At 35.3% G+C, this 283,676-nt stretch overlaps 1 protein-coding gene across 1 annotated transcript; it reads right to left on the bottom strand.

Annotated features, from left to right (window-relative positions):
• Positions 1-42,278: 42,278 nt before the first annotated feature.
• Positions 42,279-190,130, bottom strand: LOC149558575 (casein kinase II subunit alpha-2). Its single transcript, XM_089832745.1, has 10 exons — positions 189,709-190,130; positions 188,906-189,035; positions 144,802-144,996; positions 109,193-109,350; positions 80,098-80,188; positions 79,822-79,887; positions 43,770-43,852; positions 43,482-43,545; positions 43,241-43,309; positions 42,279-42,745 (listed from the first exon to the last, which is right to left on the bottom strand). Exons 1-10 carry the CDS (start codon positions 189,792-189,794, stop codon positions 42,686-42,688), a joined length of 1,002 nt encoding a protein of 333 aa, XP_089688871.1. The 5' UTR covers positions 189,795-190,130; the 3' UTR covers positions 42,279-42,685.
• Positions 190,131-283,676: the final 93,546 nt, after the last annotated feature.

Here is a 283,676-nt window from a genome sequence, read left to right as displayed (position 1 = left end):
TTCAATAATTCATACCCAAAAAAAATACTCATCATAAAATTATAAAAAATTACACAACTTCTAGATATGACTCTTAGCTATCATCCTACCAAATGGATATGCAAAATACTAAATATAACTATGTCTTTTGTGTTGCACACAAAAACAACTATGTTATATTTTCTAAAAAAATCAAGAACAAAGTTTGACCCACCTAATCTTATCCATTTTTAAAAAACTCTATTATTTTAGAAAGTAGATTCAAAGTACTATAGTTTATATTTTTTATGTATCCTGTCATTTGTAGTGCATGACCCTCAAATGTCTCAACCAAGTTCATATGTGTGTGTGTGTGTGTATACATACATACATACATACATACATATATATATATATATACATATATATATATATATATATATATATGTATGTATGTATGTATGTATGTATGTATATATATACATACATATGTAGATGTATGTATGTATGTATACATACATACATACATATACATATGTATGTGTATATATATATACACACATACATATGTATATGTATGTATGTATGTATGTATATATGTGTGTGTATATATATATATATATATATGTATATGTATATATGTGTGTATATGTATATATGTATATGCATATATGTGTGTGTGTATGTGTGTATGTATATATATTTTTATTTATTTATGATATGAGATATAATATATATGTATATGTATATATAACTATAAGTAAATCTATTATTGTATTTTAACAAATAGACATGACCCATGAAGAGACATGTCTCTTGGGTCATTCTCAATATAAATAGAAGAGAGATTGTTGCTCTTGGAAAACACATACCAGATAGGCAATGTCATTACAAATGTAGCGATCTTCCTAGAAAATCAACACATTAAAGTTCCCACACATTATAATACAAATATTATGTTTTAAACTAAAAAATAATATGTTTCCTCAACATAGTGAGCTACCACTAGAATATATTGGGTGTTGCACAATAGTGACCTTTCCAAAATAATCTTAAAGCCTTTATATTACAAACATAGTTGCACGAACAATTCTTCTATCATGATCCATGCTCGCTGAAGTTAATTTCACCTCACCAATAAGCTACATAAAATATTCTAGCAATAGCCTTTGAAAATATTTCATGTACACTTGTATGTTGCTAATCTTCACCAAACATATTGTAACACAATCATAACTGAACATAAGTCCTATGGAACATAGATAGGATATCTATGCTTGTGCTTCTTTACAAATATAATATTCCATAGCTTAACTTGGTATGTGTCAACAATCATCCTATGATATACATAATCTTTGTATGTCATGATCACATAAACATATGTTGTCATTAATGACAAAATATGACATCAATAAAAAAATCTATCATCAATACAACACAATCCAAGTACCAACAAAACCTCTCTTTCTAACAAGACTTCCCTATCTCCCCCTTCACCAATGGATTTATTCTCTCTTAGAGAAATTAGATGAGGCTCTTGGAGATTTTCTAATGGTAGATGTAGAATCTTCTAATATTTTTCACTCTGCATTTTCCCAAATTCCAGTTGATTTGGATGTTTCAAAGGGGCTTCAGATGGATATTAAACATGAATCTTCTAAGACTTGTTGAACTCAACCTTTGGACTATAAGTGATATGTATTCAAATATAGAAGATGATTTAAAATAGGTCATGTGGAAACTCAATATGGATTAAAGAAAATTAAAATTTCTACCTCATGGTGGAAAGGTGCTTCTACTCATCATTATACGGTCAATAAGACTTCTTCCCACTAGAGTTTATCTCAGGTGGTTGTGTAGGATAGCCTTCTATCTTTTTCTCAATTTTCTCTAACATCAAAAGGTGGATGTGTTGATAGTAGTGCACCTCAGGTTACTTGTGTGGATTTTTCTCAATATGGTGTCATTAGGATGCTTGGTACTATTGGTTCTATACCTATTGTGTCATAGAAAAATGATGCCTATGATAGAGCTTCTACTAAAATTTGTTCTTTAATTGTTGAGAGTGTTTATAGTGTTTTCTATTTGGTTTTTGTTGTCCCTTAGGATGTTGTTGACCCCATCTCTAGTTCATTTATGGGTGTGGTTGGTATTCCACTTAAGGTATTGATATTTCAATGATGGATTAGATGGCTTGGTAGGATGTGGCCACTAAGTTGGAAGAGGGCTACATTGTAGAAAAAGGTAGAAATCCCAAGATGTCTTCACCCTCTTTTGGCATGACCCTTTGTTCCAACAAGAGCCTAAAGGAAAATCCTAATGGTTGTTGGTCATGGGTGTTGGGGCTAAAGTTTTTTGGTGGCCCTTTCTTTAATCTATGGCTGCATGTTGATCTTTTATGTTGTGTTGGTTTATATTTGAGGGAGCCTATGGGTAAAACCATCATCTTGATCTTACTTGTTCCTTATTTCTATTTTCTTGGAATGTCTAATGCTACCATCTTGAAAGGGTTTTGGGTCTCTTAAAAATATGTTTGTCATTAATAAAACACAGCTACCAATCCTATAATATACTTGATGTCTTCTACAATAAGAGAACCCAACTTATTTTTCTCTAACGCACTAACAAATTATAATTTTTTCTTTCTTCATCAATTTCATCCATCATAATTATATAAAAATAAATTAAATTATGCAAGTTTATGATATTAATTTAATAAATAATAATCTTATCAATATTTAATGTTTTCACCATATTCTAAGACTTAAATTCAACCACAATCAATGGTTGTAATAGATTAACTAAGCAATAGAGTTCACTGAACGCATTGGTCATGATTGACCAAATCCTTTCAAGTTATGCCACACGATCATAGATTTCTACCTTCAAAGAAAGGTTACGTCCACTGTCAAGTACAATTCTTGAAGTTATTGTCACGTTGGATTCAATGGTGCCGAACTCGACGATGAATTACCTTTACGGTGGATCACAAAATGGTCATTTAACCCAAGAAGTTGGTCAACAAATTCAGTGTGTTTATCCGATCCCCAAATAGACGTAAATAAACCACATACAAGTTAATTATGAAACATATTATAAATACATAGCTAGTAAAATTTCTTCCAAGCAAATTTATCATTTATTCCATTAGTTTTCAAATTTAGATCTAGTAAGGAGAAGAATGTTTTCATGACTGTGAAGCTGTTGTATCTTTCGTCGCAACCCTTTGCCCAAATCAATTTGAGCTTTTGTTAATAACTTGACATACAATGATAAATTATTTAAAGAAGTCATCCATAATAACCTATCTAATGATAAATTATTTATAGAATTATATTTGAAAAAAAATAACTTTCACGTACGATAGTGCCCGTCCTACGTGTACTACTTTGCCCAACTATTAGTTTGGGCAATATAATAGGAATATATGTTTCCCTCACCAAGGAACCTAATAACGACATATTCACCATAACTTAAAGGTGCTCAAATGTTAGCAATACTCGATCCCTAAAATTGCAATACCACTTTCATTTAGTCCTATGAACTTTAGGAGCGATTAAGAGACTTGTGGATCCAAGATATCTATATAATTGTATGTTACTATTCATAATTAATTATATTGAATGTTGAAGCTCATAATTCCAAGGCGACTCACTTGTGGATTCAAGATATCTATATAATCTTATGTTACTATTCATAATTAATTATATTGAATGTTGAAGCTCATAACTCCAAGGAGACTCACTTTTCAAGGTGAGGAAGTGAATTAAAATAAGAGAAGAAAATGTTGAGTTCAATGATTATCATATTGACACCAATTGACTCATCCTAGAGCTTGTGTGAAGTATAAATCTCACTCTTCGTCAATCAAACCAATTCTCAAATAAGCATGGATATTAACTAGATAGCACTCTTCATAATTCCCACCATACGATCTAAAACCAGTAACATTTGAAAAAATATGGATTCAAATTATGTAAATCAAACAATAGTATATCAACATGATCAAAAGCAAGGGACATTATCCAATAGGTTATTAATATATCTTTCTAGCAATTGCCTTCAAATTGATGTCTTTTATTTTAGTAAGTCGGGATAAAACTTGGATGATGATAAATGCATTAGACCTCTGTGATAACTAAGCATTCACAAAAGTTGTACTATGGAAGAATAGGGATTTATGTTGGAAGTAATGGCTATTCTGAGGGGGGGGGGGCAAATTAAAATAGGATATTTTTTAAACATTTAATCTCATTAAACATATTAATGCACATATCAATCAGAAGTAGTTGTATACACAAATTGAACATATAAATGAAAATGCAAGATATCATAGCAATGAAGACAACTCATAGAAGAGACACACAAAATTTGTGTGCTAAGTGGGAAACCCTCAAAACCATTCAGTTTTCTCATAGGGAAAAACCACTATGTTGGAACTTGACATCTTTATTGAGCAACAACTCTTCACTTTACATTGTTTAGTGGCATCAACTACAAGGAGCTACAACTCCTCTTTTTCTTCTTACAATGTATCTTTTCAAATTACGTGTACATGAACATATGTTTTTTATTCCATATATTCATATACAAATAACCTAATTATTTGGCTTTCAAGTTTTCATCCAAATACTAAATACACAAGAGAATATAAACATGTACCCCGTTTCTATTATTTTCTTCATATTTGGCACACATCCACTCTCTTATATAAGGATGTGTTTTAATACATTTAGATATTTCAATATTAGTTACAACTATATAACTGGATCATAAAATTGTTTGATCCACAACCAGGTATTTACCTTTAGGAGATCACCATACCCTCTATTAATGTTAACATTTTCAAAAGAAAAGTTCTTCATAATCACACCAATAGAATTGTAATCAACCCAAAAATAAATTGTAACAAAAACTAAAAAATGTGTTTGATTTCCACTTTGAATTATGGATTTAAAAAACTTTTCAAAAGTTAAAATGAAAGTATATTATAAAACCCAAATTGTAATGAGAACAACTCTTGCATGAAATAATAATTGTAAAGCCTACACTTCACTTCAAACAATAATTATTCCTCTTTAAAAGAAACAAGCATTGCATGTACCCAGACTCTCAATGATTCATGAAAATATATCATGAAAGAAGCACTGTCAACTAGAGCAAAAAACCAAAATTATTTATACCCTATGAATCAAATAACTTCATCTTTGAGCCTTGTTCTAATCTTAGATAGAAACTTCCTTCAGATTGTCATTGATTTTCATAAAGAGAAGAATCAAAAGTTGGATTTCTACATACATTTGAATGAACCACAAGAATAATGATTACACTCTTTTGTGAATACCTTCTACTCATCTTTAAAAAAACCTCTTTGTACCTCTAATGCATATGCACATAACATTTGCATTCAACCATAGTGAGCACATTTGAAAATAAAGCATTAACCATGTCTTCTTCAGAGAATAAAAAGAAATAATCATATAAACTACAACCTCCACAATCTTGTAAAAATATGAGAGTAAAAGATGAAACAATGTTGCTAAAAATTGCTCCACTATCACCATGATTAAAAATTATATTTTACCTCTTCATACTAATCCAAACCTCAGCAAGAATAGCATCAATAGGATCGCCTCAACATAGAGATAATCATATCAAAAATTCACCCAAAAATTTGAGCAACATAATCACCAAGATTACAATCAAAAATTAATCATGGCGACGTCTTAGGGATAAAAATGAAACAAAGAAATGGCTCCTCTTTGAAAGCTATTAGCTTTCTTATATTTACCCTAAACATATTTGATATTATTTTGAAATCTGACATACTTTACTGCCATGTGGTTAATCAACCACCAAGTGAGCCTTAAGTATGATTCATGTAAACTCAACTCATGTTCATTTTTTAAAATGCCACTAAACCCACGGCCGAATAAACTACCACAATATTTGATTTAAACATTTTTAATAAATACATTTGCATTTTCATATTGCTAGTTATTGTTACATTTAATAAATAAATGTATTGACTTTTCAACTTATCAACTTGCTACATTTGTCATTATTTGCATCCAGGAATACGTGAATGTCAACAAACTCCCTCATTGTCCTTGAGGAAAAATCATTTTCTTCCTTGATACATCATAGTATATGTAGATATAAATGGATAAAAATATGACTACATATACAAATATGTGTGTGTGTGTGTGTGTGTGTGTGTGTGTGTGTGTGTGTGTGTGTGTGTGTGTGTGTGTGTGTGTGTGTGTGTTTCCAAATACTGTCGAGTTTCAGTTACATGTCAAGTTCCAAATACTACTGAGTATCAGTTCCTACTAAGTTCTAGTTACTGTCGAGTGCCAATTTCCAGTTTCTATCAAGTTCTAGTTACTCTTGAGTTATCCAGTGTGTGTTGAGTTATACAATGTGTCGAGTGAGCCTATTATTTGCTAATGCTCGATTCCTTCTTTAGTCGAGTTGTCTGAGTTTTGGTTCTTAGTGGGAGCCAACTTGTGTATTTAATTTTGATCGTGAATTTTTTGATAGGATCTTGTTTAGGGATGATTGTTGACCATTTTGAGGTCAGCCTTTCTATTATGTAATGTTCTAGGATTTTCTATAAGTCATTTTGGCAAGTATAAATAAAGTGCTTAGGCTTAGTTTAAAAGGGACTTTTTGGAGGGGTTTTGAAAGGGGAAGGCATTTGTGTTTGGAAATGTGAATTTGAAGATGGATCATGAATTTGGAAGTTGTATTTGGTATCTAGTCATAACCCAGAAGTTCATACAGTTGGGCATGTATAATGATTACTTGAGGAATCAATAATATATTTTGTTCTCTCTCTCTTGGGTATTGTTCCTTTTTTTTTACTTCCGTTGTGTTTACTCTACAAGGTGGTTGGGATAGTTGGGTGTGCCCTTGGCCCTAGTTATTTATTTTCCTCCTTGCACCAGATGGTATCAGAGCTCGAGGTTCATCCTTATGGAGATTGGATTGTGTAGAACCCTAAGTGAATTTGGTTGTGGGGTAGAAAATTTGAGGATTTGGCCTACGACTTGTAGAGGGTTACAATCTTGCAAGACCATGATTTGCAAAAATGGTTCGAAGTAGAGGAAATGTTATAAATGTAGTATTAAATACATTTAGACAAATTGAAGCCAAATTGGATGTTGTAGAGATTGCTCAAAGTAAAGGAGCACATCTTGATGACGTGAGTGATGATGAAGGAGTAGCACCGACCCTAATCTAGAACCGTAGGAAGATCAAGATGAGACAAGGTTGTTGAGAGTATTATCTAGGGAAAATTCAAATCCTTCTATAGAAGTTATTTCTTATGATGGAAAATTGGATACCAATGTTGTGTTAGATTGGATCTCTGAAATGGAGAAGTTGTTTGAGTATGAAAACACTCTTGATAATAGGAAGGTGAAGATTGCAGTTACTAGGTTGAAAGGACATGCCTCACTATGGTGGGAGCATTTGCAAACTGATAGACAAAGGAGAGGAAAGGAGAAGATTAGAACTTGGGTGAAGATGGTGAACAAAGTGAAGAACAAATTCCTTCTTGTTGATTACCAAGTTAGCTTATTAAGAAAGATGCATAATTTGAGATAAAGAGAGATGACTGTGAAGGAGTATACCAAGGAATTCTATAGATTGGATATCAGATCTAGACATGTGGAAGATGATGTTGAGAAGATTGCAAGGTATATAAATGGATTGAGATCTATAATCCAACAAAAAAAAAATTTGTGAAATGGAAAGTGTAGAAGAAGCATACCAATATGCCTTGAAAGATGAGGACATCTTGACAAAGAAGTATGAACAAAGACAAAGAGGTAGAGGTGGTAGATTCTAGAGAGGCAAAGGTAGATCCTATGGAGAAGGTGGTAGATCTAATAGTTATGTGCAAGATAAGGAAAAATATGAATGGAAGAATGATGACAAAGGAAAGACCGAGTGGAAAGATGGTGACTCTTACCAAGGAGGTACTGATTCTTACCAAGTAAGAGGTAATTCTTCTTCTAGAGGTGCATTTTGTGGTAATTGTTTCAGATGTGGTAAAGAAGGGCATAGATCCTTTGAACGTAGATCTTCTGAAATCAGACAAGGTAACAAAAATGTTGTGATTTGAGGAGACGCCAAGGGTTCACCAAGTGGACTTGAGGCTGGAGAAAATCTGATGGTGGGAAGAACCTTATGTAATAAGGGAAGTGATGAGGAAATTGTCCTAAGGAGAAGTCTTTTCAAGACCAGATGTAAGATGGTTGGAAAATGTTGCAAGGTAATCATTGACAGTGGAAGTTTTACAAATTTGGCATTGGAAGAGTTGGTTACAAAGTTGCAGTTGCAAAGGCTGAAGCATCCTAAACCCTATCATGTTTCATGGATCAAAGATGAGCATAAGATATTGGTAAGTGAACAATGTATTGTGAAGTTCAAGATTGGACATTATTTTGATCAAGTGTTGTGTAATATTATGCCTATGGATTGTTGTCATATTTTGTTGGGTAGACCTTGGCAATATGATAGATATGTTATACATGATGGAAGATTGAATCTATATACTCTTTGGGTGAATGGGAAAAAGAAAATATTGCTGCCTTTAATTGAAAGTCTAGATGAGGTTAATTTTACTACTATGAAAATTTGCATGGTCAATGGGAAACAATTTGAAAAAGAAATGAAAAGGAACCAAGTTTCTTTTTCTCTAATTCCTAGAGGACAGACTTTTGGTAGTGATAACGAAGTGACAACAGAAGCTAGTAATGACCAAGTGATAGTAGAAATTAGTAGAAGCTAAGTACCACCAAAAATTAGAAATTTGTTGAATGAATACAAGGATATTGTTGCATAAGATATACCTGATGGTTTACCACCAGTAAGGAGTATAACTCAGTGTATGGATTTCATTGTCAAAGCTAGTTTTCTGAATTAAGCACCATATAGATTGACACATACAAAGAATGAAGAAATTGATAGACAAGTGCATGAGTTATTGGAGAAAAGTTTGATCAGAGAAAGTTTGAGTCCATTTGTTGTATGATGCCATATTAGCAGCTAAGAAGAATGGAGAATGGAGAATGTGTACTGATTCTAGAGCTATCAACAAGATCACAATGAAATACAGGTTTCCTATGCCAAGGATGGATGACATAATGGATTGTTTAAGTGGAGCAAAGTATTTTACCAAGATTGATTTAAAGAGCGGCTATCATCACATCAAAATCAGAGAAGGTGATGATTGGAAGATTGCTTTTAAGACAAAAGATAATTTGTATGAACGGTTGGTTATGCCTTTTGGTTTGGCTAATGCACCTATTACTTTCATGAGGTTAATGAATGAAATTCTAAAAAGATTCTTGGGTAAGTTTGTGATTGTTTATTTGGATGACATTTTGATATCTAGTAAGACTAAGGAAGAACATCTTGAGCATGTTAGACAAGTATTGCAGAGATTGCAAGAGAAAAATTTGATGATTAACCTGAAGAAGTGTTCTTTTATGCAAGAGGAGATTATGTATCTAGGATTTTTGATTTCAGCTAACGGTTTGAAGATGGATCCTGAGAAAGTTAAAGCAATTTTAGAATGGCCTACACCTGAGAATGTGGGTGAGGTAACATCATTTCATGGGTTGGCTAGTTTTTACAAAAAGTTTATAAGGAATGTGAGTTTTGTTTGTAATGTTCTTACTAAGACAATGAGAGGAGATAAAAAGGAATTCAAGTGGACACATGGAGCTAATAATAGTTTTGAGACTTTGAAATAAAAGGTTGCTGAGTTTCCTATATTGGCTTTGCTTGATTGCAATAAGGTATTTCAAGTTGAATGTGATGCTAGTGGTAGTGCAATAGGAGCTATATTGAGTCAAGAAGGTAAACCTGTTGCTTTCTTTAGTGAGAAGTTGAATGATGCTAAAAGGATATATTATGTACATGATCAAAAAATTTATGCTATTTTTCAAGCCTTGAAGAAGTGGAGACATTATTTGATTCCTAAAGAGTTTGTCATGTATACTGATCATAAAGCTTTACAGTACTTGGGAAGTCAACATAAATTGAATTAGAGACATATGAAGTGGGTTGAGTACTTTCAGAGTTTCACATTTTTTATCAAGCATAAGAGTGGAGTTACTAATAGATTTTTTGATGCTTTGAGTAGAAGACGTTCTTTATTAACTGAGATGAAGGTTGAAGTTCTTTGTTTTGATGAAATGAAAGAGTTGTTTGGGACTAACCCTGATTTTTTTGAGGCATGGAGAGAGTGCAGAGCACCAAATCTAATAGATCACATAAGTAAGTATGATGAATATTTCATTCAAGAAGGTAGTTTTTTTAAAGGAATTTATTTGTATATCCCTAGAGGTTATATGAGAGTTAATTTGATCAAGAAAAAGAATAGTGGTGGATTGGTTGGACATTTTGGAATTGATAAGACATTGAAAAGGAGAAGTATTATTGGCCACAAATGTATAAGAATATTTAGAAATTTGTGAAGAGTTGTGGAGTATGTTAAGTTGGAAAAGGAGTAAGTCAAAATACTGGTTTGTATACACCTCTTGTTGTTCCTGAGAAACCTTGGAGTGGCATTAGTATGGATTTTGTTCTTGGATTTCCTAAAATAGTGAAGGGGTGTGATTCTATATTTGTTGTTGTGGATAGATTTTCTAAAATGGCTCATTTCATAGCATGTAAGAAGGCATCAGATGTTGAGCATATTGCTAAACTTTTCTTCAAAGAGATTGTGAGATTGCATGGATTACCAAGAAGTGTTATTTCTAATAGAGATAGTAAGTTTGTTGGTTATTTTTGGAAGACTCTGTGGAAGAGGATGGGTATTGAATTAAAGTTTAGTTCTACATTTCATTCGCAAACAAATGGATAGACAGAGGATATGAATATAAGCTTGGTTAATTTTTTGAGATGTCTAGTTGGATATAAGCCAAGTAATTGGGATATGGTATTGGCACAAGCTAAGTTTGCATATAATAATTTTGTAAATAGGAGTATAGGGAAAACACGTTTTGAGATTGTTACAAGAATGCAACTTAGAGGAGTATCAGATTTGAGGGATGTTGCTAGTGAAAAAAAGAGAAGTGTTGTAGGGGAAGAATTTGTTGATTTTATGGAGTGTTTGCATAAGGAAATAAAGTTGAGGTTGGAACAAAGTAATCAGAAGTATAAAGAGAATGTTGATAATTCTAGAAGACATCATGTTTCTAAAGTTGGTGATGAGGTGATGGTTCATTTAAAGAAAGGAAAATTTCCTATTGGAACATATAGTAAGTTGAAGATGAAGAATTTTGGACCTTGTAAGATCTTGAAGAAGTTTGATAGTAGTAATGCTGGTAAAGTTGAGTTACGTGATGACATGGATATATTTTCTATATTCAATGTTGTTGATTTATATAAGTATCATGAGTTAGATGATGAAGTTGTTGTATTAGATGATTATCCTAAGAAGAAAATTGAAGAAGTTGAAAAGGTATTGGATGAAAGAGTGGGTAAGAGAACAAGAGGAAAAGATTACTATGAGTATTTGGTAAAGTGGAAGAATAGACCAGTTGAAGATGCTACATGGATTTCTCAATCTGAGTTGGATATAGCTTAGGTTGTGACACTTGCATGGTTTAGAAGAATCATTTCTTCCAACCCTGGTTGTCGAATGCAAGAGCATCCTAGGTTTCCTTGTAATCATGCACTTTTGTCATTTTTTCCAGTTACTATCGAGTGCCAGTTTTCGGTTGTTGTCGAGTTCTAGTTACTGTCAAGTTCTAGTTACTATCAAGTACCAGTTGCTATCAAGTTCCAATTACCATCGAGTGTCAGTTTCCAGTTGTTGTTGAGTTCCAATTAGTGTCAAGTTATCCAATGTGTATCGAGTTATCCAGTGTGTGCTGAGTGAGCCTATTATTTGTTGATGCTTGGTTCCTTCTTTAGCCAAGTTGTTTGTATTTTGGTTCTTAGTGGGAGCCAACTTGTGTATTTAATTTCTATCAAGAATTTAATGATAGGATCTTGTTTAGGGATGAGTGTTGATCATTTTGAGGTCAACCTTTCTATTATGTAATGTTCTAAGATCTTTTATAAGTCATTTTGGCAGGTATAAATAGAGTTCTTAGGCTTATTTTAAAAGGGAATTTTAGGAGGGGTTTTAAAAGGGGAAGGCATATGTGTCTGGAAATGCAAATTTGAAGCTAGATTGTGGATTTGGAAGTTGTATTTGGTATTTAGTCATAACCCAAAAGTTTGTATAGATAGGCACGTGTACTAATTACTTGAGGAATCAATAATGTATTTTGTTCTCTCTCCTTGGTGTTGTTCTTTGTTGTTTGCTTCCATTGTGTTTACTATGCAAGGTGGTTGGGATAACTGGGTGTGCCCTTGGCCCTTCTTTTTTTTTCCTCCTTGCACCAATGTATGTATGTGTGTGTGTGTGTGTGTGTGTGTGCATTTGTATATAAGTATATATGTATATATGTATATGTATATGTATGTATGTATGTATGTATGTATGTATAAGAAATTGTATTGATCATACATTTATTTTTGTGCATGATAAACATATCATTCACTTACATTTGAAATTATAGATTATGATATATAAATAAATAACAAAGGAAATGGAAAATGGCATAAAACCATGTGTACTTGACCATGTATGCAAACCACCTTTACATTTACTTGTACCTATAATCCAATTGAACTAACCAAAACAACTGTGAGAATACTGAATAACAAACAACTGTGAGATTATTAAATCATATACTAAATCATTATTAATTGAGTCACATATTGAATTGGTGTTGAATCATAGGAATTAGATTAATTATTGAATCACATACTAAATCTGAATCATAGACACTCTCTCTCTCTCTCTCTCTCTCTCTCTCTCTCTCTCTCTCTCTCTCTCTCTCTCTCTCTCTCTCACACACACACACACACACACACACACACACACACATATTGAAATTCATTTTCAAGAACTTTATCCTTGAGAAAGTGAAGCTTTGTGGCAATATGCTTTGTTCTTGAGTGCTGAATTTTTTTTTTTTTAATTGAATGGAACTAGTGTTATCACACATAATTGAAATAGGTTTTCATACCTAAATACCTAAATCTAATAGCTAATAGGCCATCCAAATTAGTTGAATACAATATGCAATAGCAGCTATATATTTAGATTCACATGTGAACAATGTAACACATTCTTGCTTTTTTCTATACCAAGCAACTAACTTGTCACAAAGAAAAGATGCAGCACCATTGGTGCTTTTCTAGTCATCAGAACATCCTCCTTAATGTGCATCTGTATAACCAATCAAAGAAAAATCAATACTATGTGGACACTAGAGGCCACAGTCAACTGTACCTTGAATATACTTGAAAATTATTTTAGCAGCATTGAGATGTGACTACTTAGGTGCAGATTGATGTGTATTAAATCAAGCCTTGAGGTCATTAAATAGAGAAAATTGGCAATCATGGATCTATATAATATTTTACTAACTATTGAAGAATCCTCATTTTTAACTAGCTTACAACTAGTTTCCATAGGAATGCTAGCTGATTTTCACAATCAGACATATCAAATTTCTTTAACATTTTTTTTCATACTTTGTTTGTCAAAGAAATAAGTCATGCTCAAGTTGTGAAACTTGTAAACCAAGAAAGAAATCAATTTCTCCCAAAAGAGACATTTCAAACTTAGATTTAATAATATTGGAAAACTATTTTGGCAAATCATCACTAGTGGATCCAAATATGATATCATCCACTTAAATTTCAACTGCTAAGATGTCATCATTAACAATTTTGGTGTACAAGGTTCTATCTACACCACCACAAATAAAACCATTTCCAATAAAATGTTTATCCATCCTAGAATAACCAAGCTCTAGGGGCTTGTTTCAAACCATATAATACCTTACAAGATGACATATAAAGTATAATTTTATAGAAGATTCAAAACCTTCTAGTTATTCTATGTAAACTTCTTTGTCAAGATAACCATTCAAAAATGTTGTTTCTACATCCATTTGGTAAACAATAAAAAAAATTAAACTAGAATATGTAATAAATATTATAACTGATTCCATTCTTACTACCAGTGCAAAACTCTCACCAAAATTAATACCTTCCTATTGAGCATGTCCTTTGCACACAAACCTAGCTTAATTTCTCACAACTTTTCCATTTTCATCAAGTTTATTGTGAAACACCCATTTTTCACCTACAACATTTTTGTCATTGAATCTAGGAACTAGTTACCATGTTTTATTTTTTTCAATTTGATTGATTTCATCTTGCATAGCATTCAACTAGTAGGGATTTATTAATGCTTCAGCCACATTTTTGGGTTCAAATTCTAAATATTAAGTAGAAATATTTTGCAATATGAGCATGTTCATTATTATTTTTTTTCATCTAGTTAAGATTTATGCCTCTTTATCTCCTATAACTTGAGACTTGGGATGTCTCTTGGCAATGATTCTAGAAGAAGTTTTCATATTTGTATTAGTCACTTTAGGAGTTGAACAATTTTCTTGTTCATTTGAGTCGGACATTTTTTAATCAGCACAATTAGATTCTTGATCATCATAATTATATTAAATTCTTTCTAGGGATTCTTCTTCAATATCCTTTTCACTATTGTTATTCAACAAAGAACTTTCATTGAACACCACATTTATGGCTTCTACAATTATATTTGGTCTTTTACTTGAACACTTGAAAGCTTTGCTATGTGTAGAATACCCTAAGAAAATTCTTTCATCATATCTTGAATTGAAACTTTCTAAAGTGTCATTATCATTTTTGTTAAAGCATTACAACCAAAAAGTTTAATGTTCTTAACATTAGCAATTTTACCATGCCATAACTCAAAAGGAGCATAAGCAATTCTAACTCTTATTTGAGCCCAATTTAGGATATATACAGTTGTATGAGCGACTTCTTTCTAAAATTTATTAGGTATTTTTTCTTCTTTCGGTATTGTTCGAGTCATTTCTTTAACTATCTTTTTCTTTTCTTTTCACAACACCATTTTGTTGTGGTGAACAAACAATTGAATATTATCACTTGATTTCATGTATCAATAAACTCTTGAGAGCTGAATTCTCCACCTTGGTTTGATCTTAAACATTTCAATTTCATATCAATTTCTCTTTCTACCATTTTCTTGAATATTGTCAAGCATTCAAAAGCTCTATATTTATGTTTTAAAAAAATTTCCCATACAATTCTTAAGTAATCGTCCACAAATAACACAAAGCATTTCTCACCATTCAAGCATGGAATTTTGATTGGGCCACATAGATCAATATGCACAAGTTCTAGTGTTTAGATAGCTATTCCTTTGTTTTAAATGATGTTTTTATTTGCTTTCTTTGAGCACATTCTTCACAATTTTTTGTTGGTTTACTAGTTAGAGCTAAACACCTAACCTTTTTGTTCTTGTTGATTCTAGCAAGATTATCAAAATTTAAATGACATAATATTTTGTGCCACAACCAATTCTCTTCAAATTGGCTTATATGACAAGTATTGATTAATTAAAGATAATTTTTTAATTATTCAATTGATTAGATTGTAAATATTTCGTCATGTTGTCAATCCACTAGAAATAACTTTATTCTTTGTGTTTTTGATAGAACATCCCTTAGCATGAAATAAAATAGAATATCCATTATCACATATCTAACTCACACTTAAGAGATTGGTTTAGACCCTCTCAATAATATAAATCATGTATAGGAGTATCTTTATTCCAAGTGTTTGGGCCATGACCCATAATATATGCACCTAAATTATCTCTAGATCTAACAAACCCTTCATCAAAGTCTTCTAAGGTTTTAATCTTATTTTAGTTGCAATTTATATGGTGAAAACAGACATTGTCCAAAACCCAAGTTGCAGGTTTATGAGAAAATAGGACTATTTCCACAATTAAAGGCTTGTCCACATTCATATTTCTAGATTTCCATACTTGTTTAGGCTTTTAATTCAGTTTACACTGATTTGCAAAGTGCCCATAGTGGTAGCACTTAAAACATCTAATTATTTTCTTAAAGCCATATATTGATTCATTTCTTGCTAACTTTCACTTATATGTCTTATGACCAAATAATTTACAAATAAAACAATGACCTTTAAAGAAAAGATTTGAACCAATTTTGAAGATTCTCCTTTTTCAACTATATTAAACCTTGAATTGGATTGTCAATATGTTTTTGTAACAAGGTTAATTTATTTTCCCTTTAATCTCTTTAGTTCTTGTAGACAATGAAATAGCTCTTCTTCAAGATTTATGTCTTCATCTGAATCAGATGAAAAATCTGATTGAATAGATTCTACATTTTGAATATTCATTATTTTAGCCATAAACAATGTTTCTCCTTCCTCACCTAAATCATTTGATTGTTCATTAGAGCCTTCCTTTGACAAAAATATTCTTTTTAAAGTTTTGAATCTTTTGTTCTAATTCCATGGTTTCTTTTTGAATGATTTTTCATCATTTCATCTTGATCAACAGAGGGACACTTTTTAGTAGTGTCCTAATTGTCCACAATCAAAACATTTTGGTTTCCCTTGATATTTATTTTTTAATTTTTCTAAGTAGTAATGCTTCAAGATAAGATAACTATATTAATGTCCAACAAAAAACCACAACACGGGTCTATAGGAATGGAAGCTTACACCAAGAAGAAAGCAAGCAAATGGAGCACCAAACAGTGTCCAAAAAAGAAAACAAGTACAAAAAAAGAAGAAGAAAGAAAGAGACATCATGGAAAAGATTAGATATCTATCCTCACAAGGAAAAATTCCAACAATGACTAATCTATGCAGCTACCAGAGGCTCTATGATGAAGCTAAGTGCTACAAAATGAGTGTCATTGGTGAAGAGAGCCCCTATGGGGTCTCACAGATCTAGAATGGCCCATGTCAAAGACATTGTATGTTCTCTTCACACCTCAAGCCAGAGCTAAGGGTGAGAAGAAGGTCTTAATAAGTTGTGCCTGGGTCAAAATCCTAGAAAATGATAGTTGTAAAGTATGGTCATGAAGCTGTAAGGACTCGCAGAGATAGAGAGCAATGCAACACTGATCTATGTACCTCAAAAAATCTAAGAGGGATCTACAATCTCTAAATAGACAATAAAATATCCCTCTAATATCGTACTATATGGGGCATTAGAAAAGGAAATGGATCTCAGATTCAACATCTCTTACGGTATAAAGTCTACACACCTAATCCTCTCTAGCAATATGGTGATCAACCTAGATTCAGAGTCTGTGCAAGCCCACCCTGAAGAAGCCAAGGGAGATTACATAGGGCTTGTGTCCAGTATCTGTGTAAGTACTCAGGGCATACAATAATCACATCTTGAATATTTAAGAAGTGCTTGGTGTAGAAAGCCATCCTCAGACGTAGTCCCTATGTAGGATCCACCCAGGTTCGTATGATATAATACTTACAAATGTCAAGTCTGAAATGCCCATTCAACTCCTGTTGAGAGGGGAGTAGATGAATAGGAGCATCCAATGAGAATTGGTAGGGAGGTAGATGGTCAATGTCGATCCCAACTGAACTCAGTAGGATAGTAGTCTGAGTATACCAACAGCGAGCTCTAGTGGCTGGATCGAAGTCTACAATAGCAACTAAGGAGCAGTAGGCTAAGTAAGGGTATCTGTGTTGGCCTTCAGCTGAGTCTGCAAAGAAATGAAGATTGTGGATAGACCAAATCAAGTCAAAAATGGTTGCAAGTCTGAATGGGTAAGTTCCAAACTTAGCCAAAATAATACTGTGGGGATAGATTTATGACATCTAATAATCTGACGGAGTAGTAGAGTCTAGGTACACTCGATCATGGCCCAATCTAAGTCTAAAAAGGAGGGACCCCAAACCATCAAACCATAGAGCACTGCAGGTCTTACTAAGGAATCCAGGAAGGATAACTTAGATGATGTGTCCTAAAAGTGGTGTCTGAAGCACTGTCTCTCGAGCATGATAAGGGAACCCAATCCTTTATTGATCTGAGGTTGAATGGCTAGTCTCAAGCTGAAATAAGATCCAAAAAACTTAACCCCAAGGTATGTGTAAGATGATGTAATCTCAAGTTCCCTACCCTAGAAGTGAAAATGGAGATGTGAGGTCTTTAGACCATTGAAGACCATACAACAAGTCTTCTCAAGGTTCACAACTAGCTGTCTCATGTCACAAAATAATGCAAGTATATCCAAAAGCCTTTGAAGACCATCAGGAGAAGAGGCAAGAAGAACCACATCATCAGCAAAGAGAAGGATCGAGATCAATACTTGATGTAGATGGAAACCATCACCTAGAAGTAAGGAGTCACTGAGAAAAGCCTCAAGCTCATCAATGTTGATCCTAAACAAGGTGGGGGAGAGGGAGTAGCCCTACTTAACCCCAATGGTGCCCTAGATAGGGTTGGAGAGGCCATCTATGGTCCTATGTCTACCAATCACTATCTCATATAACCTCATGATAGCCGTCGGTAAGATCTCAAAAATACCAATATCTTTCAGTCTCTAAAAAAGTGTTGCTCTAGGGATGGAATCAAAAGCCTTACAAAAGTCCACAAAATAGCAATAGGCTTTCTTTCAGTGGTGTCAATATTCCTCGATAATAGCCTATAGTGTAAAGATATGGTCCATAGTCTGGTAGTCTACCCTGAATCTTGCTTGACCCGTAGCCCTACAATTCCTTCTGTCAAGCTAACTGGATAAGATAGTATTCAATGTTGTAGCATAAAGTTTGGCAAATGTATGCCTAATCATGATGGTCTTTTAGTTTCTGAGATCAGAGGCCAACCAAGACTTATGGATCAGTTGAATAACATGTCTCAACCATGAGTCTAAAAAACCAAAACAAACCACTCTATTAAAGAGTGTAGAGAGATAAGGGCCCAAGATTGTGCTACCAAGCTTGAAGAGCTCATCCTAAAAACCCTCCTCATCAACTTCCCTATTGCATCTCATAAGTCTGATGGCCTTGTAAATGTTGGAGGTGGAGAATAAGTGGCAATGGGGGAGTAGGCTGGGAAGGGGAGCAAGCTAACTTGGGATGTCATACAACGTGGAGACATGGGAGGAAAGGAGGCAAAGGTTGGGGATGGACTAGGGTTGGATATGTTGGGGCAACATGATGTGCCAAAACAACTTAGGATTCTGAATAAACGTGTCATGGAGGGATCTACCCTATGAAGCAATAAATAATAATTACTTATGGAAAAGAAAGAATTTGTAAGAGAGTCATAAATTGGTGAAAGTGGGGGAATGAGTATCAAAAGCCAAGTGCAAGGAGCAATGGAAACTTTTACAGACATCATCAAACCACTAGTTCATGGGATAAGTTTTTCGTCAAACAGATCCGGGAGTGTTGGGAATGGAGCAATTGTTATATCTAATTCATTTCATCTTATTTTTCAGCCTTAAATGATGTTTTTTTTGAAATAGAATCAACATTATTGTTGATTCTCATTTCAAAAATAGATGGAGTTCCTTGTAACTGATGAAAAGTTATTTTAGAGAAGTTTTTCTTTTCTTCCAAAGTAGATATTTTTATTTCAAATTTAGGTAGTACAATTTGTACTACTTTTGAAATAATATCATATTCTTCGATTATTTCTCCTAATCCCCTTCTAGCATTCACTACTTCATCAATCCTTAAGAAATAGGCTACTATGCTTCCATCCTCATTCATTTTTAGATTATCAAACTATATTTTCAAAGTTATTAACTTTGATTCCTTTACTTCTTCATCCCCTTTATAAATGGTTTCTAATTTTACCCAAATACTATTAACAAATTGACAATACATGCCTTTGACAAACACATCTTTTCTGAGACTGCATAAAATAGTGAATTTAGCTCTTTTATCAAGTTCATACTTAGTTTTTTCATCAAGATTAGTAGCTATGCTTTTTGGTACAGTATATTTTGTGACTACGACTTCCCACACACAAACATCTAAAGAGTTTATAAAGGCTTACATCATGACCTTCCAAAAAGCATAATCAGTTCCATCAAATAATGATGCTTGGACAAGAGAGGCATCTTCAATCTATGCCATTGATACTTCCAAAATACCCCTATATAATTCCTATAGGCATACCTAGGAAGGAACCATATACTCTGATACCATTTTTTGGAAGTAATGGCTATTCTAAGAGGGAGGGTGAACTAGAATAGGAGAGTTTTAAAACTTTTAATCTCATTAAATAGATTAACGCAAATATATCAATCAAAAGTATTTGTATACACAAGTTGAACATATAAAGGAAAGTGAAAGATATCAAAGCAATGAAGACAACTCACAAAAGAAACACAAGATTTTTGTGTTGAGTGGGAAACCCTCAAAACCTTATAATTTTCTCATAGGGAAAAATAGACTCTTTCAGAAGTTGTCATCTTTATATAGCAAAAAACTCTTCACTTTACAATGTTCAACATCAATTGCAAGGAGTTGCAACTCCTCTTTTTCTTCTTACAATGTCTCTTTTTTACAATGTCACTTTTTTAGATTATGTATACATGAATACATGTTTTTGATTTCATACATTCATATACAAATTATCTTTTTCCATCCAAAAATACATACAATAATATGAACATGTACCCCTTTTTTCTATTTTTCTTTTCATATTCAACACACATTCATACTTCCTTATACAAGGATGTATTTTAATATGTTTACATATTTCAATATTGGTGACAACTCTAGAACTGGATCATAAAACTATTTGATCCACAACCAAGTATACAATTTTGAGAAATCACCATACCCTCTGTTAGGGTTAACATTTTCAAAAAGAAGTTTTTTGATGTCATTTTCGTACCACTACATAACATATAGCAATTGAATACTTGATATAGAATATCAAACACTCAATCCCTCTCTTGAAAAGTAAATACTCATGAAGAACATGAGAAAAAGCTCCAACGTCCATTACACCTGTGGATACTAACTTAGTTATATTAATGTGATTTGTTGTTTAATCACGTAGGTAGGCATATGTTATTTTTACAATGATGTTAGACTTTGTTGTGATGGTGATTAACTCTAGCATTATAATGTATACTAGCACCAAATGATGTTGATGGTGATGATGGAGAGTACGTCCACCAATAATGCTCTAATTTTCTAACTTGTTCCAAGAATGAATTCCAACTACTACACTACTCACTACTTTAATTTTAATCCTATGAATGGAAGTATTAGCAAATGGACGGGGATAAAATCTAATGAAAGCTTACCAGCGGTGCTATCTCCATAGATGCAATGAATCAAAGGAAAAAGACTAGATTACCAAGCAAGGCTTTTTAACTAGCCACTAGGACGCTAGTGGCCTAGTACATAGATCCCTATCAAACATCCACTAACATCACCATACAACTATCCATCTATTCTTACTCTTACTTAACAACTTTCTTGAAATGAAATCTAGTTTAGCAACTTTAATTGAATTTAACTCTAACTATTGGAAGTAGAAACCATGTAATAACACCAAGTGTTCTTATCACCATGCGACTCACAACAATGATAAGAGAAGCATTTTTGGTATTATCTTAAGCAACAATTTTCTTCAATCCTTAGAAGTAGAAACCATGCAATAATACCAAGTGTTCTTAATCACCATGCAAGACACAACAATGATAAAGAAGCAATTTTCATATTATCTAAGCAACGATTTTCTTCAACCTTTACAAATGAGAGCAAATGGCCTTATGTAGAGGCCAAAATTTAAACCAATGGTAGAGATTAAGAGGCAAAATTAATGATCTAGATGAAATCTTAGAAACCCTAATTAGGGTTGCCACCCCCATCATCCAATGAGAAGATGCCACTTTATCAATGGACCAATGAAAAAAAAGGAAAAGTGGCAACCAATGAGAAGGCACCAAAATGGTAGCCAACCAGAATCACACACCTATCCTACATAAGAAGAAAAGAAAAATTTCCATTTGGGCTTACATCAAATGATCTAATATAATTCTACCCTTTTCTTTCATCTTTTTAGTCAAGGAAATGAACTTGGCTAGCCTATCATTGACTTCCTTCATGGGAGGGCAAGGCGTGTGCTTCATCTTGAGCTCAACTAAATTCATCATGTTTTAGCCACTTGCAATGTCTTATCATTATCCTTCTCATATTCTTTCACATATATGATGAAGGCATTGAGGGAGGCTAGGGTGCCTAATTGCTTCTTCCTGATGACAACCTTCCCCAATTCATCCAATCTTGATCCAAACTTTGTCTCATGAACATTCTCCACTTTGATAACTTAAAAATCAATTGCAACCCCAACAATGCCCAAGATGATTGAAATGGTAGTGTCAACTCCTAGGTTGTGTTGTGCAATCTCATTCTATCTCTCTTCAAGTATCATCAATCTAATGGTCAAGGAAACATACCAACACTCCACCATACTCATTCCTCCTTCATCCACCAATTTGATTTTTTCCAAATATCTATCTGGTAACCCAATAAATGCTCGTAGCCTAGGAATGGCTAAGTCCTTTACTGGAAGAAAATATTTCGACTACCCTTCAAATGTTCTGAATTTGTCTCTAATAACCACCAATGAATTGAATGTCGAGATAAAGGAAGACAATAAATTTTTCCCATCTTGAATTATATCACTAATTCAATCTTTGATTTTATCCAGCTGAGCCAATATCTCTTCTATGTTTCTCCTGTTGTCTTATAGGAGGGTTGCTTGATGTAACTGTTGGATAGGATGGCAATCTCTCCAATACTTGTTTTCGGCCTCCAACTTTATAATCCTTTTATTTTCCTTCCTCAACCTTTCTCTAATTGAAACCATGCCTTCTTCGATCTCCTTACACTCCGTGTCATCTGTGATTCTTCCCCAGTTATGTTCTACTATCTCATACTCCTAGGCTACAAACTCATCCACTACCTTGCTAACCTTTGGTATAGCAATCTAAACTTTTCGTTGACCCTCATCATCACTCCTAATTACCTTTGCCACCATTTTTGCAATTTTTTTATGTTTCTCACTGTCTTTCTTTTCCACTAACCCTTGAATATCTTCAATTGTCTAGATAGTCACCACCTTACCTCTTGGTATAAGCATTTTCCTTAACCATAGTGGTGCAATGCATCTCCCCAAATCTGGACTTGGTTTGACTAGCAAAGCATTACCAACAACCTCAAGCACATAGCTTATTTCCTTAATATCAATTGGCCTAATCTCTTCTTCACTAGTGACTGTCACACCATCTCCATGTTGGTTCTTCGAGAGATGAGAGTATTCGATACTATCTCTGTAACCACTAGATTTTGAATCAAATCTTGCCTCTACTGAGACCCTTTTTCCACTTGTATTAACCTCTCAGCTCCTAGCCTCAATTATGTTCTCCCATGATGGTACTACATTATGTATCTTTGTTGGAGGTTCCTAATGTTCTTTATTTTTCTCAACCTTCAAATTTATCTTCTTGCTCTTAACTGCTCTTTTTTGTTGGCTGCTACCCCCACCTTTATGTCTGATTGACTCTGATGGACCTTCTTCCTCTGGTTTCATCTTCTCTTAAGTAAGATATACCTTCTAACTTTGGAATTTCCTTAACTTCTTATTGTACCACAACTCAGTGTATAGATCAACTATTCTTGTAACTACCTCTAAGGAAGGATCCTAATGATCATCCCAATCAACTAGACCCAATTTTGTTCCATCAACAGTATCATAATCTTCTCTTAGTACATTTTGATCATCTTCTAATTGATCAGGAATATCAAGGCCTCTCCATCTGATTGCCCTCATCATGCCAACTAACAATACTGAGAAAGCTAGCTTCCTCACATGAAAGTCATCTTATCCATTGGCCAAAAAATCTTCTATAGTAGGAATATGTTTGAATGTGTTTTCGTGAGATGCCTTGATAAGACCATTAGGATTGAATCCCTGTCTTGCTCTATACCATCCTAGATGATACCCAACTCCTTCTCCGCAACTACAAAGGTGACAAGATTGGGGCAAGTATCATTGCCTATTCCAAATGAGAAGGAAATCCATGTCTCACCTTTAACTTTCATCATCTTGTCATAATGCTCAAGTTGCCTAACCAACTCCATCAAAACTATTTTTTTGGGTGGGTACCTTGGAAGTCTCTTGGGACAAACTGTACTTCCTACCAGTCTAAAATTTGTGAATTATGGAAATTGGATGAACCAACTCCTATACCTCTTAACTTTTGCTTTTGCTTTCGATGAGAGCCTCCTACTAGGTGTCTCTTGTAATATCCTTACCATCTTCATGGAAAAGGCATCATAAAACATCTTACAATCTTTGTTGTTGTGCAAATGAAGTTGTGGATAACACTCATGCACCAAACATTGCCCTAGCCCATTGTTAATCACTCCTAAATCCTTAAGTCTAGGATTTTTATATAGTCTCGCAATCAGAGAGAAAAGGTAGGACCCCATGTAGAACTGTTTTTGAATTTGTATTGTCCTTAATTGCAACTCTAAATTTTCACTTATAATTCTAACCCAATCAAATTTTCTCCTTCTATTTTCAATTTCATCAATAAAATAGTACATTCAGTTCCTGAATTGCATACCTTGAACCAGGCCCATGATTTGGTTGAGAAGCACAATAAGGTCGCCATACTCTGACTTCAAATCTGACTTGGTGAGCCTTGACGACATGGTAACTCCCTTATTACCTTTGTGTAACCAATTCTACTTTAGATGAATTAAGTAGGCCTCATGATTATCCTGAAATAACTTGGTTGCCTAATCCATCATTACCATTGTCATGCCTTTATACTAGGGAATATTAAATACTTCTTCAAGAACTTTTCCGTTGATGTTAGCCAACACTCTCTTCCCTTCATGAGAAATGATGGACTTGGTAACAATATCAAACTGGGATGTACACTCCATTACCAATTCTAGACAAGGCAAGGTAGGAGGGAAAGTCATCACATGTACAATTCTACTCTTGTAGATCTTCTTCGTCATGGGGGATTGTCCTTCCTTCAATCTATCCTTCAACTATACCATGTTCACCATGTCGATATTGGTATCACTTACTCACCTCACTTTTAAGATGGTCTTAAGCATCATGTCTTCTCTATTTTTTTGATATTTTTCCCTTTGGTTTGTTGCTTGTATTGACATCTAGCATCCTAAACACTTATTCTTGTCTCTTCATTCTAGATGATATGGACTACACTTATCAATCTCCAAACTTCTTTCTATCAAAGGAATCTAGCTTGTTTTTGCCTCTCCAAATCCTATCTCTACACTTATCAATCTCCAAACATCAATCCTAGGGGTGGAACTATCACTTATTTCTGCCTCTTTGTTACCTTAAGATGGACTACACTTATATCTCCCAACTTCAATCCTAGGGTGGTCTAGCTTATTTCTACCTCTCCAAGTGTCCTATCATGAAATCTACACTTATATCCCCCAACTTTGGCCTATCAATAGAAATGATGAAGTGGTGGATGAGTAGTGCAAGAAGAAGATAAGGGAAATGAACCAAGCAAGAATAAGGAATAAAATTTTCCTTTAAAACCAATATTCACCTCTAAAAATGAATGAGAATCTTACCCTAAATTTTCCTTTACCAATAATTGGGCCTCTTCAAATTCAGATCTGATCTAAAAAAATTCAGTCCCTCTCGCAAATAATGAATCTCTAGCAAATGAATTGCTTCCAAAATTGCCTTAAATTAGAATTTTGACTTCCCAAACTCGCATTGCCTCTTCACCAAATAAAAATTGCCATAGCTGAAAAAGAAAATCACAACCCTAGGAGGAAAAATCAAACCCCAAAAAACTGCCCAATGTTGCAAAAATTGAATTTGCTCCTCCAAAATTGCCTTAGGGCAAAAATTTCCCATCCAAGGAAGAAGAAATCACTACCAAAATGCAAAATTAGATCCTCAAAAAATCGTTGCGAAGGAGTAATTCACCTAGCTAGAGGAAAAAATTGCACAACCAAGCAAGAGAAGATTAAATGAATGAGGAAATAAGAGGGGGGAAGCCCCTTCTTATATCCTCCAATTGATCTCTAAAGTGGGTTGACCTGTCTGGAGGGAAACAAAAAATTAAGTTAAACCTCCAAACATAGCCCAGTTTTAAATGAAACATTAAAATAACCAAGTCCTATAGCAAAATTGACCCATTTAATTGTCAGTTTGTTCCAAAATTGCAAAATAGAAATAAGGTAACCCTAGGAGATGTCAAAATTTTCATTTAATAACATTTTGGCAATTAAAATATCATTAAAATCGAATCTAGCAAGCCAAAATCAATTTTCAATTCCAAATTAATAATTTTCTTTAACATTTCTAAAATTCTCTAGGCAAAATGTCAACCAAATTAATGAGATTTTGCAATTTAATCTAATTTCAATTTTGCAACTTTCAATTTTTTAACAAAATAAATCATTTTCCTGACAATTGAAACTCAAACTCTAAATCCAATTTCACTATCAAAATTTCTTTCCACCGAAAAAATTCAAGATTTTCCAAAATGACTAAATCTTTAAAAAAAGATGAAAATGCTCAAGCTTATACAATTATATCATTTTTTTTCAAAAATCTGTCTAAATCCGAAATTTACAAATTTGTCCTACTAGATATTATTTTAACCATCAATAAAATGTTGTTTTTGAATTTTTTTAGGCCTAAGGATAAAATTACATGTTCTAAAAAATCTAGTTTCACGTCGGGTGAAAACAAAACCAAAATCCCCTTCTCGCCCGAAGGTGTCCAAGGTGTAAAATTACCAATTGGAAACCTCTAGACAACTCCAAATTTGCTAAGGCAAATGAAAAAATTATGATGTTATGAAAATTGCCAATGCTTGCCCAAAAAAGGGGGTCCCCAAAAATTTTGGGGCAATGGTGTTAAAACCTCACAACAAAGTTCTTCATAATTACACCAACTGAATCATAATCAACCCAGAAATAAGATGTCAATGAACCTGTTGTAAACAACTTTCTTAAGAAACATGCTTTAACATAAACTATAAAATGTGTTTGATTTCCACTTTGAATTAAGGAACTAAAATACTTTTCAAAAGTTAAAATCAAACTATATCATTAACCCAAACTGTCATGAGAACAACAATCGCATGAAATAATAAATGGCATGCCTAAGCTTCACTTTAGACAATAATTATTCCTCTTTAAGAGAAACAAACACCGCATACACCTAGACTTAATGATTTGTGAAATTTTATCATGAAAGCACTTGTTAACTGAAGCAAAAAATTGAAATTATTTATACCCTATGAATCGAAGAACTTCATCTCGAAGCCTTGTTCTAAAACTTAGATAGCAACTTTCGACTGTCATTGATTTTCACACAAAAGAATCAAAAGTTAAATTTCTACATACCTGTGACTGCCCAACAAGAATAATTACCCTCTTTTGTGCATGCCTCATGATGAAAACAAATTTCTCTTTATATTCCGTGAACCCTCTGATGCATATGCACAAAACATTTACATTCAACCACAGTGAGCACATTTGAAAACAAAGCATTGCCATATTTGATATTATTTTGAAATCCACCATACTTTACTACCGCATGGTTAATCAACCACCAAGTGAACCTTAACCATGATTCATGTAAATTCAACTTGTGTTAGCTCTTATTAGTTTTTGCCTTTGGTAGGATACTATTATTTTCATTCAATTCAATTTTTCAATTTAGCTAACCAATCAATTCATAGGATTTCAAAGATTAAAAGAAACTTCAAATTTTTATATCTTTTTCTAATTTTTGATTATTTTATAAATCACATTTTTCATTCATTCTATTGGACCATTCTATTTTTGGAAATGAAAAATTCAATTTTCTCCAACAAAAATATAAATATTTTCTAACAACTCTATTAATAAATGCATTAATTACAACTTTATATTTTTCACATTTGTGGCAAGTGGATTAACTTTTCAAACAAATAGTCATTTTTATCTTCCACCTCACAAATGAATGTCTAATCAATATTAATTATCCCTATCTATTTTACTTACCAATTTCAAATATAGAGTTAAATGTTTTATATTTATAAATTTAATATTTCAACTTATAATTGAAAAGATCTCTAATTTTAAATAATAATAAATAATGGGCTAAAGGGGCAGCCTTGTATAACAAGGGAAAGGAAATATATTGTTAGGAAATCAATGAGAAAAAAAATTCTCCCTCGTATATAACGCTTACCTTGGGATGTTTATCTAAACATCCAGTCACCATTACTTAAACTATATTCAAATAAATGTCACATAGTCTTACCATTCATTTCAGATTAAGCTTTTTAAAAGAAAACATCATAATTTGTCAATGCTTTTTTACGGAGCTAACTAAATTATAACTAAATTTTGAAACTAAGAAACTAAATTAATTATAATTTAAATTTATTTTATTATAATTTTTTAAAAAATATATTCTAAATTGTAATTAAATTAATAAATAACAAAAGTATATTTTAAAGAGCCTAATTATTTCATAAGTTTTTACTAAAAATATTTATAAATTTTGTTTTAAAAAAAATAAGGAATTTGAATAATAAGGTCATATTTTTTTTAAATACTTATATATTTTGATTTTAATATTATTTATAATTTTAAAACATGTATTATATAAAATTTAGATATCATTGTTATTTAACTTTGAAAAACATATATCAAGCTTTGAAGCTTTTAGTAAGTATAATTATTATTGAAATGGCATTGTTATTTTGAAATGTTCAATATTTTACATATGAGACTACTCAAAATTGAATAATGAGGAGAGAAGTGGTGACAAGAAGGGGACGGTTTGTGATTTTTTGCATTGTGTTACGAGTTTTTATTAACGTTTTTCTCTACGATATCAATTTTTGCTCGTGGGGTTTCGCTACCGACAAGGAGGCGTCGCTAGAAGCTAAGTCAGTTGACAGCGATGGATAGTTGGATGTAACCATGCATACGACAGAGATAGGTAGTATCTCTGCTTCCTCTCCCATTAATTTGAATTTGCATTATGTCTTTTCGGCAAATGCTTCATTAAATTTCTCGGCATCTCCTGAACCTCCTTCGTCAGCTACAAATGCTCCTTTGAATGCCAATATTAATGGCACTACTCCTCCTACTAATCCTACCACCTTCAAATCCAAAAAAAAATTAGAGGCGTTTACTCATTCTATTGAGATCGTTGACGTCGAGGTAAGGTTTTTTGTTGCAGGTCTTGAGCACAATAAGGCTGCCCCAATTGGTAAGGACCCTTTGGCTTCCTCGATACCCTTTTCTCTGGCTCCTAATTTAGAAATGATTTCCAAAATTGTTAAGGAAAAAAATAGAATTAAAGACATTGTTTTTTTTTTTGTTGTGGTTGAAATTGATAAGTGCCCTCCTCGTAAGTTTTTGGATGACTAGTTCCATAATTTCTGTAACATTAAGCTAGGGTTTCATATATCATTTTACAAACAAATGCAAAAAGGATTATTTGTTATCTCTTTTGCTAATCAAGAGGCCCAAAAAGAAGTGTTGAAAAAAATACTGGTCTGTAGGGTCGACTTCCTTCTGCGCTTTGGCTTGGACCCTTGAAGCCATCCATGAGGAAGTTCTAGCTCTGTCAACTCCCAAATGGATCCTTGTGAAAAATATACCCCCTTTCCTATGGCATTTTTTACCACAGTTATTGGAACCTTTGGGTAAAACTATCAGGATGGATGATATGGTCAGACTTGTCCCTCACATGGATGCTAGGGTTCTCATCTCATTGCTCCCTAGTAATGAAATTCCTTTTGGGATCACTATCAATGTTTTGAGTGAAAGGTTTTTTTTTGCCCTATTGAAGTTTTAGATGGCTTGAATGCTTGTTTTCTGTGTGGGAAGGAGGGCCATCTCAGGAAGGATTGTCCTATTATACAAAAACCCTTGGTTAAATCCACCAGTAACCCTAATCCACCTTCGAATTCTACCTTGCTAGTTAACTCCTCTATTGTTTTGTCTTTTGCTGATCTTCCGTCTATGAAAATGTTTGAATCATTAGTTATGGTCCAAAATGCCTCCTTCCAATTTAATTCTTTCACCTCCCCCAAAGACGGTGTTGAGACCTGATCTTGACAATGGCTTTACCATGGTTAGGAATAGGAAGAAGAGGAAGGGGAATAGTTCTGGTAACCTAAAGCCAAAAAACCTAATGGTAAACCTGCTACTCCTCTTACCATTTCCCCTTCTCAGTGTGTTGATATGATCGAGTATCCTCCCCCTGTTACTAATTCTGTTAAACTTGTTTCAAATACTTGAAAATTGCCACCAAATTTTTTTAAGGAAATTGATGATAATTATTTAGTTGAATTTATTCCTACTAATGGCTTGTCTTAGAATGTGGATATGGAATCATCAAACTTTGATGAGGATCCTAAACCAGATGACATTTCCACAAAAAGGAGGGGGAGGCCACCTGAGTCAAAAAACAAACCTGCGAGTAAGAAATCTGGAGATAACTCCAATAGTCACATAATATTTGTTGATAATGTGTTCCTTACTCCTATTATTGGTTCTCAATGAATTGTTTACCATGGAATGCTAGGGGGCTCGAGTCTCCGGATAGAAAACGTGTTGTTAAGAGTTTGTTAAATTCTTTTAACTCTATGGATTTATTTATGATGCAAGAAATTAAAACTACTGGTTTCACCCTTGACACCAATCTTAATTTTATTTGGCAAGATGTTATTAAATTTTACTCCAACCACATCAAGAGTAAAGGAGGAATTGTTGTCCTCGTTAATCCCAAATGGGGGTCACTCATTACTAATAATAGTGTCTCTCCTTGTCAAAGGGTTGTCTAGCTCATCATGAACGTTAATAATAATGGGATTTTGTTCTATTTATGCTCCTAATGTTACCAAAGATAGAATTTCCCTTTGGAATTGGATTGCCACTCTTCCTGATATACCCTAGCTTTTTGGAGGGGATTTTAACATGGTTGAATCCCAAAGTGATAAAGCTAGTGGCAATCCTTTCAGATGGAAGGATTGTGAAAATTTATAAATTCTAAAAACCTATTTGATCCTCTTGCTAATAATAAAGATACTAACGCTAGAATATGACACACCTGGTGCAACCTCCAGCAAGGTCAAGCTAGGATATACTCTAGATTAGATCATTTTTATGATAACAAGGATTATTTTTCTTTTTTACCTGATAATAAAGGCAACATTGTTTTGGTCACCGTTGTTAATGTTTTCACATCAGAAGAAGCAAAACATGGATTATTTGATATACTGATAATTATTGTTGATTCTATTGATTCTATAAAGTACACACACACACACACACACACACACACACACACACACACATACATATGTACATATACATATACATACACATACACATACACATACACATACACATACACATACACATACACATACACATGCACATGCACATACACATACACATACACATACACATACATATACATATACATATATATATATATATATATATATATATATATATATATATATATATATATATATCACATACACATACACACACACACACACACACACACACACACACACACACACACACACACACACACACACACACACACACACACATATATATATATATATATATATATGTCCTTGTAGTATTATGATATGGATTATCAACAGTCTCTTAAAATGTTGTGATCAAGTTTTATTTATCAACAGCCTTTTATTGTGATCGGGCTCCTTTATGATATCAAGAGGTACTCACTTTATCGTGCCACATTATATTCTTGTTATCGGGCACATACTAATCAAAGGTTGTTTGTTAGTGTTATTATGAAATATGCCTCCAAAGAGGCATGCCTCTACATGGCCCTTGGGCCATGTAGAGACATGACTCTTCAAAGTCATGTATTCTGATCATATATATATATATATATATATATATATATATATATATATATATATATATATATATATATATGCACTCTAGCCGCAAGGAAAGGCATCAATCTACAGCATTTCTAGTACCTGCAGTTAATAAATAAACATTGTATGAACATTGTACTTTGTTGGTATTGTTACATCAGTTATATATCACTTCAGTCATCATAGTATAGTTCAAAGAGGGAAGATAAACTGTGATCGCTGCCAAAGAAGAAGTAAATACATTCAGCACTATTCAAGTAAGATATTCTCTACAAGCATTTATTTTGTAATTGTTTTATCTATCAGAGATCCACAATAATGAACATGGTATCCTAGCTATACTGATAGGAAAACTATTACAAAGTATTCACTCAAATCTAAATTTCAAAAGTTAAAGAAAGAGGTTTTTTTAAATCAAAGTATTAATATGGTGAATCACGTAAGGATAGAAGATAGGCTAGATGGAGCATCAAATTTCTCATCTTGGAAAATCAGATTATTAATAGTGCTAAGAGAAATGGAATTAGAAAAATACATTGAATCAAATTTACCCATGCCTGAAAGTGAATCAAAAAAAGCAACTTGGAAAAGGCATAATAATAAAGCAATGAAGATCATTATAGACTCAATAAAAGATCATATACTTCCATGTATAGCTAATCTTCAAACTACATTTGAAATGTTCTCCTCCATTCAAAATACATTTGAAATTAACAATACAAGTAGATTATTAACTTTAAAACAAGATCTACTTTACATAAAGATGAAAAATGGAGAATCTATAACCTCATATTTCTTAAGAATTACTGAATTAAAAGATCAACTTGCAACTATGAAAAATCAAGTGGATGATAAAGAACTAAGCATGATTTGTCTTAGAGGTCTTCCTCTATCATGGGAAAACTTCATTCGAGGTTTAAGTTCACAACCCGAACTTCTAAAATTTGATCAATTAAAGAATGAATATACTCAAGAGGAATCCAGACTAGCTTCAAGAGGACTAAGTTCAGATCAAAAGGGAGACATCCAAGCACTGTACACTAAATCAAATAAGAAAAGAAAGTTTAAGAATAACAAGAAGGATTTCAAAAATCACAAATCTCACAAATAGCGTGACTATTCCAAAGTTAGATTTTTTTAATGTGATAAGCTTGGTCACTATTATTATGTATTTCCAGAGAAGTAAAAAATTCAAGCATCTTTAGCAAAAGTCAAAGAAGAAAATGTTAAGAAAGTGGATAAAGAAAATTATGCATTCTACTTAGCCCTCCTAAGTGAATTAAAAACTAATCACTATACTTGGATCATAGATAGTGGAGCTTCTCATCACATCAATGGATTTAAGGATAAGTTTGAAACTTTCACAAATCATGAATCAGAAGAAGTAACCATTGGAGATGATTCTTTTCATCCTATTAAAGGAATTGGTTCTTATTCTATACAACTGAATTCTAGAATTTCACTTCAACTCAAGAATGTCCTATATGTACCAGGAATCAAAAGAAACGTTGTCTCTATCTCCAGACTTGTTGATCAAGGGTAGAGAATTGCATTTCAAGAAGATAGAGTTCTATCTTGGCCTAAGAACTCAACTATTAAGAAATCCATCTCCATTGGAGTTAGAGATGGGAGTCTTTATAAGCTTTGTAATAACCAAAATCCTAATCTAAACTTAACCCTTAGTAATGATCAGTCAAATTCCTCTAAAATTTGGCATAGCAAACTAGGTCATCTTAATTTTCGAGCTTTATCATCTATAGGGAAAATTTTAAAGATCTACCTAATCTGAAAAAAAATCATTTAAGTATTTGTAAAGGGTGTGCATTAGGTAAAAATACTAAACATTCCTTCCCTAAAAGTGATCATAAATTTAAATCCATTCTTGAATTGATTCAGACATATCTTTGTGGCCCTATGTAAGTCCCCTTTCTTAATGGGTGTCTTTTCTATTTAATTATCATTGATGATTACTCTAGGAGAACCTCGATCTATTTGATAAAACAAAAGGAGTCATTTGAGGTCTTATCCAAATTTAAAGAATTTAAAGTCTTAGTTGAAAATCAATCAGGTCAAAAGATCAAAACCCTAAGGTCTGACAATGGAGGTGAATACATATCTAATATCTTTAAAAGACTTATGTATTTTTGTTGGGATTAAGAGGGAGTTTTTTGTACCTTATAATCCTCAATAGAATGGAATAGCTGAAAGAAAAAATAGATCTATTGTTGAATCAACCAGAGTCATGTTACATGATCAGAATCTTAATTATTCATTTTGGGTTGAAACATCTAATATAGCAATCTACATTCAAAATCGATGTCCTCACTCCGTATTAGAAAATATCACCCCAAAAGAAGTATTTACAGGCATTAAACTAGATTCAAGCCACCTACGAATATTTGGATGTCCAATCTATATTCACATACCAAAAGAGAAAAGAACGAAATTATAGCCTTTCGAGAAAAAGGGAATATTCATTGGATATAGTGAAACTACAAAAGGATACAGGATCTACATTCCTGGGCAAAGGACAATTGAAATTAGCAAAGATGTAATATTTGAAGAAGACACAGCCTTTAAAATTTCTAGTAATAGTGATGAATCTGAAAAAGATCAAACAACAGAAATTGAGAGGGAGGATGATTCTAATCTCTCTTCCATGCCTAATCATGTAAAACCTAAAAACATCAATAATAATAATAAAAAGAGACCTCTTTGGGCTAGGAAAATGTTAGAAGAAAATCAAGTTGAACCAGATGAAGTAATATAGGAAAGAAAAAGGACCAGAAACCAATCTTGTTATGTTGCATTGCTATCTGAACTCATAAAATTTGAACTTGCTAATGTTGAAGAAGCACTCACACATCAATCATGGAAGGAAGCAATGATTGAGGAATATAACTCTATTTTAAAGAATGATGTATGGGATGTTGTACTAAGACCTAAGAAAAAATCAGTTGTCTCTTCAAAATGGTTATTCAAGATTAAACATGCATCAGATGGCAGTATTGAAAAATACAAGGCAAGATTTGTAGCTCGAGGTTTCTCTCAGAAAGAAGGTATTGATTATGAAGAAACTTTTACCCCTATTGCCAAGTACACTTCAGTCAGAACAATCCTAGCAATTGCAGCATCTAAAGGATGGAAAGTACATTAAATGGATGTCAAAACAACATTTCTCAATGGCAAGATTGAAGAAGAACTTTACATTGAACAACCAGAAGGGTTCAATACTTATGATAGCAAAACTCATTTTTGTAAATTAAAGAAAGCACTTTATGGACTCAAATAGGCTCCCAGAGCCTAGTATGAAAGAATAGATAATCACATATTGAAATTAGGATATGCCAAAAATGAAGCCGGCCCAAATCTGTACTTCAAAACTGATGGTGATGATATGATTATCCTTGTATTATATGTTGATGATTTGCTAATTACAGTGAGGAAAATCTCATAAAGAAATGTAAGCAAGAACTCACAACAGAATTTGAAATGAAAGACTTAGGGTTACTTCACTATTGTCTGGGATTAGAAGTCTAGCAACAAGACAACTGTATTGTACTAAATCAAGGAAAATATACAATTGATATTTTAACCAAATTTGGAACGTGGAATGTAAACCAGCTGCTACTCCTATGGAAATAAATCTACACAAATTAAAAGATGATATGAACAAACCTGAGGCTGTAGATCCTACTTACTACAGACAAATTATTGGATCCCTAATGTATTTGGTCAATACTTGTCCTGACATATGCTATGCAACTCACACCTTGAGTCAGTTTATGTGTGCTCCTAAGAAGATACATCTACATGTAGCTAAATACATATTGAGATATCTAAAGGGCACTACTGGAATGGGAATCAAATATTACAAAGTCAACATTGAACTTCTTGGATATTCAGATCCTGATTGGGCTGGAAACTCTGTTGAGTGGAAGAGTACTCAAGATATTGTTTCAGTCTGAATCTGGTATGATTTCTTGGTCTCGCCAGAAACAAACTTTAGTACCATCGAGTTCCACCGAAGCTAAGTACATTGCATCTTCCTTGGGTGTTAGAGAAGCAATATGGCTATGAAAGTTGCTATCAGATCTCTTCAAAAGACATTTGAAGCCCACTATGATTTATTGTGATAATCAAAGTTGTATTAAACTTTCATCTAATCCAATGTTTCACAACCGCTCCAAACATATTGAAATTCCATTTCATTACATCAGAAACATGATGAATCGAGGAGTTATTCAATTAGAATACATATGTACAAATGAGCAAACAACTAATATCCTTACCAAGCCTTTTGCTAAAGTGAAGCTGAAATACTTCAGAGAAAAATTTGGTATGATTAATTGTAATGATAAATTTTTGAAATAAAATGTTTATCTCATTTGAGTTTATGCTTCTATTGGTTACTTAGTAGCATTTGATATGTAATGAAAGATGACGATCTTTCATGGACATATTCATTTGAAGGAAATTATTTACAAGGTGATGATTTTGTAAATAATAAACCTGTGTGTGTATTATATAAGCATCTCTAGACATTGCTTAAGTGCAAGTAGAGATTATATGACCATCTCTAGACATTGCTTAAGTGCAAGTAGAGATTATAAGGGCATCTCTAGACATTTCTTAGGTGCAAGTAGAGATTATATGTGCATCTCTATACATTGCTTTAAGTGCAAGTAGAGATTATATGTGTATCATGGACATCTCTAGACATTACTTAAGTGCAAGTAGAGATCATGAAAACTTAATCACTATGGACATCTCTAAACATTTCTTAAGTGCAAGTAGAGATCATAGGATATACCATGTACTGGTCATACTATGTTAATTATATGATGATTCTGACTTATTAATGTTTTACTTCTCCCTTGCTAAAGAGGGAGTGTTAATGTTTTAGCATCAGAAGAAGTAAAACGTGGAATATTTGATATACCGATAATTACTATTGATTCTACAAACTACATGAATGTAAGTATATGTGTGTGCACACACGCTTATGTCCTTCTAGTGTTATGATATGGATTATCGGCAATCTCTTAAAATATTGTGATCAAGTTTTATTGATTATTGGTAGCCTTTTATTGTGATCGGGCTCCTTTATGATATTGGGAGATACTCACTTTATCATGCCACATTATATTCTTGTTATCAAGCACATACCAATCACAAGTTGTTTGTTATTGTTAATATGAAACATACCTTTGAAGAGGCATGCCTCTACAAGGCCCTTGGGCCACGTAGAGACATGACTCTTCGGAGTCATGTATTATGATCGTGTGTGTGTGTATGTGTGCACGCACTCTGGCCGTAGGGAAAGGCATCAATCTACGGCATTTCCAGTATCTGCAGTTAATAAATAATCATTGTATGAACATTGCATTGCACTTTATTGATATTGTTACATCAGTTATATATCATTTTACTCATAACAATATACAGTTCAAAGAGTGAAGATAAACTGTGGTCGCTACCAAAGAAGAAGTAAATACATTCAACACTATTCAAGTAAGATATTCTCTGCAAGCATTTATTTTGTAATTGTTTTATCTATCAGAGATCCATAATAATTAACAACCATTACCATTCTGTTTGATCATCATCCTATATTCACCTATGTTAGTATCAATTATGTTCATGTTAGATAGAAGCCCTCATGTCCTAAATTCTTGTTAAACTCTAAACTTCTTCAAGATGAAGATGTTCTTTGTGTCATTCAAATGATCAGAAACATCAATCATTTTAATCTCAAGGAATCTTCCATGATTAACAAGTGGAAGGCTAACCTTCCTGCCTGGAAGTGTTTTCTTCAAACCATAAGCCAAAAGTTCGCCAAAGATTATAGATTCATTGAAAAGTGTCTCTGCTCTGAACTTCAAATTGCTGAGCAGAATGTTTAGGTTGACTCCTCTAATCTGGATCTCTTGAACTAGGTGTTAGCTGCCAAAGATGCCCTGAGCAAACACTAACAAATTAAAATTCGAGGAGCTAAAATGTGATCTAGGGCCAATTGGCTTCAGCATGGGGACCGTGGATCTAATTTCTTCTTTAATCTTCTTAAGCAAAAGAAAATTAAACAGTCTATTGATAAGCTTGTTATTAACAATCAAGAAATTTCGGACCCTGAAAGCATTACTTTGGCTTTTGCTGATTATTATGGTAAACTTTTCTTATTTGAGGATTCTCTGGAAGTTGTTGAAGTTAGAATGAAATGTTGGTCTCTTCTTCCTAATAAATTGGACTCTGTTGATATCATATCCCTTTCTAAGCCTATATCTATTGATGAGATTATAGGGGCTATAAATACCCTCAAGGATGACAAGGCCCTCAGGCATGATGGGCTTCCTGTTGAATTTTAGAAGTCCAATCTTAGCTAGATCAGTAAAGACATGTTGGATCTTTATAATGAGGCCATGTGTGTTGGTTCCCTCAGTTATGAGATCAACAGGGGTATTATTAAACTCCTCCCTAAAGAGGGGGATAAGACTCTTATCAAGAACTAGAGACCTACTACTCTCCTTAATGTTTCCTATAAATTTTTGGCGAAAGTTTTAGCCCTTATGTTAGTTCACATTCTCCCTAAGTTAGTGCGACTCAAACGAGTTTTATCAAAGGTAGATACATTTTGGAGAATCTTATCACTGCTTGGGAAGCCATGGATTAGGCTAAATGTTCTCATCAAAACTCTGGTTTGCTTCTCCTTGACTTTGAGAAAGCCTATGATAGAGTTGAGTGGAAGTTTATCATTATGATGTTACAATCTTTTGGTTTTCCTCCTTATTTTTGCAATGTTGTTCAAATCCTTTTCAAAGATGCTTGTACTCAAGTTGAGATTAATGGTTCTCTCTCTGACCCTTTCCCTCTCGGTCGGTCCATCAAGCAAGGCTGCCTATTGGCTCCTACTCTTTTTGTCATTGTTGTTGAAGCCTTGTACTATATTCTTAGAGATAATACCCTGTCCCCGAAAGTTAGAGGTCTTTACCTTCCTAACAATGATGAGCTTATAAATAGCCACTTTGTTGATGACACTACTTTGTTTTTTGAGCTCACTGATAACAACCTTAATAATCTGCAAACTAAGTTGGATATGTTTTGTACCATTTCGGATGCTCGCATCTCTTAGGCTAAATCTTTTTGATTGGGGTGGGATGATCAACCTCCTGAATGGTTTTCTCAACATAACTATCAATGGGGAAGTCCTAATAAAATTGTTAAGTATCTTGGTATACCCTACTTCGTTGATCCTTCTCTTAAGGACATGTGGACTTGGGTTAACGCTAAGATTGAGAATAAACTTAATAAATGGCATAACAGATCCTTATCACTTGCTGGGAGAATTCAAGTTTGTCAAAAGATTCTATCCTCTTATAATATTTACTATTCTTCTGCTTGGATGTTCAACAATTACCAAATTCTTGAAATTCAAAAGGCTATCAGGCATCTTCTCTAGTCTGATGGCAAGGGCAAAAGAAAAACGCATGCTATTAAATAGGATTGGTGTCATACTGATAAGACTCTGGGAGGGCTAGGTGTAAAACATCTCAAGTTACAAGGTATAACTCTTTCTGCCAAGTGGATCTTTCAATCTTTGGAGGGTGATAGTCCTTGGAAAGTGCTTGTTAGACACAACATTGAGAGAGGTTTTCCCAAGAAAGCTAGATCTTGGAAGAATCTCCCTCTCTGTGACCTTATTGTTGGTAAATTCCAGGTTGTTCAAGGTTTAGCCATCTTCAAATCTATTTGGTGTGCTTGGGACCATGTCCAGAGATTTATCACCAATAAAGATTTTTATAATGATAATCAACTTCATGGTGAAAGATCCATTTGGTGGAATTTGAATATGAATAAAAAATCCCTAGCTCTCTACCAAGGTTGTTCTGCCAAGTCCTCGGCTAATTCTAGTATTAGTTAATTTGCTGATATTTTTGAACATGATAAACTTATTCCTTGGGAAGATCTCAAGAGTAAGTTTAATTTACCTCAATCTCATAAGAACACTTATAATTTGATATTACAAGCCTCTAAAGACCTTTCTTCTGTCTGCCATGTTGATTCTCATAGACACCTTAAATGTAAATGGCCATATGGAATTGTCTTAGACAAGCCTAAAGCTAAGAATATTTACAAGATCATTGATCACAATGAAGATATTATAGTTCGTATTAACAAAGTCTGGTACTATTCTTTTGATAATAAAACTTGGAATAAATTTCTGGACACTATTTGGAAAAGTCCTATTGAACCAAAAATTCAATGTTTTAAATGGTTGTTGTTACTTGATAGACTTTCAATTAAAAGAGATGATCAACATTCTAATATATGTAATATCTGCAGGTTGCCTATTTCTAATAGACATATCTTGTTTGATTGCCTTTTTGCTTAAGAAATATGGAACCTTTTTGGTATTTTTTATCTTATTAATGTGAATATCATTGAAATTGTTATTGGTCACATTAAAAGTCTTAGTAAGGATGCTAATTTTTTCTTAAACATGTTGTCTTCTAACATTCTTTGGCAAATCTAGAAATGCAGGAATGAGAAAAAATATCAAGGTAAGACAAGGGTTCTTACTAAGTTTTATCGTAAACTCACATATTTTAAAATCTTCTAGCAGATTCAAACTACCATGATGATTGAAAAGGATAAGCTGGAAAGAACCAAGTGATTAAGAGGAATCATAATGCCAAGAAGGAGGAGATCCTTATGCTATCCCAAATCCAAGAGCGGAAGAATATTGTTTGGATGAAAGGCCCACTCGATTGGACTGCATGGGTGGATACTTATTTTGATATTATGCACTAGTTCCTCTGTTGTTTATGTTTTATTCATGTTGTATATGGTTTGTTCTAGTTGTATAGTTGCTATATTGGATTTGCAGTGAGGCTATGCCTCCTTTTTGATACTCGATGAATTGTGTATCTCTCTTTTTGATCTTTCTATAGCTAATAGAAAAAATTGAATAATGATCTATAATTTAGTCATGAGTAAATCAATCATACCAATACTATTACATTATTTTTATAAGCCAAAATTATTATTATGTTACTACGATCATTATTATTTTTCTTTGATTTGCTGATCTTAGATTTATATGATTCAAAAGACATTTATTATTTAAATATTTCTTAAAATGACATAAAAAATCCTATTTTCCATCTACAATAAATTATCAAAATTTTAATTTAGTTTAATGTTTAAATTTACAAACTATAAATTTTACCATTAAATTTACAAGTTCACAAAGTTCACTCAACTCCTACCCCACAATCCACCACACTAATAAAGACAAGAACTTTGGTGCTTGTGCCCCTTGTTTAATGTGTCACTAAACCTACAGTCAAATAAACTGCCACAACATTTGATTTTAATATTTTTAATAAACACATTTACATTTTCATATTGCCAGCTGTTGTTACATTTAATAAACAAATGTATCGACTTTTCAGCTTATCAACTTGCCACCTTTGTGGTTATTTGCATCAAGGACAACGTAAATGTCAACATTTCTAAGGTGGTATTTAAAATATAAACCAGCTTACACAAATTACATCGTGAAACCAATCAAAAATAGCCCTACCATTATACTCTCGAAGAATAGGGATTTCTAAGGTAGTGTTCAAAACTTTTACTTTTGAAAGATCAACCCTATGGTAATATCGGTCACAATTACTGTGAGATTGCAACCATAACATGTACATGCCGACTTAAAAAACGAATGCAAAGAATTAGGATGTTACCTTCAAACTATCCTATCCACAAATATCAACTACACTAACGAATTAACAAGATACTCTGGCCAAAATTACTCCTCGATGACATCCACCGTCATTTTTATGACAAATAATATTGAAATTGTAATTTTTTTTATTTCTAAATTTTATAAATGATTTCCACCAAAAAACTAGTGGAAAATACATTATTTGTATTGTACTACATTTAAGATTTTAGATAAAGAGACAATTTAATGGCTTCTATACTAATAAAAGAATGGCAATAAGCTTCAGTGCTAATCACCGAAATTCAACAAAGTAAAACTAATCTATTAACATACAAATGACTTCAGGAAAGCTCTAAATATGCATTAACCCATTAACCAAACTTATTTAAATACAGTAGCATTGATAGATTTTTAACACTTAAACTAGTTTCAAAGACATTATCCGTCACATATTAATGTTGGACGGTTGAGCAAAACTCAAAGGGTACTCACCGAAAAGCAATAGAATATTATGTGGCCAATAATTACACAAAAAATTTGCCACAGTTTAAAATTAAGGCCATAACGATAACGATAACCATGATGTCCTTTTGACAGAGCTGAGTTTGCCATGGTATTGACAATAAAATTATCAACTAAATACATGTCAATAGAGATTAGCCAAATTGCAGAACAAAACACCTATATTAAATTAAAAATCAACAGAAGGAAAATTAAGTGGTGCCCCACTAACTGGATTCATTACTCTTGCTCATTGCACATGAAAAGTTGATCCAAACCGAATACATTAATATTAGTATCAGACTCCTCAGAAATCTTAATTAAAGTTCCCTCAATAAAATCCAAATAATCTCATATACATACGTCACATATGCCTTACTGCAAAGACAGCAGGTAGAAACTTTCTACATTTTAACATCAATTTCTGCATAACACTGGCAGAACTCCTTTTCCCTAGCTTCACTTCATTGCAGAAGAGACGCCAATGTAAGTTGCTTATGATGATGGTAAGAAGCATAGTAACTTTATACTATTATCAAAAGTTGAAAACTAAAGCTTCCTCATTTCATAATTACTGGGTGCGAGTTCTACTGCTCTCAGCAGCTCTGACTTGATAGAAATATGGATGTTGCTGCAAAAATCATCATTCATGGTAAAATTCTATGAACGTGGAAACAAAATGAAAAAAGAAAGATTGAAATGAAATATTTAAGACAACTAGAAAGGACTCTATAATGCATGACAATATTCATGTTATCAGAATGCAAGATTATTTGTTTAAACCAAATACACTCATCGGGCAAAAACGAAAGCATAAAGAGAGAATTTTCCATCTGCAAGGATTTCACTGCCAATGATTGTGTGCTCTAATATTGATAAATAAAAGGTCTTGTCAAATATTGAATAAAAGGCAAAAGAGAAATTAAAGAAGACAGAGAGTGAAGAACCAACATCTAAAATAAACTTCAATAAGACCACATCATAACATTGTGGTACAAAAGCAGATGCCTCCAAACAAAAAACTAACTATAACATAATAAGCCCAGCGTAGGAAACGCATTTGAAAAAATATAATAAAATACAGAAGGCCTGAAAAAAAGTCTCGATGCAAAGAAAAGAAGTTTACCATTGCTTCTCTTGCAGTAAGCCTATCTTGATGGTCATAACGAAGAAGCTTATCCAGAAAATCAACAGCCTGTGTGTCATAGAGATGCTCATTGAGAAAATTGAAATTCATACTATAAGTAGACCAATCAAAGAGTTTTTTTTTAAATTACAATGGCTATTGGCAGGGGGCATAAGCCGCAACCATTTTCTGATATACTCGCAGAAAAAAATTTAAGACAACTCTATTATTGAAAACAAACCTCTGGAGACACAAGATGCTGATTGTCGGCATTGATAAATTTTGACCATGGTTTCCTGCTATGCCTGCAGAAAAAGCACAGTCAATATTTATTACATAAGTTAAAAAGAAATGCATCTGAAGAATAGCTAATATATTTTAAATTAAATGGATATGATTTTGTAGTAAAATCTGCACAGGTTCAGCAAAACTGGTGCCAACTACTCTGATCTGTATCATTGGCTACACCAATCTTTAATGTAGACTGCATGGATGAGAAAATAAGACAGGCCTAGTAGGATATGGATACCTTCCAACGAGGGTATCAAGCTGGGGATCGAGTTCAATACGATATTTGTTCAGATAAGCATTCAACTCATCTGTGCCAAGTACCTAGCAATAAACCCAGAACGTTTAAAAGAATCAAATTTATTTGCATATTTCAAAAATCACGACAAAAATGACAATTATTACTTGATGCAAAACAGCTAAATTTGCAAGCAAACACAAACAAAAGAAGAAACTAAGATTTTGAATAAATTTCACATCTAAAATAAGGGATCAGGGGTTGGGAAGAAAAATCAAAACTTGTGTCAGATATGTTTAACCAAAAATTCTTACATTTGGATACAGCTGATTTCCAACAAAATACTGTATACATTTATGTAGAAAGTAGAACATGCATGCTTATGACCCAATTAACCATCCAATCAGAGACAAAAATCACGAGGAAGGAAGAAAGAAAAATTGTTATACAAAAGTTAAACCAAAGATGTTTAGTAAATGATTTTCCACAAAATGCATTTATATAGAACACCCAGTTAAGAATCTACTTGGAAACAAAAATTGATGATCAATAGCTACTACTCATGGCATAGCCTAATTGTCTCAGCCTACTCCAAAGAGACGAAGACTCATCAATGAAGCTATCTTTCCATCAAAACGGCCTGCCTTCACACTGATAATTACATAAACTGATCTGTCCTTACTTGCCAACGCAGGTATACAATCCAGTCAATGGGAGTTAATATTATGTACCTTACCACAACTTAAAACAACACAAATTCAATACATGGGCTTATCTAAAAAGAAATTGCCCGAATCCTTTTGACTTGCGCAGGAATGAAATTCTCATGAAATGCTCACAAATTTCACCAAATGGAAAAAAAAAACAGCATCAGTAAATGATGATATTAATCTTCAATTTTTTGGTATAACCACAATGTGAGAATTCACCTATCACGATGCTTTTTAGGATGAATACAGTAGCCACCTCCATTTTTTAAGACCATGTGAACCGATTCTAATATTTGAAACATTCATCTTTTTAATACTAGCAATAATGAGAACTACTGTCTAATACACCAGTGTTGGTTACTTCTTTAGAGAACCTCAGCTTCTTATTAGTATTTTTTAAATGAGCCATATCTTTTACACCATTCGAACTAAAATCAGAACCCGTTCCCTTGGATATGCTTCAAGATTTTCACAAAAGTAACCAAACTAACACATCCTACTGAAGAGCACAGTATTTCAGATCTTTTAAAACTTTTGAACTAAGTTGCTGGTTTGGATTTAGGTTCGAGTTCAAAATTCATTTTAAATTTTTTGAGGGTGGGTTCAAATTCATTTTGGGCTTGTCCGCAAAACCATATACTTTTTGATATATGTGTACGCGTGTATGCGGCAGTAAGTTCATTAAATCCAAATGACATTAAAAAATGCCAAAATACACCACCATATCGATGTTTCTGTTCAAAACTAATAATGTCAACACAATGTTTTAGTTCAAAAGTAATAATGTCAACACTAACAATCAGCTATCACAGATCAAACACCATAAAAAATCATGAAACATATCATTATCACAATCTGGCTGTGCCAAATTAGAAGAGCAAATAGTGCCACGGGCATCAGTATTAGCTAGATCAACCTTTGGACCAGCCTCAGTTTTACTAGGTAGCCTGTGATCATCATCAAATCATGTTGTTATGTAGAGCCTGATCAAACTTGGAGGTTAATTTATCTCCACTTCCTTAGGTACAGTTTCCCTGCAGATTATTTTTCAAGGGTTTGGGGGCAGTGTCCCTTGAAGTGGTTGAGGAGCAGCACCCCACGAGGCAAAACTGACTTTAATATTATAAAAGGTGTCAGGAGCTATTTTTCAGCAGATTCAATTGCAAGCAATTGTAGATTGTAATCAGGTTAAATCACTGGATAATAATATTGGACTCGATGTTTGGTGGACTTAGCCCAAGGATTAGGTGAACCACCTTAAATCTTTGTGTTTTCTGTTCATTTGTGTACTTTATTCCTTTGTGATATTGGTTATATTTGCTTGAAACTATTATTTTCTGTCTAACTAATCCTAACAACTGCAAGTGCATCATGGAGGGCAATCAAATCTTCCAACTCTCCCCCCTTTTGGTTCAACATCCCAATGCTTTGCTCTTTCACAGATGGAGGCAAGATGTTTTTTCTTTCAATCACGAATGCACAAATGCCATATATAACATCCTTTATGGCCCATTTAGTGGTATATTTTAGGGTTGGAGGATCGAATAGACTAAATTAGACCCCAAAAAACTTTTAGAAGGTCAAAAAAATGGGTTCATATGCCGAAGTCTGGCTGGTTCTTGCCGCTACACTTGAAATTCGTTGCAAGTTTGCCTAAATTCAGCCCAGGTCCTTCTGACAAACTTGGGGCCAAATTTGATGACTTGCAACAGACTTTACAAATAATATGATCCAGACCAAACTTTAGTCAAAAACAAACCCGAGTTTGCTGCCTCCAGAAACAGATCTAGTCACTTCAACTTTTAAAACTATAAAAGCATACAAAGAGCAACCATAAAGATGCATACACCAAATTTGTCATGGAAAACCTTATGGAAAACCACAGCAAACAATATCTTTTTATCAACCCAATGGGCGCCAACCCAGATAACAAATGTAAGCACTAACCCTGTTTGAAGCACCAACTCCAACCAGCTTAAGCACCAATTCTAGTCAGTTGAGGCACCAACCCAAAAAGAAAGACTCACTAATCACTAGAACTAAAAAAGCATTACACTCATTTCAATAATAGGCTCAACTCATGCTGTCTCAAAAGCACTGTTCTCAACATAATGCTTGCAAAAGGAGAATCTCAGTATCACTATTCACAAATCCCTTTTTAGAAATCACACACCTTTAATTTTAATCAAAACCTTTTCAGCAGAGACCCAAACCAGAGAAACATAAACACAAAACACTCTGAAATCTTTCGATCCTCGCAAATTATCAAAACACTCTAATTTGTGCATTCGCATCACCACAAGAAGTCCCAACTTAAACACTATATGCAAAAACATGACACTTTCATTTCAATCTCCGCATATGCCATCACTTGGCCTTTAAAACTGCTAACAAGAATCACGACCTGCACAAGAACATATCACTCCAAACAATATACGCTGCTGATATGTTCTTCTCAGCAGCTATCATAAGAGCACTTTTAACTCTGGTCATGTATGTAGCACCTTCTGCAACCATTCAACACAAAAGTGACCATTGTGTTTTTTAATTCCACTTCAATACACAAGAAAAATGAGGCTCAAACATTGCTATAACCCGACAAAGAAAAATGCCCAGCTCTATTTAGAAAGACATGAATTCTGTTTTCTTACATGCCCAGCAGAAATAATACTGAATCATTAACACACAGCTCCTTGTCATTTTTTGAGTCTATTATCATTCCAAATGTATATTTTCTTCAAAAACATTTTTGATGACTATCAAAACACGGTGAAAGAAAAACACCGCCCAGACTATAAAAAGAATGGTTAACCATTCAAAAAGTACACGTAGCTTTAGCCATGATAAATAACATCACACAACTATACAGCTGCCTCTGCTCACATACCAAAAAACTAAGTTACCAGATACTCTCCAGTAACCATCAAAGTCCGGTTCAATTCTGTACAAAGTCTGGTCCTTGTCAAATTTGCTGCAAATTCGCCTGCAGAGCCACAACTTCTGTCATAGGGATTTTGGCAGAATTTGGAGCGGATCTGGAAGAATTTGCTGCATAGCGGCCAAACCAAGGCCGAGTTTGGTCTCAAAGCATATTTTTGTTATCTTTTCAAAGTGTATTTTTTTGCCTAATCTGATCTATTCGACCCTCCCAACTCTAAAAGTAACCACTAAAAAGCCAATAAAGATGGTTTATATGTCATTTGCGAATTTGTAAATGAAAAAGAAAGGTTGCTTAAAGAGGAAATCCAAATTGACAATGGGAGAAACCCAAATTGACAATAATAGAGGAATTTCTTTTAAAAAGCTATGATATCTTCAAATCCACGGCTTAAAATTTGAACTTAACTTTTGATCTAGCTTGGCCAGAAATCCTCTAACTGATACAAAATAAATGTTCAGATAACTACACTTAACTTTAAATATTTTCCATGCATGTGACCAAGCAATTGTATCATGTTGCATGTATGGCTAAAAGATGCAATTAATATCCTATTGAACTGAAACATAGATATGGTGGTATATTTTTCTATGTGGTTTACTATTAGTATAGTGGTGTATGGACTAATTTGTTGTTGCACATATACACACATTTATATTTAAACAAAAACATGCTTTTGTACAGACAAACCCAAAACGAACCCAAACTGTCCCCCTAAAAAAACAGAATGAATCTCAAACCCGGCTCTAAACCCAAATCCAAACCAGCAACATAGCCGAAAAAGTTATAACACCTAAACGTAAATAAAATATCTAGTACAAGCACTTCATACCAGGAATCTAAACCTGATGAAATTATCACGGATTAATAATAATCCTTCCAAAAGCGTTACATAACTGATGCCGCCTCAATTAATTTTTGTAGCTGTCTAAAACATTAAATAGAGATGCGATGAAGGCTCCTTTAGTTTAACCACTACACCAAAGAGTTCTAGATCAATTCCATAGACAATCGATATTTTTGAATTCAACCATTGACATGTAAAACATGCTTACTTGGGAAGCAAATGGACAATCAAGCAGCAAACAAGCTGCTGATGAAGACAGTACCAACTTAAGCACCTCAAGCGATGCAAGTATGTCATGCAGCTCAATCTAATTCTCTTATATTTAGAGTAATCATTTAGAATTTATACAGCCTTCATCATCAGCCTTTGACATCAATGACAACATATTCAATGGAACAAAGAACTGCTCTGAAATAAACTGAAACAAGCTAACTCTAATATAAAGTTGCTCCCCTTGGCTCATTTCTCCACCTTTGACATCACTGACGAAACCTACCTGCATAACTCAAAACAACCTGCATAACTGAAACCAACTGAAGTTGGGGTTATAGCATGTGACAATGAAATTCTCCCCCTCAATACAAACGGAAAACCAATGACAAGATGAAATCACTCCCAGCTTCCCCCTTTTCTAATCTCACAACTATCTGAATTAAAAACCAAAGTGTCCTTGATCACACAATGGACTCACTCTTAATATATTGTGTTTCAGACCACCTACATACAAAACATCCTCAAATTTTGACTCACCAGCATCCAAAATTAATGTATCGTTACCTCTATTTTGTAGATGTATTATCACCAAATTTTATCTTACTTCTACTAGTGCATTTAAGATTGATAAACTTGCTCTTGTCTCCAGTCATATGCCTAGAACAACCACTATTAATATACCAAATGTTTTTTCCATTTTATGCAAGAGAGAGGCTATTTGCAAAATCAAAGATACCACTAACACTTCTTTCTCTTTCATTTTCCAAGCCTTGGCAACCTCCTTGGCTTTGCCCAGATTAAGAAACTTCTTGTTCTGCTTAGAGAAATCTGTCAGAGCACTTCTACAAACTTTTGCAAAGTGACTAAAATTATTACCTTTATAGCATACAACATCATAGTTCCTTGGAGGAGCAAAAGAATTCCTACTCTTAAGTCTAAAATCATTTCTTGTAAACATTTCACGGTTGATTGCCTTGTGCCCAAAATAATTGCAAGAGAAACAATAACCATGAAAGAAAGAATTATTAAACATGTTCATATGTGCTTTTCTTGAGATAGGAGGCTTCTTTAGAGTATTATTTCTGATTTTTTATGTTGAATCCGTTGAGCTATCAATGTTGGTCTTCTGCTGTTCTTTTCTAGACATAGAACTTTGAGCCTCTTCAAGACCAACTCCACCTTTATCTTTAGATGATTTTTGTGAGGCAAAAACCTTGTCCAAGGCTAAGTCACAAGATTCACCGAATTTCATCCTTTTGATTCGAATTTCAGCGAATTTTAACTCTTTCCGAATGTCATCCGAATTTTATGAATTTTAACATAATACTGTAATCTAATATAATATTATTTAATTTTAAACTGGTAGAGTTATTTAGTTAAACTATTTTAACAATTTTGTGGATATATTAGTAATATTTAAAAATATATAAATATAAATAACTAAATTTTAATGTCGAATTTTTTTCCGAACTTTTACCCTTGCCGGATTTCATTTGAATTTTATGATCGACGAACTCGAATTCAAATTCGAACCTTGTAACTTAGGTCCAAGAGCACCAAAAAAAAAATATTTATCTTCTCGCCATTCGACATTGTTAAAGATTTGCCTAGCTTTCTAAGAGCAACAATCTCAGCTTCAAGTTTTTCAAAGTTTTCTTCCTTCAGTTTAAGTTGTTTTCTGATTTCTTTTGTTTTCTTCGCTTCTTCAACCTGAATCTTCAAGTCAAATTCACTCATATAAGACATTTTGAAAGTCCCAGGATGGAAGAAGAGGAAAATGTTGTTCCTTCCTTCCTTCAAGTAGATGAAGTTGTTATTGCTATCAAGGGCTTATGAGAAAAGATCAAGTCCGAAAGAGTTCAGAAAATTTTAAGGTCTCTTCTTATGCACTTTGATGCTTAAGTTTCAGCAGTTGAAGAGATGAACAAACTTGATGAATTGACCATCGTTGGCTTCATGGTATCCTAACAACCTATGAGATGAGAACAAATTCTGATTCATCAGTCAAAATCGTAGCAGCCTTCAAAGCTTTTAAGAAAGGAAAAGACCAGGAGTGTGTATCTAGTAAAAAGCTCTAATAAAGAATCTGATTCTGAAGATGCACATTTCCTAAGTTAAAGAAAGGCTCACATAAATATAAAGGCAATTTTTTTTCAAGTATTTATAGTTATACTATCGTAAGCTAGGACATTATACAGTTAAAATGTCCTAATGCAAAAAGTGCTTGATGTGCTTGAACTGCTTAAGCTGGTTGTGTGTCTACTTCAGAAGCTTGTCCACTTCCTTGCCAAATCGGCACATATGACATATCATTGTTGAATTTTAAAAGACATTGAGACATTGATTGTCTATGAAAATTCCAATGACATATGAGCTAGCTTGGCAAGTAAACAAGCAAGCAGCTAACAAGATGCTTAAGTAGACATGCAATCAGCCGAAGCAGCTCAATCCAATTCTTTGTTATTTAGAATAATCCTCCAAGATTCATACAACCTTGATTAACAACATTTGACATCAATGAAAAAATGATCAACACCTACTTCTCACTTGAGCTTCTCCAATCATAAATTTACTAGTAATTATGGAAGTTTGTGACTCTCTCAAAAGGAAGAAATGATGAAGGGTTGGGACTCTCTTAGAGAATGCTAATTGTAACTGGTTGTGTCCATTGCAAAGGGTAGACATGATGAATAGGTGTGACCCACCCTCACATTGGAGGATAAAAAGGAGAGAAGGTTTCTTTCCTGGAGATTGAAGGGAGATCAACTTGGGAAATAATATATTATTCTCAACGGCAACAATGGAAAGTGGCAACTAAATTCTTGTGAAAGGTGGTGACCATTTCACCAATAAAGTATAAAAGAGAAAATCATTTCAATACATCAAATCAAAACTCATTTAATCATCACTCATCACTCAATGAAGTGTTTTGGTGTTTTGAAACAACACTGTTCCAAATTACCCCGATGAGAACAAGATATCTCTAGGGGCAGCTACTTTCCATTGTCAACATACCTTTTCAGACACCAGACCAACTATAAGGCTAGACCCTTCTTCTACTTCAAGCTTTGCAAAACCTAGGTGGGTGTACCTCAGATTCACTTATATGGTACTAGTGCTAAAAAATACACTTGAATCTTGATAAAGCAGATAAAAACCCTTAATCTTCTAACACTTATGCATAGATCTCAAACATGGAATAGCTAAGAAATTGATAAGCTTGGTGAGGGCATCCTTTTCAGTTCTTCAACATTAAAGGAAAATACATTTGATTAATGATGTTGATTTCAGCAAGACCCCAAATATGCAGCAGTAAGAACCAGTGATCTTGTAGCTGATCAGTGCCTTATCTATTGGGCAATTCCATGAATCAAACACATACATCTGTGATATCAATGACATATTTCATACACCAAGATATCAGATCTATCTTATCACTTCGTGAATTAGACATCAATGTTCATAAAGACCTCATTCTTATTAAGTGTCCTTCTCAAAATAACCAGCAATCCTGTCAAACACATCAAGCACTTACTCGGCCCTTTGTTCCAACAGCAAAATACATCAAACATACAACCTTAAGGGATGCAAATGGGTCTTAGTTTTTTGTCCCTAGACCACATAAGACTGCTCATTAGAGAGATAGGAGATGAGAATTTAAATGAAACTAAAGAAATTCTTGCTCATTTGTATTCATTTATATTGGTGTAAATACGTATTTACTATTTACACTTAAGTTTACTTAGGTTAATGCATTATTTTATTATTTATTTTGTGAGACACTTACGAGCTTGCGCACCTTTTTGAGTTGTCATGTTGACAACACAGGAGTACACAACTCTATTTTAGCACATGGTGTCTACAACAGTGATTTGCGTGTCACACCCTTGTAGGCTTATCCTCTCATCACCACACTTACTTTCGTACTTAATGGAGGATAACCCATATCTGGTGGACATGTGCCTAGTTGTATGACTTATCATGATGCTGATTACGAGGCATTCTAGATGTATCTCAGAGGCTTTTATATATAGGCACTCCTAGTGTACTTTCACATTGCATATTGAATGAATATATCGTCATTCTGATCATACTCTCTCTTTCTGGTCTACAGTTGTGCTTGTGTTTGAATTCTCAGTTCCTGGGTGAATTTTGCCCTTAGAAAAATTCTTACATGGTATCAGAGCTTGGAGATTTTCTCATCACATAGCCGTTCGAGACCACGCTTGCTTTAGCACCTCAACTCGAATCTGGAGTACTGCAGAAATTGGGAGCGTCTAGAGCCAGATCTGACCTCGCCATTGCGTCTGGAACATTGAATAGGTGAAGATCGACTATAAACTCGGCTACCTTGGCCCAAAGTCAACCATGAGGCAAAAAATTTTGCAAATCGAAACCCAAAGGCCTCGATTTGCAGTTCGGGTATGGTCATTTGCAGATCTTATTAATTCATTTTCCGATCTGTATTTTTTTCTCTGCTTTTTTTACTGCAAATTTTCAAAAAAAAAATTTGCCTTCGGGCACCCAATAGAGAAAAAAATTTTGCAAAACCGAGTTGTCAGATCCCGGCTCTCTACAGTATATTTTATTGTGTCACAAGAGGGTTTATTAATCGCAGGTGTTAAGCCGGCTTCGTCACATTTTTAACCGGTTCGCACTGCATATCCGACAACTACCCGAAAATCTGGCAACACATTAACCGGACCGGACCCCTCCACAATACCCACCAGCCCGGCCACACTCTACCTCCGGCATGAGCCATTTCTTTGTTGCCGCGACCCTGCACTTTTAAACACCGCTTGGTGTTTACCCACTGTGAATGTGGGACTATATATTATAAGTCCCTGCTGTTTTTCTAATTCCGGCGGCTGTCAAATTAGAATTTACGGCAGTTGTCAGACCATTCCGGCATCACGTTGTTCAAAATCCTATGCTGCAAGTTCGAATCCCGGCTACCGAATCCCTGCCAAATTGTTTCCCGCCGGCTTGGGCCTTTGTAAAATTCGGCGACCTACACAGTTTTCCGACGAGGTGTATTCCACCACATAATACCTCCCTGCCTACCTGCACATGATATGGACAGACATGTCAGCATTCTGACCAGTCTCTGCCACACAAGCAGTGTACAACACCTAACAACTCAACGTATACGCGGTCCAATAATTATCCGCCATGTGTCATCTTGCCACAAACAGCTTTGACACATCAGCGGCCCGCTAAACCCACACACATCAACAGCATCCATACATTCTGTACAATACGGACATACAATCGATGCACAATCACTTGACACGTCAGCAAGGGGCTCTTTTTTCACTGACGTCAACTTTTCACTAGGTTAAATTTGACAGCCATTTGACCGTCATACTAGTCATTTTACAATTGTTGCGACAGTCGTATGACCATCAAATTTAACCCTGTCTTTTGTTGGTGCAACCCCTCTCCAGATTGATTTTGGTTTTTGCAGTCTGACTTCAAGAGCTCATAACTTGGACATCCGGACTCCGATTCAAGTGCAATTTTTTTTGAAATTAGGTAGAATTTCTTGAATTTTCCAATGGTGGTGTTGTTTTTTGGTTTTGGTGCATAGATTTTGCAAAAATTACATTTTTTGTCGACTGTACCTGCATAATCCTGCGTTTTGCAACTTCAAACGCTCCGTATAGGCACATCTAGTCACTTTTTTAGGTTCTTTTTTTTTTGAAAGTGCATATTTTTTCGTCTACTTTCCAAATCTGAAGTCAGATTTTAAGGTTAAGTGGACCAAATCTCACTTTCACAATTAGACCTTTTTTCTGCATTGTAAAGCTTTGATTCTTTTTCAAAATTGTTGTAAACCTGAGCTATAATGCTTAGTGACAGATTTGGGCCTCATAAGGCAATTGTAAAAACAAAATCAAAAAGTCCACTTTGTTCATTTTGACAAGTGGCCCATTGTACACGCACTACTTATAAAGTGCCAAAAGCATCTTTTTTGGAGGGCTCTTTTGATTGAGTGAAAGGGAAGCCGGGGGGGTGGTGTACTATATTCTTGTGTCTCTCTATTGTGCTCTTTTCATTTTCCCATCATGGGTTTTAAATGTCCTCCTCTAACTTCACGCAACTATTCTACATGGAAAGATATTGCATGGAGTAGATTAATAGAAAAAGGATATAGTCTTTATGTTGATAGTAAAATTCCTAAACCTACTAATGCTAAAGAACTCATTGAATGGCAAAGACAAGACCAACAGGTTTTAGGAGCTATCAGGAGTTGTGTTCATACAGATCTCTTCTTTCACTTTGCCAATTGTAAAGAATCTAAAGAAGCTTGGGACAAACTTAAAAAATTGTATGGCAAGGTGGATGAAGAAAAGGGATTTCAGATTGAGGATGATCTACTTCTCTTGGATCCGACGAATTTTGACACAATTCAAGATTACATCATCAAAGCCAATGAGTATAGCGCACTTCTTAAAGATTGTGGAAATCCCATGAAGGATGAAAAGTTGATTCATCACATCCTAAAGAGGTTACATTCTGAGTACACTTCCTTTGTTTCGAGTTTCAATACTCACAGGTTGACCATGGGCTCTGCTTACGAGAAGCCTTCATTTAATGCATTCACAAAAATGTTGATTGTTAAACAATCTCACTGGATGGATTTAGGACTTCTCAAGTCATCAAAGACCAAAGCCTTGGTGGCTAGTGATGAGCACCAATCAAGTCAAGGAGGGAAAAGCAACAACAAAAAGAAGCAGTCTAAGCAGAAATCACAATCTGAGACACAACAATCCTCCTCACAACAAGGCAGTTCTTCTTCCAACAAGGGAAGTAATGAAAAGAAGGACAAACACTTTTGTGCATAATGCAAAAAGCCAAATCATGATGAGCATCATTGCAAGACAAAAAGAATCGATGAGTTAGAAAATCTACTCAGGAAGGACAAGATTCAAGTGCTAGGTACTTCCAAAGATTCAACTCCAACCTCTTCAAAAGGTAAAGGACAAGCACTTATGGCAAACACAAGTTCTTCGGAATGGATACTTGACTCAGGTGCCTCCTACCACATGGGTTCTTCAAAAGGAGACTTTTCTTCATTGAAGCAGTCAAAGGTACCTGTTGATGCGAGTTTTGTATCACTTACATAACATATTAGCAATTGGACATTTGGTACGGAGTATCAAACATACAATTCCTCTCTTGAAAAGTTATTGCTCATGGGATATGAGAATAACTCCAATGTTCCTTACTCTTGTGGATACTCGCTCAGTTTTATCGATGTGATTTGCTGATAATCACATAGATGGCCTTACGCTATTCATTCAAGGATGACTTGGACTTTGGTGGGATGAAGGTGATGGTGACTCGGTTTGCGAAATGTGCAGAGGCAGATAATGTTGATGATGGTGGTGATGTGTAATGTCCCCTTTTTAGCATTCATAGCATGATGTTGTCGTTAGCCTATTTCCCCACGGTCCCGTAGGCTAACCAGGACATTAAAGGGGCTTGGAGGCCATTTGGCCTAGATAGTTTCAGTTGTAGGTCTTTCTGAGGGGTTTTGAGGCAACTTTGGGCATACTTACTATTTATAGTAAGTCATCTTGGACATGGGTGGACATCTAGTGGCAACGGTATGTCGATGATAATTGTTTAAAATCGACAAGAAGACTTGTTTATCATTGATAAGATTTGTTATGCATTGATAAATCTATTTTATAAAGTTAAATTTAAATATTTAACTTTATTAATGCATGGGAAATATTTTAATTAAAAGAGTCCCCTTTATTTTATAACACATTGGAGACATAAGTTACATAAAAGGAGTTATGTTTTATCCCACATTGAGAAAACAAAGGATGGAGCTCTTGTGAGAACACTATAAAAGAAATGGAAGAGCTTCTTTAATGGATGCTTGGAAATATCAAAGAAATTGGAAAATTTTCTAGAGATTATGTCTCAATAGTTTGAAGGACGAAATCTCTTCAAGCTGGAAATTTTGACGCCATTGAAAGATATGGTCTTGAGATTTAACATGGTAGCAGTCTGAAAAAGAAGATACGAAAAAGCAGTCCGAAAAAGCGGAACCGAAAAAGCAGACCGAAAAAGCGGAACCGAAAAAGCAGGCCAAAAAAGCGGAACCGAAAAAGCAGGCTGAAAAAACCGTCCGTAAAATCAATTCAAAAAGCAGTTCGAAAAAGCAAATCGGAAAAGCAAAGCAGAAAGGGCAGCGTTGAAGGAAATTATTACAGCCATCTACAACTAGGTTCCCTTGTTAGTATTGTTTTTAGGGTGTTATAAGTTTCAACTATAAGTGTGCATTATACCAGCATTATCATTTTGTAATCCATGTAAATGCCAAAAGTCTTGGCCATATTTCATGAGCATTGTATTTGAAATTTCATTGCAATTAAGAAGATAATAGTTGCTGGTGTCATTTAAGCATTTCAATATCATTATTTATCAGCTAGTTAGTTTGCATACCAACTGTTTGTAAAAATGCCAATTGGCTGTAGGTATTCTTTTCTCATGCTTAGATCATATATATGCACTGAATATTGTCAAAATTAGTAGCACACTCATGTTAGGTCATTGTGTAGTCCATTTGGAGTCTTCTAGCACAAGATTCTCATTGATGCAAATTGAAAAAAGAGTCATTTAAAGCTAGCTAAAATACTATATCAATCATACGCCCTTGCATGTGAATTGTTTGATGAAATTCCTTGAGCTTTCATCAGCATTTTTGAGAGCAGATTTGAGGAGGGTCTTTACAGTGGTATCAGAGCTATAAGTCCTACCATCCTATGGGGGTCTTATAGGGAATTTGGAACAGCCGAATAGAGGGGAAAGTGTTTGACGAAATGTCAAAACACTAAAATCAGAGCATTTATGTTGAGCATGCGACAGGGGCCTTATAATTTCCGCAATACCAAAGCAAGACAAAATAGGATTGCAGACCTGCAGAGCAAACAGTCTAGTTCATCCGTGCAGGTGGACATAGAATCTAGTCATACAGACACAGAGGAGGTATTCTTTGATCAAGACGGCAATATGGGAGACAGGACTGTTCGGGATCCTGGAGAGGAAAGATTCTTACAGTTATTAGAGACCTTGGCACAGGGACAACAATTAGCAGAACAGAGGGCACAGGAACAAAATCAGAGAATGGAGCTTATGATGCAAATGATGGCTCGTCAAATGGGGTTGAACGCTAACATAGGTGGAGGAAATAATCAAAATGGTAATAATCAGAATGGTAATAATCAGAATGGTAACAATCAGAATGGGAATAATCAGGATGGGACACATAATGGAGGTGAACAAGTTGGGAACAATTTCGGTCATGCACCCCAGCAAGCTATGACAGTGAGTTCGAGGCCCATGATTCCCACATCTCCTAGAGCTCCAGAGCAGCCCGTACCAGAGCCCCAGATCACTGATATACAGGACCAGTTGAGGAGAGATTTGGAAGCCAGAGGTCCAGATTTTACTGCTGCAATTACCTTTACGGAGTATATGGATGTGTGGATGAAACATATGCCACGTGGACATGACAGGAACCAGAGCTATGAGCTACGGAAGAAAGTAGGGAAACTTCAGTTACCATATTATGATGACTCGGGGAAGTCTACAGCAAGAGCTTGGGTTCAAAAGCTTGACACATTCTTTCAATTGAACCCTATGCCTGAGGAAGAAGCTATTAAGTATGCAGCAATTCATCTGGATGGGTTAGCACACAAGTGTTGGCATCATGGTATGGTCACTATGGGTCATACACACATTACTTCATATGTGGAGTTTACGGAGAGACTAATTGAACGTTTTGATAGGAAGGATCCAGAACTCCATTTCAAGGAGTTAGCTCAACTTAAACAATGGGGATCATTGGAAACATACATTTCAGAATTTAAGAAACTTGCAGTGTTAGTAACAGATGTATCTGAATGAAGGATACTGGTTCTATTTATGGATGGGTTAGCTGATCCGTTGAGAGGGTGGATTAAAGCTCTCAACCCTCCCACTTTGCAGGAAGCCATTAAGAAAGCTCATGACATGGATTCCTCTTCAGCTTCTAAAAATAAATTCCACACAAAGAGTTTCCCTTCGAGGAAAGATAAGGACAGTAAACCTTTTCATAAAGAGCCTCAGCCACCTAAGGTGGAAAGCAAGAGGTTGGAGAATGAGACACTTAATGATCTTAGGAAGAAGACGCTTTGTTTTCATTGCAGGGAGCCTTGGGATTTGTCATTGAAAGCAAAAGCTAAGCAGATGGAGTACTTTTCAGCCAAAGAGTCAGTGGATGGAGATTCAGAGCAGTCATCAGAATCAGATGGAGATGATAATTCTTCACGAGGAAGCACGCAGTGATAGCACGATAGCTCAGTTGTCCAGTATACAGGAGGCCGTCACTTTCAGAGTTAGGGGAACTTTGGATGGACAAAGATTTGTGGCACTCATTGATACAGGGGCAACACATAACTTCATTGATGAAAAGTTTGTGTCACGCAAAGGACTACATACAGAAGAGCATAAGGGATTTAAGGTGATGGTTGCCGACGGCTTCAAAATCTACTGTACCAAGAAAATCTCCAACTTGCAGCTTCGTTTGGGAGATTATGACATGGTGGGAGATTTCTTTGTTGTCAACGTTGGTGATCAAGATATGGTGCTTGGGATGAATTGGATGAAATCTCTGGAAGAATTTACATTTAACCTCCAGAAAATGGAAATGAGGTTTGAGGCAAATGGTAAGAAGATAGTGCTCAGAGGTTTGTCAGATGGGAGACTTCGAGTGGTGTCACTCAAGCGGATGCAGAGTTTCTTCAGACACGACCAGGTGCAGTGGACAACAGAGTTCAGAGTAATGCCTGAGGTGACAGAGCAGCATAAATAGGAGTATCCACCTAATGTACGAAAAATAATAACCAAACATACTAAGGTGTTTGGTGAGATACCTCCAAGGAGACCCCTGGATAGGGGAATCGAGCATGTTATTGAGTTAGAGGAAGGGGCTAAGCCAGTCATCATCACACCCTACCGCCATCCAAAGAGATATAAGGATGAAATAGAAAAGGCAATCAAGGAGTTGATTGACATGGGGCACATACGGCCAAGCAAGAGTCCTTTCGCTTCTTCAGTAGTATTGGTAAAGAAGGATGGTACAATGAGGATGTGCATTGATTATAGGGAGCTAAACAAGAAGACAATCAAAAACCGATACCCTATTCCGCGCATCGATGAGCTTATTGATGAATTGCACGGTGCATGCTACTTCTCTAAGATTGATTTGAGATCTAGCTACCACCAGATACGGGTTAGAGAGGTGGATGTGGAGAAAACAGCTTTTAGATGCCACTACGGACATTTTGAGTTCTTAGTCATGCCCTTTGGGTTGACTAATGCCCCCGCCACTTTCCAGTCCTGTATAAATAGAGTATTTAGAGATCAGTTGAGAAAGTTTGTGTTGATCTTTTTTGATGATATACTGATATACAGTCGTACTTGGGAGGAACATTTGAAGCATATTGATGCAGTACTCAGCATTCTAGAGAGGGAGTCATTATATGCCAAGATGAGTAAACGTGAGTTCGGGATGACAGAGTTGCTCTATCTAGGGCATATTATTAGTGCAGGAAGTGTTTGGGTTGACCCAAACAAGATCAGGGCCATTCTGGATTGGCCACCACCGAGGAACACTTCACAACTCAAGGGATTTCTTGGGCTTTGTGGGTTCTACCACAGATTTGTGAAGGGATTTTCACAGATAGCAGCACCACTTACAGATTTGACACGGAGAGACAGTTTCAAATGGTCAGAGAGGGCTCAGGATTGTTTTGACAGGTTCAAGGAGCTGATGTGTACATGTCCTGTTTTAGCCATTCCAGATTTCACCAGGCCTTTTGAGCTACAGTGGGATGCCTCAAGAGAGGGCGTAGGAGTTGTCCTCATGCAGGACAAACATCCCATCGCATATGAGAGCAAGAAATTACGAGGTCTTGAGAGAACTTACAGCATCTATGACAAAGAAATGCTAGCAATCATGCACGCGCTAGTTAAGTTCAAGCAATACTTAGCAGGGAGCCGATTCACAGAAAAAACAGATCATAACAGCTTGAAACATTTCCTTGGACAGAAAGATCTTAATGACAGGCCACAGAAATGGGTGGGTAAGTTACAGATTTATGATTTTGACATAGTCTATGTCAAAGGGAAGAAAAATATTGTCGCAGATGTTTTATCTAGAAGGCCTCATTTGCTTGCTGTTGGGATAGTCATGGATGATTGCAGAGAGTTGATCTTGGCAGAGTATGCCAAGGATAGTTGGGCGTCTAGTGTTATTGAAGAAACTATTCAGGATAGTCGATACACTGTTGTAAATGATCTGATCATCTATAAGGAAAGGATTTATTTAGTACCCAAGTCTACTATGAAGCAGAAGATTTTGAGGGCATTTCATGATTCACCATTGGCAGGACATCCTAGATTCTTTAAGACATATCGGCAGGTGAGAGAGCGCTTCACCTGGAAAGGACTCAAAACAGAGGTGCTTCAGTTTGTTAGGGAGTGCCAAGTATGTCAGCAGAACAAACAGGAACATTCCTTTCCAAGTGGTTTACTACAGCCCCTACCCATACCGGAGAAGAAGTGGGATAGCATTTCCATGGATTTCATCACAGGCCTCCCCAAGGCACAGGGTCGGGATTGTATTTTTGTTGTGGTAGATAGATTGACGAAATTTGCACATTTCTTTGCAATTTTGTCTACGTATTCAGCAACACAAACAGCAGAACTATTTTTTCGAGAGGTATTCAGACTACATGGGATACCACGAAGCATAGTCAGTGACAGAGACAGCAGATTTATGAGCCACTTTTGGTAGGAGTTGTTCAAGTTATGTGGAACAGAGCTCACTCCGAGTACCAGTTACCACCCCCAAACCGATGGGCAAACAGAGATAGTGAACAAGTGGGTTGAGGGATATCTCCGAAACTACATTGCAAGGCAGCAGAGGGCTTGGGTGAAGTGGCTACATCTAGGGGAGTACTGTTATAATACCTCTTACCATATGTCTATTCAAATGTCCCCTTTCATGGCACTGTACGGGTATGATGCTCCTAATTTTTTGGATTTGTTATTTGGGGACAGTAGGGTGCCTAAGGCCAAGGATATTTTGCAGGAGTGTCAGGACATTATGCAATCATTGAAGGAAAATTTGCAAAAGGCACAAAATCAGCAGAAGCAATATGCTGATCAGCACAGGGTTGAGAGGTCTTTCAAGGTAGGAGACATGGTGTACCTCATGTTACAGCCGTATAGACAGTCCTCTCTCAAGAAGAGTGGAGCAAAGAAATTGAAACCGCGTTACTATGGCCTGTTCGAAGTAATCAGGAGAGTGGGCGAAGTAGCTTATGAGTTGGAGTTGCCTGCAGACAGTAAAGTGCATAATGTGTTCCATGTGTCACGCCTTAAGAAGGCATTGGGCCACAATGTGGTGCCTTCAGTAGTATTTCCACCTCTTGATGATGAGGGAAAGCTTATCTTGATTCCTGAGGCTATACTTAACTCCAGGGAGAGGGTGCTTCATAGGCAGATCATCAAGGAGTACTTGGTCAAGTGGAGGAATCTACCAGTGGAGGATGCTACTTGGGAAAATGAGCAGATATTACAGCATCCAGAGTTGAAATTGCTTGAGGACAAGCAATTTTGAGTAGGGCGGACTGTAATGTCCCCTTTTTAGCATTCATAGCATGATGTTGCCGTTAGCCTATTTCCCCACGGTCTCGTAGGCTAACCAGGACATTAAAGGGGCTTGGAGGCCATTTGGCCTAGATAGTTTCAGTTGCAAGTCTTTCTGAGGGGTTTTGAGGCAACTTTGGGCATACTTACTATTTATAGTAAGTCATCTTGGACATGGGCGAACATCCAATGGCAACGATATGTCAGTGGTAATTGTTTAAAATCGACAAGAAGACTTGTTTATCATTGATAAGATTTGTTATGCATTGATAAAGCTATTTTATAAAGTTAAATTTAAATATTTAACTTTATTAATGCATAGACTATAGTTTGTGGGAAATATTTTAATTAAAAGAGTCTCCTTTATTTTATAACACATTGGAGACATAAGTTACATAAAGGGAGTTATGTTTTATCCCACATTGAAAAAACAAAGGATGGAGCTCTTGTGAGAACACTATAAAAGAAATGGAAGAGCTTCTTTTATGAATGCTTGGAAATATCAAAGAAATTGGAAAATTTTCTGGAGATTATGTCTCAATAGTTTGAAAGACGAAATCCCTTCAAGCTGGAAATCTTGACGCCATTGAAAGATATGGTCTTGAGATTTAACATGGTAGCAGTCCGAAAAAGCAGATACGAAAAAGCAGTCCGAAAAAGCGGAACCGAAAAAGCAAGCCGAAAAAGCAGTCCGTAAAAGCAGTTTGAAAAAGCGGAACTGAAAAAGCAGGCTGAAATAGAAGTCCATAAAAGCAGTTCGAAAAAGCAAATCGGAAAAGCAAAGCAGAAGGGGCAGCATTGAAGGAAATTATTACAGCCATCTACAACCAAGTTCCCTTGTTAGTATTGTTTTTAGGGTGTTATAAGTTTTAGCTGTAAGTGTGCATTGCACTAGCATTATCATTTTGTAATCCATGTAAATGCCAAAAGTCTTGGCCATATTTCATGAGCATTGTATTTGAAATTTCATTGCAATTAAGAAGATAATAGTTGCTGGTGTCATTTAAGCAATTCAATATCATTATTTATTAGCTAGTTAGTTTGCATACCAACTGTTTGTAAAAATGCCAGTTGGCTGTAGGTATTCTTTTCTCATGCTTAAATCATATATATGCACTGAATATTGTCAAAATTAGTAACACACTCATGTTAGGTCATTGTGTAGTCCATTTGGAGTCTTCTAGCACAAGATTCTCATTGATGCAAATAGAAGAAAGAGTCATTTAAAGCCAGCTAAAATACTATATCAGTCATACACCCTTGCATGTGAATTGTTTGATGAAATTCCTTGAGCTTTCATCAGCATTTTTAAGAGCAGATTTGAGGAGGGTCTTTACATGATGGAGGATGTGTCTGTCAGTGATGATGTTGATGGGAAAGCGATGGTTGTGGAAGGTGAATGGATGAGTTCTATCACTTAACTTACTTTTGTAAGCTTCGACTACCCAACTACTCACTATTCTACTCCTACCTATGAATGAAAGGTTAACAAATTGACGGGGATCGAACCTAATGAGAGCTGACCAGCGGCCTCACTTCCACAGGTGCAATGATTCTAAGAAAAAATAAACTAGTTTACCACACAAAGCTTCCCAACCAGCCGCTAGGATGCTAGTGGCCTAATATTGATCCCTATCAAACATTTACCAATGCTACCATACAACTATCCATCTACTTCACTCCTACTTAGCAACTTGAAATGAAACCAACTTTAACAACTTGAAAGAAAATCTAAGTAAGTGGAAGTAGAAAACATGCAATAACACCCAATGTTCTTGATCAACATGCCAATCGCAACAATGAAAAAGAGAGCATTTTTGGTATTATTTTCGCAACAATTTCTCTGACCCTTTGGGCGAATTTTGTGGAGCAGCAGATTTTTTTCAGACCTTGGGTGAATTTAGTGGAAGGTAGTTTTTTGCATGCTTGGGCGATTTTTCCTTGCATTCTTCCATTTTCAGGCCTTGGCGATTTTTCTTGTGGGCAGATTTTTGCAAATTTTGGTGATTTTCTCCTCCATTTGTGGGCTGCGATTTGTGCCCTAGGTAGCATTTTGGACAGATTTCAGACTTCATGCATGGACGAATTTGAGACAAAGGCAAAATTTTCCATTCTTGGCATTTTATTGAGACAGCTCTGATTCTGATTTTTAAGAGCAGATTTGAGGAGGGTCTTTACATGATGGAGGATGTGTATGTCAGTGATGATGTTGATGGGAAAGCTAAGGAAATGAACTTTGCTAGCCTTTCGTTAACTTCTTCAATAGGAGGACAACGTGTGTGCTTCGCCTCGAGTTCCGCTGACCTCGCCACGCTGTTCGCTGCTTGCAATATCTTTTCATGATCCTTCTCATATTCCTTTGCAAATCCAATAAAAGCACTGAGAGAGGAAAGGGTGCCCAAATGCTTTCTCTTGATAGCAACCTTTCCCAACTCATCCAATCTCGATCCAAAATCTATTTCATTGACATCCTCTTCTCTAATATCCTCAAAATCAAGTGCCACTGTAAGCCTCGATGATCTGTTAACTCCTTCCCTTCCCTCGCGTATCCAATTCTGCTTTAGATGAGTGTAATAGGCCCCTTGGTTATCTTGAAATGACTTAGTTGCTTGATCCATCATTACAATCATCATGCCCTTGTACTGGGGAATGTTAAATGTTTCTTCAATCGCTTGTTCGCCAATGCTGGCCAACACTCTCTTCCCTTCATCAAAAATGATGGAATTACTGTTTCGATCAAATCTAGATGCACATTCCATAATCAATTTTGGACAAGGCAATGTGGGAGGAAAGACCGCTGCGTGTACAATTCCACTCTTGTAAATCCTTTTTTGCCAAGGGGGATTGTCCTTCCTTCAGTCTGTCCCTCATCCGTATCATGTCCACTGTACAGATATTGGTGTCGGTTATTCTCTTCATTTTCAAGAAGAAGGAAGTATTGGGCATCATATCCTCTTTGTCTTTTTTAGCGTTCGCCCGCTTGGGATTCTTACTTGCACTATCATCGTCCATGCTCGTCGCCCTATTACGGGATGGTAGAGTGGTGGACCAAAAGGCAAGAAGAACCAAGCGGAGCAATCCTTAGACTAGAACAAAAGATGGATGTCAGCTTAAGCACTCCTTGCAACTCTAAATGCAGTCCTAAGTAGAAAAAAATTAGACCTTCACCATGAATTGCTCAAAAATCAGAATCAGAGTTGTCTCAATAAAATGCCAAGAATGGAAAATTTTGCCTTTGTCTCAAATTCGTCCATGCATGAAGTCTGAAATCTGTCCAAAATGCTACCTAGGGCACAAATCGCAGCCCACAAATGGAGGAGAAAATCACCAAAATTTGCAAAAATCTGCCCACAAGAAAAATCGCCAAGGCCTGAAAATGGAGGAATGCAAGCAAAAATCGCCCAAGCATGCAAAAAACTACCTTCCACTAAATTCACCCAAGGTCTGAAAAAAATCTGCTCCTCCACAAAATTCGCCCAAAGGGTCAGAGAAATTGTTGCGAAAATAATACCAAAAATGCTCTCTTTTTCATTGTTGCGATTGGCATGTTGATCAAAAACATTGGGTGTTATTGCATGTTTTCTACTTCCACTTACTTAGATTTTCTTTCAAGTTGTCAAAGTTGGTTTCATTTCAAGTTGCTAAGTAGGAGTGAAGTAGATGGATAGTTGTATGGTAGCATTGGTAAATGTTTGATAGGGATCAATACTAGGCCACTAGCATCCTAGCGGCTGGTTGGGAAGCTTTGTGTGGTAAACTAGTTTATTTTTTCTTAGAATCATTGCACCTGTGGAAGTGAGGCCGCTGGTCAGCTCTCATTAGGTTCGATCCCCGTCAATTTGCTAACCTTCCATTCAATTTGCGAACAGCGTGGCGAGGTCAGCGGAACTCAAGGCGAAGCACACACCTTGTCCTCCTATGGAAGAAGTTAACGAAAGGCTAGCTAAGTTGATTTCCTTAGCTAAGAAGATGAAAGAAAAAGGAAAATATAACTCTTCCTTTTTCTTTCATCTTCTTAGTTAAGGAAATGAACTTTGCTAGCCTTTCGTTAACTTCTTCAATAGGAGGACAAGGTGTGTGCTTCGCCTTGAGTTCTGCTAACCTCGCCACGCTGTTCGCTGCTTGCAATATCTTTTCATGATCCTTCTCATATTCCTTTGCAAATCCAATAAAAGCACTGAGAGAGGAAAAGGTGCCCAAATGCTTTCTCTTGATAGCAACCTTTCCCAACTCATCCAATCTCGATCCAAAATCTGTTTCATTGACATCCTCTTCTCTAATATCCTCAAAATCAAGTGCCACTGTAAGCCTCGATGATCTGTTAACTCCTTTCCTTCCCTCGCGTATCCAATTCTGCTTTAGATGAGTGTAATAGGCCCCTTGGTTATCTTGAAATGACTTAGTTGCTTGATCCATCATTACAATCGTCATGCCCTTGTACTGGGGAATGTTAAATGTTTCTTCAATCGCTTGTTCGCCAATGCTGGCCAACACTCTCTTCCCTTCATCAAAAATGATGGAATTACTGTTTAGATCAAATCTGGATGCACATTCCATAAATTATGGACAAGGCAATGTGGGAGGGAAGGCCGCTGCATGTACAATTCCACTCTTGTAAATCCTTTTTTGCCAAGGGGGACTGTCCTTCCTTCAGTCTGTCCCTCATCCGTATCATGTCCATTGTACAGATATTGGTGTTGGTTATTCTCTTCATTTTCGAGAAGAAGGAAGTATTGGGCATCATATCCTCGTTGTCTTTCTTAGTCTTCGCCCGCTTGGGATTCTTACTTGCACTATCATCCTCCATGCTCGTCGCCCTATTACGAGATGATAGAGTGGTGGACCAAAAGGCAAGAAGAACCAAGCGGAGCAATTCTTAGACTAGAACGAAAGATGGATGTCAGTTTAAGCACTCCTTGCAACTCTAGATGATGAAAATTCACCTTAACCGATAAACTTACAGCAACTTTTCGGAACCTAGGATATGACTTTCAAGTAGTTCAAATCCCTTTGCAAATAGAAATTTACACTCCTAAAACTATCCAACACATGCCTTCAATGCAAAAATCAAACTTTCATATGTATCTCTTCTCCCAACAAAATTGCCAAAATCTGGTATAAAAATGCAGTCCTAAGTAGAAAAAAATCAGACCTTCACCATGAATTGCTCAAAAATCAGAATCAGATCTGTCTCAATAAAATGCCAAGAACGAAAAATTTTGCCTTTGTCTCAATTTCGCCTATGCATGAAGTCTGAAATCTGTCCAAAATGCTACCTAGGGCACAAATCGCAGCCCACAAATGGAGGAGAAAATCACCAAAATCTGCCCACAAGAAAAATCACCAAGGCCTGAAAATGGGGGAATGCAAACAAAAATCGCCCAAGCATGCAAAAAACTGCCTTCCACTAAATTCACCCAAGGTCTGAAAAAAATCTGCTCCTCCACAAAATTCGCCCACATGGAGAGGAAGAAATGATTTGTGAAAATGAGATGGGGAGGAGACTCCTTTTATAGCCAATTTTCTTTCTTGATAAAGCTGGCCTACATGGTCTATGAGAAAACAAAAAACAAAAATTAAATTCAAGTTAAGGCCCACAATTAAATACTTAGCTCAAAAAAATTAATTTTGCCAAAAGAAAATTGCACTTTAAAATTTACCAATTAGCTCCAATTGCAAAACGAAATTAAATGGCCTTGAGGGTGTTAAATATTTCCATTTAATGAGAGTTTAGTAATTAATACGTCATTAAATTTGGATTTTGGCTAACCAAAAGCCATTTTTTCAATATTAAATTGCTAAATTCATTAAAAACTTAAAAGTTTTCAAGGCAATTAATCCAATTAAAGCCAATTTTTTGCAATTTTCTAACAAATCGATTTTGCCAAGCTAAAAATTAAAAAATTAAAATTGCATTTAGAACCAAAAATCAATTTTTTGCACTTTCCTCATTTCAACAAAATTAAAAAATTTCACCAAAAAAAAATTTGAGATTTTCCAAAAACTTAAGTCTAATTAAAATTTCTCTTTTGAGAATTATCCAAATTTACAGAGTTAAGACCAAATTTTCAAAAGAAAACGTCTAAATACAAAATTCACAACTTTATCCTGCCAAGTTGAAATTAAATTAGAAAATTATTCGGCCTAAGGACAAAATTGATAGCTCTGGAAAATCAAGTTAAGAAAACCGGGTGAAAATAAGCTAAGCCTCCCCATGTCTGTCTTGAAGGTGCCAAGGCGTAACATTTTCAAAACTCAAAAATTTTGGGCAATCCAAAAATTTGTCGAGGTGATTAAAAAAAAAAGGGGGTCCCCAAGATTTGGGGCAATGTGTGAAAACCTCACAACAGTACAACACATCTCCGTGGGAGATGATACTAAAATGGAAGTTTAAGGGAAAGGACATGTGGAAATGGAAAATGGGGAATTCAAAGATGTTCTCTACGTTCCAAACCTTAGCTCCAATCTCCTATTAGATTACCAAATCACTCACCTTGGAGATGGTCACAAAGTTGAGTTCCTTCTAGATTCAATGATGGTATGAAGTCTTAGAGATGATTCATTGGTTGCAGTGGGGAAAGTCAATGATGACAAGAGGCTTTATTCCTTCTCCCTCTTTGTGCCTATGTCTCCTTCACAAGCCTTCTCGACTCACTCTACATCACACATCAACTTATAGCATGAGCAGTTTGGTCACCTTGACTTCCGCTCTCTTTAGCAACTTTGCTCAAAACATATGGTCAAAGGTCTACCTAACATCAACTTTTCTAAGGGAGAATATTCATCATGTTCAGTGGATACACATCTCAAGGAGAAGTATGATAACGGGAAGTCTTCTCAAGCTCTAGTTTTTCTTCAACTAGTTAACATGGTTTTAGCAGGACCCTTTGCAGTGACTTCAATCAGCCAAGGCCGCTACATACATTTGTTGATGACTTTTCGAGATTCACTTGGGTCTACTTCCTTCATCATAAGAGTGAAGTGGTTCGTAAGCTTCCGGACTTCAAGACTCGTGTTGAACACAAATCAAGGAAAGCCATCAAGGTACTAAGGGTGGACAATGAGAACAGATATGTAGACAGAATACTTAAGGACTTTTGCAGATTTGAGGGGATTGATCTTCAAAACCCACTAGCATATAGTCCACACAAGACAGATGTTGCAGCTATGAGGATTAGGACTCTCAAAGCCATGGCAAGTTGCATGATAAAAGCCAAGTCTCTCAATCCTACACTTGAAGTTGAAGCCATTAGCAGTGTTACTCACATACTTAATAGGTCTCCTCATAATGCCTTAGACGGAAAGACTCCTTTTGAGGCATGCTATGGAAAAAAACCAGTTGTGAGTCATTTTAGAGTCTTCGGTTGTCCAACATGGGCAAACCTATCTTCCAAGAGTTGCAAGGCACCAACACCTAGGCCTTGTACTTTCATCAGATATGAAGACAATGCTAAGGCATACAGACTGATGGATTCCGAGACACATGAGATCTTTATGGAGAAAGATGTTCATTTTGAGGAAAGTTCTCCCAGCTTATCCTCTAATCCTCTCCGCACCTCATACATAGTGGAAACTGATAGTGACACCAACGATAGTGCTTCATCAGGTTTAGACACATGGGGTTCTATAAACAGTTGCAGTGAGAGATCACATGATCAGTCCAATCCACATGCTTATATTGCTACAGTGAAAGGTCCAGCACAGCATGGTACATCTCGTCTTCCAGCTCCAGCTTCAGATGACTTGAGAGATAGACTTGAGGACTTACGTCTTCTCTTTGATGAAGGTGATTCTTCTACAATTGTTGCAAGGGCTCACTTTGACCCTGATCAATCTTTACAGGTTGGCGTGATTGTGGATCCTTATGAACAGCAATTGGCGGAGATCTCTTTGTCAATTGAGGAGACAGATGGTTCAGTGGAACAAGTTCCACAGACATCCTTGCTTGATTTGCATTCGTTCTTTTCAGCACAGTTGGAATGGGCGAACATCAGCATCAGCATAGGGACACTTGAGCAAGTTTCAAGGTCACCATACATCTTCAGGATTGTACCTTTGTCATTATTTCTTCCTAAGGAGAGGAACACCATTCTGCATTCTTGGACCAGCTTCTTCATCGAAGCAGCTTTCACTTGTCGGCATTCTTCTTGGGTGGGGGGAGCCTATTTTGTCTCTCTTCCTCTTCTCATCATTCTCTTATGTATATATTGGATGTATGTCGTAATGGGGGAGGTCTTGATTACTCCATCCATCCATGCATCCCTATTTATCTCTCTTTTTGGGAGAGGATTTTTCCATGAGGTTTTCCCTCTTTCTCCGCTTTATGAGACGCTGCATTTCATTATGTACATAGGTACTTAACATGGCCTAGTAGCCGGGACCCATCTTGCATATCATCCTAGTTTTCGTAAGCTTAAGGGCATTCCCCTAAGCTGCACTTAAGGGGGGGTGTTGGTGTAAATACGTATTTACTATTTACACTTAAGTTTACTTAGGTTAATGCATTATTTTATTATTTATTTTGTGAGACACTTAGGAGTTTGTGCACCTTTTTGAGTTGTCATGTTGACAACATAGGAGTACACAACTCTATTTTAGCAAATGGTGTCTACAACACTGATTTGCGTGTCACACCCTTGTAGGCTTATCTTCTCATCACCACACTTACTTCCGTGCTTAATGGAGGATAACCCATATCTGGTGGACATGTGCCTAGTTGTATGACTTATCATGATGCTGATTACGAGGCATTCTAGATGTATCTCAAAGGCCTTTATATACAGGCACTCCTAGTGTACTTTCACATTGCATATTGAATGAATATATCGTCATTCTAATCATACTCTCGTTCTGGTCTACAGTTGTGCTTGTGTTTGAGTTCTTAGTTCCTGGGTGAATTTTGCCCTTAGGCAAATTCTTACAATTTCTTTGAAACTATACGGTCAGATGCATGAAATTAATACATAGAAATGCCTAACATATCAGGACTAGCTATATTATCTTCACTACTGCTGTTCATACAAGAGAAAATATGCTAAAAAATGTAGTGTCACAATGATGAGAACACGTCAAAATTGGAACCCTATTTTCACAAATCTAAGAATACTCAAGATTGGAACACACATGGTATCACAACAATGAGTCTTTTTTCTCCAAAATTGGAACCAACCCTTACAATGGATGAGAGAGAAGAAGATATAGACAAGGAATGAATTCCCGGATCTGATCTGAAGACAACATGTGTCCACTTGAAATTTCATCCTCTGTTGTTGTAAATCATCTCTCCTCTTTCTACCCATGAAATCTGATTTAGTTTTCCTCATTGTTTTGTAACCAACTTGGAAATATCTCATATGAATGATGAAAACAATTCTGTTACTAAAAAATCTGAACTGCATCATGAAATGCTGATAAAACCTTGATTCAACTGATTTGAATGTGACCAACTTGCCCATAACTGCATTCATGTTGCCTTTTATGTTCATTCAGCTCATTACCCTGCTAGAAATTACAACTGAACTTCGATACCTGAATGCAGTTACAAATTGGGAATCTAGGAGAAAACCTCGTATAACCTGAACAGACGGCTTCTAGTGCAAAAACAAACTCCAGAATCAAAAAGTTCCTCTTCTCCCGGTTTCGGCAATATATAATACTCCTATGTTTTCTTACCAGAAACACCCAGAATACTGTTTTGAAAAACATAACCCCTAAACATGGTCTTTGGTCTGCAGTTTATTTTTCAAAAATTTAAAATTTCTAAAGTTCAAACTTTAGCTTTATATCTCCTTTTGAATTTAAAACCATTGTAAATGAGCATTTTGAAAAACCATTAAAAAAATCAATTTTTGAATCATTTTGATTTTGGCCCTACCCATGCATCCGAGTCATCCCTTGGTTGACTTTTTCGCCACGTGGCAACACACTATTGGTCAGCATCTGCCACATCATCATCCACTCGGCCCCGCGTGGCACCCTCCAACTAGTTTGCCAGTTACTGCCACGTGGCAGCTTCTAATTTGTTCTCAGAGTGCTGGGTTGTACTATCACTACCTCGTCACCACTTTATCTGCACCCGCGACATCACCTCCACATAGCACTTCATTATTGGCTCAGGAGTTGCTCCTGCCACATCACCACGAACGAGGCCCGCTGCCACGTGGTGCCTAGGCACTTGCCCACTTCGCTTAACTTCCGCACATCTCCACGAAGCGGTAATGTGCCAGCGGTTAGATCTCGCCACGTGGCAAAATTCAACGCATCCATCTTGAGCTCGTTGGTCACCATGTGTTGGTCTACGATTCGTCCACAAATCCGCCACTTGTTAGATTGTAACTTGCTCAAAATTCCACGTCGCCTGATGACATCAGCACCTTATCTCGATTTGCGTGCCAGTTTAAAATTTCTTTGGTCTTCTCTCCTGGCTAGCTGGGGTCCACCATGCGAGCTTGTGCTTCCAAAAGGGCCATGTCTTAAAGACATTTAATTATTGAGTGATGTATTTAAGCATTGCAAAATATCTCAGTCTAGGCAATGTGGGATTAATGGTTTAAACCATTAGTTCCCCTTTTTCCTCTCTGCCCTGCATGTCTTACTGTCATGTCGCGGGCTTCCTTGAAATTTCATTCTGTCGTGGCCTTCCCCTTTGCTCAGTTCTTCTTCTACCAAGACATAGAGTGTTGTTGGACATGGGTGCCCCCTTCACATCCCTGGGGCCTCCTTCATTGTTGTGGATTCATGTAAATGACCACTTCTTTCACTTCTGGTAAGGGGTCTAACGATTGATGAAGTGTCTCTCTACAGGGATGGAATGCCATTCAATTAGTAGGCAAGCCGACATTTCTTGGCTAGGTTAGCTTCTAGTCTACATGTCTCCAATTGATGCGGCTGCCTTTACTGCCTACAACTCAGAAAGCGGTCGATAAGAAGATCGGTAAGAAGGAAATGTGAAATTGATATTCAAATTGGGACTCAATCCACATTTTGCGTTCAAAGTGTATTTCATAGAGAACACAAAATTAAACCCGTCTCTTGGGACAACTCTAAATTGGGCGACGTCAATTAACACAAACTCCTCTGCCACTGCTCAATAGAACCTCACTTCCATGCGGTTTCCCCCAAATTTGGTCAAGCTCTATTTCAACAACACATCAGATTATGTCAAATGGCTTCTTGTTGCATGTTTTCTTTACTTTATTTCTATCTCGGGTAGAAGTTTTACAAAATACTTGGGACACCAGTATTCTATGTGGTGGTACAAGGCTTGAAATATTGGAGGCACTATCTCTTATATAAGGAGTTTGTGTAAAGAACACCCCCTCTTCCACATCTTATGGGAATTGTAAATGCAGCAAAAGCTCTCTCTCACAACTCTTAGATGGTAGAACTAGATCTTTCCCTCTCCTCTTGTTTATGCCACCAATACACAAAGTTTACAACTTGCTAAGAAAAAGATACATACTTGAACGACCAATACTAAAGACAACAACCTCATGCAAACTGAGTTTAGCAAATATCTTTGTGGGAAACTTTGAGCATGATCTTTCACCTTTTCAACTTTGAGAAATATGTGCTATTATTAAAATCATTATAACTCGTTCAGTTTAGAAAACTTTAATCCCCGATACACATTACCATATTGATACTATTTAGTCGGCCCCAAAGCGGGTCTGTCTAAAAAAAAAAATTGTTTTCAAACAACTGAAATGTCAAAGTGGCCCACTAAACACCTGATACTAACTAGGATTAATTTCGAGCATTAATTGATCATTAAAACTCACTTCACATCTTATCTGCAAGCTATGATTTTCTGCTAACAGGGCCTATTGGTTGGCTTTAAAAACTGATCCAAACAGATAACTAGGCTCTGAAATCAAGCCTACTAATTCTTTGTTCCGCATACTCTTACCCTGCCGAATCTCATCTCAAGACAAATTCTCAATCAAAAGATATTAACCGTCAAAGATGCCTCCTCAGAATTGCCTGCAAGAAAAGATGTCAAAAAACCATAAAATATGTTTGGATTTGGCTTTGAAAACAAGGAAAACTGACACTTGGGGGCACGAAAACTGGGGCATTAGTTCACTGTCATGAGGACAACATAAATTTGGGATTAGGGCTCATGACAAATAACAGGGTGAGAATGGCGAGCGGAAAAAGTGGACTACTCATAATTTGTACACTGGAAACACTGGCAAAAAGGTGGTTTTTACAAAAGGAATAAACCTGGGAAAGTGTGTAGACAGATTCGTCAAGGTTTAAAAATTGGCATATTTTAAGTATTTTCAAAGTAGAATACGGTGGTGCAATCCATTTGATCTCACCTATTATGGATTTCGAGTTATGACATCACGAACAGGGGTACTAAACAGTTTGCATTTGCTGACACCAGTAAAACATCACAAATTGCATTTGGAATCACGTTCGAAAACTGATCAAACGGATTCGTCAAGAGCTCAAAGTTGAAACATAGCAAGTCTCTGACCACTAGAATGCAATGCAAAAGAAATTTTCTCATTTCGGTCAACTGGGTCAAAGTTATAACAAGTCAAACAGGGCCTTCCAGATTTCTGAACAATTTGCATCAGCATGACAACACTAGACAACCAACTTTGAGGGATTCAAAAGCTAGTCAAACGGATTCGAAACGACTCGAAATCTGAAACATAGGTTCTCTGGCATGGACACTAAACACTCCCAAAGTAGCGAGTCATGAAAAGTTACTGGATGCAAGATATTCAATTGCAAACACAGTCTCCTATCTCTGTATGACACTCGGGCAAAAATGCAAAATTGGAAATTGCTCAAAACAGGACTTCACAAAATGGCTTCGAATAGCAATTTAACTTCATGGGACACATGGATATACTAAATGCAAGGTGTTAGAAATATTAAACACCTCTTAGGCCTCACAAGTACAGCCGGGTACGCATGCATCAAAAAGTGCTTATAGGGCTTGATTTTTTGAATGGTACTCAAAATCAGGGCTTCAATTTTGAGTCCCAACAAAGTCCATATTCATTCAATCATCATCCACTAATATATCAAATCATCAAATCAAAGGAAATCATTCAATCATCCATCAAACATCAATTGGGGATAAAGAAAGTAGACCAGTAATCAATTCAATCCATCTATATTAGTCATTCAAACATCAATCAATCAATCAATCAAGGAATCAAAATAGAAACAAATCAGTACTCATAAAAAGGAGAATCAATTTATAAGTCAGCAGACTTTATTTACAAGGTGTTATGTAACATATGCTTAATAAATAGAATTACTTGTTGATTTGTCGCTTTGTTTGTCATGTCTTTAATTTCATATACTTGGGAATGATAAGTTAATAATATAGTGCTTCACTCTGGCTGTTATTCATAATACATGCATAATTAATTATGTTGATAAGGATCCTATTAATGCTTTTCTCCAACCAACCATCCCATTATGGAGTGAAGGATGAAATACACAATAAGGAAGCAGCAGCACTCAGTTCCCCATCAAATACGCCAACCCCTAGGTCGGGCCAAGAGGCTGAATTTACTAGGCGTTTGTTCCATACTCTTGGGCTTGATTGGAAAAGATATGCCTTCTATGTTTCTCGAAGGTATTATGTCATGTGGATTGGTTGGTGGGGAAAGGCTTTGATTGAAATCCATCATACTCTACTAAAGTCATAAGAGGATGAATAAGGAAACATGAACAGGGGTCCAGATACAAGCATGTCATCAGGTAGACCACCCCATGTTGGATGTCCAAGGTGCCTACCACCTGGGGCCAAGAGGGTGAGTGTCCTCTCTTGGGATTAGTGTGAAGATTGCTCCTCCATTTAAACTCTATTGTGATTAGACCTATGTAATGAATTATGATAATTATATATATTTGTAGTTATAAGTGTGATTACTAACCCTAATCTATTTATATATCTATATATATATAGTAGTGTACCCTAAGAATTTGTCCCCTCCAAAATCCCTAGGGCTCCTGGAATACGGACACACTGAGGATGCGGGGACAGCATGCCAACATCACCCATCTTGCAACTATCCATTGGAAACACAGGGACGTCTTGGCATCCCAGAGCAGTCAAGGGGACACAACTGTGCCCCTCGACCCCTCCAAGGACACCTGGCAGAAATAAAATACTCAAATTTTTAAAAGAAAAGACATTTTTCATTTGTTTAAGGTTTCTACTGTAGTTTCTACTTGTTAGTCCCTGCCTATCTATAGGCAGCGAACTAATGTTTTCAGTGAGGGTCACAATTAAATTTTACAATAACAACTAATGAGTTTCTAAAGTTTACAAATCAATTTATTTTTAATTAATTTTTAAACAACAATTACTAATTTTTGATTGGCTAATAGCAATTTAGCCAGGGGTAATAATCATTTTTTGGTACAAAAATTAGAAGAAAAATCAATGTCTAGAATGTTCTACAATATAAAAAATCTAAAAATCTGTCACACCTTCTATAACTTTCCAGTAATTATAATATTTCTACAACATTCTGATCTAAAAAAATCTACAACATATTTGAGACAACATGATCTGAGATCAACAGCTCTGCCTGTCATGTCAGTCTCCATAGCAGTGCTTACAAACATCAAGAAGCAATCAGCAATCAACAAAAATGATAATAAAAATACCAAACATTGTGTTGTCTGAGAAGAAGATTTTTATTTCTTCATCTTCTTCTTTTCCCTTCACGAAATATAGGCAGACGAGGATCACTTCCCACACATAAAAAAAAAAGAGGCAGAAATTACAGAAACAGGGAGAGAATGATTGGTATCTCGAAGACAATCAAAATAAGAACCAAATCATTGATGTTTCATGAATTCGCTGACTCCTAACTCTGTGAGCCCCAGCCGAGAGTCTACAATTTAGCTGTTTCAAAAGTCCAAATGAGCAGCTTCTATTCGCCTCTAAATAATTTGCTCTTGTTTTGTACCGGGACGCACTACTACAATGGGATTCACTGTCGTTGGGAGAGGAATCTATGTTCTCTGCCCGTTCTCTTCCCTGCTTTCAATTCTACCTGTTCTCTCACCATCTACTACAACAATTTCCCAAATTTATTGAGATCTCACAATATCTGAAAGCCGAAAAATGGTGATTGTTAGGGGGCTCTGCAACTATGGCAACATGCAAGTTGGATATCTTTAGTGCCCCATGTTTTGGGGAACTCACAAAATGAACAAGTATCCCTCAAAATAGCAACGCAATTCACACAATTTCTGCAGGTCTCCACCATGACCTATGCGCCAATTTCAACTCAAATCATAAAAAATATTTCATCTAAAATATTTATAAAAATCAGTAAAATTACATAAATATATATGCTGCCCTCACAATTGGTGAAACAAGAACGAGGACGAGAATAAAAGAAAGAGCGGATTGAAGACCCCATCACAAATTTACTCCTGTAGTATCGATGAATTGTATGCAACGTCCGTGCAAAGAAGTAATTTCTCCATAAAAGTTTTTTTTCAATTAAAGGAATCTATTTTTCTTTTTTCAACTATTTAGAAACTTTTTTTGATAAATTTTAAGAAACTATATTTTATAAATTTTTAGGCCCCTTTTCCATAAATCTAGATTTAATGAAAAATTGAGTGGAAAATTAAATAGAAACATTTCTTATTGCTTTTGAGTTAGTGAAATTGAAATTAATATTAACGAATTGTGATTGAAATTTTGAATAAATTGTTTGAACTTTGGATAACGAAATGTATTTAGTTTTTATTATTGTTAAATAATAATTTTATTTTAAATAGATAAGGTAAGATAAGTAATATGATTAAAATAAATTGAATAAAAATTTTAATTAAATAATTCTACTAAAATTTATCAAACATAGATATATATTTTTTAAATATATCTAGTATATTTAAATTTAAACAATTGATGAAAAATGTAACCATATTAATGAAACAAGTAAACATAATACATGAAAAAGAAAGGTGAAAGAAACTATAATAAAATTATGTATTTCAAATGTTAATGGTCTAGTATAATATCATTGAGTTTCCTTTAACTACAATCTATATTTTTCTAAGGAAACAAATTATTTATTATAATTTTATTTTTATGGACCTTAATATAACTAGACTTGCTCAAGTTGGTGAACATTTGATACACAAACACATTGCTAATATGAGCATACACAAGAATGTTGATATCATGGCATAGAGGTCTTTTTTAGCACTTGAGGATGCTACCAATTACAAAGCGGGTCAAGTGTATGTGTTTATGTGGTTGAACACATTTTCTAGATGTCATAGAAGATGTATTAACAAAACATGGAAGTCATCCATTCTATCTGTGGATGTGCATATTGACTTTAATTTATCTAAATTATCAGAATTTGTTATTTTTGTATTATGATATATTATATTTAATTTAATTTAAATGAACATTCACCAAGGTCTTCGCATATTCTAACTTTGTGGACTAATAGGTCCACAAAGCCTACAATGGAAAACCTACACTCCTCCAATTCAGATATTTGCAAACACTTATGTTTTGCCATGCCTGAGAGGCAGGAACTCTGGCTCTTTCAGAGCTCTTGTTTTGATATCATGCTCAATGTGTTCATCTTTATAATTAAATACCTGTAGTTTTGATATCTATTATAAAATAGAAGTCTTCCATTTCCTGATTCAACTATTCAAAATTTTACTGCTCAATGTTCAAGTGTTTAATAATTCTGATTTACTATTGTATTGTTTTACATCTTTATGTCTTATGTTGTTATACATCTTTTCATAACTAGCAGTTTAAGCACCACATGTATAGTATATAGTATATACACACACCCACATCCCCAGCAGCCATCCCAAAATTGAGGCCCTTATCCCACCTACCTGGAAACTTGTCCCCAAATCTGACATCCCCTATCCCCCAGGGTGGTGTAACTATGATAGATAGATAGATAGAGAAATTTATATGGAAGCAACACTTAAATCGGGGTTTATCTTGTAAACAGATATTTTTAAAATGGTAAAGTTATCCCTCAATCTTAGATTTCTTATTTGAATGGAATTTGTGATATCAAAACTCTTCAATAGTTTGAGTCAAAACTAGATGGTTGAATAATGTAGTTAGAGTTATTTATTTCCAAATGGCAAGTATTTAGCACGAAGTTTTTGGATTGATGCTTAGACATCCAACACAATAAATTGAAGGAGTTTCAACAGAAAATCGCATTCCTTTAAAAGACGGAAATAAAATGCCTAGAAAGACCCGTATGCTTACTTTTTAGCAAATTAATCTAATAATATTGCATGAGAAGATGAGTTGAAACCAGACGCCCAAGGAAGCACAATATAGTCTTAACAAGCATCAACACTGAAAATAGCATTCGCAGAAAATAAAAGGCAAAAAAAGCCTCGAAAGACACCTTTGTGTGTACTATTCATCAAATTAATCCAACATTGCATGAGATAATGGGTTTGAGCCAGAAGACCAGAGAAGCCCAAAATTGGCATTCTGAGATACTGAAATCAAAAGGATCCTAAGATGCTTTTACACAAGGTTTACTGTACATTATACATTTATAGATGGAAATGAATGAAGAACAAAACCTTTCTAACAACCTACTAGCAGCCAACACATTATTTGAAGCGCACCTTTGCAATCTTAACTAATTGGTCATGATTATCATGGCCGTAGAAAAAAGGTTCCTTCCGAAAGATCTGCACAGGTCGAGTGCAAGCATGATAAATGGTCAAAAGAGAAAAACCAAATACCATTTCATACAAACCATGATCCCAGCTTAATCACTTCTGCAAATCTACAGTAAGAACTTGAACTTAAGTCTCCAATAAAGGGAAATTTACTAGGAGAAACTACATGCATAGATTATTAAAATTTAAAACAGCTTGGCACATGAATGTTTTGCTCACCATCCCAGCAAACATGCAACCAAGGCTCCACATATCCAGAGAATAATCATAATCTTGGAGATCAACAAGAAGCTCTGGACCTTTGAAATACCTGGTCCACAGACAACACACAACAGTCAAGCTTATTTTCTCATGTATAGGCAAACTATTGAAGAAAAGTCACTACATCTCAGTTACTGGATAGAAGGGTCAAAACTAACACTCCTTTAAAGTGATTGATGTCAGTATATGCATGTATAGCTCAACAATAAAATTAAAACAGAAATGGCAATTGGTAATATGCATACATTAATAAAATACCATATACTAAGATTGTTATATTATAATGAAAAAAGGCAGTCCATAAAACAGTATGCTAAGTGTAAACAGAAAAATGCTTGTGTACAATATTAGACCTATCCATAAAGATAACATTTGTCACCTTAACCCACTTTATATTGATTAAACAAAACACATTTAAAAATTAAAGGCACCACTGTAAATATGCTTCTGCTGGTACATCAAGAACAGATCCCACACTCTCTTATGTAAGCGCTGCAGGTGCCGCAGCTGTGGCAACCATTGATCAACCACCAATCATTGGAGTGCTTTCAGACGCCTCTGTTCAAAGCTGGGGATACAGGGTCAATATTTACCTGCAAAATCAGATCTAAGGACCTGGTCTGGAGAATTGTTACCCCAGTGAGAATCTTCTGGAACAGTTCAACGTTTTTGACGCAGTAAACATCTTCTGAAAAAATCCTGAATTCAGATCTTTTACCCCAATAAGAATCTTATGGAGCAGCTCAGATCTTGTAACCCAGCAAAGATCTTCATGGTCTAGACAAGATAAGATAAGACAAGATAATAATATTAATGTCCAACAAAAGACAACCAAAAGGTCTATGGGACTGGAGGATTACAACAAGAATGCTGACAACAGCAGGAGCACCAAAACAATGTCTGAAACAAAGGCAAACAACAGAACAAAGAAGAAGAAAAGAAACAAAGAGAAGCCAAGACAAAGACTATGAGTCCTTTCTAGGCAGAAAGAAATCAGTCACAGAAGGATACGCCTGCGGATGGATAAAAGTTTTGATTTGTCTTTGTGAGCTCATAGATGAGTGTCGCTGATGCAAGTAGCCGATACGGGGTCTGGCAAGTCTGGAATGACCGGAAGAACTAGTCGAATTGGATGACTTTTTCACACCACGCAAAGGAGATAAAGGTGTGAAAAAGGCAGTAATGAGCTGAGTAGAAATATGCCGATGAGGAAGTAGTGAGTGTAACGTACTATCACAAAGCATAGTGGCCTCCTGAAGATAGAGTGCAAGACGTTGCTGATCACAGTAATTGAAGAAATCAGAGAGAGAGAGAGAGAGAGAGAGAGAGAGAGAAGGAACAAACAATAAAATCTCTCTTTGATCTCATAATAGATAGGGCAACGAAAAATAAAGTGAGTCTCAGTCTCAATCTCATCTAAAGTACACAGCTTACAGGTCTGCTCTACACAATCAATATGATGGTCGGTCTGAGCCCAAAGACGGTGAGAACCAACTCTGAAGGACCCCAGGGAGATATGTAACAAACCAATTTTCCTAATCAAGTTCAATCTAGAAATAAACTGATTTCCTAATTCACATAACTAAGATTTCCAATGGCTGTTAAAACTGAATTAAAATCTATTTACAATACTGAATTTACCAAGAATACATAATGAGAAGATAACAATTAACTAACTTAATAAGCTGAAAGTAAATATCAGATGTAATAATTTAACTACTTCTAATTATTCCACTGAAACTAAGTAACAGATGTTCTTGAAAAGAAATATCTAATTTAAGTAAAGTTATTTGTAAAAGCTAATTAAAAAGTAAATAACTTTCATCTTGAAATGAATTAACTAAACATTTAGAGGTGAAATGAACATACAGTGAATATTGTGAAGCTTCTTTTATTGGTTGTCCAAGCCCTGGCTTTGGTGAGAGGAGAAGCATTGACATATGCTTAACCTCCCAATCGTGTACCATTACTTATCTCCACTTATTCTAATTTAATAGAACGGCCCTCCCTACCCCGAGATCGGGCTTGGGATGTTCATTAATCCAGCCATTAGAGTATCCAAGTGAGTTGAAGTCCCAACAGTTATTCGACAAAATAACTAAAGCGTCTGGACAATCAACATAGATCACTTGTTACGGCAAATCTGCCTAATTCCACACTAGCCAAGGATTTCAAATGTGGGTCGTCAAACCCAATCTCCACCACTCAGCTTGACAACTTACTTTATGAATGGAACTTGCATGAGCTATTGTTATTATTTAGCATGATATTTATTTAGTTTTGATATCATTTTTGTTATGCAGATATCTTTTCTCCTCACCATTTTCAGGCCGTCTAGCCGATGATTCCTTGGTGCCTTCAAATTATTTTCACATAGATACTTTACATCTTCTTCACCATATTCTGGCATTTTGCCCAGTGAATTCCTTGGTGTTCTGAATTCAATATCTCAATCTCAATTATTTAGATTTATATTAGGATGTAATTGATTTTATCTACGATGATAACTTTCTAATATATTTTCAGAGGAATCACATATTTTGATATGTAAAAGATAACATCAGACTTGAGTATAGATCATTGCAGTATTATACTATGTGACAGTTGGCAAATTTTTCAAAAAGACAACATGCTTAAAAAGAAATACTACAGACTTCAACAAGAAGACGACATGCTTATTACATTAGTCTTTGTCATAAAATTATTAAAGAACAACCAACCTAGCAAATGAAAAATAACAATCTTAAGCTTAAAGCAACATCATTTAATCACATGCTGACCAGAGCCAATGGCATATAAATCATCATCGATTTCCACATTAACAAATCGAAAGTCTTACGTGACTCCTTTAGTAATATCGGGTAGCCCGTGTCTTGGGCAAATTCCTTGCTTCAATATCGAAATCCGTGGCAAGTAATAAGAAGGGTTCTGGCACTACAAACTCGGGTCACTAAGCTATCGTTCTGGGATTACCAGCAGCTATGTTTTGAGAAGACTAAGATGAAAAACGATTGCATGCCACAAACGATTATGGGTATCTATGAAATAAGCAAGGTCTGACTTTATAGCTTCCATCAGTTACTTTATAGCTTCCATCAGTTACAAGACTCAATTCGAAAGTCTTTCAAACGACTAAAAAGAAAAGAAAGAAAGAAGGGAAAAATGAGAGAGAAAGATGATGAAAGGTTTCAAATAATTAATATTATTTTATTATTGTTTTATTTTCTCAACTATGCTTATATGTATGTAATGATAAGGTGGCATCATTGGATTAATATTTTTAATGTAATGGTGTCATTTTATTATTATTTACATATGATCATATTTGGGAATGTAAAATAATATTTAAATGCTATTAATATTTGATAATTCTTAAAAATAAGAGTTTATGTTTATTTTACATTGTTTTATTATAATGTTTCATTTTATAGCTCATGGGGTTCCACCATGAAATATGTTGCCAAGTCCTAGTAACCTTGTCAGGATAGTTTTGAGGTCAAACCTGTCGATTCTAATGATTGAACCATTCGACCATCCCCTTCCGATGACACCATTTTGCAATGCTTTCCCTCTCTCTTCAGTCTTTATCCTGTAAACATTCAAAACAACGTTCTCGCCAAAACATCAATTCAAAATTTATAAATTGCTAATTCAAATCATCCAATAACCGTAGGGATTTCATGAAGGTCAGAATAACTAACTCTACATGCTCATCATATATGTACGTCTTTAACTAACTCAATTTCACATGATCATGAATAGATTGATACAACGGTTATAATTAACTAACTCACTTTCATATGATAATTAAATTGATACAACGGCTACAATTAACTAACTCAATTTCACATGATCATGAAGGAATGAACAACGGCTATAATTAACTAACTCGTTTTCACATGTTATAACAATGGCTATAATTAACTAATTCAATTTCACACGAACATGAAGAAATAATTTGGTTCAACGGCTATAATCAATTTAAAATTTTAGGGCAAAATTTGGGATGTAACAAGATACACAAGGCGTGAGACTACCACCAAGAAAGGTAGCTAGGACGAACAATAATCCCATCAGAGATCTCCAAAAAGTGCTCCACTTAGGACATCCTCGGACGTAAGCCACTAGGTGGGTTAGTCCAAGTAGTGGTAATGTATTGTCTATAAATATCAAGTCTGACATGCTCATTTAACTCCTATCGTGAAGGGAGGAGATAAGCAAGGGCATTCAGCGAGCACTGGTAAGAAGGGAGGCAGTCAATATCAATCCCAATCGATCTCAATACAGAAGAAGCCTGTGCATACCAACAACAAGCTCGAGAACAAGAATCAGAACTCGCAGTAGCAATAGAAGAACAATATGCCAAGTAGGAGTACCTATCACGTTCACCAACTGAATCCGCAAAACCAAGTAGACAATGAAGAAACCAAATCAGATCAAAAATGGTTACAAAACTGAAGGGATGAGCACCGAACTCAACAAGAATAATACTATGAGGAGTGAACCTATGGCATCTAATGATGTGCCGTAAGAGCAAGGTCCAAACCCGCTCGATTGAGGCCCAATCAGAACCAAGGAGAGATGGGCCCAAACCACAGATCCATAAAGAACCGTCGGCCGGACAAGGGAGTCCAAGCTCAAAGGCTTCCCCTACCTTACTAGATGCACTCCCCCACCCCTGCATCCTAGTGCAGATGCGTTGCGTTTGGGTCCAAATGCGCTGATGGATATTTCTGGATTCCCTGCAGGTGAGCACCCAAGCAGCATCCATGTGCATTTGAATATTTATATTACTTTTTTATTTAAAAAACACATTTTACAGTATTTTAATTTATCTTTTTCCACAAAACCCTAAAACAGCCCTTTATGAGGTCATTCGCATTAAATATTATAATAACCTTCATGTTTCTTTTTAATGCTCACTATTGTATCTTATTATATCTCTGTAAATATTAGAATGTTTCTAATATTTAGGTGTAGTCTAGAATAGAATGTTTCTATTCTATTCGACTCTCCTCTTTGTATATATAGATCAGTTTGATCTCTGATTAATTCATTCAAGTATTCCGCCATTTACATTTGTAACATGGTATCAAAGCTAGGGTTTAAACCCTCTATGCAAATCGACTGAAAAATTGTCTTCAACTACTGGCGTTCTTGGAAACTCATGGATTTGTTTTCTGCCAATTTTTTTCTTTGGAAACCCGTGGCTTAGTTTGTAAATCACAAATCTGAAGGTCGTTTTTTTCAAATCTGGAGGTCGTTTTTTCAAATCTGTTCACACCCAGACCTCAAAAAGTCGGATTTTTTGGTTGTTTTTTTCAAAAACGGGTTTGTCTCTCTCGGTTGGATATTCTGCTCGCGTTTCTGCTGTTGGGTTTTGTTGTTTTTTTACCTACAAACATCATTTTTCTACCTTTTTTACCTCCTTGGCCGTCGACTGTTATTCTGCTCGAAACCCTAGTTTTTTTACTGTGGAAATATTTTTTGATCACATATTCTTGGTGGGTTTTTTGAAATCTCAAATGGGTCTTCATCAAATTTTTGTGGGTGCCTCGATTTTTGAGCCAGCGGATTCAAATTCCGACAACATTTTATTTTTGGGTTTTTCGAGCTCTTTTCTCGGTACTTCTCCAATTTTTTTGGGTCTTTCATTTTCTCACCTCGAAGTTTGTGCCATTTGAAATATTCACATATTATAAGCATATGTATCAGCAGCATCAGAAGTCAGACTCAATTAAACAGCAAGCCAATGTTGCCCAACACTCAAAGCAGAAAGAATCTATCTACCATGCCTTTATGGCCAGCATACCTGCAAATCATGTGAAATCTTCTGCCTAGTACATCGATTCTGGTGCCTCCCAACATTTCACTCATAGGCATGATTGGTTTGTTGAATTCACTCCCTATTCTGACTTAGTAATCTTTGGAGGCGACGAAGAATACAATATTGTCGGCAAGGGCAATGTTTAGATTCAGTCTGGAGGAAGAAAACTCATGTTTCTCAATGTATGTTATGTTCCTGGCATGAAACATAATCTTTTGTTTGTTAATCAGATTATGAAGCACTCTCCTCAGTTGGATGTCGTTTTCAGTGGAAATAAATGTTCGATTATTGATCGTGCTTCTCGCACTACCCTTGCTTTCGGTCTTGAGGATCATGGTATTTATAGGCTTGTAGATTCAAGCGATTCCCTTGAGCATGCCTTCGAACCAAGCACATAGAGCTTCATTACCATTACATCCGACAATTAGTAGAGGATGGATCTATTCAATTACATTATGTCCCTACTTTAGAGCAATCAGCAGATATTTTCACAAAACCCCTTGGTCCTGACAAGTTTGTTAAATTCAGGGGATCTATTGGTGTAGTAAATAGATTGAGCATTAAGGGGGAGTATTAAAATAACCTTCATGTTTCTTTTTAATGCTCACTATTGTATCTTATTATATCTCTGTAAATATTAGAATGTTTCTAATATTTAGGTGTAGTCTAGAATAGAATGTTTCTATTCTATTCGACTCTCCTCTTTGTATATATAAATCAATTTGATCTCTGATTAATTCATTCAAGCATTCCGCCATTTACATTTGTAACATTAAAAACATATCATTTTGTTTGTTATTTTGCTCTCCTCATTTAGTCTCCATTTTGGCATTTCGAAGGGTGGGTGATCATTTTCAAAGAGGATCATTTGTAGGGTGCCATTTGTAGGGTGCCACACAATTTCCACAAAGGAGATCTAGTCATCTAAGTTAAGCATTTTGCTTGAGGCTTGAGTCTTTTAATGAAGTTTTTCAAGTTTGCGATGAAAATTTTCAATTACTTTCACTAAAATTAACAAACAAGTTTAGCTCTCTATTATAATGTTTTTATATCTTTATTTTGCACTTGTATGCTTGATATTGATTGCCTCCCTCCTTATTAATTCTCACTGAACGCCCCTGCTCATCTCCTACCCTCACGACAGGAGTTAAATGAGCATGTCAGACTGGATATCTATAGACAGAACATTGTCACCACCTGGACTAACCCTCCTAGTGGTTTATGTCCCGAGGATGGCCTTCTATGCTGAGCACTTTCTGAAGCTCTGTGATGGGATTATTGTTTGTCCTAGTTATCTTTCTCGATGGTGGAGTCATGCTCTGTGTATCTCTTTGGGGTCCTTCAGAGTTGGTTCTCATCGTCTTCGAGCTCAGACCGACCATCATGCTGATAGCACTAACCGGATCTATAAGCTGTGTACTTTAGCGGAGGTCAAGACGGAGACTCACTTTATTTTCCATTGCCCTATCTTTTATGAGATTCGAGGAAGATTTTATTATCTATTCCGGGACTGTTTCTCTCTTTCAGCTTTTTTTCAATTAGAGTGATCAACAATGTCTAGTGCATCTTTAGGAGGCCACCCTACTCTGTAATAGTACTTTACAGTCACTACTTCGTTATCGACATACCTCTGATCAGCTCATCATTGGCTTTTTCTCACCCTTATCTCCTTTACGGGTGTGAAAAGGTCGTCCAATTCTACCAATTCTACCAGGCATTCCAAGTCTGTCAGACCCCGCAACAGGTTATTATGCTAGCGACAATCCTTCAGGAGCTCACAAAGACAGATCAAGGTTCCTGTCCATCCACAGTCTTATCCTTTTGTGACTGATTTCGTTTCAAGATTGAAGGACTCCTAGTCTTTGCCTCGGCCTTTCTCATTTCTTGTTGCTTGTTTTTATAGGTCACTGTTTGGTGCCCCTATTGTTGTCTATTATCTTTTTGTAAACTCTCAGTCCCATAGACCATTTGTGGTCTTTTGTTGGACATTAATATTATTATCTTATCTTATCTAATTTAAATTTATGTAAGTTATTATAATAACAAGAAATAAGATTGCAAGAATGGTCAATAGTTAAAGATTAGTGGGTTAGCAAGGAAATAATAAATTCAAAATTGACATAGGAGCTTCTTTATGGAAACATATCACAAGGATTTCACATGTTGCAAGAGGTGGGAATACATTTGAAGGTGTAATTACTGGAATTTAACAAACAATAGCTCATATTCTCGATGTACCACTGGCGCAGGGATACATCAAGAAAAGGGCAATGCCAAGACAAGTATTGGGTGCGGGGAAAAAGTGCCTCAATTTCAAAACGGCGAGGGGAAGACAACAGGGTAAAGGGGGAGAGAGGCTGCAAACTATACAACTTGAGATGCTAATTATGAAATGATGTTTCAACTTTCAATATAACATGACACATACTTGAACATAGCAAAATTGCAACACAAACCAAAACCATTGAACATTATCTATAGTAGATTATATTCATTCTATCAAAGATTCAAAATTCATTGTTCAAATGTGAAATATGATATATGAGATAATGAATCATGATCAATGTCAAAATGAGCACAAAATCATGCTAAAAAAGAAAGGGAGGCCTCTAACCATCCTGCAAGCCAAAGTCCTCATCACTAGAACTACTAGGCTCCTCATGAGTTCAGCCAAAGGCACACCAACTAGCCCTACATCGGCTTTTGCTCCAATCTCATCCTCATCACTCTGAGCTGGATCCTTGGCTCTACATGCCATCATATTGCTAAGCTCTTTTTGTACACACATGATAAGTAATCTACAATATGCAATACACTGTATAAAGAAACTAGCTCCTTTGCTCTCTTAGAGGTAAGTTTTTTCTCTTAACAGAGTGGATGAAGCTATAAGTAGACAAGCTCCTTTCTGCAACTAAATAACTAGAAGCCTATGATAGCAAACAAATGGTCCTTGTGAGAAAATCAAAAAAGTAAAACTCTTTAAGTCAAAGTTATATTTAAAGTTATAAAATTTAAAAACTTGAATAGGTTCTAGAGATGAGGAACTACAAATTGGCAATAGCAATTAGATGGCTAGTGTGTTAATCTTTGCCATCTATGATCCATGACATTTCCACCACGAAATCAAGTATTTCTATGCCATAGAGCTAATTTCCATCTTTGTCAAATCCAAGTAACCTAGAACATAATAAGTTATAACATAATGTCATAAACATACCCAATAGTAAAACTAAAGTTCCTAAACTCTAGATAGTAAAACTAAATATTAATAACAATATTGAATTAGTAATTACCTATAAGCGTGGCAAATTCCATCCACTCAATGAATCTCACCAGCAATCTTAGCATCATACATCTTATCAATGCACCTAAAAACCTGACCTTCACCTCATCATCCTGAAGTGGTGTAGTTCTACTAGGCCTAGACATGAACCATATAGGATTCAATGCAAGCAGCCATGCCCAAAGAAATGTTCAACTTCTCCCATCTGGGAGGAATGATAGGTTGAATGTGCTCATTGTACAATGCTAAAGTGGGGTCCCTCTCACGAACAATGGCCTTCATTTGGCCAACCATGGAATCAATGCCTTCATAAACCACTCCAAAAGTAGGTGCATCCTCATTACCATATCTAATGACCTAAAAACCTGGAGTAATGATGGACACTGTATTTTTCTCAATCAAAAATAGGTCACTTTTCAATGTCTCCTTCACCCTCTTCCCTTGCTTGTGTTGATCAAATCCCTTGTGTGCTATCAAATTGAAGGGTTTGTAGCCAATACTCTTTTCCCACATCTTCCTTGATATGCGTTAGTCAATAATCTATTCAATGCCTACAATTTTTTTATTTGGCAATTGATGTGCCCATTTAAATGCATCTAGCAAATCGGGATGTAAATCTTGTTCTATATTTGACTTACCTTCATAGTACTTACAAATCTGCTACATTGAATATTAGTGAAATGTCTACCCCAACTAAGAGTTCAATCTCATAGGTATTCGTTGAAAAATTTTGTACAACTTTGCATGGGCCAATCTTCTTGCTTTTCAACGTGTTGTACGTCCCTTGTGGAATCCTTTCTTTACACATATGTGCCATAACCAGCTCTCCAACTTCAAATTCCTACACTCTTCTATGTTTGTCAACATCTTCCTTGTATTTCATATTACTCTTTTCTAAAGTTTGTTTTACTCCTTGTGCAATTCAAGAATTTACTCTACAAAATCTTCTACAACAGCACTCCTAGTCAAATCAGCACTATCCCTCAACTCGTCTACCCTTGGGTTGTACCCATACACAACTTGGAATAGTCTCTTCCCTACACTTCGGTTAACAAAATTATTATAAGAAAATTCTATTTGAGCCAAGATCAGATCCCATTGAATTGGTTTATCTCTAACCAAACATCTCAAAAGATTACCCAAGCTTCAGTTCACAACTTCCATTTGACCATAAGTTTGAGGATGGTATGTTGAACTAAATCCCAAATGTGTTCCCATCTTCTTCCACAAAGTATGCCAAAAATGTTCAACAAATTTCATGTCCCGATCTAATATTAATACTTTATTGCTAACTATGCAACCGAACTACCTCCTTCAAGAACAATGAAGTTATATGGGAAGCATCACTACACTTTCAACATGGTATAAAGTGAGCCACTTTTAAAAATCTATCCACTACAAAAAGATAAGTCATTGCCTCTTTGTTTTAGAGGTAGCCCCAAAACAAAATCCATGCTAATGCACTCCCATGGCTCATCCGGTATCGATGGTGGTTGGTATAATCTGGTAGTATGCTTTACTCCTCTTGTATATTGGCATATCAAACAATTGTGCATCATTCTTTTCAGAGTTGCACTCATCCCCAACCAAAAGTAGCATTCAATTAGTTGTGCTAATATCTCGTCCACTCCAAAATGTCCATCCAAACCTCCACTATGTTTCTCCTTTATCAAGTTTTCCCTCATCTAACCTTAAGGGATGCATAGCCTCTTTCCCTTAAATAGTAAAGTTTCTTGTATGAAATATTCCAACCATTGCATTCTATCAATGCTAAACAGGTTCTTGCATGCTGCCCAAGCTTCCTTAAAATCTGCATCTTCTTCATATAACTCTCCCATACAATCAAAACCAACAACACTTACTCGCAATGCATATAGAAACAAACACATTCTAGTTAATGCATGTGCGACTCTATTTCATTTTCCACTTTTATGTTTCAAAACAAAAGGAAATTTTTGAAGGAACTCAACCCATTTCACATGCCTTTGCTATTGATTAATTGCAATGCACAATGAGTAGTATACATCAAAAACTCCTTTGGTAGTAAGTAATGCCTCCACTTCTTGAGGGCTTACACAATCGCGTAGAACTCTTGATCATACACAGAGTATTTTTAGTTGGACTCATTGAGCTTCTCACTGATGTAAGCTATGAGTCTTCCTTCTTGACTTAGAACTCCCCCTACCATTGTCCAGCTTGCATCACAATCCACCTAAAACACCTTTTCAAAATCAGGCAGTGTTAACATGGGCTGCTCCATCACCTTCTCCTTTAATATGTTGAAACTCTTTTCAGCTGCTACCGTCCAAACAAATTCTCTTTTATGTTCTCTCATCATTTCGCTTATTGGTGCACATATTCCATTGAAAATAAACTTCCTATAGAAGCTTGCCAAACTATGAAAAACTCCTTGCATCAAACTTACAACTTGGGGAAGGCCAATCAACTATTACTTTCACTCTTTTGGGGTCCATCTTCAGACCATTGCTGGAAATAAAAAGCATAAAATACAGCAAGTCTTCTTTCATTAAACTACCCTTATTTAAATTCACCATCAGTTTTTCTTCTTTCAGCCTTTGAAGGACGGTTCTAACATTTTTAAATGTTCTTCTTTAGTCCTACTAAATATCAGAATATCATCTAGATATGCAATCACAAACATACTCAAATACGATTTCAAAACTTCATTTATCAATCTCATGAAAGTACCTGGAGCATTCGTCCATCTGAACAGCATCACCAACCATTTGTATAGTCCATCCTTGGTCTTGAATGTGGCCTTCCATTCATCACCTTCTCTTATCCTTATTTGATGGTAATCACTCTTCAAATCAATTTTGTGAAGTATGTAGCTCAACTCAAGCAGCCCATAAGATCATCCATTCGCGGCAATGGAAATCGGTACTTGATAGTTAACTTGTTTATTGCTCTTGAATCAGTACACATTCTCCAACCTCCATCTTTCGTTGGTGCCAACACCGCTGGAACTGCTCACAGACTCAAACTTTAATCAGCCCCTTGTCAAGCAACTCTTGCACTTGTTTGTTTGTTTCCTCATTCTCCCTTGGCGACATTCTATATGGTGCCTTATTTGGAAAACTCGCACCAGGAATCAGATCCATCCAATGGTTGATGCTTCTTATTGCTGGTAACCTATCAAGCAACTCTTTCATCAAAATTTAAGAATACTCTTTCTATATCTCCTAGATTTCCTTTGGTATCTCATCTTCCTCCTTGGCAGTTCCATTGGTGGCTGATTTAGCAGAAATAGAAATAACAAGTTTCCTCCAGGCAGTCCCTCAAAAATTGCTTTCCAGATACCAGACATACTCCTGATGTATATTCCCCTTCACCTTCACTATCCTTTATGGGATTTAAAAGGCGCTCTCTTCCATCTTTCTTGATTGTGTATGTGTTCAATTGATCATCATGAACAACTTGTCGATCAAATTGCCAGTCTTCCCAAAAGAAGATGGCATGCGTCCATTGGCATTATGTCACACATGCCTTCATCTTTGTAATTCCCAATCTAAAAACTCACCAAACACTGCTCATTCACCAGCAACTTATGCTCCTTTTGCAACCACCAGACTCTATATGGGTTGGGCTGCTTAGTTCTTTTAAAATTCAGCTTGCTCACCACCATTTCTTCCAAGACAATATTATCAATGCTACCGCTGTCCACAATGACTGCAACATTTACCATTTACCTTGCATCTTGTTCAGAACAATTTTGACCTTTCATTTTGTTCCAGCTTCTCCATTTCAGGGTTCACCAAAACTCTCTGCATAATTAGTGATTCTCCATCTTTACTTTCTTCTCCACACTTCAGCAGATTCTACTTTTTATTTTCAGCTTCTACTACATGTACTCTGGCCTCCCTTTTCCCCCATCATATTGGATTCATAGACACTCAAACGCTCGATGCACTGTTTCCCAACATTGGTAACACATATTGTTAAAACTCCTTCCTCCACCTCTTGAAAAGGATCCCCTTCCATGTGAATAGCCCTCTATTCTTCTAGGGAGATCTCCTATTCCTCTTTTGCGTATTTGTACTCAAAATACCTGTTGCATATTTTTTGCTCATCAAGCCTCTACCACTACTTGATTGTCCTCTTCCATGTGAAAGTCTGCCTCTTCCACAACATTTACTTCATTACTTCATAATGAGTTTCTCCTTTACCTTCAAGGAAAACTGATATGCCTCTTCCACATTGTGCACATTAACCATACTCATCTTATCTTGGATGGTTATGCGTAATCCATTCAAATACTAGGAAACTTGCTCGACATCCTCTTGAACATGACTAGCTCTTATGTTTAATTGATAAAACTCTTCAGTGTTCTCCACACTACTCTCCCTTTGCTTCAAATTTTGCAGCTTCTTAAACAGACTGATTTGATAGTTTTGTGACAAGAATTTAGAATTAAGCTTTGTTACAATTTGAACCCGTGATTTAATCTTATCCTACCCCTCCACCCCATTTCCTATTTCTTTGCACATTATCCCACCATAGGGAGGCATGGCCTTTCAACTTGGTCTAGGCATACTTAACCTTTTGCTGCTCTTCAATCTTCTCAAACTCAAAATATTTATCCATCTTGTTGATCCAATCCAACAATTCTTCATCGTTCAATCCCCAACTGTAAGTTGGCGAATGAAGTTGGGGCTTAATGCTTGCTTGACTGAGGGCTCTAATGAATCTATCCTCGTGTAATGTCCCCTTCTCTGCGCTAGGCCTTATGGCGACTCATTGGTCTATCAATCCATCTGGATAGGCTAACGGCATTTATTTTGTGGATGTCAGCCAATCACAGGATTCTATTTGGTTTCGTTGGGCAGATATTTAAGCATGTAGCTTCCTATAGTTAAGTCACTTTATTTTATAAAGTTGATTTACAAAGTTACTTTATGATTTAAAGTCACTTTATGACAAAAGTAACTTAAGTGACTAAAAGACGAAATTGGCTTTTATCCCACATTTCCTAGTTGTTTGTATTTTCCCTCATATCGAGGTTATAAAAGCAAGGAGCTACATTGGGATTCACACCATGAAATTTAATATTGTTTTAAAGACGTCAAGGTTGCTTAGATGTCACTGGCTTTCTTAAGAACGAAACCCCTTAAGGAGAGTAAGGAGACTAGATGTAGCCCTAGTATCACTTCGAAATAGTTCCAAGATCAAGTACGAGATTTCAGTCTATTCTATTCAGTAAGTCTATTCCAGAGGCAAAATCAAAGGGTCATAGTATCATTTGGGAACCCTTATTTTTAGCTGGAAATTTGTATGGTAATGGTCTGCATCGGTAGTTATGGGAGGAATGCATACTAGTAACAGGTATAAGGGGGAAACTAATACAACATGCAAGGTCTGACCCAAGTGCTCAGATCACTATCAGCAAAGGAGCAGTGACAGTAGTACAATCAGCAACATACGGAGCTGAGCAGCGTATTTGCAGAAAGTAGTAAAGTTAACACCTTGGAGGGATGTTATTACTAGGAGGTCATGACTGCACTATCTCCAGTCACATGACAGTGACAGGTTACCCAACTGACAGTGTCTGTAGACTAGTCGACAAGAAACTAGGGACATGGGTGACTTCATTGGACAACACTAACCAATGCACATTCACCGCAGGCAACACATATCCAGAGTTGTGTATGTCATGAGGAATTTGGAGGTCTGTGTGATCGGGTATCAGTTTCAATACTCAGCAATCGGGTTGTAGGTAGTGAATGACTCTGTGATAAGGTTCAGCAAATTCTGTGACCATACGAACTGTCATATCCCTCGTGGAATGCCAGGTTTTGATCTCTCTCTTCACTGCATATTACTTATTTCTTAGATAGGCTATGTTGTGTTGTAATATTGGATGAATGAATGCCCTCATATGGTTATCATAATCAATATTAAGGAAACTCAAGACAGTGTTCCAAGGCATAAGTGAATGTATCTTGAAAATTATTGTAGACTTAAACTTATATTCTGAATGTTCCTAATATTCCATTGCTAAGGCAACTATATTAAGAGAGAATTTTTATGCTCATTAAGGTTATAGACACCCATATCCCTGTTATTACTATTTTTTATTGAGCTCAGGCCAGTATTATCTGATTTGGAACATTTCAGTGGTATCATAGCCACAATACCTACTGACTTGCAGTAAGTTATTAAGCTGCAGGCTAGTTTAAACAGGAAAAATGTCAGCTAGGTATGAATAGGAAAACTTATACATTCAGTCACATCTTACCTGAACAGGCAAGATCTTCAGATCAGATTAACATTGAGGACAGTTATACAGTTGATGAGGAGCTAACCTTTGGAACAAGCTTACAGGTTGAACAAGTTGAACAGGTACAGATCCTTCAAATGGCACACGAGGGGAATGAACAGGAACGGGAAGTGAGAGAAACCGTGTGGGCTATTAGAGATGGACAAAATAACATCGCTACTGCACTTCGGCAACTTACAGGTGCTATGCAACAACTAGCTCCAACTCACAGGAGAGCACCAAGTCACCACAGTGAATGTGGTAGTGTGGTAGGATCACCCCGGACTGCTAGGTCCCCCACACGGAACACTGACAGGCCACTGATGCCCATTTTTGCTGAATATAATGCCGAGGAAGAGGTAGCATAACCCGTGGCACCAGGCTTACTTCTGGATAATGTTATGGCTATGCACGATGAATGGGATCTATTCCCTCATCCGATTAAACAGAATTTGACTTTTGTTCAATATATGAATTAGAAGAGGGAGACCAAGAGACCACAGCATGACCGGAGGCCTAGGGCAAAGAATAGGGACTTGAAGCACACCATGAACAAGCTATCTCTCCCCATTTTTTATGGCAGCAGTAAAACATCCACAAGAGCTTGGATTCACAAGCTAGACACCTACCTGACACTTAAGCCCATGTCGAAGACAGAAGCCATTAGATTTGCCACAATTCATTTAGAGGGAGCAGCATATGATTGGTGGCATCATGAGTTGGTCACCCAGGATCATGGTCTCATTACATCTTACAAGACTTTCAACTCTAAGTTGATCACCCATTTTGGCAGGAAGGACATTGAGGTCTACTACAAAGATTTGGCGCAGTTGCAACAAGGTGGATCTCTAAATGACTTCATTGATGAGACTCAACAGATTTCAATGATGGTTCAAGATATGACAGAACAACGTCTGGCAATGTTGTTCACTGAGGGCCTACAGGACAGATTTAGAGGTTTGGTCAAGGTCCTTCAACCAAACACTTTGGATGATGCTATTAAGATCATGCATGATCTAGACTCACCTTCTTCGATACTTCAGCCTCCTAAGAAACCTTATGAGGGGTCTACTTTGTTCCAGAAGAACAAGAATCGGCATAAGACAGCCCTCCTAGATTGGATTTTGAGACATGGAATGAACTTAGGAGGAAAAAGCTATGCTTCACTTGTAGGGAGCCTTGGACACCGGATCACAAATGCCTTGGCAAAGGTAAAATACATTATGTCGAGGTTCTGTCAGAAGAGGAAGATGAGCAGCAAGGGGTCAACGATATTGATAGCAGCAATGAAGAAAAAAGTGAAGAGCAGCCTCCTAGAGAAAGGATGAAGGAACCCACTCCAGGACAGTCTCCTATCATAGCTTCCCTTTCTAGCGATTCCATGGGTCATCCCTTTCGCTTGAAGGGTGTAGTTAGAGGGAAGCGTATTGTGTCTTTTAGATACAGGGGCATCACATAATTTCATAAGCACGCGCTGGGTTTCAAAGAGAAAGTTACAGGTTGATTACATACCCAAGTTCGAAGTTAGAGTGGCAAGAGGCGATAGATTGAGGTGCACAAGCAAAGTGTCAGGGCTATCGATTCACTTTGATGACTTTCTTCTAGAGGCAGATTTTTATGTTGTTGATTTGGATGGATTAGACACCACGTTGGGAAGACAGTGGTTGCAGACTATCCGTAGGTACACAGTTGATTGTGATAAGATGCGGCTAGAATTCTTACATGATGGTCGGCAGGTGATTCTCAAGGCCATGCCAAAGAGTGAAGCCAAGTTGATTTCAGCTCATAGGATGGAGGCTATTATGAGGCATGATGACATGGACTGAGCAGCACACTATTTCATTTCCTCTAAGGCTACATTAGGTTCAAGACAGCAGCTTCATGTTGACATTTAGTCGGTGCTTGATAAGCACAAGAGGGTTTTTGAGGACATACCCTTGGGCATTCCCTCAGACAAAGGGTTTGAGGATATCATTGAGTTGGAGGAAAGCACTAAACCCGTCATTACCACTCCTTATCGTCATCCCAGGTGCTATAAAGAAGAAATAGAAAGAACGATTAAGGAACTCTTAAACATGGGACACATCAGACCTAACTCTAGCCCCCTTGCTTCTTCAATAGTTTTGGTGAAGAAGAAGGATGGCACTCTTCGCATGTGTATTGATTACCATGCTCTCAAGAAGAGGACCATTAAGAACAGGTATCCTATTCCTCAAATTGATGAGTTACTTGATGAATTACATGAGGCAGTCTATTGCTTGAAGATAGATCTTAGGTCTGGATACTATCAGATAAGGGTTCGTGAGGAGGATGTGCATAAGACAGCTTTCCGATGTCACTATGGACACTATGAGTTCTTGGTTATGCCATTTGGGCTCACCAATGCGCTGGCCATGTTTCAATCATGTATGAACCATATTTTCAGAAAACAGTTGCACAAGAGCCTGTTGATATTTTTTGATGATATCTTGGTTTTCAGTGGAACTTGGGAGAAGTATTTGCAGCACCTAGATGAGGTGCTTAGCATTATGTAGGAGCACTCATTATTTGCGAAGGAGTTGAAGTGTGAGTTCGGATTGATTGAGATTCTTTACCTTGGTCACATGATTGGTGCAGATGGAGTGAAGGTACACCAGGAAAAGATACAAGTGATCCTAGATTGGCCACCTCCGAGGAACCTATCCAATTTGAGGGGCTTCCTCGGTCTTTCCTCTTATTACAGGAGGATCGCTAGAGGCTTCTCTCAGACAGCAACTCCCTCACCGATCTCACACAGAAAGGGGCACTCAAGTGGACAGATGATGTAGAGGAGACCTTTGATAAGCTCAAGAAGGTGATGAGCACATGTCTGGTTTTGGCACTTCCCGATTTCTCTTGCCCTTTTTTCGTAGAGTGTGATGCTTTAGGGATCGGAATTGGTGCAATTCTAATGCAGAATATGCATTCGATAGCTTATGAGGGTCAGAAGCTCATGGACAGTGAGAGATTGTACTCCACCTATGACAAGAAAATGTTAGCCATTATGCACGCTTTAGCCAAGTTTAGACAGTACTTGGTGGGTGGCAAATTCACGATTAAGATAGACCACAACAATTTGTGATTCTTCTGATAACAGAAGGACCTCAATGAAAAATAGCAAAAGTGGGTCAGCAAGATTTAGGCCTATGATTTTGACATCAAGTATGTCGAGGGTAAGAACAATATAGTTGCTGATGCACTTCCCAGGAGACCTTCAGTAGTAGAGTGTTGTGTCATTTCCTAGATATCAGCAAATTGGAAGCCTCAATTGTTGGTTGAGTATTCCAAGAATACTCAAGCTTGTCAGATCATGGATGAGCAACTCCAAGACAGCAGGTACAAGCTAATTGATGATGTGGTTTTTTATAAGGATAGGATCTATCTCATACCAAAATCTAAGCTCAAGGGTAAAATTATGGAGACCCTTCATGATGCACCATCACCCAAACACCCAAGTTTCTTCAAAACCTATAGGCAGGTCAGAGAAAGGTTTTCATGGAAGGGCCTCAAGAATGATGTCCTTCAGCATGTTAGAGAATGCCAGACTTGTCAGGAGAACAAGTTGGAGCACGAGTTTTTGGCCAGATTATTATAGCCTCTTCCTATTCCATCCCAGAAAAGGGAGAGTATCTCCATGGACTTCATTACAGGATTACCAAGAATGCAGGGCAGAGATTCCGTTTTTGTGGTTGTGGAAATATTGACTAAGTTCGCTCACTTTTTTGCTATAGCGGCAGATTGATTGACCTCTCAAGTAGCCAAGTTATTTTTTCAAGAGGTTTTTCGCCTACATGGTCTCCCTCGAGCCATTGTGAGCAACAGAGATAGCAAATTTCTCAACACTTTTTGGTAGGAACTATTCAGATTGGCACATACAAAATTAACACCCAGCACGAGTTACCACTCACAAACAGATAGGGTAGACTGAGATAGTAAACAAATGGGTGGAGGGTTATCTCCAGAACTATGTAGCAGGGCAACAGAGAGCTTGGGTTACATGGTTGTATCTAGGGGAGTACTGCTAAAACTCCTCCTACCACATGTCCACCCAGATGACACCATTTCAAGCTCTCTATAACAGCGAACCTCTGTTATTCGTAGATCTAGCTTTACAGGAGAGGAGCACCACTAGCTAGAGATTGGATACAGGATCAGTAGGACATTCTCAGGTCTCTTCGGGAGAATATTCTACAGGCTCATAATCAGCAGAAGATGTTATGTTGATCGCCATAGAACAGAGCAGAGTTTTGAGTTAGGTGACATGGTTCTCCTTCGTCTCCAACCTTACAAGCAGAGCTCCTTGAAGAAAAGTGGGTCCAAAAAGCTTCAACCTAGATTTTATGGTTCCTATCGCATTACTCAAAGGGTTGGAGAGGTTGCTTATGAGCTGGACTTGCCAAATGACAACAGAATTCATAATGTTTTCCACATTTCTTGCCTCAAAAAGGCGATTGGTCAACATGTAATGCCCTCCATTGGATTGCCCCCACTTGATGTGAAAGGGTAGCTAGTTTTGGTGCCAGCAGAGGTAATTGAGATCACACAAAGGAAGCTACATAACAGGTTCATCAGGGAGTATCTAATTTGCTAGAAGGATTTGCCATATGAAGATGCCACTTGGAAGGGCGAACCAATCCTACAGCATCTGGTACTAAAGATTGCTTGAGAGTAAGCAATCCCGGGAAGGGAGGACTGTAATGTCCCCTTCTCCGCGCTAGGCCTAATGGCGCCTTGTTGGTCTATCTTTCCATCCGAATAGGCTAATGGCATTTATTTTGAGAATGCCAGCCAGTCACAAGATTCTATTTGGTTTTGTTGGGGAGATATTTAAGTGTGGAGTTTCCTATAGTTAAGTCACTTTATTTTATGAAGTTGATTTATAAAGTTACTTTATGACTTAAAGTCACTTTATGACAAAAGAAACTTAAGTGACTAAAAGATGAAATTGGCTTTTATCCCACATTGCCTAGTTGTTTTTATTTTCCCACATATTGAGGTTATAAAAGCAAGGAGCTACATTGGGATTCACACCATGAAATATAGTATTGTTTTAAAGACATCAAGGTTGCTTAAATGTGACTGGCTTTCTTAAGGACGAAACCCCTTAAGGAGAGTAGGGAGACTGGACGTAGCCCCAGTATCTCTTCGAAGTAGTTCCAAGATCAGGTACAAGATTTCAGTTTATTCTATTCAGTAAGTCTATTCTAGTTTTAAAGACATCAAAGTTGCTTAAATGTCACTGGCTTTCTTAAAGACAAAACCCCTTAAGGAGAGTAGGGAGACTGGACGTAGCCCCAGTATCTCTTTGAAATAGTTCCAAGATCAAGTACCAAATTTCAGTCTATTCTATTTAGTAAGTCTATTCTAGAGGCAAAATCAGAGGGTAATAGTATCATTTAGGAACCCTTATTTCTAGCTGGAAATTCGTATGGTAATGGGTTGCACCGGTAGTTATGGGAGGAATGCATACTAGTAACAGGTATAAGGGGGAAAGTAATACAATGTGCAATGTCTGACCCAGGTGCTCGGATCACTATCAACAACGGAGCAATGACAGTGGTACAATCAGCAACGTACAGAACCAAGCAGTGTATTTACAAAAAAATTTGCAGGAACTATTTAGATTGGTAGATACAAAATTGACACCTAGCATGAATTACCACCCACAAACAGACAGGTAGACTGAGATAGTAAACAAATGGGTGGAGGGTTATCTCTGGAACTGTGTAGCGGGGCAACAAAGAGCTTGGGTTAAATGGTTATATCTAGGAGAGTACTGCTAAAACTCCTCCTACCACATGTCCATCCAAATGACACCATTTCAAGCTCTCTATGGCAGCAAACCTCTATCATTCATAGATTTGGCTTTGCAGGACAGCATAGCACCGCTAGCTAGAAATTGGATACAGGATCAGCTGGACATTCTTAGATTTCTTCGAGAGAACATTCTTCGGGGTCATAATCAACAGAGATGTATGTTGATCGCCATAGGACAGAGTGGAGTTTTGAGTTAGGTGACATAGTTTACCTTTGTCTCCAACCTTACAAGCAAAGCTCCTTGAAGAAAAGTGGGTCCGAAAAGCTTCAAGCTAGATTTTATGTTCCCTATCGCATTACTCAGAGGGTTGGAGAGCTTGCTTATAACCTAGACTTGCCAGATGACAGTAGTATTCATAACATTTTCCACGTTTCTTGCCTCAAGAAGGCGATTGGTCAGCATGTAATACCCTCCATTAGATTGCCCCCACTTGATGTGAAAGGAAAGCTAGCTTTGGTTCCAGCAAAGGTAATTGAGATCATAGAAAGGAAGCTACATAACATTTTCCACGTTTCTTGCCTCAAGAAGGCGATTGGTCAGCATGTAGTACCCTCCATTGGATTGCCCCCACTTGATGTGAAAGGAAAGCTAGTTTTGGTTCCAGCAAAGGTAATTGAGATCACAGAAAAGAAGCTACATAACAGGTCCATCGGGGAGTATCTAATTTGCTGGAAGGATTTGCCATATGAAGATACCACTTGGGAGGGTGCATCAATCATACAGCATCCAGCACTAAGATTGCTTGAGAGCAAGCAATCCCGAGAAGGGAGGACTGTAATGTCCCCTTCTCCACGCTGGGCCTTATGGCACCTTGTTGGTCTATCTTTCCATCCGGATAGGCTAGCGGCATTTATTTTGAGAATGCCAGCCAATCACAGGATTCTATTGGTTTCGTTGGGTAGATATTTAAGTGTGGAGCTTTCTATAGTTAAGTCAAATTATTTTATAAAGTTGATTTATAAAGTTACTTTATGACTTAAAGTCACTTTATGACAAAAGTAACGTAAGTGACTAAAAGCTGAAATTGGCTTTTATCCCACATTGTCTGATTGTTTTTATTTTCCCTCATATCGAGGTTATAAAAGCAAGGAGCTACACTGGGATTCACACCATGAAATATAATATTGTTTTAAAGACATCAAGGTTGCTTAAATGTGACTGGCTTTCTTAAGGATGAAACCTCTTAAGGAGAGTAGGGAGATTGGATGTAGCCCCAGTATCTCTTCGAAATAGTTCCAAGATCAAGTACAAGATTTCAGTCTATTCTATTCAGTAAGTCTATTCTAGAGGCAAAATCAAAGGGTAATAGTATCATTTGGGAACCCCTTATTTCTAGCTGGAAATTCATATGGTAATGGTTTGCACCAGTGATTATGGGAGGAATGCGTACTAGTAACAGGTATAAGGAGGAAAGTAATACAACGTGCAAGGTCTGACCCAGGTGCTCGGATCACTATCAGCAAGGAGCAGTGACAGTGGTACAATCAGCAGCATATTTGCAGAATGCAGTAACATTAACACCTTGGAGGGACGTGATTACTAGGAGGTCATGACTGCACTATCTCCAGTCACGTGACAGTGACAGGTTACCCGACTGACAGTGTCTGCAGACTAGTTGCCAAGAAACTAGGGACATGGGTGACTTCATTGGACAACACTAACCAGTGCACATTCGCCACAGGCAACACATATCCAGAGTTGTGTATGCCGTGAGGAATTTGGAGGTCCGCACGATCGGGTATCAGTTTCAATACTCAGCAATTGGGTTATAGGCAGTGAATCACTCAGTGACAAGGTTCAGCAAATTTTGTGACCATACAAACTGTCATATCCCTCATGGAATGCCAAGTTTTGATCTCTCCCTTCACTACATATTACGTACTGCTTAGATAGGCAGTGTTGTGTTGTAATATTGGATGAACAAATGCCCTCATACGATTATCATAATCGATATTAAGTAAGGAAACTCGAGAGAGTATTCCAAGGCTTAATAACTGAATGTATTTTGAAAATTATTGTAGGCTCAAACTTATATTCTGAATGTTCCTAATATTCTATTGCTGAGGCCACTATATTGAGAGAATTTTTATGCTCATTAAGGTCATAGACACCCATATCCCTGTTATTACTGTTCGATTGAGCTCAGGCCAGTATTATCTGATTTGGAATATTTCACCTCGCTGTATCTAGTCTAAGTTGTTGTAACTCTTCATTGTCGCTAATGTCCTCTATGTGAACTCCTATTCTTTGAACCGCTTCCATGGCATCCATTTGCGTCATAAGACCTCTGACTACCTCTGCATGTTCAGGCACCTGACCTCTAGTTCTTCTTATTCGACCCCATCCTCTCCAGGCCATGTTGTTTGTAGATCTTTTTGTCAACATAATGAACCACAACTCTGATACCACTTAGCATAGATGAAATCCCGTGTGTCTTATCAGACAAAGTGGGTATGCAGCCAAAACCCAGAACAAGCTAATACCTTCAGGTCTCAAATAAAAAGAAAAGGCAAGAAAAAAGAAATGATCTACACACAAAGACAATGGCTGTTAGAGAATAGCATAGAGCCCAGCAAGCACAAATAGATAATATGAACACAAAATGTCACTCATGCAAAACAGAAACACAATGGCAAATTACTGATTCTATTAGATTTTAAATCTTGTTCACAGACATCCTTTGAAGGGTAATTACCCCTTAATCTTGCTCTCTCTATTCTCTAGCTCCTACACTACTACCCTGGTACTCAGCTTCTTTTGCAACCACCAAGCATTCTTTTTATTTGTACGACGATTAGGAGGATGAGCATGTCACTGAGATTCAGCCTTAGACACAGGGAGAAAGGATGACTCTAGTCTTCCATGACCTATCTTAGGTGTACTCGTAGGAGGACATAGGCTGCTATGAGTCTATTTTGATGTGTTTGAACTTTTGATTCCACGAATTTCATGTTCTGTTAATATTGTAGACATTTGACAATGACACTATATTTCTATTATGTTATTTAGTTTAACTAATTTCCTTCATAAATTCACATTTATACTTATATAATCTATGCAAAGTTGTGTATGTGTGCAAAGTAGCTTGAATTTATCTAACTTATTGAGTACTTGATGTTAATTGACTAAACGATGAATAAGAAAAAACGACTCTAGTCTTCCATGACCTATCTTAGGTGTACTCGTAGGAGGACATAGGCTGCTATGAGTCTATTTTGATGTGTTTGAACTTTTGATTCCACGAATTTCATGTTCTGTTAATATTGTAGACATTTGACAATGACACTATATTTCTATTATGTTATTTAGTTTAACTAATTTCCTTCATAAATTCACATTTATACTTATATAATCTATGCAAAGTTGTGTATGTGTGCAAAGTAGCTTGAATTTATCTAACTTATTGAGTACTTGATGTTAATTGACTAAACGATGAATAAGAAAAAATTTAAATCCTTAAAAATCTTTGAATTTCTTAGGTTTTTCAATTTGTCAAGTCTGAGTCTAAGCTTGATCTCGGCTTACCGCGTCCAAGCCTTGTAACAACAAGAATTTGGAACTCAAACAATGCATTCAAGAATAACATTTAGTTTTAGACTTTTAGTCTTTTAGTAAAAAACATGAAAAAATAAAAAATAAAACAAAGTTGTAAAAATATTACTCTCTGCTTGATGAATCTTGATCTTCTCCTCTTGCTCCTCTTAATATTGCAGTCACTTCTAATCACTCTTTCAAACTCTTTTTCTCCTTCCTCTCAACTGTTGCAAAAATATGAATGCCAAATGAAGTATATGAGCCTTATGAAGGCTTAGTGGGCCCTATATGGGACCCACATCACTCTAGGGTTCCTTAGGAACCAATTAGAATAAAATAAAATGAAAAAACCATTTTTTGCCCCTACGGATTACCTATCTCAAGAATGTACCTGCACCTGGTAATCTGAGATTTTAGATCGGGTGCACGTCCCTAGGTTTCACTGTATACTCTCCAGTGAACTTCACTTTATGGTCATTTGGGTAAAGGGATGAGAATGTGTAAAGGCCTAAAGAAGATGGGGTTGTCTCCCACAAAAATAGAACCATTTCTAAACGAAAAAGAAGAGGCTGATAAAATGGTTCTAAGAGAAAAACAAAGTGCTTATATAGGTGGAGCCGAAAAAGACAAACAATGAATTTACCAACTAATACAATAGTGGTCCCCAAACATCCTATCTTGCCTATACTGAAAGATGAAGATAAAGTACAAATTACCACCCGTGAAAGAGGTCCATTGGACAAGGCAAGAGATATTAATATTACAAAACAAAAAATTCTACATTCCCTCTATGTCAATGGTCTTCTTATCAACTTAGTGAGATCACCATATTGGCAAGATATGGTCTTGGCAATCACTAGTGTGCCTCCCGATTTCACAAGTCCTGGCTATCAAAAGGTGTAACATCTTATTGCAAAGAGAGAAAAATGTAATGAAGAACCCTATTCAACAAATTAGACTCTTGAATTGAATCAAATGTTTCTATTGTTACCAATGGATAGAAAGATATCTAAAACCATCCATTGATAAGAAGTCGTTGCAATGTCCCCTAAAGGGGCAATACTTTTTAGGGTAATTGATTGTGATGGGAAAGTGAAAGATGAAGAGTTCATTTACAGAATCCTCAATGAGTTCATAGAGATGGCAAGTAATGAGAATATGGTCCAACTAATTACAGGAAATGCAAAAGATTATAGGGAAATAGGTGCTTTGGTTAAGACAAGATATAAACACATTATTGGACACTATACACTCCCTCTACTTGGTGATGCAACAAATTGGTACTCAATGAGAGGGGTGAAACACATATATGAAGAGGGAAGAAAATCCAGATGTTTGTGACGAACTGCCAAATGTCACAAGCAATGTTCAAATATTTCTCGAGATTGGAGTTGTTGAAGGTAAATTCTATTTATTTATTTAACTTTATTTATGTCATGCTCAATATCAATTTGAATATAATTTTTTATTTTTATTTTTTGTGTTATTTACATATTGTTATTAACTTGCTATTAACATGATCCTCTAGGTTGTTAAGACCTGATTTGCATCTCATACAACTTACATGAGACAACTTTTGAAGGTGCGAGAGGCATTGGGTCAAATGGTTATATATGAAACCAATGGGGTGTATAGAAGGCTTCAAATTTAGAGAGTGCCCAAATGTTTAAGTCAGTGGTCTTGGATGACAATTGGTGGGCTCGTGTGGAATATGTATTTGAATTCACCAAGCCTATCATGACTATGCTCTGATTTGCTGATACAAATGCAACTTGTTTGAGGGTTCTCGACAATGGTATTACACAATGGTAGAGAAAGTAAAATTGGCAATACAAAAAAATGAGGATGACTCCATCGAATGTGAAGCCTTTTGCAAAAAAGGTGGAATCAATCATTCATCTTTAGAGGAGAAAGAAAATCACACTATTGCCCCTATTTGCATATGCCCTATCTCTAAGGCACAATAGCAAGAAATTAGTTTCTATGCCAAGTAGATTAGCACCATATAAAGATGTTGACGTTGCTAATGGGTACAAGTGGGCATTTTCTAGACTCTTCCAAGACAAAGTGGAGAAAGTTAGGATAGAATTTGGCATGTTTGCTTCAAGAAGTTGTACTCCAAACAGAATTAGTGACAGATACGACATAGACATTGCACGGTGGTACGTCCATGGTCACAGTTTTGTGTAACTATAACCTCTTGAAATCAAGATTATCTCACAAGTAAATGTTTTATGTTTTTTTAACAACTTGTATTCTACAACTTAGTACTTAACATTGTTTAATTTACTTTGTATTTTTTTTTTGTTCTTTTTTTGTCCAAGTTGCAAGTTCTTCTACCGTTGGACAGAACTAGAGTACTACTCCTTTATCCACTCAATGAAGTGCAACCTGTTGGGTTCTAAAAAAAGTTGGAGACTTGGTTTATATTCATTCCAACTTACACCTTCTATCACGTAAGGATCTCCACTACAAGGATAGGGTGGTGAAGCTTTGTGTATAGCCCTTGAGTGTGTCAACTTGGATGCAACCATTGAGGATCTTACCAGACTCACTATGGCTTATGATGATGATGGCTTCTCTACACATGGTGCATCTAGTGCGAGTGGAACCATTTTGGGTTTAAATGATCTTGAACTGTAGCAGCTGAAGATGAAAATCCAATATGACTATATTTTTTTAAACACTTTTGATGATTGGTGAACCTTGAACTATATTTTGTAATTGTAATATGTTTTTTGATTTTCATTGGAATTGTTTACATAGACACGTAGACACATATGATATAGCTTATTTGAATTCTTGTGAACTATCAACTGTCATTTAATATTTATTGGGCTTTGGCTTTGCTCAATGATGAAGTATCATATTATCAAATGATTTGGTTTTGTATACTTCTTAGTATACAAATATATATTTTAAGTGTATATATATATATATATATTCAAACAAATACAAAACCCTAAAAAAAATCATGCATCCACATACCCAATTGTCATACTTGCATCGGTATCTGCATAGGAACCAGTAAATCAGGGCTTCCTTGTTCATAGATGTTGAGTCTTTGAGATATATTGTGCATATCATAGAGAATTGATATGATATGACAGGCTTCCCAAGAGGGCTGGTAAACCAAAGTCAAGGTAAGATCGGCTCCCAGGAGCAGTGGTAACCTGAACTTAAAGGAAAGATTGGCTTTCAGGAGCATTGGTAAACCAAAGGTAAAGTATTGACTCCTTGGGTGTCTTAGGTAAAGGTTTGAATGGCAGGGAGATTCAGGTAATAAGCAAGTTGGCAATGCTTTGAAGCTGTTAAGGTTGAGATTAAGAATGCTAGTGATGTCACGAACCTGGATAGTGGTCTGGTTGATACTTACAATGACAAACCTGGGGTGAGGATTTACTTTTAATCTTCACCACTATTAAGGCTGTAGGAAGAAGCATGAAGGATTTCATGAGTAATTGCTTCCATTTCTTTTCAGTCTCTACCAAAAACTTCCAGCTGTTGGAAATGTAGTGCTGTCTGCTTTTATCATCCTTTATAAGTACCAATATTAGATTACACTTCTTGAATGTAGATCAATCAAAATAACAGTTTTATTTTTAATTTTTCGAATATCACAGATAAGGTTGTTGAGATGTCCTTATTACTAATAATTACTGAGTCCAACATAGGAAGATGCAGGTAGCATGTTAGGGACTTGCACCAATATAGATGCTTACAAGAATATTATTTTGGGGTAGTTGAATTCATAGCCTTCAGTTTCTCTGAGTAATTTATCATTGTGGCTTTTATCAACTAATTACTAGATTTTACTTAATAGAACTAATCACATAATGTAACTTCGGTTTGTTCCAACTCAGAATTTCAGTTTTCATAATTAATCTATACATAAGTTTCAGAAGTACTGAAGCCAATAGTAATTGCATTCTATTCATAAAGATCAGATGTCACTCTGATTTTATATCTATTATAACAACATTTAAAATGTTTAAAAATCATACTAATTACGTGATGCATGTATTTACTTTGTTCCAACTTCAGAACTTTTGTCTCCAGAATTTATCCATATACATTTAATTGTTTCAAATGAATATGGAACTTAGAAAACAAGTTTCAATGATACCATACAGATTATATTTATGAATTGTGTGAATATACTGTAAAATTTACACATAATTAAGCGGTAGAAACCAAAGTATCTGTTAAACTTTTAGCAAAGAAAACCACTAAATATTTCCTTGCTAGAACTATAGGCATATTTATTTTCTTTCATTTCAGAGAGCAATTAGTTACCTTGATGCCACACGAACATTGTACTCCTTTCCTGGATGGTAAAATTCAGCCAGACCCCAATCTATGAGGCGAAGCTTCCGTGATTCGTGGTCTATCATTACATTATGAGGTTTAACATCACGATGCATAATCCCCTGTGAGTGGCAGTAATCTAAAGCCTGTACAGAAAAAAAAAGTTGATTTAACGATAAACAAAATACAAGATTTAGTATGATATTTTGTGACTGGCATGCAATGACCACTATCTAAACTGAAGAAACAATACTGGCATCAAAGATTTTGAACAACACAAAAGAATAGTAATCCACAAATGATAAAAAGAACAATGACATTATGTAACCACCCAAGATGTCCAAATTAGCCCCATGAGAGAGACTCATAAACATTTCAAGTTAGAGAAGCAAATTAAATGTGCCAAACAAATTTCGACAGAGTGGATTAAAAATTTCTCTATTTCTGAAAGCATGTGCCAATCACCATGTAAGGTGAAGAAATGACATTGTCATTTAAGAATCGAAATTCGAACACAACTACATCATGAACCACAAGACAAATCTAAGTACTTTGTATAGTAATCAAAATAGTTCCATGACTCGGACTCAGCTATTGACTCGGCAAGGTTGACTCGACTCGTGACTCAGCAAAATGAAAAAACTCTTGAGATTTAGAGATTTCCACCAATTTAAAACTTGTTTCATGCACCCATTATTGAATAAAGCTTAAAGACACTATATCATCATCAAATAGAAGCAAATTTGATCACATACCTAAACATCTATCACATAAGGACAGGCAAGGAAAATATGTGTATGACATGTAGTAGTTGCTAACTATTACATTGCCATATATTTTTTCCATCTCTGTACATGTCTTCAACAAATACAAGATCGCTGCTAAAGAGTGGAAAATCATGTAAATGTATTATTGGAATTAGCAGAGTTCCCCGGGGATGCGTCCCCCCAAAAAAAGCCTGTGTTTCAGGGACAGGGACTTCATTGGGGACATGCATCAGTCCCCAATTTTTTAACACACAATATTTCAAAAAAAAACAAAAATGTTTTGCCATCCCTGTTTCCTGTCCCCCCCGCCCCCGTCCCAAAATCGGGAAAACATTTTGCCGTCCTGGAAACCCGTCCCGCTGTCCCCTGCCGTCCCCGTCCCAAAAACTTGGGGGAACATAGGAAATTAGTATACAAAATAACACTAAGACAATCTCTATTGTACTCTAGTTGATTGAACGTGCAATGCACTATTTTCTGGGCTATGCCTTGCATCTTGCACTTTCCATAGCTTAGTGATTGATGCAAATTTACTGCATTAACCATATAATGTTGAAGTTGGGGGCTCACAGACAAGCATTGCAGCTTCTTCCTCACGCATATTACAGTAAGTATAATACTATAAACTATTGTAGCTTTAAGATAAAGAAATCTCTTTCTGCAATATGCATGGATCATGACTGTCAGACTGGCGAGACATGGCATGACCCGCATGACTTCGCCGAGTCATGTGGGTCAAGGCCCATGATCCGCCAAGTCATGGCGATGGGTCATGAAAACCCGCCAGCGACTACAAGGCCCACGACCCACCTAAACTTGCATGACTCGCCACAAGTTATGGAACACAGGAACTTATGCAGAAGAAAAAAGAAAATAAGTTATATTAAAACCCAAAAATGACCAAATTATAGCTCCCCAAAGGATGAACTCAAGCATATATGTTACAAAGTAAATTGAGATTGTGCCAAATCAAGCATTCAACAACTAAAAATGAAGTACCTAAAAGTTAGTGTTCCTTCAACTTTCAGAAATGGGGAGTATGCTTGGACAGAGGGACTGGGTTTGGAGTGCAGCAAATTGTTTTCCATTTTATAGGACAGTGCAGAATGGCTTCCAAAAGACATAATCAAAAATAGTATATGAAATTTTTTTAATATAAATTATTATTTTTGTCTGCATGCATTTGGTCCTTTAAACCTTGCAAGATTTAATTATTAGAAAAATCATAACATTAATTTATTTTTGCCAAAGCAATTATCAGAAAAAAAATTATGCAGTTTCAAGCCTGAAGTTTTAAATGCAAAATATATTTTTTTTCTGCATGCATCTGTTCCTTTAAACCTTGCAATATTTATTTATAAGAAAAATCATAGAATAATTTAATTTTGCCAAAGCAATTATCAGCAAAATTTTGTGCAGTTTCAAGCCTGACAAGCTAATAGAACAATAGAAACATAAGTCCTGTTCACATTACCTGAAGCTCCGGAGATGGCCTAAAATTCCCAGCAACAATTGTCACTTAACTGACTCTCGCCACCAAAGCAGATTATTTACTGACAACACCCAAATATTGATGACATGCCTTCTTCTCTTCAATCTCCATTTTAATTGTTGTCATAAACAGCAACCTCGCAGAGTCTTCAAGAAGCCATTTCAACAATGGTGAAAGAGTGGCAAAATTACAGAAAAAGGGCAGTTCAAAATAGTTTACAGTTAGATCTATGCTAGAGTTTGTGTAAACTGACACAACAATCATGTACCCCAGTTTCTTCAATACAGATTCTATTTGCAAATAAAATTTATCTATATCAATTGTAACTTCGTTTATCCAATGTGCTCACAAGTTTGAACCTCTTCACATTGATGCTCCTGGCATTCATGCCAGATCACTTACTGCCGATAAAGTTCTGGACCCTTGCCAGTGTGGTCGTGGGTTTTGTATCCCTGCTGATCTACTGTTCCCACAGGTCAAGACTATATGTGTTGATGCTGTTCTTCATGCCAGGACCCTGTTTGTTGCCTCGCCTGGTAGGGGAAGGTTAAAAATCCCACTCAACAATCAATAAAAAAAATCAAAATCAAGCCAATGGATGCCCATGACAACAATCACAAGATCAGCAATCTTAAAGCAATGAATAAAGTATCAAAACAATTAAGATCTAACAAAAGGATCGTGATGCACGCACGATTTTATGTGGAAACCCTTGTGAGAGATAATCACAGCAAAATATTGCTTTTATAAAGAACATACAACTTAGTAGGCACCAATCTGTAGGAGACACCAATCAGCAGGGGACTACAATCTCTTGAGTAAAAGGCTCCAACCTCAGATCCCACCAAGTAGAAGGCACTAGCCTTCAAAATGTTAAGTGTTCATTATGTAGTTGGATCTGCTCTAGATCCACTTCAAGGTCTTCAACAAAATTTGTTTTGAGCTTCTAAAAGCTCAACCCAAATCTGCAATAATCTTTTTCAATGGATGCTCTCAAATTTAAAATATAGCTTCCCAAAAATTCTGCCTTAAACCTGCTCATTATGTCTGAAATAAGCCTTCAAAATCTGTTAACAAATGTCCGAGTCTGATTCAGGTCTGCTGCAAGCTTGTTTTTTAAATTTTGCTCTTAAATTTCTTCAAAATCAGCTTTGTATTCAAATGATATTCAATGAATGTATGTATATAAATGTCCACCCAACTCTTCTTGTACACATCAGGAAGGGCACCACCGTCTCTAGGGTCGGCCCTTGTTTTTTATTAAAATTTTCTCAGCACCACCCTAAAAAAGCCAAAAAAAATTCACATAAAAATGAGCAACTCATTAGGGAGATTCATCCAAAACTTATATATATTAATTTTCCACATTTGAATCTGGATTAGGATGGCATAAATTTGGAGATCTCTGTGCCACTTATTTGCCCTTTCACATCAATGACAATTAATCGCACAATTTCCCCCTTTGTCAACGACGAAAACTTTATAGAAAATAATCTTCCAACTGGCTGACTTTGTTGCTCCCCTTACTCAACTTCTACACCTCTAACATTGACAACAAAGGGCATCCAGGACTAACTAAATAAGATAATAAAGAGCTCCCCCTAACCAAATCTGGATTAGGATGGCATAAATTTGGAGATCTCTGTGCCACTTATTTGCCCTTTCACATCAATGACAATTAATCGCACAATTTCCCCCTTTGTCAACGACGAAAACTTTATAGAAAATAATCTTCCAACTGGCTGACTTTGTTGCTCCCATTACTCAACTTCTACACCTCTAACATTGACAACAAAGGGCATCCAGGACTAACTAAATAAGATAATAAAGAGCTCCCCCTAACCAAATGCTTCTCATGAGAGCTTACTAAATGGATGAGGATGACATCACTACCAATCATAGTTCCCAAACTCGCCACGAGTTCAGCAAGTTGTCCAAGTTGACGAGTCATGTAGACCAAAATGAATCATGATAACTCATTTCCATGACTCGTGAGTCATGCGAATTATGGCATAACTTGCCAAGTTTGAGCTCCATGACTCGCACCAACATTAGCCATATTTACCCAACATTGTTTTTCACTTGTCATCTATTTAGCCCTATAAGCCATTCTATTTACAAGGAAAGAAAAGAAGAGGTCATAGGTTGAATAATCTTGTCTTTGTTTATTACAACCTTGTCTTAGGACTAGATAGAGTTTGGACACTAAATCCTCTTTGATCACTCTAGCAAGGATCAATCCAAAGTCAAAATGGTTCATTGAGTCTACCAATCTTGTCTCCATTGAGGACCATGAGTGGATTAACCAAGTAGACAGAGAAGTTGAGGCTATGGCTCTGGCAGAGGAGGATTAATCTGATCAGGCACATGCACAACTGATCTTGATAATTGAGGCACCTAACAAGCAGAGTTACAGCTACTCATTCATCCAAGACATACCTTAGACACCTTTGTAGGAGGCAATCAGACTACTAGGAGGCTGAGGCTTATTACAATAATAGATAAGTCGTCTATTATTAGTTAATGGTTATCTATTGTAAATATCTAATAAGCTTTAGTTTGCTTTCATTTTTTGCTTTCTCTAGAATAGAATGTTTATATTCTTTACGATCGTTTCCTAAGGAAACATCGTCTCATTCTTTTGTATAAATTGACCTTTCAGTCGTCGTTAATATCAAGCAAGTATTTACCAATTACCTCGTAATATGGTATCAAAGCATATTTCTTAATTCTTTTGAAAATTATAATTTCTTTTCTGAAATTATCAGAGTCAATTTTCGAAATTATTTTGTGATCCTTGCTTCCTAATCTCAAAACCCTGAGATTTTCAAACTAGGGTTTTTGTCTGAGTTTTTCGAAAATCGTGGATTTTTTTCTAGAAAAGACGCAAATCGCGGATTGGAGAAATCAAAGACCAATCTGCCCTAACCATGACTTCAACAAAACACATGTTTCTACTGCATGATTTTTTGCAATCACAAATTTTCTTTGGCCACCGGATTTGTGATTGGAAATGTCTTATTTCTTGGCCGGATTCATTTACAAAATCGCGGAAAAAAGGTCTGCGTTTTTGGTTGTCATTTTTAGACGGCTCTGCGTTTGTTACAACCACCTAAAACTGCATTATCCGCCCCTTTTTGGAGGTCAAAGACAATCATTCTTGTTTGATGGGTCTATGTTTTTTATCCATTTTATCCAAATCGACCATTTTATCCACGTAATCGCCATTTTTTCTGCACTCAAGACCTCCATGGCTATTGACTGGTTTTTTTTGCTTGAAACCCTAATTTTTGGGGTCGGACAAATTTTTTGATTGCAAATTCTTGTGGGTTTTCGAGAGCTCAACTAGGTTGCCATCCATTTTTTCTGGGTGCCTTGTTTTTTGTGCCTTGATTTTCAAACCAGCAGATCCAGAAACCGACAGCATATTCCTTCTGGGCTTTTCAAGCTCTCTGCTAAGATGGCTGCTCAAACTTGCTCTTATCCTTCTGAAAGGATTTTGCGGCAAAGGCTTGCTCTGTGGAGGTGGAACTGGAGCTGCTACCAAACTGTTGTTTCCATCGATCTTGCTCCAGCACCAAATGGTTCGAAAAAGAACATTCAATGCAACTACTGCCACAAGTTTAGACACATGAAGGTTGTCAGAAATGCTTAGGTGCACAGTCTAAGCAATCAGATTCGTAGCCCAAAGCGAACAGTGCAAAGCACACTAAGCAGGCGGAATCTGTCTTTTATGCCTTCATGGCTAAAAGACCTGCAGATCATGTGAAGTCATCTACCTAGTACATTGATTCAAGTGCCTCTCGTCATTTCACTCACCGCAAAGACTGGTTTACTGACTATCAGCCTTATTCAGACTCTATTATTTTGGGTGGCGGAGAAGAGTACATGGTTATCGGTAAAGGTAACATTTAGATTCAGTCTGTTTGGAGGAATCTCATATTCCTTGATGTGTACTATGTTCCAGGGATGGAACTAAATCTACTCTCAGTCAATCAGCTGCTGTGATATTCTCCACACTTGGCAGTCACCTTCAGTTCACATCAGTACACCATCACTGATCGGGCGACTAAGTCTACTGTTGCAGTGGGTCTTGGGGATCATGGTCTTTTCAAACTTACTGATTCTGGTGATTCTCAAGACTTAGCTATGGCTGCTCGATGATCTTCTGTCAACACACTTTGGCATCAGAAATATGGGCACTCAAATGTGCATTATCTCTCACAACTTGCTCGAGATGAGCTTGTTCTTGGATTGCCAGAGATTCAGACTCAACACTTGGGAGTTTGTGATGCATGTCAAGCTAGGAAGCAACATCGACACCTTTCACCAGTGGCGATTCATGGAGAGCTTCTCAGGTACTTCAACTTGTTCATGCCGATATCTGCGGCCCTATGGCCACTCCTATTCTTGGGTCCAAGTATTTTCTATTGTTTGTTGATGACTTCAGTAGAAAAATGTGGGTGTATTTCCTTAAAAAGAAATCAGATACATTTCCTGTATTTCAGAAGTTTAAACCTTTAGTTGAAAAAGAGTCTGGGAAATTTATGACTATCATTACTCTTAGATCAGACAATGGGGGAGAATTTTGTTCTAATGCTTTCTCCAATTTCTTGGGTACACATGGCATCAAACGCCAATTAACCACACCCCACATGCCACAACAGAACAGTGTAGTTGAATGTCAGAACAAGAAAATCACTGAGATGGCTCGTTCCATGCTCGAACACAGACATGTTCCGAAGCAATTTTGAGCAGAAGCAGTTAATGCTGCAATTTATCTATTGAATCGGTCACCCACAGTGGCGGTCAAAGGTAAAACTCCAGAAGAGACCTGGTTAGGTCGCAAGCCCAAAATCAGTCACCTGAAGGTTTTTGGCTCCCTTGCTTTTGTTTGGATCCCTCATGCGTCACGCACCAAGTTGGATGCCAAGAATCAGAAATTGATGCTTGCTGGATATAGCAGTCTTCACAAAGCCTACCACCTGATCGATGTTGAGACATCTCGTCTCAACTACAGTCGTGATGTAGTCTTTGATGAGCAGTGAGGACAATTCATGTCTGTTTCTCATGTTCCTGATCCAGCAGACCAACCTATGATGGCTCATGATTTGGGAGTTCGGCTTCCATTAGGTCCACCTGATGGGAGGGCTCCAGTAGCCCCTATAGCTCCAGTTATTCTAGTGATAACAGTACAGAAACCTCCGGCTTCTCCTGCAGGATCACCTCGCTTTGTAGATGCTTCACCTGAGTTTGATCCTGATGATGAGGACCCTGCTGATCAAGCATCTCCTAGTACTATTGTTGGTCATTCTCCTGTCTGGCCTAAGTGGTGGGCTGAGACACTTGCTGATCTTTGTGATGATGAGCTCATTGATGGGAGAACTGCTTGAAAAAAGAGCAAAACTACAAATGTTGTTAACTTTGTTCTTATGGGCAACATTCATAATGTGTTTGAACCTCAAACATATTCCGAGGCTAAAGGAATTCCAGAGTGGGAACAGGCCATGACATTTGAACACCAGAGCCTGTTGAAGAACAACACTTGGGTCCTTTTTTATCTTCCACCAAGTAAGAAACTCATTGGCAGCAAATGGGTCTACAAAATCAAATACAAATTAGATGGTTCTTTGGATAAGTACAAAGCTCGTTTAGTGGCGAAGGGCTTTTCTCAACATCAAGGCATTTGATTATGAGGAGACCTTTGCTCCTACTGCAAAGATGAGCACCATCAAATTAGTCCTAGCCATGGCAGCACAGTTTGGCTAGAAGGTCCATCAGATGGATGTCAAGAGTGCTTTCCTGAATGGTGATCTCCATGAAGAGGTCTACATGATGCAACCTCTTGGTTTCAAGGTTGCTGGTAAAGACCATCAGGTTCTCAGATTGGTAAAAGCTCTCTATGGCTTGAAGCAAGCCCCTCGGGCATGGTACATCAAGATTGATAAGTACCTTATTGATCAAGGCTTCGAGAGGAGTTTTCCAGACTCAAATTTGTACATCAAGACTACTGACAATGACATCATTCATTTGGTTATTTATGTGGATGATCTGATCATCACTAGCCGTTCGGCATCTTTGATTCAGGGAATCAAACAGAATTTATGCCAATCTTTTAATATGACTGACTTTGGGCTCATGCATTATTGCCTAGGTGTTGAAGTTTAGCAACAGTCTTCTAGTATATTCATCTCTCAGTCTAAATATGCCAGGGCCCTATTAGACAAATTTTGAATGCAAGATTGCAAACCTGCATCTACACCTATGGAGAAAGGTCTCAAGTTATCAGCAAAGTCTGATTCTCCTTCCGTTGATGATACTACATACAGGCAACTAGTAGGGAACCTCATCTACCTCTCTGCTACTAGGCCTAATATCAGTTTTGCACTCAAGCTATATTTCACGCTTTATGACAGCTCATAAGGCTAATCATTGGATGGCAGCAAAGCGTGTGCTTCGTTATGTAAAGGGCACTTTAGATTATGGACTTTTGTACTCTCAAAGTTCGAATCCTAAACTCAGTGGGTTCACAGATTCAGATTGGGCAGGCTCTGTTGATGATAAGAAATCAACTTCTGGATATGTGTTTAGTTTGGGATCCGATGCAGTCACAAGGACCAGTAATAAACAACAGGCAATTTCTCTCTCTTCTACAGAGGTTGAATATAGAGGGACTGTTAAGGCAGGATGTGAAGTTGTTTGGCTTCGTCGGATGCTTGGGGATATGCAGATGTCACCAACACAACCGACTACTTTGTTTGTTGATAACAAAGGCGTTATCAAGTTAGCACGAAATCCAATCTTCCATGAACGAACCAAGCATGTGGATGTTCACTGTTATTACATACGACAGTTGGTTGAAGACAGGATTATAGATTTGCAGTATGTTCCTACCACAGATTAGACTGCACACATTCTCACCAAGCCTCTTGGTCCTGATAAGTTTGTCAAATTCAAAGGACAACTTGGTGTGCTAGATAGATTAACCATTAAGGGAGGGTACTACAATAATAGATAAGTCATCTATTATTAGTTAATGTTATCTATTGTAAATATCTCATAAGATTTAGTTTGCTTTCGTTTTTTGCTTTCTCTAGAATAGAATGTTTCTATTCTTTACGATTGTTTCCTAAGGAAACATCGTCTCATTCTTTTGTATAAATTGACCTTTTGGTCTCTATTAATATCAAGCAAGTATTTACCAATTACCTCGTATAAGGCTGAGATTGTACTAGAGCCTGAGCCATAAAGAAATTTTGATGTCACGGATTTTATATACATTTCACAATATTTATAATTATATATCTCTATGTTTTCTCTTTACTTCGGCTACAATTTATGTTTGTATTTATGTAATGGACGTATGTTCATGTCTTGTGATCAAAAAGCTTTCTATTTGATGATGTTCTAGTGTCTTTAAGATTTATGCAATAATGGGTGCATAAAAAAAGTTATAAATCGTTAAAAATCTCTAAATTTCAAGGGTTTTTAGCAGAGTCAATGTTGAGTCATAGTTTGGTCATGAGTCAAGTCAGCCTTGCCAAGTCCAAGTCCGACTCAAGTACATAAAGGTCTCTTGTGGGAGGGGTTTTGTAAAGATGTTGGCAGCATGCTCCTCCGTAGCAACATACTCCAACTTAACTTGTTGCTCAAGTACTTGCTCCCTCACGAAATGGTTAATTAATCGAAATTGCTTTTCTCCTTCGCTGCGTTATTGGATTCTCCGAATTGTTAATGGCACCTGTATTATCATTACTGGATTCTATTGGAAGTTTGACATTTTTATTGTATCAAACACATCTAATTAAAATTGTGTGAAAGAGTATTTGACAAGTAATGCACATTTGTTTGTGAACCTAGCCAAATTAATTCCACATGAAAACTACAGTATTTGTTTAAATAGGAAATATTTATGAAGAATACTAAATCACGCAATTTGGAACCTATTACATAAAAATCAAGTCAATTATTTATTGTTAATCAATCTCAAAATAGTAAAGGACAGAATAGTTAGTTTCTGCCATTTTGGCTACTAAGGCAGTTGACCTAGAGACGAGCTCAGTCCTTTGCAAGTTTGCAAAGCTCTTCAGATTTATAAAAGATGTTTCGGCTATGGCCCCACTTATCATTTATAAAACACGATCAAAAGATTCAAAACTATGATGCTCAGATAAACTGAAAAAGTACACCAGCACTCAAGAAAAGCTCCAAAACTGAACCAATCTTGAACAACACTTCAAGAAGTCGCACCACATGACAAAACCACAATACCCACATCAAAATACCATAAATATCTCCATCTAACCTCAAACAAAAAATCACCAAAAAAGCAAAAATCATTGTAAATTTTGAACCACAAACACGAACCAGCTAGGGTGGGTCTCTCACCACTTAAACCACAAGACAAGGGTTTTCATCCTCAACCAGCAAAAGAAAAACTCTTAGTTACCAAATGCAAACTTTGGGCCTATGTGCCGAATCCAGATGCATACCAAGTTTGGAAGCGCAATCCGGGTGCGCTCCAGACACATCCAAGATTGTGGGTGTGATTAGGAGCATACGCAGGACCAAAAGGCTTTGTCAGTGATAAAACTGAATGTTAAAAAAAAATTCCAATGTTTTCTTTGGCTAGAAATACTAAAATGACCCATTATAAGGCCATTAAACCTAATAGCATGTCATTTGTTTGCTCTTTTTCTCTCAACTCATTTTGTTTCCATATTGGCATTTCAAAGGGCAAGTGGTTTTTTTTGAGGGAGAACATTCATGGAGTGTCATATAGCTTTCACAAAGGAGACTTAAGCATCTAAGGAAAGCATTTAACCTATTTCTTTAGTCTTTTAATGAAACTTTTAAATAGTTTGATGAAATTTTCCAAGCTTTTCTTTTTCTAAATTCAGATTTTTTATGAAAACCAGAAACAAGTTTACATCTGTTATAATTTTGTTGTATCTTCATTTTGCACTTGTATGCTCACGTGTTAGTTTTTTTCTAATTTTTTAATTAAGTAATTTCTTATAATAGCAAAATATCAGATTGCAAGAATGGCCAGTGGCAGTAGTCATTACAATGGGTGACGAAGGAGACAAAAGATTCAATATTTACAAAGGAACTCCACTATAGAGACATACCACAAGGCTTTTACAAATTCCAAGAGGTGGGCAATATATTTGAGTGTGTAACGTTTGCAGTGAAAAATTTAATTGCTCTTGTTCTTGAGTGAAACTTCACCTTATCGGCCCTACTAGTAAAGGGATTGGAATGTGCGAGGGTGGGAAGAGGAAGGGGTTTGTCTCTCATGGAAATAGCAAATTTCATAAAAGAACAAGAAAATGCTGAAAAATGATTGCAAATAGAAAACAAAGTGCTTATATTTTCTAAAAGAATAAAACAATGAATTTATCCACTTATATAGTGTCGACCTCCAAACATCCCTTCTTGCCTATAGCCTCTAAGAAAGTAGAGGATGAAATTGAGATTTCAACTTTCAAGGGAGGACCATTGAATAAGGCATTTTAGATCGTAGCAAGAGACATTAAATTGAACAACAAAATGGCACTTTCAATCTATGCCAATGGTCTTCCATTCAACTCAGTAAGATAACCAAGACGATGATGATCCATATGTTTGTGACGAAACACCATATGTCACAAGCAATTTTCATAACTTTCTTGAGATTGTAATTGTTAAACATAAATTTATTTAAATTAATTTACGTTTAGTTCAATATTTATATGTATTTAAATTTGTAATAATTTTAATGGTCAAATAGTTAGTACCAACTGTTGGTTCCCAAAACCGCAGATTGGAAATCCAAGAGCCTGCCACTTCCCTGATAAGACTTCTCAATCAGTTCTGGCCAACGAATGGGAATACTTCTCGATTCCCCTGCACTTAAGGCTCCGCTACATCCAAGCGGGTAAACCTTCACCTCAAACACTGACTGTCCGGTTCAAGGCTTTTATATAGCAAATTTAAACTTCTGGAGTTCTCCGGCTGGCAAGGTCCTCAAACTCGATCAAAATGAAAACTCGTTGCTGAATAATGATTGAATGTTTGAATAAGGTTTTAAAAATGAATCTGATGCTTGTAGAAGGAATATATAGATTTTCTAACTTCAATAATAAAAGACCAGTGCCTCTCCTCATCCGGGCGATAGAGTCAACTTCAGTCAATTATCACGTACAACTTTATAATGTGTTACCCACCTTACTACCAACAATTAAATAATTGAGATGCGACAGATCAAATATTATGCCATCTTAAATTAGTCCAGATTGAATTTTAACTCTTCTAGCAGGAAGACAAACTGGACGCAAATGCGGAAACAATTATTTATTTCACAATATCTGCGATGATCAAATTTAAAATGCTAAATGATCGTATCCACTTATCTGATATTTAATTTGAATACAAAATTTAAAATAATAATTATAAAGGATGATTCACCTGTAGTTTAAGTCTCCACGCCATTAATAATAAGCAAAAAACATTTTATTTTATTTATTAAAAATAAAATAACAAAATTTATATTACAAAGCCATAATAAGCCCCTTGTTCCTTCGTACAATAAATATAAATTACTCCTTGTGTGTGTAAAATGTTCGGATGTGTTATAATGTCTCCTTTGCTCAATGTTCTTATTATTATTATTTATATCTCTTCCTTCCTAAAGTCATGCCTTTTTTGAATAAAAGGTCATATCTTTTCTATATTTTTATCTTAAAAGGACCGTGACCTTTTGAAATTAAAAATCACATCCCTAAAAATAAATCGCACCTCCTTTGAATTACTAATCACGCCTTTTCAAGAATAAATTTTGGTGCCTTCAATAGTTTGAATGATTTTAGCATTTTAATTCTTTCCTTCAAAAATAATCTCGTGAATTTAAGTCATAGAACCTTGATGCCGATGGCTTCTATTATAATTTCTCTTCCATCGCATAAACTTCCATTACTTTGTACATGATGACTATCATTCCCTATGTGTTATACGGCTCTGGATGTGGGCGGCTTCATTTTTGGAGTTCGATTTTTTCTTTTCAGGGTGGGTCCATAATGGATTACTTGATCTCTTAGAGGTATGTTACGTATAGAATGTTGGGAGAACTGGAAGAGGATCATCACGAGATGCCATGCCAAACCTACTCATTCGACGTCTCTTTCTCAGGGGTGAACCCAGTTGGAATGTGCCGCTATTTATAGCTGCTGATGCCAGAGAGGAGAGGAACAGAATGGTGGGTTATGGATGATGACCAGCAATAATCTAATAATAGGGTCACGATAGAAGCAGCACGACACGAGGAGAGGCTATTGGCTCGGGGAGAGGAACTAGTATATAGAGGAGAGGACCGGCCTGCCGAGAAAAGCTTTCCTTTCCCCAGATGGAGAGAACATGACCGAATCAAGTCCACCCCAGCTTGCCTATAGAAGAGTAGGGGAGTCAATAGCTATATATACGCCGGGGCTGCCTAAACTATTATGGCGGTTTCAATGACCATTAACAGCAATGAAAGGTCCAAACCTTATAATTCCGGCCAATGGAAGTATTTGGGTTGCCACTGTGATCCGTATTTTCCACATGAACATCTTGTATTGACCTTTCATGTTTACCTTTGCTTCAATGTATTTTGCAGTCAAATCTTCACTTCTAGCAATGACGTCTGAGAATAAACTACTTCTATCTGTAGCTTCCATTCATATGCACTTACTGGAACGTGACTAAATTTTCTTGGCATGGAATACATTCATATTTCTTAACTCCACCGCTTAGGCCTTAATGGTGCCTCCATGATTTCTTCACCAGCCTGAAAGTCCTCTCTGTGCAGAACTACACATATTTATCAATATCTTTATGCAATTCATTTTACCAATCTTTATCATCGACTATGTGGCTTCTCTCTGTGATTTGGAATGAATGATGAAAGATGGTCCTTGATGGAGACATTGAAAACAAAAACCGGAGTAATTAAGCCCACAGGAGACATGCAGTCTAGCATATGAGCCACTAGCGCTCAGTTTGCATGCAGTTACTAACCCACATGCAGGCTTAAAAATTCCACTTGTATTACCAATAGCAACCAGACCTTGCATCTTCTAAATCGAGGAAAGAAACTCTTAACACTTATCCTGTCAACCTATGTGTCTTTCAGAATTTAGAAGCTAATATTTAGTCACTGTTGTGGCACGTAACTTCATCCGACCCAGGTAAGATTAGGATTCTCCCAATCTTATCCGCGTTTTCAAACATCCATACATGTTACAACAGCTGGAATTTATTGGGCATCTAGAATAACCCCACAATTTTAAAGGTAATTGATAAGCATTCCCATGCTGGCCAAGTATTTGAATCAATCCCATATCTGAATTCCTCTATACTTGATAAACAAATAGTTCCCAAACCTCAGATCCTCCAAAAGATTCTTGCTTAGTAACGAATTGTATTTTCTCTGTCCTAGTCCAGTATAGAGGCCTGACACGTGACTTCAATGGTAAGTGGCCATGATCTAAATCTCTCACATCAAGAATTACCTATGCTCAATATGCTTTAGGTTTCGCTTCTGATAGCTATTCCATGTATCAATTGGTAAGCCTCCTCATTATATATACACGTCCTTCTATTTGCAAGCTTCTAATCATTTGAACTGGTATGCAACTTCATATCTTCGCACAAGTTTGTTCATATGTGTTACTTTTTCTTCCAAAATTTGTTTCAATAACAATTCTCCTACTTGATTGCAATCGTGCATTGGAGCTTTCATAATCATAGCTAAAATATTTTGTAGTTTTCTTCAAAAGATGTAAGAGATAAATGATAGTAGATATCTTCCTTTGATCTTCCTCAACTTGAGCTCTATCAAGAAGCTTCTTTAAGGCTCTTCTTTCTTTCAACCTTTGGACACACTATATCCAACCTATCAGCTGCTTAATTGAAAACCTTCGGTTTTGAAAAATTGCTACAACTGCTAGAACTCTGTTATAGTAAAGTAATAATAGCATCCCCAACTTCCCTCAATTGTTTTGTGGTTAGAATATTTTAATATGACTAATTTTAATGCTAACAACTTTCATTTGCAATCCAACTAATGTTGTCGATGAGAATATTTGGCAATTTTATCTCCAACATTACTTCAAGAATAGAGGCGCAAAATTTTGCAAAATTTTGGGTTCCATCAGTGGCTCTTGCCGGGGACATAGGCTCCATGTGAGCATAATGAGATCTCAACTATCTCTGGAAGAGCAAACCAAGCATTCATGCTTATCATGATGCAAAGTGAAATTGGGTGGCCCCAGGCCCCCCAAAAAAGAACATAGATCCTTCCCTCTATCAAACACATAACTCTGATCATGTAACAGTTTGGATTTCCTGAATGCAATGCTGCTATTCCTGCAAGCAATACTTATTGCTTCCACCAGATTAATGCAGTCTTTGATATCCATCCCATGCTTAGCCTTTAAAGAATCATCAAATGCCTTGTGACCCTTGCTGAATGGAAGATGCCTGGAGTCACATTTTTGATCTGTCATAACTGCACCTAGATCAAGGTTTTGAATATCTCTTTGCACACAATCTGACCCCTCTTTACAAAAAGAATTCGAAGACAATTCGCATTCAAGAGACATAGCTTCACTTTGATCAAGTGGGATGCTTGGAAAATTTTCTTAACTACCCAACACATTCTCCTCATTATGCATGGTTGATTCTATCACTCCTTCACATATTTGCCGCAACTCCTGCTCATAGGATGAATTAGTGGATGTCTCACTCTCTGACTATTCAACTTCAAAATTAGGACTACTATCTTCATCATGATGCTGATGTGCTTGATCGCCCAAGAGATCTTCTTCAAACAATGGATTTGAGAACGTGGTGAACTCAGGCATATCTCCTTCTGCTTGCTCCTCAAACAGAGAGTTTATGAACATAGAGAATTCAGGCATGGCTTCAAAAGAGCTTTCACCCAAATCATCAAGTGTTTCATCAAATAGTGTACTAACTTCATCGCTTTGAGAATCATAATCTGCCCGACCAGCAAGGGGGATATCCTCATCAGCAATATACTCTAAAACTTCTTCCTGTTCATACATTGTATACAATTTTATTTCATCTTCATAATATGATTCTTTAGAATGATCACTTCTTTCATCCAATATCTCCTTAGAATGCACTGATTCATCAACTTGTTCACCATGGTGATTTGAGATAAAAATTGGACCATTTTTCTCAACATGCTTCTGATATTCTAGATCTAACAAGGCTGAAATTTCTTCCACACTCAAAGAATCCTCTTCTTCATTTTCACATTCACTATGATCTGTAAGCATATAAATATCATCATGGGCTGATTCTCCTTTAGCATGTTCAAAAATTTCATTTCCAATTGAATCTGAAACTTCACTTGACTCGTCAGTTACTTCAGTCCTGCATTCATTATCCTTTGCAACCAGCTCATTATCCATAAGTTCAAGAAAGTTGAGAAACCGATGATCATATAAGAGGCCTTATTCCCGCATCCTATAGAGAAGATCAGATGATGGAGGTTTCTATTCTGAAGGTATTTCTTGATAAGCATTGAACATTCTCAGGAAGAATTCTGTTGCAAATTCATCTTCTTGCTTTTCTAAATTCAAATATGCATCCAAAGGAGATATATAACTCGGACTTTCATCTAATATTTGGAAGAGAAGCATCAAATCACTATCTTTTGGAGAAATTACCAACTCACAAAACTTTCTTATCAACTCATTGTGTGAAGGCATGATGTCTGAAGGTACTTCCCAAAAAATACCCACCATCCTTATGAACAAATGTGTCGATGTCTGGCCTTCATATCTTTCTAGATTGAAAAAGGCATCCACGGGGTGCATGTATTCCTTCTCCATGGTGTAACATAGATCCGCCTCCTGATCGTAGTACATATTGTCCATGTTAGATAATCATATCATCTTCTTCTAGGTCCTCTCCCTCAACAGAGTCACCAACTAAAACTTTATTGAATAGAGTCGCCACCTCTTTCGAGGAATGAATTGATCTTCCTGAGTTCTCACTTCCAACACAGTATACTTCCAAACAAACTAATACGACTTCTGATACTAATCTACAAACTTAGAAATCCTGGGTAACTTCACAATATGTATTGCGAGCAACTCTCCCCAATAGAGTCGCCAATCTGTTGGTTCCCAAAACTGCAGATTGGAAATCCAAGACCCTACCACTTCTCAATCAGTTCTGGCCAACGAATGGGAATACTTCTCGATTCCCCTGCACTTCAAGCTCCGCTACACCCAGGCGGGTAAACCTTTACCTCAAATGCTGACTGTCTAGTTCAAGGCTTTTATATAGTGAATTTAAACTTTTGGAGTTCTCCGACTGGCAAGGTCCTCAAACTCGATCAAAATGAAAACTAGATGTTGGATAATGATTGAATGTTTGAATAAGGTTTTAAAAATGAATCTGATGGTTGTAGAAAGAATATATAGATTTTCTAACTTCAATAATAAAAGACCAGTGCCTCTGCTCATCCGAGCGATAGAGTCAACTTCAGTGAATTATCACGTACAACTTTATAATGTTTTACCCACCTTACTGCCAACAATTAAATAACTAAGATGCGACAGATCAAATATTATGCCATCTTAAATTAGTCCAGATTGAATTTTAACTCTTCTGGCACGGAGACAAACTGGACACAAATGCGGAAACGATTATTTATTTCACAATATCTGTGATGATCAAATTTAAAATGCTAAATGATCGTATCCACTTATGTAATATTTTATTTATTTCACAATATCTGTGATGATCAAATTTAAAATGCTAAATGATCGTATCCACTTATGTAATATTTAATTTGCATACAGAATTTTAAAAAATAATTATAAAGCATGATTCGCCTCTAGTTTAAATCTCCACACCTTTAATAATACACAAAAAAAAAATTATTTTATTTATTAAAAATAAAATAATAGAATTTATATTACAAAGCCATAATAAGCCCCTTATTCCTCCGTACAATAAATATAAAATACTCCTTGTGTATGTAAAATGTTCAGATGTGTTACAATGTCTCCTTTCCTCAATGTTCTTATTATTATTTATATCTCTTCCTTCCTAAAGTCATGCCTTTTTGAATAAAAGGTCATATCTTTTCTATATTTTTATCTTAAAAGGACCGTGACCTTTTGAAATTAAAAATCATATCCCTAAAAATAAATCTCACCTCCTTTGAATTACTAATCACGCCTTTTCAAGAATAAATTTTGGTGCCTTCAATAGTTTGAATGATTTTAGCATTTTAATTCTTTCCTTCAAAAATAATCCCGTGAATTTGAGTCACAGAACCTTGATGTCGATGGCTTCTATTATAATTTCTCTTAAATCACATAAACTTCCATTACTTTGTACATGATGACTATCATTCCCTATGTGTTATATGGCTCTGGATGTGGGCGGCTTCATTTTTGGAGTTCGATTTTTTCTTTTCACATATATTTCAATGACCATTAACAGCAATGAAAGGTCCAAACCTTATAATTCCGGCCAATGGAAGTATTTGGGTTGCCACTGTGATCCGTATTTTCCATGTGAACATCTTGTATTGACCTTTCATGTTTACCTTTGCTTCAATGTATTTTGCAGTCAAATCTTCACTTCTGGCAATGACGTCTGAGAATAAACTACTTCTATCTGTAGCTTCCATTCATATGCACTTACTAGAACGTGACTAAATTTTCTTGGCATGGAATACATTCATATGCACTTACTGGAACGTGACTAAATTTTCTTGGCATGGAATACATTCATATTTCTTAACTCCACTGCTCAGGCCTTAATGGTGCCTCCATGATTTCTTCACCAGCCTGAAAGTCCTCTCTGTGCAGAACTACACATATTTATCAATATCTTTATGCAATTCATTTTATCAATCTTTATCATCGACTATGTGGCTTCTCTCTGTGATTTGGTACGAATGATGAAAGATGGTCCTTGATGGAGACATTGAAAACAAAGACCGGAGTAATTAAGCCCACAAGAGACATGCAATCTAGCATATGAGCCACTAGCGCTCAGTTTGCATCCAGTTACTAACCCACAGGCAGGCTTAAAAATTCCACTTGTATTACCAACAGCAACTAGACCTTGCATCTTCTAAACCGAGGAAAGAAACTCTTAACACTTATCCCTGTCAACCTATGTGTCTTTTAGAATTTAGAAGCTAATATTTAGTCACTGTTGTGGCACGTAACTTCATCCGACCTAGATAAGATTAGGATTCTTCCAATCTTATCCACGTTTTCAAACATCCATACGTGTTACAACAGCTGGAATTTATTGGGCATCTAGAATAACCCCACAATTTTACAGGTAATTGATAAGCATTCCCATACTGGCAAAGTATTTGAATCAATTCCATATCTGAATTCCTCTATACTTGATAAACAAATAGTTCCCAAACCTCAGATCCTCCAAAAGATTCTTGCTTAGTAACGAATTGTATTTTCTCTGTCTTAGTCCAGTATAGAGGCCTGACACGTGACTTCAATGGTAAGTGGCCATGATCTAAATCTCTCACATCAAGAATTATCTATGCTCAATATGCTTTAGGTTTTGCTTCTGATAGCTATTCCATGTATCAATTGGTAAGCCTCCTCATTGTATATACACATCCTTCTATTTGCAAGCTTCTAATCATTTGAACTGGTATGCAACTTCATATCTTCGCACAAGTTTGTTCATATGTGTTACTTTTTCTTCCAAAATTTGTTTCAATAACAATTCTCCCACTTGATTGCAATCGTGCATTGGAGCTTTCATAATCATAGCTAAAATATTTTGTAGTTTTCTTCAAAAGATGTAAGAGATAAATGATAGTAGATATCTTCCTTTGATCTTCCTCAACCTGAGCTCTATCAAGAAGCTTCTTTAAGGCTCTTCTTTCTTTCAACTTTTGGAGACACTATATCCAACCTATCAGCTGCTTAATTGAAAACCTTTGGTTTTGAAAAATTGCTACAACTGCTAGAACTTTGTTATAGTAAAGTAATAATAGCATCCCCAACTTCCCTCAATTGTTTTGTGATTAGAATATTTTAATATGACTAATTTTAATGCTAACAACTTTCATTTGCAATCCAACTTATGTTGCCGATGAGAATATTTGGCAATTTCATCTCCAACATTACTTCAAGAATAGAGGTACCAACAATGAGGTGTATCGAGGCAGTCAAATACAAAGAGCATACAGGATTCCCAACAATTTGGTGTATGTCACTGGTGTTGGATGATAGTTGGTGGGCTCATGTAGAATATGTATCGAACTTCACCGAGCCTATCATGACTATGCTCCACTTTGTCAATGTAGATGCAATTTTTAGGGAAAGCCTATGACGACATGGACACAATGATATAGAAAATAGAAGTGGCAATACAAAAATGAGAGAAAGATCAAAAAGGTAGAATCAATCATTCATCATCGTTCAAGCAAAATGACGACACCATTGCATTTCCTTGCATATAGCCAATCTTTTAGTTATTGTAGCAAGGTTGTACCTTCTTCGTCGGGAAGATTCCCGCCAAATAGAGGTTTTGAAGTTGTTAATTGGTAAAAATGAGCATTTAGTAGAATCTTCCAAAATCCAAAGGTGGAGAAAAACGTCCAGAGAAAAGTTGGCTTGTTTGTCTCAGGATGAAATCATACTCCTTGTATTGTTAATGACCAATCCAAAATGGATTTCAATACATGGTGGCACCTCCATGGTCAAGATTATATGTACCTCTAACATACTACAGTTAAGTTCCTCTCACAAGTATTTTTGTTTTTACGACTTGTATTCTAGAATTTAGTAATTAGCATTCTTTAATTTATTTTTTATTTTGTTGGTTTTCTCTTCAGGTTGCAAGTTCTTTTGTCATTGAATAGAGTTGGAGTACATACTCCTTTATCCTCTCAGTGAAGCGTAATTGGTTGGCTTCAAGAAGAGGTCAAGACTTGGTTTGTATTCATTCCAATTTGTGTCTTTTGTCATGTAATTGTCCCTAATACAAGGAGGGGCAGCAAAGCTTTGATATGTAGTTGTTGAGTGCACCAACATGGATGCAACCATTGAGGATCTTGTTGGAGTTACCATGGATGATGACAATGACATACCTATATATAGTGCATCTTGTGCAAGTGGCACCACTTTCGATTCAAATAATCTTTAACTTGCAGCAGCTGAAAATGCAATAGATGATGATTGTTTTGACAATCCTTTTGGCAATTGATGAACTAGATTGAAGAAAGATAGAAGACAATACCATTTTATATTGTCAATTTTTAATTGTAATGATTTTCACTATTTCAGTTGTGAACCTAGACATATATGATATGCTTATTTGGATATTTTTAAACTATCAAATGGCAATTCATATTTATCTTTGGCATTTGGCATTGATCAATGATGAAGTATAATATTATCAAATGATTTAGCTTTACAGATCTGTATATGTCTTCACACACGCACAAAGCCAATAATAAAACTTGTCAATATCCACTTACTGTATTCTCATACCAGTATTAGTACAAGTACCTGAGTCAGTAACTTAGGACTCAAAAGCTCCTTGAGCTCATTCCAATAGTATACCATGATATTGTCAATTCATCCATATCCAAATGAGAGCTCAAACTCATATTTACAAAGTAATAGACAAGTTAGGGGAACTCACATTTGATTTTGAAAAGTTCCTCCCTAATTTCACTTTATGAAGTAACATGAAGTCCTCAAGAGGTTTGACCCATTCTACACTCACATAAAATAGCTTTTAAAAACACATTCATTCGTTTCAAGCCTTGACAACTACTTAAGAGAGGCATAAATAAACCTCTTTACAAATATACTTTCTTGTGTTCATCATCTAACTACCCTGCAGAAGATTGTATTTGTCTTGTGGTCACAATTTCTTCAAAACATTTTTATGCTACTAAGACCCTCCTTGGATTTACAGAATGTCAATGATCAAGAGTAGCCTAAAAATAGAGAAGGTTGTCCCCTTCTTCAAAATAGTCTAAAACAAGAGACAATAACTTGCCACTAAGATGAGTGTACCAATAGGCCTCCCGAAATCTGCACAACATCTTATTAGAAATCAGTCACAAAATGTCCAACCTAATGTTAGATAACAACGGTATTACTCCTTGTACCCAGAGACACCGAGATGAAATTGAAACCACAATTTTGAGAAAAATCACCAAATGCTTTTTTTGCAAATGAGCACTACACCACCAAATAGAGTACAAGATGATTCACCAAGAACTTTTGCAAATGAGAACTACGACTCTAAACAAACTGCAAAAAGCTACAATTTTGAAGAGAAAAATCAAAAAAACTAAACACGATTTTTGAGGTGAAAAATCGATCAAAACCAAAAAGGAGAATTTGAAACACGACTTGAAGAATAGAAAACTTCTTTTTCTTGAAAAAAATGATAAACTCCAACAAATATTTTTTAGGATATAATTATTAACACCCAATAGATAAATTTTGAGAAAACAATTATTGAAACCCAACGAATAATTTTTGAGGACATGATTATTAATACCCAACAGATAATTTTTGAAGGGAAAATTACGAAAAACTCATCAGAGAAACCTTCATGTGACAAAACCAGTGTTACCAACCTCAGTCTCGGCTCAAACTCGGTCAGGCCCAAAACGGGCTTGGACTTGATCTTGATGGTTGGACTCAGCAAATTAAAAAACCCACGAAATTCAAAGATTTTTAAGGATTTTAAGTTTTTTTCATGCATCATTTAGCCACTTAACATGAAATACACAATAATTGAGATAAATAGAAGCTGCTTTGCACACATATACAACTTTTCATAGATCACCTATGCATAAATGTGAATTTTCAAAAGAAATTACATAAAGTTAAACTGAATAACATAATAGAAATCTGAAATATAGTATAACAGTTAACTATCAAATGTCTACAATATGTCGATATTAATGGAATATGCAATCCATGGAATCAAAAGTTCAAAACATATATCAAAAGAAAGGCTCATAGCAGCCTACGTCTTCCTACGAGTACGCCTAAGATAGGTCATGGAAGCCTCTAGAGCCATCCTCTAACCTCTGTGGCATGATCATCCTCCTCATCCTCATACTCATTCCCATCCTCATAATCATCATCATCAGAGTTAGATCCATCACTCTCAGACTCAAGGTCTCGCATTAGGTCTCCTCATGCTCTAGCCTCCTCCACTACCAGTGCCACTGCCTCTGCCTTTCGATCAACCTGATCAACCCACTCCAAGTCTTCATCACTGAAGACAGGATCATCAACCTTTGTGTTCCACTCTGCTTGTATATCAACCTTCTCTAATACAATGGGAGTTGCGTCGCTGCCCAAAATATGTTTGTGGCGGAAACGAAGGTTGTGGTGAACAAAAACAAGATCATTCAACTTTTTTGCTATCAACCTATTGCGCCTCTTCGAGTGTATATGCTCAAGCATACTCCAATTGTGTTCGTATCCTGAAGCACTAGATGGCTGGCTCAAAATACGAACTACAATCCTTTGTAGATTTGGCACCTTACCGCCTAACATCTCCCACCATACATCTGAAACAAGAAAATTTTAAATCAGTTCTATAAATTTGACTTTATCAATCTAGATTCTAGATTCCAAAGTGGTAAAAAAATAGAATTTGAAATCATATATTTTACCAGGTATCAATTCTATTCGGTTTTTCTTGCATAAGTCTCGTGAAAATAGGCCTCCTAGTGCTTTCTTATACATCCCTATCTCACGGACTATAATTGTTCCAACAATTGCATCAGGTGACATTCTCTCTATAACATCATAGAGGCCACTCAACACCTCTTCATCAACCTTAAAATTTAGGCTGAATTGGTATGTTGGATTAAGAAAGTGGGCAGTTGCATGTATAGGCCTATGAAGTAGATTGTGTCATCGCTCATCAATGACATCCCATATGGGACCATATTTTTCATGATTTCCTGCATAGAAAGCTCAAATGGCCTCTTTTGCACTATCCATGCCCTCATAAATGTAACCCGTTGAAGGTTTCTCTCCATCAACAATTAGTAGGATAACAATAAGAGGCTTTATGAACTGCAATCATTGTGGAAAACAAAACATTAAGCTTTAAGTTTTCCATTTAAAAATGAACAATGTCAATGTCAATAAACATAAACAAGTGTTTAAAACACAAAAATAGTGAAATGAAATGGAAATGAGCACAAAAAGGAAAATTACTTCCATAATCTTCCTTGGCAGGCTTCCAAAAGCCACTCTCATCAAAAACCCAATCAACCACCTCAACTGTTGCATTGAGCTTTCAATATGATGAATTTGTCCACTCCTCACATACAAACATACCTTTCAAACCAGCCTTTGCATTAAGAAAAGATTTCAATGTGAGAAAATTTGTTGCAAATCTAGTGATCGCTAGACGAGACAATTCTTTGTTCCTTGTGTGTTTTCTCATAAGATTGAGGACCCAAGCATGATTATATATGAACTCAAAAATATTCCTTGCTTGTTCTACATAATTTTTTATCCAAGGAATTTTACCCGGATCCTCCAACATGAGGTCAAGGCAATGGGCAGCACAACGAGTCCAAAACAAGTGGCGGTGCCTCTCCATAAGAAGTTTACCAGCAACAACATAATTTTCTGCATTATCTGTCACAATTTGCACAACATTCTCCTCACCCACCTCCTTCAACACTTCCTCCATTACCACACAAAGATACTCAGCATTTTTGGTCTTCCCCGAGGCATCAACTGATTTCAAAAACATAGTGGAACTTGAGCAAAAATAAAGAAATTTAGTACAATCACAATGATCAATCATTTTACTATTAAATTATTAAATTCTAACTTTCTAAGTACAATATTGAATTACCTAATGAGGAGACAAGAAAATTCAGCAGTGTTCTATTTCTTCTATCAGTCCAACTGTTGGTCATAATGGTGCAACCTTTCGTGACCCATACTTTACACTGCTCCTCAATTTCAACTTTTACATCGGCAATGCAATGAGTCAAAATAGAACCTTTTAGCTCCTCATCATTAGGGGCTTTGAACCCCAGACCACAAACAGTAACAACATCTATAGCAATTTTCCAATAAGGACACCTAAAAGTTAAAACAAATTAAATATACAATATAAGTATACTTATTATGCAAGCAAGGGAAGACAGACAAATTTAAAAATTAAAATTATAAGTTACTTGCTGCATTAAATGGAAGGTTGTTGTAGAAGAAGAAATCTTTGAGTGCCAACTTTGCTTGCTCATGCTTCTCCTTATTGCAAGTCATGCTCTCAAGTGATGATTGTGCACCTAGAGTTGAGTGGAACAAAGATGGAATCAAGTGAGGATCTTTGCTTACACACTCGAGGCCCAATGCTCACACTCTTAGATGCAGTAGTAGAAGGTAGAATTAGAGGGTGACCATGTCCATGATAAATTGAAGATCCCTCTACACTTCTAGTTCCAACTAATTGTGCCATCTCTTCTTGTTGCTTTTTTAAAATTCTTTCTCCTCAAATTTTCCTCTAAGAGAGCTTGCATGTCATGCATAACATCTTGAGGTACCTCCTTGAATTTTTTGATATCACATTTTGGTATATGTGCAAGGTGATATTTCAATCTATTAATGCCTCCCTCATTATATGTTATCATAAAATGCCAACATGTCACAACTCCTTTCTTATGCCGAGGAATAGCATGTTTCCAAGCCCTAGGGTAAGTTTTAGGCCTAGTTCCACTACCCTGAGGTTGACACATGATGTTGTTGTTGCTGCAATATATCATAAATAAATAAAATAAGCATTTAGAATATAGAAAATCCAATTTAAAAACACTAGGGCTGCTTACTTTTCAAGTTTTCCATCATAAAATGGAACAAATCTAAAGAGTCTAAACACATGCAAATAAAAAAAGATTCATGAATGTAAAAGAATTTTGCAAAATAACAAGAAAAAATGTACTTTACCTCTTCAAATTTGCTCTAAAAATGGAAATATAACCGAAGTTTGAAGAAGCCTCCTCCAAATGCTTCTTTTAACTCCTCTGAATGCATCTATGCAAGCTACAAAGTGGCACAAACAATCAACAACCGATAGATGAAAGCCAACCAGTTTGCTAATAATCTCCCAAAAGCCCAATACTCTTCCCTCAACTCTTTTTTCTCTATTCTTTGTGTTTGCAAGTGATAGAATGACATTTTTAGGTCTAACTTATGCTTTTCAATGTTAACATACCCAAAAAAAAAAATTAATAAGTAACTTTTTCTGCCTTGTTCGGATGTTGACTGTCGGTCGAGTCTCCTTGATGAGACTCCACGAGTCAGCCGAGTCAGCTGACTCGGCGAGTTAGGCCTAACTCGGCAAGGACTCGACCGAGTCCAAGGTAAGAGGCCATTGGCCTCGTTTTGCCAGCCTCACCGAGTCCTGCAACACTAGACAAAACACGAGACTTCTCCTAGTAAAATAGTACATGCAACTCAAAAAATGCACATGCAAGTACATGCAACTTACAAAATGCACGTGCAATTACATGAGACCTTCAAAAATCAAAATTGTACTCAAACCAGGAATCGTGCAATCAAAACCCTAGAGCGTACTCACGATTTTCGGCAAAAATCTTTAAAAACAAATCACTAAATACCTCCAACAATTTTTATTTTAAAAATTGCAAAAACAAATTTCTGGAAAGGAATTCCAAATTAGAGGCTCGAATTTTCCTTTAAAAACTCGCGAAATTTTATGAAATCCCATCTACCTGCTGATACCATGTTATGGTAAATCAATATTGTATTAAACAAAGGAGATGAATGCTCCTTATATAGATTTACAAAGACAATGTTTCTAAAAAGAAACATCCATGAACTAAATACAAAAATAGAAACTACCTAATAAACTAAAGACTAACTAAGATGACCATTAAAGAAACATTATAGTATTCTAATATGTACTAACAATTGTTGTGGGTTTCCATATCAAGAAACCTAGTTACAATCAACCTAGGAGGTGGGGACATTACATATAAGCATTTAATCATTTGTTTGTAAAATTTGTTGAAGTATAGCATCTGTCAAAGTAATACTGAACATCTGAATCTAGTTTTTTACATTATATTGTAGGTAAGAATAATGTGTATATATATATATATATATATATATATATATATATATATATATATATATATATATATATATATACACACGTGTGCTTATATGCATATATGTGTGTGTTTGTGTGTGATCAATACTTGCTGCCACCAACTTAGATTGGGTTCCATTTGTTATTTAATATATGACTATCACCAATTCATATCGGGTTTCATTTATGAGTTATAATTTGCTATCGGGCATATTACTGCCATCGATCATTATCATGCTTTTGTATTATGTTAAGTTGTTAAGGAAATAAAACAAGCAGTTATGTCTAGGCTCTGATACCGATTCGTGGCTCTGCTCCCTGGCTTCCGCATCCGATACGAACGGATGCGGGAAGCCTCCGGATGCGCTGCGGGTGCTGCCCGAAAGCCACCCGCAGGCATCCGGATGCGGGTGGAAGCTGAGATGCCTGCGGGTGGAAGCTGATACTCAGCTTCCACCCGCATCCGAATGCCTGCGGGTGGCTTCCGGGCAGCATCCGCAGCGAATCCGGGAGCATCCGGACGCATCCGCGGGAGTTAGGCGGAAAACTAATTAAATAAAGTATATTTTGACTTAAAACAATGAAACAACATGTGACTAAAAGCATTTTTTAAAGCATTTTTTCACAATAAAACCCTAAAACGACCCTAGAAGACAACATAGAAGCATTCACAAAAGTCATTTTAGAGTTTTGTTTGCACCTACAGCCACTCCTTCATTGTGAAGCTAAGTTTAGCATTTTCGAAGAGGATCGATCAAACAGGGAGAGATAGCTTTCTCAAAGAAGTTTAAACCATTCAAGGTAAGTGATCAATCCTTTTCTTGAGTATTTAGATGATTTTTTTTGAGTTTTTGATGATTTTTTTAAGTTCTTGAAGATTTTTTTAAAGTTTTTTTTCAATTTTTTTTTTTGAAAGATATGTAGAAGCAACTTCGGGTATCTATTTTAGTAGTTTTTCTCACTTCTTTCCACTTGTATGCATGATCATTGATGTTCATCGTTGTTAGGAACTAATTAAAATTTATTTATTTTCTTATAAAATAGGTTGCAAAAAACTAGACAAGAATGGATACCGGTGGTAGTGCTAGTCAAAGTTCAGTGGGGGGCCAAGGAGGGGAAGGGACTGATAATTTCAAAATTGATGTAGGTTCTCCTTTGTGGAGACATACAACACGGATATCACAGGTTTCAGGAGGTGGCTAATACTATTGGAAGTGCAATTATTGTCAAAGTAACAAAGGAAAACCTTTCAATAGCTCATATTCTCGAGTGAAGCTTCATTTTATGGGCCCTGCTGGCAAAGGATTTGGAATGTGCAAAGGCAAAAATGGTACTGGGATGACTAGCGCGGAAATACTTTCATTTGTAAGAGAACAAGAAGCTGTTGATGCATTGATCAATAGATCAAAAAAAAGCTACTATCAAGGTCCTTCCTCAAAGAGCAAGCCAAAGACACCCACTGAACCAATGGCATCCTCCCAACACCCATTCTTGCAGGTACCTGTGCCAGAAGAGGATGAGGAAGAAGTGGAAATTTCAACCCGTAAAAGAGGCCCATTGGACACCGCATTTAAAATGGGGGCAAGAGATCGCGCTGATGAAGCTATTGCACGTTGCCTCTATGCGAATGGGCTTTCTTTCAACTTGGTGAGATCACCATATTGGAAGGAAATGGTGGCAGCAATCAAGGAATCACCAACTGACTACACAAGCCCGGGCTATGAAAAGGTGCGTACAACTTTATTGCAACAAGAGAGGACACATATAGAGAGAGACCTTCAACCAATCAAAAAATCTTGGAAAACTTCGGGTCTAACTATTGTGTCAGATGGTTGGAAGGATACAAGAAACCGGCCACTGATTAATGTGATTGCAATTTCCCCCAAAGGGGCAATGTTTTTGAAGGCCATTGATTGTGAAGGGCAAGTGAAGGATTCGGAATTCATTTCTAGAATTCTCATTGAGGCCATTGAGATGGTGGGTAGTGAGAATGTGGTACAGGTGGTCACTGACAATGCCAAAAATTGCAGGGGTGCAGGTGCTTTAGTTGAGAGTCGGTATGACCATACTTTTTGGACTCCATGCACTGTTCACTCCCTTAACTTGATCATGCAGAGGATTGGCACTGAAGTAGATTGGGTGAAGAAAATATATGAAGAGGGGGAGGAAATACAGATGTTTGTGACCAACCACCACATGTCACAATCCATTTTTAGAACATACTCCAAATTGGAGTTGCTGAAGGTAAATTAATTTTTTTAAATTACTAAGTTTCATGGTTTTGTAATTTAGTTAAAAATTAAAATTTATAATTATATTGTCAATTGACATATTGTTAACTTGCTTAGGTTGCTGAGACCCGTTTTGCATCTCATACAATCGTTATGAGACGACTCCTCAAGGTAAAAGATGCATTAAGTCAAATGGTCATCGGTCATCAATGGGGTGTATGGAAGATCTCAAATTCAGAAAGAGCACAAAGGATCAGGAATTTGATCTTGAATGAGAGTTGGTGGGCTCGTGTGGCATATGTATTGGATTTCACCGAGCCCATCATGACTATGCTTCGTTTTGCTGATACAGATACACCTTGCTTAGGGGATGTGTATGATGGAATGGACACCATGGTTGAGAAGGTAAAACAGTCTATACAAGCACATGAGAGTGACCCCACACAATTTGAAGCCTTATGCAAACAAGTGCAAGCAATTATCAACCATCGCTGGAATAAGATGACTACCCCATTGCACCTCCTTGCATATGCCTTATCTCCTAGGTACTATAGTGAGGAGATAGCTGGTATGCCGGATAGAGTTGCACCATTTGCAGATGAGGAGGTTGCTGAGGGGTGCCACAAAGCCCTTTCAAGACTCTTCCCACTGGAAGAAATGCATGAAAAAGTGAGGGAAGAATTTGGGTTGTTTGCTTCAGGGTTAAAGCATTCTCCATTTGCACTAAAGGACCAAAATAGAATGGGAGCTATCACATGGTGGTACATGTATGGTCAACCTTTCAAGCATCTTCAACCTCTTGCAATCAAAGTCCTATCACAAGTAAGTTTTTTATTTTGTTTTGTAAATTTGTTTTAAAATTTTATGTTTACACTTGAATTGTAGAATTTAGTGTTTCACACATTCTATAAAATTAATTTGCTTTTCATTTGTATGTTTTGTGACAACTATATAGGTTGTTAGTTCTTCTGCTGCTGAAAGGAATTGGAGTACATACTCCTTTATCCATTCGGTGAAGCGCAACCGGTTAGGCTCCAAGAAAGCTGAGGACTTGGTCTTTGTCCACACCAACTTGCGTCTTTTGTCACGTAAGAATGATCATTACAAGGAAGGGGCAACAAAGCTTTGGGATGTAGCCCCTGAGTGTGCAGATTTGGATGCAACACTTCATGATCTTGTTACAGTTGGAGACGGTGATGATGTTAGTGTGGCACGTGGTGCATCTAGCATAAGTGGAACCATGCTTGGTTCAAATGATCTTTCAGCAGTTGAAGATGACAATGAGAATGTGGATTTTCTTGCAAATCCCTATGATTCAGAGCCAGACTCTGATTGATTGAATCTTCAGACTTCAATCATTTACCATGTTTTTAAATTTTATTTTGTTGGAATCTTGAACATGACCTATTTGAACTTATTGTTTAAGAGTCAAGACTAAACGCTAATGTTGGACAAGCACATATTGATATTGATATATGAATATCATATGAATTTTGAAATATCTTGAATTTTGTTTAAGGGTTCAATTAACTGTTAAGTATCATAGATTCATAGTCATATTATGCTTTATCAAATGATTTGTTTTTGTATCTTTCTTGCATTTCGTTGCATATGTTAATATTATAATATTATATATATACGTTTCCTCCCGCATCCGCATCCAAAAAAAAAAAATCCCCGCATCCCGTATCCGCTTCCGGAATCCGCTTCGGAGTCCGCATCCAAATCGGTAACTTAGTGTCTAGGTAGGGGCATGACTCTACGTGACCTTTGGCCACGTAGAGTTATGCCCCTACGGGGACATGACACTTCCTTATGTATATATTGTCATTGCATTTGGTGGGGACAAAACATATATCAATCACAAGTCATACATGCAGTCCCAGCGATCTCTATCTCTTGCAGATTATTGAAGACCAGATTATCAATCCTTTATTCAAGTAGAAGATCCTCCAAGCATAGAATACTATTCTGAAGTTAAAGATCTGCAAAACACAATCTGAGATCAAGTAAGTAATCTGATTCATCACAGTCTGAAATTATAGTTTATTTCTATCAAAGATCCTATGCATTAACATGGTATCAAAGCCATCCTGATAAGAAATTCTATTATTCAGAATTAAAACTAAAATCTCAGATTTCAATATTAGAATTTTAATTCTCTAAATCAAAATGGTTAATCGCGTAAGATTAAAGGATAGACTTGAGGAAGCATCAAACTTTTCATCATGAAAAATTCAAGTCATGATAGTACTTAGAGAAATGGAATTAGAAGAGTACATAGAATCAAACAACTCTATTCCTGAAAATGAACCAAATAAAACGACATGGAAAAGACACAACAACAAGGCCATGAAAATTATTATAGACTCAATGAAGGATCATATTCTTCCTTCTATATCGAGTCTCAAAACTGTTTTTGAGATGTTCTCCATTATAAAGAATACTTTCAAAATTAATAACACCAACAGATTGCTAACACTGAAGCAAGATCTACTATACATCAAGATGAATAATGGAGAAACTTTTATGTCCTATTTCCTAAAAATCTCATAATTAAAAGATCAACTTGTGACCATTGGAAATAAAGTAATAACAAAGAACTTAGCATTATAGCCCTAAAAGGACTACAACTGTCTTGGGAGACATTTATTCATGGACTAAGTTCTCGACAAGATCTTCCTAAGTTTGAACTACTCAAAAACGAATGCACTCAAGAAGAGTCAAGATTAATTACAAGAGGAATCATTTCAAATCAAGATGAAGAATTTCAAGCTATTCAAGGTAGTATCAATAATAAGGGAGAAAGAAAGGGAATTCATCAAGACAAGAAGGAATTCACCAAATCATACAAGAAAAGAGATTGGTCCAAAGTACAATGCTTAAAATGTGACAAATTCGGTCACACTCATTACTTTTGTCCAAAACAGGAGAAAATTCAAGCAGCCCTAGCAGAAGTTAAGTATGAAAAGGATGAAAATCTTGCATTTTAAGTTGTTGAACAAAGAGATAAAGTGGAACGAGAATCCCATAGTGAGGAATCAGAGGGAGAGTGATACATTTCCAAAGTTTGAATACATAAAGTGACATATGCAATATAAATATTGTACTCAGATGAATCAGTTATCTATAATTCAGTTTTTTAATCAAAGATATGGTATATCAAGAATGATGAGCAAACAACAGATATTCTTACTGAACCTCTTGCCAATGTTAAATTGAAATATTTCAAAGGTAAACTTGATATGGTCAAATTGTAATTTTTTAATATTGAACTTTAGTCTCAATTTATATGTGTGTTTATGCTTCTAAGTTGAATAGTTGCATCAAATATGTAATGAAAGATGACGATGTTTCAGCGACATGTATTCAGAAGGTAATTTTTGTAAGGTGACGATCTTGCAAATGATAGGCCTGTTATCATGACAATTTGTTCTGGATATGCTGGAATTCATTGATAATGAATGCATTATGATTACTCTAGATATTGTTTCGGAGAATTAGAGATCATAATATATGTTATGATAGTGTTCATAACATGGTGATTTTAATTATTTGACAAGCCACTATTTTAGAGTGTTCAAGTCAAATAATATGTTACGTACAGATATTTTGTATTCTGGTAACTATTAAGGAGTCTATTACTTCTCCCTTGCTAAGAGGGAGTGTTGAAATATAGCATCAGTCAAAGTAATACTGAACATTTGAATCTAGTTTTATACATTATATTGCAAGTAAGAATAATATATATAGATAGATAGATATGTGTGTGTGTGTGTGCGCGCGATCAATACTTACTACCACCAACTTAGATCGGGTTCCATTTGTTATTTAATATATGACTATCACCGATTCATATCGGGTTTCATTTATGAGTTATAATTTGTTATCGAGCATATTACTGCCATCGATCATTATCATGCTTTTGTATTATGTTAAGTTGTTAAGGAAATAAAACAAGCAGTTATGTCCATGTAGGGACATGGCCCTATTTAAATATTATCTCCTTAGTTAAATATTTCCTATAATGGTCAACTACTTGTCTGTAGTCCGTTTTTCACTCTAGATAGGAATGTTCCTATCCTGTCTTCAGTGTCAACTACTTGTCTGTAGTCTGTCTTTCAGTCTAGATAGGAATGTTTCCTATCCTGTCTTCAGTTTTGTTTCTAATTTCGTCTTCAGTCTACGTTGTTTCTAAAAAGAAACAACGTCCTTGTAATTCTTTATAAGGAACACATTTGTTCCTCTGTTAATCAATCAATCATCCAGAAATCCGTTAATCTTCCAATTCTTGAATCTTGTAACAGACCCTATGTGGCCAAAGGGCCACACAAAGTCATTCCCCTATAGGGACATGACTCTTCCTTGTGTATATATTGTCATTTGGCCATGTAGAGTCATTCCCCTACGGGGACATGACTCTTCCTTGTGTATATATTGTCATTGCATCAGTGGGGACAAAACATATATCAATCACAAGTCATATATGCAGTCCCAACGATCTCTATCTCTTGCAGATTATTGAGGACCAGATTATCAATCCTTTATTCAAGTAGAAGATCCTCCAAGCATAGAATACTATTCTGAAGGTGAAGATCTGCAATGAGCAATCTGAGATCAAGTAAATTATAGTTTATTTCTATCAGAGATCCTATGCATTAACAAGATTTTTCTCCAATTGTCAACATAATTCCCCGTACTAGTTTTATATGTCCACTTGGCTCCCTTGGAAACAATCATTCTTGTTTGTGCCTCCCTCAGCCTAGGTTTTTGACGCATCTTGGGGACCTGCATTGACCATTGTCTGGTTTTCCTCTGCGGTTTATTCTTGTCTATGCTGTGATGTGGAGTTGAGAAGAATTGCTTCATGGGATGTTTTGCTCCGTTGTTGTTTCAGCACAAATGGGTGCTGTTATGGGGAGGGACCCTCACTTCAAAGGCTTGGTATCAAAAAGACAACTGAAAGTAACTTTTAAGTACTCAGTTGCCGGTTGTAATTCACTGATAAAAAATATTTTTTATGTCCTGCAGGAATGGAAGATGTGGAGGTTGCACATTCATGGATTCCTATGATAGAAGATTTCTGTAAAAGGACTAAGTAGCTGATCTGTTATCATGGTTTGGATGATGAAAAGTCTGGTTTGAGCAGTTGGGCTTCCACTTTCACAGGGAAGGATGAACAGAAAAATGCTCCTGGTCAGACTTTGACATTTTATCCTTGGGCATTTAAACCCAAGTTTAGGGCTCTAAAACAGAAGCTTATGGAGGTAAATTATGGTCTTCAAGAGGTCAAGAAACTTGGTGCTCATAATAATTTTGTATTAAAGAATCTCCTAGTTTCTCAAGCAAACAGTCCACCTAAAGTTTCAAGCATGTAGTAGGCCTGAAAAGCACAACAATCAGATTCTTAAAATCCAGTTCTCCAATCTAGAATATGGTAGGTTTCCTGGCTTTCCTATCAAAGATGCAGTGGCTGTAAGGGAATCTGTAAAGGAGGATTGTAGTGCCAGTCATGGTTCAGGTGGAGTGATTGGCTGGGCTGTTGTAAGCTCCTGTTTTTCTGTCTATGCACTTGTAGATCCTGTGGTTCTGTTCTGTTTACTGTATAAGATGGCATACTGTTTATGCTTTGGTTTGGCTAATAGCCTAATGACCACTTTGATTGTCAAAGATGTTAAGTTTTTCTGCATGGGGTGGACCCAGAGAGTAAACCACGCATAACAGTCTAGATTCAGCAGAATTTCAATTAACTTGGAAGATTCAGTACAGAAAATTTTATCCTGAAATAGAAGTAGCTGTGAGAAGTCACCAGTGACTTACAATGAACACAAAATTTGAAGCGAACAACACGAAAACAGTTCCTTGAGCTCATACATATGCTTAGAACTAATGTATCTGTCAATGTCTGCACATATAGAATCCAGAACTCACCTTGAGAAGCTCGTATATGTAGTACCGTATATCATAATCTGTCAGAGTGGGATACAAAATTTTAAAATCTGTGCTATTCACATATTCAAAAATCAGGCTAGGTGTTTTGGACTGTTGGTCACGAACTATATCCAGCAGCTTAACAATATTTGGGCCTCCACAAAGATTTTGCAAAATTTTGATCTCTCTTTTGATCTGCAATAACAAGAAGAGTCAATTTTACGTATCAATTAACTAGTTACCAGATACCCATACAAATAATCAACATAATAATTTAACATGTGCAAGAAGAGTTAAAATTTGAAGTATCAATTAACTACACACCACATATCCATGCAAATCATCAACATAATAATTTAACATATGCAAGAAACAACAATTTGACGATTTGAAGACAAAATCTGTTGAAATTTGAGGATTGCTGCAAATGTGATAGAACTGCCTGTGTGACATGTGTTTTCCAAATGCAATGATCCCTTCCATTTATATGGAGAATCAACCAAGAAGAGACATGTCCTTTCATGGAAGATGTCTATGCATTATTACATTATTAGCATATAATGCTAAATATACATACATACATACATATATATATATATATATATACTCATTTCATTATATTTTATCATAATAATATTAAATATATATACATACATGTATGTATGTATGTATGTATGTATGTATGCATATTTCCTAATGGTTTTGTCATCTGACCAAAGCTATCAAGACATCAACACTCCCTCTTAGCTAGAGAGAATAAAAACAAGACAAATATTACACAACTAGTAATATCAAGAATGGTAAATTTTAAGGATATCTTTGATCAGAAGATATCCACCATTTTGATAACGCATTTGATATCATGAGTATTGGCCTATCAAAATATTAACACATGATATTCACCAAGTACTCTGAGTATTGGCCAATCAGAATATCAACACATGATATTCACCAAGTACTCAATAAGGTTTGATATCACATCTGATATCATGAATATTGGCCTATCTGAATATCAATATATGGTATTCACCAAGTACTCTGAGTATGGCCTATTAGAACATCAATTAGATGATGTTCACCAAGTACTCAATAAGGTAATGGCCTATCACAATAACTCATAGACCGTCAATTTATTGACATCTAACACTTAGTTGTTGGTTTACATGATGTGGCCTTTGATGATCTATTTCAGCATTTACACAAAATGTATATCATGATTTAAGTTATTATGTGATCGTCATCTTCCAATAACTTCTACAAATACAAGTGATAATCATTTAGAAGTCCTTACTTTCTCATGATGTACACAGGGGGCAAGCCCATACACACATGACATCAAAAGTTCACATGAAGTCACCACGGATACCGTCATGTGGTGTTGTCATAACATCTACCATGAAACATATCAGAGAATAAGGTTCTGACCTCAAACTTATCTCTCACAGACAAAAATGTATTACAAGGGATTGCACTTGGAAATTCTTCTTCACGAAGAAACACTAACCTTTTGACCTCCTTGTCAAGGTTACTAATAAAGTGTCAGAACTCCCTCTAAGTTTGACATCAACTTTTATGACCTCTTAGTACAAGGTTGTCTCTAACGAAGTGTCAGATTCCCTCTAAATCTGTTATAATCCTTCGAACCTGTGGCAGCAAGTCGTGTCATGCTTCCTAGTTCAACAAGTATCCATTCGTCTAGGAACGTCATAGTCTACATATTCACATAAGGCCTTCCAGCCTACACATATGGATTTTCATCCCATGAATCATAGTCCTTTAGCTACAATAGTTTTCTAATCAGTAGAGGAACCATCTCTGCATAGTCTACTCCTTCGAAAGGAATATGACTAAAATTCTTCAAAGTCAACTGAAACATGTCCTCCCTCTCTTTGTCCAAGGTTGCCTCCAATGTACTGCTCCCTCTTGATATAGAAAAATAATCAACATCTTAATCATCAAGGATATTCGCTTCAAGCGGCTCACTTTATCCAACATGATCATCAAAATACTAATGAATTCTAGATCAAACTTATTTGGAGCTACTATCATAAGATTTGAGTTTTACACGATATTTGGTAGCATGTATAAAGTATGAATCTTCTTTTCCTGAAAGAATCTCTAGAGACAAAGAAAAAAGATCAAGGCAAATAGATATTTATAATTTGTATAGAAATACAAGTATAAATGTAATACTCAAAGATAGTGAATACTTGTCTGTGCATCCTTGAAACGAGTTGCTCCAATGAGGTCCATATGCATCAAATCAGAAAACCTCTTCTCAAATAGTTTAAGACACATCTCCCCTTTGAATTGTCTCTTCTGTAGGATGGTTCAAATTGGAACTCTAATAGTGTCTCCTCTCTCGCATCTCCCCTCTGATGGTTCAAATGGGAATAAAACATTGTCTATTATTTCCCCACACAATGTAAAAATCTCACTCTTGCTGAATGTCTGCCTTCAAGTGCAAGCCCACACAAGTTTGTTGATACTCAACAAAAAAAAATGGCATTCTCCCTCTGCTGCTCAAGCTCCTAGTAGTTTTCATATCCTCCTCCTGAAAGAAACTAATCACAATATAGAAATCATTTCGACACAGTCTACTCTCTTTGAGCCAATATGACCGTGATTTTTCGAAGTCAACTGAAGTGGATTCTTTAGTTGCTCCCTCTATCTCAGAAGCATACCCAAATCACATAGTCACAATCATAAATAAAATATCTAATGTGTGAATCTTTAGACTTGTAATGAGTAGTTGATAAAGTCTTCCACCTCTAATGTGAGTGAGTGGTAAGTCTGTGTTATAATTTTCCAGATTAAGAACATGTTCAAGTTCTTCCATTTTTTCAGATTAAAAACATGTTCATGTCCTTTAGAATTAACCCATCTGAAACCTCAAATATTGCTCCTAGCACAACTACCAATGTCTCAATCTGCAATAACTTCAATATCTTATACGAGGTTCATGCCTTTCTGAAGCTCGATGCAAGTGACGGTATTGTGATTTTCTCACTGCAGATGCCAATCTCTATCATACCCTTTCTAAGATGAACAAGTACCTGTCTTATATGACCATCTGGATTCCAAATTTCCCAATAAGAGAAGAGACAAATAATTCATGGTTCTTGGCAAAATCAGTATAAACTGTTACATAGTTAGCATTTCTGTACATCACCAACACATTTAACATTAAAATCAATATTTTCATGAATTGTTTTTAGTATTTAACTATGTTTGTCAATTTGTACAACATAACATATTCACTTCGCTCACAAAATTAAATATCATCAATAACTAATTAATCCTTAACATCACATGTCTACTCAAGATTACCAATTATTATCAGTGGTTTCTGATTTTACTTGAGGTAACATGTCAAATATCAATGCTTAGTGTCCATGCTATATCAATAAAACCTCTATGTTGCCCAATTCAACTGACAGGTAAAGTTCTGACATAGAATCAGTAACACATCTATCGGTGGACACCAATCTGCATACTCATTTGATTTCAAAGAATGTGTGGTATCGTAATGATTGTCTTCCATGCTATATTCCGTATCATTTCTCAATCAAATGCTTTCACTTTTCACCAACGTAGAAGTAACATAATACATCGATCATAGTATTTCCAACCTAAGCTATGGTTCCTTCTAAAGAACTTGCACCATCCTTGACTCTAAGATGAACTTCTATGTGGAGATATATATGTTCTGCTTCATGAGATTGTTGTCAATGAGCAATAGAGTCAAACTCTACTAATGGTTATGAGTTACACCCGAGATTGTTTTCCATTGTGCTGAGTGTTAAAAGACCACCTTCTAAACTTCCTGACAGAAGTATTCAATATGTCAAATATCAATAAAACCTCTATGTTGCCCTATTCAACTGACAGGTAAAGTTCTGACATAGAATCAGTAACACCTCTATCGGTGAACACCAATCTGCACTCTCATTTGATTTCAAAGAATGTGTGGTATCGTAACAATTGTCTTCCATGCTATATCCCATATCATTTCTCAATCAAATGCTTTCACTTTTCACCAATGTAGAAGTAACATAATACATTAATCGTAGTATTCCCAACCTAAGCCATGATTCCTTCTAAAGAACTTGCACCATCCTCGACTCTAAGATGAACTTCTATGGGGGGATATATATGTTCTACTTCATGAGATTGTTGTCAATAAGCAATAGAGTCAAACTCTACTAATGGTTATGAATTACTCCAAGGATTGTTTTCCATTGTGCTGAGCGTTAAAAGCCCACCTTCTAAACTTCCTGACAAAAGTATTTAATATGTCCGCATATTTAAATTATAAAGTTTCAAATTGTATGTGGATACCAATAGGGGTATTGATGCAGATATTCCATCCTCCTAGTATAGTCTTTTGTGCAACTACTATGGGTCCCGATGTCCTTATGGGTCAGCTGTTTGACTAGTACCGACTCCTTATGCAATCACTTATCTTTGTGATCTTTTGTACTCGTCGTCGACGTGGGTCTTCTATCCTGGTCGGTTGGTACTTTCACTGCGATTTCCCTTCTTTAGTGGTGCAAACTTTATTGGTTACTATGACTTCCATGACGAGATGGGCTCTTCCTTCGATGTCTCTTCCCCTTATGTGTAAGTTGATTTCCTTCGAAATGCCTTTAGGAGTTAGTTTTGTAAGTTGTTTTAAGGATCCCAAATCATTAATTGAAAGCAGATATCTTGTGTAGCTATTCCATCCTATCTTTGTCCATGCATTTGGGCTACCATATACATTTAGGTATTGAAGAGATTTATGGTATGAGATACCACAAGGCATGGACTGCAAGTGTTCACAAGAACCACAGTGCAGAACTTATAGGAAAGTCAACTTAGAAATGTTGGATGGAAGTTGTGTAATACTAGATTTACAAAGATCTAGTATTTGAAGCTTTCTGAGAGCAGCGATAGAATTAGGCAGTGTTTGAATTGGCACAAAGCGTAACTTGGGGCAAATTAAATTCTTCAAGCATACCATGTTTTTTGGAAGGAAGCTTAGGGCAGTCCATGACAAATCCAAGACCCTTGGAATTGTCATACTCTAAATCATTTCTTTTGGAATTTCCTTTAAACCACGACTGACACTAAGTAGCAAGGATCGGACACGAGGAGCTCAAAATCCTTAGCTGGCCTCTCTCTTGTTCCCTTCAATTCCACTACCTTATAGTATATGTTGCCTTTTATTTCAAATGTTCTCCATTCGCATCTCCCTTATGACCCGCAAACTTCTGGTCACCTCATTGTGGCGTGGACTTACTTGTCTTGTTACATCTATCTAAGTACACCTCATATGTCTTCCTTTTTTACATTTATAGCCCAACCTGGTTCTGATGCCATGTAGTTGGAATAAAGTAACTATTATGTTTACTACTTGTTAAAGCTAGTCAAGTTGGGTAGTTAGGTGGTGAGGAAATGCATTGGTTGGTTTCCAACTAACCGACCCTTCTATAAATGTCTGGAACATTGATAATGTACTCATATTGATTTTTAGTATTAACAAAGAAATCATTTCCTTGCCTACTGGTCTTGTTGTGTGAATGGTATGTTTTAGATTTTACTTTATATGTATCAATTGGACCATTCTGTGTACCTATGAAATTGGGTGATATTTCCACTCTACATACCATGTTTAAATTTGAGGATCATTGCAAATGTAATAGCACTGCCTGCATGGTATGTGTCTTCCAAATGCAACAAATCCCTTCCATTTATATGCAGAATCAACAAAGAAGAGACATGTCCTTTCATCCTTTCATGACACATGTCTATTCATTATTACATAATTAAAATAATGACAATTACAATTATAATTAGTATATATATATACACACATACATTTGCAGCGATCCTCAAAAACCAACATGGATTAGAGCAACCAAGAAGAGACATGGCCTTTCATGGGACATGTCTATTCATTATTACATAATTAACATATGGCAATCATAATTATGATTAGTAATTGTGTGTGTGTATATGCGTATGTCTCATATCATTATATTTTATAATAATAATATCAAATATATATATGTGTGTGTGTGTATTTCCTAATGATTTTGTCATCTAACCAAAGCTATCAAAACATCAACACTCCCTCTTAGCTCGGGAGGATAAACACAATACAAATATTACACCATTGGTAATATCAGGAATTGCAAATTTTGAGGATATCTTTGATCACAAGATATCCACCATTTTGATATCATGAGTATTGGCCTATCAGAATATTTGCAGCGATCTCAAAAAACCAACATGGTATCAAAGTAACCAACAAGGGACATGTCTATTCATTATTACATAATTAACATAATGACAATTATAATTATAATTAGTAATTGTATATATATATTAGATATTATTATGATAAAATATAATGAAATGAGACATACATGTGTGTGTGTATATATATATATATATATATTTCTTAATGGTTTTGTCATCTGACCAGAGCTATCAAAATATCAACAAAATCAAACAGCTTAGAGTGTTATATGTTTGTTTTATTATTTGACAAACAAAGAATTAAAATACATGGTAATAGTATGTCAGCAAAGTATTGGCTACCAACATGATATTTATTGTTCTGAAAATCTCCCAATTCTGGGGATATTGGAAATGATATAAGGTTGGGCAAAAAGGTGCAATAGATTGCCCAGCTTGGGGAAAGGCATCAACATATGCAAGAAGAGCTAAAATTGAAGTATCCATGCAAATTATCAACATAATAATTTAATATATGCAAGTAAAAACAATATGAAAAATTGAAGACAAAATCAAACAGCTTAGAGTGGTATATGCTTGCTTTGTTATTTGACAAACAAGAATTGAAATACATGGTAACAGTCTGTCAGCAATGTATAGTCTACCAACATTTTATTTATGTTCTGAAAATTTCCCACTTCTGGGGATATTGGAAATGATTAAGGTCAGGAAAAGAATTGCAATAGATGGTCCAGCTTAGGGAAAGGCACCCACCAGGTTGGTCAAACGATCAATCAGAGAAGGCAATACAGTTTGGAAGGATTCATCCAAAGAGGCACAAGAGGATAAGGGAAATGATTTTAACTCGACAACATTGGATGCCACACTTCTTGGCACCTTTTCTAGCATCAATGCCCAAGCTAGAGCCAGTTTCATATTTGGATGCTACTGAGAAATTGTGTACCTCATTGGATCAGTATGATGATTTCCAGATGTCTGCCCTAAACTATATGAAACACTTCAAGATAAATTTAGGTCGAGATGCTAAGAAAGAGACTACTGCAAATTAGGATTTCTTCTTAGAGCATGGGTTAATAGGTGTTGAAGTTATAGCTGCGAGACAGATCTACATTCATTATATTTCACGTATTTGCTGACTATGCTATGACATGTTCTCTGTGTGGTGTTTGGCATCATTAAAGAGAATCTTGTGTGTTGGGAATTCTGTGTTCCAGCTACATTATGATGCAGCGACAGTTCTCATTCATGCCTGATGGTGATTATATGATGTGGCGACTGTTCTTTTATTAAAATCTGTATTTATTATTGTAACGCATGTCTCTTTGGCTTCCACCGCATACGCCTAATGTTTCAGGAGTCTCTTCCCCATCCAAGTTTTGGCGAAGTTTAAAAAGTCTCTTTGTTTTGGTTATCGTGAGCAGCTTGTGTATATCATCGGGTGTTGCCTGAGTGTGTGAGGATTATGTTTGGCGGTTGTAAGCAGAAGCCTAAAATACATGATTAAGCTACACCGGTGCACTCTCAAAATACAGAAATGATTGTATTGCAATTTCTGGATAAGTATTGCAGGTGACTGGTGGATACTTTTTGTGTCTAAAGAATGTGATTTTGCTACTAAAGCAATCACTGTAATCTGATGAAGACTTGCACTTAATATTCTGTGTTAATAGTATCTGTGAGATACTTGCAACTCTATATGTTTTGTGTATGCACGGTAGAGGTGATCAAATTGTGATAAGGCTTATTGTTTGATTGTTCAAAGTTAACAATCATAAGCATGAGAATATTGTAATTGTGTTGAGCATACAATAAAGGCATCATCATTTTGGGTGCGGCTGGGTTTTTCCCTCATGTAGGAGCGTTTTCCTTGAATAAATGACCGAGTCATCTCTTCTTTTGCTTTTTTGTGTTTCAGTATATTGCATTTATACTTTTCTGGTCCCAAAACATCAACATGGTATCACAGCTCAGTCAGCCTTGATTCTCTTACAAGAGGGATTGAAACTTGAGATCATTTTAATCCTTCTAGCTATAGGATTAGAGTCACGTATATGTGTAAGTAATGTCCCCTTTTTCCTGGGACATTATAATTCTATGTTGCTAGCTCACTTTGCCTAGGTTTCAGGGGTGAAAGGGTTCTTTACGGGGTTCAATTTGAGATGTGGCCTAGTCATTTCTAGTTTCAGACCCATCAGAGCAGTTTTGGTAGGTTGTCTGGATGCTTACTATTTTTAGTAGGTAAACAGAGCTCAGTATCTTGGATATCTCAGTGTTGGTTTCGAAGCCTCTTGTCGAGAGCTTTCCAACGAGCTATTGCACGTGCTTCTCCGAGTTCATTTGGTCAGTTATTTTTAATCCCTGATAATTATATGGTTTACTAACTAAGTAACTATTAAAGTTCATTTAACTTGTCACTTTATTTAAAATAAAAGGTACTATGTTCACTTAAGTGACTAAAGGACAAAAAAGGTGCTTTATCCCACATTGCTTAAAAAAGCGTCCATCACATTGGGAAAAGTGATAAAGGTACAAGAAGCTCCACATGGGAAGTTATGAAGATTATAATTTTAAAACAAATATTAATCTGGAGCTGGAAACAGTTATTGGTTATCTCTTCGAGGATGCAAACCCTTGAAGAAGCATTTGAAGGTTGGACGCAAACCTAGCCTTCTTACAAGTTTTATCTACATTTGCCAATCTAATTATTTTTGTTGCATATAAGATTGGATCATTTGGATAGTTGAATGTTATTGTATTGCTGTTGTATGATACAGTAACGTATTTAACGGTTATTTTTGTGTTTGACTCCTGCTTATATTTTTACTTCTAAATATTGGAGGAAATCAAACAAGCCTTTCTGTGTGTTCTTGTATGCATATCTATTGGTTATAAAGTCGATTTAAGTTCTGGAATGTATTTCAAATACTGATTTACTGTTCAGTTTTAAATTTGTAAGTTTATATCAAGGGCTTTTAGTAAATATCCGGAAAGGGATATTTTAGTGGTATCAAAGCCATGAATCCGGCCATCCTGTGGAATCACGCAACACAAGAATTCATAAGAAAAAGCATTTGAAGAGTTCTAGTTGCTCATTGTGACTGGTTTTCCAAAAGACGTCCACCTTTTGGAAATTAGTGAAGCTAGATGAAAACCTAGCATTCACATTTTCTGCAATACTAAGTTGGAAGGTTTTAAAAATAAGCCTAGGAATCTACGGCAGCTGTAGGTACAAACAATAACATGGGTTTCTGGACTAGTTTATACAGGGATTATCGGCATCTATTATCAGTATCCATTGAGGGTAGCATGTCGTATTCATGGTGAGAAGGCATCCGTCAACAAGAAAGGCATTCCCGTGGTGAAGAGAAGGCTAGCGTACAGGGAAAGAAGCCAACAATACAGTGGTATTGGGAGTCAGCCGCTAGTCATGGCCATACACCAGCAGTGAGCGTTGGATGGGTACTGTTCCAGCCGCAAACACTACAAGCAAACAGTCAAGGACCCCCATTTTCCAAGTCACGTGGAGGATCGGTAGAGGCAAGCTCGACTGGGTCTGACGTCTAGTATCCATTTCATAAATACGGTGGTATCGGGGCGAAGTGACCAAGGAGAAAAACGTAGTGTGGAGCACGAATATACTAGTAGAAAGACACTGTTTCAGTTCACCAGCAGAGCCGTCTACATTGGCATCTTCTACACACGGCAATACCTCAACAGCATTGGAAGGTTGCAAGAGAGTTTCTTTACGGGTCGGGTGTTAGCACAACACTCACCAGATGTGGAAGGGTGCAGATTCTGCAAGTAACAGTAAGTGTTTGGGTGTGCCACGGCAACCTTAGGAAGCTCGGGTTCCTCATCCACAGTAGCAAGGAACTTAGTCATATCACGAATAAAGATCACGACAGAGCTTGTGAAATCTGGATATTGTTAGTTGTTGGCTTACCATACAGTCGGGTTTTCTAAAGATGTAGGAGTAGACGTTCTTGGTGACGGGTTGGAGTATGGGAAGAAGTGAGGTGGAACCAGTCCACCATTTGGGATATTCTCCAGTCGGACTGTATGTACACCTTGTCAATTTTTTAATATTGCATTTACTCCTTGATACTGTTCTCAGGATTTAAGTCTTCAGTTATCAGATTGGCTATTTAATTACTCTTGTTGCAATATTAAACGTATTGGAGACCATTAGCGACCTGGTGAAAAGATTCAAATTCTTAGTTGTTTAGCAATCCCCAATACATCATTTTCTACTAGTAACTTCTACAGCAATATTCAGCATTTGTACCAAGCTGGACTTCTTGACAATTGTTTGACAAAATTACCCAGTTACAATCTCAGAACTCTGCTATTAAAATCAGTCAAGTTTAATATAGTGGTATCAATTTTGGATAAGATTATTATCTTCATGGAAGGTATGCTGTTTGGAAGTATCTAAAGATTCTAAAGAGCAGAAATTTCATATCAGAATTAGCAGACCAGTACAGAAGAAGTAATTTGATAATTATTTTTAATGCATTAGCTGGACCATGCATCATGAGGAGAGGAGTTAGTGCCACATAAAGAAGTGATTTCCTTGGCTTCAGTTTGGTTATTGATTGAAATGGCAAATTTGGCTCAGATGGGTGATATTGAATGGGACATTCAACAATTTCCTTAATTACTACACCCAGTCGTACACACCAGGAATCACCCCACACCATCTACAGCTGGTAACGAAGTTGAAGCAGCAGTATTCGTAGAAAGAAAACAGAATTTGTTACCTTTGTCAGTAGACGTGAGGCAGGAAAAAGAGCTCAGTTAAAGATCATCAGCCAATCATTTTACTTTGGCATTTATTTATGCTTTGCAAGCCATACAAACATCAGAGAACATACACCAAGTGTTTGACCAAATTCCTACTGCAAACATTTAAACTCTCTATTCAAGTTAGATAGAATTGTGAAGTTTATTACAGCGGTTTGACAAAATACCTTCTACGTTCAGAGTTTAGCAACAGTTGGCAGTTGGACTGTAGCTTTAAGTTCACCGAATTATTGGTCAAAAATTGGGAAGTTGATTATAGTGATTGGCATTGAGTGGGAAGCATAATCTTGATCAGTCTTTCAATACAAGCATAGAAAGACAAGAATTGTTGAAGACGCAAATCATGGCTACAACAAATGTTCAAAAAAAAAAGAATTCAAGGTACACACATGATGGGCAAGTCAAAGATCCTTATGAATGTAAAACTGAAATAAGGAAATTGTACAATGATTATAACAAATTTCCGTCAAAGCTTCAAAAAGAATTTCCTATCATGAATTATGTGGACTTTCAGCTAGAGCTGCAAAACAAGACGGATATGATAAGAAACGAATACTATGCATTGGCTCGAGATCTCCTTGCAGAGGACAGTTACAGAAATTTGCATTGGGAAGATATCAATCAACTAGATAGTAGTACTAATAATGGCACAAGTATACTAACAGGTACTTGAGAGACAAAAGTAACTTATGGAGCTATTTACACTAGTCCTCCTGATGAGCATATTGATGGCCTAGGTACCAAACCACCAATGTTGGCAACTCTCCATCTTGTTTAGACATGGAAAACACCAGCATCTTATTTGGTGAAATGGAAATTAACTTGGATAAATTTTATGGTGATACTAGGCTTGAAATTATGTCAAATTTTGAGGAGCAAATGGACTGTAATGTTGGCAGGATAGATGATATAGCACCTGTTGAATTAGAGGACATATCTGAAAATGTTGTTCCCCTAGGTGATGAAAAATCAAAAAAATTTATGGAGAGTAGCCCACTTGTATTCGAAGGGGATGGTCAAAAACCATTATCACTCCTTGACTTATTGGATATGCTTTTGGTCAAAGAGGACAAGATTGTCCAAGTGTTGACAAGGATGGATGATTCTTCCAAATTGGTTGAGGATCTCATGCGGAAGATTGTGATAGAAAAGAGACATGGTAGTGTATGTGGTGTCACAAGTCTTCTCTTATATACTATTTTTGAAACTTTGAAAATGATAAAATATGATTACTTGCAACTATCAATGGATAGAGATTTAGCAATAAAATTTGGAAAGGACAAGGAGAGTGAGGTGGATGAGCTATGCCTTCAATTGAGCTTAACACATTACTCCATCCACAAAGTTGAAACTCAAACGAGTGGGGCAGCCACTCATGAAGAAGATAACCGTAGTTCAAGAGCACAAGAAATCACGCAAATCATTGAAAGAATTCATAAAGTGGGTAGCTGTGAAGGCAAACAATGTTATTCAATCACATGTTCCCATTTGAGACTTTCTATGATGAGAAAAATTCTATGGATCGGCAAGTTGAGTCTGGAAATTCTGATTTTTATGACAACAGTTGTACATTTTCACATAAGCACATCGTTGGTGATGCAACAAGTGAGGATAATTTAGAGATTTCAATTAATGGTGAACCTTTCTTTTATGAAGACTTTGACATAAGCGAGGATACTTATGGTGGAGTAGGAAGTTCAGATTTATCCTTAGCATGCTCTGAGAGATTTTTCAACTTACCCAGAGATTTATCACCTAGCCCTTATGAGATGGCCATGGCCTACTTCTTGATTGGTGTTTTTTCTTGTTGGTATATTCCAGCTATCAGTGATTTGCCTGTGTATGTTAGTAGTATACTCGTTGATTCCATTTGGCCTTCAGGGGTCAATGAGTTATTTGCTGATGAGGCGAGAGAACATAGATTATCCTATGTTCCATATGAGATGTTTATATTTTTTATTCAGTAGGATATTGAAGACAGTGTCAGCATTCATGATGTCGGTGATTCACCAACAATTCTTTCCTTTACCCAGGATCTTGTTGGGTGATCAGGAATCCAGGTGTTAATAGTATCTTACGTCTGGTGGATTGTGCTACGTTGTTATACAATCACGAGATTATGATCTGTGTTTCAGCCTACTGACACATCAGAGTTCCAGAGGTTAGGATTACTCCTTTTTCACCAAGGTGATATGGTGGTGGTGTCAGATTGGCCGGATTTGTCATTGTCATCCACACAAATATTACAAGTGTGGTACAGTGGTACAGTGGTATAGATATTGCAGGAGCTGGTCAGTGGTATCTCAGACAGCGCACGAGTTCTCACTTGGGATCCAGGTGGAGCATCCCTATGTTTTGCCTTCTATCGAGAAGCTAGGTGGAGAGTTTGGTTGCTATCATCTTGGGGTGGATATTGGTATATTGTTGAGCCCCCATTTTCACTTGACAGTAAAGACTCGCAAGGTCACTCATAGAGTGAGGCATTCATTCTGACTGAGGGTATTGGCACACAGGGCAGCAGCATATAGCAGTTGGTGTCCCTTTATGGTGAGACTTGGGATCCTAGCATTCAATTATTTGGCACATTGATTCTTACTGTACTGTTTCACCATTCTAAGTTTGGGAAAATGCATGCCGGGGTACATCGACTGAGGAGTAGAACCTCATTCTTAAGGCGAGTATGGGATCCTGGCATTGGGTTTCTGCAAGTATGAGTGGATTGCTTGAGGGCAAGCAATCTTTGAGAAGGGAGGGGCTTTGTAATGTCCCCTTTTTCCTAAGACATTATAATTTTGTGTTGCCAGCTCACTTCGCCTAGGTTTTGGGGGCAAAAGGGTTCTTTACGGGGTTCAGTTTGAGATGTGGCCTAGTCATTTCTAATTTCAGACCCATTAGAGCAGTTTTGGCAGGTTGTCTGAATCCTAACTATTTTTAGTAAGTAAACAGAGCTCAGTATCCTAGATATCTCAGTGTTGGTTTGGAAGCGCTCGTCAAGAACTTTCCAACGAGCTATTGCACATGCTTATCCAAGTTCGTTTGGTCAATTATTTTTAAAGTTCATTTAACTTGTCACTTTATTTAAAACAAAAGGTACTATGTTCACTTAAGTGACTAAAGGACAAAAAAGGTGTTTTATCCCACATTGCTTAAAAGAGCGTGAATCACATTGGGAAAAGTGATAAAGGTACAACAAGCTCCACATGGGAAGTTATGAAAATTATAATATTTAAAACAAATATTAATCTGGAGCTGAAAATAGTTACTGGTTACCTCTTCAAGGACACAAACCCTTGAAAAAGCATTTGAAATTTGAATGTTGGACGCAAACCTAGCCTTCTTACAGGTTTTATCTACATTTGCCAATCTGACTATTTTTGCTGTTTATAAGATTGGATCATTTGGATAGTTGTATGTTATTGTATTGCTGTTGTATAATACAGTAACGTATTTGACGGTTATTTTTGTGTTAACTCCTACTTATATTTGTACTTCTGAATATTGGAGGAAATCAAACAAGCCTTTCTGAGTGTTCTTTATGCATATCTGCTGGTTATAAAGTCGATTTAAGTTCTGGAATGTATTTCAAATACTGGTTTACTGTTCAGTTTTAAATTTGTAAGTTTATATCATAGGCTTTTAGTAAATATCCGGAAAGGGATATTTCAGTGTAAGTTTCCAAAGAAGTACAAATGATGATTGTCATTGGAGATGGACAATTGTGTTTCAAGAAGTAAAGGATTTGTATGCAACTGTGAAGGTGGCAGCAACAAGAAATTCTGTGATTGTTGTTTGTTGCATCTTCTACTGACCTAAATTATTGATGGGTCTTCATGGCAGCCACAAGGTGGAGGAAGATGCTTCCACGGATTCTGCAAACTCTACTCTGATTTATCGGCTACATGGGGACATGGATTCACCTATATTCCTTTACATGAGACAACTCTACAATTCATTGGTAAGAAATCACTTTGTAATACTGTACAGTCATGTAGTGAAATAGATTTCTCTTGTATCATTCATGCACTTGCAATGGAGGAGTACGTGTTGATGTCATCTAACACATTTTGCTTTAGAGAGCTGATTGTAAGGCCTAGAAGATCGTCTAACCTTCTGGTTTTAAAATATGATAATGTTTGGTTCGTCCTGATGATTTCACCATGGTTTTGGTTGGAGGGAAGGAGCACACTGGAAATGCAGATTTGGAATGGTAAGGCAGCATATGACTTCAAGCGCCAGAGGTCAGAGTTTGTTGAAGATAACCAAGACACTTGAAGGGATCACAATTTAGAATTTTTTTTATACAATCAGTGGTCCACTATTAACATACAAGAAATGCATTGAGGAACGCCAAGTATGGGCCAATTAGCACACGATAGAAATTTAAAAGTTTGTTTGCCCACCATCAGATCTCATGACAGCAAGTAAAGAAGAGCAGGTGGTAAATGATCCAATCCACAGTTATGCTGATGATAGCTTGTTGGTACATGAGTTGGATGGGAAAAGTGTTAAAGGAAGAAGCTATAAAACAATAAGAACATTTGATTCAAAAGTCACACCACTTGGAAGGTCAATTGAGGTTAGATGAAGGTAAAGATCCAATTGGCACCTCTTTGGTTGGTCAAAATGCTTTCCCATCATTCATGATGGAAGATAAGAAAGAAAAGTTTTTAGCTTTAAGCAATATGCAAGGTACGCCAGCCAATGGAGAGATTATTGATGAACAAGACTCCGATTTTCTGAGTTTTCCAGCAGTTATTTGTCATCACATGAACCTTGCGGTGAGGTCATTCAGGAGAGGTTTGATTAAGTATTCAGATTGCTCAAAGACTGATGAACATGAAATTGACACAGATAGTGATAAATTGGAATGTAAGAGCAATGATATTAATGCATCTAGTAGTGTGATCATTGCTTCTCATATTGGTACCACTCCTACACATGTTGAGGTATTAGAAGTTGGCATATAAGGCTGGGAACAAAAACCGTTGGTGTGAAAAGACTTGCATGATCATTGGGTGGTATTTGATGATTCTGAAAAAAGTGTGGAAGAGAAGCCCAAAATTCTGGATTTGGACAGCTGTAGTTTCTTTCTTCATTCCAGTGAGATTGAAGCCTTGACACATGGATTTTGCAACAAAGAAGAATCCACCAGCTTTGGCACCCAAGGTACAAGGACTGGGCATGAAGTTTACAATAAAAGGGTGCTTGTGACAACTGATTTGACACAAAGGTATGATTGTGATTACGAATCTTATAACAGTAGCGATGCAGCCCATCTTTCTTAGGGTATTGCAGCCTTTGGCCAAGATGAATTTAGTGATATGCACCCTACCATTGATGGTACACAATGTACAAGCATGAGACATGATGATGTGGATGGTACGTCCCACTATAAGTCTACAATTTTGAGTACTTTGGTGTAGCTGATATAAAATATTGCCAAAGGTTGAATGAAGATTGGTTACTAGAGCTATCCAAGCAAAGAAGCTTGCAAGCCAAGCAAGACAACTTCTTCTAAGGGTCAAAGAGTGATGCAGTCAGCTAGATCAAACAAGTAAACAAAGGGAATCAAATTATAGATCTTTAGAAAAGGGCAGCAAAGACATCTTGAACAGATATGTGTATAATTCTGATATTCTGAGCTTGATCAGCACTTCTCTTTCATTTCATGAGTCAAATTTTGAACCTTAGGTTGGGAACAGTCAAGTTGGGATGATCAAGCGTGAGGTTGATTCATCCCTAACTAGAGTTGGTGAGATATTTGGTTGAGTACATAGTGGACCAGACACAAAAAAGCTTGTTTTTGTTGAGAAATAGAAACAACTCCCACTCATCAGTGGACTTCTCACCTCCTTTACATGTTAGAGCGGAGATGTACTTATTGATCGAAGTTCAGTCATTTTAGATAAATTAAATTGGGCTATGAGGAACAAAAGGTAAGGGACTTTGTTGGTTGCAAGACTTAACAAAACAATTACTTAGCAACATTTAATGAAGGCACGCCAATTTGTGGAAATATAGATAAAGTTACAGCAGCTGTTTGGAGGTCTTGGAGAAGCATTCAACACACTTTTCCTTGCTGAAGGTTGGCTCGTTCATGAATTCCTACCAGTGTTGGTTGTTGGTAGTAATTATGGCTTCATTTTGGAGTGAAGTTCTCAGCCGGTTAGATGATGTAGAGGTTCACAGCAGCAACGTAATAGTGGTATTCAAGATATAAAGAGACCTCTAGCATTGGCATTCAAGATATAAAGGTTAAGGATGAAGTTTACAAGAAAAAGGTGTTTGTCTCTACTGAAGATTTGTCGCCAAGGACTGGGTTTAGACATTTTGGAGCTGCTATATAACTCAGTCCCAAATGATGAATGATGATTGCTAGAAAGGGCAAGGCCAGCCAATTTATTGGCTTAACAAACCAAGATCAATCTTCAACTTGTTTGTGATGTTCACCATTCATTAGATGATGTGAGACATGAGTTGCTTAATTGAAAATTTCTATGTGAGGTATTTGATCGTTTTCACGAAGGTATGCTTTTACAGACAACAGATATTTGGCCAAACTTGGGTAACTTGATGTGCTACTACTTCTTCACCATGTATGACAGGTTTCTGTGGTGTGTGATTTGGTTTAAGGCACTTCTGCATCGGAATTATGGCAATGTGCTCCATAGTCTTGGAGCTTGTTATGTTTACATCAGTTTAGAGCAATGGAGATTCGTAGAAGATACACCAAGATTTCCTTGGAATCTGGGAATTAAATGGTGTACTTGATCGTAATCAAATTTGATCCTAGTGATTGCTTGGGGCAAGCAATCTTGGGGTGGGAAGACTTGTACTGTCCCCAATATGGAGCCAAGGAATTAATAAGGGTATAAAATTAAATAAGTAATTAAATAAGAGGCAAAAAAGCTAAAGTCTGCAAATATTATTTTGATTATTCATTATGGGGCCACACCTTAAATTTCTATTTTTCAGTCATTAATGTGGGGTCACTTCAAGTTATAAATGAATTATCTTGGTGACTTATTCTGGGAGGGGTTTCTAATAAATGGTAAACTTAATTCTTAAGTCACCTAAAAGTCAAGACTTGTGGAGTTCACTACATTTTGAAAGAAGAGACTTTATAAAGGAAACTAAGGGCAATCATAAGCAATTCATCATGCAATCCTTGATTATGTTATTTTTCTCTGCCATCGTAAGTTTATGCAGGACGCAACCCCTGTGGCACACTTTGTACTAGTAGCAAACCCAACACAGGTATTTGGATCGTTGACTGTAATTCTCAGTAGCGAGTTGCGAGCTTTCTATAGAAATTAAAGGGCTCATACAAAGGGCACTAAGTAAGGCCTGCGCTGGATTAGGCATAAGCTACATCATACAAAGCACTAGATAAGGCTTGTGGTGGAATGGCCGTAGGTTTCATCATACTAAGGCACTATCTTGTGAGGGATAATCCACGTTCGTGGAGGAAGTTACAATAAGGGGGAATGGTGAGGCCCACTAAGTATGCCGACCCCACAAAGCATGGGGCCAAGGGGGATAGAGTTCCGCTCTTAGGCTTAATTTTGGGCTAGAGCACCCTATTGTAATCCTTCCACCCACCTTTAGGAATGAAAAATACTATGCATTACATGTTGTTATGGGTTGGAACTCTCTTCATCAAATTATAAATGTATAAGATAGATTATATCATATTTACAATATATTTATCCTACAAATGTAAATATGTACTCTTGTTTCTAGATTATATCATATTAACAATATAGTTAGCCTATGAATGTATATATGTATATTTGTTTCTCTTTTTGGTGTTGCAAGGCCTAAATTAGGAATTATCTTGTAAAAAGGCATCTTGGTAAACTTATATCTCTAACCATCTTACAATTCTTACTTCTAATGAAATTTGTGATTCTAGTTCAAAAATCTGGGCAATCCCAAAAAAAAGAGCAATACAAGCCTTATGTTGAAAAGGCCTTATTCACCCAAGATCTCTTCCCAGAATAAACAAATCTATAATATTCATTGGGCAATGAAATAATGAAGGGGTGGAAATCGAATATCTGGAGAGATGCAACTCAAGTTGAAAAGAATGGAATTAAATGCAAAGGGGGATCAATTTAATAAGGTTGTGTAATCTAATTAAGAGAGATGAAATTGAATGCAAAGAGGTTTGAATTCAATGATGTGGCATGATCTTCACTGGGCAAATAAATCCATTAGAGGGGAAAAGGATTGAAGCTAATTAGGGGCCAAAAACATTTAATGATGGAAGGTTTAAACTGATCTGGGATAGTCCAGGTCGGCCTGACCCAAAAGACATGAGTCTTAGCCAAAAGAGGGCTGTTGAGACTATTTCAACACCTATTCCAATTTGAAAAGACAAGAGTAGGTCCAATAGCCAATGAACCATGCAAGGTACAATTCAGATCGGATTAGACAAAGGAGCATATCAATCTTCTTACTCAGTGGTATGTACAGGTTGAAACATCAAATATTAAAGGATAAGCTCGAGCATTTTAACCAACTGAACATATCAAAGTTGTGTGATTTCAATTTGGAATAAGACTTTACCATCAGCAAATATCAAGCCGAGTAGGCATTTGCAACTCATATTTAATCAAAATCAGATCCATAGGAGATTAAATATCTCAAACCTGAACATTCAGGATCCAATTTTAACAACAGCAAGGTACAAATTTTTGTGCTTATGATGTTGCAAAATGAATGAAGGTGTAGATGCTTAGTTTTAACGACAAGCTGAAATGAAATTACATGGTTTGAGTTTGAGCTTTAAATTCCACATGATGGTGATCATGCATTCCATGATGAGGTGCCCGACAGTACATATTCGATTGAGGCCAGTATTTGAAACAAATTTGATTTAATTTTGTTGCATCCCAAAATTTTGACCTAATTAAAATAAGTTACAGTTGTTGAGACGATTAGTTAAAAACTATCATTTTCTTGATCATGTAAAAAGGGAAGTTATAGCCCCCACAGGTTAGGCGAGTTGGTTTGAGGTTGTGGGTAGATCCCCATGGTCTCAAATTCAACACTCTGCCACAAACACTTGGGGGAGGTGTTGGTTATCTCGTGGCTGAAGAGATTAGTCTCACCCCAAGCTCGCCCCGTAAAGGGAACCCGCTGGGCTTGGGTCACAGGGATACCATCCGAGACCCAAAAAAGGGAAGTTATAGTTAACCATTTATTTCATGTGGAAATGGTTGTTAAAGTGGAATCGGTTAACAATTATCACGTTTACTTGTCTATTAAAAATGGTACTTAGTCATTGTTTTATTATGTTTACTTGTTATTGATAATGGTAGTTAACCATTATTACAATTATCTGTGATATATTCTAATATTGATTTAAATGGAAGAACTTGTTACTATTGTGGAAATGTTACAATGGTGTTTGCAAGAGCAGATGAAGGGGAGAAAGCATTGCTAATCGGGATTCAAGGAATGGGGCACTCTTCTAGTCAACTGTTTGATCACCAGGTATGACCTCTAACTACCTTGATAAGGATTTAGCGACTTCATAATAGAGTACACCACTGGACAGTCATGAGCTACTTGGGCAAACATATAAAAACAATCATTAACTAGAATTCTTATTCAAAACCATTACCTTTATTGTTTTGTGATGTCGTCTCTATTTCTTTTATCACCACCTATATATATATATATATATATATATGATACCACCATAATATTAAGGTAATATCTATAGTTCGTACTTATTAATATATGTATATATATACATGTGCATATATCAAGAGAATATAATGTTAGAAATAAACCATATTTCTCTGAACTACACATGTATATAGATATACGTATATTTATAGGTGCGACCTTAGATTTGATAATAGCATGATGGAATCATTTAAAATTATATATATATATATATATATATATGTTTTTAAAAAGGGAACTTTTAATAATTCAAACTTATATCTCTTTATGAGAGGCGACCATGTACACTCGGCACCACCATTCAAACTTAGTAACCATGAAACCGATATTCTTGAAAACTATCATCTTAAGCAGAGCAAACGATCAAGGCCACGGCTCGCTTGAGCCAATACAAAGAAAAAGATATATTATAGCACATCCAGCTTCAGACAAAAACATTTCTTTCATCTCACCAGAACGAAATACTTTCTTTTAATTCCAGATGCCTAGTTCTCATTGAAATCTCTTTTTAATCACCAACAAGAGTAGGCTCCAAGCTATGCAAATTGAAACATTGATCATTCTGAGAAATCAATTACCTATGAGGTAATGTTCTATGACTATGCATTTGATTCTCTCTTTGGCCAGCTTGTTTTCGAATCTCTGCATTTTATTGACAAATTAAAGGCCGGTGTGCATAGTGTACGAATTTACTATTGTCTGGTTCTCTCTCTATCATACAACTTCATTATCTATTTTCATCTCTATCACGTATTCCATTCTAGAGTAACATGGAAATATAAGTCTGGTATGTTACAAGAACACAACACAACATTGCACAAGATTGGTGCTACGGTATATCCGCCAATGGATAGAAATCAATGACCATTATGAAGATCTATATCAGAATGAAAATTACTTTCTCCAAGGACTCACCCTGGTTGGAATAACCAATGAAAGGGGGTGGAGAAAAGGAATCCGTGCAAGGGAAAAGTAACAGAAATCAGAACTCAATATATAAACATGATAAAGTTTATAATGATTTCCAAAAGAACATCCAAGTAAGCTCATGTTTGTACAATATGTACCCTGTTGTTAAGTTGAGCAATAGTGATCGGGTATTAGAAACCCATCTAAATTCTTGGCTAAGGTCATTTAGAGGCATGCTTGCCTATTTTGATCACAAGATGTTGGTGGTGCCCACTAATCAAGCATGCCCACTTATCACTGAGTGGACATTCTAAACACCGGTATGCCCGGATGGCTGGACTATAGTGCCTCAAGCCTACTCGAAGTAGGGAGGGCCTTTCTGTTAAAAGATTGTGTGGGGGTTTATAAGGTTCGTGGTTGGGAGGTTAAGCCTATGTCAATGCTTCTCCTCTTACCAGAATGCCAAGGCTTGAACAACAACTTCAGATATGTTCAATTTATTTCAGTATGTTTCTATAGATCCTTTCTTGCAAGTTCATTTATCATACCTATTGTATAATTCGTAGAATATATGGAAATGTTTTTAGATTCTCTTGAATTGTTATAGAAATCAGTCTAGATAGTTATTTCAGTTTTGAAAGATAAATCAGTCACCATCACATGAAATGGATTGTAAATTGTAAAAGATGTTTACTTTTTGTAATATGGTTATGAGTTACACTTTCCTAACTGTTTTACATTCTTTCAGTTGTTTGGTTCAAGTCACAAATTTCAGAATTAAGCATCTATTTTTCAGTCTAGTATTTTTAGTATGTTACAAATTTATTAATTCCAACCATGTCATGACTTTTAAAATGAAAATCTGAAATGCAAGTGTCTAATGTATGATGTGGTGTGGTGGGGTAAAACACGACAAGAGCTAATGAAGGTGAGGGCTCCAAGTCAAAGACCATGGTGAGGCTTTCAAGCAGAATACATTGTGAAGGCTGCATGCACCAGAAGGCTACAAGTTATTCAATTGCAAAGCATGGTATTCCAAGACCAAGGGGCAAGTCAAAGTGAACATCATGATACACATCCAAGTCCAAGTTTGAGGCATTCGAGTTCAATTGGAGTTCAAAACACAAAACCTACAATTCAAAGATAGAAAAAAGCATACAAACTTCAATTGGATGGTACCCGTACAACTACACTATCAAGGTCAACACACCAACATAAAATCGAGATATCAAGTACAAGCAAGTTCATAAACCTAACAATAAGAAGGTTTTAGAAGGGAGAATTTTAATAGGTAGGGTAGAGAAGATTGCTTGAAGATGAAGCAATTTGAGAAAATAAGCCATCACAAGTAAAGGATTGATAAAGTTGAGTATCACGAGATATTTTCTCATAAGCAAGGGATTTATCAAGTCTATGGGATAAGCATACTTAGGTAGTGCCCATTCATCTTCAACCAATCAAATCATGCCAAGTATCCTCGAGGAAGAGCTCAAGAATTTATGTCCAGATTCATTGAATTTGCCAAAAGGGAAAAGTCAAAAAAAATTATCTTCTAAAGGAAGATTTATTGTAAGCCAATGTGGCATCTTACTATTGGCCCACCGATTTGTGCCTTCTTCTATAAGCTTCCACCTAACCAGTTTTCTTATTGGCACTTTAAAACATTGTAATATTCTTATTGGCCCACAAGGCGGTGCTTGATTAAAATTGGTTGGCATCTAATACTTATGGCTAGTAGTTGGACTAGGGCTTTGGTGGATTAATCTTAGCACCTCATTCAAATCAATGATGGCCACTTATTGTACTGCAAATTACTATTAAAGGAAAAGCCTCGTCATTTGTAACAAGGAGAGACTTGGAGAAATTGTTGTCATAATGCTATCAAAGATGTTGCTAATTCATTGTTCCTCTTAATGGTGGATTACTTATGTTGCTTTGGAGCAATGTATGGTTTCTGCATTTCCTCACTAAGACTATTATTTTATTTCATGTTGATTAGAAGTAGTGTTTAGTTGAATGGAAGATATTTTGGATGCATCTTTGATTAGTTCGTTTCGAGCAAACCACTAGTTGCTTGTTGATTGTATGTTTGTCTAACATGGTCAAATGGCATATTTATGAGCTTTACTTTGAATTTTACTTGCACATTAATAGGCATCGATGGATGGTGTTAATGGAATATTAATAGTTTGAACATCTTACATCTGCCTTAGGAGATCGCACTAGCTTGGTTGATGTTCATGGTCTAGTAGACTCTCAAAGGCAATCATCATCTCTTACATTCTAAGAGTAGAATAGCTTTATAAACCCTTTCTTGTTAGATTGACAATAATTGATTCAGTTAATATCGATTGAATAAACAACATAAGTCCCTTTGTAATACCCAACATATCACATCATTAAAACTAAGTGAACGTCCACAATAAGAAGAAACCATGGGGTTCTCTAATTTGATCACCATAATAAATATACACTGTTTAAGATATGAGCATCCCTCCTCAAGAGAGTGTTGTTAATTTGGTATCCCATTCGAAATATTAAGTATTTGACTCTGCAAGTTGTAGTGTCATAAAACTTTCATCAACAAAACTATGTTTTGATATTGGAATAAAGGAGCAATAATAGATTATTGTGACAATCAAAGTGTGATCTGCCCTAGTAAAGAAGTCGAATTTCCATGCCAAGACCAAGCACATTGATGTTCATGATGGACATCTTAATTGGAAAACTAAGATACTAAGAGGGGGGATGAATCAGGATCTGTAACACTTTTTCACTTTTAACAATACTTTAGTGCATTCACCATATTTACCATCTCATATCTAGTGTGTGCATAACATAACTTGTAAAATCAAATTGTAGTATGTAGATATAATCTATCAATCACATGCATGAAATGTAAGCTCATAACACAAAGATTTGGTTACCCATAAACCCTCCAAGGTGAAGGTAAAACTAGGGTGGGGATGACACTCACAAATCTTCACTACTGCAATAATAAAGTTAACCTATTAAGGTTACAATGTTTGACCACTTCTGATGATCTATCCTGTGCGGGGTCTTCCCTAGTAAAGGTTGTTAAGACTGTTAGGTCTTACCCTGTGAGAGGATTTTAGACTTACAACGAAGTAGGGACTCGGTTAAGAGATTTAAAAAGATCAGTTAAGACCACTCTGTTAAGAGATTATCCTGACTCAATCTGTTAAAAATGATTCAGTACCTGACCCTTGGTCTGCTCTAAAAAGCGGGTTTTTGATCTCCTCTCTTTAATTTCATCTGATCTCTAATCTAATATTGCTTTATTGTCCTTCACTGCTTGATAAGGTCACTTCCTCTGTTTTGCAATAACTCTTTTTGCCTCCTCTACAATGTTCAGACTATCACACTTCATTTGCTTTGTGATCGTACGAATAGCTTCGCTTCTTCTCACCACACCATATCCGTCTCGAATAGGGTTTGGTTTGCTCTATTTTAAGATTTCTTAAAGAGTTTTCTAGATGCTTCCCTTTTCGCCTCTTTATTTGATTGGTTCAACATTGTTCATAGGGATCTGTGATCCATTTCATAGAATGTGTAATAATCTCTATAACAACCTCTACAAATATTAAATGCCTTGTCCATGTCGGCATGGAACAAGTTAACTCAAAGGTTGCATCATTCCTAACCTAAATGTCAATTCTGCATTGTTGGGTACTTAATGTCTCTGATACTCGGCATTCACTGTACACATTGTTATTGCTCGGTCTCTACTGCGTTCGGCACCTTCTGTGTAACTCGGCTTCAATATGTTTGAACTAATCAGCAATCATTAGGCTCAGCTTATACTGAAAATGCTCGGCAACCAAAGACTTGCTCGACTCCTATAGAGTTCAGCATGTACATACTTATTTACAAGTCTTTATATGACTCGGCCTATATAGAGTAGCTCAGTCGCAGTGATGACCGTCAGACTGCCTAATATATGACTAAGTGTTTGACACTAATAGACAACAATAATTAGAGACACCAACAATCTCCCCCTTTGACATTAGTGGTCAAAACACTTTGTCATGATTACATCATTATAATGATAATATGAGTACTCCCCCTAAGCCTATGACTTAGTTCTTATAGAACTACAAAACTTCTGCTAAGTAAATAAACAACAAATAGTGAATCAAAATAACAATACATAAATGTACATGAGTCTAAGTAGTCTGATTGTTTCGATGTCATACCCTGTTTGTCTTCTGAACTCTGATCTCTGAATTCTGATTCTGACTCTGCCGATCTTACATTTCCTTTTGTAGTCATTTTCCATTCAAAATATGTAATCATCATTAACCAATTCACATCATTTTATTTATTTCCCCCTTCATCATTGTATTTGCCCCTTGTTTTTGTCACTCATGGTTGTTGGGGTTGAATGGGTGGAATCAAACCCTATTTTTCAATTAATGGTTTGTGAACCTATTGAATCATAGCAAGTGCATGATCTCAAATGGTTTTGGCTGATTCCAAAATGTGATTCTGTTTTGAGGTTTTCACACCATCGTCCCAAAATTTTGGGGACCCAGTTTTCGGGCAGGCCTTGGCAATTTTCGCAGGTGTTATATTTTTCGGTTGCCTTAGCAAAATTTTGGAGTTGTCTAGAGATTTTTTTTTGAATTGACGATTTTACACCTTAGAAGTCTTGGTCTCTAGGAAGGGATTTGATTTGTTTTCACCTGGAGCAAAACTTGATTTTCCAGAACATGTAATTTATCCTTAGGCCAAACAGATAAAACAACATTTTTTTCAATGGTTAAAATAATATCTAGCAGGATAAAATTGCAAATTTTGGACTGAGAGGGATTTTTGAAAATTTGATATAATTGTATAAGCTTGAACATTTTCCATATGAATTTTAGATTTAGTCGTTTTGGAGAATCTTGAATTTTTTCAGTGAAAAGAAATTTTGATAGTGAAATTGGATTTAGAGCTTGAATTTTGAGTGCCAGGAAAAGGATTTATTTTGTTAAAAATTGAAATTGGATTGTATTGCAAAATCTCATTAATTTGGTTGAAATTTTGCCTAGAGGATTTTAGAAATGTTAAAGGAAATTGATAATTTAGAATTGAAAATTGATTTTGGCTTGCTAGATTCGATTTTAATGATATTATTATTACCAAAATGTTATTAAATGAAAATTTTGACATCTCCTAAGCTTGCCTTGTTTCTATTTTGCAATTCTGGAGCAAACTAGCAATTAAAAGGGGCCAATTTCACTATGGGCCTCAGTTATTTTCACGTTTTATTTAAAACTGGGCCATCTTTGGAGGTTTAATTTAATTTTCATTTCCCTCCAGGCAAGTCAGCCCACTCTGGAGATCAATTGGAGGATATAAGAAAGGGCTCCCCCCCCTTATTTCCTCATTCATTCCATCTCCTCTTGCTTGGTTGTGCAATTTTTTCCTCCAGCTGGGAGAATTTCTCCTTGGCAGCAATTTTCCTTCTTGTGGGCAGTAACTTTCTTCATTTGAGGGACACTTTTTTGTGAGGAGCAGATTTCTTTTTTGCCCTAGCTAGGGCGAATTTGAAGGAGTAGATCCGATTTTTGCAAGGTTGGGCAATTTTTTTGGATCTGATTTTCCTCCTTTGGCTGCGATTTTCTTCTTCAACTATGGTGATTTTTATTTGGTGAAGAGGCAAGGCGAGTTTGAGAAGCCAAAATTCTGAATTAGGGCAGATTTTTCAACCAATTCATTTTCTAGGGCATCACATTTTGGAGAGAGACTGAATTTTCTAAGATCAGATCTGAATTTGAAGAGGCCCATTTATTGGTAAAGGCAGATTTAAGTAAAATTTCTATTCATTTTTAGAGTTGAAGATTGGTTTTAAAGACGGATTTTATTCCTTGTTCTTGCTTGGTTCGTTTCCCTTATCTTCTTCTTGCACTACTCATCCACCACTTCATCATTTCCATTGATAGGCTGAAGTTGGGAGATATAAGTGTAGATTTCATGATAGGACACTTGGAGAGGCAGAAATAAGCTAGACCAACCTAAGATTAAAGTTGGGAGATACAAGTGTATTCCATCCTAAGATAATGAAGAGGCAAAAATAAGTGGTAGTCCCACCCCTAGGATTGAAGTTTAGAGATTGATAAGTGTAGTCCATATCATTTAGAACGAAGGGATAGAAATAAGTTTTTAGGATGGTAGATGTTAGTATAAGCAAGAACCCAAAGAGAACGAATACCAAAAAAGACAAAGAAGACATGATGCCTAAGACCACCTTCTTCTCGAAAGTGAGGTGAATAAGTGACACCAATATCGGCATGGTGAACATGGTACAGTTAAAGGATAGATTGAAGGAAGGACAATCCCCCATGGCGAAGAAAATCTACAAGAGCGGAATTGTACATGCGACGGCTTTCCCTCCTACCTTGCCTTGTCTGGAATTGGTAATGGAGTGTGCATCCTGGTTTGATATTGTGACCAAGTCCATCATTTTTTATGAAGGGAAGAAAGTGTTGGCTAACATCAACGAACAAGTGGTCGAATAAGTATTTAATATTCCCCAGTATAAAGGCATGATAGTGGTAATGATGGATTAAGCGGCCAAGTTATTTCAGGATAATCAGGAGGCCTACTTCATTCATCTAAAGCAGGATTGGTTACACGAAGGCAAGAAGGGGGTTACCAAGTCATCAAAGCTCACCCGGTCAGATTTCAAGTCGAAATATGGCGACCTTATTGTGCTTCTCAGCCGAATCATGGGCATGGCTCAAGGTATGCAATTCGAGAATTGGATGTACTATTTTATTGATGAAATTGAAAATTGAAAGAGAAAATTTGATTAGGCTAGAATTAAGTAAAAATTTAGAGTTCCAACTTAGGACAGTGCAAAATAAAAAGCAATTCTACATGGGGTTCTACCTTTTCTATCTGATTGCGAGACTATATGAAAATCCTAGACTTAAGGCCTTAGGAACGATTGGCAATGGGTCGGGGCGATGTTTGGTGCATGAGTGTTATCCACAGCTTCATTTGCACAACACCAAAGATTACAAGATGTTTTATGACGCCTTTGCCATGAAGACGGTAAGGATATTACAAGGGACGTCTGCTAAGAGGCTCTCATCGGAAGCGGAAACAAAAGTTAAGAAGTATGGGAGTTGGTTCATCCAATTTTTGCAATTCACATATATCAAAGTAGCAGGAAGTACAGTGTGTCCCAAGAGACTTCCAAGGTGCCCACTCGACAAGATAGTTTTGATGGAGTTGGCTAGGCAACTTGAGCATTATGACAAGATGATGGAACTTAAAGGTGAGACAGGGATTACCTTCTCATTTGGAATAGGCAATGATACTTGCCCCAATCCTGTCGTCTTTGCAGTTGTGGAGAAAAAGTTAGAGCGATATCATCTAGGATGGTATAGAGCAAAATAGGGATTCGATCCTAATGGTCTTGTCAAAGCGTCTCACAAAAACACATTCAAACAGATTCCTACTATAGAAGATTTTTGGACCAATGCACAGGATGACTTTCATGTGAGGAAGCTAGCTTTCTCAAGATTGTCAATGGGCATGATGAAGGCAATCAGATGGAGAGGCCTTGATATTCTCGAACAACTAGAAGATGATGAAAATGTGCTAAGAGAGGATTATAATAGTGGATGGAACAGAATTGGGTCCAGTGGATTGGGATGATCATCAGGATCCTTCCTTAGAGGCAATCACAAGGACAATTGATCTACACACTAAGTTATGGTACAATGGGAAGTTAAGGCAATTATAAAGGCAAAAGGTACGCCTTACTTATGAGAGCATGAACCGGAGGAAGAAGGTCCAACGGAGTCAGTCGGATAGAAAGATAGGGGCAATTGCCAGCAAGGGAGAACTGTTAAGAGCAAGAAGAGAAATTTGGAGGTTGAGAAAAGCAAAGAACATCAGGAACTTCCAGCAAAGAGACAAATTGCAGCATCGTCAAAGGAAAGCATAATTGAGGCCAAGAGCCAAGGGGTTAATACAAGTGAACAAAGGGTCTCAGTAGAGGTGAGCTCTGATTCAAAATCTAGTGGTTACAGTGACAATACCGAATACTCTCCTCTTTTGAAAAACCAACATGGAGATGATATGATAGTCACTAGAGAAGAAGAGGATAGGCCAATTGATATTGAGGAAATAAGCTAGGCGCATGAGGCCGTTGGTGATGCTTTGCTAGTCGAACCGAATCCAGATTTGGGGAGATGCATTGCACCACTATGATTAAGGCAAATGCTTATGCCAAGACGCGAGGTGGTGACTGTCCGAACAGTTGAAGATATTAAAGGGTTAGTGGAAAAGAAAGATAGTGAAAAACAGAAACAATTTGCAAAAACAGTGGCAAAGGTAATTAGGAGTTATGATGAGGGTCACCAAAAAGTTCAGATTGCTATACCAAAGTTTAGCAAGGCAGTGGATGAGATTGTAGCCCAGGAGTATGAGATAGTAGAGCATAACTTGGGAAGAGTCACAGATAACATGGAGTGTGAGGAGATCCAAGAAGGCATGGTTTCAATTAAAGAAAGGTTAAGGAAGGCAAACAAGAGAATTGTAAACTTGGAGGAGATCGCCAGCCTATCCAACAGTTGCATCAGGTAGCCCTTCCGCAAGACAGCAAGAGCAACATAGAAGAGATATCGGCTCAGCTACATGAAATCAAGGATTGGATCAATGATATAATTCAAGATGGGCGAAATTTCTTGCCTTTCGTTATCTCAACATTCAGGTCATTGGTGGCTATTAGAGACAAATTCAGAACATTTGAAGAGGAGTGGAAGGATTTCCTTCCAATCAAGGACTTAGCCATTCCCAGGCTACGAGCATTTATTGGGCTACCGGAGAGATATTTGGAAAGAATCAAGTTGGTGGATGAAGGAGGAATGAGTACGATGGAGTCTTGGTATGTCGCCATGATCATCAGATTTTAGGATACTTGAAGAGATACGAAATGAGATTGCACAGCATAGCCCAAGCGTTGACACTTCCATTTCAACCATGTTGGGCAATGTTGGGGTTGCACTTGATTTTGAAGATATCAAAGAGGAGAGCGTCAACGAGGCAGAGTTCGGATCGAGATTAGATGAGTTGGAGAAGGTTGCCATCAAGAAGAAGCATTTGGGCACCCTTGTCTCCCTCAATGCCTTTATCAAATATGCGAAAGAATATGAGAAGGATCATGAGAAGACACTGCAAGCAGCAAACAACATGATGAATTCAATTGAGCTCAAGATGAAGCACACGCCTTGCCCTCCCATGAAAGAAGTCAACGATAAGCTAGCCAAGTTCATTGCCTTGGCTAAGAAGATGAAAGAAAATGGTAGGTGTCTAATTCTGATTGGCTAACATTTTGGTGTCTTCTAATTGGTGCCACTTTTTCTTTTTTTTCATTGGTCCATTAATGAGGTGGCATCTTCTCATTGGCTGATGGGGTGGCAACCCTAATTAGGGTTTTTGGGATTTGATTTGGATTGTTTAGTTTGCCTCTTAATCTCTACTGTTGGTTGTAATTTTGGCCTCTATATAAGGCCATTTGCTCTCATTTGTAAAGTGTTCAAGAAAATTGTTGCTTAAGATAAGACAAAAATTGCTTCTCTTATCATTGTTGTGTCTTGCATGGTGATTAAAAACACTTGGTGTTATTGCATGGTTTCTACTTCCAAGGGTCTAAGAAAATTGTTGCTTAAGATAATACCAGAATTGCTTCTCTTATCATTGTTGTGACTTGCATAGTGATAAGAACACTTAGTGTTATTGCATGGTTTCTCTTTCTACTTCCAATAGAGTTAAATTTCCATTGAAGTTGTTAAAGTAGATTTTATTTCAAGAAAGTTGTTAAGCAAGAGTAAGAATAGATGGATGGTTGTATGGTGATATTAGTGGATGTTTGATAGGGATCCATAAACAAGGCCACTAGCATCCTAGCGGCTTGTTAGGAAGTCTTGCATGGTAATCTAGTCTTTTTCTTCCCTTGAATCATTGCATCTATGAAGGTAGCACCGCTGGTAAGCTTTCATCAGATTTGATCCTCGTCCATTTGCTAATCTTTCCATTCATAGGAGTACAAGTAAAGCAGCAAGTAGTTCAGTAGTTGGAGTTCATTCAAGACAAGTTAGAAAATCAGGGCATTATTGGTGGACGTAATCTCCATCATCACCATCAACATTATTTGGTGCTAGAATACATTGCAAAGCTAGATTTCATCATCATCACAGCAAAGTCCAACATCCTTGAATGAGTAATGTAAGCCCGCCTACGTAATTAACCAACAAATCACATTAATATAACTGAGTTAGTATTCACAGGTGTAAGGAACCTTGGAGTTTTTCTCATGTTCTTCATGAGGATTTACTTTTCAAGAGAGGGATTGAGTGTTTGATATTTCATATCAAGTATTCAATTGCTATATGTTATGTAGTGATACAAAACTGACATCAACAGATTCTACAACTCCAATCAAACCATCAGCAACTAAAAGATTATTGCTTTGCCTTTATTCGGTGAGGGAGTGTTGCTGCTCGGCACTGCTTTTGGAGTAGGTGAGGGGGTGTCACCACTCAGTCTAGCTTGAATATCAATTCTTGAGACAACAATAATAGCACTCGGTACAACTTTATTTTCCTCCTTATTTTCCTCAATTTGAGTTCCTGGCACATTTGGTCCTTCTTGAACTTTGTTAGAAATGTCTAAACTTGTATCTTTATTTAATTCCTCTGCCTCTTGCTTATCTTTATCTGAATCTAAAGACTTATTTTGCCCGACAACTGAAGTGTTAGGGGTGACGGCATGAATAGGTGAAACACTGCCTTGCGGACTCAGCACATCTAAACTCACTTCATCAATTCGGTCATCTTGAATTGTTACTGTCTCAGTTTCTTCTCTAATTCCACTCCTTTAGTGGACAAAACAAAAATGCTCTTCCATAGCAACTCATTTTGTTGAACTACAGCTTCAATCTTATTTTGTAAAATCATAAAAATTTGAACTTAGGAACAAAACAATTCCTATACTTCTCCAAAAATGTTGCCTTCTGCTCCTTTGATAAATTGGGCATAACCTTGGCTAATGTGCCTTCTCTAATGTCTTTCTCTATCGTTGATGCTTGTTGCCATCTTTTGTCTAATCTATTGTAGAAATCAATAGGAATCTTCTTCTCTACTTCATTAGGAGACAATTTATTATTTGCCATCATATCTATCATGGCCTCCTTAACTTTCATTCCATCAACAGTATCCAATGTATCCTATTTTACAAATCTAAAGCCGGATAAGCCTGCAAAGCTTCAGAGGTCAGCACATACCTCATCAATGGTCGTTGCTCTTCTAGGTACTATGGTCAATTCCTCTGATTTTGTTCTCTCTGCATCCTCTTCTTCAACTTCTTTCTTCTTGACCAATCTTCTCCTCTTTGGCTGGCTCATAGGGGCTTGTGATGTCTTCCTCTTTGCACTAGAACTGCTAGGTTTAGTAATCTTTACTACTCCTTTCTTTGCAGATGGCTCAACTGGTGCTACTGTTGCCCTGGTCCTTGGTCGGTGGTGGAGGAGAGAGGTGCACCACCACTGTCTTTTTTACAACTTCCTTTGCTTTAGGCTTAATAAATTTAGCCTTCTTGGAGGGTGGTGTAGCAACAACTAGGGCTTTACCCTGATCTCATTCTGCTTCTTCCTCTTCCTCATCACCACTGTCTTTCTCTTCGTCTTCTTCAAGGCCTTGTGTGAGCTGCAAAGGTTCTTTGCCTTTGCCTTGTGTGCCTAGTTTTTCCTCTAGGTCTTCAATCATCTTCTTTCTTTTCTTCTCCTTAGAAGCTATTTTGATATCAATAGTGATTCTTGCCTTAGCTTCTTCATACTTTCCAAAAGTTTATGCTTCAGCATCAATCTCCTCTTTTAGTAGTTCAACAATATTTGCACTCATAATTTCACTATCAATTTCATAATCAAATGCTTTTAGCCATGCCTTCCTCACCATCACAAATGTGTTATCTATGTCCACCAAAAAAACATACATTATTATAGTATTTCATTACCAATTCCTCTAATATTCTCATCCTCATCTTCATTCTCTGTTTGAATTCTTCAAAATATGTGTCCATGACACTTTCAAAATTTTCTCCTAAATAAGTTATGTATCCACTGATTTGCCTTGTCACTGGCTTGCCTTGCTCCCAAACATTATTGTCAATACCAGGAAAATATTTCTGAACATAAAATAAAATGCACATAATAAGTGATCCAAACTTACATATAGAATTCTTTGCCTTCCTGATGGATATCAAGTATTCTGCTAATTGAAATTTCTGCAACTCGGCAAGATCTATTCATGATCTTTCACAACGATCTTCCACGCCTAGATGACTACATTCATGGTACACTGTTCAATTTGCTCGATTGATAGAATTTATGAGAAATTACTCACTGCAAATTCAATTAATGGATCACAGATGTTAGAGATGGACAACCCTCATCCATTCAACTCGGCCTTTGTGTTTGCCTCAATTTACTCACAGCTCAGACACCACATAGTCTTCTTCTTGTCTAAGGTCGGATACCTCATGACCTTGTGAATTATCTTCATCGCACTCTTTGTAGGTCCATTGTCTAGCCATAGTTTCATGTCATGAATCCTGCTTAGCACTACCCTAATCCATTCTATTTCGAAGTTCCTCAGAAAATCTAGGGCACGAGTTAATCCTTTTCTCTCAACAATGTTGAATTCGTCCTTCAAAACTCCTTCGTTACACAATTTTTCATATGCCTCTCAAATCTCATTGTCACCAACTTCTCCAATCTTACACATGTAACTTCATACATCATGGATTATAATAACTTTAGGTGGTATTGAGGATAACGCACCCATTGAGTCGCCCTACATTGCAATCTTAGGAATAGCACGAAATTTAGATGGAGGACAAGTGTCACTCTTCACCAGTTGAATATTGCCTATCTCTATTCCTTGGCTTTTTCCTATTGATGATGAAGCTGTCATCTTTCTTTGCTAGGGTTTGAAAACTTCTTTCTTTTGAACAACTCGGCACTACTCAAATCTTCGCTTGATCAAACTTTTGTCTCAAATTTGCTCTTAATCGCCTTAAGATCTCTTTCGCAAAACACTCAAATCACTTTATGCTCTCGAATTCTATATGCAAGGTGCAACAAATGTTTTCAATTTTCCACTATATACTCTCTTTTGCTCAAATTAGGGTCTTCATTAATGTTGTGTAATCTGGTTGGTGGAAGATAGCTGTCTCGGTTGATATTGTGCCTTTTGAACTCGGTTTCCATTATATATCTTCGAGCTATTTCATCTAACTCAACCTATACACCAATTTGGCATATAAAGTACTTGGTCCATATTGAAATGTTCGGTCAATATAGACAATTTTACTGATGTTTGGCACTGACTGTATAAATAGTTCTTTTTGCACTTGTTTGTTCTTGTGCATATTTACTTATGCAGATATGAACTTTAGCTCATCTTATGTTTGGAACTAATGTAAGATATATCCTTTAAATACGTGATTCCTTACATATCTTTCTTGATTAGTTTGAGATGATATAACCACCTCCTCCATTAGATTGGGTTATCTCAACTCCATTTGCTCCACTGTTTCCATCTTCTAGTTTCTTCCAAGTTAGGTTCATCTCCTTCCTTGTTTGTTCAACATCCACTTTCCCTTTACCCTTTGTGTGATTATGATTTGATGCTAGTACTTGGGTCCTACAATGTTTGCTTGAATGTCCAAACTTGTGACATTTGGAACATACATTGTTAGGTGCGTAATTTAGCCTTTGATTGGTTCATCCAAGGCATTGTCTGTGATTTGCACTCAATGTGCTTCGTGGCAAAACTTTTGACAATTATAGCAATAACCTTCAAATCTAGGTCTAGCAGGTATGTTGTTCATCCTTGATCTACATTCATGTATTTGATGTCCTTGCTTCTTGCAGTAAAAACAATAATCAATAAACTCAGGTTTAGGGTTCTGCATACCATTTTTGCTTTTGCAAATGTTTGCAGTATGACCAAATTTTCCACAATGATAACATGTAGGCTTGCCTTTTGTCTTTGCATTTCTCAGTTCTCCACTCTTGGATCATTCTCCTTGCTCGGTAGATGAATGTTGCTTTGCATGCCCAAATCCAGAAGTGTTGCAAGATGACTTAGGTGATCTCATAAGTTCTTCAAAGTATTTCATTACTTCATTAGGCTTGTTCAATTTTCCACAAGTTCTTTCTCAGTCTTCAGTTCATTCCTCAATGAGTCATTCTGTGATCTTAGATTTGCTATTTATGTAACCTTTTTGTTCAACTCTTGATTTGCAAGCATCAGTCGATTTATCATGTCTAATTGAGTATTTGTAAGCTTTTGCGCATCAAATGTGCTTTCTTCAAGTCTAATTGACATTTGCCTTTTGCCTTCTTCAACGATAACCTTGTCTTCTTCAGCTTTCTTCTTTTGTTTGGTTACTTCACATAGCCTTACTAACTGGATCTCATGTCCTCTTTTTAGTCCTCTAACTTCTTCATTCAGAATATTGTTCTTTTCTAGTAGATCTACAACTGTTGCATCACTCTCACTTAAATTTCCAATTCCAAATAGTCCTTGAGTATCAACTTCTTCATAATTCAACTCATTTTGTTGAATGGCTTGGCGGGGTTTCAAATGATTCGGGTGGATTGCATTCGCCTTCATTTCCTTCCATCAATGAACTAATAAGGAATCAGTCCATGGTACTATTGAGCATTGAAAGATCTAAAGTTACAGAGCTAGCAGTAGCAGCCATGGATGAGCTAATGAAAATAGGTCAAATGGCAAAGCCTTTGTGGGTAAGAAGCCAAGAAGCGAGAGTAGAAACTTTGGACCACGAAGAATACTCGAGGGAATTCCCGAGGCTTATTGGACCGAAACCTATGGCCAGAAGACCGAAACTTCTTCATAATTCAACTCATTCTGTTGAATGGCCAACTCCTTCCTCCTTTTCAGGGATTTCTTTAGTTCATGTCTTGTTGTTTCAAGTTGTTGCAGTATGAGTTGGATGTCAATCACCTAATTGTCAATAACTTTTCCCAATTTATAAGCCTCCATCTCCAAGATCTGAACTCCCAAGCTATTACACTCTTTCAAGAGAATTGTGTTCTAATACCAATTGTTGGAAGTCTTAATTGGGAAACTAAGATACTGACAAGGGGGGGTGAATTAGGATTTGTAACACTTTTTCATTTTTAACAATACTTTAGTGCATTCACCATATTTATCATCTCATATCTAATGCATGCATAACATAACTTGTAAAATCAAACTATAGTAGGTAGATCTAATATATCAATGACATGCATGTAATTTAAGCTCATAACACAAAGATTTGGTTACCCGCAAACCCTCCAAGGTGACGGTAAAACTAGGGTGGGGATGACACCCACAAATCTTCACTACTGCAGTACTAAAGCTAACCTATTAGGGTAACAATGTTTGACCACTTCTGATGATTTATCCTGTGAGGGGTCTGCCCTGTTAAAGGTTGTTAAGACTGTTAGGTCTTACCCTGTGAGAGGATTTTACACTTACAACAAAGTAAGGACTCGGTCAAGAGATTTAAAAAGATCTATTAAGCAAACTCTATTAAGAGATTATCCCTGACTCAATCTGTTAAAACTGATTCAGTACCTGACCCTTAGTCTGCTCTAAAAAGCGGGTTTTGGATCTCCTCTCTTCAATCTGATCTGATCTCTAATCCGATATAGCTGTATTGTCCTTGACTGCTTGATAAGGTTGCTTCCTCTGTTTTGCAATAACTCTTTTTGCCTCCTCTGCAATGTTCACACTATCACACTTGATCTGCTCTGTGATCGCATGAATAGCTTCGCTTCTTCTCACCACACCATATCCTATCTCGAATAGGGTTTGGTCTGCTCTATTTAAAGATTTCTTAAAGAGTTTTCTAGATGCTTCCCTTTTCGCCTCTTCATCTGATTGGTTGAACATTGCTCATAGGGATCTATGATCCATGTCATAAAACGCGTAACAATCTCTATAACAACCTCTACAAATATTAAATGTCTTGTCCGTGTCAGCCTGAATGGTTTACCTCAAAGTTTGCATCATTCCTGACTTGAATGTCAATTCTGCGTTGCTCGGTACTTACTATCTCTAATACTCAACATCCATCATACACGTTGTTGTTGCTCAATATCTATTGTGCTCGGCACTTTCTGTGTAACTCGACTTCAACATGTTCGAACTACTCGGCAATCATTAGGCTCGTCTAATACTAAAAATACTCGACAACCAAAGACTTGCTTGGCTCCAAAGAGCTCGGCATATACATGTTTATTTATAAGTATTTATACGACTTGGCCTATATAGAGTAGCTCGGTCGCAGTGATTACCATCTGACTCTGCCTAGTATATGACTAAGTGTTTGACACTAACAGACAACAATAGTTAGAGATACCAACAGTTCAGTATCATTTGTTAGAGATCAAATATGATTAAGGATGAAGGGTGAACCTTGGGGTTGTCTCATTTGAACACACAATCCACATGCATGGTTTAGCATATGAGCATCCTTATTCAAGAGAGAATTGAAATTCGTTATTTCATTTGAAATACTAAATGTTTGACTCTACATGTTGTAGTGGCATAAAATTCACATCAACAAGACTGTGTTTAGATAATGAAATAAAGGAACAATGATAGTTTATCACAATAATCAGAGTGCAACCTATGTAGTGAAGAATCCAAGATTATTATTTATCTATGATTTAATATTATTATTATTTAATTTTGAGTATTATAATTATTAATGATCACTGTATCTATGCTACATTAATATTAAATCATAATTACTGGTGATTATATTTATTAGTATTAAGAATTAATTATTATTAGTTATTACCGCTTATGGTATTTATAAAATTATTATTGAACTTAATATTAGCTACTAATTAGACAGTAATTGAATAAAATAATATTTTTATTAATATGCAAAGATATTACAGTCCAACCCCCCCTAAAATTGCTTGTACTCAAGCAATTGCATGTTTCCTCATTATTTGGTAACTTGAGACAAGTTTTTTACCTATTTTTTAGATATGATATTGGGCGATCTTGTTGCCAGTCGAATTTGCCAAAATCCTATTTGTATGATACAATATCTCAAATTCATTTCTCTCAATTTGTTCCTGTACTACTCGGGTGCGCACACTGGGTGCGGCTATGTTGCGCGCTCGCACACCGCCACCAAAGCAACATCACACCGTTTCGACACACCCGATAGATGTGTCTCGAGTGCGTGGGTGTGTGGGTGGGCACACACAAGTTGCTTCTAGGGGTCGCACAGGATGTGTCCAATGCCCATGTTGAAAAGTCAATTTTTTTAGTTTTTTTAATATTATATTACCCGTGAGGAGTCTAGTAGTTCTAGTGATGAGGGCTTTGTTTTAGGGAATGATTAGAGAGCTCCCACCCTTACATTCTCATCATTGACATTTTGTAGATTGTACTCACTTTGATATGGCCATGATACATTATTTCATTTCACTATTTCATGCTACTCTACTCATTGTAATCATGAGCATCTTGATCTTTATGATACCAACTTTGCAATGGATTCTCCCAAAGTTTACGGGTCCAAGTCCATATCCCTCAAGTATTTTGGTATGTTGAACCCTACCCTATCTTGGGAAGTATCATTGTGTATGTTAATAGCCATTAAGGAAAACAAGGTTCACATGTTCAATTGCTTCGCTCTTAGCCTTTTTCTCATATATTTATTATTTATTTATTTATGATTTAATATTATTATTATTTAATATTATGTTGAGTAGTGTAATGTTTACTATATCTATATTACATTAATATTAAATCACAATTACTAGTGATTATATTTACTAATACTAAGAATTAATTATTATTAGTTATTACCGCTTATGGTATTTATAAAATTATTATTGAATTAAATATTAGATATTGATTAGACAATAATTTTTATAAGATAATATTTATGTTAATGTCCAAGGATATTACAGCTTCCAAGCTAGGAGCAAGCATTAATGTTTAGTATCATTTGTCAAAGATACGGCCAAGGATGTAAGGGTGAAGTTAGCAAGGTAGAGACTTTGGTGAATGTTGAAGCTCATTAAGTAAGGTTGTGAGCACAAAAGTTCAAATGGTGTTTAGAGTCTATGGGCCTTATGGCCCCTAGCAATTGAGCTATGGTGTAAATACTCCCTTTGCTCTTGAAAAGTCTTTCACAAGTGGGAGATTGTTAGGAAAATGTCTCAACCTTGTATTTACATACAAATACTATTTATAGTAAGTTTTCATTTGGGCAAAATTTTCCTTAAACTTTCCCAAAAGCTTCAAATGGGGTAGATAAGCATATCAATAAATCTTTGTTGCAAGATCGTCTTTGAGGCTTTAGAGGCTCTAAAACAGCTTGAAAATGCATATATCCAGCATAGAGGGTTTCAAGGTGATAGAGCACGTAGCAAGCTTTCAAGCACTTTAAACTATTCATCAACCAAGCACCCAATTCAAAGTTACAGCCTCTGAAAGTTGGCTCTTATAAAATAGGAAATGTAAAAACGTGTTGAACACATAACGGAGCTATAAAAGGGAGTTATATGCATTGATGTGTTTTTGACACTTCGTGTGGTATCTTTAACTGAAGATAAGATGGGCACTGCTTTACAAGTGGTTTTTAGATCAATGATTTAGGAATACTATTCGATGCTTTCATGTATTGTATCTCCTATATATTAGGTGCATGAGATGGAGGGTCTGTGTAAGAGTCTTATAGCTATTCAGTTACCTTTGGGTCTCAAGTTGGTAATACTCAAAAGAGATGCCTTCTTTGTAAGTATATTGATTTCTAATAATATATTGGGCAGCTTTTGGAGTGTGGAGTTTTCTCTTAAAAGGGCTTCCCACTAAATCATTATGTTGTGATGTGTTGAAGGTTGGTAGTTGTAGGAGCTATATGTATACCTGTGATTGCATCATTATCATGTTTGAGATATTTGTTATGTATATTGTTTAGTAAGATTTCACAGTGTCATGAAACAAAGTTCACGGCAACCTGCTTCATCTACGAGCAACAGCAGTGGAGGGGACAGTAGCTAAAAATGCCACTTATCACAACAATCCGCTCCTGCGGAAGCAACACTCCCACAGTTCTGTGGGAAACCCACAAAGGCGACACATGTCCATATTGTCTGCCTCTCTCTGCACATCGTGAGCCCCGACTTGTTCACACAAGGCATCAACGGGTGGTCTTCGCATGGACTTGGCCCTGAGACATGTCTCAGCACACGAAAACAGTTGCAGATAGGGATGTTTGTTCCCTCAATCTTCACATACCTCTGGATTCAAAATGCTTGCCACCTTCTGCAAGGGAACAGCAAGGAAATTATTGACCACGTGATGTACTACCACCTCGAGCAAAGAGTACTTCAACAAATGTACAGCGATTAAACGAGAAGAATGGGATGATTGTGACTTGACAAGTGCAGGACAAAGCGGGTAAAGAATTTCGCGCCGCCTATGATCACTAAGGGCATGCTACATATACGCCTTTAAAATGGGGAGGGAAAGTCATTATAAAGGGAGTCCAGGGAAAATTCCATGCTGGGAACAATTATTGTAATCGAGGGGATTCCTCTGTGTAAATGTCTTACGATTGTAATCAAGTTTTGTGGTTTAGCAATATAATCAATTGTGCCTAAGGCCCTTGGGCTTCTGTTGTAAATATCATTGCCTTTATGAATGTCTTCTATGCAAACTCAAACTTTAATGCGCTCGTATAGATAGTTGTTGATTAGACTATGCAATTGGCTTTTCTAATAATGGTTATTCTCGTATGTCATGTTCTATGTTTAAGAGTTTTGTCATTTGGAGGTCAATAATTATTCTCAGGCCGGAGGGATCTATTTTGTGCCTTTATACCTTGTACTGAGGTAGCTTGTGTGCGCTTGGTCAGAAGTTCGGCCTATTGCCTTGGTTTTTCGCCATAACCTATTTGTCCCCTTTTCTCCCCCTTTTACTCCACAAAGAGTCAGCTTCTAGAATCTCAGAGGTCACTTGATGAGGCGCAAAATAATTGTCCCCCCACTTGTCAGGCTTCCCATAGAGGCTGCTGCCACTCCCGCAGGCAACTTCGCGAGTCAACATATACTCTGCTGCATTAATTAACTAATCCTCTCTTATGATTGGGCTTACTGAGACAGCAAAGAGTCTATAATACTGAATGGTCTTCTATATGACAGTCACACCTTTTGAAGACTATGACGAGTCTTCAGTATCAGCAGATGAAAGACCATATGCATATGGAGCAGCTGGGTGTTGAGGAGTTTATTCTTGCATGAATGTTGGTTATCTAAGCGCATGTTCGTGCATAGCTATTGAAAGATCTTGTTCCTGCATGAATTTTGGAAATCAAAGGGCTATTGAAGGATTTTATTCTGTATGGAATTTGAAAATCAAAGGGTCTCGCATAACTGCTGGTTTTCAAAGAGTTGCCATCTTGCATCCATGTGGTTGTTGAGTCGCCGCCTAGTAACTGACAAGACTTCCTGCAGCTCAGGCTCTTTGTTTTCTCTCTAGTAATAATATGGCGTTACGATTTTTTGGAGGGCTGATTGAAAGCATCAGAGCTGGAGCTTACTGTGTTGATGTAATTGTGAATACTGTAAGCAGTATGTCAGTTTTCTTGAATGATCATTGCAGGAGCTATTTGATCATTGTTGTATGTATCTGGATCAGATTTCTGTGAATGATCTGTAGGTAATCAGTGTGTGGCTCATTGTGAGTTTCTTTTGTAGATGTGTATTGTGTGGTGTATCATCAGTTTACTATGAAGACATTTATCTGTCTCTGAGTGAAGTATTTCTGAGTCTGTATTATTGTAAAGAGGTAAACAGTGACTGTGGTATGCATTCTGAGTGGTGATCATCAGGGTTGTTCTGTGGAGTGTTTATCAGAGAAGGACCTATACCTGTTTTAGCTTGAGAGCATTGTATTCAGACTACCATTTTTATTCAATAAAGTGATATTTCAGTGTGGCTGGGTTTTTCTCCCTAAGTAGGAGGGTTTTGCCAGGATAGTTTTGGTGCCTTTCTGTGCATTTCTTTATGCCTTGTTGTTTATCGCTATTTCTGGTTCAAAATTTAACACATACATGTTATATTGTCTTTTGCAGGGCAGTCCGTACATGCTTAACAAACCACAAGAACAAGATGAAACATAAGATTTACAATATTGATGACAATAACAAGAATACCAATTTCACTTTTGAATAGCTCAAGAGCCTGGAAGACTATAATGATGTCAAGAAAGAAAAGGCTGACTCCCTTGATGTGTTGCACTATGATGATGATATGAAGAGAAAATCAGATCATATGGCTGAATGATATACTTTGATAGGTCCTAAATTCCAATTTGTGTAAACAATGTTAAAAATCACACCATCATTATGAATTCTTATTATTGATTTTTTACGTATGTAATTAAGCAAGTATCCTAAAAATGAGTTGACATGTATTAAGAAGTATCTAGAGGAATTAGGTGGGTACGATTACCTTATAGATTTTTTTGGAAAATATTTAGCCAGTCCATATTAAGATGTATCCGTGCTATTACAGTTCCTTTGTCTTTTTTGGTAGCCAATATAATTTCCTTCTTTAAATATTTTAATTTATACATTTCATATCAGTTTATTTCTTGTCTTCTTAAACCGTGGAAGAGGGTGATAATGCTACCAAAACCTAGTTATAACTTATAAGGTAAAGCAATTAGCCATTATAAGAACAACCCCAGTTCAAATAAAATTAAGCATCCTCCTGTGTTAGTTAGGCCTAACCATACAGGCAAGAGCCTACAACACAATGGTAAATTGTGAGCCTCTTAATTGGGAGGTTTTGGGTTCAAATCTACTCAAGATTAATTAATAATTGAAATAATTAATCATAATAAATAATAATAATTAACCTTGGCTTCGGCCTCTTATCGATCCAAAGAAAAAAAAATTAGGCCTAACCATACCTCTCTGAAATAGCTTCTAAGACAAATTATATTCAAGTTAAAGATAACAGTCATTATGAGGGTTTATCATTTTGCCAAAAAGAAGAAGCAACCGCAGGCTGCCCAGAACCTCTATTCCCAAAAATGTCTCATAAGTATTAGCAAACACAAGTTATTCAAGCATATTTTCTTGACGCCTCCTCCCAAAACTGACATAGAATATAAGCAACTTTGGCAACTTACTTCTAGCAATATAGAAACAAAATTGCGCCGTTAACAAAAATTTCAGCCACACAACACGCAAAATTCAACTTTAGCATGCAAGCTAGACCGGCATCAAAGCGTGTAATATGTTTATGTTATCAAATATAGCAAATAGAAATTCCATAAACACCCACGGAAATCCAAGAGAAAACACCCACCTTCTTTTTCTTCACAGGCTTCAAAATCTTAATAATGCAGCGTTCATTGTTTACAGTATTGATCCCCTCAAAGACTTCGCTGTATTTTCCTCTGCCCACCTTGCGAACCACCTCGTAATCATCCTGATCACTGCAACAACAATCCATGACATGTACACATTGGATATAATTTCAAAAACCTCAAAATTCATACCGTTTAAATAACCAAAGCATTCAAAATTGGCACAACTTAAATACACACCCAGAAACAAAAAATAAATGAGAAATAAGTAGATAATCGCCCTGATCACTTTAATAAATATCCATAACAACTAGACATAAAATTCCCCAAAATCCCCCAAAACAATGTAAGCATTAAACAAACGCTCAGAGAGAAAATTCGAGGCGAAACAGTAATTAAACATCGAAAACACTGCAACAAGAAACCATGAGATATACAATGTGAGCGTGCACTTGAATAAAGACACTACACACATTAGAGATAACCCGAAGCATTGTGTTTTGAAAAAAACTATAGAAAACCATCCCAACGACTGAACAACGAACATCCATGACATGTACACGTTGAATATGCATCCAAAGCCCTATGCAAATGGAAGAAACGGCCATTTATTAAGAATTTGGGGGAAACGGAAAGAAAAGCATCTTGATCATTGTAACACTCATCCCTGAAATTCAAATCCAAAACTGTGCCAATGAAAATATAATTAAAAACAAATTAAGAAAAATGCCCGTGAAAATGAATTATAAGTTAAATAAAATCCTGGAAACCAAATTTTGAGAAAAGGCAGAGAAGTGCATACCCCCACTGAACAGTGAGGGCCTCATAATCCCAGTAATCTTTGGGGCGGAGGACGTTGACGTCGGCGTAGACGCGGGCCTTGGACATCACACCAGGCTTCCGGATCGCTTTACCTATTCTTTGCGCCAGATTGTTGCATAGTAAGAACCTACTACTTTTTTTGTGTTTTTTTCGGATAGTTAAATTGTACGTTTTTTGGGGGGATCAAGCTAATCATGTATCTTGCTTGACTTTGAGAAAATGCAGAGAGCCGAAGATGTGACCACCAAGGTTCGATGATCATGTGACCGTGCGTGTCATCGGAATGATATGGGCTTGTGTTTTCTCTTCCGCGATTGGAAAATCAATTGACTTCTTGGTGAAATCTCCTTAGAGCTGCCTGGACTCGAGTTGTAGGATGTAGATCCTAGGGAATTGACGTCTAATGAGGAATAGTTGTAGATCTTCTTAACTAGCAGTCGTATGTTTTTTACATGCAACGAAGGTATAGGGTGTAGATTCTAGGGAATTGACGTCTAATGAGGAATAGTTGTAGATCTTCTTAACTAGGAGTCTTATGTTTTTTTACATGCAACGAAGGTATCGATAGGAGATGAGATTTAAGAGAAAAAAATGTAGAATGAACATTAAATAATTAAATATGAGTTTTTTTAAAATGAAAATATAAAAATATAAAATTTATAATATTTAAGAAATTTGAATATTGTATAAGAAATGTGTTCAATAATTCAAGATTTTACAATTAAATTCAATTTATCAAATATGCAAAAAATAATTATTTGAAAAAAACTATCAAAAAATTTATTAGGAAAAATTAATAGATACAAAAAAATAATATGAAAAACAGTGACATCTCTAACAAATATTTTATTGACTAAATAAATTATAGAAACTAAAAAATAATATTTAAAGAAAAAACTAAACTAATATAAAAAATAAATTTAAATAATTTAAATACTAAAATCTAAATCAATTTTATAAATCAAAAGTCAAATGAATAAATCACAACATGAGCTAATGTGGAGATCACAACTAATAAATAGAAATATAAAAACAATAGTTAAAAGTAGAGATAACAACTAATAAATATTAAAACAAGAGTTAAAAGTGGAGGGAGAAAAAAATTGGTTGTTAAATAATTAATGGAAAGAATTTTCAATTTTTCAGCCAAACTGACAACTTTCTCAGTCAGCTTGCAAATTTTCTATCAAAAATTTAATTTCTGAGAACAAAGTTTCCACAAATAGTCTATCGGCCTAATTATGCAAGGGTTCTATAGGAGGGGTTTGGGCTTTATTTTTGTGAAGCAGGCAAGGGTGTGGTTCTATGGAGGGGGGCTTCGTAAAAAAATTCAGTTGGTACTCTAGATATTTTTTAGGATTGTTTTAAAGTGGGAGGTCTCTGTCTGAACCCTGTAATTTATAGAAGCGGGTGGTCTCTTGATTGTTTTTTATTTTAATATATTCAATTTACTTACTAAATAAATAAATATGTTTTAAAAAATAATTGATAAAAAATGAAAATTGGTATATGATTGACAAGTGGCACAAGAAAAGCCTAAGCTGGTGGAGAAATTTCTATCCCCCCCATCTTTTCCATCTGCTTAAATATGCACCCTAAAAAATAGAGACTGGTACTTTTGAGAAGATTTCAGTTGACCCTCTAGCAAACTTTTTTTTTTACTTCATAGGACCATCCACTCCACAAAAATAGATCATCCTTATGGAACCGTACCCTAACTCTATGGTAATTTTTTGGAGGGGGCTAAAGGTCTAATTGGAATCTTTTCCTACAAAATAGGAGCTCTGACTTTTTAGCCTTCTTACCCAATGTCCCCATGCGGCTACTTAAGTGTGTTGTGTGCTTAAATTTAAGCAGTCGGAGTGTTCCCATGGCATTTTCTAATCACAGGAAAAGGATAATTTGGAATCTATCCCTACTTTTGTGGAGTAGCCACCACATAAATTTTAAAAATAAGCATTGAAAAAAATGAGGGGTTCAAATAAGTAGCCGTTGCTTATTGAAAAAAATGACAAATGGCACCACAAAATATTTTCCCTCTCATTTATTTCTCCTATTTTTTCTCAATACATTTTGCTGCAATTTTTATTATCAAAAAGTTATTAATACATTCTATTTATGTCTGCCAAAAAATAAGCAGCTACAAAAATCAATAAACATCGGGCTACTAGCTCCACAAATTACTGCTAGAAATGTTCAGCAGTGGCTGCTAGCCAAAATAAGCCTAGCAGTCGCATGGGGACCTGCCCTTAGTTTGAAAGGGTGAAAATGGGATGGGGAGGGCCTTGGGCTCTATTTTTGTGGAGCGGGTAACTCTATGGTAATTTTTGGGTGGGGGCTAAAGGTTTAAATGGAATCTTTTCCTACAAAATAAGAGCCCCAACTTTTTAGCCCTCTCAATTTGAATAGGTGAAAATGGGATGGGGCTTGATTTACCCCCACCAACTTAGGAATTTTTTTTTGCACATGTCGACAATTTATTAATTATATTAAAAATATAATTATGATAGTAATAAAATTATGATATCATAAATTTAAATTCTTCAAATGATATTCATGGAACCACTAGCTTCTGTAAATTTAAGAGCTAAAAATTTTAAGCTCAAAGAAATTAAGAAAATTCATGGGACTGGTTCCTTTTCAAATATTCCTCAAAACTCTTGTCAGCTACCTGCTCCATTTTTTCCTCCATGGGACCCCAGCTTACCACTATTAAAAAGTTTCCAAAAATGATAACACATGTATTAATCATCGATAACAGATGCACTAATAGCTGATCAATCATGTACTAATAGTTGATCATTTTTTAGCTTTCTTGGTTGTGATTGGTATATTTGTACAAAAAGAACTAGTTTTTTGGTCAGCGGTTATTGGGGGTGAACATAATGGGTTCCAAGTGAACATTTTGAAATGGCACTTTTTTACCACTTCACACTCCTCGACTTCTACAAGAGCTCCGTAAATGTGGAAACTTCTAAACCTTAGCTTTAAGCTCTTCAATCACCTATGGAGTTCCACAAAAAGAATGGTGAATTTCAACGTACGAATTAGGAGTTATAGGTGTGAGAAGTTTGCTTGAGTGGCTTCTATGTCTCTTCCCCTATAAGATAAGATAGAAAATTTACTTTGCTTATTTTAGTGTTTTATTAACTTCTAAATTGTGTTTGGGGACTTTTAGTTAAGGAATCTATGTAGGAGGGCTTCCAAAAACACAAAGTTCTAAAAAATAGAGTTGAAGCTACATGTTACTTTTAGAAATATTTTAAAGGAGTTGGTCCCATTAACTTAGTAGTCTAAAGCTGGGTCCTATGGGTACCCGCTTCCTTAAAAATAAAGTAGGTGCCACTTAGAATTTTTAGGAATATCTAAAAGGAAGTGGTCCCATGAATTTTATATGTGAATTGGCTTTAAAAAATCAACTCTTAAATTCAAGGAAGTTTGTGGTGTTATAAGTTTTTAAAATAAAAATTTGGTGGGATTATATGATTTTGGTGGGGAAAATGAATAGTAGGTTTTGACGAGTGGTAGATTTCATCCCTAAGCCTGTGGGGCTATTTCCAACCCCACCCCATTTTCACTCGATCAAATTGAGGGGGCAAAAATTCGGAGCTCCTTTTTTATAGGAGTAGATTCCAAATAAACCTGTAGCCCCCCTAAAAATTATCATGGGGCCACCCACTCCACAAAAATAAAGCACAAGCCCCTCCCATGGGACCCTTGCTTAATTAAATTTTAAACTCTCACGTTTAAGGAAGTCTATGGTTGTGAATAAGAAAAACAAGTAAACGATTATTTTCCAAAAAAAAGAAAAGCAAGAGAATTTTGAAATTAAATATTTGACAAATGGCACAAAAAAAATATTTTGAAAACATTCCTACATGAGTGGGGCAATTTCTTGTATCATTTTTCTACTTGCTTGTTAAAAAGTAGAAGCTCCTATTTTGAAGAAGATTCTAAATAATCTCATAGTCAAACAATTTGTAGCTTTTTTTTCATGGGACCAACCTCTTCCTCAAAAATATAGCTCAAGCTTTTCTCATGGGATCCCTCGGTCTATTAATGAAATAGGATCAAATTTTGGTGAATGTAATTTTTTAACATTATTAGGGATGAGGACAGAATCCTAACCTAAGCGAGCTTGCAAAATAGATATTCTAGAGTCTTTGGCTCTTAATTAAAGAGGCACTTACACCTAAATTGCATGCACTCATATTAGATACCTAAAGTAATTATATACACTTATGTATAAAGAAAGATTATTATGTTACAATTGGGTGAATGGCTTTTAAATTTAATTTTGAAATATTGAAAATTTGCAAAATGGCCTTGCTCGTTTTCTATTCATTACATTCACATCAATTTGAATGTTTTAAATTTAATAATTAGATTATAAGTGGCACTCTTACATAAATTTGGTTCATGATATTGCATATTTTGATCCTTGATATTATGATTTGTAAATATTTATTTGTGGTCTATGTGTGCATTATTCATCAACCCTACATTAGACCTGCAAATGTGAACTTGACTTAGGCCGCTTCTATCATCATGTATCTCAAACCCAAAAAAATCCAATTTTAGAATTTAAATTATTTTACTGGCCATTGTGAGTTTATTTGTATGCTTAATTATTATATTCAACAATCTCCATTCTTATTTTAATTTTTATAAGAAATAATGGAGTTTGGAAAGAACGTATAAAGTTAGTGGATTTCCACAATCCGTGAGATATAAGATTGTGCTTCTAGATATCAATTGTGCAAGAATATTTGCGTGGGTCTGAATCAGGGCCTAGAATTTAGAAGCACGAATCTCGTGAACATATTGATCTAAGGCATCAAAGGAGGAGCATATGTTAGTTTTTGACATCATCATAGAATCATAAATAATTGTGTGTTGACTTCAATCTTTTGAGTACAAGCACAACTTAATGTGTTAATGTTTAGATTGGGGAGAATTTCACCCTCGCAAATTCTAGTAGATTACCTAAGATTTTTATAAATTTCACCCATCCTTGTGCACACATTCAAACAATAGAAACCAAGGTAATCAAATCTAAATTTAATTCATACATTGTCATACCGCATTTGTAAGTTTTAAATCAAAATTATACAAAAGTTTATATCTAAATTAAAGAGATTGGTTTTTCACTCGCACAATTGATCCAAAGAGGAAAATACTCACTCTAGAAAATTGAAGTCTTCATTTCAGATAATCTTAAAATATTGAAATCATCAAATTTTGATATTCATTGTCATACTTTCTTATTATCAAATACGAAGCTAAGTTTGAGCAAGAGCCTACAAGCCATCAATGAATTGCTAGCCTCTCATTGGGGAGGTCTTGGCTTTGAATCTACTTGAGATTAGCATGTAATAATAATTAATCTTAACAACATAAATAAATGTATAATAAATAATCTAGGCTTTGGTCGAATTCCTATCAATAAATTAATAAATAATGCGAAGCTAAGTCCAACAGTTGATTTCAATTATTCACACCAACAATTATTCACCCCAACTTGTTTTGTCTATGTTAAATATTAGCTGATTTGGCACATTTATTTTTAGCCTAAATGTGTGTTGGTATAGATGTTATTTTCCTCTTTTTTGTGACAAACTTGACTCTCCCACACCTCATATGGTTCTAACATTAGGTTATCCTATTTTTATTAAGATTGTCAAATCTATCCTTTCTATTATAAAATCTTAATTTATTATATGTCAAGTGTAGTATTTTATCCCCTTTACATTTTTATTTTATAGCTTTATTTCCATCCAAGGTTAGTGATTAATTATGTGACCTTACTTTTACCTAGCCTACCCATCCTTATTGGTCCCTGCCTACTTATAGGCAAGGAACTAATGTTCCCACTATAGGTCGCAATTAATTTTTGTGACTAAAACTTGAAAACTTCTAAACTTTAAAATTTAGTTATTTTTAAATTAATTTTAAACTAATAATTCCTAATTTGTGATTGGCTAATAGTCATTTTTCTAGGGGAAATTTTTGATTTTTTAAATCAAAATTTTAGAAAACTTAAGTTCTTGAATTCTCCATGAAGTTCACCCTATTGCTTAGCCACTTCTTGCCCTATGGGATAACTCAACTCTTCATAACCCTCTTTATGGTATCATAGGAAGAGGATGATATGATTACAACTATTTTGGACGATGAGTATGGTGTTGACTCTTCCCCTTGTCAACATGCACATTTCTCCTTGCAAACAATCCTTCAACCTCCAAATGCACCTCATTATTTTGAGACATCTTAGTTACTTCACACACTACTACTTCATGAGATTCACCCACCTTCTTTTTTTGAAGTGATCATGTTAGATAAAATCTCCAAACTTGAAGTTAGTCTAAGAAATGAATTGAATATCAACAAAATTCTTTCTCTAGTCCATCAACAAAGTCTTCTCAAGTTGATATAGGAAAACAAGCAAGCATTTGCATCGGACTACATTGACATGAAAGGGCTTGATCCTAAGATGTGTACTCATCGAATTTATATCATTCCTGAGTACAAACCTGTTAAGCAACCTCAGAGAAGTATTAACCCAGTCTTAAGAGATAGAGTGAAAATTGAACTACAAAATTTCTTAAATGCAAGGCTCATCTATCCAATTTTTGAGAGTCAGTAGGTCTCTCCTTTCGTCATAGTGCCTAAAAAAGGAGGTAAATGGAGGGTTTGTGTGGACTATAGGTAGATGAACTTAGCAACTAAGAAGGATCATTTTCCCTTACCTTTCATTGATCAAGTCTTTGATACCTTGGCTGGTAAGAAATACTTCTCCTTCTTAGATGGTTTTAGTGGTTATAACTAGATCAAAATAGTGTTCGGCGATCAAGATAAAACTACCTTCACCTGCCCTTGGGGAACCTTTTCTTATGCATTTCTACCTTTTTTCCTATGTAATGCACCTACTACCTTCAAAAGAGTTGTAATCAACATATTTTCTAATATATCTACTAATTGCATGGGAATCTATATGGATGACTTTACTGTATATAGTTCAACTTTTGAGGAAGCACAAGCTAACTTGGAAAAGCTTCTCAAACAATGTCAATATTATACTATCTCTTTGAATAGTGAAAAGTGTTATATGATGATGGAAGGAGTTATTTCGGGGAATTACATTTCCTCTTTAGGAATTCAAGTTGATTCAGCTAAGATTGAAGTAACTAGCACATAGTCAACTCTTAAAAAGAAAAAAGATGTTAGAAGTTTCCTTGGACATGTTGGTTACTACTTTAGATTCATAAAAGACTTCAGCCAACTTGTAGCTCCATTATATAATCTATTGAAAAAGTATACTAATTTTCATAGACTTTAGAATATGAAAAATCATTCTAGCAGTTAAAAGAAGTGTTGACTACAACACCTATTTTATGTGGACCTAATTGGAACCTTCCATTCCACATACATACAAATGCATCTGATTACATTGTAGGAGTTGTCTTGGGTCAAAAAGAAGGATTTGTTGAACATGCAATCTACTATATTAGTAATAATTTGCAAGGGGCATAATTTGACTATATTGTCACTAAAAAGGAGTTGTTTGTAGTGATCTATGGACTCAACAAATTTAGACACTACATAACTAGTTATGAAATATTTGTGCATATAGATCACTATGCTATCAAGTATTTGATAAATGTATCTACTATTTTTAGACTCTTGGCTTGTTGGTTGTTGCTCATGCAAGAATTTTATTTAACTATAATAGACAAGCTAGCTAAAGAAATTGTGGTAGCTGATTTTCTTTCTTGTTTGCATGTTCCAGAAGATCTTACAACAATTGATAATAGCTTTCCATATGAACATTTTTTTCTATAACGATACAAAATCCATGGTATGTTGATATTGCAAACTATCTTACTACAAGAAGGACTCTTGCTCATTTCTCTCATAAAGAGTGTAGATTGCTAGCAGAGAAAAGTTTTAACTTTTCTTGGATTTCTAGTTCTATGTTTTACACTGGACTTGATCAAGTGATGTGAAGGTGTGTTAGGGAAGATGAGACATATGGCATCTTGAAAGGATTTCATGACGAGCTATGTGGAGGAAAATTTTTTCCAAGTGAACAACATTCAAAATCTTGACAAAGGGTTACTACTAGCCCACTCTACACAAGGATGCAACAAGGTATATAAAAAAATATGACAAATGTCAAAGAATGGGAAGGCTTGCTAAGTTTGATGAAATGCCCCTATAGCCATAGGTAATTGTCACACCTTTTGATAAATGGGAAATAGATTTCATAGGACCCATAGAACCTTCATGAAATGGGAAATCATACATTTTAGTTTGTACTAATTATGTTACTAAATGGGTAGAAGATAAACCTATGCAACATGATAGGGATAATAATGTTGTAGATTTTTTGTATGAAGCAATATTTACCTGATTTGGTGTCCCTAGGGAACTAGTAACTTATTAGGGTGTCCAATTTACTTCCAATTTGATAACAACTCTCATGACTGAATATATCATTAGGCATGTAACATCTTCACCCTATCATCCTTAAGTCAATGGTCAAGCATAGATAATGAATAGGGAATTTGAACCCATTTTGACCAAAATAATAGCTATCAATAAAAAATATTGGGCATTCCATCTACTTGAAGTAGTTTGGGATTATAGAACAACATGGACGACTACAACTAGTTTTACTCCCTTTGAGTTAGTCTATGGTAAACAAGTTGTCATGCCCATTGAATTTCAACATCAAACACCGAGGACAACATTGGATCTCAACATTGATCTCAATGAAGCTCAAAGAGAAATAATTTTGTAGTTGAATGGATTAGATGAGCATATGAAGTCTTCCCGACATAACACTAAAGTTATCCAACAACAAAGGAAGAGATGTCATCATAAGTTTATCAAAGATAAACAGTTTTCAATTGGTGATTCGACACTATTGTATGATTTATGGTATCGTCACACTCCTGGTAAGTTTCAAACAAAGTGGTTGGTGTCATATGAAATAATATCAATTTTTGGAAATGGTGCAATTAAATTTTTTATAGTTGATCATGTCCACTTCAAACTGATGGTCAACGGTCATAGGCTTAAACTCTATCATAAGCCACAATGAAAAGAAGAGTTCCTGCAACATTTTGAGTTTGAAGAACCTCTTGTAGCCACAATAGTCAACTTTTCTACTCAATCTGCCCCATCTCTTTGACTCTATTCAAAGACATGATAAATCACTTCACTTTTTGTAATAAATTCATCTCACCTTCTCTCTTTTCCATAATTTTACGTCATCCTCACTTCAACATTATGGTATGTAGCAACAAATTTCTCCTTGATTATTTTATTAGGTTGGTACCATACATTTATAAATATAATTCTTTTCTTTAATCTCATAGTTTAGTATTGCAATGTATATAGCAATCTTTTCCCACGCATGCATGGTGGGACCCATGCTCTACTTTAAGTTAAGGGGGAGGGGGAATTGTGTTAAGTCTTTAATTTTGCACATATTATTTCTACATGATAAGTTGAATTTGGCATCATATTTAATAGACACTAAAAAGCATGACATGTCATAATTTCAAAACTTAAAAGCACAACTTCTTGATGTGACACTTACTCATACGAGCAAGAGGTATGAAAGAATGCATTTATGGAATGAGAAGGACACGAGTAAGTTAAAATAATGACATGACATGATAAAAAATGGATGTTCTTGAGTACACCATTTCATTTTCTGTCTTGTTATTTCAAGAAAAAATTCAAATATTTATGGTTTGCATAGTTTTAAACAGTTGTTTCTCTGCCAAGATTGTGTTGTTTCTTGTTGTGGGTATTAGCTCAATTTGTGACAATTTAAGAATACAATCATAGGTGGAAATTTGACATGCCATGAACAAATAATTCATGATATTATACTGCAAGATAATCTATGTCTTTCTTTGTTTGAGAATCATTGGTGGTTGTAGTATTTCTTAAAACTCATTGCATGGGATGGTGAAGTGGCATTCCAATTTATAAATTCTCAGAAAAATGGTGTCACCATAGTAAAGGGGCTTAAAGTGGAATGCAATGTATATATAATTGTTGAAGTCTCTAGCTTGTCATTGGATGGGGAATTTTTTTAAGAAGATTTGGACCCACGGTTAGCTAGGACTCAATTTATCTTGCACATTGATAGGTAGATGAAAGTTGATAGGAAACAAGGTACAAGAACCCCACAATCAATGTGCCCTCTACATCATGAAATATATCACCTATGAAGGTAGGCATTAATGGTTGCATGTCATTCATTTTAATCTTCTTATTTGCCTTCAACATGAGAATAGGCTAGTGACTCTTCTACATTTTCTATTCAGTTTGTTGACAAAGAGAGTCGCTTTTGTTTAGGAAGGTAAGCCCAATTTCGTAACTAATCACTGTTTGATTAATTATTGGTTGAAAGTTATGTGAGATAAAATTATACTATTTTATGGGATTATTTCTTATTAATGGATGAATATTTCCCTAAATTTGGAGGACCTAGAGCGTCAAGAGCAGGAAAGAGGGTTACAACAACATCAAGAACTAAAAATAGTAGAACAGGCTAGCCCCTCTAAAAACCCTAGGTCATCTAGGAAGAAGAAGAAGGTAGAGAAATCACCATCGATTTCTACCATAAGGAAGAGCAAGGAAAAATGTGTTTCTAGAGAAAATGCTATCACTTCTCAACCCCAAACTAGTATTACAACTAGGTCTTATATTAAAAGGGTAGAGAAATAACCAATCCAGGAACCAACAGGAGAAAATGTATAGAAACCAAAGGAATCAAGGGATACCAAATATGTTAATATCAAATCCTTACCTTTTGTTAGGAGGTATAAATCCCAAAAAGGAACTCTTGCAATTTCTACTAAAGGAGAGTCATCAAAGAAGAGAAATATTGTGTCAAAAACTATGTTTGAAACACCTATATGGAGAAGTGAATGGATTGATAGAAACCCTAGTAAAATTGATACCACTACTATTAAATTTGTTCATACTGATCTCACTAAGGTTATATAAGAAACTCCTAAAGCTAATAGGTTAGAAATGTTAGATAAAGATTCAAAACATGTTTCACAAAATGATCAACATAATTCAGGTCAAGTTCAAGGGGATGAAATTATTATTCATACTAAAGACGATACATTTTTTGTTTTAAGTAATAAAGAAGGAGTCACAAATGTTAATCTTGAAGACCTTGATGAGGATTATCCTGCATCTAATGTGAATATTATTAATCAAGTTGTGGAGAAATGGCTAATGAAGGGCTAGCTACTTTAGTTCAAGCAACCCAATATATGTAAGTACACAATCCTTCACAATAATCGAAAAATGATAACTCTGAAAGAGTACTGGTTTTATAAAACATGAATCCAATTGTTGAACATAAATATAATGAGCCACAAAATGTTGATGGTCCTGGGTGGATTGATGTTGATAATCAAGGACCAATGCCTCCACTAGATCTTTCTACACCATAGGCAACAAGACTGTGCTTACACTAACAAATTTTGGTGGAAAAGGCCAAGTGGTTGGAGGAGAAAAAGAAATTGCAATGTAGTATTAATAATCAACAGAGGGAGTTGTTGGATAAAGAAGAAGATATTACAATTCTTATGGATAAGGTCACACATATTACTGCACTGATACTTGAACTACTTCAATTTAGGCCTCTAACATAGGTGTTTACTCTGTTCCTTAAAGAAAAAATGTTGAATTATAAAATGACTGGAGTCTTAGTCCTTTACATGCACCTCATGAATTTTATTATGCATTCCAACAATCTCTTGAAGTGACTAAGAATTTTTTGTGTGAATTATACATGCATAATTTGGTAGTCCCAAATGATAGGGAATGGAATCCCTTGATGTATGTAGGAGACATTCAAGTTAGAGCATTCATGTCTTAGGTCCAGAATGAAATTACCAAAGAAAATCAAGCTAGACCATACAAAAAAGAGGAAATGGAAGTACCATTGTATCTTTGGCTTGAAGCAAAGGATCCAAGAACTTATTACTATGATTGGCTAAAATTAGCTAAACAAAAAGTAGGGAAGAACCACATTAGACCTCTTAGGCATGTTGCGTATGTTGAATTTGAAGTATTATGGGAAAAAGAGTTACAAGAAGCAAAGAGATCCATTATTCAGAGGTGGATAAGACTTTCCCATGATTTGCGAGTTCGAGAGCCACATTCTCCTCAAAAATAATTTATGGAAATAACACGAGCTCCATGGTATGTAATGTTGGATCAAACTAGAGATAGTTTTTGGATTTCACTTATGTTTTAACCCCCTATATGCTTGCATCCATTCTTGGGTGTGAATGAAGATGTAAATGAATGTGATATGATTGTTGAAGTACAAATTTGGGAACAACTAAGAGATTCTAAGGAATACTATAGGAGCTAGAAGACAGGTGGAGTAGGAGAAAGCATTGCATCAAATTTCAAGATGCGAGCCTAGGTCAAAAATCATATATTTTTTGGAGGACCAACAAGATCTTAAGTTGGGAGGAATGATGGGACTATAAAATAGTATAGTTTTATAAGGTTTTATGATTATTTGAAAAGTCTTTTCCTTTTTAAGTTCAAAGACTTTTTATTATATACTCTGTATAAACTCATAATTACTGTGCTTTGCTATGGTTTTGAAGACATCATACTGTTTCATTAATATATGATAAAGTTAGAACTTATACATGATAATGGCACCATGCGTGTATATATTGATAGATTGAATACTTGCTTCCTTTAAAACTTTTATGGTGTAGGTTCTCGTAGCTATATGCCATGAGAAAAGATTAGTCTCTCTATGCATTTAATGTTTTCTACAAGTTATTGAGATGGGTATATATGTTACAAATATGGAAAGTGTACTAATCTCTCATAGTAATAAGTCAAGGAGGATTAGAAGGAACATGATGAAAGAAAGTAATGATAAGTTCATGAAGCCTATATCAGTGGTTCAACTAGAACGGGTCAACATAACTATCAACTGCTCATGCACAAATCCATAAGTTATGGCATGCTAGATTTGATGAAGACTTGTTCAATTGAGAAGAATGTGCTTTATGTTGATTAAAGATGTTGATGAATCCTCACTTGTCGGAGAATCCTAGATTTGGGGAAAGCTAGTCTTTCGTAGATATTATAAATACGTTGTTAATTTGAGCCTCTTTGTGATTTTAGGGGTGATTGTAATTCATCACAACATTCAATATATATTATGTTTCTCTTAGTTTTTATTGTTAATGGTTTTACATCAATAAAGATTGCATTAATGTTTCTCAGCACTTTATCTTATGTTTTAATCATTCACTCATCCAAGGGGGGCCCACTTGGTGAGTGAATCTAGTTAACAGGAGTAGTCTTTCCATTGCCATTAGAATAGATAGAATATTGTTTCTCCTGCAGACCTTGGTAACATAACTATCATTTGTTCCTGTAGAAAAGGCAAACAATGTAGATATTCTTGTTTGTAGTTCAATTTTCATACTTTAGATTAGATATTTAAATTTTGCACTTAGATTCAATATTTCTAGTTCTTTTAACTTTGGTATTTTCATTCTCATAGGTTAGTGATGATAATGAGGAAGGTTTAGAGCATATAATTTATAGGTACTATTTCAAGTCTACGTCCCTGGTTGACAAATTAAATCAGAAGTATTTGGATGCTACCTAGAATGTCCAATCCTCATGTGTAATGCTCTAGTTTCTAGACCAATTATTTGACCAAGCATTTGTAATATCATGGGGCTCTACGGTAGGAGAGTCCTCCTCAATTTCTGTGAATTGTTTAGAACTCTATCTATAATTCCCATCAGCAGTTTGCTTTTTTGTTCTAATTGCTAAACTCTTTTAGGTCAAATCATGCATTGGTTAGTTTTTAAGATTTTTGGTTTATAGATATATGATATTATTTCATGACTTGGATTACATATATATCAGTGATGATTACCTAGTTGACTATATTTCATGTGTTATTTAATGATTATGGTTATTGGTGCATTAATGATGCTTTAATAATTCATAGTTAATAAATGAGATTTCTTTCATAGTAATGTTAGATGATGTTTTTATTTATGACTATTTCATATTCGTAATGATGCATTGTTATATATGAGCATTAGATGTTTGACTTTTGGTTATTATGATACTTACCCCAAAGTTGCATGTATATGGTGCGCGTGTTTGTTTTATCTTCTGTCTGACATGTTTGATGTGGTTAAGGGAGGAAGTCATAGTCACCTGCTAGTCAAGATCTACATAATGTACCACTCATTGCCATTACATGTTTAGTTTAGATATATTTATATACATGTACATGCTTGTCTTTATGCAGGATACAGGTACCGGATGTCGATTTCCCTGAATTACCAGGATGAGCGTGCCCTATTACAAATACTCAAATGGTGAGAATGGGAAGATAGTGATTGCGTCCAATCCCAGGCATAGCCTAAAATACGTTTCCTACAAGGAGGACTTGTAATTAACTATCAACCCTTTTTTGTAACCCATGAGTCTTTTGTGTGAATGTGTTTTGATTCTTGCTTTGGTTGATTTCTTTATGCATTTCTTGAGTTTTGACTTGGTGATTTGTCTAATAGTCTAGTTGTTTATGATTCTTGGATTGATCATTGATATTGATTTATTAGATGTTATTTAATTTAAAAGTAAAAAATGTTAAAATAGGACGATCTTGCAGTTTTTTAATTATTGGTATTAAATGAATTTTTAGTTAAAATAAAAGATTTAATTTAAAAGTTTTAATTTTAGAAAACTACATTAAAAGGATATAAAATTAAAAAATTAAATATTAAATTTTAGCTATGGTGTTGCATTATTAGTTAATTAATAAAGATTTAAAATTAGTGGCATTTAAATAATCCACTTAAGTTATCTTTATTAATTAAATAATAAATAAATTTCTTTTATGAAATTTCTTTAAAAAGAAAAGTGGATAAATAAATAAAAGATTAATAAAAGAATATTTTAATTAAAAAGTGGGTTAATTGTGCATGAAAGGAATAATAAAATAAAATAATTATAATTTAGAACTAAGGGAAACATAAACCCTGAAAAGGTAGCTAGAGTTCTATATTAGAGGATTTTCATTATTGCACACTGTAGGAACCAAAGTCTTAAGCAAAGATGCAACATCACAAGAGAACGAAAAATGTGGGAAAGAGACCAATCGCATCAATGCTAAAAAGTCAAATCCCAATCGTTTACAAATAATTGATTAAAAGATACAATTAGATTATCAACAACTCAACATAATATTAAATTGGTGATTATGTTGCAAGAACATTACATCATATGAACTGTGGTGCTGAAATATAATGCATAGACATCAATTTGCCCATAATAAATATGAATAATAATCCATTCCAACTTTTAAGTTTACATCATCCATAGATCAAGATTACATAAATTGAATGATATCAAACGTCATCACCAAGATGAAGATGCAAGACCATAAGATAGATTCTGAAACTTGATAGGTGTTCTAAAAGTGTATATGGTCTCCAAAGCCATTGGATGTTTTCCTTCTACTATCTGAGATGAGAGTGTGGCCCACGTGCTTTTACCTCGCCAACCACAGAGTGTTTACTCCCACAGGATTCTTCTTGACATGAAGAATAACTCGACCCTAGCACGAGAAGCCTAGCTTCCTGGAACAAGATGGATTAGATGGATTTGCTGCAGCCATGAAACATACTACATGAATCTGTGTGCCTAGCAACCTAATCACAACATGTGGCAGGGAAAATAAAAGTACACTACACATTCTACTCATATGCAATGAAAGAAAAATGTAACATATCTACCCACATGTACATTTCTTTTAAAAAAACAAAACATGTCTACACATATGCTAGATAATTTGAACATAGTCAGACACATATGCTACATGTTAGTACAACACTAAAATGTAAAAATAAATGGCTTGGCCAAGCACTCAATTTTTCAACAATATTGAGATAGAAACAAAACGTAATGAATCATATTCACAGAATTTTGAAAGGTTGAGAGAAGCAAAATGTAATGCATCCATCCCCACCCTCCCAAATGCCACATTACACCCTTCCATAAGGAATTAAACATTAACACTTAGGTTTTCAACAAGATGTCAAAACTATCTCTGGTTGTGTTGTTCTCTATGCATCATTTTACTAATAATCTCTTGAAATTGGTTTTATCCTTTCACTGAGAGAAATTTGTTATAGGTCTTTAACCTAACACCCATAATGTTTATAATTTTACATCAAAATTGTTATGATAATCATTCCTTAAAACTATGGTACAATCAACACCATGATCACTGAATTGAAAATTTAATAAAGCCACAACACTCTACAACACCGCGTTACACACCCAAATAGTTGGAAATTAAGCAACAGGTCCTAAACATTAAGAATGCTAAAAAGAAAGTAGTAGATCAACAACACAATCTACAACAATTACATTTTTAATTCATAAATTGACCTTTAGTAATACAACTATAAACCACAGTTGTTGGAATGAAAACAATAGTATATGAAACACAATGAATGCTAGAATTGAAATAACAGTATATGAAACACTATGAATCCTAGAAATGAAACAACAATATATGAAACACTATGAATTTTGGAAATGAAACAATAGTATATGAAACACTATGAATGTTGGAAATGAAATAACAGTATATGAAACACCATGAATGTTGGAATGCCCTAGTCAAGCCGTTCAAGGTGCCATGTGTGAGGAATTTTTAACAACAGATTCATTCCAGAGATCTTGCGCTAGTGAAGGTTAAGTTTTCTCATTAAATCTTGATGTATAATAACACACACTAAATTTACATATCTCCTAACTTACTAGGTCTTAGAGTGTTAAAAAGTTCCACTTTAGTAACTAAGCCTCTTATTTAAATGCTTAACTCCTATCAATATCACAACTAAGTCTTTCTTAAAACAATCAAACACACAATGATTCAACAACATGTATTATTTACTAATGACTAGCAATGCTCAAAATTAGATCTGCCTGCTTTGAAACCCGAGTTACAACAACTCATTTAATAAAAGAGATTGGAACACATAGTCACAACAAATCTGGAAACACATTTTGTTAACAATTAAGAAAATGAAGGTAGCACAGCTACAATATTGAGTCACGATATGAGTTAAGAGAGGCTATGCTATCTTTCCTACTTGCAAAAAACAAACAATAAAGACAAAACCAACCACTAATTACAAAATTGTGCACTTTAGATTGACATAATTCTAGAATATCAACAATCACTCCACACTTCAGAACAAAACTTCTCACAAAATTGATAGGAACTTAAGAAAAGTCATTTCATTTACTCTAAAATATTTCTATGAAACAAAATATAGTGATGAACTTGACTTAGATGGTTGGGAGTCATTCTTCTTCCTCACACTCTGGTTGCTTCCAATGCCCTCAGTTGCCCTTCCATCGGCCATCATTATTTTCCCTTGACCAAAATAACTATTGGCTACACAAGTCTTTTTCCCCCAAAAACTCCAGTCATTGCTCTCTTATTTTTTCACTCCCACTACTGTCCACTATAAACCAATCTTCCTCCCTAGTCTCTCAGTGATGTCATCCCCTTCTCCTTCTCGCTCTCCCCTTTTAAGATTCCAATTGTATCTTCCACTCTCCCTTGCATAAATGCTTCTGCAAAATAGAATGATGTTTTTTTTCCCAACTGAATTTGTTTAAAAGATGTTTCCATTATGTGACTCACACAATACCTGGTTAAACATGTGCACCCCCCCCCCCCCCCCCCCCCCCAATTTGTTCCATAAAAAATTGTATCTTTTAAAAAAGCCAATTCCATTGTTATTCGAACACACACACACACACATGTATGTATATATGTGTGTGTGTGTGTGTGTGTGTGTGTATTAAATGAGTTGTTGTAACTGGGGTTTCAAAGTAGGTAGATCTAATTTTGGGCATTGTTGGTCATTAGTAAATAATACCTTATATATGTATGTATATATGTGTGTGTGTGTGTGTGTATAAAACATATATTTATATAATAAAACAACATATGACATATCTCCTAACTTACTAAGTCTTATTTAAATGCTTAACTCCTATCAGTATCACAACTAAGTCTTTCTTAAAACAATCAAACACACAATGATTCAACATGTATTATTTACTAATGACCAAAAATGCCCAAAATTAGATCTACCTACTTTGAAACCCTAGTTACAACAACTCATTTAATAAAAGAGACTGGAATGCATAGTCACAACAAACCTGGAAACACATTTTGTCAACAATCAAGAAAATGAAGGTAGCACAGCTAGTGATGAAGGTACACTCTGCTACCACTAACAAAGGTATGCTTTGATACCACTTGATGGGGACATGACCCAAGCACAAAATGGACACAACAGGAAAGGGAAAATTTTATTAACTGTAAAAATATGCTAGTACACTTAGTACAGAGAAACAGACTCCAAAACAGGCCCTATGGGCTTACAATAGCATAAAACTGGAGATAATTTCTTCTCCTAGTACCTTCTCTCAAACTCCACTCCGAACTGCCTTTTACAATGTCAGAAATGTTCTTAAATAGACCCCAGAGGGTTAAGGATTAGGAATACATTCTAGAAAGTGCTAGTTGGCATCCATCGACCAAATAGAAGGCTCTAGAAGTTGCATTAGAAGTCGGCACAAAATTAGAAGAACCTAGAAACGGTAACCGAACTTTTGGGAGGAATAACTTTTGAACCGTAGCTCCGATTGAAAAACCGTTTACATTTTTGGAAAGCTCTCGAAGCGCTCTATAGTCCTATGGACCAATTTTGCTCATCCCCCATTTTTTGGCCCTGTTCGAGGTCATTTAATGCCCCTAACCTGACTTTGAAGCATTCTTAGGAGGTCTCCAAAAATTGAAAAACTACGATAACTTTCAAACCATGGGGCCTTTTGACTTGATTCTTTTTCTGGAATGCTCTAAATTACAATTACAATCATCTGACCAATTTGCACCTTCTAGTTCACCAAAATGATGGCTCAATTACATACTCCTATTTTCTAGCATTTACATGTATCCCAAGGTGTTCAAATACTCTATCCTAGAACACTAATAGTGGAACTGTGAGAGTTGGAACCTTTATTTGACCCCAAATGGGTATCCAGAAATGAAAACACATGAAACAGAAACTAAGTCTAAGTAAATTTTTTGGTTGACATAGGATTGCCCTTATACCTCTAGATGCTCCTGCATCAGCTAGAGTATTGAGTCACATATGAGTTAAGAGAGACTACTCTTGATGTATAATAACACACACTAAATTTACATAGCTCCTAACTTACTAGGTCTTAGAGTGTTAAAAAGTCCCACTTTAGTACCTAAGCCTCTTATTTAAATGCTTAACTCCTATCAGTATCACAACTAAGTCTTTCTTAAAACAATCAAACACACAATGATTCAACAACAAGTATTATTTACTAATGACCAACAATGCCCAAAATTAGATCTGCCTACTTTGAAACCCTGGTTACAGCAACTCATTTGATAAAAGAGACCATAGAATGCATAGTCACAACAAATCTGGAAACACATTTTGTCAACAACTAAGAAAATGAAGGTAGCATGGCCAGAGTATTGAGTCACAGTATGAGTTAAGAGAGGCTACATTATCTTTCCTACTTGCAACAAATAAACAATAAAGACAAAACCAACCACTACAAAATTATGTGCTTCAAATTGGAAAAATTCTAGAATATCAACAATCACTCCACACTTCACAACAAAACTTGTCACAAAATTGATAGGAACTTAAGAAAAGTCGTTTCATTTACTCTAAAATCTTTCTATGAAACAAAAATAAAATAAAATAAAATTATATATATATATATATATATATATATGTATGTATGTATGTATGTATGTATGTATGTATGTATGTATGTATGTATGTATGTATGTATGTATGTATGTATGTATGTATATGTCTATATTCAAATAACAATGGAATTGGTTTTTTTAAAAGATACATTTTCTATGGAACAAATTGGGGGGCGGGCGGGGGGGGGGGGGGCGCATCACTTGTTTAACCAGGTATAAATATCCATATTATAAACTCGAATTAACATTCATGATCAGCGTGAACACGTCACAATCAATGCTTTAAATAATATCAGCGAAATGAACCCAGAATCTTCAATGGAAAATTTATGTAGAAGTCAAAATTGTGTCAGTCACGGAATGGAGACATCTTTTAAACAAATTTAGTTGGAAAAAAAATGTCATTCTATTTTGGGGAAGCATTAACGCAAGGGAGAGTGGAAGCAAAAATTTATGAAGGATACAACTGGAATCTTAAAGGGGAGAGAAAGAAGGAGAAGGGGACGACAAGAGTGAGAGACTGGGGAGGAAGACTGGTCTATAGTGGATGACAATGGGAGTGAAAAAAGAAGAGAGCAAGGACTAGGGATTTTGGGGGAAAAAGACTTGTGTAGCCAATAGTTATTTTGTTCAAGGGAAAATAATGATGGCTGGTGGAAGGGCAATTGAGGGCATTGGAAGCAACCATAGCATGAGGAAAAAGAATGACTCCCAACCTTCTAAATCAAGTTCATCACTATATTTTGTTTATAGAAAGATTTTAGAGTAAAAGAAATGACTTTTCTTAAGTTCCTATCAATTTTGTGATGAGTTTTGTTGTGAAGTGTGGAGTGATTTTTGATATTCTAGAATTCTATCAATCTAAAGCGCACAATTTTGTAATTAGTGGTTGGTTTTGTCTTTATTGTTTATTTTTTGCAAGTAAGAAAGATAACGTAGCCTCTCTTACCTCATACCATGACCCAATACTCTAGCCGTGCTACCTTCATTTTCTTAATTGTTCGCAAAATGTGTTTCTAGATTTGTTGTGACTATGCATTCTGGTCTCTTTTATTAAATGAGTTGCTGTAACCAAGGTTTCAAAGTAGGCAAATCTAATTTTGGGCATTGTTGGTCATTAGTAAATAATACTTGTTGTTGAATCATTGTGTGTTTAATTGTTTTAAGAAAGACTTAGTTGTGATACTGATAGGAGTTAAGCATTTAAATAAGAGGCTTAGGTACTAAAGTGGGACTTTTTAACACTCTAAGACCTAGTAAGTTAGGAGATATGTAAATGCTAATAACTCCTAAGACTTAGTGTGTGTTTTCTCATTAACTCTTGATGTATAATAACACACACTAAATTTACATATCTCATAACTTACTAGGTCTTAGAGTGTTAAGAAGTCCCACTTTAGTACCTAAGCTTCTTATTTAAATGCTTAACTCCTATCAGTATCACAACTAAGTCTTTCTTAAAACAATCAAACAAACAATGATTCAACAACATGTATTATTTACTAATGACCAACAATGCCCAAAATTAGATCTGCTTGCTTTGAAACCCCAGTTACAACAACTCACTTAATAAAAGAGACTAGAACGCATAGTCACAACAAATCTAGAAACACATTTTGTCAACAATTAAGAAAATGAAAGTAGCACAACTAGAGTATTGAGTCATGGTATGAGTTAAGAGAGGCTACGTTATCTTTCCTACTTGCAAAAAATAAACAATAAAGACAAAATCAACCACTAATTACAAAATTGTGTACTTCAGATTGATAGAATTCTAGAATATCAACAATCACTCCATACTTCACAAAAAAACTCATCACAAAATTGATAGGAACTTAAGAAAAGTTGTTTCATTTACTCTATAAGAGTTATTAACATTTACCTATTTCCTAACTTACTAGGTCTTAGGGTGTTAAAAAGTCCTACTTTAGTACCTAAACCTCTTATTTAAATGATTAAATCCTATCAGTATCACAAGTAAGTCTTTCTTAAAATAATCAAACACACAATGATTCAACAACAGGTATTATTTACTAATGACCAGCAATGCCCAAAATTAGATCTGTCTACTTTGAAACCCCAGTTACAACAACTCATTTAATAAAAGAGATTGGAACACATAGTAACAACAAATCTAGAAACACATTTTGTCAACAATTATGAAAATGAAGGTAGCACGACTAGATTATTGAGTCATGGTATGAGTTAAGAGAGGCTACTTTATCTTTCCTACTTGCAAAAAATAAACAATAAAAACAAAACCAACCACAATATATATGTATATGTATATGTATATACACATATAGATATGTATATGTATATGTATATATAAGTATGTATATACACATAAACATATGTATATGTATATGTATATACACATAGATATGTATATGTATATATAAGTATATATATACATATACATATACATATACATAGCACGGTTGGTTTTATTTTTATTGTTTGTTTTTTGTAAGTAGGAAAGATAAAGTAGCCTCTCTTAACTCATACCATGACATATACATATATATGTATATAGGTATATCTATATATGTATATACATACATGTATATGTATATGTATATGTATATGTATATGTAATTGTATATATATATGTATATGTATATACATATACATATACATATACATATATATAGATGTATATGTATATGTATATATATACATATACATACATATACATATACATATACATATACATATACACATATGTATATACATATACATGTATGTGTATCTATATGTATATATGCATATACATATATATACATGTGTATATACATATACTTATAGATATACATACATATAGATATAGATATACATATAGATATATGCATGTATATACATATACATGTATGTATATCTATATGTATATGTATATACATGTATGTATATATATGTATATATACATATATATACATACATATATATATATATATATGTATGTATGTATATGTATATACATATATATATATACATATACATATATATATATATATACATATGCATATATATACACATACACATATATATGTGTATGTGTATGTATATATATGTACATATATATACACATACACATATATATGTGTATGTGTATGTGTATATATATGCATATGTATATCTATGTATATGTATATAGATATATATATGTATATGTATATATACATATACATATGTATATCTAGATATACATATGTATGTATATGTATATGTATATACATATACATATACATACATACATACAATATATGTACATATATATACACATACACATATATATGTGTATGTGTATATATATGCATATATATATTTATGTATATGTATATACATATACATATACATATGTATATCTGGATATACATATATATATGTATATGTATATACCTATACATACATATAAATACACACACACACACACACACACACACATATATGTATATGTATATACATATACATATACATACATACATACATATATATTGTGTGGTTGGTTTTTTTTTTATTGTTTGCTTTTTGCAAGTAGGAAAAAATTAGCCTCTCTTAACTTATATTGTGACATATATGTATATGCATATACATACATACATATATATATATGCATATACATATATGTATATATGTATATACATATAGATATGTATATGTATATGCATATACATATACAACAAGCATATATTTACTGAATGTATTATATATAATACATTCAGTAAATATATGCTTGTTGTATATGTATATGCATATACATATACATATCTATATGCATATACATATACATATACATATATATATATATCTATATATATATATATATATATATATATATATATATATATATATATATATGCATATACATATACATATATACATACATATACATATATATATATATATATATATATATATATATACACACATACATATACATATATATATATATATATATATATATATATATATATATATATATATATATGTGTGTGTGTGTGTGTGTGTGTGTGTATGTATACATATATGTGCATATATGTATATGTATATATATATGTCTCATAACTTGCTAGGTCTTAGAGTGTTAAGAAGTCCCACTTTAGTACCTAAGCTTCTTATTTAAATGCATAAGTCCTATCAGTATCACAGCTAAGTCTTTCTTAAAACAATCAAACACACAATGATTCAACAACACGTATTATTTACTAATGACCAGCAATGCCCAAAATTAGATCTACTTGCTTTGAAACCCCAATTACAACAACTCATTTAATAAAAGAGACTGGAATGCATAGTCACAACAAATCTAGAAACACATTTTGTCAACAATTAAGAAAATGAAGGTAGCACAACTAGAGTATTGAGTCATGGTATGAGTTAAGAGAGGCTACATTATCTTTCCTACTTGCAAAAAATAAACAATAAAGACAAAACCAACCACTAATTACAAAATTGTGTGCTTCAGATTGATAGAATTCTAGAATATCAACAATCACTCCACACTTCACAAAAAAACTCATCACAAAATTGATAGGAACTTAAGAAAAGTCATTTCATTTACTCTATAAGAGCTATTAGCATTTACATATCTCCTAACTTACTAGGTCTTAGAGTGTTAAAAAGTCCCACTTTAGTACCTAAACCTCTTATTTAAATGATTAACTCCTATCAGTATCATGAGTAAGTCTTTCTTAAAATAATCAAACGCACAATGATTCAACAACAGGTATTATTTACTAATGACCAGCAATGCCCAAAATTAGATTTGCCTGCTTTGAAACCCCAATTACAACAACTCATTTAATAAAAGAGACTAGAAGGCATAGTCACAACAAGTCTAGAAACACATTTTGTCAACAATTAAGAAAATGAAGGTAGCACGACTAGATTATTGAGTCACGGTATGAATTAAGAGAGGCTACTTTATCTTTCCTACTTGCAAAAAACAAACAATAAAAACAAAACCAACCACCATATATATGTATATGTATATGTCTATGTATATGTATACTTATATATACATATACATATACATATACATATACATATACATATACATATAGTGGTTGGTTTTGTTTTTATTGTTTGTTTTTTGCAAGTAGGAAAGATAAAGTAGCCTCTCTTAACTCATACCATGACATATACATATATATATAGATGTATATTTATATGTATATACATATACATGTATGTATATATCTATATGTATGTACATATACATGTATGTATATCTATATGTATATATGTATATGTATATATATACATATACACATGTTTATACATATACATATATGTATATCTATATCTATATATATACATATATACATGTATATACATATACATATAGATATACATACATATGTATATACATATACATATACATATACATATACATATAGATATACACATATGTATATACATATACATGTATGTATATCTATATGTATATACATATACATGTATGTATATCTATATGTGTCTATGATATATATGTATATGTATATGTATATACATGTAATACATACACATATAGATATACATACATGTATATGTATATATAATATATACATACATGTATATGTATATATAATATATACATACATGTACATATATGTATGTATATGTATATATACATACATGTACATGTATATACATATATATATACATACATGCACATGTATATACATATATATATATATATATATACATACACATATATATATACACATACACATATATATGTGTATGTGTGTATATATATGTATGTACATATATATACACACATACACATATATATGTGTATGTGTATATATATGCATATGTATATCTATGTATATGTATATGTATATATACATATACATATGTATATCTAGATATACATATATGTATATGTATATACATATACATATATGTATATGTATATACATATACACATAGATATACGTATATACATATATATATGTATATGTAAATGTATGTATACATACATACATACATTGTGTGGTTGATTTTGTTTTTATTGTTTATTTTTTGCTAGTAGAAAAGATAAACTAGCCTCTCTTAACTTATACTGTGACATATATGTATATATGCATATACATATATATATATATATGTATATATGTATATATATATATATGTATATATGCATATACATATAGATATGTATATGTATATGTATATACATATACAACAAGCATATATTTATTGAATGTAATATATATATATATATATATATATATTGAATATACATTTACATATGTATATGTATATGTATATACATATGCATATGTATATACATATACATATATATACATATACATATATACACATACACATATATGTTTATGTATGTGTATATATGTGTATATATGTGTATATATATGTATATACATATACATATATACATATAGATATATGTATATGTATATGTTATATATATACACATATACATATATACATATACATATGTATATATGTATATATGTACATATTTACATGTATATATGTAAATATGTACATATATGTATATGTATATGTATGAGAAATCAAATGACAAAGGTAACAGAAATCTATGTTTGAGTGTTATATATATATATATAACACTCAAACATAGATTTCTGTTACCTTTGTCATTTGATTTCTCTTTTCTAAGACTAGGATTGAATCAAGATGCAACTATATTAATTCACATCTCTTCCATCTGAACATAACAATATTAAAATAAAATAAACACATTAACATTTCCTAAAATCATTTAAACCTCTATGTGATAGGTGGGTTGCTAAGGATGATCCGTCCTATTGGCATGATGATTATTTTTGTTATTAGTGATAGCACTTACCTAATTCTGAATGCTTACCAAGCATCCAGTGGTTACCTTGTAAGCTTAGCAGTTATGCAGTTTACACTGAGCATTCCTAAAGCCATCGAGTAAATATAAGCAATGAGAAGACCAAAAGTGTCTACCAAGTTTCTCAGTATCCACCATACTTCACAGTGCCTACCAAGTAGTAAGTTTGTGTCATGGAGATTTAGTGTAAACCGAGCATTGAAAGAAGCAGTGTTTACCGAGTGAAGCAAGGTAAACTCAGTTTGTAGTATCTACCGAGTGACACTACATCTGTCGAGTCACCAATGGTTACCGAGTTTAGAACTACATCGAGTGATTAGTATGGACCGAGCCTTCACTTCTACCGAGTGCATGATGATGCCAAGTAATGCAGTGGATGCCGTGTATCAAAAGGTCACCGAGTTAGTTCAGTGAACTCAAGTTATTTATTGTTGGGCTGACTTTGTAATGTATTTGTTCACTTGTATTTTGGCTGACCTTGCAATTTTGTAATTTTGAAAGGTATATATGAAAGATGTATTGTAAAATATCAGATATGAAAGGAATAGCGAAGTAATATGAAGTAATTTTGAAAAGTATTTGTGAAGGATTTTCAATAGCAGTTCAAGGAATACAACAAGGTCAATATAGAGGCAGAAAAGTTATATTCATCACATAAGGTGATCAGTGCATAAAGAATTTTATTAGCAATCAGTTGTAAGTAGATCCATTGCTTCATCTTAACAGGTGAATCGATTTTCTAAATCCTCTAACAAGGTAGACTTAACAATCTTTATATAAATCTCCTAACTGAGTACATACTTCATTGTATGTTTGTAAATCCTCTAACAAGGTGGACCTAGCAGTCTTTTGTGCTTCTAATAGAGCAGATCACCAGAAGTGGTCAATGTAAGCCTTAATAGGCGAACTTTATGTTGTAGTATTGAAGCTTTGTGGGTATCATCCCCACCCTAGTTTTACTTTCTATTTGGAAGGTTTCCGGGTCACCAAAATATTGCATTCTTTTGTATAATGAACATTTTATGTTTCAGAACTAATGCATGCAATAGCATAGATGGATGTGTGGTAAATTAATAAAAAAATTTAAGGTTACTGATTCACCCCTCCCCTCTCAGTAACCTGTCATATCTTGAATATTTCCAACAATTGGTATCAGACCTTTTTTGTTCTCAGGATAAAAGTTTGGTAGCTTGAGCAAAGATCTAAAAGACAAATGGAGATATTCAAACTTGATAAGGCAATTGAAAATGAAAAGCTAGATCTAGAGATGGCCATAGCTCAACTCAAAGAAGCAAAGGAGCATCTTTCCCAATCCCTAAAAAGAAGGAAGGAACTTGCAAGACAAATAGGTGACCATCAGTATGTTGAAGAAAAGATTGAAGACCTTTTTCCATCAAGCAACTCAGATGAAGCTAATGAGGCAATCAAGGAACTCCTAGCAAAGAATGACTCTCTGTAGGAAGAAGTAAGAAAACTTAAAAGAGAACAAGAAATCCAATCAATCAGGCTATGTGAAATTTTGGAACAAAGAAATAAGGAAAATGAAGACTTCAAGGCAAAAAATAATCAATCCAATCAGCATGAAGACCTCATTGATCAAATCTCTAGAGCAAATGAAGAAATCAAGATTCTCAAAGCACAAAATGAAAGAATAAGAAGTGATCTAAATTGTGAAAGGGAATTAATGAAAGAAAATTGAGAGAACTGAGATGTGAAAAGAAAATTGTTGAAAAACTAAAGAATGACCAAAATACTGAAAAAAAAATCAATGAAAGAATGTTGAAATCACAAGAAGTCATGAATCAACTGATTTAGCAAAATGAGCAGAATCTTCATAAGCAAAAAGATAAAGCAAGACTTGGATACAATGAAGAACAAGGTGAATCTTCCAAGCAAGGTGCAAAAAAGAATCTAAAACCCTCATGCAATCATTGTGGGAAAATTGGTCATACATCAAACAAATGTTGGAGCAATGGAAAAGGAAAATTCAATGGAAAGTGCTATAACTATAATCAGCATGGTCACAAAGCCAATGAATGTAAGGAGAAACCAAAATTTGAAGGTAATTGGCACAAATGCAAGAATCATGGTCACAAGGCATCTCAATTCAAATCCAAATCATTCAATCTAGCTAAACAACTTGTAAAGGCAATATTTGGATGGGACTACAATACCTAGTGCAGATGTCATTATTGTGGAGAGTATGGACACACTGGTATAAATTGTGCAAGGCATCACCTAAGGAAGAAGGACACTACTATAAGGTGTTACAGATGCATTGAACTCGGTCATATAGCTAAAAACTGCATGAATGTAGGTAAAATTGAAGATGAAAAGAAAGCAAGGGTTGACAACATAAGGAAACAAATGAAGCAGCAATGGATTCCTAAATCCACTGAAGATACAAGCTCAAATCATGGAAGTGAAGTCACTCAAGAGGTGGGTGACTCCATCCCCTCAAACTAAATTCCTAAGAATGCGTTGGAGCTGTACTCATCAAGGAAATCATAAGCAGTTCCAAGAAATATGAGGAATGTAAATGATCCAATCAGTATTGTAGATACATCAGGATCATAGAAAGGTTATCTTTCACCAATTGCATCAGAATCACCGAGGAAAGTGGTTAAAGACCTTACTGAGCAAGGTCGGGAGTAAAAGGAATTTGGTTCATCTATCGAGTTGATACTCTTGCGAGTTAGGTCAATGGATGATAGTCTGTCATGCACTACAACAGTATGGTACCTAGCATTAATGGCAAACTTTTCATCAAAATGGGTGAAATTCAACTTCATTTTTCATCGTATCCTCAGAGCAAAGAGATTTCCAGGTGCATTCAAGCAATTTCAACTGATTTTGAGCAAATTTGTAGTTAGGGAATTTGCTCGAAGATTTCCATCACTTACCAAGCAGCAATGGCATCTAGAAGCACCAGCACTAGTAAGGCAACAAGAGGATTAGAGATGTTGGTCAAGGGTGTAGAACGGAAAGCACCAAATTTCAAGTTAGTTCCTGCAGTGGCGGAGGCACTCGACCCTAATGGTGCACAATCAAAAATTCCACCAAAGGTACTTTTGGTTAACAATATTCGCATTCATTTTAAATGTTCAATTCAAGAGATAGGAACTCTAGAAATGGATAGTTCTTTAGAAGAAATGCGTGTTGATGGCTCATTGAAACCTGAGCACAAGCATTTGGAAACAAAAGGGTTGACTCACATATCACACCTACTAAGAAGCTTTCAGATAAAATGGATTAGGTATATTCTTAGCCGTGTTCACAATGGTCAGTTATGGTTGGAGCAACTCGTATTGATCACCAAAAAGATGATTCACAAGATTACTAGCCTTCCCATTTTGAGCAAAGCTAAATCCACCAAAACCCTAGGTTGAGATGAACTCCAAAAGTAAACCTTGGTCGAGTGGGATGGTAGAGGCTTAAAAGTTAGCATCATTACCGATGTAGAGATGAGGTTCATAATTCATGTAATTGCTCACAAGATTTACAGTTCTAGTCATTTGAACAATGTGCCATGTGAGGCAATAGACTTAGCATTCAAAGTTGTAAAGAAAAACTTGGAATATGACCTATCAGAGCTACTACTAAGGAAACTAAACAAGAATATGGATAGCATCAGGTCATCAAAGAACAATTCCTACAAATTTGATTATTTGTTAACATGTCTCTTCTTTTATTGCAAAAATTCTTTCCATTTAAAGGTTCTGTCGTATGGAGAAAGGATGTTCCCATTTTGTATTAGATAAATGAGTTTATAGCATAAATGGGTGTAAAATTTGATAGTATAATGGATAATTATTTTGAAGACTTCAAAGAAAGGATGAACAATAGGTTCAGGATTCCTCCTAAACTTGTTGAGGACTACAAAGATGATGTATGTTTCATGGTAGACTGTGATAGAGTATACATTCAGGCAGTCAGGCCCTGAGTTGCATGGATGAAACCTCTCCCTTATGAGGTAAATATTGATGAAACTAGGGACATCATTGAAGCACTAGTAAATGAGCCTGTAGATCCCAAGCAACCAATTTTTGGTACTTATGATGAGGCAAAAGCCAAGATTGAATTAGAAATTAAGCTACCTCAAGCAATCAACAAAGATAAGAGAAAGATTGCTAAGATGAAAATCGTCACTAATCCCTTAATGCTTACCAAGGGAAAAGGAGAGGACGAAGAAGAGGATCAAGAATAAGACAATGAAGAGCAAGAATCAGAAAAAGAGGCAGAGCTAGTAAAGAAGAAAGGAAGGGTCATCATTACTAAAACCCCAAAGGCCTCCACAATTGTTTTCACCAGGAGAGGCAAAGGAAAAAATAAAGATGAAGTAGTATTCAACAAGCCCCAACTTACCTTCCAAGAAAGGTTAAAATAGATGGAAGAAGGAGCTGGCATCACAAACTTCAAAGCTTTAAAGTTTGAAACTAGAATTGATGTAGAGAAGATGCAGATTAAGGAGCTAGTACTCACCAAAATGGGAAAATGGAAGTATTCCCTAGACCAGTTTGCTCCTCAGATCTCAAAAGAATTATTAGTAAGACTACAATCGAGGTGGGAATCTGCCAAACAAATAGCAAAAGACATCTATGAACAATCCTTGAAGAATCTATTACCAAATCTCACTGAGGCAGAAGTAAAGGCAGCCATGAAGAACAATGAAGGTAAAATGATGATTAGATTTCACACATTTTTTATTCTAATTAAGGACATTGAGCATGTTGTAAGAGATTCAACAAACACATGGAAGAATATCTATCATCTGCATAAGCCTAATGATGATCCAGTTGTGATCAAGGATGATGATGGTGACAGTGATGATGAAGAAGATGACAACACTCCATGTGCTATTGTTGATATTGGAGATTATTAAGCACTAAGGGCTAATGATGAAGAGAGAGTCGAAGAAGCTGAAGAGGAAGACAAGGAGGAAGAGGATGAAGAAGATGACCCAATGAAGATTGCAGCAGAAGTCATTGCTTCCCTTCCTTAGTCTCCACCTAAGCCGACAACATCATCAGGATTGGAGACAACTTTAGCAGGATTGATTGCATCTACATTAGAAATATCATCTGCTCCTGCTACCCCATAACTCCAAGCATCTTTTATGGAAGTATTAGTTACTTCATCTACCGAGCTGAAGCTCTCTTCATCAACACCCAAGCAATCAATCCCAACATCATCAATTGTGCCAACTTCTTCTACTCCATGTACAATAAGTTCAACAACCCATTCTACAATTTTGTCTACCACAACCCTAACTGCACTAATCTCTTCTAGTACTTCAATTATAAATATTCCAGCCTATACATTACCTATTGGTACATCATTTTTGGGAATCACATCAATTTTGGATACAATTGGTACTTCTCTCAGTTTTCCTCTAGTTGGACCAATTCAAGTTTTTTCTGCTAGTCCATCTATATCAACTATTATTTCTATTTCTAAATCCAAGGAAGTAAGCATTGAAGTAAAAGCTAAGACTCCTCTAAAACTTCTACTTATTGGTAAGCAAATTGATGAATATTTAGACTTGGATAAAGAAATTATTATTCCCAAGATAGATTTAGACACTACCTCAGCCAACGAAATGAGAATAGTCAGTTAACTTTTAGAGCTAAAGTCAAGGCAGAAGCAACTAAGAGAAGAGAGGGACAGAGAATGAGCAACCTTGAGCAATCTCTTACAAATGTAACATTACTTTTTGGCAAGCTTTGTGATGTTACTGAGTACACCAAGGATGTTAGAGAAAAATTAAATAAGATAGATGTGGAAATGAAGGCTAGTGCTCAAAAGTTAGAGCTTGACCATAGTTCAAGCTCTTCACATCACATGAAGGTGAAATTTTTGTCAGAAATGCAGGCAGAATTACTTAGAGAAGAAGCCAAATCAGATCTACACTAATTGACATCTAGAATATGATCCTTCTAGTCATGGACAGAATGCAGAAACATATTGCCTATTCAAAAACATTGATTCAAGACAACAATTTTTCTATAGCAGATCATATGATTGAACTTCCTATAGAAGTTCAAGTGGCTCTCTCCACCTGCAAAATTCTGCAAGATAATTGGGATAAGACATTGTCTCTTATTCTTAAGGTACACTCCAAATTTCTCTCACATTTTAGTGTCTCTATTTGAATTTATTGTATATATTCCTTGGCATTATTGTCAAAAAGGGGGAGTATGAGATGAACAAGAAAAGAGAGCAAGGGGAGTAAAAGATACATTGTGGAGAAATAAAAATAAATAAATTGACATATGTACAGATAAAAGCTTTGCATGCCATATGTATGGGGGAGATATGTAAGATATTTACATAATAGATTTACAAAGATCAATTTTGGTAAATCAAAATCACAATGTCAGTTAACATAAGTTTTGGTTCATAAGTGTTTTTGTCACTAATGCCAAAGGGGGAGATTGTTGGCATTATGATTATTTTTGTCATTAGTGACAACACTTACTCAATTCTGAATGCTTACCAAGCATCCAATGGTTACCTTGTAAGCTTAGTAGTTATGTAGTTTACACCGAGCATTCCTGAAGCTATCGATTAAATACAGGCAATGAGAAGACCAGTGTCTACCAAGTTTCTTAGTATGTACCATGCTTCATAGTGTCTACCAAGTAGTAAGTTTGTGTTATGGAGATTCAGTGTAAACCAAGCGTTGAAAGAAGCAGTGTTTACCGAGTGAAGCAAGGTAAACTCAATGTGTAGTGTCTACCAAGTGACACTACATCTATCGAGTCACTAGTGGTTACTGAGTTTAGAATTGCATCGAGTGATTAGTATGGACCGAGCCTTCACTTCTACCGAGTGCATGACGATGCTGAGTAATATAGTGGATGTCGTGTATCAAAAGGTCACCGAGTCAGTTCAGTGAACCCGAGTTATTTATTGTTGGGCCAACTTTGTAATGTATTTGTTCACTTGTATTTTGACTGATCTTGCAATTTTGTAAATTTGAAAGGTATATATGAAAGAAGTATTGTAAAATATCAGATATGAAAGCAATAGCGAAGTAATGTGAAGTAATTTTGAAAAGTTGAAGGATTTTCAACAACACTTCAAGGAATACAACAAGGTCAATACAGAGGAAAAAAAGTTATATTCATCACATAAGGTGATCAGTGCATGAAGGATCTTATCAACAATCAATTGTAAGTAGATCCACTACTTCATCTTAACAGGTGAATCAATTTTCTAAATCCTCTAACAAGGTAGACTTAATAGTCTTTATATAAATCTCCTAATCGAGTACATACTTCATTGTATGTTTGTAAATCCTCTAACAAGGTGGACCTAATAGTCCTTTGTGCTCCTAACAGGGCAGATCACCAGAAGTGGTCAATGTAAGCCTTAATAGGCCAACTTTATGCTGCAGTATTGAAGCTTTGTGGGTATTATCCCCACCCTAGTTTTACTTTCTATTTGGAAGGTTTCTGGGTCACCAAAATATTGCGTTCTTTTGTATAATGAACATTTTATGTTTCAGAACTAATGCATGCAGTAGCATAGATGGATGTGTGGTAAATTAATAAAAAGTTTTAAGGTTACTGATTCACCCCTCCCCTCTCAGTAACCTGTCATATCTTGAATATTTCCAAGACGTCCATCCCCTTTTGGAAGGCTAACCTTCTGTACCTCAACCACACCCTCGTTTCGACAACTTGCAATTCACTCAAACACTCAGAAACAAAATAGAAGTCAATGTCCATAAATTTGATAACTAATTCGACATCATTACATAAACGTGATAACATATACATCAATATCCACAATCCAACACCATCATGTGACATAAGTCATTACATTAACATCTTAAATGAAATTCATCAACATAAAACATTATGAAAGACGTAACCAAAATTTTCCAACACCTTTATTTATCCATTAAATCATACTAATTAATTAATGCAAGTTTATAACAAGGTTTGACCAAGTCAAAATCAACAAGGTTGCCACATAATTGCCACATAAACAAAAATAAGGAAGGTCGCAAAATGGGACATGACACACACAGAAGTTTTCAAGATCAACTCTGGGGTTTGGAAAAGAAAGGAATTTTCGTAGCTTGAAGGATTTTGCTTGCAGTAGAAATTTCATTTGGCTATTAGATTTTAACATCAGTGTGAGGCAGAATTTGAAATCTCGTGAATGCATTCTCTATTTGAAAAAGATCAGTTTGCTCTATGCTTGTTTGGTTTTTTGATCATTTCCCTAAATCTAATTATAAGAATATTAGTTTCTCATTATTTTACAAAAGAAAATTTACAGAGAAAAATGAATTTGTCTGGCTAGGGTTGATTGGGATCAAATTTAGATATATTCTACAATTTGTTATTTTTAAAATATACTCATTATTATTTAAAATTTAAATAAAATAAATAAATAAATAAAAATTACATAGATTTGATTTACAATTTGGATGTATTCTTTCTTTACACACATATATATATGTATGTATTCATTATACAAATTTATTTTAAAGGAAAATAATAATGAAAATTGTGCTTGCTAAAAAATTAACAGGCTTGTACTTGTAGAGAGTACCAAAAAAATAACAATTTAATTTAATTAATAATAAATAAAAGAAATACAAAACATAAATAATAAATAATTTATTTCTAAAAAATAGAGAACAATACTTACATATATTAAATAGTAATTCTAAAAGTACTTGGATTGCACGTGATTGTTAATAAGTGTCACATTGTGGCTAAATACTTGCCTTAATTAATTATAATTATAATTGTATATGTAAATTGAATACTAATTTTATTTAATCTTATGATTGTTTTATAAAATATAATGACAAACTTAATTTTAATATACATAGTTACATATATAATATTTTTTGAATTAAAATATCTATTTATAATTGTAATAATAACTTAAAATCTTAATGTAAATAGTATAAATAAAAGAAGTTATTGTACAAATATTTTTAATTAAACTTATATATAATAAAACCTATAATTTGGTTTACATATAGTTTTAAAAATTGGTAAAAAAAATCTGGTAAATAATATACTATTATCATATTTTAGAGGTGTTGAATCCTAAAAATTTGTAATTCCAATTATTGTAGCCAATAAGATCACTCTAAATTTCTTTTCTTATTTATAAAAATAAAAAATTACATCTAGTCTATCAAAAAATGCTAATTGCATAATAATATTAAGAAATAATTGATGTTACAAATATGTTAATCACTACTTAAGAAATAGCAATATATATTTTTTAAATTATTAATTATACAAATATATTTTTATTTGGAATAAAAATTATATTAAGAAAAGAGAACAAGATTTATGTATCATTATTAGTTTAATATTATTATAGTATTAGAATAAAAATTACAACATTTTATTTAAAAAGGTAAGATAAATGAAAAAAATGATTTAGCAAATAGATAATTTACAATAACTTATTAACAAAATATTTTAAATAGATTAATTATTTTTGTATTAGAATAGTCACATTTAAGTTTATCTATTAAATATTAATTTTGAATGATTTCACAATAAATTGAGTGATAACTTAACACATTTATATAAACAAAATTACATTAATATGAGTCATAATGTAAGAGCTACTTGGTACAACCTTTAAATCAAAAATAAAATAATGTACACAAATATTAATCTAATAAAATTAATATTGCTTTTGAAATCCATAAATAATCTTAACAAATTTTGAAATGGAAATTTGATAGTAAAAGTTGATTGTCATTATACTGAATCTTGACTTGTGTCTCATTACTAGAGGAAAATATTGTTATGGTAATCTTCATAGAAATAGAAATTTCTATGATGAAAACCATCAACTTCCAAAATGAAAAATGTTTCTAAGAAGAAACAAACTTTTTCATAGAATGATTTTGTGTCCGTTAAAAAGCAGCCTTATAAGACACATTCATTTTAACCAATGATATTGAAGATAAATAATTTTTTTTAAATAGAAAAATAAAAAACTATAAATTTTAAATTTGGTAGAAGGATGTTTATTTTGAAAATAAAAACAATAAATTGTTATGATTGGTGGAGAATAATTAATTAATAGACCACAGGTCAATACAATAGTATTGCTTCCAAGTACTAATAAAAGATAAATATGCTAATTTATGCTAATTTCTTTCACTATTTGTGTTTGATTTAAGAAATCCCTATTTTAAAGGAAAAGTATGCATGGAAGTATTATTTATAATTTAGAAATAAGTGATTTTGAATTTATTCTACTTTAACAATATATATTTCTTGTGCTTTTAAATTTCTTTAATTTATTAATTTATTTTTAATAAATAAATATCTATAGATTAAGGCAAGAGCCTACAACACAATGGTAAATTGTGAGCCTCTTATTCGAGAGGTCTTGGGTTCGACTCTACACAAGCTTAATAAATAATAGTAATTAATCACATCACATAATAATAATGAATCTGAATCTTGTCTTTGGCCTCAAGACCGATTAAAAAAATGAACTCTACATATTAAATTGATTGTTCTACATTAATAAACTATAATTATTAGTTATATTTAATATTAGCTAAATTTATATTTAATTTTAGATTCAATTTAAATAAAATTTATGTGTAAGATTACTTCTAATCATTTAGTTTGATTACATTATATTTATTATTATATAGGGTCAACTAGTATGTTTTATAGTCAGCTCAAACACTAGTAAATAGTTGATGTGTTTTATGTATGGTTGATTTTACAATTACTGCGATGTTTTTTTTGAGTTTTGGTTTGTTTAGTTGCCCAACTAGGACATTCACTAGAGGTTCTTTTTGTGATTTTTTTAATAATGTGGTATCTATATGGATGACATGATGAACTTGTATTTTAATTTGAAAGTTGCATTTATGAGTTTTTTTATGTGGTGCATTTATGTCTACTTGGATTGGGAGAACCAATTTGTTTCTGGGTTTCCTGTGAAGGAACCCTTGAGGAATTGAAATTGATTTGTAATTGCTTATGTGTATTTGATGTGTATGTTCATATTGCTTCCACATTAATTTTATCGTGATGTTGTTTAAACTATAAAAAAAATAGTTCAGTGAACATTGTAACATAATAAGTTTATTTCTCTTGGGTTCCCGAGCAAGGCATTACATTATCTCACTGAGGAAATAGTAGAGCTACCCCTTGGACCCCTACCCTTTAGTTTTTGTCTCCTTCTAAACAACTAAGGTCACTCGTCTTCCACTTCTTCCTCCTCGTCCACCCGAATTGACTTCACAAATGAGTGTAGGAGTGCTACTGAGTAGAAGGGGAATTCCTGCTACCCTGCTAAGACAACTTCTCCCAATCTTTGGGATTCCTTGAGTTTTCTCTTCAATTTCTTGGTGAGGCTAGTAACGAGTACATTATGTTCCTTTGGCTAAATCTATGGTTCATTGCACTTTTTATTTCCTCTATCTTGGACCTATGGTTGACAGGATGAAGATGGAAGTTCATCACACTCCTTGATAAGGAGTGCACTTCTAGGACATGCCACCTTAAAATGCATATGGATCTTATCTATTGCTTTTGCTTTTATCTCCTCTAATGACACAAGCTCCTCTACATCCTAGTCCACGAGTGGACAACACGAAGGACTTCCCTTGAGTTTCTGTATGCCTCTAGCATATCCATATGATCCTTGATTTTTTTTGGAAATGCCCAAAGCCTAAAATCATTGATTCATTTGGTGGTTATTTGGCTGCATTTCCTCTCCCAAACCTCAAATTCTATTGGGAGATGTCCCATTAGTCCTCCAAATGTGTCATTTGAGCAAGTTGCCAGGCCCGAGTAATTAAAATCTTGCATTTGCAGGTAAAACTTGTTAAAACTATAGGTTTTCAACTCCCTCTCGACCTCTCTAGCCTAGACCAAGGTGCATGAATACTCTTTGTACCAAATGGGGAATGATATACCCCTTATCTTCTTTGTTACACAAATACTATGAAACTCTAGTGCCTGTCTACAAAATTCCAATAAAATCACCCAGTCATTACAAATCGGGGCAACATGAAAGCTTGTTCACTAAAAAGTGCCACCTAGATGCATGTGAATTTCCACTATTGAGTAAAATAAGTGCCCCATCCTTCTAATAATACTTTGGCATCATTTGATATGTGACCCCTAATGATCTTGTATAATAGAAGGGATATGTCAGTGATAAAGCAATCATTTACCCTTGCATAATGGTTAAAGCATTCCTGAAATAAAAACCATGGGTAATATCCCCATGGTGATTGACTAGGTGCACTTTGTGTTATTGTAATTACTCCATTTTAAGTTAAAATCAAAAGTCTTGGTGTCTACTGAGTGGTTAGCTAATCCAGGTAGTAAGTCATCATGAAAAAATTCACCCCTTTCCTTTGGTCTTCTAGCAAGACAAGGTAAGCTTGCAATGTCATGAGATCAACCTCAATTGATCATAAAATATGAGTGGCCCAATTGAACTGGATAGCTTATATAGCAATGCTAGCTAGGAAATAATGCATCTAGGTGGTGAACTCTTAAGCGTGGGGCTTTCTAAGAATTCTACACAAACAATAGATGCAAAATTGTATTGGCTTGATAAAATACATGCGAGGGATAAAGATGGTCATCTTTTTACTATCCTTCCTCTACTTATTTAGCCATTTTTTATTGATGAGTGCTTGAAACTTACCCTCAATAATGTTAAATTGCTTCATTGGATCATCAAGGTCTAGAACTTGGGCATTAGGAAAATCCACACATTGAAAGCACTGAGTCACAGACACCCTATCTGTGACTGCAAAAGGATCACCCAGACTCTGCTAACCATATTTATTTCCCTATCAAATTTTTGGGTGTACATCATCATCATTCTAGGGCATTAGATTGCATAGGGGAAGAATCCAACTTGTATAATTCTACTAGCAAAAATTGTTCTAGCCATTTCTTTCCCATTCCTCTCTCTAGATAGTAGGTCACCATAATGTGCCTAAAAATCCTTCCATTTCTTGACATCCATGTTAGTTATATAGTTTAGAGAGGTGTCCACCTTAGAGGGACACAAACTAGTATCATCCGAGTACTTAAGGACCAATTACGATTTAACAAATCCTTTGTCTGCCTTGTTCTTCTTGGCTGAGGAAGATCCTACTTCCCATATGCCCATGAGCTCATCGGCGGATGGATCTATTATTTTCTTGCAAACATCAGACAGATGTAAAAAACTCAAGTTTACATTAAATTGAGTATAAGTTACCCTTTTTGACTTTCAAGATCACCCCCCCTTCTTTCTTGTGTCATTGATAATGATAATGGGTGAAGATCTTAAAACTTGAAACTCAAAACATGACAATGACCTCATTAAAAGATGGGATCTAGAAAGATCATACCTGATAGGAGGGTTACCTCTAACAAAATGGGGAAAGTAGGTAGTGCACACAAATCCACAAACCTATAACTGTTAGAATGATTTAGAATAAATAAGAGGGGGCATGCATGAATCAATTATCCTTGGGTACAAATGTACCCATTAAACTTTTGAACTCTTCAAACAACTTAGATCTAATTTTTAAGTAGCTTGGTCTCTATAGTAATTTCTGATTAACATAAACTTGTAGTCCATTGTCCCAATAGTAACTTATAGAATGTGAAACATTAAAATAGTAAAACATCTCAAATAACATCCACACAAATAAGACACTAGGATTTAACATGGAAACCCAATTTGGGAAAAACCACTAGTAACATGTCACCAATTTTTCACTCTTCTAAAGTGAGCTATGTTAGTAACCAACCTTGTTATAGGTTACAACGCACACTATTAGGTGTGACACTGTTAAAGGATTTAGCCACCCTGTTAGGAGTGACCTTGTTAGAGGACTTAGGAACATATTGTTAGAATATCACCTTGATTAAAGGCTTTCAACTAATATAATGGTCAGAAAGTAATAACAGGTTGATCTAAAAAATATAACTCGCTTTGCAAATATATATCACAATGTAGCTCATCTGCTAACTCATTGACATAACTCCATTAATGTCTCCATCACTGTCCTAATCGTCTTGGAAAATCCTCCAAGCAATCACTCTTCTCCTTAGCTCTTCCCAGTCTTTTGCTCAAGTTCTCTATTCAACAAAATTATCAACTACTAATCTCACTTAGGTTAAGCCTTATGCCTCCTTAAATAGGTATCTTTGATCTTTTGCCACTTAAACACCACTGTTGATCTTAGTTTTAGGTCAGATTCATGAAATCCTTCCATAATTTCCTTTCCTCCTTCTAGAAACTTCTCAAAACTTCTCTTTGAGTCCATGCCTAGAAATGCTCAAACATGATTTCTCTTGCATTAAATGCTCTAGCTCATCAATACTTATCTTCAACATTCTTTACGTATTTAATAATTCAACTATGTTGGCGAAGAATCTTAATTCCTTCACAAAATAAGAAATGCTAACACTCAGCCAAAATTGTGTTCCTCAACCTCGATCATCACTAGATAACTCAGACTTCACTAACTATCTTGCTCGACTTACACTAGCTTTGCTCAGTATAATACTCTATCTTTATTGGTGCTTAGTTGACACTATATTTTTCCAAATTCTACTATTCACTTAGTCAATACTAGCACAACTTGACTTTGACCATAAGTTCTTTAATATTTTTCTTTGAATCTTGGTTAAGCCTATTTGTTTGGTCCTTCATTGATCATCTCTTCTAGGTTATCTTCTCCACTCAGTGTTATGATTAAACAATACATTATCTTGTCAAAGTCCAATTGATCAAGTACCCATTATGGTTTCACATAACTCAACCTTTCCACTAGGTCCCCTTGTTGGAAATAATAAAAAATAGCTAGGTTATTGAGAGGAGAGGGGGGACTCAGTAACCTCAAAAATTTAAACTAATTCAGCACTTAATCAACATAATCCATTCACCATTAATTCATGTAATCTACTGCATGCATGAGAAACTGAAAGATAAACATTCATGACACATGAACATAGAATTTGGTGACCTAGAAACCTTAAAAATAGAAAGTAAAACTAGGGTGGGGATGATACCCACAAAACTTCAATACTGTAGTATAAAGTTGGCATGTTAAGGCTTACAATGATCACTTCAAATGATCTGCCCTGTTAAGAGCAATTTGGACGGCTAGATTCACCTTGTTAGAGGTTTTACAAACATACAATGAAGTATGCACTTTGTTAAGAGATTTAATGAAAGACTATTAAGTCTACCTTGTTAAAGGATTTAGAAACTAATTCACCTATTAGGATGAAACAATATATCCAACTTACAACTTGATTGCTAATTAGATCCTTGAAGTATAGATCACCTCATGTGATAGATATAACTTTATTGCTCCTTATAGACCTTGTTGAATACTCTACTCTACTGCTGGTTCACATTCACTCTTCTCAAAACATTACTTCATATGCTTGACAATGATACAATACATTACATATGTACCATTTCCAATTCTCATATATACAAGGTCGGCTAAAACACAAGTAAAGAAAATATTACCGAGTCAGCCAAGTAGTAGAAACTTGGGTTCTGTAAGCTGACTTGGTGAACTTCTGATACTCAACATCCACTACATTACTTGGCATCATCATGCACTCGATAGAAGTAGAAGCACTATAACGCCCCGCTCAGGAACCCAAGAGAAATAAACCTAAAATGTTACAATGTTTACTGAACTATTTTTTTTTAAAAAAAAGTTTTAACAACATCAAGATAACATTAATGTGGAAGCAATAAGAACATACACATTTGCAATTATAGATATAGTTTCAATTCCTCAAGGGTTCCTTTACGTTTAGTCACATTTAATAATTTAAAATTAATTAGTTTAAGTTCCAAGTACAACATCTCATGATCATAAGAAATAACCGATAAAAAATCGCATAAGCAAATGCATAAGTATAACTAATATAATGAAAGTACATCTACTAAATAACATCCACTGCACATGTCGCAGGGTATGTGAAAATAGATACAATAAATCAGAATACATGATTACATATATACATCATCTGAAAAGAAGTCTCTAAGATAAGAAATAAGAATGACAAAGGTACATCTTCTGCAACGAACATCCAATAGCTGGCAATATGAGGGGAACCCAAATGGAAAGAAGACAATACCTCCCGATTGCGTGGTTACCTAGTCAGGCTTCCACTCCCACCGTGCAGGGAAGATAATGAACGATCCACATACGGCTAATCAAACATAAAACATTCCTAGGCAAGGTATCCCTAATAGCCAAAACTACCTCAAAGGTAAGAACTTGCAATCCAATACTGACACCACATAACCAAACAACATACATGAACCAAGTATAAATCGAATACCAAGATCATAAGATAAAGTCAACGAAAGATAATCACCTCAAGTCAAAAACCACATGTCAAAAGTACATCATCCATGAATCATCAATCATCATCAATGAAAGTAAATAACCACAATAAACACATCCAACAATAAGTACACCACCAGAGGTACACAACATCTATAGAGGAGACTCAAGCTACATACTAGGGAGTGTCATCACATGGCTACTTGAGTTACCCTGGATTGATCTCTTAATAGACCCCAGACCCTCAAGCGTTGAATTACCCTGGACTGGTTACTCTGAACCCCAGATCCTCAACGTCACACATGTGGAAACTAGAAGCCCTCTTAAGAAGATGAGGCACTCATCCCATTCCCATCTTTAGTCTATACAAGCACTCAAGGCATGGGTGCATCAAATATCTCTAACTTATCTTTTTAGTGTGTTTCCCCCCCATAAATTTTAATTACTAGATTATCATTTATTACATAACTTGCATTAGGTTACCCTGGCACTGACCACTTTGGGTCCTAGACCCCTATGCAAGCCACTCCCAAAGTCATGTACCTAGACAACCTCTCCTAAGCACATAAATCCATAGTTGTGTCCCATATCACAACACTCATAAAGATCAAACTCGGTTCCTTAACAGGCAACTTGATAATAAGATGGTTCTCCCATCCAAGAACACATAAATGCTCCCCAAGTAAATCTCATAAATATAATCTCAATTTGAATCACAAGACATATCATGACATCCAACCATAAAATAGTATCAAAGAAATTTCATAAAACCTCTGGTGTACGTCCTAGACTGGTCGACATCTAATCAACACCAAAATCCCAAAGCATAGATAGTATAGGCAAAACAATACAGTTCATAGTTTGGGTTTGTTTTGAAAACATATAGTTGAGTTAAATGTAAAGTTATAGTTTCAGTTCAATGTTTGTTTCAAGTTATAAGATTCTTAGTTTATTAAGGTCGTTATTATCGATAATTTAAATAAGTTCAATACTTGATTCAAATATCATTCTTTTATTAATTAACCTTAGTTAAATAAGACTTTAACTAAATTAATTAATATATATATATATATATATATATATATATTTTTAAACAAAAACCATTAATAATATTATTTAATTATTATTTACTAAATAATATTAAAGACAATACTTGTTAATTAATTATAAATTTTTTTAATAAATTTTAATAATGTTTATTAATCAAATTCATCAATTAAAAATTCGCTAAATTTATTATAATTAAAATAAAATTATTAATTTAATGATAAATTTTAATAATTAACAATATAAATTTATTAATAAAATTATTAATAATTAATAATATAAATTTCATTTCATTTAAAATTGATTTAATTTAATTAATAATATAAATTTAATAAAATTTATTACTTAACAAATTAAAAAAAAAATAAAAATCCACTTTTAATGCGAATTGTTTAAAACAATCGCACACCTTTTTAATAAGGCTTCTGTCGACGGTAGGCCTGCTGACGCAGGGCCTGCGACAGCTCGCCTGCGCAGTACCTGCATCAGTAGGAACTGCCGACAGTTGTACACCAGGGGGTGGGGAAGGTCATGGCCCCCACTTCCCAATTGATTTTTATTATATATATATATATATATTTTTAATTTAATTTCACTTAAAATTAATATGATTGATATATATTTATGTTTAAAAATTATTATATATATGACATTTAAAAGTTGTTTCTATAAATTTATAATTTTTATTTTATAAAAATTTATGATATTTGTTTCAATCAACTCCACAATAATATTATCATTTTTTTTATAATGTTTACATTATTATTCTGATAGGAAAACTAATTTTAACCATTCAAATTTCTAATGCAAAGTTTTCTTTTCATTTCAAACTTTTTCCCAAATTAATTTTTGTTCTTAAAATCTATTGAGAGAGGACGTTTATCTTTTAAATCTCAAGCTTGATTTCAATATCCAATAGATTCTCATATTTAATTAATTTCTTATTCAAATACAATCCTCTAAAAATAAACTCAACGAAGTATCCATCTAAGCCATGTACAAATATTTCTCAAACAAGAACAATATTGCATACCAGAAAAACAACACATGCAAAAGACACGGAGCAGACATAAACTTGAAGGGTGAAAACCACTATACAGTGAAGCCACGAGATCCTACCTGGATCTGATGCTAACCTCTGACAACTAGATCCAAATTCCTACCGCAAGCAAAATCTTTCAAGCCATGTAAAATTCTTTTCTTTCCAAACCCTTCGAGTTGCTCTCCATAAACCCGTGTGTGCAATAATGACCCGAAAACCTCTAATATAGAATCTAATTACCTTTTAGGGTTTCTGTCACCAACACTTCTAAAATTATAATTATTTTATTTAATTAATTCTTTAACGCACAATTAATTTTTTTTTTGATTAAAATATTATTTTATTATTCCTTCCATGCACGTTAAGTGAATTATTAAATTACTTTATTTAATTTTCCACTTGACTTCGCTTTATTTAATTTATTAACTTTAATCTCATGTGCACTTTAAAATATCTTTATTAAGCTCACATATTTAATCTTTTAATTAATTTCCTATATTATAGTCTCATGCAGGCATCATGCGAACTTGAATCCTATCCATAATTTAATATCTTTCAACTTCTTAATTTATTTTCAAAACTTAATTGATAAAATATTTATCAACTTAAATAATAATAATATTTAGCATTTATTTAAAAATGAACTCTAAATATATTATTATTAAATTAAATAAATATTATCATGTTCTAAAATTTAAACTTATAACTTTTATCTTCGAATTTCATTCTTTAATTTAATTAATTTCTCAATTAATTAATTATAATTAAATATTAAAATGTCATAATAATTTTCATTAAATTAAATCATTAATTTAATCTTTTAATTAGACTTAATTAACAAAAAATTCATCAAAGACTCACAAAACAACATATGCACAAAATACTCATGAGTTTTAAAAAGGGTAGACAGTTTGTTACGAGTCCTCCTTGCAAGACAAGTATTTTAGGCTATGGCTAGGATTGGACCTAATCATTATCTTCCCATTCTCACCATTTGAGTATTTGTAATTGGGCACACTCATCCTGGAAATTCAGGGAAGTCGATGCCCGGTACCTGCATCCTGCATGAAAGACGAGCATGTAAATGTATATAAATATATCTAAACTAAACAGGCAATGACAGGGAGTGGTGCATCGTGTAGATCCTGACTAGTAGGTGACTACGACTCCCTCCCTTAACCACATCAAACACGTCATACAGAAAGATAAAAGAAACACACGCACCATACACATGCAAGTATGGGGTAAGTATCATAAAAATCACAAGTCTAATATCAAATGCGTACATATAATAATGCATCTTTATCAATACAACATAATAATCATTAAAGACATCACGTTAACATTTTTATGAAAGAAACCACATTTACTAATTAGGAATCATCAAGACATCATTAACAACACGTGAAATGAAAACAACTAAGCAATTATAACCGATAAATTTGTAATTCAAGACATGAAATAATATCATAATATTATAAATCCAATATCTCTAAAACTAATCAATGCATAAAATCAGCCTAAAGGAATTTGACAATGATAGCAAAAATGTGAACTAGGGCAGGCACTACAAGCACGGTCCATACTAATCACACAATGTAGCTTTGAACTCAGTGACCATTGGAGACTCGATAGATATAGTGTAACTTGGTGGAAAGTGATTTCTATGTTTACCTTGCTTGAACTTGGTAAACACTACACATCCATCACTCGGTAGATACTGGCTTCACATGAAAGTAACTGATGACTCAGTAAATACTGCAAAGCTCGGTGACCACTATCTGCTTGGTGATAATTGCTGGACTGCACATTGTCTACTTTCACTCGTTAGCTTCTAGAATGCTCAGTATGAACTGCTGAACTACTGAACTTACTTGACAACCACTGAATGTTCAGTATACATTGGAGACTGAGTGATGAACTCGATAACCATACATAATTGAATAATTGTTATTACCAATGACAAATATAACTTTATGCCAACAATCTCCCCCTTTGGCATTATTGACAAAAACACTTATAAGCCAAGACTTATGTATACTGACATACCGATTTTTTGATTTTTCAAAATTTATCTTTGTAATGCTGCTGCATATACATTTGCACATATCTCCCCCATACATAAGACATAATATATACATAGTCTCTCTCCCTTTTATTCTATACATATGTCAATCTATTCTCTCCCCCTTTGTCTCTCCACAAAATGTCTTTTACTCCCCCTTTTTTGACAACAATGCCAAAGAGTTATACAATATATTCATATAGAGACACCAAAATGTGAGAGAAACTTGGATTGTACCTTGAGAATAACAGCTAGAGTCTTATCCTAGTTTTCTTGCAAAATTTTGTAGGCATGAAGAGTTACTTGAACTTCTGCTAAGAGCTATATCATATGTTCTGCAACTAAAAGATTCTTATCCTGGACCAATGACTTTGAATATGCAATATGCTTTTGTATTGTGTCCATGATTAGAAGGATCATGTTTTGGATGTCTATCAATGTGGATCTGATCCTTGCTTCCTCTCTTAGTATTTTGAGCACTGGCCTTCATATCTTCATCAATCTTATTCAATTTCTCTTTTACCTCCTTAGTGAACCCGGTAACATCACATAGCTTAGCAAAAAGTGATGTTACATTCATAAAATATTTTTTAATGTTAGTCAAAATGGAGGATAGTTCTACCTGATTTATGGCAATGTGCTCAAGCACTTTATTATCAAACTTTTTCTTTGCCTTTTCAATCAACTTTTCCTATCTAGTAGAATCCTCATTAAACTTGTGCACTACCTCCTCTAACTACAAAAAAATGTGTTGAGATGAATCCACATCAACACCTATGGCCTTTGTTAGTATATTCTTTGCACTTTCAATTATTCTGAATTCCCTATCCCTTTCATCTCTTAACTACTTTTACCTTGCCTTCTATTCCAAAAGCTGGCTAACCAATCTCATTTCTTCAGCTATAGCAGTATCAAGATCCAACTTAGGAATTACAATCTCTTTGTCCAAGTCAATATCATCATCAATTTCTTTCCTAGTAATTGGAAGTTTAAGTGGTGGATTGGGTTCCTCTTCTGATATTGCCGCTTTGGACTTAAGAATAGAGACAATTGTAGAGATAGTTGGACTAGCTGTAAAAACTTGAATAGGACCAACTGAAGAAATACTTGCAAGAGTGCTAAAAGAATCCAAAATTGTTGCACTATCTAGAATTTAAGTAATAATAGGTGGAGTGTTGACTGAAGTACTTGCAATAGAAGAACTTACTGGAACAAAAATTGGTGCAAGTAAAGTTGTAGTAGTGAAAACTGTAGAACAGGATGTTGAACTTACTGCACATGCTGCTGATGAAGTTTCTAACTTGGTAGCTGAAGAAGAGGGCTACAGCTCGGTAGATGAAGTGGCTGACACTTCCATTAATGATACTTGGAGCTAAGAGGTAGCAAAGGGTGATAGAGCAGATGATATATCTATTGATGTTACAACCACACTTGCTAAAGTTGTCTCCATGCCAGACGATGTAGTAGTCTTTGGTGGAGAGTGAGGAAGGGAGGCTATAACCTGTGTAGCTATCCTTATTGGATCATTCTCTTCATCTCCTTCATTATCTTCCTCATTAACTTCTTCCTCCTTCTCTTCTTCATCATCCTTCAATGCCTAATAGTCTTCAACATCAAAAGTGACACATGGTGTGTTATCTTCTTCATTATCACTATCATCATCATCATTTTTGTTCTCAACTGGGTCTTCACTTGGCTTATGCAAATGATAATTTTTTTTTCCATATATCTGTAGCATCTTTAACTACATGCTCAATATCTTTGACCAAAAGCAAACAAGTATGAAATCTCATCATCATTTTCTCTTCATTTTTCTTCATTGCTTCCTTAACTTTTGCATTAGTAAGATTTGGTAGCAACTGTCTCAAAGATTGCTCAAATATGTTCTTGATAGTTTGAGTAGAAAATTCCCATCTTGGTTTCTACCTTTCTAATAATTCATTGGAAATATGTGGGGCAATTTGATTTGGGGAATATTTCCATTTTCCCATCTTTGATAGTACTGGCTCCTTAATCTGCATCTTCTTTGCATCTGTCTTGGTTTCAAATTTTAATGCCTTGAAGTTTGTAATACCAACACCTTCTTCTAATTGCTTCAATCTCTCTTGGAAGGTGAGAGGGGGCTTAATAAGCACAACTTCATTACCTCCTTTCTTCTTAGATCTCCTGGTAAACAGAACCGTGGAGGCCTTGGGTGGCTTGGTGATAATCATCTTGCCCTTCTTTCTTGCATGCTCTTCCTCCTTTTCTAATTCTTTCTTTTCATCCTCTAATTCTTCTTCATCCTCTCCTTTTCCCTCGGTAAGAATAAGAGGGGCACTTGCAGTTTTCAGCTTTGCTATCTTCCTCTTACCTTTGTTTACCACCTAAGGTAGCTTGATCTCAAGCTCTATTCTGGTTTTTGCTTCTTCATAAGTTCCAAAGATAGGTAGATTTGGATCTACTGGCTCATTGACTAGGGCTTTAATAATGTCTTTTATCTCATCAATGTTAACCTCATATGGAAGAGGTTTCACCCATGCAACTCTAGGCTTGATTGCCTGGATATAAACTTTATCACCATCAACCATGAAGCATACATCTTCTTTATAATCTTCAACTAGTTTAGGAGGAATCTAGAACCTATTGTTCATCTTCTCCTTGAAAAATTCAAAATAATTATGCATAATACTTTCAAAAATTTCACCCATTTCTGCAATGAATTCATTAATTTGATACAAAATGGGAGTATCTTTCCTCCATACAACTGAACCTTTGGATGGTAAAACACTTTTGAACATAAAAGAAAAGACAAGTTAGCAAAGAATTGAATTTATAGGGGTTTTTCTTTGATGTCCTAATGCTGTTCATGTTCTTGTTTAATTGTTTCAACAATAAATCTGCCAGATCAAATTCTAGATTCTTCTTCACAACCTTGTATGCCAAATCAATGGCCTCACATGGCACACTATTCAATCGACTGGAACTATATATCTTATGTGCAATGATGTGAATTCCAAACCTAAGTTCTATGTTAGATACATTATTGATCTTTAGTCCTCTGTCATCCAACTCAGCTAGGTTTTTCTTCTGAAGCTCTTCTTGACCTAGGGTTTTGGTTGTTTTTAGCCTTGTTGAGCATAGGGAGACCCATGATCTTATGAATCATTTTCTCCATGATCTTTCATGATCAACACAAGCTACTCTAACCATAACTAACCATTATGCACACAGCTCAGAATATACCTAATCCACTTAATTTGGAAATTCCTCGGTAGATGCTAGATATGGGTTAATCCTTTGACCTCTAGATGCTTATGCTTGGGTTTCAAAGATCCATCAACACACATTTCTCCTAGGGCACTATCCATCTCTAGGGTTCCAACTTCTTGTACAGTACACTCAAAATGAGTGCAAATGTCATTAATAAGGAGTACCTTTGGAGGAATGTACGATTGAGCTCCATTCGGGTCAAGTGACTCCGCAACTGCTAGTACCAACTTGAAATTTGGTGATTTCCATTCCATGCCTTTCACCAACATCTCAGAACCTCTTTTTGCCTTACTGTTGTTGCTACTTTTGAATGCCATGGTTGCTTGGTAAATGAGAAAATTCTTCAAAAAATCTTTGTTGGAAATTCACTCAAGATTGCTTGGATGCACTGTAAATCACTCTGCTCTGGGTATATTGAAGTTGTGGTGACAAATGAAGTCGAATTCTGCCCTTTTTGATGAAAATTTTCCATTAATGCTTAGTGCCATAATGAGATAGTGTGTGACAGACTTTCATCCACTAACTATGCTCGGTAAAAGCTTGTAACTCGGTAATTGAAAAAAAAATTTATTACTCTCAACCCAGCTCGATAGAGTCTATGACCAACCTTGCTTGGTGAATGCTAATTTCTTGTGATCCCTTTGTATTTGAAATACTGATTTGGATCTTCTACTTCCTTTCATTGGAACTGCTCAAGATATGACTTGAAAATACAGTTCCAGTTCTTTTTTTAAGAATCTAATTTGAAATGGTGGTATCATCCACTTCTTGAGTGACATGGCCGTCATTTGAATTGGCTTGCTCGGTAGATTTGGGAATCTACTATTGTCTCATCTGCTTCCTAATGTTATTAGCTTTAGCTTTCTTTTCATCTTCAACCTTTCCCATATTCATGCAATTCTTAGCTATATGACCAAGTTCAGTGCATGCATAACATCTTATTGTTTTGATTAAGTAAAAGCAGGTTTTAAAGGACTTGAAACCTATACAACACCAGAGTTCTAGAAACAAGCAAGAGAAAAGAACTATAGAGAAAAGAAACCAAGACCAAGCATGAAACATACCTTAGACAACAAAAAGAGGTCATAGAGGACAGTGCTAGAAAAAATAGCAAAAGTCCAGCAAAGGAATAACAACTGACCAGCTAAGGAGTATTGATCAGATTCACAGCCTGGTCCACTAGAGAATGCATGGTTTTAGTAGTAGCAGCAATATAACATCTTCTTGTTCTATCCTTCTTTCTCAAGTGATACCTTGCACAGTTTATGCCAATGTGTCCATATTCTCCACAGTAATGACGTCTACACCAAGTATTGTAGTCCTAACCATATATTGCCTTTACAAATTGTTCAGTTGGATTGAAAGGTTTAGATCTACATTCAGATGCCTTGTGACTTTGTTTCTTGCATTTGTGACATTTACCTTCAAACTTTGGTTTCTCCTTGCATTCATTAGCTTTATGACCATGTTGACTGCAATTGTAGCATTTTCTATTGAATTTTGCCTTTCCATTGCTCCAACATTTGTTTGATGTATGACTTATCTTACCACAGTAATTGCAAATAGGTCTTTGATTCCTTTGAGCACCCTATTTGGAAGATTCACCTTCATCTTTGTATCCAAGTCCTGCTTTGCCCTTTTGCCTATAAAGATTTTTCTCACTTTGCTAATTCAATTGATCCATGTCTACTTGGGATTTCATTATTCTTTCATTGAGTTGCTTTTCAGAATTCAAATCATCTTTCAATCTTTCATTGATTTGTCTTTTAGTGATTACGTCATTTCTTAACCTTTCATTTTCAGATCTCAGACTCATGATTTCCTCATTTGCATTAGAGAGCTGATTGATAAGATTTTCTTGTTGAAAGGATTGATTTTGAGTTTCATTATTCTTTGCCTCCAAGTCTTCACTTGCCCTACTCCTTTATTCCAAGATTTCACAAATTCTTATTGACTGAATTTCTTGTTCTCTTTTCAATTTTCTAACCTCTTCTTGCAGGGAACCATTCTTCTCTAGGAGTTCTTTGATTGCCTCATTAGCTTCATCTAAACTACTTAAAGGGAAAAAGTATTCAATCTTTTCTTCAACATGCTGGTGGTCATTCATCTATTTTGCAATTTTCTTCCTTCTTTTTAGGGTTTGGGAAAGATACTCTTTTGCTTCCTTGAGTTGAGCTATGGCCATCTCCAGATCTAGCTTTTCATTATCAATAGCTTTGTAAAGTTTGAATATCTCCATTGTCCTTGATCTTTGCTCAAGCTGTCAAACTTTATCTTGAGAACCACAAGGATCTGATACCAATTGTTGGAAATAATCAAGACTAGCTATGTTACTAAGATGGGAGGGGTGAATCAATAACCTCAAAACTTTAAACTAATTCAGCACTTAATTAGCATAATCCATTCACCATTGATTCATCTAATCTATTGTATACATGAGAAACTGAAAGATAAACATTCATGACACATGAACATAGAATTTGGTGATCCAAAAAACTTCCAAATAGAAAGTAAAATTGGGGTAGGGATGATACCCACAAAACTTCAATACTGCAATATAAAGTTGACCTGTTAAGGCTTACAATGATCACTTTTGATGATTTGCCTTGGTAAGAGCAATTTGGATTGCTAGATCCACCTTGTTAGAGGTTTTACAAACATACAATGAAGTATGCACTATGTTAAGAGATTTAATGAAAGACTGTTAAGTCTACCTTGTTAAAATATTTAGAAACTGATTCACCTATTAGGATGAAACAGTAGATCTAACTTACAACTTGATTGCTTATTAGATCCTTGAAGTACAAATCACCTCTTGTGATAGATATAACTTTATTACTCCTTATAGACCTTGTTGAATACTTTTCTCTACTGCTGATTCACATTCACTCTTCTCAAAACATTACTTCATATGCTTGGCAATGATACAATACATTACATATATACCATTCCAATTCTCATATATATAAGGTTGGCTAAAATACAAGTAAAGAAAATATTATTGAGTTGGCCATGTAGTAGAAACTTAGGTTCTGTAAGCTGACTTGGTGAACTTTTGATACTCAGCATCCTTTGCATTACTCGACATCATCAAGCACTCGATAGAAGTAGAAGCACGGTCCATACTAATTACACAACATGGCTTCAAAATTAGTGACCATTGGAGACTTGGTAGATATAGTGTAACTCGGTGGAAACTAATTTCTATGTTTACCTTGCTTGAACTTGGTAAACACTACACATCCATCACTTAGTAGATACTAGCTTCACATGATAGTAACTGATGACTCGATAAATACTGTGAAGGTCGGTGACCACTATCTAGTCGGTGATAATTGTTGGACTGCACACTATCTACTTTCACTCAGTAAGTTCTAGAATGCTTGGTATGAACTACTAAACTTACTTGGCAACCACTGAATGCTCAGTATACAATGGAGATTGAATGATGAACTCGGTAACCATACAAAGTTAAATAAGTGTTGTCACTAATGACAAATATAACTTTATGCCAACACCCCTTATTGTATCTTCTTCTGAAATCCTCTTCATCAATCATCTTGATATGGTACTCTACTTAGGTATCAATTGTATACCAATAAGGTTTGGCATCAATGCTAATATAATAATTATTATAATTGTAGTTTCCAACAATCTCCCTCTTTGGTATTGATGAAAACACCTCATTTCAAGTTACCATGCAATCCAAAAGGTTATTCCAGTATTGAACTTTATTTTCTTATGTCAACTCCCTCTATGTTCAATAACATATATTCATTAATATCCTTATTTTCATTCAGATTCTCATCTTGGTGGCCAACTATCTATCTGATCTCATCTTTTAGTTTCCTCTAGTTATATCAGAACATGAACCCCCTCTTTGATATAAATATTTTGAACTTGTTCACTATATCTTGATGACAACACCTAACTTATCAATTTATTGTATAGCTAACTGCTTCATAATCTGTACATACTCTACCTCTTTAACCTTTTAGACAATTTCTCCCTCCTTACTTTTTCTCCTTATGGTAACTAACTTACAATTCTCTCCCTCTTTGACAACAATGCCAAAGATACTTCAAAATCTTCAATTGACTATCTCATACATCTTCAACATGTAGATATCTCTTTGTTAATTATATGAACTAGGTTCTTCTTTTGTCATTCTTGCTTATGACTATTTCAACATCTTGTGCTTCTCTCTGCACAACTTTAGGCAAGTCCTAAAGTGTGACCTTTTCCATCATTTTAAAAGATATTATGATAAAAATATTTGATGTAGAGCTCCATCTCAGCTTAAGTAGCCGAATTTAGGGGAATCAACCCCAATTTACCTCTTAGATACTCATGTTCATCCTTAGGTAATACTTTTTTGAATATATCACCTATATGTTCCTTTGTTTTTACATACTCCAATCTCACTTTATTAGCTTGTACCAACTCTCTCAAGTAATGATATTTGATAAAAATATGCTTGGTCTTAGTGTGCATCACAATTTTCTTAGATATGTTGATAGTACTTGTGTTATCATAGAATATAACAATAGGTTCAATGATCTCTTCCTTCATTCCTTTCAACAATTTCTTGATCCACACAATGTTATAACAATTTTATGTTGCTACTACATAATCAACTTCTGCTTTAGATTGGGAAATGTAGTTCTGCTTCTTGCTTGTCCATGAAACTAATCTCTTTCCTAGAAAGAAATCTCTACTACTTGTACTATTTATACCATCAACATTTCCAATCCAATCTGCATCAGTATAAACTTTCAGTTCAAACTTTTTATTCTTCTTGTAATACAATCCATAATCCTTTGTGCCTTTAAGATATCTTAGTATTCTTTTCACAACCCTCATATGATTCTCCTTAGGATTTGCAATAAATCTAGCAACAATCCCAATTTCTAGTACAACATCTAGTCTTCTATGAACAACATATTGCAACTTTCCAATCATTGATCTATATAAGGTTTGATTCACATTAGTAGAATCATCATTCTTTGAAAGTTGATGTCCAATAGCCAGGGTATTCCAACTATCATTGAGTCTTCCATACCAAATTTTTTAGTATCTCCTTGATAAAATTTGACTGTGTAAAGTATATAGCCTTCTTTATTTGATACACCTACAAGCCAACAAATAATTCTAGCTCTCCCAATATAGACATCTGAAACTCTTGCCTAATTTGATCTCAAAATAACTTACATAATGCATCCTTTCTTCCAAATATGATATCATCAACAAATATCTCTGCTAACTATATCCCTTTTTTAGATTTAGTCTTCAAGTATAAATTCCCATTATAATTTGTCCTTGCAAAACTAATCTTACAAAGTATGTGTGCAACCTTTCATACCATGCTCTAGGGGCTTGTTTCAATTGATACAAAGGTTTGTGCAACTTACATATCATATCGCTTTTGTTTGGGTTAACAAATCCTTTTGCCTATTCAATGTAGACTTCCTCTTCTAGAATTTCATTCAAAAATGTAGACTTGACATCCATTTGGTATACTTTGAATCCTTTGTAAGCAAAATATGAAAACAAGTTCTCACTCCTTCCAATCTTGCAATAGGGAAAAATGTATCCCCATAGTCAATACCTTCTTCTTTTGTACATCTTGTACAAACTAGTCTTGCTTTGTTTCTAGTGACTTCACCTTTCTCACTAATCTTGTTTCTAAATACCTATTTTATTCCAGTAATATTCTTTTCCTTTGCTTTGGGTACTAGTGACTAGGTTTTGTGCTTCTCTTTCTGCTCAATCTCATCATTCATTGCTTGAATCCAATATTCATTATCCAAAGCATTTTTTATTGATTTAGGCTCAAATTCACATATTAGGCATGCATCACTTCTCAATCTTTTCCTTGTCATAGCTCATGAGTCTTTGTCTCCAATGATTTGATCATGTGCATGATGTCTTCTTACATATTTTTCTAGCATAGGATATTTTCTTCTTTCTTCTTCTTTAGGTTCATCTTGTAGATTATCTTTAGGTAGTAGTTCATGTATCTCATCTTGATCTTATGGTTGTTCAGTAATCACTTTTTGGTGCTTGCAATGCTCTTGTGATGCTCAACATGCACTTCCTAACACTCGACACAAATTTCTTGATACTCAGCACACTGTTGTTGTAACTCAACATGTATTGACTATTGCTTCTTGAAAAAATTCTTCTCAGGTTTAGGCAAGGCATTGGGCTCACCTTCATCAATGCATATGAAATTTTTGTAATCTTTTGGTTCCTTCTTACATTCAAATTTAATCTTTTTTGCATATTCATCAACTTTCACATTTACACTTTCCACAACTTTTTTAGTGTTAGAATTCAAATACTTATTGTTAGGGTTTGACGGATCCAGAACATTATAAGAATAAATAGTTATATGCAAAAAAAATAGAAGAAAACAAAGAAAAAGATAACACATAGATTTAACGTGGTTCACCCAAAACCTAGGCTACATCCACCTACACAACCTTCAACCTTTTTATTATTCAACAAAAGCATTCACCAACATTATAATGCATTATGCATCTCAGCTACTTATAACTACCTTTATAATATATAACTACCAAAGAGGGCACCAAAACATCAACCCCCACTACATGATCAGTTGCCGCAATATCAACAATCTCCCACTTGGAGACTAAAACCAGATGACAATGTAGTATGTGCAACTCCCACTAGATAAAAAGACTTTGTTGTGTATTACCTCCACGATCATTAGTCAAGAAGCCTAATAGAAGCTGAGTAAGAAACCAACTTCTCCTTGGGTATTGCCTTTGTGAACATGTTTGTAGGATTTTCACTTATGTGAATCTTTTCAAGCTATAATTGGCCATCCTCCAAAATAGACCTTATAAAATGGTACCTGTGCTATATGTGCTTTGTCCATGAATGAAAAGTAGAATTCTTTGCAAGATGAATGACACTCTATCTATCACTATACAATGGGAAATATTCTTGCTTCTAACCCAATTCCTCCAAAAAACATTCTAACCATATCATCTCCTTGCTATCTTTCGTAGCGATTACATACTCAACTTTAGTGGTTGAAAGTGCATCAACCTTATGCAATCTAGAAATCCAAATGACTGTAGTAGCCTCTACAATAAAAACATACCTTGTAGTACTCCTCCTTGTATCAATATCTCGTACCAGATTAGAGTTAACAAATCCACTCAGAGCAGAATTGGATCTTGTGAAACATAATGCCTTTGTAGTAGTACCTTTCAAATATTGAAGAATCCATTTTCCAACATTCCAATGTTTCATACTTGGATTTCTCATATACCTGCTGAAAACTTTGATTGCATGAGCAATAAATGGCTACGTGCATACATAAGATTGCCAACTACTAATGAATATGAGATATTAGATATTTTATCTACCTCTTCCTGTGCCTTTGGGCACATTTCCTTAGTCAATTTGAAATGACTAGCCAAAGGTGTATTGACTGCTTTTGCATCCTGCATATTAAATATTTTCAACACCTTCTTTATATACTCACTTTGGGAAAAATTTAAGGTTCTATTTTTCCTATCCCGTGTAATCCTCATACCAAGGATTTGCTTAGCAGCACCCAAATCCTTCATAGCAAATGACGTTGCTGATTTATGTTTAAGTTCATTTATTTGTTGCATAGTAGACCAAGCAACAAGCATGTCATCAACATAAAGTAACAAGATAATGTAACTCCCATTATCCAATCTCTTAAAATATACACAATGGTCAGAATGACATCTATGATACCCTTGTTCAACCATGAAACTATCAAAATTTAAATACCATTGTTGAAGTGCTTGCTTTAGGCCATACAAACTTTTCCTTAACCTGCACACCAAATTCTCCTTACCCTTGACCTCATATCCCTCTAGTCGTTGCATGTAAATTTCTTCCTCCAAATCTCCATGGAGAGAAGTTGTCTTGACATCTAGTTGTTCAAGTTGCAAGTCATTTGCAGCTACAAGACTTAGTACAGTTCTAATTGAAGTCATTTTTATAATAGGGGAGAATATTTCATCAAAATCTATACCCTTTTTTGTGCAAAACCCTTTACCACAAGTTTGGCCTTATACGTTTTATTTCCCCCATCTTCCTCCTTTAGCTTATAAACCCATTTGTTAGGCAAGGCTCTTTTTCCTTTAGGTAAAGGGACCAAGTCCCAATTTTTATTCTTCAACAAGGAGTCCATCTCCTCTTTCATGCCCAACTTCCACTTGTTTGGCATCCACCTGCATTGCTTCTTCATATTCTTCTGGTTCACTAGAATCAATCAATAAAATGGAATACAACAAAGGAGAAAACCTTTGAGAAGGTATACTTGACCTTGTAGAATGTCTAAAACTTTCAAGAGTTTGTGGGATAACATATTCTTGTTGAGCATCAGGTACCAGTGGCTTTTTAGTTTTAGGAGTCTCATCCAACACCACATATTCTTGTTTGACCTGTTCATGCTTCTTTTCTTGCAACTGTTCTTTATACATGACCTTCTCATTGAATATAACATCTCCACTTCTAATTATTTTAAGGTTTTCAAAATTCCATAATCGATAATCATAGTCATCTACTCCATATCCAATGAAGGTACATTTTAGAGATTTAACATCAAGCTTGGTTCTATTTTCTTTATCAACATGGACAACAGATTCAAAACTAACTTTTTTTAGAAATGACTAATTTACCTTCTTTCCTATCAATGCTTCCTCTAGAATACCACCATCCAAAGGGGATGGAGGTCCTCTATTTATCAAATAAACAATAATATTTACAACATCTACCCAAAAATGAAGAGGTGGACCAAGATGCAATCTCACGCTCCTTACACATTCCATGATTTTCCTATTCATTCTTTCTGACACCCCATTTTCTTGTGGGGTTCCTGGAACTATCTTCTACCTTCAAATTCCATTAATGAAACAATAATCTTCAAAGGATGTGCTACTATACTCACCCTCCATTATCGGATTTGAGACACTTTTACTTCTTTCTTGTCTCATTCTCAACCAAACCTTTCCATTTCTTCAATATTTCAAAAACATTAGATTTCTATTTCAAGAAATACACCCATGTTTTTCTAGTTGAATCATTTAAAAAAATAACATAATAACAAGAGCCACCAAGAGATGATACCTGAGCTGGTCCACATACATTTGAATGCACTAGCTATAACCTCTCACTCTTCTTTTCTTTCCCAACTTTGAGAAATGCCATAAACACAATTTTTATAGAACTCTAAATCAATATTTTTCAGTCCTGGTAATAGATTTTTAGAGTGAAGGATTTTCATTCCTTTCTCACTCATGTTCCCAAGCCTATGGTGCCAAATTTTTGAATCTATTCTTGTAACATCTATAGTAGGTTTCCCTGCATTAGCATTATCAGTAGTAGCTAAGGTAGAATAAGTGTCACCAGTACACAGATATAATGTGCCTACCTTTGTACCTTTAGCTACCAGTAATGAACCTTTAGTGACCTTCCATATATTATCAAAAAACATGACCATGCATCCTTCACTACCCAGTTGTCCGACAAAAAATAAATTTCTTCTTAAATTAGGGAAATGCCTTATCTCTTACAATATCTCGTCAGTTCCGTTTGGCAACTTGATCTTTATTTTTCCTTTCCCAACAATGTGACAAGGCTCATCATCTCCCAAATATACCTGTCCAAAATCACCTTGAACATAATCTTGAAAATATTTCCTATGGGGTGTAGCATGGAATGAAGCTCTAGAATCTATTAAATAGGAAACATTAACATTATCTATACATAAGATTAAAGCATCTTGTAAAGTATTACTTGCAACATTAACTTCCTTACTATCATCTTCATTTTTGTCTCCTTGTTTGTTTTTCTAAGACCAACAATCTTTCTTCATGTGACCAGGCTTTCCACAGTACCAGCTATCTTTCTTTCCTTTAGATCGAGAACACCCTTTCTTTGACTTCCCTTGTGACTTGTCATGCGAAGGCCCTTTTCCTTTTTCCATTATTCTTCCTTTGTTCTCCACATTTTAAGAGGAGCCTTATGAGGTCAAAGTTTCACCTGTGCTTTTACGTTGCATTTTCTTGCTTAGGATATCACCAACAACTTCATCAAATTTCAAAGTATTTGAACTAGAGATAGAGTAACTTACAACCATAACCAAGATATTCCAATTTTCTAGCAAAGAACATAAGAATAAGAGAGCCCTAACCTCTTCACTGAATACAATTTGTATGGATGATAACTAATTGGTAACTATGTTAATTTCGTTTAAATGATTTGGCTATAGATCCTCCCTCACCCATTTTCATATTAAACAAATGCTTCATAAGAAATAACTTATTCAAAGCTAAGGGTGTCTCATATAACATAGCCAATGTCTCCATCAACTCTATTATCAGTTTTTCCTTTGATATGTTGAACATTACAAATGATGCAAGGCACAATCAAATATATCCTAGTGCCTTCCTATCCAAGATCTCCCAATCTTCATTTGTGATGGTTTCCTGTTTCTTCGCTTTTCCTTCTAATGGCTTCCACAGATCGTTTTGATACAGGTAATCTTCCATCTACATTTTCCATAATTGGAAATTCTAGCAGTTGAATTTTTCAATCTTGAATCTGGAATCCTCCATTGCTCCCACTCAAATCTGAAAGTCTCATTAATCTACAACAACAAACCTTGATTTGATACCAATTGTTAGGGTTTGATAGATTTAGAATAATATAAGAATAAATAGTTATATGTAGAAACAATAGAATAAAACACATATAACACATAGATTTAACATGGTTCACCCAAAACCTAGACTACGTCCAACTACATAGCCTTCAACCTTTCTATTATCCAACAAAAATGTTCACCAACATTACAATGCATTATGCATCTTAGCCGCTTATAAATACATTTTAGGGCAACCTCTAAAATTGACCATTTTAGGGTTTTTACAATTTTGGTATTATGTTACCAGAAAAATAACTAAATTTTTTTGCCAGCAACTATGGGAGAGGGCACCACAACATCAACCTCCACTACATGATCAATCACCACAATATCAACACTTATTTTCTTTGCTCATAGTGGAATATCCTAGGAATATGCCTTCATCACTTTTTGAATCAAGTTTTCCATTTCTATTGTCTTTCAATATATAACATTTGCTTCCAAATACTTTGAAATATTTTACAATAGGTGCATATCCATACCATAACTCCAAAGGTGAAATATGTGTACCTTTCTTGACTTGTACTCTATTCAAGGTATAATCAATTGTACTTATAACTTCTCTCCAATACTTAGGTACAATATTCTTCTCCATCATCAATGTTCTAGCATAATCCATGATTGATCTATTCCTCCTTTCAACTATACCATTTTATGGAGGGGTTCTTGGTGCATACATCCTCCTCTCGATTCCCCTATTATTGTAGAATGTGTTGAATTCCCCAAATATGAATTTAGCTCCTCTATCAAATCTCAAACACTTCAAGGTTTTACCTATATCCTTTCAAGTCTAGCCAAACACCACTTAAACATTTGAAATGCATCAGATTTTTCTTTAAGAAACATCAAACTCATCATTATAGAGTAGTCATTAAAAAATAGAATAAAATATTTGTCACCACAATATCTTTGCACACCAATAGGTCCACAAAGGTCAATATGAAACAACTCCAAAATAACATCAGAAGTATAGGTTTTGTTGTTGAAGCTAGACTTTGTAATTTTTCCCAATTTACATTGTTTACACATCACATTATCAAGTTTCTTCAATCTTGGTAACCCTCTTACTTTATTCATCTTTCTAATGCTTACCAAATTATTAAAGTTCACATAACATAGCCTCTCATGCCATAATTATATATCATCACATTGTGCAAACAAGCATGTATCATCGAATAGGTTTAGATAGAACAAGTTACCTCTGGTTCGGTCTCCCCTTCTAATCAATTCAACATAACCATTGTAGATCTTAGCCTTCTTGTGCTGAAATTCAACTTTGAGCCCAAACTGTTCAACTATGCCACACTCAAAAAATTGTAGTTAAGACCTTCAAACCAATAAGAATTATCACATCTGATCTTATCAAGCAATCTTATTCATCCTTTATCTTTCACAAGACATGGTGCATCATTACTAAAATTAGCAATAAATCCTTTATAATGTTTTAAGGTTTCAAACTTACTTTTATCACTAGTCACGTGATGTGATGAATCACTATCAATTATCCATTTATCACCCTTACTCATATATGAAATAAGTGCAATTTTCTCATCTTCATCTTCATCATCCTTCATAGCAACATAAAACACTTCTTCATCATTACTATTAGAATCATCATTGGTATCTTCTTCAACAATATAACAAGACTTCTTACCTTTTCCTTTTTAGTCTTTCTATCCTTTGTTGTCTTTTCCATCTCTTATTCCTTTGAACTTGTTGTTTTTCCTTTCATCCTTTCCATCTCTATCAGGACATCTTGCAACAATATGACCAAATTTATTGTGTGAAAAATAGATTATAAGGAGTTGACCTTTGAATTTTCTTTTACTTCTTGGTAGTCTCCTAGCCATTAATGCTTCAAGATCCTCAAGATCACCATCAGAAGATTCATTCTCACTATCCTCATACTTTCCTTTCTTCTTTTTAGGCTTATGTATAATCAATTGTGACTTGAAAGAAAACTCAATGGTAGGAGCATTAAAAATATCAAAATTTGGTAGTTCAAAAGCAATAAGTCTACCAACCAGAATATCTAAGGTTAGATAATTACTAGGAGTACATCCCAGTTCTTATATTGCAGAAACTCTAATAGTATAAAAAGGAAGTAAAGCTCTCATCACTAATCTTTCCATCAGCTCCTCTGAGGGTATTCACAACTTTTTTGATTCTTCCAACATATTGAGAAATGTTTTGACCTTCTACCATCTTCATGTCATCAAAATTTCCTCTCAAGCTTTCTAATTTGGCTCTTAGTACATTCTTATCTCCACATCTTCTTTGAAATATTGTAGTCCTTCATATCATCAAATTTTGAATAACTTAGGGTAGATGCAATCTCCAACATTGCAGGATTATATTCTTGTTTCTCTTTTATTTGTTGGGATGTTATAGGTGTAGGTACAATTAAATATTCATTTTCTAAGTAGAATACTATTGAATCTCCAATACTAACAATGTGCAACTTCATCAAACTTTTCCATGCATGGAAGTTCTCCTTGTTTAACTTGGGTATTTTCTTCATGTAAATCTTGACATTTAGCTTTAAGTACCTTCAAAATTTTCCCTACAAGCATCACAATTCTAATAACAATTGTTAGAATGATTTATGATAACTAAATGGGGGGGGTGGGGAGTGGGGTGAATCATACATCCTCAGGTCTAGATGTATCAATTAAACTTTTGAGCTCTTCAAACAATTTATATCTAATCTTCAAGTAGCTTGGTATAGTAACTTATAAGTAACATAAACTTAAAGTCTACTGTCCCAATATTAACTTAACTTGTAGAATGTAAACCATTAACATAGTAAAACATCTCAAATAACATCCACACAAGTAAGGCACTAGGATTTAATGTGGAAATCCAATTTGGGAAAAATCATTAGTAACATGTCACCAATTTTTCACTCTTCTCAAGTGAGCTCTGTTAGGAGCCAACCTTGTTAAAGGTTTTTAATACACACTATTAGGTGTGACCCTGTTAAAGGATTTAATCACCCTATTAGGAGTGAACTTGTTAGAGGACTTAAGAACATTCCATTAGAATTTCACTTTGATTAAAGGATTTATAAATGACTCTTAGGTCAACCTTGATTAAAGAATTTCAAACTAATACAATAGTTACAAAGTAACAATAGGTTGATCTGATAAATACAACTCACTTTCCTAATATAGATCACAATGTAGCTCATTTGATAACTCATTGATTAAACTCCATTCATGTCTCCATCACTATCTTTGATCTTTTTGGAAAATCATTCAAGCAATCACTCTTCTCCTTATCTCTTCTCCTTCTTCTCAACCTTTTGCTTAAGTTTGCTAGTCAACAAAATTAATAACTGCTAACCTAACTTAGGTTAATCCTTATGCCTTCTTAAATACATAGCTTTGATATTTTTCCACTTAAACATCATTATTGATCTTAGGTTTAGGTCAGATTCATCACATTCTTCCATCATTTTGTTTCCTCCTTCTCCTTATAGAAACTTCTCAAAACTTCTCTTTGAATCCATGCCTAGAAATTCTCAAACATGGTTTCTCTTGAATGAAATGCCCCAACTCATCAATACTAATGTTCAACACACTTTACATATTTCAAGAATTTAACTATGTCGGCCATGAATCTTAATTCCTTCACAAAATAATAAATGTTAAGAATCAACCAAAATTGTGTTCCTTGGCCTTGGTCATCACTAGATAACTCCATCTTCACTAACTATCTTTCTCAACTTACACTTACTTCACTTGGTCCAAATTTTTTGATACTCTATCTGTATTGGTGCTCAGTTGACACTATATTTTCTTGTCTTCTAATATTCACTTGGTCAACACTAGCACAAATTAGATTCAACTATAAGTTCCTTAATCTTTTTCTTTTAAGTGTATTTGGTCCTTCATTGATTATCTCTTCTAGGCTATCTCCTCCACTTATTTTTAGGATTAAACAATACATTATCTTGTCAAAGTCCAACTGATCAAGTGCCCATTGTAGTTCCACATAACTCAACCTTTCCACTAGGTCCTCTTGTTGACTCTTCTTCTCAAATCCTCTTCATCACTTATCTTGATAGGATACTCTACTTAAGTAGAAATTGTCTTACCAATAAGGTTTGATATCAATGACAACATAACAATTGTTCCAATTTTAGTTTCCAATAGTAACATGATAAACACTTTTTTTAAAGAGAAAACCTTCACATCATGAAATAAATTTCTATCACTAGAATCCCAATCACGTGTTGCTGGTATAAGAAACTAGGCAGTATATATTGCCATGCCAACCTATATAGTCAATAAAAAAAATAAGCATTTAATGCTCACACGTGTGACATGTAAGAATATGAAATGATGCATCTAACTACATGAAAGGACTAATGTGACACTCATTTAAATTTGAACAAGAAACACATTTGAAGTGAGGCTGCGGCATGCTCCACTAGACATGAAGTGATTGTCAAATTGGTAGAATGCGAAAGGAAACCCTTGCCCACTATCAACACCACCAAGTTATTTGGTAAACACCACCAAAATAACCCTACTTAACCACCACTTCTTTGCTAGAGCATAAGTTCAAAAGTAGGAGCTTCAAAATATCTTCCCTTACCCTAGTAGAAATGAGCCCTTTAAAGTGATGAAATCATACCCACAAAATCACATAGAGGATGTGTTTCTAACTTTAAACATTCTTGTTACATCCCAAATTTTGACCTAATTAAAATGAGTTTATAACCATTGGAATAATTAGTTAGAACTATGAAATGTCATGATCATGTGAAAAGGGAAATTATAGTTGACCATTTATTTCATGTGAAATCAATTTGTTATAATTTGATGAATTTGAAATTTCACCTCCATTGGAGATTCCATTTTAGGATTCTCATGCATTCTCCTTTGAGCATCAACTAGGACTTCCAACTGCACCTTACATACATGGGTTTTATCATCCTTGTCCATTATATTTGTTTCCTTTAGATTGGAGCCACATTGGCACGTTTATCCACACAAGAGTTCTACCATTTTTGGGGGGCTATGGAGTCTCAAGCTTCTATCACGAGGGATTCCATTGTACTTATAGTCTTGAGAGATTCTCCTAAGATGTTTCATTTATGTATCCTTTTCTATCTCTTTTTGGAGTAGGGTTTTTCCCACTGGGTTTTTTCTATTTCTCCATTTCATAAAGATTTGATTGTGATTGGGTAGCTCATCATACTTTGTTGTCAGGACCCAAGTTTTCTTTCAGCATTGTAGTTTCCTTGTATTGTTTGTAGCTACATTGTTACTCATCTTAAGGGGGGGTGTTAGAGTAAAAGGCTAATTTAATTTCAATTATTAAATTACCTTTACTTCCTTCTTGAGATTTCACTTTATGCACCTTACATTTCTATTTAATAATTAATTAGTAATTATTAAATGTCATTTACCTCTTAGGGTTTCAATTTGCTTCATAAGGATTGATTGGTTGTATATTCTTTCATTCTATTTTACAAAAGTAAACACAATTTTCTTGTTTGTTGAGAAAACCTTTTTCTCTCTACTTTTATTTCTTCTTTGTAATAGGCTATTTTCATGTAGGATATCCAAGGATCTATGAATTTGTAAATCATCAAATTCTACATGTACATCAAATAATTTTTTTCATGAGGGAAAGAAGGGGTAACAAAATTAGATATTCTTATATTTTTCTATGACAATGAGAACTCAACACATACTTGTTAAATTCTTTTGAACCCCTATTATCCCATTTGGTAATAAATTTCTTGACAATGTCAGGTGGTGATGGCTATGGGCAGCAAGGGAAATCCCCCCATATGACCTTACAAAAACAACAAAGAAAAGATCATTTTATCCTTGGGCCTCAAGTTATTTATTTACCAATTACCCAAGGTTTCCTCTTTTACCATCTTTGAGGATGATGAGAGAAAGGTTCTCATCATCTAGATCTCTCTTGAGCCCTTTGGAACTCTTCAATAAATTCAAGGATTGTAGCTTGATTGACGATTTTAATGCAACAAATCCAACTTTCTATTTCCTCTAGATGGAACTTGGCTTGGAGGCTATCTCCAAATTCTTTACTTTCTCCTATGCATCATGAGAGTTGAGCACCAACTCAGGTTAAATATTTCATGGAATCGATACTAAAATTTCTAGACCTTGACACTATTTCTTCCATATGCTCATCAAACCTGGTGAACATAAAATCTATGGGAGAATACTCCCCTTTTTCTCATGGATCAAATTTAATTTTGAGAAATTTTCCAATTGGCTTTGTAGGTCTACATTCTTGGGTCTCATTGTAGCCAACATGGGTTTTATTATTTTGATCTAGCACCCAGTCAACTGATAACTAAAATGAAAATAGACAAGAAATTGCCTGAGTAGTTTATCTAGGTAATGTATGACCTCATCCTCTACCTACAAAACATCATTAAGAGAATTCCTTAGCCAAACCAAATATTGTTCTTCTTTACCCCATTCAACTAGGACAATACCCACTTTTGAACCCAACTAGCCTCTTTAAAGAATGTGGATAGAGAAGAAAATAAAGCCCCCCTTATTTCCTTTACATGTTTGAAGATCCAACCATCCACCGATATAGCCTTCTCCTTCATTTTCCTAAGTTCTGTAAGCTCCTATGGTGGAACATGAGTGTCTATATGTGAAGGAGGGGCTAGAGGTGTGACTACAATTGGAGAAGCCAATTTAGCCAACAAGGCCTTGTAACCTTCAATCTATGCTTCCAACTCAATTATCCTCTAACCAACCTTGTTACATATATCCTATATATTCTCCTTGATACAATCAATATCTTCTAGTTTGGTGGCCAGAGTCTGATATCTTAGTGGTATTTTAGTAATTAGATATTCCTAAGGTTAGACCTCTCCTTCATTGTGTCCCTCTGGAGGGACAACCAACATAGGGACCACCTCCTCATCCAACTCATCCTTTATTTTGTACATGGTTCAGGCCTTCTTCTTTGTCCTCTTAGTTTGGGAAGTCTAGCCAACGATCATTAGACCCACCATAACTATCAATGAAATAATGGGTGGTGGGCTTGCCCCTTTTTTTCTTGTTCTTTTACTAGCCACTCTGGGGCCTTGGGTCTAGTAAATTTCTAGTGTGATAGTCACCAATTTCTCAACACTTGATGCTTCTAGGGCCAAGGATAATCCTTGCAAAGTTTCCCCTATAGTTACTACCTCCTTTGAGGTAGTCTTTATAATAGTCACCCTTGTCTCCTTGGGCTGGCCACTTCCCTCTATGATTACTTCTTAGGAAGTATCATTTTCATTCTCTAGGTTCCCCATGAATTTGGGCACCCTCTAATCAATACTTTGTTTCTCTCTTCCATGGACATGCCAGTGCCTTCTATGACAACCTTTGAACAAGCCTTGTAAGCCTCTTCTTCCACCCTCTAGATTTGTTCTTCCATGTGGTCATGCTCCTTTTCCAGATGCTAATGGAGTTTCTCATTTTCTTGTTCCTTTTTCCTTTGGGAGAACAACTCAAATTCTTTCTTATCTTCTTATATATTCTCCTTTCTTCCTCTTGAAGAGTTAAGTCAACCTTTCCTTTTCTTTCTTCTTTTGGGATGGTTTATAGTGTTGCCTCCCCTTTATCCATTTCCTTGATCCTTTGAACAAGATTAACCTCCCTTGGGGGACTAGACACCTCCTCCACTAGTACTTCCTGGATGTCTATCTATGATGGGTCCTCTAAGTCCATAACATTATAGAGCTCCATGGTAGGAGAATCCTCAATTTTCATCGGTTGTTTAGAATTCTCTTCCGTTGAGAAAATAATAGGGTTACCCCTTGGGACCCTACTCTTCAATTTCTATCTCCTTCTAAACAAATGAGGTACCTCATCTTCCACCTCTTCCTCCTCATCCACTTGAATGGGCTTCACTCTTGGGGCTTCAAGGGTGGATGTAGGAGTGCTACTAATGCAAATGAGAATTCTAGCTACCCCACATGGTATAGGTTCTCCCAATCTTTGGGATTCCTCAATTTCACTCTTCACTTTCTCAATGCACTTATTGATTGGTACATTACATTCCTCAAGCTAATCTCGTGGTTCATATTACTTCTTCCTACCTCTATCTTGACCCTACAACTAATGGGATAAAGAAAAAATTTCTTCATGCTCCTTGACAAGGAGTGTACTTATAGGACATGCAACCTCAAAATGCCAATGAATATGATCTATTACTTTTTTTATTATATCATCTATTGACATAGGCTCCTTTACATTATAGTTCATGAGGGGAGAGCATGAAGGCTTCCCTTTACTTTATGTACACCTCTAGTGGATCACCGTGATCTTTGAAACTTTTTGGAAATCCTTGGAGCCTAAAATGATCCATTTGTTTGATAGTCATTTGGCTGCATTTCCTCTCCTACACCTAAAATTATGTTGAGATATGATCAATAGTCCTTCAGATGCATCATATGAAACTTGGTGCCAACATTCAAGTGAATCACCCGACCTGAGTAATCAAAATCCTAGCTCTATAGGTAAAACTTTTTAAAACCATAAGTTGTCAAATTCCTCTTGATCTCTCTACACTAGACCAATGCACATGAATACTCTCTACACCAAATAGGTGATGAGATACTCATTACCTTCTTTGTTGCACAAATAATATGAAATTGTAGTGCCTATCTAGAAAATTCCAATAAAATCACCTAGTCATTACAAACCCAAGGCAACATGAAACGTTGTTCATTGAAAAGTGCCACTCAAATTAATGTGAATTTTTGGTATTGAGTAAAATAAGTGCCCCATCCTTCTAATAATACTTTGGTGACATTTGAGATGCAACCCTTGATGTCCTCCGATAATAGAAGTGATCTGTTAGAGATGAAGAAATCTTTTACCCTTGCATAATGCTTAAAGCATTTCTCAAATGAAAATTGTGCATAATACCCCCATGGAGTTTGACTATCCACACTCAAGGTTATTTTCATTACTCCATTCTTAGTCAAACTTGAAAGGCTTGGTGTCTACCACAACCACACCAGGTAGGAAGTCATCGTAAAACATTCTTCACTTTCCTTTGGTCTTCCAGTAGGGCAAGGTAAGCCCACAATGCCCTAAGCTTAACCTCTATTGATCGTGAAATAAGTGCAGCCTAATAAAATTGGATAGATTGTATGGTAATGCTAGCTAGGAAATACTACATCAAATATGAAAAATCTTGAGCATGGGCTTCCTGATAATTTTGCAAAAAAATTAGATATTGAATTGTATTGGTTTGATAAAATCCACCCAAGGGATAGAGAGGGTCATCTTTATGCTACCCTTCCTCTACTTCTTCATCCAATTTACATTGATGAGCATTCAAATCTTACCCTCAATGGTGTTGAATTGCTTCATTGGCTCATTAGGGTTCTAAACTTGGACATTGGAAAAATTCACACAGTGAAAGCACCGAATCATTGCCACCTTATCCATGGCTATGAAAGGATCACCTGAGACTCTAGTAACCATATGCTATTCCCTATCAAAATGTTGGGCATAGATCATTATCATTTCATGACATTAGACTGAATAGGAAAGAATTCAACTTGTATAATTCCACTAGCAACAATTGTTTCAGTCATTGGTTCCCCATTCCTCTTTCTAGCCAATAGGTCATCATAAAGTGCCTAAAAATTCTTCCATCCCTTGACATCTGTGTTAGTAATATACTTTAGAGAGGTGTCCACATTGCAGGGATGCAAACTAGTATCATCTCATTACTTGAAGACTAGTGACAATTTCTTAAATTCTTTATCCACCTTGGTCTTCCTAGATGAGGAAGATCCTGCATACCATATACCCATGATCTCATCAATGGATGGATCCATTATTTTCCTACAAACCCCTCACAGATGTTAGAAACTCAAGTCTAAATTAAATTGAGCATGAGTTACCTTTTTGAGTTTCAAGATCATCCCCCCTTCTTTTCTGTGTGTTTGTTGATGATAATGGGTGAAGATGTTAAAATCCAAAACTCAAAACATGAAAATGACCTCATCAAATGATGGGATTTGGAAAGATCATACCTTGTAGGAGGGTTACCTCTAACAAAACAAGGAAAGTAGGCAGTGTACAAATCTACAAACTTGGTTTTTCTGGCTTAACTAATAGCCCGTCTATTATATCTCTTAAGAAACTTAGAAAATTGATGAGTTTCACTCTAATTTCATTTATAAGGTTTGTTAGAAACCTTATAAGGTTGATACGTTGAGTAATTGATTATTTTAAAGGGTGAACCTTGACATCATGAAACAAATTTCTATCATTGGAATCTCAATCATGCCTTGTTAGTATAAGAAACCTAATGATATAGGTCACCATTATAGCCTGTACAATCAACATAAAAAGATAAGCATTTAATGCCCTCATGTATGTCACATAAGAATAGGACATGATGCATCTAAATTCTTGAAAGGACTGATGTGACAATCATTCAAATTTGAATGAGCAATATATTCAAAGTGGGGCCATGAGATGCTCCACTAGAAGCAGAGTAGTTGTGAAACTAGTAGAATGAGAAAGGAAACCCATGTCCACTATTAACACCACCTAGTTCTTTGGGAAATACCATCAAAGTAGCGCTACCCAACCACTACTTCTCCACTAGAGCCAAAGTTTGAAAGTAGGATCTTCAACGCATCATCCTAATCCTAGCAAAAATGAGCCCTTTAAAGGGACGAAATCATCCCCATGAAATCACATAGGGGATATATTTTATATTTTCAAAAATTATGTTGGGCAAAAAGTACCTAATTATTCAAACTCTACTCACATAAAGCTTAAAAATGCAACATGAGCGACATAAGTACATGAAACACCTTCGTAATAAAGAGCCACCAAGACTAGGTGAAAATTACCAACATGACAAGAAGGAAAGCCATTGGACAAGGCGAATTACCTTCTTTTAGACATAAATCTAGATTTTGGCCTCAGGGTCAAAAGGCAATGGAGTGGAACCTATTTTAATGCCAAAAAGAAGGTAATTCCACCCGCCCTTTTATAAAATGAAAGTAGGAAAATAGGAGCCTTGCCTCAGTAGGAAAAATGAAAATCACAATAAAGGACATGACACCAAACCATAGAAAACCCAACAATGCAGCCACACCATACAAAAAAGGCATAAACTAGAGAACGAAACCCAAAAGAGAAAATGAAAAAGGATGAAGAAAAGACCCACCAACTTGAGAAAAACCACACTTGAGGTCTAGAAAAACTATACAAAACCTACTCCAACTCTAGAATCTACTCCATCAGGCACAAACAACCCAAGTGAACAATGATATCACAACATCCTAAAAATACAAAATTCACTGAGAATTGCTTGCAAGCACAATTTTAATCACACACTAAAGGCTAAAAATGAGTTGAATTATCACCTTAAAGAGCTGAATAATAAATGCATTTAGGGTACATTAATAACACCTTTTTCCTTTAGGGTGAGGTTTCACCACCCACCCTCCTAAAGGACCCTATAAATTCCTCCTTCCATGTTGAGAAACATAAGGAAAGAAACACTCTCATATCTTAAAGTTTGAGCTTCTTTTAGTTAATCATTTTAGTGAGCTTTCACATAGGATGAGAGACCAAAGCTTTTCCAATAGCTATGACATGAGAGGGTGCCACTTCTTGGATGAGAGATGAGGAAAGCCAAAACCTGAGACCCAAAGGCCACCAAAGGGGACCCTAAACAAGATCCCAAAAAGTGAAGAGAGGGGACCCAACTTTTTGCTCACAAAAAGTTAGGATGTGTATGTAGGGCATAAAAAGTTCTTTGACTATTGTGGAAATATTAGAATGATGAAATATTTAGTGGTCATAATAAAACCCTTACCTACTCTTTGAGGAGGCACATTGTACTTTACATTGCATGGAATATTACACTGACCATGATGATCACCAAGGAAAAGTTGAAAGGGTTCTTTTTTATGATAGAGTTAGAGTGTATACTTGAAAGATCTCACATAGACATACATGGACCATGAGAATGTCAGAGAAAATCCCATTTGAGATTGAACTAGAAAAATCCATGGTTGTATTTGAAGAGAAAAGGAAGAAATCTAGAGTAGGCCCTGTTGCTCCAATGGAGATGATAGATGCTCTCTTTACAGTTGTCATTCCCAAAGGTGTTTCCCTTCACCTTTTTCAATTGAGATCATCATATTCAATAGGTTATATGGTCCATTCCCATGGGAAGTATGACTCAAAGAAATACAAGGATTTATCTATGATGAAAAGTAGACAATCTGTATCTATATTGGTCATCATTTGTACATTCTAAACTATATAACATGTTGGAAATATAAGATAGGCTAGGTTACTAAGAAGGGAGGGGTGAATTAGGAACCAATAAAACTTTAAACTTACTTCACCAATTAATCCTTCATGTATTATTCAGATCTAAATGCATGAAAGAATGAAAGCAATAAAACATTCATAACACTTTGACACAAGATATGGTGACCCAAAAACCTTCCAAATAGAAAGTAAAATTGGGGTGGGGATGATACCCACAAGCTTTAGTACTATAGTATAAAGTTTTACTATTAAGGCTTACAGTTGATCACTTCTGGTGATCTTCCATGTTAGGAGCAATAAGGACTATTATTCCACCTTGTAAAAGGATTTTACAAACATACAGTGAAGTATGCACTCTGTTAGGAGATTTAGCAAAAGATTGTTAAGTCCACCCTATCAAAGGATTTGATTGATGCACCTAGTAGGATGAATCAATGGCTGATCTCTAATCTATAGCTTTGATTTGCTGGCTGATATTCCTTGAATTGCAATGATCACCTTGCTGTGATAGATAAGTCTCTTCTATACTATATACTGCTTGTAGCCTTCTTTAGTTTTCTCTTATCTACTTCTTAATACTTCTCACACTCACACTTGGATATGATATAATACATTACATACATACCATCAAATTGACTATCTTATGGAGTCAAAAACACTACCAAATTTACCATAATTCAAAAAGTTGGCCCAACTATTGTAACTCAGGTTCTGAAGACAAATCAATGATGCTTTAACACTTGGAAAACACTGTCATCACTTGGTAAACTCTAGCACCCTATTGATATTGAAGTTCAGTCCATACTGATCACTTTGAGTAGTAGGAACTTGGTCAACACTATGTGACTTAGTGAACACTGAGACACTCGGTAGATACTAAATCACTTGGTTGACATTGCATGGCTTGATCAACACTGGATTCACTTCATTAACACTGCAAGCTCAATAGGCACTGATATGCTTGGTTAACACTATAGAGATCAATTGACACTACAATCTTCATCACTCCCATTGGGAATATCAGTAGACTCTGCTATGCTTAGTTTACATTGTACATTGCCTCTAAAGCTTGGTAAACACTATAGAACTTGACAAACATAGTAAAATATCTCAAATGCTCAATAGATACTATGAAGCTTGACATGAACTGCAAACTGCCTATTTGGCTTGGTAGCAACTAAAACACTTGGTAACACTGCTAGATGAGTGGTAAGCTCGGTAGCAACTGTAGAGCTTGGTAGCAATGAAACCCATTGACTAAGTGTTAAGTCACTAATAAAAAAATGATTTGACCATAAGGTCAACAACCTCCCCCTTTGACATTAGTGGCAAAAACACTTAACATACCAAAAATCTAAATTCTTAAAATTACAAGTCAAAACTCCCTTTATCAACATTCTAAATTTGTAACTTGGTTTTGACTACTGTAGCTCGATAACCTCTATTTTTTGATTTTCCAAAATTGTTCTTGTAAACATATTTTCTATAATCTGTACATGGGTTACCTTTCATTATTACTACTCCCCCATACATATATCTCTCCAATACATATATCTGGAGTATAATATAATCTTCTCCTGTCATCTTCTCCCTCTTAATATAATCTTCTCCTCCTTTTTGACATAAATATCAAAGCTGAAAAATAAAATAAAATTTTACAAGTTGATACCAAAATGTGACAAGAAATCACTATGTACCTTCAAAATTATTTCCATGGTCTTGTTCCAATTTTCTTGTAATACCTTGGATGCATGCAAGGCTATTTGAACTTCTATTGAAAGTTCTATCATGTGATCTGCTATGGACAAGTTGTTGTCATGAACCAATGCCTTTACATGTGCAATATACTTTTGTAGTGCATCCATGTTAGAGAGAATCATACCTTGGATATCTCCAAGTGTAGCTCTAATTATGGCTTCTTCTGTTAACAACTCTGCTTGTAGATCTGTTAAGTATCTGATCTTTGTGAAGTGTGCAAAACTACAACTAGGATCAAGCGACAGTTGATGTGCACTTGCCTTTAAATCCTCATCTATCTTGGATAATTTGTCTTTGATCTCCTTTGTGAAGATAGATGTGTCACTTAACTTAATAAACAAAGAAACAATATTATTTACATATGTTTCTAGAGTAGAAAGAGTAGTAGATAACTCTATTTGGTCAATAGAAATCTTCTATGCTACTTGCTCCAAAACTTTATCTTCAAATTTTCTTTCTTCTCTTTGCAATAGTTTTTCTTTTCCATTTAGTTCTTCATTGTATTTGTGGACAATATCTACTAATTGATCTAGAATGGGTTGATTTTCATCAACTTCAATGCTCAAAGCATCAACAAATATGCTCTTGATGTCCTCAAGGAATTGATTTTTCTTTTTCCTCTCTTCTCTGAGCTTTTTCTATTTTCCCCTCTTTTTCCATAACTCTCTAAGAGTATCCATTTGTTTAGGACCGAGGTCAGAGGTATTCCAATTTAAAATAACAATTTCCTTATCCAAATCAATTTCTTCATCTATACCCTTTTCTATTAGAATGGTAGAAGAAACAATTTATTTTCCCTTTTGATGGGGACACAACCCAAGCATAGAATGGACACAATAGGAAAGGACAAATTTTATTAACTTTGTAAATAAGCTAATACATTCAGTATAGAGAAAATAGACTTCAAAACATGCCCTATGGGCTTACAATAGCTACCACCATCAATGATCAGTGCTATCACCATCAATGATACCAAGTTATCAGTGCTAGCACCATCAATGATCACATCACAACATTTATCCTCACACTTGCACCTAGTACGGAATAAACTCCTCCTTTGTCCTAGTTCAATCTCACCACTTAGTAGGGCCCTATCATTTACTAAAGTCTCTCCTCTTCCTACATCCTTTGAATGTGATGATTGTGCATCCTCATCCACATGAGCAACCTTATCTTGACCCTCAGCTCTCCTATATGTCCTTCCTTGTCATTGAGGGCATTCAAAGGCACGATGACCTTCTTCATTGCAATGGAAATAGGTACCACAAAAGCCTCCTCTTCCTTCTCCATGTCCTCTACCTCTTCCTCTTTGATTTCCAAAGTCTTGGTCATGGGAGCGGTTGAAACCCTCGTTCCTCTAGTTCCTGCTAGTACCCACATCTTCATTTTTCTTTTGGGTTTCATTTCGGCCTCTAGATGACCTACCACTACCCCTTCCTCCTTGACCATAGCCTCTTTGTCTCCCTTCAAACCTCTTATTTTTCTTCTCTTCAACTCGTAGGGAAAACTAATATGCCTCTTCAACATTGGTCATTCTTACCAGACTTAATTCCTCTTGGATGCTAGGTCGCAACCCACTGATATAACGAGCAACCTTCTCCTTATTTTCTTCTGCATGCCCTGCTCTAATCAGAAGTCGATAAAAATCCTCTGTATATTCTTGGACTGATTTTCTTGCTTGCTTTAACCCATGCATCTTCTTAAACAAATCAAGCTTGTAGTCAACAGGAATGAATTGCTTCTTTAGTTTGTCCATCATGCAATCCCACCTTGTGATCTTATCCTTTCCTCTTCTATTTATTTCCAATTGAACCTCTTGCCACCAGATTTTGGCATGTCCTTTCAGTTTGGCCTTTGCAAAATTAACCCTATCTGAATCTCTGATATCCTCATACTCAAAGTATTCTTCCAGTTCATTGATCTAATCGATCAACTCATCAGGTTTCAAATTTCCTGAAAAATACACCCACATCAATTGTAGGTCTTTTTCCAAAATTAGTAATGGCCCTAAAAAGCCTTTCCTCTACCTAATTCAAAACTTCCCTGTCAAATTCCCCTTCTGGTCCAATTTCTTCTTCTTCATTATCGTCCTCACTTTCATCACCTGCAGTAACATTTGTTCCTCTACGGAGCTCCTCCTGCAATGCTTGTACCTCCCTTTGGAGGGCTCTAACCTCCTCAAGATTAATAGCTCTGTCCCTTCCACCATGCTCTCTTCATGGAGACATCTTCTTAGCTCAAACTCACAACCACATAGTCCTGGTGCAAACTACCTCACAGTCGGTGCTCTGTCTACACACTCAGGAAAACCAGGCTCTGATACTAGTTGATGGGGACACAACCCAAGCACAGAATGGACACAACAGGAAAGGGAAAATTTAATTAACTCTTTAAATAAGCTAATACATTAATTACAGAGAAAATAGACTTCAAAACATGCCTTATGGGCTTACAATAGCATAAATCTGGAGATAAATTCTTCTCCCAATGCCTTTTCTCAAACTCCACTCCGAACTGCCTTTTACAATGCCAGAAATGTTCTTAAATAGACCCCGAAGGGTTGAAGATTAGGAATACATTCTATAAAGTGCTAGTAGGCATCCACCAACCAAATAAAAGGCTCTAGAAGTCACATTAGAAGTCAGCACAAAATTAGAAGAATCCAAAAATGGTAACCGAACTTTCGAGAGGCATAACTTTTGAACCGTAGCTTCGATTGACAAACCGTTTACATTTTCGAAAAGCTCTTGAAGTGATCTATAGACCTATGGACTAGATTGCCTCATCCCCCATTTTTGGGCCCTATTTGAGGTCATTTAATGCCCCTAACCTGACTTCAAAGCATTCTTAGGATGTCTCCAAAAACTGAAAAACTACGATAACTTTCAAACCATGGGGCCTTTTGACCTGATTCTTTTTTTGGAATGCTTTAAATTACAATTAAATTCATCTAGTCAATTTACACCCTATAATTTACCAAAATGATGGGTCAATTACATACTCCTATTTTTTTGACATTTACATGCATCACAAGGTGATTAAAAACTCTAACCCAGAACACTAATAGTGGAACTATGAGAGTTGGAACCTTTATTTAAACCAAATGGGTATCCAAAAATGAAAGTACATGAAATAGAAACTAAGTCTAAGTAATTTTTTTTGGGTGACACAGGATTGCCCTTATACCTCTAGATGCTCCTACATCACCTTGCTCTTTACTTTTGTGCTCAGTCGAGGTTTAACCTCAACTATCATTGCACTTATTGTAGATATACTTGGTATGGTAACAATAGTGGAAAAATTAGGAACATCAACAAATGTAGAAACAAATGGAATACTTGATATACTTGCCGTTGCTCGGTAAAGCCTAATGCTAGAAGGATTTTTTGCTCGGTAGATGAAGTGTTAAACACTTTAGTTATTGAAATACTCGGTAGAGAAACTGAAAAGATTGGTTGGGTGTTAGGTGATCCAATTGTAACCACAACCAACTCGGTAGGAACCTTCTCTGAGCTTGATTGCACTAAGGCTTTGCTCGAAGAGTGAGGAAAGAAGGTCATAACCTCTATTGCAGTTTTATCTGCATGATATTCCTTAATACTCTAAAATTCTAGAAGACTTCCTCCAATAGCTTCTTTTTCTTCTTCATCATCAACAAGATCTACATTGTCTATTTCATCATCTCTAATTTCTACTTGCTCTTCCATAGTATCTTCTTCAACATCCTTATCATCTACTTGCACAACAAAGTCACTCAGTTTGTGCAACACATAGATGTTTTCCATGCAACTATATTGGACTTAACCATGGATTCTATGTCCTTTGACAATATTTGAAATGCATTGAATTTAGGTGTGAGCTTTTGTTCATTCTTTTTAAATAATACATTTACCTTTTTGTCATTGAGACTCGACACAAGTTGTCTCAAAGTCTGTTCAATGATGGCAACCTTCACTACATTATCCTATTGAGGTTGGACTGCTTCACAAGGAACATTGTTCAAACTACTCGAGCTATATATCTTGTGAGAAATCACATGTATTCCAAGATTTGATTCCATGTTTGTAACTCCACTTAGTTTCATGCGTCTTCCATCCCACTTGGCAAGAGTCCTTTTAGCTAGTTCAACCTAACCTAGGGTTTTTGTGGCCTTCACCTTGTTTATTAGTGGCAACCTGGTAATCCTGTTCATCATTTTCTTTGTGATTTGGATAGGGTGATCCAACCACAAATTCATGTCATAAACTTTGCTCAAGATGTATTTGATCCATTTTCCTTGGAAGTCTCTCTGTAGGTGCATAATGGGTGTCAAACACTTCATCTCCAAATGTGCATGCTCAAGTTTTAAAACACCACCCACACACAGTTTGTTGTATGCTTCATTCATTTCCAGGGTTCTAAACTCTTGAATAGAATAGTAATAAAATGATCAAATGTTGTGTACAAGGAGTAACTTAGGTGGAATCATAGATTGCACTTTGACTAGGTCAAGCACCTCTACAACTACTGGACTCAACTTGAACATGAGAGCCTTGTAGTTGACTCCATGAACCAACATCTCAGATCCTTTCTTAATCTTTCTGCTCAAAGATGTCGTCACTTACTAGGATTTTGAAGATAGGAGAAATCTCTAACAACAACTGCTTAAATCACTCATGGGCTCTAAAATTTCTCTTCACTAATAGATCTGGAAATTCATGGTGAAATGAATCGATGAATTTTCTCCTTTTAAAAAATTTTAGTTTTTACTATCACCATTAATGCTTCGTACGCATATACACTCAATGACAGGCTGTTCTCCACTCAATTTGGTCTTTAATGATCAGAAGACACCTTTAAGTTAGTAAGGTCTCCACCACTTGGTCTAAACTTGGTGCTTGGTAGAGTCACCAACTTGGCATCTACATCCAAAGTTCTAGTGCATCCTAACCTTGCTTGATAAGGTCCCGTGATCTAAGTTTTCTTAGTAAGGTCTCCTACTTTCATCATGACTTGGTGATCCTTGTGCATCTTGAATGTTGATTGGATCATTCACTTGCTAACTGGAACTAATGTGTGATATCTTCTTTTGAATCTTAGTTTAAGTAATCTCCATAGGTGACTAAGTTGAAATGGTTGAGTCACCCAACTCATTGACTTGGGTGTCAACAATTTCTATTGAACTTTGATTTACCATTGCTCCAACACTTATTTGATGAATGAACTATCTTACCACAATGATTGCAAGTAGGTCTTTGATTCTTTTTAGCTCCTTGTTGAGATGATTCACCTTCTTCTATGTATCCTAATCCAACTTTACGTTTGTGTCTGTACTAATTTTTCTCACTCAATTGATTCATGCTTTCTTGAGATTTTAACATACTCTCATCAGTTTTCTTTTTAATGCTAAGATTGTTCTGTAGTCTTTCATTCTCTGATCTTATGTTCATAATCTCTTCATTTTCACTAGTGAGTTGATTAATAAAATTTTCTTGCTGAAGGGATAGTTGATGGATTTCATTATCTTTATCTTCTATCTTTTTAGTAAGAAATATCTTTTCTTCTTTGACTTTGTCCAATAGTTCCAAGTTTTCACACATCCTGACTGATTGGATTTCTCGTTCTCTTTTTACCTTTCTGACTTTTTCTTGAAGATTGAGATTCTTCTCAAGTAGGTCTTTGATTATTGCATCAACTTCATATGAACTTTTCTCTTGGCATAAGTATTCAATTCTTTCATCAATGTAGAGATTGTCTTTCAATTGTACTTCTAGTTCCTTCCTTCTTTGTAATGATCAAGAGAGATGCTTCTTTGCTTTTTTGAGATTTCCAATGGCTAGGTCTAGATCCATCTTCACATTCTCAATAGCCTTTTATAGTTTGGTGGAGGGATTTGATCATTCCTTATGATTTTTGCACTTCTATCCTTTATCATTTCACTTTTAGATGCCATTTCAAACCAGGGTTTTAAACAAAACTATCACAAATATCTTCACTAAATATTTTACTAAGAGTGGTACTTACTTTACTTCACAAATTCACTAATAATCTGCTAATTTTATTTTCTCTAGTTGATGAAATCATTTCAATTGTCTTTAAATATTCTCACGAGTTCTTTGATTTCGTGGTGAGAAAAAATGAATGTTTAAATTTGATAAATACCTTCAATCTTTCATTTTACGTTTGCAATTAATGTCTTCATACTAAGTTGGTGTATGACACCTAGCTTGGTCTTCACTTTAGCTTAGTCGAGGTTACTCACCCAGTCATAACCAATTCACTTGGTTAGTATGTTAACTTCCTTGATCACTTGGTCTATATTGCTAGGCTCTGTCAATATAGATTGTACCAATGATGCTCGATACTTTATGATTTTCTACTTCTAATAGTTCTTAATGCATCTTTACTTATGGAGATATGAAATTTCACCACTTTTATGCTAGGAACTGATGTAAAATGCAATAATGAGTATGTAGTTCCTACATACCTTCTTTCTTTAATGGGATGTGGTGTGATCACTTGATCCATTAGATTGGGTGATCACAGTTTCATCTTCTATACTACTTCCAATGCTTACTATCTCTATCCATGTCTTCTTTCCATCAATTTTTTCACTTCCATTACCTGGTGCTAGTGCTGGTGTTATGGTTTTGTAGTTTTTACTAATATGTCCAATTTTGAGACAAATGAAACATATAATCTCTCCATTTAACTATTTCTTGTAGTTTCCTCTGAAATGTGTTTTGATGCAATTTTATGGAATGTGTCCATATTCTCCACAATAGTGACAATTGTACCATGTATTGTAATCCCAATTGTAGGAATTGCCTTTTCTGGTTGTATATGTTTGTTTTTCAAGTAACCAGTTTGAATTTTTCTTAAGTCTTTACTCATGATCTGTATGTCCATACTTTTGACAATTGTAGCAATGACCTTGAAATTTAAGTATCTTTCTAGTTATGTCATTGTTCTTTGATCTACATTCATGTTCTTTATGTCCTACTTTCTTGCAATTAAAACAATTATCACTTGATTTAGATTTAGGAATTTTCTTACCATTTCTACTCCTACAAATGTTGGATGTGTTACCAATCTTTCCACAGTAATGACATGTAGATTTTCTTTTGAATCTTGCATTCCTCTATTCTCCACTTTTGGATGATTCTCCTTCTTTAGTAGATGAAGATTTCTTTTTGTATCCAAGTCCAAAGGTGTCCATTGTTCTAGGTGACTTCATCATGTCTTCAAAGTGCTTGATTGCTTCTTTTAGCTTATTAAATCTCTCCATGAGTTCCTTTTCATGCCTTAACTCACTCTTCAATTGCTTATTTTGTAACCTTAGATTTGTGATCTCCAAATCTTTTCTATTTGCTTCCCAATTTGTAATTACTAATTGATTTATCATTTCCAATTGGTTATTTGTAAGCTTCTATACCTAAAATGATATTTCTTCATGTCTTCTAACCATCTATCTTTTGTCTTCTTCATCCATGGACTTGTCTTCCATTTCTTTCTTCTTTTGTTCAATTGCTTCACAAAGTGTAACTGATTGAATTTCTTGTTTTGTCTTGAGATCTTTTACTTCTTTCACTAGGGCACTATTCTTTTCTAGCAATTCTATAATTGCTTCATCATTGTTACTAGTCTTTCCACTATCCAACAATCCTTCTATGTCAACTTCTTTTTATTGTGTGTCATTTACTTGAATAGCCAACTCTTTTCTTCTTTTTATGGTTTTCCTCAACTCCTCTTTTGCTACTTCTAATTGTTGCCATACAATTTGGAGTTCAATCATCTGATTCTCAATGATCTTTCCCATCTTGTATACTTCATCTCCATGATCTTATTCTCTCAAGCTATTAGGCTTCCTGACAAGAGAACTAAGCTCTGATACCAATTTTTGGAATAAGTATATGGGAAACAAGATATCAAGAGGGGGGGAGGGGTTGAATTAAGATCTTAAACTTTGACTTCAAAACCAATTTCACAAATTCATACCTAATTCATTACATATATTAAATCTATCATTTAAAATGGAAATGTTAAAACATAAATGAAATGCATCATATCCATAAAGAGTTCAATACATAACATAGTGATTTGGTTACCCAGAAACACTTTAAGATGAAGGTAAAACTAGGGTGGGAATGAAACCCACAAATCTTCATTGTTGCAACAATAAAGTTAACCTGTTGGGTTATAATGTTTGATCTTAAGATATGATCTAACTTATGAGGGGTCTTCCTTGTTAAAAGCTTAATGGACTATTAGGTCTCACCTTGTTAAAGTATTTTACACTCATAAAAAAGTAAGGACTCTGTTCGGAGGTTTACAAAGATCTATTAAAACCACTTTGCTAAGAGATTTACCTTGTCTTAGTTAATAATAATTAATTTAGTACCTAAGCCTCAATATTCTCTATAAGCTAATCTTGGGTCTCCTCTTTGCTGTATCTCTGATCTGATCTCCTAATTTGATAACTTTGTTTAGTCCTTTACTGCTATGATTTCTCTCTATCTGCTATGCTTTTAGACTTCATCTTCACTCCTTCACATGCACATAAGGGTACTTGTCCTTCTCTCTTCCTCATTCTTCATACACATACTTCAAATTCTATGGTTAGAGTCCTCCTTAAGTAGATGTTTTGTGAAAGTTTTAGATCTTGATCGACACTTTACACTTCATCATCTTTTGTTGTTTCTATCCCATTTTTTGATTGGTCAAATTTCACATATTGGGATCATTGCCTTTTGTAATGACATGTGATCAAATCTTTATCTAGCTCTACAAATATTAAATATCATAGAAAATTTTTCCATAACAATTTACATATGAGTTTGTGCACTTACAAACTCATATATCAAAATTGAACTACTTGACACTTGAATGCTCTAATGCTTGGTCATGTATAAACCTTTATTCTATTACTCGGCTTCTATATACATGTTTTCTTAGTTCTTGATAACTTGTTAATATGCTCAGTCTCAACTATATTACTCAGCTCGTTCATCTACTCAATCGCTACTGAATGCTCGACAATCACTATCCCGCTTGGTATAAGTATTATATACTCGGCCTTCACAAGATAACTCAATCGCAGTGATGACCTTGTAAACTTGCCTAATAAATGACTAAGTGTTTGGACACTAATTGGAAACATAGGCTTAGAGATCAATGATCTAGATCATCCTTATTTTAAACCACAAGGAGAGAAGATATTAGTCCTTCAATTTCAAGAGTAACAATTTCTTTGACTAGACACCCATGTTAATATCTAGAGGATCATTCACTCATTAACTGAGTGGTAGACGCATATTGAATTTGATACTAGATTGTCTAATTCCTTTGGTTGATCTATATTGATGATGAAATTTTGAACTTAATCTTGGAAATTTACTCTTTCTTAAAATTGGTAGTGCAATTCATACAAGCACCAATTATTGTTTTCATTCTATTTATGCATAATCAAGTTTCTAAAATGGTAGTTGGATGGCATTTAGGTGAAGATAATGTCAAAAATGGCTATTCCAACAATTTTTTTTTTGAGGAAATCCAATGATATAGTACATATTTCTCATATTTCTTTAGTGAAGAAGCATACCAATCTAGAATGGTGGATTAAGGAGTTAGGGAATTTACTTTAGGGCATTTACTTCAATAATGTTTGGTTTTCAAACTCCAATTCTCAAATAAGAAAGTTTTGCTTAATGTTCAACTTGTAATTACATAAGCTTAATAGAATACTCACCTAGCCATTTAAATTTTAAGTGAAGAACAATCATTTCAATTATAAGTGAAGAGCAACAATTTCTCTATCATTTTTCCTTCCATTTCATTTTGTAAAGTACATTTAATGACACCAAGTACAATGAATTTAAAACTTTATGTGTGTGTGTGTGTGTGTGTGTATGTGTGTGTGTGTGTGTGTGTGTGTGTGTGTGTGTGTGTGTGTGTAAATATATATATGTGTGCGCGTGCTCACGCATGTGTGTATAATGAGTATAATACACATAGTCCAACTAATTGAATTTCATTATTTGAGATTCATATAATTATGATAATATCCTATCAAACAAGTATATAAAATCTAGTAGAAGAACATAGTATCATTGAATTGTGCCAAGGGTATTTACATATTGCATTCCCAAAATTGAAACAATGAAACATGAATCCTATGACATTTCTCCAACTTAGGTTTTTATTTCTTGATGAAGCCTATAAATGTGAAGAAGTAAGATGATATTAGAATTTTTTTTGGAGATTCACAGTAACAGTTTAATTTTTTAAATTGTAAGAGAAAAAATCACATTGTTTCCTATCTAATAGCTTAAACGATGTTATAATTGCACATTTTACCATAACTGAAGTCAACTATTTAGAAAAGAAATATATCCTTGAACAATATTCCATGCCTTTGTGATTTATAGATATTCCTTACAAAACAAACATTACAAAAAATAAATAAAATAGAGTGACCTTGATAAAAAACTGTGGATATGGAACATGCTAGTTTTCTCCATGGATTTAGCCATAATCCGCCTCATCAATCTATTTCTTTTGGTAGGGAAGATGTCTTCCGTGACATAAAAAATTACATGCCAAACAATCAAGTTTTTTAGAATAATTTATTTATTTATGAATTCATGTTAAAATATATTTAAACCTTAATTTTGAAAATTAAAATTCTAACCACCATCATAACCATCCCCTAAACCCAATTGTGTTAGGTCCTAGTTTACAAACTAAAAAAGGCCTAAAATAATAGAAAAAAATATATCGAGCACTTGCAAAACAAATAACAATCATTAGGCAACAATAGGTTTGGTTTTTGTCCTTGGTTGGAACCTTGTATTTTTCTTGCATCTTGACAAGATTTTCCTTTTTTTTGTTATTGACCTTCTTGTTCATCTTGGCTTGTTGGTAATAAAAAATAATGAAGTACCGATTGGCATTGGCCACATTAAAAGATGACATCGATTCTTTCATATTCAATTCCATGGAACGTGCTTGGTCTCCCATTTTTATTTTGAGGAAGGCCCTATGGAATTAAAAAATGTAAGTAAAGTATTAAATACTTTTACAATCATATAATTTAAGATGTACATAGTTGTAAGATTTCCTACTTTGTACATATGAGGAGTTGCATAAACTAAGACTTATGAATTTAGCTCATCTATCATCTACAAATTTCTAGGTAAAAAAAGACTATATATATAAGATCAATTTCTAAATGGCTTGAAACAAATTTTTTAGACATCAAACAAGCATAATCACTAGATCATTTGTAACCAAAATTTCCTTATAAATATATGCAATGAGGATTCAATGATTGGAAACAAAGAGTGAAAAGATAAATAGAACATTAGAAAATTATGAGTTACTTGCCACCAAAGTCACAACTAATAGGAGTCATTCCATTCTTGTTGTAGTAGTTATCAAAAGCATAGGAGGCATGAACTACACCAACATTTGTATTATAACACACCTCCTTGTATTGTTGAACATTATGTGCCTCCAAGGTCACATCATCTAGGGAAACTCATATGCTTGTGTCTATGATAGGAGGCTTTGTTATACACCAAGTTCAACTAGTTTTGGGTGTTGTTGGAGTGGTGTGTGTCGCACGAGTGGAAAGGGTTGTGTTTGGCATTGTACTAGGAGTTTTGAGAGTGGTGGGCAGTGTGATTCGTGTTATAACAATAGTTTTTACTCATGTCATGGGTGTGACTATGAGATTTGTGGGTGTTCCCTCCTTGCTTGGAAAAAATAGAGTTTTTGAATAGAGTTTGGGCATTGAATGATAGAGAATTTTGGTCACATACCATAGTTACAAATTTTCTTATAGTTGTATCCAAAATGGGGAAGCATAGACAATGTACATGAATTTTTTGATTGAATACCTAAAAGAGATGTAATCAATTTTTTTAGAAACTTAAAAAGTAAATATATCTAGTAGGTTTAAACATAGATTCAATAAACATTAACAATATCCTCCCTACATGTGCCAAAGTGAGTTCTTGGAGAATGACCATGGATATCCATCAAAGAATAATTGGAATTTTTTTTTTCAAAATATGAAAATATTCTCCAATGGAATGAATGACATTTATCCCCATTGTCATTTTTCATAACAGCAAAATTTTAAAAAAAAAATATTGATGACTCCCCATCTCTTTTCTGGAAGGGCTTGTGTGTACTGCACAACACCATCAAAAGTATTTACAGTTTGTAATATCCTTATTATTTATGGATACCTTGTAAAAAAAGAGCAATAAAACTCAAAAAGATAAAAAAAAAATTCCTACAATATATCTTGAAGTTATCCTCCACTAATGTACTTAACCATTCAACAAATATCTTCTAATAAATTTCTTAACGATCTTGTGTAACTTGGCAAAGCATATTTCTAGGCCCACCATGTTTCCCACCTTATAAATTGTTGTATGCATTAAAATATAAGGGTATAATAATGGAAGATGAAAATCCTTTATCATGCCTTTTGATCGATTAGATTAAAGATCAAACTATAAACTTACACACAAGTTTTAATCTATGAAAATTTTATTTACATGAAATATCCAATATGATGTGGTTGTAGGAATGCTTGAAGTGCACACTATTTGTAGAAATAGAAGGGTGATGTAGGAGCATCTTCGATCTTTGAGAAATCTTGCATCAACCAAAATATTTCTTATTTTGTGTACTAGTCAGCTATTCGTCAAGTAGTCGTTGTTGCTTTTGGTTTCAGGTTGTGCACAGTTGATATCATGTTAAGGACTTATTCTAGAACCTTGTTCTAAGTGTGCATATTATGATGTTTCATATTCTTTGAGTTCTATACCATTCTCCATGGTCCCTACTTTCATTTAGTTTTCATGTAGCAAGGCCTATTATTTCTATTGTAACAGTTTTCTACGTTAACATGGCATCTTACAAAGTTGGGAGCCGACTCTTAACTCATGTTTGGACCTATCCTTAAGAGCATGTGATCTTATGTTGTCCTTTTCTTGGGTTCTCATTTACTCTTCCAAGATTGGACCTATAATGTAATTAAATGTTTGACAAGCCAACTTATGGCTTAGCTAGCTATATATGAAGCTTAGTTAGATGTAGGAAAGTAGAATGGATCATCTTAGAGAAGAGGAGATAGAGATGTGAGCTTGGGCTTTGATTTTGTAATTTTCCTTGTTTATGGCCAGAACCTGAAAGATCATATAGTTGGGCACGTTGCTAGTTCTTACATGTGAAATAAAATAGTTACATTATTAAGTTTTTGCATATGGCTCTCATGTTTCCCTACTAATTTCTATGAATAAAGATATCATGTGTAACTCTAAGAAAGGGGATGTTAGTAGGTTTAAGTTAATTTTATACCACCTTAATTATTACCTTTCATCCTCACTTATGTGAGGTGGTACCAAAGCCTAGTTTCCTTCCTTGTTCGTTTGGATCTTGGAGAACCTTACTGGATTGGTTGTAAGTTGGTAGATCCAAATTTTGACGTATAACATGCAAAAGATTACAATCTTGCAGGAACTATTGTCAAGATGGTTTTTAGTAGAGGTAATGCATATAATGCCATAATAGACATGTTAATACAAATTGCAACAAGGATTGAATCTGTCAAGACAATCCAAAGAAGAGGTGTACATCTTGAAGATGTTAGTGATGATGAGGAAGCGACAACTAAATTAATCCTAAACTTGAGGTAGAATATGATGAGGAAAGGATTTTGAGATTTTTGTCTAGGGATAACTCTAGACCTGCTATGAAAGTTTCTCATTATGATGGAAGACTTGAGACTAATGCAGTTTTGGAGATGGGTAAATACTTTGACTATGTGAGTACTCCTAATAATAAGAAGGTCAAGATAGCAATCACCAAGTTGAAGGGTCATGCTTCACTTTTGTGGGATCATTTTAGAGATCAAAAAGAGGAAAAGAAAAGATCAAGACATGGGAAAAAGTGAGAGGAAAGATGAAGAACAAGTTTCTCCCTATTGATTACAAGGTCAATTTGTTAATAAAAATGCAAAATTTGAGATAAACAAGCATGAGTGCAATATTTTATACTAAGGAATTGTAATGTCCCCTTATTCTGGGACATTATAATTCTGTGTCCTGGCTCACTTCACCTAGGTTTCAGGGGTGGAAAGATTCTTTATAGGATTCAGTTCGAGGTTTGGCCTAGGCATTTCTAGTTTCAAACCCATCTAAGTAGTTTTGGCAGGTTGTACGGGTACTTACTATTTTTAGTAAGTAAACAAAGCATAGTATTTTTGGTACCTCAGTGTTGGTTTGGAAGAGTCTCAGTGAGAGCTTTCCAATGAGCTATTGCATGTGATTATTTGAGTTCATTTGGTCAGCTATTTTAATGCTTGATGATTATATGGTTTTCTAACTAAGTGACTATTAAAGTCATTAATTTGTCACTTTATTTTAAAAAGTTACTATGTTCACTTAAGTGACTAAAGGACAAAAAAAGTGCTTTATCCCACATTGCTTAAAAGAGTGTGCATCACATTGGGAAAAGTGATAAAGGTACAACAATGCTCCACATGAGAGGATATGAAGAATATAATATTCAAAACAAATATTAAATCTGGGAGCTAGAAACAATTTTTGGTTATTTCTTGTAGGATGCAAACCCTTGAAGAAGTATTTGAAGGTTGGAAGCAAACCTAGCCTTCTTACAATTTAATCTACATTTCCAATTTGACTATTATTACTGTTTATAAGATTGGGTTTTTTCCTAGATTGTTGGGTGTTATTGTATTGCTAATGTATAATATAGTAATGTTGTTTGGAAACAATTTGTATTCATTTCTAGTTTAAATATGTACTTCCTAATTATTAGAGGAATAAACAAGCTTTTTTGGGTTTTCTCGTATGCACATTGCTGGTTATAAAGTGGATTTTAAGTTCTAGAATTTATATTGAATACTAGTTTTCTATTTGGGTTTAAACCTGCACTTTAATATCATGAGTTTTTGAGTAATATCCGGAAGGGGATACTATAATTGTATTAGAGCCGTGCATCCTGCCAACCTGTGTGGTTGTTGGAAATTGTTTATCAGATATTTCATTTTTTATTGGAGGTTCGGAGGAGTATGTCTATGTGAGAAACAAATTGATGATATTTGATATAGTTCAAGATCGTTAAAAATATATATTTTTATTAGGCTACCATTTCTATTGGTAGGAGTCCGTCGCCTTTGCCTGTAGGTCGAGAAGACTATGATATGGGAAGAAACATGAATGTGTGTTGTAGCTTCACTTAAAACTCAGAAATTTTACTAGTATACAGTTTGAATGTATGGGAATAATCAAGCCAATTACCTCAGCTCAACACACAACAAGATTGGTGTTTGATGGCGAGTAAGAAGCATTTATGAAGAGATGTCATTGGAGGTAACGAAATCTGACTAAATTAGCCATTGTATAATTTTTGAGTTCATTTGACATTTTCAAAATTCCAGTGATACAGTCAGTTCATGTGGGGGTCTTATATTTAAAGATAAGTCTATATATTTCATTTGGTTGGTTGACTGGAATAGTACCATCTCCATTTATAAACTTGTGTAAGGGATCGCTGGTGAATGCATTTTAGAAGGGGAGGCCATACATTACATGGTCAGGTCTGACTTACAGGTTGAAGAAGTGTATAGTGCACAGTCGGGCTGGGAAATAATGTTTTTAAAACCTAAGATACTACAGGTTGCTAATCACGTCCAGGGTTATTGCATTAGTGTTTACACGCTGACAGGCTGGGACGAGTTGAATGCTTTTCCATTCAAGCATAAAACCCACACGACTTTAGCCAGCTACCATATTTCATCCAACAACAAGTTTTGTAAAGTTGTAGTTCTAGTTTTGGTGGGGTACAAAGATAGTCAGAATTTTACATATCACAGATAAATTCACATGCAGGAGGGAAACCACGGGATTCATGGCACATTCATGAGTCAAGTTGCTAACTCAAGCTTGGTCTTTCCCACATCTAGGGAAGAAGTCGACATCTAGCATACAACAGGTGTGTTGATAGTAGACAATAATCTTATCCACACCCAGGTTAATGCCAACAGTCATCTTGAATAGGGTCACGGGTTTGTAACGTGAGGGGAAGGTAATATAAATGCAAGGCCACAGTTATAGTGATTTGGTTCTCACCTACCTCCATCTACGACATCATACAAATAGGATGAGCTAGATACATTCCATAACAACAGACCAATACTTTCACTAGCTGGGTTGTAAGTGATCAAGTCGACATCTCAATCCCAAACTCATTCTGAGTATTTGACATCACATTTAAGTTATAAACATTTGGAAGTAAATGAACATGTACCTGATGGTCTCTACAGACTTACAACAACTTTGGTGAAGGCAGATTTTATTGAGCTTGATAACATCCAAAGCAATGGGGAACAAAGGGGCAATCACTGTAATCAGAGTTTCTTATAATAGTTGCAGGTGAATACTATGAGCTAGCTGATGTGTATATTTCAGGGTATTCTTGGAGGAAAAATACCAAATGATGAATAATTAATGAGATCTATGAGGAATTTATTCTAGAAAAAGAGAACTTTAGTTGTCATAAGAAAGTATGCCAGTTAATAATTTTTTTGAGATTGTTTGTCTGGACAACATCTAAAATGGAGAATTTCCTACAAAGATTTGGTATGGGTTCTAAAGTCTAGATAGTTTGGTGATGGCTAAAGTTAGTTTTGTGGCAGAGTGTCATCAAATGTGAAAATGATGCAAGAAGCATTATTCAAAGAAAGCATAATAGGGAAATGAAGAATGTTGGAAATCAGAAAGGGAAAACTAAAAGTTTTGGCAAGAATGTTATTCATGTATGACAGAAAATATGTGTGCAAGAATGTACAAGGCCAAAATCAGTTTCAAATTACTTTTAATAGATCTCAATAAAGTTCAGATGTTAGAGAAACTCTAGGAAGTATAAGACTCCAACAATTTTTATATCAGAGTAAACATACTTCTACATTCCAAAATTATTCTCATGGTGTAATTGAGGGATTAATGTGGAGAACAGGCTCTATTTTCCGTTGGATAATTTTAGATCTAGCAATTTAGGTCTGATTATTATTGAAGATCCTCCTTGTTCAAAGGTGGTGCCAATAAAATAGTATCTAAGCCAGAGTGCTACATATTTATCAAGCCATGAAAGCCAGAACCCAATGGTTGAACTAGTGCAAACTTTAACGTGGGTGTAAGAATGAAGATAGAAGTTTAATATTTTCTGACTGCATACCTATTGAAGGGACTAAAACTGCATGATAACTATTTTTCAGAATACCCCAGTTCCAGAATTAGAACTTAGTGGTCAGATTTAGTAAAGCTATATGGCAAAGGAAGTGGAACGAGATTTCCAACTCACTATTAAAACTGAAGTAAGAAGACTATATGAAAATTACCACAAATTTCCTCCATAGATCCAAGAAGAATTACCTTTCACAGACTATTTTGACTTTCGGTTAAAGCTACAAAACAAGACAGATTTGATAAGAAACAAATACTATGATTTGGCTCGAGGTCTCCTTGCAGAGGACAGTTGCAGAGAATTACATAGGGAAGATATCAATCAACCTGATAGTAGTACTAATAATGGCACAAGTATACTAATAGGTAAGTGGGGGACAAAAGTATCTTATGGAGCTATTTACACTAGTCCTTCTGATGAGTAGGTTAATGACCCATGTAGTAGAGTTGATCAAACTACCAATGTTGGCAACTCAAACATCTTAATTGGTGACATGGAAATTAACTTGGATGAATTTTATGATGATACCAGGCTTAAAATTATGTCAAGTTTTGAGGAGGAGAAAATGGACCGTAATGTTGATAGGATAGATGACCTAGCACACACCGAGATAGAGGATATATCTAAAAATGTTGTTCTCCTAGGTGATGAAAATCAGAAAACTCTATGGAGAACAACCCATTTCTATTTGAAGGAGATGGTGAAAAACCATTATCACTCCTTGAATTATTGGATATGCTTTTGGTTTAAGAGGACAAGATTGTCCAAGTATTGATGAGGTTGGATGATTCTTCCAATTTGATTGAGGATCTCATGCAGAAGATTGTGATAGAAGAGAGACATGGGAATGTTTGTGATATCACAAGTCTCCTTTTACATACTATTTTTGAAACTATGAAAGTGATTAAATATGAGTACTTGCAACTATTAATGGATAGAGATCTAGCAATAAACTTTGGAAGGGACAAGGAGAGTGAGGTAGATGAGCTATGCCTTTAATTGAGCTTAACACATTACTCTATCCACAAAGCTGAAAATCAAATAAGTGTGGCAGCCACTTATGAAGAAGATGAAAAATGTTCAAGGGCACAAGAAATCATGCAAATCATTGAAGGAATTCATAAAGTGGGTAGATGTGAAGGAAAGCAATGTGATTCAATCACGTATTTCCCATCTGAGACTATCTTTGGTGAGAAATTTTTTATGGATCAGCAAGTTGATAAGACTGAAAATTCTAATTTTATGATAGCAGTTGTACATTTTTATAGGAGGAAATGATTAGTGATATAACAATTGAGAATAATTCAGAGTTTTCAGCTAATGGAGAACCATCCTTTTATAAAGACTTTGACATATGCGAGAGTACTTATGGTAGAATAGGAAGTTC

This window comes from Cupressus sempervirens, chromosome 5, assembly GCF_028749045.1.
Source record: "Cupressus sempervirens isolate cs-2001-9-10 chromosome 5, ASM2874904v1, whole genome shotgun sequence".
NCBI classification, from domain to species: Eukaryota; Viridiplantae; Streptophyta; class Pinopsida; order Cupressales; family Cupressaceae; genus Cupressus; species Cupressus sempervirens.
Note: the sequence above shows the minus strand (reverse complement) of the source record. Positions and strands in the feature narration are given on the sequence as shown.

What these genes read in the sequence shown, in the direction of transcription:
- LOC149558575 (XM_089832745.1), bottom strand. Translation starts at nt 189,794, where the DNA reads ATGTCCAAGGCCCGCGTCTACGCCGACGTCAACGTCCTCCGCCCCAAA. An exon ending in AATGTTCGTGTGGCATCAAG is followed by an intron (nt 80,189 to 109,192) that starts GTAACTAATTGC and finishes TCTGTGGACCAG; the next exon opens with GTATTTCAAAGGTCCAGAGC. An exon ending in GTTGCATGTTTGCTGGGATG is followed by an intron (nt 79,888 to 80,097) that starts GTGAGCAAAACA and finishes CGACCTGTGCAG; the next exon opens with ATCTTTCGGAAGGAACCTTT.